The following is a 208,197-nucleotide window of genomic DNA, read 5'->3' as shown; positions in this document are numbered from 1 at the left end:
TTCTAAACCATAAATTCCAAGACTAGTGTTCACGTTTCAGGTCCGGTGACCCTTCCTCAGAACTTCCTCAGTGTTGAGAAAGGGTCACCAGACCTGAAACATTAACTCCGTTTTCTCCTCCACAGATGCTGCGAGAACTGCTGAGCCTTTCCAGCAACTTTGTTTTTGTTCCTGAATTACAGCATCGGCAGTTCTTTTGGTTTTATTCCAAGACTAGTTGTTGCTAAGCAGCTCACATGAGGAGACACGCTCTTGTTGTGTATCAATGGCTGTGCAATACATTTGGAAGAGGGGTTGTGTTGTCTGCAAAACTCCACATTTAATCTTGCTATCATGATACAAGACAACAGTTTATCTGAACATAAATACTAACTTTTCAATTACAGAGTGTCCTCATTTAGCATTGTTTTCCTTTAATGTTAGTTAAGCTATTGAAGTTTGGGATCTCACTGAGAATCACAAGGTTTGTTTTACTGTGAATGACCCAATTGGAGCTATTTTTGCTGGACATCTCCCGCTTTGTCTTCCCTCTGCCGCCCCGTACACAAACGCATCACTGCCCAGGTCTACAGCGGAAAGACTCCATCAACCAGACCCCACGTCGTCTGCTGTAGCCACTGCTCTATAACATGCCTCTGAGAGGTTGCACACCTCCGTCCCCCACCAGCCTTCTACAGGACATGTCTGTACATGTCACAGCCCTCCCTCCTGGCCAACCACCGAGTTCTGAACCATCCACCAGTTTGATTGGAATTGGTGTCAATCACAACTGGGCTTGGCAACACCCCCAAAGATGTGATAGAATCATAGAATAGGATCATATAACGTTGGACAGGACTGTGATGGAGCAATACGAGAGCCGCTGTATTCCATCCGGACCAGATCTGCCACTGACCTGTGCTCTCAGCACCAGCCTTCACAAAACCACATAGCTCTCTCACACTGCTCCACTGCCTGTAATCCACAACATGCTGTAAGCCTCAATCCAAGCTCAGCTATAATTAGTGGAGAAAGGAAGGAAGGCAAAGGCCTGGTAGCCAGTCAAGAGGCGCAGCTCCACTGAGTGCTGGGTTCAGCGGAATCCAGAAGTGCCAACAAGGCGTGCCATGGCTCCAAAAAGATGTCACCAAGCAGAAGCCACTTCAAGCAACCTGAAAGGCTCCTTCCACAGTCACCCTCCAGTGGCTGCCCAAGCTCCAGTCTGGAGGGTTCTGTAAGTAGAAAGTTATGGTTTTAACATTATTTTTAAAACTTAATTTTTTAAGTTATTTCATATACCAATGTAGGAACTTGGTCGTTTAAAGTATGGCTATAATGTTTTAATTTTTTACTTGTTAAGAGAAGCCCTACAGAACCTAAATCCAGCTTTAATGTTGATTCCAGGGAATCAAAGCTTTGTTTAAAGTGGTTTCACTTACAGTTGTAATTTTGGGACCACAACTTTAAGTTAGGAGACCTTGTACAATGTCAATATATGCTGAAAACAAAGGCTACAAACAAATATGAAAGGCCTTTATAAAAGCAATACTTAACCAATTTATAACAGCACACAACCGAGTGTGTAAAATGAGAGAATGGAATATTGATACAGAAGAATGTGAATTATCAGTCCTACTTTACTTCAAATGACTAGACTAAATGATAATGACAATGTAACAAGACAGACAGAATATATGTATGTTGAGCCATGTGAAGAGACAGTCTTATTGGTCAGCCTTAATTTTAGCAGTCAGCTTTCACTTTTATTTAGTCTTTAGCACAATGAACAAAGTAATACACATTCTACTGCAATTGTAATGTAAGTGGATACATAAACGCAAAGTTCAGCAGTTTTTGTTTACAAATCAGCAGAAGTAGAATGTAAAAAAAAATCTAGTTTTAACCAAATTATTCCCAGAGAATACATGGAAGAAAATCAAGTGCAGCTCAGCTTGTAACAATTGTAGGTATTTTGACAAAAGTAAAAGTGATGGTTCATTATCAAGATTAAAAATTAATGGTAGAAAAAGATGCTGTTTTGCAAAGCTTTAGCCTACCTGTAGCAGATCTGGTTAATTTTGATTTTGCATGCCAATGCTCTGCCAGAAAAAAATCGCAGCTGAAAATTGAAATATTAGCTTTTAAAGCTGGCTCATGTGACATTCAAACATGAATATCACAAACATTGACAGTGATCATTTAAGACAGCAGCAGCAACAAATGTGCCTGCTGAGTACAGACAGCAACATCTAGATCATGGTTTGTAATCTCAGTAATAAAATTCCAGGGTTTGGTAGCAAACTCCTTCAGAGTTAACATTACATTTGAGTTTTGGTTAGTATTTATGATTTTACTTGTAAAATACAAGGTAGGAATACATTGTAATTTCTCCAGGGTTCTTTTTCGGATTTGGATCCTTGCCGTCAAACCAGCCAAAATACACAATGCTGTTTAATCCAGTCATGTTCACCTAGACGGGAGGAAATGGATCAAAAATGAGTTAATGAAGATTTTACTGAATGAATGCTACTTTAGTTGAATTACTATTTGCTGCTTTTATGTGAAGTGCATAAGAACTTAGATTTTTTTATATTCCCGTTAATTCAATTTGGAATAATTTATTCCACCATACTCTTGAGAGCTGCTTTATTTTTATTATTTATTCACTTTTCTAGGTCTTGAAATATTTCTTCCAATTGCATGTGCGAAAAAGGACCATAACAGCAAGATAAATGTATTGATGTTGTTTCTACAATGGAGCTTAGCCATAACTTCAGCAGCAACTCTTACTGCACCAGTCCGATTGTCCCCAGACAAAATAGTTTGTTGCTGTTCAATGAAACTGTTATTTATTGCTAAATTAGAGAAAGCTGAATATTTTGAATTTATGTCAAATATAAAATGGGCTGAAACTAATCACACTCATTTATCTCATGAACAGTTGTAGTGGAAATGAGACTTTCAACACAATACTCCTATTTTTATCATGTGTTTTTCCCATGGATGGTTAGAATTAATATGCTGCCCATTCACCCGTGTGCACTATGTACTATGGCACTCTTAACAGTAGGAAAGAACATAATACACACAGATTTTATTAATCGTTACACTTACATTTTTTTAATAAAGGAAAAATGTTTAGTTTAACATTATACTAATATGCCACCTCAGAAGAACAATTTCAAAACCCAACTGGATTCTAGAAACCCGGTATATTGAAACCCAGAGTTGATTATACGTTTAGGCTAGCAGAGAAAATTGCAAAATTTGTCAAAATACAGAGATGGTATGTTAGCATCCACGGAGATTGAAGTTGCAAAACCATTCTTCAGTTCTTTTGAATTCCTCATATAGCCATAAATATTTTTAAGCTTTTTCCCTTTATTTTACTGAAGGGTAAGAGTTGCTTCAAGCACTCTGGTGGGAAAGATAGCAAACTTAGTTTGTTTGGACGATAACTGAAATAGAATTCCCTTAGTAAAAACACATTGTTGGAAAATTTATTTGTGTCTCTTGCTCTCTTTGATATTATTAATAATTGGCATTCAGATGTTCACTCTCCACCTACTCACTAATATCCTCAGTTTCCCAAGGCAACTGACAACCCTGCCTTGCCCCAGGATCCAACACCCACTTTCCCTTAATCTCCCAACACTAGACCCCATCTCAAGATTTGATAATACTGCCTGCCAGTCGCAACACCCCTCAGAATCTGCCACCACTCCGTGCCTAAATAAAAACGGTCATCAAACATGAAATGTTAACTCTAATTTTTCTTCACAGATGCTGCCAGACCCGCTGAACTTTTCTAGCAACTTCTGTTTCTGAACCACTCCTTTCTTGCCTGTGACCTGGTATCCAACACCAACCCAATGCCCACAGCAGGGCTTGTAACCCTCCCCCTTCCCTCCCTTGAGATCCAACATCCCCTTGCTATGCCCAGGACCCAACAACCAACACCAACCCCACCCTTTGCCACCAGATCTGACACATTTCCCTGGAATCTGATGCCTGTCCTCTCTATCCAGGACTGGGCACTGGGTACCAAACCCATGCTCACTGCCAGAGCTATCACAATTCCAGCCTCCAGGGGAGCAAACATCACCCTTCTCTGCCTGAACCAGACACCAAACACCAGACACCATGATTCCTCTCTCCACCATAGATAAAAAACTCCAGAAGGATGGCAAAACTGACTGTTTTTGACATCAAGGCTGCATTTGACCAACTGTGGAATTGAGGAACAGTAGCAAAACTGGAGTCAGTGGGAATTAAGGGGAAAACTCTCTACTGGTTTAAATCAAACCAAGAATAAGATGGTTGGAAGTTGGGGTTCTGGTTGCCAGAGGTCAGTCATCTCACTGCCAGAACATCTCTGAGGGGCTTCCTCAGCATAGTTTGCTAGGCCTAAATATCTTCAACTGCTCAACAATGACTTTCATAAGGTCAAAAGTGGGAATATTTGCTGATGGCTACACAACGTTTAACACCATTCATGACTCCTCAGAGACTAAAGCAATCCATGTCCAAATACAGCAAGAATTAGATAAACATCCAGCTTCGAGGTGAAAGTAACATATGCTTCACTCAAATACCAGGCAACTTCTACCTCCTACAAAACAGAACTTACCATTGCCCCTGGATATTCAATGGTATTACCATCACTGAATCCCTCACTATCAACATCCTTGAGGTTATCATTGACCAGAAACTGAACTGAGCTAGTCACATAAATACTACGGTTATTAGAGTGGGTCAGAGGCTAGGAATTTTGCAGTGTGTAACACAGCTCCTGACTCCCCAAAGCCTTTCCATCATCTACAAAGCACAAGTCAGGAGTGTGGTGTAATATGTCCCACTTGTTTGGATAGATGCAAGTGTGACAACACTTAAGAAACCATCCAGGACAAGGTCTGTTTGACTGTCACCTCATTCACAAATATTCATTCCCTATCACCACATCAATACCATCTGCAAAAGTACCAAAATGCACTGTAGAAATTCACTAACATCCTTAGGTGGCACCTTCCAAACCTGTGACCTCTACCATCCAGAAGGACAAAGGCAGCAGATACATGTGAACACAAACTTGCAAGTTCCCCTGCAAGCACTCATCATATTCACATACCTTGCCACTTGTTCACTGCCTTTGGAAAGGTAGCTCACTACCAACTTCTCAAGGGCAACTAGGGATGGGCAATATCAGCAATACCCACATCCCACAAATGAATAAAAAGAACCTAAAGTTTCTGGTCAAAGGTGAATCCCAGGATGTTTTGGTGGGAGATCACACAATGTGATAATATAATGTCTTTGAACTTCAAGTGGTAATAGTCTCTTTTTGGTCATGATCTTTACTTCACAGGAGTGTGAAATGCATGTTACTTGAAAAGAATAAGCTAGAGCTTAACTGTTATTCAAGCATGTGAGCACAGATTGCTTAATTAGCCAAGGAGTTCCAAAAGGTCTGTGCAATCGTCCAACGTCATGACAAGAGAAAGTTATGGATGAAGCAGCTGAACATAGCTCAGTCTGGGACAATAATGTGAGAAACTCCCGCAGAAATGTCCAGAAATGAGATGATTTGCCTCCAACACTGACAACTATCTTCCACCACGCTAGTTATGATTCCAACTAGCAGAAAGCCTTCACTGTGATTCCCATTGACTTCGGTTTTCTTAGGACTCCTTGATGCCACACATGGTCAACTAGGCCCTGGTATAAAATGCAGTATTTATCCATGTTGTAATAAATTTTTCTGGATCCATTTGTGCTCTGTGACCTGGCAGCTTGTTGAGGCAAAATATTTAAGCAGAATGTTTCCCAATGCTGGTTATATTGTTCCTGCCCAGAATCAAGGGTGGAATTGCTGGGAGGTCTTTAATAGATTACTCAAAGCTGATCAACAGTCAGTTTTAGTCAGAGAGACAGAGGCAGCCAGAGAAGTTAACTCTGTATACTTAAAGTGTTGTTGTTAGCTGGCTGTACATAACTGGGGCAATGTATTGCTGGTGGGATATTGGAATGGGGTTTGACAGCAGAAAAGATCTTTGAGGGGGCATCTGATGGAGATGGTGGTCAGAGGTGACTGAATAGGATGGATTGGGCTGGTGGGGGAATGGAGAATACCAAAGAGGCTTCTCCCGTTCTCCTCCCCTTTAATTAATTAAGCCTCTAGCTTTGCCACCGACCCCACCCACACTCCCATCTCACCCGCAGCGCCTCAGGTTCTCTCCAGAGTGCCAATGCCAGACCCATTGCTCCCTTGTCCTGGTCTCTCCCCTGCCCAACCTCCAGCAAAACTGCGCATACGCAGAAAATATGCACATATTGACATACGTCTCATTCACTAGTGCATGTACAAATGTATCCCTAGGGCACACTGTGCATGCTCCTCAGAGTCAGCAATCACAGCCTTTAAAAATAGGGAAGTCTTGTTACAGCTGTACAGGTTGAGGATGTGCCTGGAGTACTGTGTACAGTTTTGGTCCCTGTGTTTAAAAAAAGATATACTGGCAGTTCAAAAGAAATTCTCTAGGCTGATTCCTAAGTTGAAAGGGTTGACTTATCACAAAAAGCTAAACAGGTTAGGCCTTTGCTCATTAGCGTTCAGAAGAATGAGGGGTGATCTTACTGAAGTAAGCAAAAGTCTCACAGTGGACGATGGGAAGATGTTTCTTGGAGTTGGAGAATCTTGAACTAGGGTACATAGTTACAGATGAGGGTGACACTCATTTAAAATGAGATGCAAAGGGATTTCTTCTCCCAGGGTGCAGTAAATGTCAGGAATTTCTACCCCAGAAAGATGTGGAGGTTAGACTATTGTCAGTATTTAAAAAGAAGATTGATAAATTTTTGAAATATTGGGGAGTTGGAACTGATGAGGAATGCCATAAAAAAGGATTTGAGGATTTCGGCAGCTCAGCCATGATCTTATTGAACATTCAGCAAGCTTGAGGGATGGAATGACCTACTCCTACACTTATTTCTAATGTACTCATGAGTTGCTAGAGTTGTTCACTACCATTAAGTGTTGGTGAGAGTAGTTAGGGAGAAACTGTTAAGGTGCCGAAAGGAATAGGAACCAAGGACGTTTATTTAGGATGATTGACGAAAGAAAATAGCAACATAAGGAAAAACATATTTACAACAACTTGCTAGCATCTAAAAGGCTCTGCCTGAGAATGTGGAACTGTCAGATTCAACTGTGCTTTTTAAAATAGGATAGAACTATTATTTGGTGAGAAAATGTTTGCAGCAATGTACAGAGAACATGGGGAGTACAACAAGGTGAGTTGCTCTTGCAGACAGCTGGCATTGGCACAGCAAGTCAGATGGTTTCCTCTTCTGCTCTAATCATTCTATGATGTCTATTTCAGATCCTCTTCCTGAAGTTGACCCACTCTGAATGTTCTAAGCATGGGGCCAGATACATTCAGGAAAGTCAGGTATATCAGTGACCTCACTGGTGACTTGCAGAGATACAGGTGAAAGCAAACATAGGAAAGGTAAGCTTTTGAAAAAAATCTTAGCTGAATGCAAAGCTAGAACATGCAGGAATATTCCTCATGGCTCCATAGTGCTACAAACGATCATTGACAGTTCTAGTTTGGTTCTCTTGCAAATGCCTCCCTCTGCTCCTAACTTAAATTCCAAAACACAATTTGCTGGGGAGCAAGCGGAAGGCAGCCTCCTGCATCTGGTTTGCAAAAGCTGATGTCTAAGCCAATAAGTTACGATTATGTTGTGCATTTAGTCTTATAAAATTTGTCAAATCACTTCATGGATGACAAATAAATTCCATTTCAAAGAAATTGGACAAAGTTCTGACGAAGGGTCACTAGACTCAAAACGTTAACTCCATTTCTCTCTCTGCCAAATATGTTGAGTTTCTCCAGTACTTTCTTTTTTCTGTTTCATATCTCCAGTTCTTCGCTTTATTTTATGCATTTTAAAGAAGTTGTCTCTGTTTCTCTGTTGAAAATCTCTAGAAGGGAATAACTCAAAGATGTGTCTGAGCAGGGCATCTGTGACATGTCTAATGGAATGATATCCTGCTGACTTACTAATAGAACTAATTTCAATTGAAGCTGCCTGGAAGTTTAATTTTGTCATCACTTTTATAGCACAGCAGCTCCTGGTGGAGTCAGACTACAATCAGGTTCTAAAAGCTGGTAAGTCTCTGCAATGGTCTCAAGGGAAAAGTACACATAGCCTTAGGATTTGTCCACAGCAAATCTCCAGGTAGAACCCCTGGTCTGTCAACTCTGTAGAATGAATACTTGTAGGTCAGGTTTTGGCTATATGTCATACTTTTCTGGCTTCTATCCATGTTCTATGTATTCTTCCCCAGTTCCTCAAAATACAGGAAAAACAAGAATCTCAGAGGAATCCAATTCGCTGTTAAAAATAACTCACTTTAAATCACTGTATGATTGAACAAAGCCTTTAAATTCTGAGATCCTGCAGTTTTTAGGTATTCCAAGTCATGTTGAGTAAATATCGTTATTTTAGAATGGTTCTCAAATGTGACTTTGTAATTTTAATTTTTTATTAATTTATTCCCACTTCTAAGGTTGCTCATCCAACACTGCCACACATTGGTAGCAGTGATTTGTGGCGGTTGAATGTGAGGAACTGGTGATATCTTGATCAAGTCTATCCCTTCAACAGTGCATCCATTTGCAGTGCTTTGCACAAGGTCATTCGAAAAAATTGTGGCAAACACTTTTTTGGATGAAAGTTTGGCAGAAGGTCTTCCAGCCACATTTTTATGACTAAACAAATTGATACTTTGCTGGGGTATACAATAAATATTCTGAACTGTAAGGAACAAAAAGCTACAAATAGCCGTATAAAACAAAATATAACACAGCCAAAAGATAATGGGAACTGCAGATGCTGGAGAATCCAAGATAACAAAGTGTGAAGCTGGATGAACACAGCAGGCCAAGCAGCATCTCAGGAGCACAGAGATGCTGCTTGGCCTGCTGTGTTCATCCAGCTTCACACTTTGTTATCATAACACTGAGCCAATATGTTTCGATTAGAACTACTCTTAATCTAGGATGGTGGTGACATAGTGGCTATGATACTGGGCTACTAATCTAGAATGCCAGGCTAATGCTCTCTGGCCATGAGTTGAAATCCTACCATGGCAATAAAAATATGTAATTTAAAAAATTGCCTAATGATAGCTATGTAACCATTGTTATAAAAACCCATCTGGTTCATTTTTACCCTCGAGGGAAATAAATCTGACTTCTTTACCTGGTCTGGCCTATATGTGACTCCAGATCCACAGCAATGTCATTAACTCTTAACTGCCCTCTGGACAATTAGGGATGGGCAATAAATGCTGGCCTAGCCAGTGACACCCTCATCCCATAAACAATTTTTTAAAAATGTCACTACAGGAAAAAACATTTACTACAACATAGATTTTTAATATCTACATTGCTGGTATAATTTTCTGGAACTAAAAATAACAAAAAGTCAAAGGGCTTATTTAAAATCTCTATCCTTTGAGAATATGTAAACAGTTCATTATTAGATTTGGTTATATTGTATTTTTGTCGACGAGACCCAATTTATGTTCCACCTTCTTAATTGTGGAAAATGTCAAATAATGATTAAAGGACAAGTGATTGTTAGTAATTTGCCAGAATGCACACTGCAAGAACTGTACCTGAAATTCTCTATTTCAAGAATGATTCTCAACCATTTAACATGACTGAGAACATTTGTACACACTGGCAATTTCCCCTTATTGCAAAGCAGCTAATCCATCTTAGAAGGCCCAAAAAATTCTGATGCTGTTGTCTAAAACCATATAATGCACATATGTATGAATACACTAAAGGAATTAATTCCTTAAGAGATACACAAAAACTCAATTTATCAAACAGCCTTCACAAGATACAATTACTTATGCATGACGCATTATTTGACTACCTTTAGAAATACATATTTTACTAATAGCATTTAATAAAACAAAAAGCAATAAAAATACAAGAAGCTAATGAGAAAAGCTTACATTTTCAAATATGAACATTGAAGAAAAGCATTATGTTAAGCATTCATTATGGTTCAATATCAATCCAGTGGCTCAAAAATGGTCTGCGGCCATTTGGTGCACTTAGGGTCAAGGGTTCCATATCTCTACATTTTGAGATGTGGGCTCTGGTCAGTCCTGCAGATCCTGTTCAACTAATTTGGAGATTCTGGATAAGTTGGTCAGGGCCAGCTGATCAGATATCAGTCAGGGGTCTGGTCAGTCATCAGTTTACTTGTGTGAAGTCATCTTCTACTGTCAGTAAATGATTTGATGCTGATGAGGCCGCATCTCTGGTTAATCCCAACTGCAAGTACATTTATCTTACTCTGATCTTTCTATGCAGTTCATACTATTGAATAAAAGTTAATGTTACAAAGATTTGGAAGCTTTCCTAACATCCAATAATCAGTCATAGCAAAATTTCAGACTAGTATGGGAGCTGAAGAAATGACAATCATCGCTCAGACAGAGATAGAAAATCGTGATATGACTCTTCTTGCAAATAGTTAATTCTATATTTCTCTCCAGAGATGCTGCCAGACCGGCATTTTCTGCTTTTATTTTAGATTTCCAGTATCTGCAATATTTTCCTTTTATTTGACTGTTGTGTGGTGCTAAGGATGGCTAGCCTCTCTACCTTAATTTTTGTATTTGCAGCTGAAATGACATTCATGCAATAGCTAATGATGAAAAATGTGTATAAACACTTACAAATGCGATAATATGTTTTGAGTGGGTGACATTGGATGTGTTTGAGGCTCAAGTGTTCAGATAAGCTGAATATATCCTGCCGAGATACAGATTTACCCTCTTTAACTTGAACCTCTGCAGAGTTGAGGGTGACAGTGTAGACACCCATGGAATGGCCTGAAAGGAGACCTCTTCTGTGTTTGCTCCTCTGGCTCGAAGCCTACTGGCACCACTTTGTCTCCCTGTGATGAGGAGACACCTGGGGTGAGGGTGGGTCTCCTCATCCCAATGGCCCTCATCACTGATGCTGATCACCAACATCTAGAGCAACACAGCAGGTCTGCTCATATTTCCAGCTGACTCTGAAACTGCTGACCCTGGCTCTCCATGTCATGGAGGCAGCTAGACACTCGCATACCAGAGGCAGCATCATAAAAACTGGGTGGTACTGTCCTGAAACATTGTAGTCAGCTTGCTCAGTGCCTTTGACTGCCTGCTGCTCTTATATGTGCCTGTGCGTTTGGACAAAGATATGAATGTCCAACACCACATGAGATCCTCGCCTGCCTGGAAAAGGTGTCTGGTCTCTGGTAGTCCTTTGAGTGCCAGTAACCTGGACTATTGTGTGCAGTTGCTGTCTCCTTACTTGTGAAAAGATATACTTGCCATAGAGTGAGTGCAGTGAAGATTCACTCACTAAGTCCTGGGATGGTATGTTTGTCATATGAGGGTTTACTGAGCCTGTATTCATTGGAATTTAGAAGGATGAGAGGGATCTCATTGAAATGTAAAAAAAATGACAGGGCTGAACAAGCTGGATGCAGGGATGATGCTTCCCTTGTCCTGGGGGACACCACATCTTGGATACTGTCCAATTTTGCTCTCCTTATTTAAAGAAGTATGTAAGTGTGTTAGAGGTGATTCAGCAAAGGGTTAATAGACTGGTACCTAAAATGAGCAGATTATGTACGAGTGAAGACTGGGCAAGCTGGATTTGTTTTCAGTGAAGTGAGTACAGAGAGGATTGGTTTGATTGAAGAAGTTTATAAGTCACTCAATGGTCTTGACAAGGTGGACATGGCAAGAATGCTTGCTCTTGTGGGTGGAACCAGATGTAGGGGACATTATTTAAAAAGAAGGATTGCTTTTTAGAACAGAAGGGAGGGGAACCTTTTCCCCTCCAAGGATTGTGCAATTTTGGAACTCTCTGCTATGAAAGATGGTGGATATCGCCATTGAATATTTTCAATACAGACATATATAGATTCTTGTTAAGCAAGAGGATCAAAGATAATCGGGGACAGATGAGAATGTGGAATTTGAAACACAGCTGGATCAGACATGATCGTTCTGAATGGCAGAGCAGACCTGAAGGGCTGAATGACCCACTCTTGTTCTTAATTCATATATTCGCATTGCCTATTCTTCAGAAACCATCTGGGAGAGAGGAACATTTGGCACTGATATTGCATTAAACCAGTTATGGTGGGGAGAAGTATCAGAACAATAATTTTTGTCGCTTTAACAGGTTGTCTCAGTGCAGTGTAAGAGATAAGTGTTTTGTCATGACAGCAAGCTCAGTTGTGATGTAACTGTTTGCAATCCAGATTTTGGATCCATTTTGAGACACCCACAAATGGACAGCAAGATAGCTTTTCCAATGAGTACCACTGATGATAGAAACCCCTGGTAAATCATGTCACGTTAAGTTCATTGAATGGCCCCACATACTTTCCTACTCCTGCCAAACTTCACACCATCCTGCCCCCAAATACCACCTCCATGCACTAAGCAACCAAACTATAGCAGGACCAGGGATACGGATCGGTATTTGTTACGTCTGACTGAAGTGCAGAAAGGTACAAGTATTAGAATTGTTATCAAAATTTTCATGTTCACTACGTTTCCTTCTCACATTTTTTCTGTACACTCTTCAAATGACAAAGTGATCAGTTGATGTTTACCTGCTTAGTGACGTCCTTCCTCCACGGTGCCACATCCTGCCCATCACACCATCCATTTCGGCCGTACAACCATGTGCCATGTTCATTCGGGACCACACCTTTCAAAACCTTGTTAGCACATCCAAAAGGAGTACCTCGGTGAAATAAAATTTCATATTTTGTATTTGCTATTATGATCACTGTGTACATAAAGCATCTAAAGGCCTAATTTTGGCTTTTATAATAGTAGCTAAGATATTCACCACAACTGAGGGACCTAGCAAGCCCAGATGAATCGAAGTCTGGAAGCTGTATGCTGGAGGAGACACCAAAGGAGCTCACTCCTTTCCTAATCCTAAAGTGGCATGGGCCTTTCATTGAAAATGTTAACTACTTGTCCCTAACTGCATATGGTGCCTACAAGTTTCAGGAAGAGAGGCCATGCATTCTGCGATGGGTATCTTAGATCTGAACTGTCGAGGTTTCTCTACCAATTACATGGATCAAATCAGGAATGTAAAGGAGCAGTCACCACTCAGCTAGGTGGTTGCAAGCTCAAAGCTACCTAGAAACCTTGTCTGAGATGGCTCAAAACTGTCAAAAGAACTATTCACTCAATTTGTACCTCCAATATAGATTCAATATTCAACCTCTTCATCTGCTGCGCATTATGGCTGAATATATGATCTATTGGAATGCACTGCAGTAGATCACTAAAATTGATTTAACAACATCTACCTTCCCTGAAAACCATACAGTTGGAAAAGACAGGAGGTGCAAATTCATGACAATGCCACGAATAAGGATAAACAGAGTTGGGGGAAAAAATGCACTCAAGGGAATCCCAAGTAGGAACTAATAAAATATAGCTGTGTAAAACAATTATCATTACTAGAGATAATAGGAACTGCAGATGCTGGAGAATCTGAGATAACAAGGTGTAGAGCTGGATGAATACAGCAGGCCAAGCATCAGAGGAGCAGGAAAGCTGTAGTTTTGGGCCTAGACCCTTCATCAGAAATAGGGGAGAGGAAGGGGGATCTGAAATAAATAGGGAGAGGGGGAAAGCGGATCGAAGGTGAATAGAGGAGATGATAGGTGGAGAGGAGACAGACAAGTCAAAGAGGCGGGAATGGAGCCAGTAAAGGTGAGTGTAGATGGGGCGGTTAGGGAGGAAATAGGTCAGTCCAGGGAGGACAGACAGGTCAAGGGGGCAGGATGAGGTTAGTAGGTAGGAGATGAGGGTGGGCTTGAGGTGAGAGGAAGGGATAGGTGAGAGGAAGAACAGTTCAGGGAGGCGGGGATGAGCTGGGCTGGTTTTGGGATGCAGTGAGGGGAAGGGAGATTTTGAACCTTGTGAAATCTACATTGATACAATTGGGTTGCAGGGTTCTCAAGCGGAACATGAGTTGCTGTTTCTGCAACCTTCGGGTGGCATTGTTGTGGCACTGCAGGAGGCCCAGGATGGACATGTCATCTAAAGAATGGGAGGGGGAGTTGAAATGGTTTGCGGCTGGGAGGTGCAGTAGTTTATTGCGAACCAAGCATAGGTGTTCTGCAAAGCGGTCCCCAAGCCTCCACTTAGTTTCCCTGATGTAGAGGAGGCCACAATGGGTACAGCGGATACAATATACCACATTGGCAAATGTGCAGGTGAACACCTGCTAGATGTGGAACGTCTTCTTGGGGCCTGAGACGGGGGTGAGGGAGGAGGTGTGGGGGCAATTGTAGCACTTCCTGCAGTTGCAGGGACATGTGCTTGATGTGGTGGGGCCGGAGGGAAGCGTGGAGCGGACAAGAGACTCACAGAGAGAGTGGTCCCTCCGGAAAGCAGACAAGGGTGGGGAAGGAAAGATGTCTTTGGTGGTGGGGTCGGATTGCAGATGGCGGAAGCATCGGAGGATGATGCGTTGGATCCGGAGGTTGGTGGGGTGGTACATGAGGACGAGGGGATTCTGTTTTGATTGTCATTGCCGGGACGGGGTGTGAGGGATGAGTTGCGGAAAATGCGGGAGACACGGTCAAGGGCATTCTCGACCACTGCGGGGAGGAAGTTGCAGTCCTTGAAAAATGAGGACACCTGAGATGTATGGGAGTGGAATGCTTCATCCTGGGAGCAGATGCAGTGGGGGCGAAGGAATTGGGAATATTAGCATTTTACATTTTAAAAAGAAACAAAGCTCATAGGAAAACATGGAAACTATGAAGTCAAAGTTTTAATTACTGATTTCTCTTTAGAGGTAACAACACAATTTGTTCTTTCCAAACAGATAATTGTTGATATTTGTACGCCCCTGCTTCTCCTTGAATTTTCATCTACTGTTTCTTTAATAATTAACTACAAGAGGCATGCTCTTGCAAAACAGCATCCAATGTTAAAATCAGGCACATCCTATAAAGAGTCATGAATGTGGTTATCCCATTTGCAATTGTTTACCATTTAAAAGAGACTGCCACCTGCACAATAACATATTACAAGGATTTTTTGCAAGCATGACTCCATTACGTCTAATGAGGTTGAGTTCTAAATAATTGCTCAGAGTCCGCTGAATTTGTTAGAAAAAGAAATCAGCAACATAATTTTAAAGCTGTGTGATTTTACCAGTGTGTGGAGCTGGATGTACACAGCAGGCCAAGCAGCATCTTCGGACCACAAAAGCTGACGTTTCAGGCCTAGACCCTTCATCAGAAAAGGGGGATGGGGAGAGGATTCTGAAATAAATAGAGAGAGAGGGGGAGACGGACCGAAGATGGATAGAGGAGAAGGTAGGTGGAGAGGAGAGTATGGGTGGGGAGATTTTAAGTCTTATTTTTCACTAATGGGAGAGGAGAGTCTCTTTGTTTCACTAATGCTGTGGATCCCAAGTTATTCTCAACTCCAGAGAATTTTATTATCTCTGGTCATTGGAGAGAAAAGTACACATGTATCTGTGAAATAAAACTTCTCTCTATTTGTCTTTCTTCTTCTTAAATGAGATTTTTTGCTCCCTTGTGAAGTCAAAACATCTTGCAAAACTTTCACCACCATGCTAAGATTCCTCAACTTAATCTCTAGGTTCAGCTTGACATCAGTTCTTGGCCATGGCTCAGCAGGGCAGAAATCTCCCTTCCCTGATGCAGGCAAAAGAAGTAGTGAGAAGGGAGGAAAGAATTGGGTAAAAAGGTCCATTAGCAATCTTCTCAACCTGCTATCAATTAAGGCCCTTGCATGCTCACTTAAAGGCCTTAACTCATCAGGTCCCTAATTTAGATTTTCACAGAGGACACATAATCATACAGGATAGAAAAAGCCCTTCAATCCATCAAGTCTGCATCAATAAAAACCCCCACAACTCTAAGTCTATTTAGTCCTACTTTCCAGCACTTGGCCCATAGCCTGGAATGTTATGACTTTTCAAGTGCTCATCAACATACTTACTAAAGGCTGTGAGGTTTCCTACCTCATCTACCCTCCTAGGCAGCTTTTGTAAGACGCAATTGAAGACATAATTCTGCTCTGCACAACTTAGCTGAAGACTTAATGAGATGTCATTCAGAAAATGCTGATGCAGAAAGAAATTCTTGATGCATTCAAAGCCTGTCAGAAAGTTTGTGGTTACTGTCAAAGAGCGTGGAGAAATCCGGCAGCAAACTAAGCACAAGTCACAAACTTTCCAAGTGGAAGTGGTGACCAACACCATGAAAATACTTGCAGATCAACCATAATATAGCATCATAGAACATGGAACAGTACAGTACAGAAACAGACCCTCAGCCCACCATGTCTGCACTGACCATGATGGCATTCAAAACTAATCACAAGTACCTACGCGAGGTTCATATCTCCCTATTCCCTGCCTGTTCATGTGTCTGTCTAAATACCTGTTAAACATTGCTAACATATCTGCTTAACCACTTCCTTAGCAGATTGTTCCAGGCACCTATTATCCTATGCATATAAAACCTGCCTCAGGATCCTCAACAGTAGTGAGAGAAAAGAGAGGGTTAAGGCTAGTGCATAAGTTAAAGACAGCAAGTTAAATAGATAAGGCAGGCAACAGCATGACAGGAAACAAGGGAAGGCTGATGAATTAAACTTTCAATGCAAAACACCCGGCAGGTAAGGCAGATGAATTCAGGGCATGGATGCAATTATGGCACTGGGATATCATACCTATTACAGAACTCAGGAACAGGACTGGCAGCTCAGTGTTCCAGGTAAGGACTCAACAATATCTTGTATAGCCGCGACATGATGTCCCAACTCCTGTAGTCAATGCTGTGACCAATGAAGACAAGAGTGCCAAATGTTTTTCATCACCCTGTCTACCTGAGATGCCACTCTGAAGGAAGTATATACCTGCACACCTAGGTTTCTCTGTTCGACAAAACTGCCCAGGGCCTTCCCATTAACTCAAAAAGTTCTGCGCTAGTTTGTCTTACCAAGAAGGGTGGAAGGGGAGGCAAGAGATTTGATTCTCTGATTTCATTTTAGGAAACTTGATTGGCATGGAAATGCTGGGGTGAAGGGCCTATTTCCATGCTGTATGTCTCTATAACTCGATATCCTTTAAAGTTTTCCCTCTCATTTTACATCTATGTGCCTAGAATTTTTAACCTGAGGAAAAGACTTGGAGTATCCATCCTCACTATGCCCCTCATAATTTTATATACTTTTATCAGATCACTCCTCAGCTGACAACATTCTACAGAAAACAATCAAAGTTTGTCCAACCTCTCTTTACAGCCAAAAGACTCCAATCCAGGCAAGATCTTGGTAAACCTATTTTACTTTCTTTCAAAAGCCGACCAGTACTGCACACAATACTCCAAGTGTGGTCTAACTTAAGTTCTATGCAGCTGCAACATGACTTGCCAAATTTTATACTCAGTGCCCTGGTCGAAGAAGGAAAGCACGTCGTTATACCTTCTTTATCACCTTATCCACATATGTTGTCATTTTCAGGGAACTATTGACTTGCACCCCGAGATCCTTCACCACATTAATGCTCCTAAGGGTCTTACCATTCACTGCACATTTTACCCTTGCATTTGATGTCCCAAAATTCATCATCTCACACTGTCTGTACTAATCTCCATCTGCCATTTCTCTGCACATTTTTCCAACTGGTCTGCATCCTGCTGACTCCTTTGATAATCCTCCCTATTAACCACAACTCCACAAATTCTCAATTCATCTGAAAACTTACTAATCAGACCACCTACATTTTTATCCAAATCATTTTTATAAAATTACAAACAACAGAGGTCCCAGCACTGATCCTTGCGGAACATCACTGGTCACTGATCGCCAGTCAAAAACAAACTCTTTGTCTTCTATGACCAAGACAATTTTGCGTCCAACTCCTTGAGTGGGTTTACCCTTTCTCTAGCAACCCTCTTCCTCCTAATGTATATATAAAATTCCTTGGGATTCACCTTAATGTGACTTGTTAAGGACATTTTGTGGCCCCTTTAGCCCACCTAATTCTTTGTTTATTTTCTTTCCTGCTTTCTTTAAATTCTTCAATGGTCTTGCTTGATTTCAGTTTCCCAAACCGTACATACACTTGCTTTAAATTTTTAAATAATCTTTTTATATCTCTTGTTATCCAGGGTTCCCAAATCTTACCATAAAACACCTTCATGTCAGACATAGTTTTATTCTCTAATAACCATCCCCAATCTGACTGCTATAGTTCCTGCCTAATAGTGTTATAATTTGCCTTCTCCAAATTTAGCACTTTCACCCAAGGATCAGTCTTATCCATAACTATCTTAAAGTCAACAGAATTATGATCACTGTTCCCAAAATGCTTCCCCACTGAAACGTCAATCAAGTGGTCGGGCTCATTCTCCAGGACAAAGTCTACTCCAGCCTCTTCTCTGGTTGGACTATCTATATATTGTTTCAAGAAACCCTCCTGGATACACTTAAAATATCCCGAAGGAAATGCTGCAGTAATGTAACATTAGGGTTTCACTATTCTTTGGTGCTGAGTCCTCCATGATCCCTTCTCAGTCATGGTGAGTGAGCATACTTCTCCCAGAATCCTTCTCACTGCCGTCTTCTGTTGGATGCTCTCCCTCCTGTTGAACACCTTTTCCTCCAGGATTTCCTTCTCAGTAGTGGTGAGGTTGTTGATATCTCAGGATCAATTGAAACACAAGCAGATACTACTCAAATTTGAATGTTGGAGAGAAAGCTCAGCCTCTGACTATAAGCACAGGAGGTGCCAGTCTCACAATAGTCCAGCAATCTGCACTGCATCTGATTACTTGGATCATTGCGATGTTAACCCAAGGGAATGGCTGAAATTTCAATACGGTCACTTTGCCACTGTCCTTGCTGTTGGCTCTTAGCCAGCTGACCTGTATTGCTGTCCCTCATGCTGAGATTATGTAGTCCTAAGCAGAGCAATCAAGAGTTGCTGTGGACATTCTGCAAAACAATCTTCATCTGTGCACTGCAAACAGGAATTGGTAAATAGTATGCATGATAGGAAGCTCACAGAGTCGTAGATATATGCAGCACAGAAACTGACGCTTCGGTCCAACTTGTCCGTGCTGAACAAATATCCTAAACTGACTGAGTCCCATTTGCCAGCATTCTCCCCACCTCCCTGTAACTCTTCATTTTCATATATCCATCCAGATGCCTTTTAAATGTCACTGTATTCACGTCCACAATCTCCTCTGGCAGCTCGTTTCATACACGCATCACCCTCTGTGTGAAAAAGTTGCCCCTCATGTCCCTTTTAAATCTTACCCTTCTGACCTTAAACCTATGCCTTCTAGTTTTGGACCCTGGGAAAAAAAAACCTCAGCTAGTCACCCTATCCATGGCCCTCATGATTTCATAAACTTCCATAAGATCACCCCTCAGCGTCCAACACTTGAGGAAAAATAAGTCCCAGCCTACTCAGCTTCTCCCTATAGTTCAAACCTCCAATCGTGGCAACATCCTTGGAAATCTTTTCTGAACTCTTTCACGTTTAACAACATGTTTCCAATTGCAGTGAGATCAAAATTGTACGCAGTATTCTAAAAGTTGCCTCACCATTGTCCTATGTAGCCACATTATGACATCCTACCTCCTATAATCAACACACTGACCAATGAAGGCAAGTGTTACCAATGCCTTCTTCACCATTCTGTCCACCTGTAACTCCACTTTCAAAGAATTATGCACCTGCACCCTTTGATCAGTTTGTTTGAAAACACTGCCCAGACCCCACAACAATCCCAACCTCACCATCAAACCTGCAGACAAGGGGGGTGCAGTTATAGTATGGTGCACTGACTTTTACATTGCTGAGGCCAGAATGCCAACTTTCCGACACCTCCTCCTACCGCCCCTTTGATCATGACCCTACCCCCGAACACCAAACCATCATCTCCCAAACCATCCATGACCTCAAAAAACTCAGGTGACCTCCCACCCACAGCCTCCAACCTCATTGTTCCCCAACCCAGCACCGCCCGCTTCTATCTCCTTCCCAAAATCCATAAAACCGCCTGCCCTGTTCGACCCGTGGTCTCTGCCTGTTCCTGCCCCACCGAACTCATCTCCACCTATCTGGACTCCATTTTCTCACCCTTGGTCCAAGAACTCCCTACCTACGTCCGTGGCACCACCCGCACCCTCCACCTCCTCCAGGACTTCCAATTCCCTGGCCCCCAACGCCTCATTTCACCATGGACGTCCAGTCCCTATACACCTGCATTCCCCATGCAGATGGCCTTAAGACCCTCCACTTCTTCCTGTCCCGCAGACCCGAACAGTCCCCCCCACCGACACCCTCATTCGCCTTGCCGAACTCATCCTCACGCTCAACAACTTCTTTTTCAATACCTCCCACTTCCTACAGGCTAAGGGAGTGGCCATGGGTACCCATATGGGCGCACGCTATGCCTGCCTCTTTGTAGGTTATGTGGAACAGTCCCTCTTTCACACCTACACTGGCCCAAAACGCCACCTCTTCCTCTGTTACATTGATGACTGTATCGGCGCCGCCTCATGCTCCCAAGAGGAGCTTGAACAGTTTATCCATTTCACCAACACCTTCCACCCCAACCTCAAGTTCACCTGGGCCATCTCCAACACATCCCTCACCTTCCTGGACCTTGCTGTCTCCACCTCAGGCAACCACCTAGAAACCGATGTCCATTTCAAGCCCACCGACTCCCACAGCTACCTGGAATACACATCCTCCCACCCACCTTCCTGCAAAAATTCCATCCCCTACACCCAATTCCTTCGCCTCCGCCGCATCTGCTCCCAGGATGAGGCATTTCACTCCCACTCATCCCAGATTTCCTCATTCTTCAAGGGCCGCAGCTACCCCACCACAGTGGTCGATAACGCCCTCAACCATGTCTCCCGCATCTCCCGCACCTCATCCCTCACACCTCACCCCTGCAATAGCCACCAAAAGAGAATCCTCCTAGTCCTCACATACCACCCCACCAACCTCCGGATACAACACACCATCCTCCGACACTTCCGCCATTTATAATCCGACCCCACCACCAAAGACATTTTTCCATACCCACATTTGTCTGCCTTCCATAGAGGCCACTCTCTCCTTGTCTGCTCTGCACTCCCCTCCAACCCCACCACACCCAGCACTTTCCCCTGCAACCGCAGGAAGTGCTACACCTGCCCCACACCTCCTCCCTCACACCCATCCCAGGCCCCAAGATGGCCTTCCTTATCAAACAGATATTCACTTGCACATCCGCCAATGTGGTATACTGCATCCGCTGTACCTGTTGTGGTTTCCTCTACTTTGGGGAAACCAAGCGGAGGCCTGGGGACTGCTTTGCAGAACACCTAGGCTCGGTTCGCAGCAAAAAACTGCACTTCCCAGTCACGAACCATTTCAACTCCCCCTCCCATTCCTTCGATGACATGTCAATTCTGGGCCTCCTGCAGTGCATTAATGATGCCACCTGTAGGTTGCAGGAACAGCAACTCATATTCCGCTTGGGAACCATGCAGCCCAATGGTATCAATGTGGATTTCACCAGCTTCAAAATCTCCCCTCCCCCCACTGCATCCCAAAACCAGCCCAGCTCATCCCCACCTGCCTAACCTGTTCTTCTTCTCTCCTATCCCCTCCTCCCACCTTAAGCCGCACCTCCATTTCCTACCTACTAAACTCATCCCGCCCCCTTGACCTGCCCGTCCTCCCTGGACTGACCTATCCCCTCCCTACCTCCCCACCCATACTCTCCTCTGCACCTATCTTCTCCTCTATCTATCTTAAGTCCACTGCCCCCTCTCCCTATTTATTTCAGAATCCTCTCCCCATCCCCCTTTTCTGATGAAGGGTCTAGGCCCGAAACATCAGCTTTTGTGCTCCTAAGATAATAAAATGTGAGGCTGGATGAACACAGCAGGCCAAGCAGCATCTCAGGAGCACAAAAGCTGACGTTTCGGGCCTAGACCCTTCATCAGAGAGGGGGGATGGGGAGAGGGAACTGGAATAAATAGGGAGAGAGGGGGAGGCGGACTGAAGATGGAGAGTAAAGAAGATAGGTGGAGAGAGTGTAGGTGGGGAGGTAGGGAGGGGATAGGTCGGTCCAGGGAAGACGGACAGGTCAAGGAGGTGGGATGAGGTTAGTAGGTAGCTGGGGACGTCAGCTTTTGTGCTCCTGAGATGCTGCTTGGCCTGCTGTGTTCATCCAGCCTCACATTTTATTATCTTGGAATTCTCCAGCATCTGCAGTTCCCATTATCTCTGTGTATAAATCCTGCCCTGATTTGCCTTATCAAAATGCAACACCTCACATTCATCTAGATAAAACTCTACCTGCCACTCCTCAGGTCATTGGCCGTCTGATCAAGGTCCCGTTGTACTCTGAGGTAACCTTCTTCACTGTCCAATGTCATTTGCAAACTTCCTAATTATTGCTCCTATATTCACATTTATACGACAAAAAGCAGATAACGCAGCACTGATCATTGTGGGGCACCACTGGTCACAGGGCTCCAGTCCATAAAATGTTTATGAGTACACCAAAAATATCTTATGGTCCTGTGCACACACTTTAATCATCAATCACTTCATTGGTTCTTTCTGACAAAAATAGTTTGTCTGATCTCTGAAATGCAGAATTTAGGTGCCAATGGGCAGATTAATGTTTCTCTTATTTGAAAATGCTATACTCAGTAATTATTTGCTGACAAAACATAAATTTCTAGCAATCATAAAACTACAAATTTAAGGGCTCTTACGGTTCAGTGGTAGTCTTCCCACATCTGAATTTGAAGGCCCAGATTCAAGTCCCAACTGGTCTAGAGAATTGCCATAATGTATCTGGACTGGTAGTTTATTAATATCTTTGGAGGGCTCTTGAGTCCCTGGGTTCAAGAAGGCCTGAGTTCAAGTCCCACCTGCTCCAGAGGTGTGTAACAACAACATCCCTGGTGAGTTTGATTAAAAATTCCTATAATTACAAATTTGAGCGCTATGCTTTTATTACCATTGTACCCTTAAAAAATCCTAAGTACTTACAATATACAAATCCTACTTGAATTCCAAATTGCTTCAATATAAATTCCATGAAGTCATTTAATCAAAAAAAAGTGAATACTGCTGGACTGTCAAAATTCCTTACCAGCATCATCAAATGTCCTCGTATTATTAAATATGCCATTAATTACAAAATGATGCGAAGTAACACAGAACTCTCCGCAGCCATTCTCATCACTTCCATGGCCTGTGATTACAGCATATAATTCAACCTGAAATACAATCAAAATGTCTAAATAAATATTTAAAAGCCACAGAAATGAAAACTCGGATCTTTCTCTGCAGACTATTTGCAGTTTGATCTTACTGCATGTAATATTGGTATACAGTGTGTTTAATAAAATTTAAGCAAGTGGGATTCTTGTCGTAAAATACACAGCAAAAGAGTTTCCAATAAAGCTAAGATAATAAAGTGTGAAGCTGGATGAAGACAGCAGGTCAAGCAGCATCTCAGGAGCACTTTTGTCTCTTCACCTCACATAATGTGGTTTTACTCCAAGAAGCACCTCATTAGAACACTGCCTTGAGAGTCACGTACACAAGGAGCATTAAAATTAATGCCAAATTAATTCAGACTTTAGAAAAGCAGTATTGCATCAATCTATAAAGAACTGCTGCCATCATGGTGAAGCAGCTAATCAAAACATTGAAAAGTAAAGCAACAGGAATCAGAATCTTTCAGAACCTGAACTAAAGAAGAACCGAAGTTACTTAACGAAACAGGCAGAAACCAAAACTGCTAAAGAAATTCAGCAGGTCTCACAGCATCTGTGAAGAGAAAACAGAGTTAACATTAGGACTGAGCAACCCTTCTTCAGAACATTCTCTCTCATTTATGAAGAAGGATCACTGAGCTCAAAATTTTAACTCTGTTTTCTCTGTACAGACTTGCTGTGTTTCTCCAGCTATTTCCGTCTTTGTTCTGATTTCCAGCATCTGCAGTTCTTTCTTTTATGTTAAGTTTACTTTATGGCCTGGATTGTAATAGCAATAATTTGTATACTGTTTTTGATGTAATAAAATATTCCAAGATACTATGAAGATGTTTCATATATATTTTATTTCAGTTTTGAAGTTTTGTGGAAAAATTGATTCATTTCAAGTTTTATGGAACTAGCTAGTGATTTCTTTAAAATTGGTCATTAAAAGGTTATTGTGGACTTTGGAGCTTTTTTTTAAAGCAAGGCTTCTGAGAAATCAAATGACTTGTAATAACTACTTGCTTTTTCTGAGGCTATTGAACAGTGTGTGGATTACAATTTGTCCTGGTCTTGAATTGGGGAAAAGCCAGTGAGGAGGATGCTGCTTAGCTGTTTTGTCCTGTTTCTGAAAAAACACTAATTGTGAATTCAGGATTAAAACAGATTTTTTATTACACAGAAAGAGGCCATTCGGGCCATCATGTCTGCTCTACCTCTGAGCATTTAAACTTAGTGCAACTCTTCTGCCTTTCTTCATAATCCAGCACATCATTACTGGTTAAATAATCATCCAAATACCCTCCTGAATGCCTCAAATGAACCTGCCTCCACCACATTTCCAGACCCTAACTATTCTACTTGTGACATTATATTTTAAACTGTGCCCTCTGGCTGTCCATTCTTTTATAGTGGGAACAGCTTCTCCCTATTTAATTTGTTCAGAACCCTCATAATTTTGAAAACTTTAATCAAATCTCCTCTTAGCCTTCTTGGGCTCTATGGAGAAATTAAAGCCCAACATCTTAAATCATTTTTTCATAACAGAAGTGTCATATACCCTGGAACAATTATCATAAACCTCTTCTGCAGTCTCTCAATGCATTAAATCCTTTCTAAATTGAGGCATCAACAATTGTACTCCAGCTGAGGTTTTGATAAGTGTCCTATATAAGTTCTTAATAGCTTCCCTGCTCACCTATCCTATGTCCCTAATACAGGAAAGCTGCATATCTTATAAACAACTTTCTCTATATGTCATGCCACCTTTAATGACTTATGGTCTCTCTGCTCCCGCACACCTATTAGAATAGTACCTTTTATTTTATATTGCCTGTCCATGTTCTTTGTACTAAAGTATATTTCACATTTCACTGCATTGAAATGGATCTGTCATCTATCCAACCACTCCACCAACATGTCAATATCCTTTTGAAGTTCTACATTGTCCTCTTTGCAGCTTACAATTCTCCCAAGTTTTGTGTCAACTGCAAACATTGAAATTGCCCCCTGCACAACAAGATGTAGATCATTAATATCTATCAAGACAACCAAGAATTCCAATACCAATCGCTACAGAACTCCAGTGCAAACCATTCCCCAGTTAAAAAATACCCACTGACCATTCCAGATTCGGTATCCTTTATTTTTGATTAGATTAGATTCCCTACAGTGTGGAAACAGGCCCTTCAGCCCAACAAGTCCACACCGCTCCTTGAAGCATCCCACCCAGACCCATCCCCCTATAACCCACGCACCCCTGAACACTACGGGCAATTTAGCATGGCCAATCCACCTAGCCTGCACATCTTTGGACTGTGGGAGGAAACCGGAGCACTCGGACGAAACCCACACAGACACGGGGAGAATGTGCAAACTCCACACAGACAGTCGCCTGAGGCGGGAATCGAACCCGGGTCCCTAGCGCTGTGAGGTTGCAGTGCTCACCACTGAGCCACCGTGCTGCCCCGTCTGAAAGTTGAAAAGATTTAAAAACTGAAGGTCTTTTCGACAGTAGACCTAAATAGATCTCATCGGATAGGTAGACATCTGAGATTGGGGCCTTTTGAAAAAACATTTTGCTTGACCTGAACAGATGTAAAAACAAAAGTTTTTTTTTCCAAAGACCAAACTCAGCATGTCACCAAATCCATTCAGGGTCATTTAGGCCAAGAATTCTTTTTTCCAAAGGGCCCAAACAGACCCATGTGGACCTAAGTGGTAAGTGTGGCCAGAAATTGAGTCAAAGAATAACAAGTTTGGAGCTGAAAGAAAAGAAGTTTATCAAAAACCTGATGGCACTGCAAAGAAAATGTGAACACATTCCCAAACAATGAATTCAAGAAGGAAATGAATATTTTACTTTTGGCTATTAGTTATTAGTAAAAACCTTATAGGATAATTTAATTGTGTGCAAAAATAACCTTCTTTCAGAAAATCGTTGGTCTCAAAGTTTTCGGATAAAGGATTCTCGACCTGTACTGCCAGTTTCTTTTCATCATCCAATTTTGTATCCATTTGCTACACTCCCTTTTATACCATGATCTATGTCTTTCCTCATTAATCTGTTGTGTGGCACTGTGCCAAACAACTTTTGGAAGTTCATGTACACCACATCAATGGCCCTCTCCTTATCACCCCTGTTACCACTTCAAAAAATGCCAGCAAGTTAGTTAGGAGCAATTTCTCAAGCTGAATCTTCTGAATCAATCCACATTTTTCCATATGACAACTAAATTTATTCCAATTATTTGTTTCTGGAAGTTTCCCCACCACTAAAGTCAAGCTGGCTGCTCTGTAATTGTGAAGGCTATCTTCACAATGTTGTTTGAAAAAGTGCTTAATGCTGGCAATTCTTCATTTTTTTGGCACCAATCCTGAATCCAGGGAAGACTGAAGCTCTATTGCCAGTACCTCTTCAACTTCCACTGAGTTCTTTCAATATTGTTGGATGCATCGTATCGGTCTCAGTGCCTTATCAATTTTATGTACCAGCAACTTTTCAATACCTCCTCCTTTTCAATTTTAAACTCTTCCGGTGACTGGCGAATTTCCTCTGTCACTATGGCCTGCACAGCATCTGCCTCCCAGGTTAAGACAGATGCAAAGCATTCATACAACACGTCATCCATGCCTCAATGTGATTTTGTCCTTTTGGAAGAGTGGTGAAGGAACTCAATGTTGTATTTCCTGAGCAAGCAATGTCTGTCAACACTTCAAAGTCAACTGCACATATTTAGTGACCTGTGTGTGAGTACCAGGCAGCAGGCTCGAAGACACAATGTTGAACCTTCCACATCCAATCTTTTTTTCATTTCAAGGGAAACAACCATGGGTCAAAGAAAGCTAATCTCTGAAAGGAAATTCATTTTATTTTTCAAAGCCCTTTTCCCTGGTGTGCCTCAGCATGTGTGTTTTAGTTTATTTACGAGAATAATTTGCATTACAGAGTATAGGCGTTAGCCAATTTTGCAACTTCATTGAATGAGTTTTGTTGTTCTTTCTAAATTTAAAACTTGATATGGATTGTCTATTTAATTGGTTATCTTGGTAACTGGGAAAAATAATTTTTGTTTTATGCTGTGACCTGTGGAATAGATCCAACAGAATGCTCCTCAAACCTTCGTTGTAACGGAAGATGCTTTACAAATGCATTATAAAGGATGCCACAGAGCTTCCACAGTCATTAGGTCAGATCACTTAAAGCTCGACAAAGTGGTACATTTTATGAAACGTTCTAAAGGAGTAAGGTGAGGCAGAGAGATAGAGAGATAGTGGAAAGGCATTCAAGAGCTTGGGGCCTAGACAGCAAAAGGCATGAACAGTAATGGTGGTGCAATTAAAATTGGGAAATTACAGAAATAGACAGAGTCAGGGCATGAACCAATTTGAAAGTAGGGATGAATATTTCAACAATAAGATGTAGCTTGATGTAAATGTAAATCAATTAGCATAGGGGTGCTAGGGAAATGAAACTTGTTGCAGGTTAGTACAGCTGAGTTTTGCAATGACCTCAAGTTTTCAAAGGGTATAACATTGGAAGCCAGTCAGGAGACCATGGGAATAATTGAGTCTAGAGGTAATAAATGCATAAATAAAGGTTTCACCAGCCAATGACTTAAGGTAGAGTGAGGATGACAAATTTTCCATTCGTGGGAATAGTTGCTTTTAGTGATGGTATGATCATGAAGTTAGGAACAGTGTAACAGGATCAGCAACGAGCAAATGGAGTTTGGAGCAGAGAGTGATGGGTTCAGTCCTAGCAACACAGTACTTAATTCGTGAAAAATCTGATTCCGAAAATAAGGAGATGGCAGTATTGTTTTTCTCTGCAGGGGACACAAGTAACATCCTGGAAATAGCTGTAAATCAGGAAATAGAATTGAAGGAGGAACTCAAGAAAATTGTAATCACTAGGCAACTGGAACAGAGCAAATTGTTAGAGCTGCAAGCTGATACTTTCCCAGATCCTTCATCTTAAGGTCTATAAAGAAGTGGCCAGCGAGAAAATAGATAATCATGTGTTAGTTCTAATTTTCCAAAAGTCCCTACATTCATGAAAGGTTCCAATAGATTTGAAGAATGTGAATAATAATTATTTATTTAAATCTATTCAAAAAAGACGGTGAGACAGAGAGCATGAAGCTGCAAGTCAGTTGGCTTTTCATTTGTCATTGGAAAAATGATTATAGGCTATTAGTAAAGGAAATGTTTGTTAAATTTGCTGAAGACACAAAGACAAGTAGAAAAATAAGTTATAAAGCAGCCATAAAGAGGCTACAAAGGGAAAGGTTAAGTGAGGTGGCAATTATCTGGCAAGTGGAGTAAAATGCAGTAAATTGTGCAATTGTCCATTTTGGCAGGAAGGATAACAATCAAACTGAGACATAAAGGGATCTGGATGAATCACAAAAGACTGGTATGCAGCTATAGAAAGCAATTGGGAAAGATAATAGAGTATTATCATTTATTGTGAGGGGAATAGAATACAAAAGTAGGAAGATTATGCTTCAGTCACACAAGGTGCTGGAGTATTTAAGGACTGAAAGCAGTTCAGAGATGATTTCTTTAGACTAATAGCTAGAATAGGAGGATTGTCTTATGAGGAAAGATTGGCCTTGCTAGGTATGTTTTGAAGAATGTCTGCAATCTGATTGGCATATATAAAATCTTAAAGGCAAAGTACTGGGCTAATGGTAAGATTCTTGGTAGTGTAGATGAGCAGAGAAATCTCGGTGTCCATGTACACAGATCCTTGAAAGTTGCCACCCAGGTTGACAGGGCTGTTAAGAAGGCATACAGTGTTTTAGCTTTTATTAATAGAGGGATCGAGTTCCGGAGGTTATGCTGCAGCTGTACAAAACTCTGGTGCGGCCGCACTTGGAGTATTGCGTACAGTTCTGGTCACCGCATTATAAGAAGGATGTGGAAGCTTTGGAAAGGGTGCAGAGGAGATTTACGAGGATGTTGTCTGGTATGGAGGGAAGGTCTTACGAGGAAAGGCTGAGGGACTTGAGGCTGTTTTCATTAGAGAGAAGACGGTTGAGAAGTGACTTAATTGAAAGATATTAAATAATCGGAGGGTTAGATAGGGTGGATAGGGAGAGCCTTTTTCCTAAGATGGTGATGGCGAGCACGAGGGGGCATAGCTTTAAATTGAGGGCTGAAAGATATAGGACAGATGTCAGAGGTAGTTTCTTTACTCAGAGAGTAGTAAGGGAATGGAATGCTTTGCCTGCAACGGTAGTAGATTTGCCAACTTTAGGTACATTTAAGTCATCATTGGATAAGCATATGGACGTACATGGAATAGTGTAGTTTAGATGGGCTTGAGATCGGTATGACAGGTCGGCAAAACATCGAGGGCCGAAGGGCCTGTACTGTGCTGTAATGTTCTATGTTCTATCTGGTGCTCTGCTCCATTGTAGTCAACGGGATTAACCATTATTTTCACTAACCAGAGAATACTGTGAGTAGGTTGGCTGTGAATTTGCCTACATATCTTTACAATGCATCCATTGTTTCAATGATATTACAAACAGTACCTAGTTTCGGAATTCAGTTACAGAACATTAATCTTCAGAATGGTTAGGTTCTTGGTTTGACTGGTGCAGACTCGATGTGCCAAAAGGCCTCCATAACTGTGGCTACATGAATATTTTGGAACATGAAGGGAATCAAAAGCCTTGTCTAAATGGAAATGCTTTTTTTTTTCTTTTCACTAGGCACACAGAGCAAAAGCTGGTGAAGTGTATGCATAGAATTTTAGAGAATTTTGGAAAAGAGATGCCTGTGCAACAAAGAGAAAGCTAATAACTGCAGCTAAGAAAGCTGAAAACACCCAGTAGTAACATTGAAATCTAGAAAAACTGTGTGTGGATTCATATTAACCACCACATTTCCAAAACCAGCCAAGAGTATAAAATGTTTGAAACAAATTGCCTTGCTGCAGTACTGCTGTGAAAATAACTCTCAAGGCCAAGGAGAGAGACCCATTAACAGAGAGCAGACAACGTTATATCCTTTGAAAATGCCAATAATCTCATGGTTTCTCCCACTGGAGGAAAATTTATTCTGTAGCATGTGGAACATAAGAAGGATGGAAGGAATAAGCTGTCAGCATAGGAATATAGTAAAAACTAGAATGTGTCCCGAGTTGTTCTTTCGTTTTGTCTTCAAGGTGCCTTAATTTGTAGTGTTAGTCCTTGGAGAAAAGTATTAGGAGAAGTTCTGTAATAAAATTAAGGATGCTAACTGTTGATGATTTTGCTGTGCTGAAGATATGATTAAGTTTCTTTCTGTTTAATTCTCTGCCAAGTGTTTATTGTGTTTTGAAAGAGCATTCTCAAAAGAAGAGCTATCATAGATCAAAATGCACTCTGCTACAAATCGCCTCATTTTTAACTTGTTGCAAAATGGAATTTGCATCTTGGAATTTCTTTCAAATGCTTGTTGTGAATTTGTAATCAGCTAGCCCGTGAAGCCTGGAGCAGGACTCTCGCTTGCTGTGCTGGAGTAGAGCTCTGGCAGTGGAATGGCAGGGGCTGGTGAAACCCAGGCAGGACTGTAGCACCAGAGAAGGAAAAGTTGGACAGTTTTTAAGTTATCTTTCTTTATTTTTTACTTTATTAAAAGTTAATGCGAATGGTGCCTAGGCATGGTGATGGTACACATGTTTCATCGTAATTTATATTGAATACATGTGACAATAAATGATTGATTCTCGACTCTTGATTCTTGGCACCCACTATCGACTTTTAATTTTATCATGATCAAGTAAATAGTGGCTAGAAGCATCTGAATAGTGACTGCCCTGCAGTACTTTTTAAGTGCTGAGATTATATTATCACGTGGATTTGTGTCACCTTATGAGTTTAGTGCACGCCTGATGCACATGACTTAAGGCAGCCTTAGATGTCTTCCACTTCAATCTAATGGATAGCTAATGTTATGTCTGATTCCCACAGCTTTATTGTCAGTTTTCATCAGTGCTACAGCAGTGACCAATGTCAACTCCAGCTATGTACAGATTTTGCAAACAGCCTGATGGCATCCACTAAGAGAGAGAAAAAAAATCAGAAAATGTTTCGAAGAACTTTTGTTAAGGTATTAAATAATGGTAAGAGTCTGGGAGAAATAGGCTGAAGAGTTTTTTTCAAAAGACAAGGAATACCTGGAGCACTTTTTATGAAGCATTTCTTTCATTGGTTAGTGCTATGCAGATCCAAAAGTAAATTCTTGACTAATTATTGGGAGCTACAGAACTAGAATCTTTGTAATCAATGAACCTTAAACATCAATGTGTCACATATCTTTGCTGAAACGTTTACTTTCTCATTATAATTAGGTGAGGGTAGAAGTTCCATATGGGAGTTGAACAACCAATCTTTAAATTTGGCAACATCACTGCTGTATCGAAACAAAACAAAAAACTGGTTAATCCTATCAGTGGTATTCAATACAGTCTTGCAGCAGCAGGAGCTGATTTAGATACTGCATTTTGGCATAAATTAATATAAAGGAAAACAAGCAGAATATTGTCCACGAGTATCATCAACTGGGACTATAGGAAGTCAGATCCCAAAATGAAACCTGGCTTGATGCGTCATATCTTATTTTTGCAGTTAGTTAACATCGTGATTGACTACTGAAACATTTTCACATGCAGCTGCAGATGCTCTTTGAATTCAGAACATGAGTTTATTGCATAAAAGATGAGAAAGAAAACAACAAAACTATATATTTCTATTGATTCAGAGAATGTGGGTGCAGTGGCTGAGCCAGCATTTATTGTACATTCCTAATTGCCCTGGAGAAAGTAGTGGTGAGCTGTCATTTTGTGCTTCTGTAGTTCATTTGGCTTAGATAGATTAACAACATATAAGGGATGGAGTTCCACGATTTTCACTCACTGACCATGAAGAACAGTGATATATTTCCAAGTCAAAATGGTGAGCGATTTGGATACAAAGATGCAGGTGGTGGTCTTCCCATATATCTATTGCACTTCTCCTTGATGGCAATGGTCATGGGCATGGAGTGGTACTGTATAAGGAGCTTCAGTGAATTTCTGGTGTACATTTTGTAGATGGTGCACACTGTGCATCAGTGGCAGAGGTCAAGAATATTTGAGGCTGTTGTGCCAATCGAGTGGACTGCTTTATCCAATTTGTTCTCAAGCTTCTGGAATGTCTTTGGAGCTAACATCATCTAGGCAAGTGGGGAATACCATCGCACTCCTCACATTGTGCCTTGTTGGTAGTGAACAGACATTAGGGAGCAAACACAGAAAATGCTGAAGAAACTCAGCAGTTTGGGCAGCATCAGTGGAAAGGGAAACAGAATTAATGGTTTAAGTCTAGTGTGGCTCTTCTTCAGAATTGAAGATGGTTGGCCTAGGCCATTACCTTAAGGAACATCTAGAGACACTACAGCAAAAATGACTGACTCCCAACAATCAAAACCATCTTAATTTGTGCTACTTTGACTCCGAGCAGTGAAGAGTCTTCCTTATTATTCTCATTGACTGTAATTTTTCCATTGTTCTTTGATGTTAAATTTAATAAAATGCTGCCTCGTTGCTAAACACAGTCTCTCTCAGCTCACCTCCTTACAGTTTGAAAGATCTTGTAAATCCCTGGAAGTCCTTTGCTGCCTAATTCAACATATGCATATTGGGCTGTTAAACACTGGGGACTGCAATAACCTGCAGTAGTATTGCTAGTATCTTGCTAGTTGCAGAAAATCAAAACAGGGACAATAAAACCTCCATTTCACTGGGACAAAACAGAAATTTCTGGAAAGGCTCAGCAGTTCTGGCAGCAACTGTTGAGAGAAATTGGAATTAACGTTTCGGGTGCAGCGACCACTTCTCAGAACTGAATCCATGATTCCAACTGATGTGAAAACAAGAAGATGTATTTTCATGGAGTTACTTGTGCAGCAATTAATTAAATAATGATCCCTTATGTTCTTGTTTTATTAACAGTTTATAATAGAGGAAGAAAAATACTTGAATTTTTGCATTAGAATTTATTATCTGTTCAGACCATTTCTCACTTGCTCTGTTCAGTGCAATTCGACAGGGAAAAAATGATATATTCTTTTGGCCTAAATGTCTGAGGCACCAGAACAAACTGAATTTATTAAATGGAATATTGAAAATATTCCTCATATTTCTGCATTTTCCATATAAGCAGTGTTGAGTTTTTCAGTGTCTCATCATCTAGGCAAGTGGGGAATACCATCGCACTCCTCACATTGTGCCTTGTTGGTAGTGAACAGACTTTAGGGAGCAAACACAGAAAATGCTGAAGAAACTCAGCAGTTTGGGCAGCATCAGTGGAAAGGGAAACAGAATTAATGGTTTAAGTCTAGTGTGGCTCTTCTTCAGAATTGAAGATGGTTGGCCTAGGCCATTACCTTAAGGAACATCTAGAGACACTACAGCAAAAATGACTGACTCCCAACAATCAAAACCATCTTAATTTGTATCAGAGATAATGGGAACTGCAGATGCTGGAGACTGTGTTCATCCAGCCTCACATTTTACCATCTTAATTTGTGCTACTTTGACTCCAAGCAGTGAAGAGTCTTCCTTATTATTCTCATTGACTGTAATTTTTCCATTGTTCCTTGATATTAAATTTAATAAAATGCTGCCTCGTTGCTAAACACAGTCTCTCTCAGCTCACCTCCTTACAGTTTGAAAGATCTTGTAAATCCCTGGGTGAGTGCAAGTAATTCTTTGTCATTGCTCAATTGGAAATATTTCACAAATATTGTATAAATTGATTTTCATTTTTGGATGGATTTTTCAAAGATTAATAAACAACTTGAACTCCAAAGGTGAGGTGAGAATCACTGCTTTTGAAATAATTTTGTGAGCAAATTGAGAGCAGTTAACTGAATGTGGTATCAAGGGGGGAGTCAAGCAAAACTGGAGTTAGCAGAAATCAGAAAATAATTCTCCATTGGTTAGAGCCCAATCTAGAACAAAGGTAGATAGCTATGGCTGTTAGGTCAATCAGCACAGCCCCAGAACACACTACAGAAGTTCCACAGGCTAGTGTCTGAGTCACAACCATCAGCAGATGCTTCTTCAATGATCTTCCCTCCATCATTTGGTCAGAGGCTAGGAATTCTGCAATGAGTAACTGACCTCTTGATTCCTCAAAATCTGACCACCATCTACAAGGCACATGTCAGGAGTGTGATGCAGTAGTCTCCATATGCCTGGATGGGTGTAGCTCCAACCTCTTCAGGAATAAACAGCCTACTCAATTGGTACCCCATCTAACAGCTTATTCATTTACTCACTCCACCTTACAGTAGTAGCACATACCATCTATAAAATGCACTGGAATACCTTCCAAACCCACAATCTCATCCATCAAGAAAGACAAGGGCAGCAGATGCATTGCAGCATCACCACCTGCAAGATCTGCTCCAAGGTGTATACCATCCCATTTTGGAACTATATCACCATTTCTTCACTGTAATCTGAGTCAACATCCAGGAGCTCCTATCTCCTCATCATTGTGGGTATAGCTGTAGTCCAAGGACTGGAGTAGATCAGTAACACTACTTTCTCAATGGCAAGTAGATTGGCCTGGTCACTGACTCTTACATTACATGAACAGATGTAAATAAATTCCACTTGAACAATTTCTAGCCCATTTGACAAATCAGTGCAGTTAATTCTGAAGTACAGGTTTTGCTGTCAGGGCCCCAAGGCTTTTGCAGGGTCAAGTACCATCGGATATTTCTTGATGATGTGAATTGAATTGGCTGAAGACTTGCATCTGTGATGCCAGGGACCTCAAGAGGAGGCTGAGATGGATCACCCAATTGTTACTTCTAGCTGAAGGTGAGTGCATTTCCCCCATCATTTTCATTGAAGACATGAATTGTGGAGACAAAGTCCCGTCCTCATATTGAGGATACCCAACATTGTGCTGTATGGCGCAAGCTCCATGTTGAATGGAACAGATTTCGAACAGATCTAGTAATTCAAAACTAGGCATTCATGTGGTGTTAAAAGAGCTGGATGAACACAGCGGGCCAAGCAGCATCAAGGAGCAGGAAGGCTGATGTTGTGGGCCTAGAGATGGTTATCTCAGATTCTCCAGCATCTGCAGTTCCTACTATTCTATTCATGTGCTGTTGTAGGCCATTGCTAACTGCAAAATTGTGTTCAACTGCATCTGTAGCTTTTGTTGTGCCCATCATCAAGCTCAGGGATGGATCCTGGTTCAATGAAGTGTGTAGGAGGACACAATCAGCTAACATTCTGATGATACAGAACTATTAGCATATCAAACAGTGGAAGCACTATTCAATAGTTAGAGCTAAATAATCTAAGAACTAACAGATCAGATCTAAGCCCTGTCACCTCCATTCATAAAAAGTGCCTGACAATTAAGAAACTAGTGGGATGAGGATTAATAGACCAGGCAGCAAAGGTGAAAGCCAGCAATGAAAGGGAACACAGTAGCATAAATATAGAATTAGTTGAATGACAGGAAACAGAGTAATGATGAACAGTTGATTTGGACTAGGTAAACATACACAGTGCGCTGCAGCAGACCACTGTCTTTGTTGATTCATATTAATGACTTTGCCTTGTGAGTAAAGGCCACAAAATTCAAAATTTGCAGATGGCACAAAACTTGGAAATATTGTCAACTCTCAGGAGGACAGAGATAGAATTGAAGAGGACACTGATAGGCTGGTAGAATGGATGGACACATGACAAACAAAATTTAATGCAGAAATGAATGAAGTGATATATTTTGTTGGGAAAAATGAATAAAAGCAATATGAAATAAAAGATAATAAAGTGTGAAGCTGGATGAACACAGCAGGCAATAAAAGATTCAATTCTAAAGTGGATGCTGGAAAAGAAGTAGCTGTGACAATATATGCAGAAATCATTGAAGAGATTAAAGAGTCGTATGAGACATACAGAGTTCTGTGTCAAAATATATCACATAAACTTGGATTGCAGAAGCTAGAACGTTAAGGTGACCCTTTATAAGGAATAGTTCAGCTTCAACTAGAGCACTGAGTCTAATTCTGGGTACCATCCTGTAAGAAGGATAAGGAGGGACTGATGAAGGTGCAAAGAAGATTTACAAGATTGGCCCAAGGGATGAGGGACTTAAGTTATGAGGAGAGATTAGAGGAATGGAGGTTGTTCTCCTTAGGATAAAAAGAAAAGCAGTTTGCCAGAAGTGTTCAAAATTGTCAATAATCAAGTCAGAGAAACTGCTGTGATTGACAGCCAGAGGGGTCAGGTTTAAAGAACCAACTACAAAGAGGAGAAACTTCTTTGTGCAGTGAGCAGTTAAGATCTAGAATACAATGTCAGACAGCATGTTGGAAGCATAATTAATGATGGATTTCCAAACAAAATTGGACAATTATCTAAAGAAATCAAATTTTCAGTGATGTAAGGTAAGAGGTGGGAATGGAACTAGTTGAATGGTTCTTGCAGAGTCAGAATGGATACAGCCTTCTGTATGCTGTATTAATTCCATGACTTTTATGTAATCTATACAGGATTCAGTAAAAGAGGAGGAAGAAGAAGCTATTCAGCTTTTCTTACATTTGTAATTATAAATCCTACTTAGTTTCTGCAGCTTGGCTCCATTTCCCTTAATATGCTTGGCCAGCAATATCTGTTCATAACAGATTTAGCAATTTTAATGAAACTAATATCTATTGTTACTCTTGGGATGAGTTCTACACTCACATCATTCTTTGTGTAAAGAAGTGTGTCTTAATTTTCTCTGAAATGGCCTGGTTCTGATTTTAAGGCTCTCTCCGCTAGTCCCAGATGCTCCAACTAATGGGAAACATTCTGTCTACCCAAGCAATTTTTTTTAAAATACTAAATGAGAACTTAATCACTCCTTACATTCTATTCCAGGCAATCTGAACCTGCTTTACATAGCTGCACCTTATAATGTAATCCTTGCAGCCCTGATAACATTTGTATGAGTCTGCACCACACACATTCCAATGCCAAGCAGTCCTAAGATGTGATATCCAGAACTATACACAGTATTCCAAATGTAAAAAGAGAAAACATTGTTGTTGATAGTGTTCAGGTGATAATCCATGTAAAAGTGTTAATTGTTCATACCTCAGGCATGCCTGCCTTTTTGATATGATTCTGGTCTAAGAGAAGTCCCTCCTCCGGATCATCCTGATCAGCACGACCTGGTGGGGTGCAGATTTCCCTATGTCTGTCATGTCTGGTCAAATTCAGGAGCCTTGCAGGACTGCTCCAGGTAGACAGTGTTTGTCCAGGTGCACAATGGGCTGTTAAAGGTGGATCAGGCTCTAGGGATGCTGGTGAATTCCAGGATAACTGTTGAGTGGCAAATTGTTCTGGGAACCGTGCATGGTAAGATTAGACCAGAACTGGACAAGAAGGATTTTTTTTTAAGGGGCAGTGTAGGTTGTTAAGATGAGCCTTTATAAAGCAATAGTTCAGCTTCAACTAGAGCACTGTGTCTAATTCTGGGTACCATCCTGTAAGAAGGATAAGGAGGGATCAATTAAGGGGCAGTGTAGGTTGTTAGTGTGGTGAGTTTAGTAAGATACAGAGAGAAAATTTGCTGGGCTCATGGTTGCATCTCTCCTAAAGACAAAATGCAATTTGAATTTAGCCAAAACTTGCAATTTTCTATCCAGAAATATTTGGTTTCAGTTGTTACTTTGAATAGGCAGGCATGTGAAATTCTTGTCGTAAGATGGCTATGTAGAACGGTGCTCCTGAGAAGGGAGAGCGACGTGGTTAATTAGGCTATCCCAGAGTGGAGAGTTAATGTTAGCCCCAGACCAGAATTGTTGTGATTACTTAAAGCTGAATACATTTAAGCAGGGATAACAAGGTGTAGAGCTGGATGAACACAGAAGGCCAAGCAGCAAAGGAGCAGGAAGGCTGATGTTTCGGGCCTAGATCCAGAATGGATCGGTCTCCATTCAACATCATTAGAAGGCTTTTCTGCACTTTCTATAGAGGAATTTTGGTCAAAAAAATGATTCATCCAGAGGGGCACTCTTTTGGACAGCCATGAAGATTATGTAATTCCCCTGAAGTGAACTCACCTTCAGTCCCAAACTGTCTTAATGCTTCACCTGAATTCTGAAAGGTTTTTAACATGGAGGCTGCTTCAGTAAAAGGTTGTCCAGTTGTTATATTCTTCTTTCCTAAATGATAATTATGCAGCATTGCTACCAATAATCCAACACACTGTTCAACTTTCATCTGAATAAATGCTTCTGATCTTCCCTAAAATACCTATGGGAAAATTCAGCACAGAGCAAATCATCCTTAATTAAAGAATACAGTTAAAAAGATTGCTTACATTTCCGGAATGATGGGAGCTAAGTTTATGCAGTGTATAGATTGTACAAAGAACTCAGAACCCACTTACTCCTCCCCTCCTTATGGTCATTCAATATTAGACCTCAGACTTTGCTAAGATCTCTCAACATTGCACATCTAACATTGTTCTCTTGATACTGACCAACAGACAGATGCATTAGGGCTGACACAAAGCTGAGCAAAGGCTTGCTCCTGTCTTAATTACAGCAGAGATATATATGAGATGCTGCACAGTATGAAGAATAATAAAGCAATACTCTTCAGCAATAAGAGTCTAAGTGGGTTGGATGAATAAGTGGATCTAGGTCTAGATATAAAACATCTTTAAAAGTAGCAACACAGGTTAATAAATCTATAATAAACCAAACCGGGTTTATTTCTAAGAACTGAAAAATAATAAAGTTGTGTTAAGCTTGTTTAGAGTTTTAGTTAGACCCCCACACTTGGAGTACGATTTATAATTCTGATCTCCATGCTATAAAAATGATAGTGAGAGAGTGGAGAAGGTGCAAAATGATTCACAAGCTTTATTTTTCTTTATTCCTTTGTATGATGTAGGTGTCTCTGGCAGGGCCGAAGCTTTGCCCATCACTAATGGCCTTTGAACTGAGTGATTGCAAGGCTATTTCTGAGAGCACTAAGTTGTCAACTGCATTTCTGTGATTTGGAGTTAAATGTGGGCCAGACCAGGTAAAGATGGCAGATTCCCTTCACTAAAGCACAATAGCAAACCAGATGTGTTTTTATGACAGTCAATGACAATTTTGTAGCACCGTTACTGACAATAGTTTTTATATTTGAAACGTATTAATTAAGTTCATATTTCACCAGCTGTTGTGGTAGGATTTGAATCCATGTCCCCAGAATATTAGGTAGACAGATAGGAGGCTGGAAGAACACAGCAAGCCCACCAGCATCTGGAGGAAAGGAGAAGTCAACATTTCGGATATTACCCTCCTTCATTTCCAGGCAGTGCATTCTGTACCCTAACTACTCACTGTGTGACAAAGTATTTTTTTAACACATCACCCTTGCTTCTTTTGCAAATCACTTTAAACCTACACCGTCAAGTTCTAGGAACGGAACTGGAAACGGGAAAAGCTGTAGTGGGAACTCACAATTAAAAGCTATTTCAATACCCTACAGACAGATGACCACCATGCATGTTAGTTTGTATTTGTCCATCCCTAATACTGTAACAAACAAAGTCTTACTTCTCATACTCTCTCTAGATTTTTTGAGGAAACACGCAAAACAGGAATATTATATGTAGGAAGTAAAATGAGCCTGTACAGTTATAGAATCTTACAGTGCAAATAGGTCATTTGGTCCAGAATGTGTATGTTAGCAGCGTTTCTAGTTCTGCCACTGACCCCATAGTCAAATACAAACACTCTGATTTTCTTTACCTTCTTGGTGGAGGACGGTACAACAAACTTAATTGGATGATACTTCTTGTTGTAATTTATGTTAAATATCCCACCAGTGAAGAGTTGCAGCAGTTTAAAAGGGTACAGTGATGAATGGTAGTCTAGAAAAAAAACATATTCACAATGTCAAAGTCTGTAAAATATGAGTTGCAGCTTTTCAGAACCAAAAAACTGAAGCAAAGGTTTCCTTAAAAAATTGCTAACAGTGTATTGCATTTGCAATAGCTTTCTCTAGTGTTTTCCAGCGATTACCTGTCTAGAATGTATAAATAAACAGTATCCAGGGGGAATCATGCATGAGTCATATGGTCGAAAAACAAGTTTTTGCATCCTTTTAGTCTAAATGCTAAGCCATGATCATTTTGTTCACTGTAGTTACTCACCTTAATATTGATCACTTTTGCCTGAGTCATGTTGAACCTTGAATTTGAGAGTTTTGAGATTATAGCATGATATCATTACTGACATTTCTGAGATCCAAAAACACACTGTTTATCTTCAGATAAGAAAATAAAAGAACATTTTGAACTTTTTGTAAGGTGTTTGACAAGTACAAAACTTCCCTCTCAGCCAAATTTTACAGCCAGGATTAAATACTTTTCTAATACTCATGATACAGATAAACTTCAGGTACAAAACGAACAATCATATTAATGGCGTAACCAGTCACAGAAGATATAATATTCAACGTCACTAATAGTTAATGATAAACAGTGCAAATACTCATAATTACTTCTAAGTTGGAAACAACTAACAACAGGTGCACACAAATTATTATTTGTACATGAGTGGGAAGAGTCCGAAATCCTAGTAACTGGTTTATCTTCATGGTTGTCTGACCAGTTAAACTGGCAATCAATCAATTACACTGCAGCAGCTACAGATGGTTAATTTACTTCCAATCTCTCATACCATGCAGAATATTTTCTAATTAATCTCTTTAGACATATTTCTTGAGCAGGTGGGGCTTGAACCCAGGCCTGAATGTCAGGCAGAACACTTTTGAACCCAAAGAGACCAATGCAAATAATTATTATTCCACCTTTAGACAGCTCAATTTAGGCTAGACAGACAGCAAATTAAAGATGCAATACCCGTGTTGGGACCCTTACTTTGGTGATATATATTAACGATCCACATCTTAATATGCCACAGATAATTTTAAAATCTGTGGACTACATGAAACTTTGGAGAATTGTAAACTGTAAGGAGGACAGTGTAGAACTACAAAAGGAGGTGACAAGCTGGTGGAGTGGTTGGGGGTAGGTAGCAAAATCATTTCAATCCAAAGAAGTGAGCCAGTATGCACTTTGGTACAAAGAACATGGAGACAAAATGTAAAATAAAAGGTACTAAAAGAGGTGTAACATCAGAGAGGCCTGGGTACAAATATAGATAAGTTATTGGCGATGGCAGGGCAGGGTGAGCGATTGGTCAAGAAAGCATAAAGTATCCTAGGCTTTACTAAAAGGTCCCTAGAATATAAAAGTAAAGAAATTATGTTAAACCTGTATAGAATACCGGTCAGACTTGAATTGCAGTGTTGCTTCCAGTTGTGAATACTTCACTTTAGAAAAGATATGAAAGCATTAGAGATAAGATTTACAAGAATGACGGACATGGACACATTTTTTTCTTGAAGAGAAGGCTGATAAGAGAATGTAATGCAGATTTTTAATATCATATGGGTATGGCCAGAATAGATAAGGAAAACTGGCAGAAGAACTGAGAACAAGCACAGGCTTAAAGCAAAAAAGTAATGACAATATGAGGAAAGACCTTCCTCATGCAGCATGTGAGTAAAGTCTGGAATGTACTGCCTGAGAGTGAGGTGGAGGCAGATTCATTTGAGATGTTGAAAGAAGAATTGGATAGTTATCTAGAAATAAGAAAATGCTGGGGTATGGAGTGGAGACAGAGTGACAAGTGAACTAGTCCTACAGAGACCTAGGATAATGGGAACTGCAGATGCTGGAGAATCCAAGATAACAAAGTGTGGAGCTGGATGAACACAGCAGGCCAAGCAGCATCTTAGGAGCACAAAAGCTGACGTTTCGGGCCTAGGGTCTAGGCCCGAAACGTCAGCTTTTGTGCTCCTAAGATGCTGCTTGGCCTGCTGTGTTCATCCAGCTCCACACTTTGTCATCTACAGAGACCTGGCACAGGCACACAGGGTAGAATGGTCTTCTGTGCTGTAATAATTCTGAATCCACGGGCTTATTGAAACGGTGGTGCAATTGTGATAGGAGATATATGCTTGTAATATTTACTCTGTGAATAATTTTAAGGAATGAGCAGACTGCCTGATGAAGAAAGGCCCTGCAAGCTTAGTCTGGATCTTCTGGAGTTTAGAAAAATCAGAGGTTACTTAATTTAAACACATAAATTCTGAAGGGTCATGATCAGGTGGATGTGGGAAGGATGGTTCCTCTTTCACGGGAATCTAGAACTGGCAGTCATGGTTTAAAAATCAGATGCTGCCCATTTAAACAGAAATAAGGATTTTTTTTCTCTTAGCTACAAGTCTCTGAAATTCACTTCCTCAAAAGGCAGTGGATACAGATTCTTTAAATATTTTTACAGCAGAAGTAGATTGCTGAGATTAAACTCGGGTCAACCATAATGTTATTGAATGGCAGAGCAGGCTCAAACAGTTGACTGGCCTACTCTAGCTCTTTATTTGTATGTAAGACTGTGTAAATACTGACTCCAGTACAATCCTTTACCAATTATCCTTCTGGGTATTAACACATTTGTCTAACTTCTTAATCACCAGTGTTCAGAAACTCTCCACTCGTGACATGGACAGCAGCATGATTCATGTTGACAGGTACAAATTCAATCACGTAAGCACAGAATGGCTGCCTACAAATGGTTCCTTCAACAGCAGTACTAAATGCTGGACCATAGGTTTGGTAAAATAATATACCAATAATCAGTATTTGTTAAATTTACAGACTTCTACATTTCTATTTTTGGCAACTTCATAGATGTTAATACAGATGCTGCAACTGGCTTCATTGTATCTGAACTATGAAGGGGAAAATCAACTACTCATAAATGCAACTCGTGAAAGTACATGTGTTAAAAGCCAAGTGAAGATGAAGTCAGGTTTGGCTACAATGCCAAGTGCTGTCCATTAGCTTGCCAATATTCATTGCCTAGACACATGAAAATTGGCCGCTGGCTAAGGTATTGGGGTATCTGACCCCATTAAGGGGTCAAAACCTTGGTAAAGAGAAACAATTTTTAAAAATAAATTTTTAAAACAGAGTTTTAAACACAAAAATGGCTATAGTAGAGCAAATCACTTCACCATGGAATGAAGTGAAATTTTAGTCTCAGTACAAAAAACGCAATAAAGCCAGCCTCGCCTCATCATCAAAAGAGTCCAAAATTGTTTTCTGCTGTAATAAAAGCACATTTTTTACCATTGTGAATTGCTCTTGCAAGTTTTCTATTAAGTTACATTGATGCCTATAGATAATTCTTGGAATCCCTCTTATCTCTCAATGTCAAATACTCACCTGAGAATAGCTAAAATGTAAGACAAACAAATTTATTTAAAACATGATACATTGCTCATCGCTTCCAACACCAACAACATGGATTTCAACACGTATGTGTTGAGAGACGTTTCTAAGTAATTACTTCAATTGTGCATAAATCAAACCTGTACTTTGATGGAAAAAACCTTATTATTTTAAAACAAACATATTGTTATAATTTATCATTGACATTAACCAGTAAAATGAACACTTCCTGTAACAAATTATTTTCCTCTATCTTATTTTCCTGTATTTTTAGTCAAATGTCCAATCTGTATAGGTAACGGCAATGTTCTCCAAACTTCTTAAAACACGAGATCACTTTTTGGCATTGATGTCCAACTCAGAATCTACTACAAAGAAAATATCGTGTAAACAGTCTATTTTTACGGACTAGATTTGATTTATTATTGTCACATGTCACCAATCTAAAGACAATAATATATAATTATTCATTTATATATCCTCTACTCATCAAGTCTTAGTGTGACACCCTGTGACTCACATTATCTTTCAGTGCCTTGATGTCTTGGTTGTACTTTGAGTCTGCATAGTTGCTTACAGTCCGTGAAATCAGCATCAGTCCGATGGTGCAATACCTGGACTTTATTTTTATTTGGGAGAAAACTGTGTCACACAGGTATGCAGAGCCAAAGCAAGCTTTCATTTTAAGAGGATAGGATGATAGAAGTGAGTATTTTCCTGTTTTCAAGTCTCCAAAAATCACTGCCTCTGGGTCTAACTTTCAACTCAATATCATTTTGCAGAAGTATCCCCACATCAATTCTACTGCTTTGTAAATCTTCCTCAAATTAGTCATTTCAGATCAGGGTAGAAGAGTAGTTTATTGCAGGAAACATCAGGTTTGTCAAGTCAGGATTTAAACAAATGGTGCCAAAGGACTTTTGTTCGAATCAAATTTGCAACCTCAACAACAATTTTCATTACATGAGAAAAGTCAATGACTTGCTAGTACTTGTTGGTAGATTATGCAATGGTAATTGACAAAAGAATAGAAATCAGTACCAGGTAAGGATGGCAGTTTCCTTCTCTAAAGGATATTAGACTTTTCTGATAGTTGGCAATGGTTTTATGGTCATATTATCTATTTAACTGCAGATTTTTAAAATTGAATTCAAACTCCAACATCTGCACTGGCAGGATTTGCACCTGGGTCTCTGGAGTAATAGTCCAACAATAACACCACTGGGCAAAATACTTGTACAAAACACAACAAAGTCTGCATTTTCTCCAAGCGTGGCTGGTACACCATCAGTTGTGAAGAAAACCATTTTCTTGATTTTATCAAGCATGTACCTTTTGAGTGCATTGTAGATATCCTCACCCCTTGTTCTCTCCTTTAGGTGTAAAAGGGTGAGAAGATTTTCTTTAATTGCTATGTCCTTAAAAACCATGCACACAAAGACAATCAGCTGGGCTATGTTAGTCATGTCGATGGATTTACTGAACTGCAGTGAGAAGCATTCACAGTCATTCAGGCCCCGCTGTATTTGCTGAAAGCTGCCTTCAGGCAAAGCGTCAACTCTTGCTGCTGTGGAAGCACCAAGTGACATGCTGTGGGTTGTTATTATTTCTTTCTTGTTCTTAGAGTCTTTGAATAAAGAATTGGCTGCCACAGTCATTGCTCCTTTAACTACTTTGCCACCTGACTGATTCCTTGCATTTTACCAGAAGACGGCAAATGCGAAATGATGCTTCAGTGCATTTTAGAGTCACCTTGTCAGCTTTATCTGTCTGGAGCATGCTGTTCAAGGATAAAACATCTTTGGATTTACTATGCATCATTGCTTGTTTTATTTTTTCCACTGGAAGTGAGCATCACTGCTTGATTAGCATTTATTGCCCATCCCTAGTTTCCAGAAGTCAGTTAAGAATCAATCACATTGCTGTGGGTTTGGAGTGACTAGATCAGGTAAAGGTGGGGGCTTTCTTCCCTAAAGTGCATTAGGTTTTTCCAACAACTGGCAATGGTTTAATGATCATCATTAGCCTCTAAATTCAGATGCATTTTATTGAATTCAAATTCCACTGTCTGTCATGGCAGGATTCCCCTGGTCTCTGGGCCAATGCTTCCATATTGGTGTCATTCCCAACTGTCTTTCTTACTTATCGATATGTTTTGGTGACATTTGAGGCAAACACCCCTCTGCTTTAGGGTTGTGAACAGAAATTCATCTTCCTATTCCATGTGGAAATTGTACGTTTTTGGTTTATTTTAGGTTGTCCAGGTTCTTCATTCACCATTAGCGCTTCACCTTGGAGTCTGTGATGTCACTCTGTCACTAGTCACACTGCAGACAGGCCTCTGGATCCATCCCCCGGAACATCCAGAATGTTGCTGGCTGCTTTCAAGCATGGAGGAATGGGAAATCAGTGCTTTAGCTGTAATTTGTTTCCAGAGCTCCTGGTCAGCTTACGTTACATAGATAAGGTGCATGGCAGTGTTCCAGTCATTTTTCTTCATCCTGCACGGTCATATTAGATGAGTAGCCGAAGAGAAAAACAGCACTTCTTCAGAGAACTGTGGAGGACTACAACTTACAGAGAATCTGCAGGGGCATGATGGACTGAATAGCCTCCTATATCTTTAATCCCATAATGTAGTGGCTTCATATGTCAATGCCTAATATATTTCTTATTCAATTGTTTGTATTTCCTCAACAAAACTTATTTTACCCTGTAATTACAGTCCATCTGGATCAAACTGAAACACATGCAAAAAGCTGTCGAAGCCAGTTAAGTGTGTGTTCTTCTCTCTAGTCATGCAGTTTGCAGAAGCAGAAGTCATGCTGCAGCATGATGCTCGATGTGCATGAGGAATATTGGTAGACAGTGAGATCACCTGTCAGACACTCTGCGATCCACTAGTTAATCGCAGTCTATGTGTTGGATACCGTGGGTTTAGACAGAATTTAAAAACAATCAAGATTGTTTGCCATTGTGCAACAAACGTTGAGCTGAAAAATTGATGCAGGCTCAGCCCAATAATTAACTGCCTTAGGAAGATGTTAACATATCAGCAAGTTTTAACTACTGTTTCATGTAATTATTTAAAAAAAGACTACAATTAGGATTTGTAACAAGTAACTTTCATTCTTCCTGTTAAGCACATATATAAATATGTATTCGCAGACATTCAAAGAAAGGTGAGATATACAATTTCATCATGATCTACAGACAAACACTAGAACATTGGCAGGCAGTGAAGGGATTTGATTGGAACTGATGTCCTGTCTCTTTTCCATGGCTACATCTTGCCTGAGTATCCCTGGAGAGGGAGCACACATGTTTTAAGCCTTTTGTGTCCAAGGGACTTCTAGGTGTTGGAGTGTAATATCGGTGAATATCACTGTACTTTAGTTTTATATATTTTTTCTGATTATTTAATTTTTGCTCCATTGCTCCTTTAAGGAGCTATCACTAGCTAATCCTGTTCAATTGGCTTAATGGCTTATGAATATAAAGTTTATATCATGACAGATGTGCAGATCATTGTTTATGAAACATTAAACCAATGCTTTAATGAGTCGTGCATGCAGCAGCTAACAGCAGTGGGTCACAGGTTTGAATGCACAATTTCATGCCAGCTTTCCAATATTATAGCCCACAAGGGTTGTGATTTTCCAGTAATCAAATTGAATTGGTAGAAGACTGTGGTTTTCTTTGCACAGAAATGAAATTTCCAACTCGTTCAATTTTAAATGGAACAACTCCTTCAGCTAGCTGCTGTAAATTTTCACAGCCTTCTGGAGACATTTTCCAATTAAATTTTTGGCAAAGGTCTGTGGCTTGGGTTGTGGGTGAGATTGTTGACTTGTTCGCCTAGCTGGTTTGTTCTCCTTCAGACATTTCATCACCTTGCTAGGTGACATCATCAGTGAAGCCTCCGATGAATTAATATTATTCTTCCAAGCAGAGTAGAATAACATTGCTTCCTCGGAGGCTCCGCTGATGATGTCACCTAGCAAGGTGATGAAATGTCTGAAGGAGAACAAACTAGCTCGGCAAACAAGTCAACAACCTCATATTTTCCAATATTATTCTACATTTTCTTATGTATTAAAAACAGCATCTATGGTGTTCAAAGATTTAATGGGATGAAATCCAATAACTTAACTCCAGCAATCCAGTGTTTTCACCTAAAATTATTTTTCAAAATAAAGTTTTTATTTAACAACTACAATAGAAAGGCACTATTCTTGTTAGAACACTTTACATTTGATCTGACCCTCGCTCTCAATGAAGAAATAGTAATGTTGTATTAAAACAAGAGGAATTGCAATGACAGTAACAGTTATGAAAGCAATTCCTGTTAAGTATTTTGGAGAAGGTTATTGCATACATTGTTCTGACCACATTACAGACTTTGGCATCAAGCATCTACCCTGAATATCAGTGCCACTTCAGAGCTGGCAGGTCAACTGTTGACATGATTTCTTACTTCAGCAATTACAGAAGAGCACAGACCTTAACTGCCTTCAAAGATCTCAGCCTTTCAGCGTTGTCAGTATAGATAGACTCTTCAAATTTCCACAGAAAATAGGCTGCCCACGTGGACTCCTGGGTATCATTTCTTTCCAGCAGAACATGCAGAATTTCATCAATTATAACAGAGCATCATCAGAGACTGATCATGTTCAGTGGCAGGGCAAAGCAAGCTGTATCCATGCACCAACACCCTTTGGTATATTTTTCTCCATTATGTTGTTGGACATTTTCAGTGACTAAAGTGAGGGTTTCTGATGGCAGGCTGTTTAACTTGATGACATTACGTGCCAAGACACAACAGTATCATGTCCTTTTCTGTGAGTTGCTGTTTGCTAATGATGCAGTGCTGATATCCCACACTTCAGTTAACTTCCTAAAGCATACAGATGAGGTCAATCAGGCTTGCAAAGGGCTTGGCCAGACAATCTGAGGAAGGAGGACCAAAGTTATGGGTCCGTATGCAGAGACTCCAACTTGCATCGACAGGGACAATTTCACTCTTGAGCATATCAACAGCAGTCATGCTAAAGTTCAGAAGTCAAGTGAGAACCAGCAGCAAGCCAAATAAAAATACAATGCTCTGTGTGTACCAGGATTGTATTCCTAGAACCTCCATTTATGGTAGCAAAGCACGAACAACTTATGAAAGCCACGGAAAGCACTGAACGTTTTCTACTTCTACAGCTTCAGATGAATCTTGGGCATGTACTGGCAGCACAGAGTGCTGAGATTGCAAGTGCATGATCATGAAGGAACCCTCAGAATATCTACCCTCTTGAATCAACAGTAACTCCACTGGCTGGGCCATATCAGCCAAATGGAAGACAAGTGAACTCCAAAAGACATATGATAGTTATATGGAGTTATGTCACAGATCAACCATGATGTCACTGAATGGTAGAACATGTTTGAGGGACTGAAACAAAAACAAAAATACTGGAGCATATTTGGAAAGAAAGCAGAGTTAATATTTCAGTGACCCTCCTTCAGAGTTGAGTCCTAGAGGGGCCTGAATGGCCTACTCCTGTTCCTATGTCCTATAAGCCCCACATCTGCAATATGGTAATGTCTGTAAGTGAGACTTCAAATTGGTCAGGATTGGATTTGATACAAAGGAAGTTGCTGTTAACCAGAACCCCTGTACACAAGCAGCCAGAAAAATAAACGATAAGAAGACAGAGAGGAGAAAGACAGAAACATCGGTCGGCTTCAGGCCAATGCAATTCATCTGTGCCAGCTGTAGAAGAGGCTTCCAGTCACAACTGACCTCAACAAAAATAACAGATGACGATCAATACAGATATGAAACACACCCTGAGCACAGCCCAATTTCTCCAGAGATGGGCTGATGTCATTGAACTCAGTACAGCAAAGTCAACAGGGTTTTGAAGCTGACATTCAGTTCTCTTTATTATCCAGTGTCTTTTTAAGTGGTGCACCCCCTTGATTATGAGGATATGAACATTTTGACTTAAAGGAAACAGAAGACTGGAGATGCTTTTTGCTCAATAAGAACACAAAAATGCTACTAAACCTCAAATCGGGGAGCACTATAAAAAGAACAGATAACATTTCAGGTCACCAAACGTTGATCAGAACTGAAGAGGATGAGAAGTCTAAGACTGAGGGATTTTTAAGCCAGTGGAAGGAGAGAGGGGTCTGGAAGAATGAAGGGGACAGTGATAGGCTTGTGGCTAGGAAAATTAAATAGTTGTTGCAATTATCAAGAACATCCACCACATGTTGGTGCAGATTGATAAAGCATATGTAGTTTTTTTTATATTGTATTAATTAAAGTGAAGGAATACCAGCGGTCAAGCTTTTGCTGTGAAGGACTGCTTGTTACAAGTTACTAGTGAAGATTTTTAGAGATAAAAAGGACTGAAGTTATTAACAGGAAACTGCAAAGATTAAATATCGGTGAGGCAATGAACAACTCAAGAAAAAAAAGTCACAATATGTCTCTGTGGGATACTGCTGGACCTACTTATTGTCTCCCTTGTTTCTTTATTCATTCACAGCCTATGGGTGTCACTGTCTAGGCCAACATTTATTGTCCATCCCTAATTGCCCAGAGGGCAGTTAAGAGTCAGTCACATTGCTATGGGTCTGGAGTCACATGTAGGCCAGACCTGGCAGTTTCATTCCCTACAGGACATTAAGTGGGTTTTTTCTGACAATTGAAAATAGATTCATGGTCATAATTAGACCCCTAATTCCCAAATTTATTTTGTTGAATTCAAACTCTACCATCTGAAGTGGTGAGATTTGAAACTGGGTGTCCAGAACATCATCTGGGTCTCTGGATTAACAGTCCACTAATAATACTACGAGACCACCTTGTTGCTGAAGTGAAGGGGTTCACATTTAAAGTCAGATCACAGCCTTGTGATGATTTCTCTTGTTGCATTGATAGTGAATTCTTTTTTAGGTAGGTTCCTTGGAACAGCAGATCTTGGGAGAAAGAACAGATTCCTGTTCTCCAGGGGAGGCAATGGCTTAGTAGTATTACTGCTGGACTGTTAACCCAGAGACCTGGATAACATTCTAGGGACCCAGGTTCAAATCCTGCCATGGCAGATAGTGGAATTTGAATTCATTAAAATATGTGGAAACAAGAATATAATGATGACCATGAATCCATTGCTGATTGTCAGGAAAAACTCACCTAGTTCATTAACGTTATTTAGTGAAGGAAGCTGGCCTATATGTGACTCCAGACCCATAACAATGTGATTGTCTCTGATTTGCCCTCTGAGCAATTAGGGATGGACAATAAATGCCATCCAGCCAGCAACACACTCATCCCTTTAATGATTTTAAAAAAGGCAGCATTTTATAGCTACCCAGCTACTTTACAAGTAGTTGCAAAGCACTATCTTTACTGAAATGTCTCACTATCTGCCTAAAGAGGTGTTTACTTAGATGTTTGAAAATAGAGTTTTTCTTCGTCTCTGCTGGTCAGAACACCACTCTGAAGGGGCTTCTTCTTGGAGCTCCGCACAATGGCTGTTTTAAACGGGTTTGTTCAATAGGTCAAAATGGTGTTATGTTAATTTTGAGACATTAGGAGTTTCACAAAGCAAAGAAGTCAATTATGCTGAGTTTCTTTGAAGTTCTTACTCAAAAGATAGAATTCTCAAACCTTCAGTACCGAACTGAAAGCTTTTTGTATTTCAAGAGTTTTTGTGCGTCAAGGAATTTCTCTCTGTAACCTACTTAAAACTTGCAGCTGTAAAGCCAAGTAGCTTGTTGCAGATTTTTTTCATAAGTCTTTTGCGGTTGTGTAGAGTGTAATAATAAAGTTTTGTTGCTTAAACTTGCATTAAGCTTCACTGGAACACTGTAGGAGGTGTTGATCGAAAGATTAGCATTAGATTGAAGTGGAGAATTTAAAGAAATGTCTGTCCCCTAGTAATAAATTTCTGAAGAAGGGTCCAGACCCGACCTCTGATGCTGCCTGGCCTGCTGTGTTCATCCAGCTCCATACTTTGATATCTTAAACTCCAGCATCGGCAGATCCTACTATCTCTCTGCCTTCTCGTAATTCCTTTTCTTTTATTTCTGCAGTGTTACAAACAAAACGTACTTAACTAATATTGCACAGTAAGATTAAGCAAATTCCTCATTACTTTTTACTTAACTGGAATATGAGTACTGCTGCTGACTAATCAAGACGTTCTCAAACATTGTAAACAAAAGTTTTTATTTTGCCTATCTCTGCACATAGAACAACAAAAAGGAACCAACTTGAGCTTGGCCAGCGCAGGAATATTTCCATTTACACAGCCATTGTTTATAAAACACATTGAGCTATTATGAAAAATATGATAATCAGGGAAGTCGAATTTGGTGAATCAGTTGCCTTCCTTTATTCCAGGCCTCCTTTCTTCATCAATGCTATACACTCTATACAGGTGATTTTAATTCAGGGCATGGCAAGTATGGAGAGAGCCAAAATGGAAGGTGCTAAAGCCCAGTCAGACCTTATTTTAATATCGGAAGTCCCTCCAGAAGCACTACGTTTGGATGTAAGGAAGAGGAATCAAAGCAGGAATTCAGGGAACTGCCATCAAGAGACCCAGAAAGCTAAAATCATCTTCTTCTTTGGTTGGGAATAAATAATCATCCAATCTGAAGTAGTCAAAACAAAGCACATACATTACATAAAACCTTACCTCATCACAAATTTATCTCTTGAAAGAACTGAAAAATAAGTAAAATACAAAATGATTTAATTCCTCAACATTTGTACAACAATGTTTGTTGCTTAATGAAGAGTTATTGCTGACTAATAATAAGCCAAAGCCAATATTTCAGTAATAACCTTCCACAAGATGATGACTGAGCCCATGATACACATTGAAAAGTCTAAGCTCAACTTTCTAGAAAACAAAAAATGTAATACATCTGAACAAAACACCACTTATGAAATTTAGACTCAAATCAACAAAAGTCAAATGAAGAAAGGTGGGATTAGTTAAGCCTTAATGTTTTTCACACCAGAGTAGACCACTTCATCCCCTAGGCCTTCTGCCCCAATTGTTAAGGTCATGGGTGATCTGACTGTGGCCTCAATTCCACTTTCCTATCCACCCTGATGCCCTTTTACTATTTTGCTGCCCATCTACCTCTGACTTAAAAATATACAATGACCCTCCCCCTATTACTTTCTGGGAAAAGAATTCTACAGACAAACAACCTTCAGAAAATAAAAGCATCTTATCTTCATCTGAAATGGAAAACATTTTATTTTTAATTGTGTCTTCTGTTCTAGTCCCTAGTGTAAGGCGAAATGTCCCTTCAACTACGAAATGTCCCTTCAACTAACAATTCCCCTCTGGATTTTATAGGTTTCAATAAAATAGCCTCTCAATGCTCCAGACACATGAATACAGACATAATCTTTCCAACCTTTTCACTTAGAATAATCCTCTCATCTGGAAATCAGTCAGGTAAACATTCTTTTAACTGCTTCTAATGTACTTTCCCCCTTTCCTATATAAGATAATCAAAACTACACAAAATAATCTGTATATTGTCCCACCAATGCGCTATAGGGTCGTAACATAATATCCCATGTTTTATATTCCATTTACCTTGTGAAAACCACCAATATTCCACTTGCTTTTCAAATTATCTGCTGTACCTGCATACTAATCTTCTACGATTTATGTACCAGAACATCAAGATCCCCCCATATCATACTTCAGAGTTCTAGAACCTCTCTCTACTTAAATAACATGCTGCTTTTTTTAGGAGATAGCAATAATTGAAGATGCTGGAGTCAAAGTCAATACAGTGTGGAGCTTCAGGCACACAGCAGGTTAGGTAGCTTTAGAGGAGCAGGAAAGTCGATTTTTCAGATTTACAGCCTTCATTAAGACTAGATGAAGGGTTTAAACCTGAAATGTTGATTTTCTTGCTCCTCTGCTGCTGCCTGAGCTGCTGTGTTCCTCCAGCTCCACCCTGTATTGATGCTGCTTTTCTATTATTCCTGTTAAAGTGAACAAGTTCATATTGTCTCTCATCATACTCCATTTATCAAACTTCTGTCCACTCACTTCATCTATGTCAGTTTGCGTTATGCAACCACACATTTGCTTCCTTCATCTAAGTCAATGGTGCAGTATTTCACTCATTACATACTCCCAATGGAAAAAATGTCCTAATTATACCTGGTTTCAGTTGCCTCTTAGTAAACCAATCCACTAATATATTATACCATAGACTGTGAGCCCTCATTTTGTGTAGTAAAATATTCACATGATACAACCATACCAAAGCCAATGAAAATTGCAGCAACATCATAAAAATGCATAGTATATACAGCCCACTTAATAACTGAGCAGAAAATAGAAGAAATGTAATTGAAAACAAAGATTACCAGGATCACCAACAGAGACAGTTGACAGTAGACAGTAACTACCATCAGCAAGAATCTCCAAGAACGGAAAAAGAAATGTATTATAGTAACAAAAATAGAAATCATATCAGAAATAAAAACTGCTATCAGTCTCTGCTCGGCGACTGTGCGCGCTGTGTATCACAAAGTCTGCCTTGGAGGACGTTTATCTAAAGATCCGAGGCCAAATGTCCTTGCCCAAAACACAAACAGATTCTAAACAAGACCTCACATCTAACATACATTGTCTGACCTAAAATGTCACTCTTCTCTGCACTGATAAAATCTTTAGTTTTCTCAGGGCAATGACTCGAAAGAAATTTATGGATTTACATATACATACTAATCAATTAAAACCTTCTAACTGATTAAGATTTAATGGCATCTTAGGTTTGTTTAGTACATCCTCATCAGTTGAGTAACCTTTTGATCTTTTACTTATAAAATCTGTGTTCTGCACGGTTCTTTCTCACTTCACCTGATGAAGGAGCTGCACTCCAAAAGCTTGGTGTGCAGTTGGAGGAACACGGCCGGCCAGGCAGCATCAGAGGAACAGGAAAGCGGACGTTTCAGGTCAGGGCCTTTCTTCAGAAATGGGGGAGGGGAAGAGGGAGGGGGAGTCAGAAAAAATAGTGGGGGGAGCAGTGATAGCAGGTAAATTGTAGAGCGGACAGGGGGGGAGAAGACGGACAGATCAAGGAGGCAGTGATGAAGCTAGTAAAGGTGAGTGTAGGTAGGAAGTGGGGATGGGGATTGGTCAGGTGGGAGGAGCGGATAGGTGGGACAGAACATAGACAGTTCAAGGAGGCGGGGTTGAGAGGGGGAGCTGGTGTTGGGATGAGGTTGGGGGTGGGGAGATTCAAAATCTCCTCACTCCCAACTTCATTCTAAGACCAGTCCTCCTTCTCATTTCTGCCTCCTTGACCTGTCTGTCTTCTCTCCCACCTATCCACTCCTCCCACCTGACCAATCCCCATCCCCACTTCCTACCTACACTCACCTTTACTAGCTTCATTCCTGCCTCATTGACCTGTCTGCCTTCTGTCCCACCAGCCCGCTCCACAATTTATCTGCTATCACCACTCCCCACCTCTATCTTTTTCAGAGACCCCTTCCCCTGCCCCCGTTCCCGAGGAAGGGTCCCAACCCGAACGTCAGCTTTCCTGCTCCTCTGATGCATTCTGCTATGTTCCTCCAGGTCCACACCTTGTTATCTCAGACTCCAGCATCGGCAGTTCTGACTAAGTCTGAAAGCTTGTGTTTTCAAATAAACTTGTTGGACTATAACCTGATGTTGTGTGATTTCTGACCGTGTACCTATGTTTTAGCTGACATATTTTAGCTGCAGTATGTTTTACTTAGTAACATTGAGCCATCATGTTGTGTGGTCCACAAAATGTGAAACAGGTAAGAATTGTTTAAAAACTATATTCTTTGTTTATTTTTTCAAAGTCAATTCACACTGTTACATTGACCAAGTGTCCTGATATAGTTTTTTCTTTTCATACAGTATACCTCCTTTATCATTGTTGTTTATGTGGTTCCTACTTCCTATCTAACTTTCTCTGCTTTCCTGGCCTTGCCCCTCTATATATTTCTGATCTTTAGCTAATCTCTGTACAAGTGTGATTCCCGTTTACTTTTACTATTATTGACTTAAAAGATTAACCCCCAACTAAGTAAAACTGATTTAACACCTTCAGATATCAACACTGTGCACAGAACTCCAGCTGTCATGTCAACAATACCTTGTGTTACTGAGGTTTAACCTCTGTATGCATTCAAAGCATTTCACAACAAACAATAACATTCCACTCGCTTTCCTGCATTATCGTACCTGCCTACTGACCAATTTGTGATACATGCTCTAGGATATCCAGATCCCCCGGCAACTCGCAGCTCTGAATATCTCACCATTTTGATCATTCTGTTTTAATCATCCTGCCAAAATGGACAATCCTGCCCGAGCACTGCTCCCTGGTGACACACCACACACTACCTCTTGCCAATCAGAAAAAAAAATTTATGCCTATTCTCTCTTTCCTGTTTGCTAGCTAGTCTTCTATCCATGCCAGTATACATGACCATCTCCAAGACCATGAGTTTTTATTCTCCACAATACACTTTGATGTGGCACCTTATGAAATTCCTTCTAAGAATCTATGTCCAGTACGTCTACTAGCTCCCCTTAATCCACATCTTCAAATAACATCTTCAAATTTGTTCAGCATGCTTTCACTTTCACAAAACTATTTTGACTTTGCCTGATCTTGATAGGTACATACTAAGATATTCTTAATAAATAACTTCTGTTAAGTTAATTGGCCAGTAATTTGCTGCTTGCTGTATCCTTCTCTTTTGAACTTGGGGGAAAAACATGACAGCCTGTCTCAAAACAGAGAGAAAAAAAACACATTTGCTCCCAAAAAGGTGAAAATAATGAACGAGTTCAATCTTCGTCTCTCCCCTATCCATAGCAATATAATAAATCACCCTTTATCATTTTTAAACATTAAACTCTGCAGCTGTTTTTTAAAACTGAAATACTGAAAAAGAGTTAAATAATCTGTACAAATTCACAGTTCACAAAGTATTCTGAAGGCACACCTGATATACTCTGTGAAACAGGAACAGAAAATGCCACAATGATATAGTGGGAGGAATTTTCTAGGCCCACTTAGAGCTTTTAGAAGTGTAGGCAGGAGAACGCAACTGGGTGGGAGGCATCAAATCAGTTTACCAATGCAAGGGTAAAGATTTACCATTAAGATCTCAGAACCTTTCAGATGGGTTGGCTTTAGCAAGCCTCTGCAGTCAGTAGCATTAAATACTCATTAAAATTTCAGCTACATTCAGATTACATATGGCTACAGTGGCTCAGTAGTTAGCACTGCTGACTCACAGTGCCAGGGACCTGAGTTCAATTCTAACCTTGGGTGACTGTCTGTGTGTGGCTTGCATGTTCTCCTCATGTCTGCGTGGGTTTTCACTGGGTGCCCCAGATTCCTCCCACAAAGATCTACAGGTTAGATGGATTGACCACAGTACATTGCCCAGTGTCCAGGGATGTGCAGGCCAGGTGGTTTAGCCATAATAAATGCGGGGTTACAGGGATAGGGTAGGGTGGGGTACTCTTTGGAGGGTCAGATTGCCTGAATGGCCTCTTTCTGCACTGTAGGAATTCTACAATTAACCAAAAATGGTAAACTGAAGCATTCACAAAGCTAACTAGATGTATGAAGTAAGCACTGGCAGGATAAATGTTGATCTACCAAACTCTGGTGGGTACAAGCTTCTTCAGATATTTTGCTCTTTTGTGATCAAGCTGTTTCTTTGTACATGTTGGCAGGTCATGAGTAGTCTTGTCATATGCAGCCTGGCTTTTTGCCATCATAAACACTTGTGTTTTGGGTGAAATATAACCAGACCAACAAACCTGTCCAAGTGAGGCAGCCACACTGGCTAATAAGGCCATAAGCCAGAGGAGTAGTAGTAGTCCATTCAGCCCATTGAATCTTCTGCAAACACTCAAAGAGATCATTGAAAAGATAATCCTCAACTCCACTTTCCTATCTTTTCCCATAACCCCCAATTCCCTTAACTGATTAAAACTCTGACCATTTCAGCTTTGAATATACTTAACCCAGATTCGGCATCCATCTATGGTAAAGATTTCCACAGATTCACCACCTTTTGAGAGATAAAATTCCTTCTCATCTCCTCTTATTATTACATTATACTCTCTGGTCCTGGGCTTTTGCCCAAAGGGGAACAACCTCTCTGTATCTACCCTGTCAAGACTCCTAAGATGTAATGTTGCCTCTCATGCTTCTAAAGTCTACTGAGTATAGGCCTTCTACTCATGAGACAGTCCCTCTTTACCTGGTATTAGCCCAGTGCACCTTTTCTGGACTGCCTCCAATGTTGGCATACTTTTCCTTAGATAAAGGGGCCCAAAACCCATCACGGTATTCCTCCACTGGTCTGATTTGAATAATTTGATCAAAACTTCCTCACTTTTACATTCCGTTCCTCCTGAAATAAAGGCCAACATTTCCATTTTGTGATTCATGAATGAGGACTCCCTAACACCTCTGTTTTGTAGCTTTCTGCAGACTTTCTCTATTTAAATAAATTCAGTAACTTTATTCTTCCTGCCAAAGTGCATAATCTCACATTTCCCAATATTATATTGCATTTGTGATCAGAAATAATGGGAACTGCAGATGCTGGAGAATCTGAGATAACAAAGTGTGGAGCTGGATGAACACAGCAGGCCTAGCAGCATCTTAGGAACACAAAAGCTGATGTTTCGGGCCTAGGCTTTTCTGATGAAGGGTCTAGGCCCGAAACGTCAGCTTTTGTTAAGTTTTTGTTAAGTTTTCATTGGTTAAGTTTTTGCCCACTCACTCAAACTATCTCTAACTCTCTGCACAGCCTGGCCCATCCTCACCACTTGTCTTCCTACCTATTTTTGTGCCACCTGTAAACTTGGTTATAGTACCTTCACTTTCTTCATCCAGGTCATTAACATATACTCTAAATAATTGTGGCGCAGTACTGATCCCTGTGCCACACTGTTGATTACAGTTGCCATCCTGAAAATGCCTCTCCAACCCCAATTTTCTGTCCTCTAATAATTCTCTATCCATGTTAATTTATTACATTTAACACCATGGGCTCTAACCAAGGAACCTAATATTGTTTGCAAACATGATCACTTTGCAAGCAGAGCTGAACTCAGAAGGAGGTTCACTTCAGAAGATTATTGCTCAGAGTTGTATCCTTGCCCTGTACGTACATTTGGTGAAAATCTATCAAATATTTACATTCTCCCAGTGACGAAAAGATGGTAACCTCGATATGTGAGCTGTTCGGTGTTGTAGCTCCTTTTATGTTTCATTTTAAATGTGAATCCTGAGCATGAGAAGCAGGACCACTGTGATCCATCGGTTGGCATAACTATCTGACAGACATTGATAGCACATGAGGTATCTGTGTAACAGTCATCTGCACAGGCACTCTTACATTCTAATTCTCGCTCATAGGAGCATGAAACATTAAGTACATAACCAGATAGAGTGCAGTAAGTCTTTCATTCTCCGTCAGCACTGGAGTAAGGTTTTCACTGGCCACCCAAAGATGCTGACCTCCACTGCCACTTCTATCCAGGCTGACTTTGTCAGTCAGGGTGGCCTTTTCAGCATGGTGCCTGGATATTGGAGCCCAAAGGGTCCTGTTGGTCTTCAGAACTTCTTGCCTGTCAATCCCTAAAATTTGGTGTTTCATCAGCACACGATCATGCAATAAGATGACAAGAAATATAATCATACAGAAAGACCTGCCCTTCCCCCAAGAAGAAGTCCATCCTGCTTTTATTCTACACTTAGTCTCAAAACAGAAGAAAATTTTACCCAGATAATAAAATGTGAAGCTGGATGAACACAGCAGGCCAAGCAGCATCTCAGGAGCACAAAAGCTGACGTTTCGGGTCGAGACCCTTCATCAGAGAGGGGGATGGGGAGAGGGAACTGGAATAAATAGGGAGAGAGGGGGAGGCGGATCGAAGATGGAGAGTAAAGAAGATAGGTGGAGAGAGTGTAGGTGGGGAGGTAGGGAGGGGATAGGTCAGTCCAGGGAGGACGGACAGGTCAAGGAGGTGGGATGAGGTTAGTAGGTAGCTGGGGGTGCGGCTTGGGGTGGGAGGAAGGGATGGGTGAGAGGAAGAACCGGTTAGGGAGGCAGAGACAGGTTGGACTGGTTTTGGGATGCAGTGGGTGGGGGGGAAGAGCTGGGCTGGTTGTGTGGTGCAGTGGGGGGAGGGGACAAACTGGGCTGGTTTAGGGATGCAGTAGGGGAAGGGGAGATTTTGAAACTGGTGAAGTCCACATTGATACCATATGGCTGCAGGGTTCCCAAGCGGAATATGAGTTGCTGTTCCTGCAACCTTCGGGTGGCATCATTGTGGCACTGCAGGAGGCCCATGATGGACATGTCATCTAGAGAATGGGAGGGGGAGTGGAAATGGTTTGCGACTGGGAGGTGCAGTTGTTTGTTGCGAACTGAGCGGAGGTGTTCTGCAAAGCGGTCCCCAAGCCTCCGCTTGGTTTCCCCAATGTAGAGGAAGCCGCACTGGGTACAGTGGATGCAGTATGCCACATTGGCAGATGTGCAGGTGAACCTCTGCTTAATGTGGAATGTCATCTTGGGGCCTGGGATGGGGGTGAGGGAGGAGGTGTGGGGGCAAGTGTAGCATTTCCTGCGGTTGCAGGGGAAGGTGCCGGGTGTGGTGGGGTTGGAGGGCAGTGTGGAGCGAACAAGGGAGTCACGGAGAGAGTGGTCTCTCCGGAAAGCTGACAGGGGAGGGGATGGAAAAATGTCTTGGGTGGTGGGGTCGGATTGTAAATGGCGGAAGTGTCGGAGGATAATGCGTTGTATCCGGAGGTTGGTAGGGTGGTGTGTGAGAACGAGGGGGATCCTCTTGGGGCGGTTGTGGCGGGGGCGGGGTGTGAGGGATGTGTTGCGGGAAATACGGGAGACGCGGTCAAGGGCGTTCTCGATCACTGTGGGGGGAAAGTTGCGGTCCTTGAAGAACTTGGACATCTGGGATGTGCGGGAGTGGAATGTCTTATCGTGGGAGCAGATGCGGCAGAGGCGGAGGAATTGGGAATAGGGGATGGAATTTTTGCAGGAGGGTGGGTGGGAGGAGGTGTATTCTAGGTAGCTGTGGGAGTCGGTGGGAATGCTACACTTGTCCCCACAACTCCTCCCTCACCCCCATCCCAGGCCCCAAGATGACATTCCACATTAAGCAGAGGTTCACCTGCACATCTGCCAATGTGGTATACTGCATCCACTGTACCCAGTGCGGCTTCCTGCGGAGGCTTGGGGACCGCTTTGCAGAACACCTCCGCTCAGTTCGCAACAAACAACTGCACCTCCCAGTCGCAAACCATTTCCACTCCCCCTCCCATTCTCTTGATGACATGTCCATCATGGGCCTCCTGCAGTGCCACAATGATGCCACCCGAAGGTTGCAGGAACAGCAACTCATATACCGCCTGGGAACCCTGCAGCCATATGGTATCAATGTGGACTTCACCAGTTTCAAAATCTCCCCTTCCCCTACTGCATCCCTAAACCAGCCCAGTTCGTCCCCTCCCCCCACTGCACCACACAACCAGCCCAGCTCTTCCCCCCCACCCACTGCATCCCAAAACCAGTCCAACCTGTCTCTGCCTCCCTAACCGGTTCTTCCTCTCACCCATCCCTTCCTCCCACCCCAAGCCACACCACCAGCTACCTACTAACCTCATCCCACCTCCTTGACCTGTCCGTCCTCCCTGGACTGACCTATCCCCTCCCTACCTCCCCACCTACACTCTCTCCACCTATCTTCTTTACTCTCCATCTTCGGTCCGCCTCCCCCTCTCTCCCTATTTATTCCAGTTCCCTCTCCCCATCCCCCTCTCTGATGAAGGGTCTAGGCCCGAAACGTCAGCTTTTGTGCTCCTGAGATGCTGCTTGGTCTGCTGTGTTCATCCAGCCTCACATTTTATTATCTTGGAATTCTCCAGCATCTGCAGTTCCCATTATCTCAGAAAGTTTTACCCAATGAGTCAGGAGTTATCTATTGGGATAAAATGAGATAACAAGGTGTAGAGCTGGATGAACACAGCAGGCCAAGCAGCATCATAGTAGCAGGAAAGCTGACATTTTGGGCCTAGACCCTTCATCAGAAATGGGGGAGGAGAAGGGGTTTCTGAAATAAATAGAGCGGGGGGGGGGAGAAGATGGATACAGGAGACGATAGGTGGAGGAGACAGACCGGTCAAAGAGGCGGGAATGGAGCCAGTAAAGGTGAGTGAAGGTGGGGAGTTAGGGAGGGGATATGTCAGTACAGGGAGGATGGACAGGTCAAGGGACCGGGATGAGGGGGGTGGGCCTTGAGGTGGGAGGAGGGGATAGATGGGAGGAAGGACAGGTTCAGGAGGTGGTAGGGAGAGGGGAGATTTTGAAGCTTGTGAAGTCCAAATTGATACCATTGGGCTGCAGGGTTCCCAATGCTGTCCCTGCAACCTTCAGATAGCATTGTTATGGCACTGCAGGAGGCCCAGGATGGACACGTTGTCTGAAGAATGGGAAGGGAGTTGAAATGGTTCGCGACTGGGAGGTGCAGTTGTTTAGTGCGAACTGAGCGTAGGTGTTCTGTAAAGCGGTCCCCAAGCCTAGGCTTGGTTTCCCTGATGTACAGGAGGCCACAACGGGAACAGTGGATGCAGGAAACCACATTAGCAGATGTGCAGGTGAACATCTACTTGATGTGGAAAGTCTTCTTGGGGCCTGGGATGGGGGTTAGTGGGAAGGTGTAGCACTTCCTGTGGTTGCAGGGAAAAGTGTCGGGTGTGGTGGGGTTGGAGGGGTGTGTGGAGCAGACATGGGGGTCACGGAGTGAGTGGTCCCTCTGGAAAGCAGATAAGGGTGGGGAAGGAAAAATGTCTTCGGTGGTGCGGTCTAATTGCAGATGGCAGAAGTGTCTGAGGATGATGCGTTGGATCTGGAGGTTGATGGGGTGGTATGTGAGGATGAGGAGGATTCTGTTTTGGTTCTTATTGCGTGGAGGGGGTGTGAGGGATGAGTTGCGGGAAATGCAGGAGACACGGTCAAGGGCGTTCTCGAACACTGCGGGCAGGAAGTTGCAGTCCTCGAAAAATGAGGACATCTGCGATGTACGGGAGTGGAAAGCTTCATCCTGGAAACTGATGCGGTGGAGGCGAAGGAATTGGGAATAGGGGATGGCATTTTTGCAGGAAGGTGTGTGAGAGAAGGTGTATTCTAGGTAGCTGTGGGAGTCAGTGGGCTTGAAATGGAAATCGGTTTCTAGGTGTTTGCTGGAGATGGAGAAGAGAGGTCCAGGAAGGAGAGAGAGATATTAGAGATGGTCCAGATGAACTTATGGTTGGGGTGGAAGGTGTTGGTGAAGTGAATGAACAGTTCGAGCTCCTCATGGGAGCACGAGGCGGCATCAATACAGTCATCAATGTCACAGAGGAAACACAGGCACACCCGGCACTTTTCCCTGCAACCACAGGCGCTACACCTGCCCCTACACCTCCCCTCTAACCTCCATCCCAATCCCCAAGAAGATTTTCTACAGTAAGCAGATGTTCACCTGCACATCCGCTAATGTGGTTTCCTGCATCTGCTGTTCCCGTTGTGGCCTCCTCTACAACAGGGAAACCAATCGGAGGCTTGTGGGCCACTTTGCAGAACACCTACGCTCGGTTTGCAACAAACAACTGCACCTCCCAGTCACGAACTATTTCAACTCCCCCTCCCATTCATCAGACGACATGCACATTCTGGGCCTCCTGCAGTGCCACAACGATGCCACCCAAAGGTTGCAAGAACAGCAACTCATTCTGCTTGGGAACCCTGCAGCCCAATGTATCAATATGGACTTCGCAAGCTTCAAAATCTCTCCCTCTACTGCATCCCAAAACCAGCCCAATTTGTCACCACCTCCCTAACCTGTCCTTCCTCCCATCTATCCTCTCCTCCCACCTCAAGCCCCATCCCTATCTCCTACCTACTAACCTTATCCTGTCCCTTTGACCTGTCCGTCCTCCCCAGACTGACCTAGCTCCTCCCTACCTCCCCACCTACACTCACCTTTACTGGCTCTATCTCCAACTCTTCAAATTATCTGTCTCCTCTCCACCTATCGTCTCCTCTATCCATCTTCTATCTGCCTCCCCTCTCTCTCTATTTATTTCACAACTTCCTTCCCTTTCCCCATTTCTGAAGTAGGGTCAGTTTTCCTGCTCCAACGATGCTGCTTGGTCTGTTGTGTTCATCCAGTTCTACGGCTCGTTATCTCAGATTCTCTAGCATCCGCAGTTCCTACTATCTCTGAAACAATCTATTGGGATAAAATGTCAGGTTTCTATTTTGGACAATGTCCTTCCACACTGATGCATAATCATTTTAACAGAGTTTAAAAAAAGAAGGTTGTAATGACTGTAACAAGGTCAGCCAGGTGAACTTCATAGAATATATGCTTCCTGATGGGGTTGTTAACCTGGTCCAACCAGCGAGTCTTGGCTGACAGTCCAAACAGGAGTGTCAGAGGTTCTGTGCACTCTGAGAGCTAGCTCTGAGGAAGCTGGATTTAATTTGGTTACAATTTAAACAATGATCTTTAAAAGAATCATTCCTTGAATTATGAGAAAGGGTTAGAAAAAAACTTGCCTGGATGAAAAACCAGGTCGTGAATGAGTGCATTTAAAACACAGGATACTGTTAGCCACTATTCCCCCAATTCTGAGTGTTACCTTCTCCTCCTTCCTAGTCAACGACTCCCATTTTCAAGCCATCTAACGCCTACACAAACATCACAGTGCTGAAATTAATATAGTCTTTACCCAGCTTCCTGGGGATACTCAGCAAGAAAGCACTTTTGCCGGTCTAATGTCTAGTCTGATTATAGGTCCAAAATCTGGGAAAAACCAGCGCGATTCTGGTTCAGATGTTGTCAGATTTTAGCTATCGGACTTATACTTGTGTTTCACAATTTTGGCCCTCTCACAATGTCAGCTATTGCCAAGTTGTATCCCTATTAGCTGTTTGAGATTATCACATTTATCAGCTAAACACATAGCAACAACTGTCAAAGATTAAAAGGACTGAGGAAAGGAAGGCATATTTAAACAATGGCAGCAGTTGTTTATCTCCTTTAACAGTAAGGTATTATCTGGCGCCTTGAGCTCAGCCAAAGATTGAAATCAAACTAGATAAACATCTAGCTGAGTCAGCAAGAGAGATGAAGAGTGGTGATACAGACAATCAAATAGAGGAAGAGAAGAAAGACCTTAGGCATGTGCGACTAGCATTGAAGTATTAAAGACTAAGATGAAACCAAACTTGCAAAAAGGTTTCACTGTCATTGAAATATTTTTCAAAGCATGCCACTTCAGATGCTGAAAACCAGGAACATCCGCTCACAGAGTGCTGCTTAACCATTATTAAATCATGACCCAGGGGAAAGTACAGCACAGATAGGGACTTGGAGGTGTTGGTGAGTGGATGTTTTAGAGGAGGGCCGTATTTTCCAGCCGGGCACCACAGGAAGCAATGCAGTCAGACACAGCCGACTTGGATCTAAATTGCAGCTTGGATCAATGTTGAAAACTGGGTTCAAATGGACACCCACTAGTGGTGGAAAAATGTCAATGATTTTCTGCACTCTTCAAAGGTAAGTGCTACCACCTTCCCTCTACTGCCTCACATTCACAGGGCCACCGTTAGCTCCAACTCTGTCACTGCATACACATCTCATCAAGACATATGCACTACAATTCTCACTATTACAGGCATCATAACAACTCAATAACTTCCGCCACTTCAGCCTCCCAAACTACGAACCCTTCCTGATCTCTGAATTTTCTGCTGACTCACTGAGGCCTCTCACCACTTCTCATGCTCAGGAATCATCACAAACTGTTCTTCCATCCACTTTGGTTATACTAACTCCCTTTCATTGTTTCATTGCAGAAAAATCTGAACCATAACTGGGTCAAGCGCATTGAGGTCAGCAGGGGAAGAGGAGAAATAAATGGGTTTGGCTGAAGAAGGGTGTGACTGATGATGTGAAGGTGCAGGGAGACCTTAATGGCCCATCAACCTATTACATTTCATTGCGTTCCACTGATCTCCCATTAATCTTTTATCTCTTTCTGTAAAATAATTCCCTCTGCTCCTATGCAGGTACAAATGACACCCTATGAAGCCCTCAGAGGGTGCTGCTGTGATTCAGTTGTGCTGGTTTTTTAGCCCCAACACTCCCAAGGTCATGGCAAAGTTAATAATTTAATCAACGTATACAAAGTCCTCAACATGATGGAATCGGGTTAACAGAAAACCCTGAACAGGTTCCCATACCTAACAGGAACTACTGCGTATTACAAATAAAAACATTCTAGTCACAGGTAAGCAAAACCAACATATAACACTAGTAATTGAAACTCTAATGTCCTTTTACACCCTGACACATACACACACACAGATAGACACAAAGAAACAAACTAAAAACGGTGCTATGAGTGGAAGGGAATAAACTGAGGAAACACAGTTCAATAATACTAGTCCACAGGTTTCAATCAGATGTGCCTTAATCTTCTGTTCTTCACTCCCTTTTCTCCAGTTTCTTTCACTTTTTTGCAGCAAGAACTGGGCAATTGGTACACAAATTACAAAGTCTCTTAGTCACTGGTCAAAGGCAACAATTTACAGAAACTGGTGGGAGAAAATAACTGGCTTCCTTCAGGCTTCAGGCATTTTTACTGCAAATAGATAGGAAAACAGAACCTGCTCTTCTAGCAGTCCAGAGGCTTCTCACCTTCTATTGTTAACCGCCCAGAAGCCAATCAAAGAGCTTTCAACAGGCTGGTGATTTCCAGCATCTGCAACTGATCATACTGGCACAAAGCAATCAGCTACCTGTTACCTGCTAAATCCCTCCCTCTGCACATTCTGTGTCAGGCTGTTTTATCTCATCTCCCCTATCCCATCCCACATGCAAACCAACAGCAAAAATAAATTTCACTATAAATTTGTGTAACTTGTTTTCAACAATGCAGTCATCCCTTTCCAATTCCTTCAGTTTAAAAAAAGATCTTTTTTTTCCATTTTAATCCACAATCAGGAAATAAAAGAATACAACCTATACAATGCACTGACAAGGCTTTGACACAGACACCTTCACCTCAGTGGGTAGTCTATCTAGATTATGCTCCAGAGCACAATCTGATGAGCACATCATTGACATGTCTCAGCAGCTACTCACAGAAGAAACAGCTGAGATCTTTCACAATCTGCAGACTGCAGAGACCAGGCATCAGATCAGCCCCAGGCAGGAGGCAATCTCCTGGACACCCATTACTGATTTAGTAAAAATGCACAGAAAGCCTCAGGTACAGCAGGTAGGTTTTTCAGAGGCAGTTGGTAAACTGGATCGAAGAATGCACAGAGATAATGGGAATGCAGATGCTGGAGAATCCGAGATAACAAAGTGTGGAGCTGGATAAATACAGCAGGCCAAGCTGCAGCTTCGGAGCACAAAAGCTGACATTTCGGGCCCTTCATCAGGAAAGGGGGAGGGGGAGGGGGAGACGGTTCTGAAATAAATAGGGAGAAAGGGGGAGGCAGACTGAAAATGGATAGAGGCGAAGATAGATGGAGAGGAGGCAGACAAGTTAAAGAGGTGGGGATGGAGCTAGTGAAGGTGAGTGTAGGTGGGGAGGTAGGGAGGAGATAGGTCAGTCCGAGGAGGGTGGACAGGTCAAGGGGGTGGGATGAGGTTAGTCGGTAGGAAATGGGGATGTGGCTTGAGATAGGAGGAGGGGATAGGTGAGAGGAAGAACAGGTTAGGGAGGCAGGAACGAGCTGGACTGGTTTTGGGATGCAGTAGATGGAGGGGAGATTTTGAAGCTTGTGAAATCCACATTGATGTAGGGATCCCAAGCGGAATATGAGTTGCTGTTCCTGTAACCTTCGGGTGGCATTGTTGTGGCACTGCAGGAGGCACAGGATGGACATGTCATCTAAGGAATGGGAGGGGGAATTGAAATGGTTAAATCCACCAACATCATCAGTACTGAGCTGGTTCCAGCATGTGTGTGTCTCACTGTCTCTATGGTAGAAGTGCCTGCCAAATATGCACACAGACTTGTCCTCCATCTCTCTAGCTATGGTTGCTCAGCACCAATAGTAAGGTGAGAGAGGTGAAGGAATCTTGACCTCAGTCCAGGTTCTCTTTCCTTGCAGGCAGACAGTCTGGCACCAATAGTCACATATAATTTGAACATTGATGGACTGGAAATCATTTCTATTGATGAACTCTGCAGCCAATGACTTTTGGAAACCCCATTCCAGGTAAGACATACTGCCCCTCCATGTCGAGGCCAGATTTACCACAATCAGCTGAAACCCCTTTTAGAGCTCCAAGTGCTTTTCCATTCGCTGTGAAGTTTACTATCCACAGTCATTCTCCATCTCTGTTACCATTTTCTCAATGATACAGACCCATGAAGTTTTACCCCAGATGTCAGTTGTCCACTTTCCCCAGGGCACCATGGACTGGCCCCAGTAAACCCAGATTAACATTACTGACCAAAACCCCAGGACTGAGTATGGCCCATTCACCAGACTGACTTGGCAGGACAGGCCTAACCAACTATGGCCCAACCCCAGCCTGAGGTCTCCACAGGAAGCTGATGCCATACCTGTAATTGCTGGACTGTTTGCACTTGGCCTGCAAGACTGACTAAAGCCAATCCCCACACTACAAGGACATGGATTCCTAGACCAACTTAGGACCAAATACCTGACTGATGTGTTCAACCCCTTTGATGAGAATAGGGCCACCCCCTTGACTGGCTGTGGCGATACCCCCTCACTGACTGTTCTCCCCCTTCACCACAAAAAGAACTGCTCTCCTTTAACTTTGTTTCGCTTAGCTACTACTAGGCCATTATTATCACTGTAGTATCACTGAGCTGTCACTCCAGAGACCCAGGTTATGTTCTAGGGATAATTGGAACTGCAGATGCTGGAGAATCCGAGATAACAAGTGTGGAGCTAGATGAACACAGCAAGCCAAGCAGCATCTTAAGAGCACCAAAGCTGATGTTTCGGGCCTACACCCTTAGTCAGAAAAGGCGGAGGGGGAGAGGATTCTGAAATAAATAGTGTGAAAGGGGCAGGTGGATCAAAGACGGATAGAGGAGAAGATAGGTGGACAGGAAACAGACAAGTTGAATTGGTGGGGATGGAGCCAGTAAAGGTGAGGTAGGGAGGGGATAGGTCAGTCCGGGGAGGACGGACAGGTCAAAAGGGCGGAATGAGGTTAGTTGGTAGGAAATGGGGATGTGGCTTGAGGTAGGAGGAGGGGATAGGTGAGAGGAAGAACAGGTTAGGGAGGCAGGGACGAGCTGGGCTGGTTTTGGGATGCAGTAGGGGGAGGGGAGATTTTGAAGCTGGTGAAATCCACATTGAAACCATTAGGCTGCAGGGTTCCCAAGCAGAATATGAGTTGCTGTTCCTGCAACCTTCGGGTGGCATCATTGTGGCACTGCAGGAGGCCCAGGATGGACATGTTGTCTGAGGAATGGGAGGGGGCGTTGAAATAGTTCACGACTGAGAGGTGCAGTTGTTTATTGTGAACCGAGCTCTTGGGGAAAGAATGGAGAATTGGAAGTGACATATAAATAAAGTGATAAATAAAGTGAGTTGGTGTTTTACTAAGGTGCAAGTGCATGGAAGCAAGGTAGTCACCATTGGATGACAAGATTTTGAATTTGTTATTTAAGGCTGGGGAAATCAAAAGTTTTTCCTCAACTTTAAGATTCTGAATTTTTCATTCTCTCTGAATTTACCACCTCTTAGATACTCTCACAAAGAGAAAACAACCTCTCTGCATCTACCCTCCCTAAGGATCTGATATATTTTGATAATAGGTCACTTCTCATTCTCCTCAACTCCAAGGAGGACAGGCCCAACCTAGTCAACCACTCCTCATAAGAAAATCCACCCAAATCTGGAATCAACTGCCTGAACCTTTGCTGGATTGCCTCCAACGCAAATATATCTTTCCTTATGTCGGGGGACCAAATATTCAGAGTATTTTAGCTGTGGTCTAACTAGTGCCGTGGGGTTAAAACTTAGAAAGTTTTAGAAAGACTTCCTGTTTTTCTAGTGCGTTCCTTTAAAATTAAAGGTCCACGTTCCATTTGCCTTCCGTTTGCCTGATAAACTTTAATCCTAACTGTTGGGGATTTCCACACAAACAGCTCCAAATACGTATGTGCTACAATGCTTTTCCATTTTTATAATATCCAAAGCCTATATGCTTCTTGCCAAAGTGCCAAAGGTAACCTTATATTTTCCCAAAATTAATTCTATCTGTCAAGTTTTTTTTAAGGGTAAAATAACCTGTCTATATCCCTGTATAGATTCTGTGTGCCATTCTCATCACTTGACTATCCACCTACACTTGTGTCATATGCAAATTTGGCTGTAGTATGTTTCCTTGCCTCATATCAGTCATTCTTTTATATTGTAAGTAATTGTGGCCCCAACAGTGGTCCCTGTGACAGTCCACGAGTTACAGGCTGCCATCCCAAAAATACCCTCTTATCCTAATTATTAGCACTCTATTAGTCAACCAATCTGCTATCATACTAATATACTACCCACATCACCATGGGTTCATATCATTAAGTATCCTTACATGTGGTGCCTTATCAAATGCCTTTTGGACATCCAAATATACTACATCCACTGGCTCCCCTTTATCTTTCCTGCTGTTACCTTCTCAAAAAATTTAAACAAAAAATTTGTCACGAATAACTTTCCCTTTCTGAGCCCTTGCTGACTACATCTGAGCTACCAATGCAACCAAACAGTGACTTTTGATGGATAAGAGATATCCATTCATGAAATGGTTCATATCTTTCATGCAGCATAAATATAACAAAAGTCAAGCTGCCACAATGAAAGTGATACTGCAGACTGTGATGTATTTACACAGCGCTGGAGGAATCCTGGAGTTCTTGACACAGAAGCTGACATGATTTGTGGTGATCTAATGTGGACTGCAGAGCATTGTCATCATGTGGGCAGCATGATTGCCAACAGCCAAATGGCAGGATATCTGAGCAGCAGGTGGTGTGAGAGGAGAAAGAGGAAGGGAAGGCAAAATGTAGATAGCTCCTTGCTGGCCAGGATGCTCAAAACAAACTCATCACGCCATAATAGAAGTAAACACAACCTCAACTTCCCATTTATCAATCATCCAACATCTCAGCTTCCCTTTGTTAGACAGAGTTGCAGCATTCTTTCACCACAGCACAGAAGTAAAAGCCATTTTAAAATAAACATTCCAAACAAAATTTATGAATTAGACCATATCATCAACCAGTAATCTTGCAATCACTCTAGGAATTTTTTTATTGCCTGTTTTTGATTGGTTTCACTTATTCTAGTGCTCCTATGAAGTGTTATGATGGAGGGCGGCAGACACGTAGTGAGGGAGTCTACACATAGCCCTGCAGCTTTGGATCCAGATGCAGCACCTTTACATGGGCATCAGTGGTCTGCAATGAAAGCAATGCTGCCACAAAATGTACTGATGACCATTTGCTTGTTGAAACAACACTTACACTGTCCAGATTATTTTGGAGAAAAAGCAACATTCAGCAGCATGCATCAAGATCCATGGTGATTTGCCATCATAAGGATGTATACCTTGACATCAGCAATAGATCAACCAGCTGAGGAGAACATGGAGCACGAACACGAAGAGGTAGAGAAAAAGAGGAAGAAAACCTAGCAAACAATTTCTAGTCATGCTGCCAGAGAAATGTCCTAAATCATAATCTACATCTAATTTGGTAACAGAAGGAATTTCATATGGTGACCCTTTTACAAAGTGCAGTGATCCTAGATTCAGAGCAGGAGACAGTGAGATTCAAGAATTGGAGGCCACGACATTAAGTCAATATTCAGGCAAGTAACTGGTTAGATTTCTAATCCCCATCTAAACACAGACAGCAGTTTAAACCAGTATTGAGATAACATAAACATTTTACTAGCCTTACAGTATAACAAAGCCAAAACATAAGTGTGGATAATTATTGAGTCATATTTTTCACTTGAAATATAAGACGTTAAGTAAAAACAGAAACAGCATGTCAGAGAAGATGATGTGTTGCAGCTGTACCATGTGTAACTCATGGATGTCTGTGTAATTTATAGCAACAACATCCATAGTGTTTCCAGCTTGAGTTAATTAGCCAGAGTCTAGCTTCAAATAAGGTGCTACACTAGGGAGGGAGGCGGTTACTAGGACACCTTGCTCCAGGAGTCAATTATACTCATTAGGATTGCTGCCTTAGATTTGATTTACTTTCAGGGACAGGAGAGCATGACTGCAAGAGAAGAAAACAAGGAATTGCGAATGCTGGAGATCTGAAACAAACAAACAGAAATTGCTGGAGAAACTCAGCAGGTCTGGCAGCACCTGTGGAACAAAAACAGAGTTAATGTTTCAACTGCAGTGACCCTTCTTCAGAACTGTTTCTGACCCATCCATGGCTAACTGACACCATAAGATAAATGAGTATAATTAGGCCATTGTGTCTGATCTGCCATTCAATCATGGCTGATATGTGCCTCAACCCCATTGAATCATACTTTTGGTAACAAAAGCATTACATTTCAAAGCAATCAAACCTGCAGATTTGAAACAATGTAAGATTCCTTCTTAAATCTTATTGCACACTTATATCTCAGATCCCTACAGTCAATTTTTAAAATTTGTTACAATCTGAATTCTTTAAAAAGCAACTTAATTATATATTTTAAATAAATGATTTTGAGCCAGTCAATATTGAAAGTTATTAAAATGTTTGATGTCATGGATATCTAAGCATTTGTACATTACAACCAAATAATTCTCAAAAGTGAATAATTTATGGTAGGTATTTTTTAAATTACTGTCTTAAAAGTATATTCATTGTGCGATATAAATTAGGTATGATTTAGGTGTTGAATTAGTAATTTTGAGCTTAAACAACTGCATGGATATTGCAATTTGTCTCAGCAGTCAATGGGCTGGGGAGGTCAAATAATAGCCAATAAGTTAAATGTATCGTTTTGAAAAAGTAAGTTCAGACACTAGATGGGGACAGGATCGGGTTATGATATTTTCAGTGTTAAAGAACCAAAGCACGCTTAAAACCCGGGCTGACAAAGATACTTGTGTGAGATGTTGGCATGCAGTGTTAGCACAGTAATGCAGCATAAGACATCTCAGTTAAGAGGGGAGAAAACTGTTGACAGGCGTAATGGGGGACAGTGAGGTTGTTGTAAGGATTTGGAGATGGACTTAAGTTTTATATGGCACATTTATACCTTTGAAGACAATTATAATGGTAGGTAGGTAAAGGTAACAAAAGTTTCAACTAAATCACAATTATAATATTGGCAGCTGTGCTCAGAAATACCTTAATTAGTTTCCTCCTTGTCAAACAATTATTAAAATCACTCAGCTTAGACAGAAAACGTGCGAAAATGCGTTTTGCATGACTCACTGAATCTTCATTATAAGCACCATTTGACATGTTCAGTTTATTGCATGAGGACGTTAGGTACCATTCTCTAGAGTAATTACCCAAACACCACAGAATAACTGCTAAGAAATTGCATATAATGAAAAACCTACTGGATATGGAAATTTCCATTAATGTCAAACGGCTCTTATTAAAACCAATTACATAACCTAATGTAAGTAATCGAAAAGAAGAAATGATATAATTGGAAGATAATTCAAACACGTTGAGGAAATAGGAAGAGTCTTATTCAGGAATATAAGTTTAGAAAACTATAACACGACAGCTCATTGAAAAGTGTAGCACCAGAGAATTTGTTCGAGTAGCAAAAACACGTTAGATTTTGAAATCAATAAGTGAATGATTATGATTATGATTAGATCATTTACTTTAGAAAATAATCTTTTAAGATACAGTATATGACTAATTTGTGCAATCACATAAGGCAAGTGTGAACGTTTGTGAGGAACAGGTGAATTTGGACCTACAGTTCCCCAGAAATTCCAAAACTGAAAGTTCCTTTCCTTACACGGTAAACAAAGTAGATAGAGTTAGCAGAAAATGTTATTGGCAGTGTTTTGACTCAAGCTTTATGATGATGGAACCTGTGAGTGGCAGGTAGCTAATAGGTGTCTCCAGGCCGGACAAACTGCTTTGAAGTGTGAGTTCATCATTGCTAGCAGCACGCTTAAGGAAGGCTGGTGATTTAGATTTAGATCTTTCGGAGGTTAGAAAGAAAAGGTGGGATTCGAACAGAAGAATGAGAGTTTTAAAACTGAGACAAAGTAATTGACTAATCTTTCACCTTTATTTCATCAAAACCCTTCATGAATTTGACCATTGCGATTGGATCAGGTTCAGTGATTGCAGCTCGAGATTCTCATACTCTATGTGCCATGACCTTAATTTAGCTTTTGTCTGGCAATTATGATATACCTGCATCTCCACAGCGATACTGTAATGACTGTAATGTGGTCAACCAGATAGACCTCATATAGACAGTGAGATCCTGGATTGGGGCTGTTAATCTGGTCAAACCAGGAAGTCCTGGTTTGAGACAGGAACAGGAGTGTCAGATACTATTCACTCTGACAGCTGGCTCTGAGGGAGCTGGCTCAGTGTCAAGGACTTTCCATGTGTAAATAAAGGGTGACTTGGTAATGGGAAACTGACGCCTGTAGAGCTACTTCAAATGCAAAACATTGTGGTCTAAAAAATGTACCAAATAAATTTCAGTATGATTACTGGAAGGAGTCACACGCAATGGAGTAGAAACAAAATTTTTTCTCTGCATTTAAGAAGTGTGGAAACTTACTTTCTAAAATCTCATTATAGAATAATGGATGCATGGCACAGGAAATACAATGAATGAATTTCATTTTAGCATTCACTTGGGAGATTTATAGTCATTCTCATCCATTTATTATTTAGTTGCAAGCTTGATGTATAAACAGGTCAACAAAGAAAAATGCCTTTCAGAGTTTCTGAAATATAATCAACAATTGCCAGGTCAAAACTCGCAGAAAAACTAAGTAGAATAAACTATCATTCTGAATCTAAGAAAAGGTTTTTTTTTAGTCAAAGCTATATTTAAATGTCTTGAATATGCACAACAGAACAATTAACATTTTCAATCCAAATTAATTATGGAACCATTAAGATAATGGTTTAGAATATCCTTAGTTGTAATCTGACCCATAGCTCATTTTACCATTTTCAGATTCTGCTTCAATAAATAATCAATCTGTCAGAATATACTCTACTTATTAGCCAGCTGCTGTAGTTCACACAGGTAGATCAGAATTCAAGGAAATGAAACACCCAAGAATTATGATTTATTTTCAGTTATGAAGACAGGTTGGAGAAATTAGAACTGGAGAAAAGAAGGCCAAAAGGAGATTTGATACAGGTGTTCAAACTCATAAGGGTTCTGGACACAGTAATTAGGTAGGAACTGTTCCCAAGTGTGAAAGGATAAAGAAAGAGTGGGCACAGATTTAAAATAAATGCTAAAAGAAGCAACAGTCATATGAGGAGCAATCTCTTCATGCAGTTATTTATAAGGATCTAGAATAAACTGCATGATTGTGATGGAGGCAGTTTCAACTAAGGCATTTAAAGTGGGATTAGTCTGTTATTTGTAAAGTAAAAATGTGGAGAATTACAGGGGAAAAGCAGGAAATGCACTAAGTGGGATGCCTAATTTCAGAATCAGTGTGGACTTGTTCAGCCGAAGGGCCTCCTTTCACATTGTAACAATTCTGTTATTTTGATATTATTAGCTTAACTAGCTGCGTACAAATTGAATTCAAGATATGAAAAATACAGAACCTAATCCTACCTTCTTTTAACGGTAAATGAAAACCTGGGCATATTTGTGTCCATATTTGTCAAGCTATGAGTGCTGTTAGAGCTACAAAGTTTGATCTTTGTGAAAAACAACGAGGCAGAATTTAACAGACAGTATATTGGTGCAGATAGATAGCAAAAGTCCATTGACAGTGCGCAGTGCAGGCAGTGATCATGATGTTAAAATGCAATGCTGATTTTTTGGCAGTGGTACATCTTTGGAGTGCAATGCTCCAGTGGATATTTTCACTGAACACACATGGACGAATAGAATTCTGTAGCAGAATGGACCCTACCTAAAGCAACCCACTTGTCTGGCAGCACATCCACAAATGTCCACTCCTCCACCATTGACACTCAGTAGCAAGAGTGTGCACCATTGCCAAGATGCACCACAGATATTCATGAATGCTCCGTAGATAGCATGTTCCTAATCTATGACCACACCATATAGAACAGTGAGAACTGCCCAAATGTGCTGTGAAATTTTGTACAAAGGAAAGGAAATTCTATGTTACATCTTAAACAACTTAAACCAAAATTAGACTAAAACGCATGAAAATTAATCAAATTAAAAGTGAGCTATCTAAAATGCATGAACATTCTATACACAGGGTCTTTGGGCGAGTTAAATCGCATGATAGTTAGTAATCAAGCAATGAAAGTCATGTGTTTTTTTGTTGTGAGACAAAACAACCTAATGACCAGAGGGAGTTTTTGTCAGTGCAGCAGGATTCGTGGGTGGCCTTGTCATCAATTCCTCCCTGGATCAAAAGGCTCTGCGCACACTGGCAGGCCCAGGTGTGCCACTAACCCGCTAAATTACAATTTTTTCTACTTTGCGTTTTGTTCTGATCTAATGAATTTCAATTATGCATTGGTTCAATGCAGAGAGTGGAACAGATTCAGGGCTGTGAAGAATAGTTGAATTGAGCAGATTTTGAAAATGTTTCACCATTAAATGTGAAACACGAATGCTGTTAGAGCTACAAAGTTCAATCCTTGTGAACAACACAAGGTTCAATCCATGTTGTATACATTATGTTGCAAACTTCTCTAAAAAGACCAAAACCATAAACCGGTAATTCAAGTAAATGTAATTTAGCAGCAGTCAATTCAGCTGAAAAAAAGTAGATGTACCATAGAACTGTTTGTCTCATTGAAGCATGCCATATTATTGAAAAGGTGTGGGAACTTCAGATCTATAAGGATAAGGTACATGGGGCATGGGGAGCACCACCACTTGCAAGTTCTGCTCCAAGCCACTTATCTTCCTGACTTGGAAATATATTTTAGTTCTATTATGTCGCTGTATCAAAATCGTAGAACTCCCTCCCGAATGGTATTGCAAGTCTACCGAAACCAAATGGACTGCAGCAGTTCAAGAAAGCAGCTTCTTAAGGGCAACAAGGGACATACAAAATTGCTAACCTAGCCAGCAATGCCCACTTCCCCTTCCTGAACAAAAAGTGATATTTAAAGGAATAATCAACTTCTTACTGCTTAGTTCCCTAGTTGATTTCTTCTGGCTTACGCCATAATGGCACTAATTTTTGGTGTTCCAATAGTTGTAACAAATTGCAAAAATTCACAGGGACTGTAGTAGAAAGCATTGAATGGCATTGTGCTAAGCTTACGATTTATGCATAAATCAGTTTCTCCCAATGAGTTGCAGCCATCCGTTCATTTTCATGACTTTTGGCCACAATGATTATCTGCGCCAGCTGCCATTTGATCATATCCGGAAGGTCTCCCAGGCTCTGCGCATACATACGTCTCGTTTAAGTTCCATTTTTTCATACCGAGACCTCCAGTGTAGCATCCAAGAAGCCTTGGAACTGGCACACCCTAATGACATAGCATTCTTCAATGTTTCAGGGGTCAAGTTTGCATTCTATATGACTAGCATCATCTTCTTCAGCCTCAACACATCTCCCATTTAAGAATAAGATAACAAAGTGTGGAGCTGGATGAACACAGCAGGCCAAGCAGCATCTCAGGAGCACAAAAGCTGACGTTTCAGGCCTAGACCCTTCATCAAAGAATTGCCGGTTCGTGTTAACAGTGCATGTTAATTTTACATGATTATGGCCCAGGTCCGATCATGGGCGAAGCAGCTGAACTCCAGAGGTGAGGTGAGAGTCACTACTCTTGACATCAAGACCACATTTAATCAACTGAAATATCTAGAGCAAAACTGGAGTTGATGGGAATCAAGTGACGAACTTTCCACTAATTGGAGTCATTCCTGGCACAAAGGAAGATGATTATGGTGGTAGGAGGTCAATCATGTCAACTTTAGGGCAACTGAGCTTTTTAATTCTTCATTTTTCTAACTTACTCTTAGGATCCTATACCTAGGTACCGTTGTACCAAAGTTGGCACCATAAGTGGCAACATTGTAAACTTTTCACTGCACTCATGAGAGTACATGTGACAATAAATCTAATTCTAATCTTTTCAGAACTCCCTCAGGGTAATGTCCTCGGCCCAATTCATCTTCAGTTGCTCTATCATTGACCTTCTCTCAAGAGTTAGGAATGAGAATTTTCACTGATTGCACCATATTCAGTACCATTCACAATTCAGTTATTAAGTTGTCCAATTTAGTCATTAATGAGATAATTCTATTACTGAATACCGAACTATTGGGGATTTGGTAGCTATAGCAAAAGAAGCTTTCATGACTTGGTAGAGTGGAGTCACTGCGTAGAAAGAAAACTAAAATAATAATTAGAAAAGCCTATAAAACTGCGATCTAATTAATATTACTCGGATACAAAAATAGGCCCAAGCGACTGGGACTTGGCTCATAATCAAATTACTGGATACGAAAACCGGACATAGCAGGCAGTATACTTATGTACATCAGCTGATTTTAAGCCACAAGCATGGGCACTATAAATACAGGTCTGCAATATTGATGTCTGTAAAGAGGTGTAGAAATTCACATGAACGCACAATGATTTCATTAAGCCAAATGTATCCATAGTCTTAACTAGGAATCAGCACTTAAGAAGCTTTCTTTTAAAATGACTTGCATTTCTGCTAATCAGTTCCGAAACATCTCAGATAAATATTTGATGAAGAATACACTGTTACAACAATGAGTTGAAACATGTTTTCCTCCTTACAGATCAGATCCTGGTAAATCATTAGACAATTCACATTAATCTTTCTATGGGTTGTGTTGACTCAAGAATAATGGCCTGGATTTTTATCCATGAATGGAAGTCAAGAAAATTCCTAACTTTTCCTGTCTGCCACAGGTAAAAGTGCCTCCAAAATTGTATTTGCGGTAGTGGTGGTTGTGGAGTGCGGGGTTTGGGGTAGGTGCTGGTAGGTGCAACTTGCTGTCAGGCTAACTGATCCAGGAAACAGGTCAGAAGAAAGCACAGTGGATGCTGGCTGACAAAGTGGACTTTTAAAAAGGCAGACTGTGGGACCTCTCACGCCATCTCACCCTTGCACACTACCAATACCCTAATAAAGCCATTCCATACCTTTACACAGTAGGTAAAGTGGCTAGGTGAGTAGGGTGGGAGGTGGGAATGGTAGCGGACTAATGATGTAATACATGGGAGAGTGTTAAAGTGAATAGGGTGGAAAGGGTGTGAGGTGTTGTGGGTGAGGTGAAAGGTAGATGAGATGGTCAGTGTTTGCGATGACTGATGGGTGAGGTGGTATACAAGTGAGGTAGCAAATGGTTATGATGGTTTATGTGTAGGTTGGTAGATGGATGAAGTGGCAAATGAGTAGTGCAGTAAAAGGTTGAGGTGTTTGGTAGATCAGCGTGTAACCTGATCTAGGAGGTATTTGGATGGTCAGTGAGGTAGTCCAGTGGTCAGGGAGGTAGTTACAGAATAACTAGGGTATTCAGCAGAGTCAGGGACAGTCAAAACATCAATGTGAATGACTGGAGGTCAAACATGGAGCTGCTTAGAAGTTAGGCTAATAATCTTCCACATACATTGCTCAGGATAAACTATTCAAGTAAGAATGTTGAAACTGTCCAAAGTCTCAAAGTCTAGCTCAGAGAATGCCAAGGGGAAGGCAAATTGCTGATTGGAAGTTGTAACTTCTGAGGCAATTCTCAGTATGTCTGTGCCTTAGAACTTCAATAGGGTCCTGCTGCACATATTCAGTTCTATGTAAAGTCTCTGATGATCAAGAAACCTGTAGACTTGGACCATTGTATCTGGAAATCTATGCCAATAGTTCAATATTAGGCACATTGACTTTATTTTCAGATTAATTTATAAGCATACATGACTAGAAATAGTTTGAAATATGTATTTTACAGAACAGATCAAAGCTCTATAATCCTGCCATATCCATTGGAGGACAAGTCAGGAACTAACAGAAGAATGATCCTCCACAAATAACCCAATACTCAATGAATGGAGAGGCAGCACATCAGTGTAAGAAACAGTGGTGAAGCAGTTGCAGTCACCTTCAGCCAGAAGTGCTAAATGAATGATCCATCATGTCCTTCTCCTGAGATCCCCATCATTATAGATGCCAGTCTTCAACCATTCACTCCATGCGATATCAAGAAATAGCTGGATACTGCAAAGGCTATTCGCCCTGACAACATTCTGGTAATGCTACTGAAGATTAATACTTCACAACTGGCCTAAAAACAAGTCTAGCTATTCCTGTACAGCTATAACAATGGCATATATCTGATAATGTAGAAAATTACCTAGACATGTAACATACACAAAAAGCAGGAAAAATCCAACCTCAGCAATTACCAGTCTATCAGTCCACTCTCAATCATCAGCAAAAATCATGGATGGGACTATCAAGTGGCTGTTGCAAAGAAATAACCTGCTCACTGACAATCAATCAGTTTGGGATCTGCCAAGTCCATTCAGCTCCTGATCTCAATACAGCTTTAGACATGTAATGAACAAAATCAAGACAAAACAGCTGAACTCCAGAAGTGAGGTGAGAGGCACTGTCCTTGATATCAAACAGCATTTTACTGTCTTGGGCTTCATACAGCCCTAAACAAAACAAAAGTGGAACCAAAGGGAATCAGGAAAACTCTCTACTGGTTCAAGTCATCCCTTAAGAAAGATGGCTGTAGTTGATGGAGGTCAGTCATCTCAGCATTGGAACATTACTAGAGGAGATCCTCAGGGCAGTGTTTACTGCCCAAACATTTTTGGGTGTTTTATTAATTACCTTCCCTTCATCATAAGGTCAGAAGTGGGGTTGTTCACTGACAATTGCACAATGTTCAGCACCATTTTCAACCACTCAGATACTGCAGCATTTTGTGTCCATTTACATCAAGAACTGGACAATTTCTAGGCTTCAGCAAATGAGTGACAAATAACATTCACAACACACAAATGCCAGCAATGACCATATTTGACAAGAGAGAAACTAAGCATTAACGTTTAATGATGTTACTAAATACCCCACAATCAACATCCTGGGGTTACCATTGACCAGAAGTTGAACTGAACAAATAATACAATGGCTACAAAAGCAGGACAGAGGCTAGAACTTCTGTGGTGTGTAGCTCACCTCCTATATCCCCAAAGCCTGTCCACCATCTATACGGCACATGAAAGGAGTTTGATGGAATACTTTTCACTTGCCTGAATGGGTGCAGCTGCAACAACACAGAAGCTCAAAAACATCCAAGACAAAGCAGCCTGCTTGAATGACACTCCATCTATCACCTTCAGCATTCACTCCCTTTACCACCGATGCACAGTGGCAGCAGCGTGTGCTATCTGGAAGATGCGCTGTAGCAGCTCAACTACTCTTCTTTGAAAGCACCTTCTGAACCCATCACCTCTACCTCCTGAAGACCAAAAACATAAGACGCATGGGAATATGGCAATGTGCAGTTTCCCCTCCAAGCCACACCTACATCCTTCCTACCCGAACTCCCTTCCTACCAGCCCCTCAGGTGTAACCTACACCACATGGTCCATGAAGTTAATTCATCACCTTTTCCAGAGCAATTAATGATAGGCACTAAATGCTGGCTCAATTTTTAATACCCATCTTTGATGAATGAAAAGAAAATGAACCTTGGTCCTATGCATAATTTTTAAAAAATGTCTTCAAGAACACATTAGGAGAGCTTTTCAATGTTTACAATTTTTGGAAATTTGGCTTAAAATATGCTTGAAATTGCACTGATTAGATACAGTTGGAGCGTCTGCTAAAGTTTATTTGCATAACTACAATCATAAAATGTTTCATGCACCATTGCAAATGGACACACAGGGGAAGACAATATTTTTAACTATGTGCATTAAAAATATTCATTCACATATCTCAAAGGATAATCGAAAGAAATTTTTTGCAAATGGATATGTCATAACAAACTAAACCTTTTTACTAAATGTCTAGTCCTCCACCTCTGAGTAATCTGATTTTAACATTGGTGAAAATGGTTTTAAAACTATGCTGAACCACTCGGTAGTTTAATTAGCATGTGCTAATCAATTTCTTCTGAATTGAACACTTTCACTGTGTTATAACTTCTAAAATGCCTGCTAATGTCAGTGCAGTTATGAAAAGTAAGTCAATTTGGGAACCCTCATTAAATGGTTAATATCAGCCACAATTGGCAAAATTTGCCATTCTTATTGTTCCCATTAGTGGATGTGGCCAACTTTATGATGGATCATATTTGGGAGAAAAATGATTTTTAATCCATTGTTAAAGACAGTGAGAGCCAGCCCGATTTATCCTTGACACAACTTAGCTTTGATTTTCCCTTATATTTTGCTTTGGTTTACCCAGATTGTGTTGAACAAAAAAGCTTGAAACTGACACCAAACTTTTTAGTGCTATCAGAATAATCAACTTGTAATTTGCTTTCATTAGATGTGATTATTGAGACATGAATATAAGGACCTAAACAGCAGGTTCCATTTAACAAACTTGAACAATTAAGCAAAACAAAATGTAAATCTCAATACACACACAGGGATAGTATCTTATCTTTTGATGCAGTAACTACAAGTCTTCTGGAGTTAACATTGAGTTCAACAACTTTAGATCATAATCTCTACCTCCATCTTATGCTACATACTTTGTATTTTGTTTGTTTTGGTGGATCAGTCTTTGGATGATGATGGGATAGTGTAGGGGGATGGGCTTAGATTAGTTCATAGGTCGGCGCAACAGCGAGGGCCGAAGGGCCTGTTCTGCGCTGTATTGTTCTATGTCCTTTCTTTACCCCTTCAGATATTATTATTGTAGCATTTCAGGCCTTTGTTGAACATGATCTTTGTTTCTACACTTTATTCTTAACCATTCTTTTTGACTGATACACAATGAAATCTTCTGTTCTCTTTCCCAGATCTCTACTTCATCTAAGACCTTCCCTTTTTATTCCTGCATCCTCCATGGATATGAATACTGCCAATCTTTCTTGCATTCCCATGGCTACACTCTGACTAGTTAGAGTCAATGTGCTGGTCAAAGAACCAAGATTGACAATTAACTGCTCTTATTGTATCCCCATGTTGATGATCCAAGCTTGCATCCTAGACAAAAAGAGCACAAGACAAAAGGTTTTCCTTCCTGTTCCTTAAACAAAAATGTTGTGTTGTTGCAAAAGCTTGCGAGCAACTGTCCCTAAATTATTTTCTATTCAAACAAACAAAAAGATGAGAGAAGTCCATTGAGCCTATTCGTTTAGTCAGCTAACTCTTTCATTACAGCATCTAAGTATATTCTGAATGTCTTTGAAATATTAGGCTCTAACACCCACCTACAGATTATTGCAAGCATTTATCAAAATTTGAGTATATTATTTCCTCATGTCTTCATTGATTTGCTTTTTTACTATTTCAGTGTTTTTGCCCTCTGGTTCTACTTTCTTGATTTAGTGTGTAATAATAGTTTGGGTGTATTATTTAATATTGTACGCACATCAATAAAATTCTCTTTGAACAGCATCTCTTTCATATTCTAGATCTCAAACACCCACCATTTTACTGCAAAGATCAAGTTTGTACTTGAAATCACATTCTTGTTCTTTTGGCCATCCATTAATACATGTACATTTTTCATAATGTGGTAAACAAAGCTTGAAATGTGATGTGATTAGTATATTGTAATTCCTTCACATTACTGCCGCAGATCTGAACTCTGTTCCGATTGTGAATCGTAGCACTTTACTTGAGTTTTATTGCTTTGACACATTGTTCAAGAGGAGTAACAAGGGGAAATGTTTTTGAACATCTAAAGAAGATTTGTAAGATACCAATTCATAGCCTTAAGTGGTAGTGATTAAGTACTTATGTTTTTAGTTGACATAAAATGCTAGTGATGAAACCAAATTTTGAGAGATGACATATCTTATATTAAAACATGACCCAGAATGTACAGTTTTACAATATCAGCAGAGGGTAAGAAATGCTGGTATGACAATTGTTTTGACACAAGATACATGAAAGGTTTAAGGTTTCTGAAATGGTTATTACAGTCATGCCATGCATAAGTACTTGCCACTGAACTATGAGGGAAATTGCAGGTTTAGTTATAATATCACTCACTCACTTCGGTTCACAGATTATTGCTCCAGGAAATTGACTGAATCAAAGAAATCTGCACATTGCAAAAACTGTAATCAATTTCAGTAGGCTGCTTCTTTTAGTGATTTTGCCTTAGATGTTCATGTGAAACCACATTGTCCAAATTTCTAAGAAACTTCTTTAAATATTCAAAAGAGTGAATATAAAAATTCCTCTGCTGTATCATTTGAAATCTAATCTTTCTGAAATCTTACAATATAAACAAGAAATATTTTAGCAGCGTTTTAGCAATAAGGAAAGGGAAATGGTAACATTGGCAGTGGCCAAGCAAAGCCCATTTAATGTATGTCAAGAAAAGAAGAATAAATTGGGCTATTTGTACAAACATAACAGCTCTTCATCTTATGCATTGGTGGATGTTTTAATGGCAAATATTGCAAATGTCTTTCTGAAGCCATCTAAAAGAAACTAGTGTTATTGAAATTGAGCGCCGTAGTGCCTTATGCTGACACTGGAAGTGCAAACATTAGGCTGGAAAAGAATCATATTTTACTCAAAATGGTAACTGATTCTTTGTCCCCAGATGCTGCCAGATGTACTGCGTTTTTCCAACATGTTTAGTCCCAGACCAGAACATAATTGCAACATAGTTATTCCACTGTAAGGGGAGTGCAAACTTCACAATTAATGCCAAGTTATGAGGCCCAGACATGAAGGAACTACACCATTTACAACCAAAAATGCTGCATGGATGCCTCATCTTAGTCTCCTTTTGAGACCATCTCACGGAAGCCATTATAAAAACTATTCATTTCATTCCATGTGTTGTGAAGAAATGGCTGAACATACAGAATACAGTAAAGCATTAAGCACTAACAAAATCTCAGCTGAATTGCTGAAGACTTGTGCATCATAACTCAATGCACCCCTACTCAATGTATTCCAGCACAACTATCCGTTAAAGTTGACAATGGCCAATGTATGGTCCTGTGTATGAAAAGCACAACAATTCAGTTCTGGCCTTTTATCAATTATCAACCACCAAGTAATTAAACACACACACAGCACCAGGAGTGCCTTGAATTATGCTCTCAATTGACATTTACCCAGCAAAAGCCTGCCCCTAATGCTCAGATTAGGTTCTGCATGACTTCCTGGCCTAAGACTTCCCTACAGCTGGGATTCAAATATTGAGAAAAGAGCAAAAGGCCAAAGATAAGGTTTGAATGTCTATTCTTGGCATTAAAGCCATACTTGAAAATATGTATCAAGGATCCTTCGTGACACTGAAGTCAATAGCAATCAGAATATAGAATACAGATATTTGAACTGTAAAGTACAGGAATGGGTGCTTCAGCCCATGACATTTTGTCCTGAACACAACACCAAATGAAACTAATCCCTTCTGCCTGCCATTGGTCCATTCCTTTCCTTGCATTTTTATGTGCATACCTAAAAGTCCCTGAACGCCCCTTCATATCTGCCTCCACCACTACCCCTGACAATGACTCCTACCATGCTCTGTGTAAAAAAACTTGCACATCATGTGTCCTTTAAATTTTTTCCCTTTCATCTTAATGCATGCCCCCCAGTAGTAAATGTTTCAGCTCTGGGGAAAAAATTCTGACTGTCAACCCTATATATGCATTCCATAATTTTATAGACTTCTATCAAGTCTAACCTCAGCCTGCGCTGCTCAAGAGTAAACAACCTGAGTTTTTCTAGCCTCTTCTTATAGCTCATATCATCTAATCCAGGCAGCATCCTGGTTAATCTCTTCTGCAACATCTCCAAAGCCTCCACATCCTTCCTGTAATGTGGTGACCAAGGGAGACAATATTCCCCATTTGTAGTAATACCTACCAAAAAAGAACATTGCTGTGTTTGTTACAGCAGTAATCTCAGCAGGAGTTTCTTGGCATAATATCCTTACCTAACCATGTTTTTTTGGTCAAAAATGGACATGGTGACTTATGATTGCACAGTAGTCAGTTACATTTGCAACTCCTTAGATATTAAATGCAGTTAGTGGCCACGTATTATGAAGAAATGGCTGAACATACAGATATAGTAAAGGCTATAGCCCTAACAAAATCTGAACTAAAGACTTGTGGTAAGTAACTTACATACTACACAAGAGTGAGGTAGTGACCATCTCCGTCAAGACAGGGTCAAGCTACCCTCCTTTGGTATTGAATGCTATAACCATCATCAAAACATACATCATCAACATATTCAGGGGACAGGAGTATTAATTATTAAGAAATTTAACTGATCCATCACACCAATTGTATTACAACAACAGACTGTCAGAGGCTGGGAATTCTGCAACATATGACTAGCTTCCTGGCTGCACAAAGCCTTTCCCTACTTCCAGGGCACAAGCCATGAGTGCTATCCATTAGTCCCTGCTTCCCTGGCTGAGTCCATCTCAAAGGCAAAAAGCTCAACACCATTCAGGTACAGCACCTAGCTTGTTTGTAATCCTTTTACTACCTTAAATTTTTACTCCCTACATCCCTCCGTAGTAGTAGACAGTAACTGCTTAAGGTTTTTTTAATAGCCCATTCCAAAGAAGGACAGTAGGCACAGAATAACACCACTAAACACAGGTTTCCCTCCAACACACCACCTTGAAATACATTATTGTTGCTACATCATTGCAAGGTCAAAATTCTAGAAAACCCCTACCTCGCAGTACATTCGAACATCAGTACAGGAGTATTTCACTCAGTCCCTCAAGCCTGTTCCATTATTCAATGAGATTGTAAGTGAACTATGGCCTAACTCCACATACCTGCCTTTGACTCAAACACTTTAATAGCTTTGCATAAAAAAAATTTTCTGCCTCAGATTTCAAGTTAACAACTGACCGAGCATCAACCGCCATTTGTGAAATGAGTTCTAAACATGTAGCACCCTGTGGCAGTATTTTCACTACACTGCAGCAACTGAAGAACATAACTCATTCTGACTTTCTCAAGGGTAATTAAGAATACGCAATAAATGTTGACTTTTCCAGTAATGCTCACATCCCATGAATGAATCATTATTGAAGTGTCTGTCTGGAGTATACACATAAATCGCGAAGGCTATTGTGCACAAACTGGATGGTGCGCTAGACAAGGAACTATCCAACTTTGGAAAAATTAAGGAGGAAACTGGTAAGGATAATCTCTAAAGTCTGAGGCAGTATTTCATTGTTTTCACAAAATTATGTTTCATATGGTTATTGATTCAACTTGTCAGCTCAGTGCTGGTTAACTGGAGCATACAGATGGAGAAGTTTACTGTAGAGCTGCTGCATTGAATTGTGAGAAATAATGCAGACAGCAGTAATGTAGTGAGTGACTGCGAATTGGCACAAGACAGCAGAATTTTGGGTGTGTTTCTGGAAATTAGAATATATGAAGTCAGCTAACAGTGTATTGTGATTGTCAAGTCCGGAGGTGACAAAAACATGGATCATAGCCACAGCGGAAGAAATGGGGGAGATTGAGTGATTTTACAGAAGTAGCAGGTCTTAATGATGGCACTGATACATTGTCAGGTTTTCATCTTGAGGTAAAATATGGTGTCTGCTTCAGCTTCAGGCAGTTCTCAGGGGCAGTATAAGTTTAAGGGTCTTTATGAGATGGTGGCAAGACAAGGGTGTTCAGGAATCAAACTTCCCTACAAAGGGGCCTAAACAGCTGTTAATAGCAGAGCAAGGGAAGTTGATGATGAACAAAACCCAACCTAAATTGTAGAACTGGGAGGTGGTTGTAGGTTTTTTGAATGCCAACTCATGTTGAACTTTCTTGTTGTGTGGTCACTGTCATTTAAATGTTCTACAGCTCTAATTTCATTGTGCTGTTATGGTCATTTACCAGTTAGCACATCAAGCAAAACAATTTCCTCTTGTGGTTAATAAAATGTGAGGCTGGATGAACACAGCAGGCCAAACAGCATCTCAGGAGCACAAAAGCTGACGTTTCGGGCCTAGACCCTTCATCAGAGAGCTCTTTGCTCTCTGATGAAGGGTCTAGGCCCGAAACGTCAGCTTTTGTGCTCCTGAGATGCTGTTTGGCCTGCTGTGTTCATCCAGCCTCACATTTTATTATCTTGGAATCTCCAGCATCTGCAGTTCCCATTATCTCTTCCTCTTGTGGTTTCTCCTTTTTTCTTTATTCATTCACTGGGTGAGGGTGTTGCTGGCTAGTCATTTATTGACCATCACTAATTGCCTACAGGACAGTTATGAGTCAAACACGTTGCTGAGTCACTTGTAAGCCAGAGCAGGTAAAGTCAGTGGTTTCCTTCCCTAAAGGACGTTAGTGAACCAAATGGGTTTTTTCTGACAACTGATTTGCAGTCATCCTTAGATTCTTAATTCCAGATAGTTACTGAATTCAAATTCCACCATCTGCCATGGCAGAATTCAAAGTCAGTTTCGCAGAACATTGTCTGTGTCTCTGGATTAACACTCCTATGATAATACCACTAGATGATTGCCTCCCCATTTCACTGACATACATCAGTAATTTCCCAAGTTACCAGAACACAACTCATGATTCTCCATTTTTCAAATGAATAAAGCACCATAGAATTTTCTAATGTTATTCTGATATGCACTCCTGGAAGTGATCTATATTACAGTAGTTTGCCAATAAAGAGTATGTCCTATTGTCTCATGAAGCAATTATTGATTACAATTATTAATTCAGACTTTGCAGGTGAACAAATCTGAACAATTACTGTTGATAACAAAGTGTGGAACTGAATGAACACAGCAGGCCAAGCAGCATCTTAGGAGCACAAAAGCTGACGTTTCAGGCCTAGACCCTTTATCAGCATTGTTCGATTACTTTGTTGAGTATTTTTCTCCTTTGTACACAATGCTTTTTTTCTTCCTAATGCTTTAACAACAACTGCTCCATCATTCTCTACTTTTTTACATATAAAAAAAATCAAATGTAGCCCAGTTCAATTGTTATAAACAGATCCATTAAAGAAAATTTAAAATTGATTTTAATCTCTAATAACAAATCTAATCAACATAAACAAAATATATCGTTTCCTACCTGATGATGACTGGCTCCTTTTACTGAAACGAAGACTAAGGGATGGTTTCCATGGCATGGCCCAAGGTACAGTCTTCATTGTAAATGTGCATTGTTTAGAATTAAGCAGGGGTAGAAGTGGTGAGACATCTGTTAACCAGCGGCCAATACGTCTGTAATTATAAAGGTAAAGGTTGATTTGAAGTTTTTGGCATTCAATGGGAAATGGAGAAGGAAGAAGCTCAAGGCTGCTTCTTCAGACCTGATCCCACCTGCAATGTATAATCTATGAAATTACAGTTCAGGAGCGAGAGAATCTCTGAGAAAATTCCCTGCTTGTATCTGCAAAAGACATTGCAATGCTGACTGGACAATTGGAATACTGAACATTTCTGAGGCGACTTTCTCTTTGAATTTCCTCGATGACTCAGTTGGTAAATACCCGGCTCATAGAACTGAACCATGAATACTACAAGTTCAGCTGTCTGAGCCTGAGCAACAGTAAAGACAAGAAGAATAACCAGAATTCCAACTTTTGTTTACTGTTCCGTGATTGCTGCTTGTGACCTTCATGCATGTGACCAGGATTATGCTTCAGTTTTGCTGCCCATGCCTCTGAGTATTTAGGAACCATCTTAGTTCACAGGTAGAGAATAAATGGTTAGCAAATAGCTGGGCAAGTTAACAGAAAGCAACAACACCAGTGAATGCAAGTCCTCATATGTCTATTGTCTTCAAGATGGGAAAAAAAGTCATGTATTTCAGCCATGGAGAATGTTAATCAAAGCAAAGAAATCTTTGCATTAGTTTCTAATCTCAGCTATCAATAAGACATTTAATGCTTTGGAAACTCTTTAAAAAAACGTTCCACAGAAAAGGCAGCTTTTATTTTTCTCTGTTGCCATTTCTATTTTAAACAGAAATTGATATTTAAAAGTCCAACTTCCCTAACACTGGAAAAATATGTGACCATACATATGTGACCATATGATGTCATGAGCCAAAAGAGATAGGCTCCCCCAATTAGTGATAAAAACTCATGCAATCAGTAAGTGATTTTCTAGTGTCTCTCTCCATTTGGTCAGTAATTCATAAAAATATTTCACCAAATTTCATCTTCAAAGTACAATCTCATGCTTTACTTATACTTTAGTTGAAATATATAGTATTTGATTGTTAAATAGATAGCTATTTTACTAATATTACCAAATAGATGTTTACAGTTTTGAAGTATCATGGTAATCTGCATAAAATGAAACAGAAATATACGATAGAATGCATAATGTTGTACTATTTGATGTGTATTATTGAGCACTTTAATGCTCCAATTTGATGAGTGGTGTTATGTTTCTGCTGCTGATAAAGTGGGATCTAATGCACATTTGAAAGGTGAACTGTTTTAAAATTGCTTTATTTTGAATAACAATTTTTTAAAATTTGCACTGTTCTTTTGCACCTCCTCCTCTTCTGAAGGTGTTGACGTCTTGCTGGGATACAGATCCACAGGAGTGGTGACCTCAGAACCTTATTAAGCTGAAGGATTGTAAAACGGAGGTATGCAGCAATTTCAGTTTGCAAATTGGCAGTGTCACACACAAGGCAGATTATGTACTGTTTCCACCTCCTCACACTGCTACAACATTCCAAATGTTCCTCAATTCCAACATAAATATATATCCTTAACTGCTTTCAATTATCCTTCTGATTTCTCGATGTGAGACTACTAAAATGAAGAAAATGATGGATAAAGCTGCTGAGTATGTTTTGAACTATTTTAAATCTGTCTGTTAGTTCAGTGCATTGTAGAAATGAGAATTGTTGGACATGGGTTCTGACATGTTATTTATTTGTAACTGAAGCATTAGGGTAAGATACTGTGCAGATACAAGAATCCTAGGGAGGAGGGAAGCAGATAAACAAGAGCAGGGCATTTTTATAAGAACATATCTTGAAACGTAGCCAGACAAATCTAAAATTATGCAATAAAACAAAAAAAACTGCAGATGCTGAAGACATGAAACAAACACTTAAATTGCTGAAGAAACTCAGCAGGTCTGGCAGCATCTTGGAGAATTAACATTTTGAGTCCAGTGATCCTTCTTTGGAACCGTTCTGAAGAAGAGCATCTGGACTCGAAATGTCAACTCTGCTTTCTCTCCACGGATGCTGCCAAATTCAAAATTATATATCTTGTCCTTGCCGCTGAATGTAGTTTTGGAGAGGCAGACAAGACAATGTAGCTAAAGGCAGTCATAAATGTGTAATCTATTTTGTGGGCATCAAGGATATATTTCTGGCAATCAGCTTTGGCTAGAATTGCAAAAATATATTTTATGCATAAACAATCTTTATGTACCTACACTGTTACTAAAGTAGTTCGGCTCTGTACAATCTTTGCATTCGGAGAACAAACAAAAATTGGATTTAAGATAATAAAATGTGAGGCTGGATGAACACAGCAGGCCAAGCAGCATCTCAGGAGCACAAAAGCTGACGTTTCGGGCCTAGACCCTTCATCAGAGATCTCATCAGAGATCTCTTCATCATCATCTCTGATGAAGGGTCTAGGCCCGAAACGTCAGCTTTTGTGCTCCTGAGATGCTGCTTGGCCTGCTGTGTTCATCCAGCCTCACATTTTATTATCCTGGAATCTCCAGCATCTGCAGTTCCCATTATCATTGGATTTAACTTTCTTTACGGTTACAACAAACCCAAAGGTATTTTTTAATTATGCAAGACACTATTTACATGTATTTGAGGTACCAGAGGCTGGTGGTGGTGTAACTAAAAGAAAATACTAATTTGACCAATCTGCCGGCTGCTGATGTATCTATCTATGATAGTATTGGTAAGAGTGACCAACTCACAGCCCTTGCAGAGACGAACTCCCACCTTCACATTAATAATACCTTAAATCATGTCGTGTGGTACTGTGTGCTAAATAGGACAGAAATCGAGCAATTCTAGCAACTCAAGATTGACCATCCATGAGGTACTGTGAACCATCGACAGCAACAGAACTGGAGTCCAACCCAACCTGCAGACACATGGCCAATGGCCACAGTCCATCAATCCTGATTCAATGAAGAATGCAGAAAGAGCAGCACTAGGCATCCCTAAAAATGAGGTGTCAACCTACTGAAGCTACCAAGCCGGACTGCTTGCAGGCCAAATGGCATAAGCAGCAAGTGATAGACACAGCTAAGCAATCCTACAACCACTGGATCAGATCTGGACTCTGCAGTCTCGTCACATCCAGTTGTATTTGATACTGAACAATTAAACAATTCAGTGGAGGAGAAGACTTCACAAATGCTCTCCTACAATCTATTCCATCAAAGAGAAGATACAGAAGCTTAAACACAAGCACTAGAAAGTTCAAGAACAGCTTCCTCCTTGCCGTTATCAGACTCGATGAATGAACTCTGTAACTTCAAATAATGCTGATCTTGTTAATGTTGATCTGTCTAGTGCATGTCCTGTCCAGATATAACATATATGCCTTACACTGTCCAAGGTTTATTTCACCCGGTGATCAGTCTATCCTTGCTTTCTATGATCTGCCTGTACTGCTTACAAAGCACTTCACTGTACTTAGGTACATGTGACAATAAATCAAATCAAATCAAATATCACAATAATCAACTATGGGGGAACCCGGCTATTTGGTGCGAAAGACAAGGGTAAAACATTTTTGACAAACCTTAGCTACAAGTGTTAGTGGATGATCCATCTCGGCCTCCAACAAAGATCCATGGCATCACAGGTGCCCATTTTGAGCAATAAAAAGGTCAAAGGTGACCGTGAAATCAAGCTCACATTTGACCAGGTTTCGCACCAAGGAGCTCTAGCAAAATTGAATTCAATAGCAATCAGGAAAAGCGCTGCTGCTTGGAATCATACCTGGCACATAGGCATATGGTTATGGTTTCTAGAGGTCCAGGTCAGCTCCAGGACATCTCTGCAGGAATTTAGAAGTCATAAGTGGGGATGTTTGCTGATGATTGTACAATGTTCAGCACCACTCATGGCTCTTCAGATACTTAAGCAGCCCACAAGTAAATGAAGGAAGACATTGACAATATCCGGGCATGGACTGCAAAGTCAAAAAAAAAAATTCGCGCTACACAAATGCCAAGCAATGACCATTTCCACTAAGAGACAACCCAACCATTGTCCCGTGACATTCAATCGCATTATCATCATTGATTCCTCTACTATCAACAGTGTGCAGGTTACCATTGACCAGAAACCTAACTGGACTCGCTGCATAAACACAGTGGCTACAACAGCCAGACAGAAGCTAGGAGTACTGTGATGAGTAAACTTGCTGCCTGACTCCCCAAAGCCTGGCTACCACCTATGAGGCACAAGCCAGGTGTGCGATGGAATACTTCCCATTTGTCTGAATGAGTGCAGCTCCAACAACACTCAAGAAGTTTGACACAATCCAGGATAAAACAGCCCACTGGATTGGCATGGCATCCACAAACACCCACTCACTCCACCGCCAACGCTCAGTAGCAGCAGTGTGCATCATCTATAAGATGCACAGCAGAAATCCAGCAAAGATCCTCAGACAGCACTCTCCAAACCCTAGAACCACTACATTCTAGAAAGACAAGAGCAGCAGATACATGGGAACACCACCACCAGCAAGTTTCTCTCCAAACCACTCACCATCCTGAATTGAAAATAGATCGCCATTCTTTCAATGTCACAGGTCAACATCCTGCAACTCCCTCACTAATGGCATTGTGGGGCTATCTACAGAAAATGAACTGCTGTAGTTCAAGAAGGCAGTTCATTCCCACCTACACAAAGTCAACTAGGGCATAATAAATGCTGACCCGGCCAGTGATGCCTACATGCCATGAATGGTGAAAAATTCAAGACGGGAAGTGTGGGTGACTGGCCTTGATGTTAAGGCCTGCACTTGACTGAGTAAGGCTTCAAGACACATTGTGTCCAGTCAGTAGCAGTCAGTGGAAAAAAATCTCCACAATTTGGAGTCATATCTAAAGCAAAGATTGTGGCAACTATATCAGCCGAGAACGTCATTGTTTGAGTTCCTCAGTGTTGTATCCAATGCCTAACCATATTCATCTGCTTCATCAATGGCTTTCCCTCCATCATAACATTATAAGTGGGGATTTTCGCTGATTCCACGATGTTCAACAACATTTATGTTACTGAAGCAAAAAGTGTCAAATTTAGCATTATTTAAATAACATTGAGGCTTAGCTGATAATTAGCAAATTGCATTCAAGCCACAGAAGTGTCAAGCAAATGACCATCTTCGACAAAAGTGAATCTACCATCTCCTCTTAACATTTAACAGGATTGTCATTGATGACTTCACCATCAACAACATCCTGGAATTACTATTGAAAAGAAACTCGACGAGAACAGGCACATAAATAGTTTGATTACAAAAGCAGTAAACTAGGATTTGTGCAATGAATAATTCCTGATCTACCAGAGCTCGTCCACCATTTATAAAGCATTAGTCAGGAGTGTAATGGAATAGTTCTCACTTGACAGGATGTGTCTTGTTCCGACAACACTCAAGGTGCTCAACACTACTTAGATAAAGTAGCCCACTTGCTTGAGCACTTTAACCACCATCTTAAATTTTCACTTCCACCAACATTGGCGTACAGTGGCAGAACTGTGTTCCATGTACAAGATGCATTGCAACTTCTCACCAAGGCTCTTTGGAATTCACCATATGTATAACCTCCGCCATTTTGAAGAACAAGGGGAGCAGATGCTTGAGAACATTCTGATCTTTAGGGTCCTCTCCAAGCTACATGTCAGCCTAATTTGGAATAATTCTTCACTGACGCTGGCCAAAAGCCTGGAATTCCCTGCATAACAGCACTGTAGGTGCGGAAAGACAGCAGTGATTCATGCAAGTGACTTAACCATCATTGTCCCAATTGCAATGAGGGATGGACTACACAGCGTCCCAAGAACTTACAGCTGACTGATTTTTGTTCTAGGAAGTCACATTTTTCAGCATTGTTCGTGTCAAACTAGTCTTTGCGAATAAAACCCAATTTTTTGGGCACAGGACAGTTCCGGTACATCAAACTTTATTACATCACAATATTCTGGATTTGCATTGGATACTGGTCGTGAGCTGCATATGGAATTCCTCTACCTGGTCAAGTTGTTTTATGGCTGATACTTTGAATTCCATCTGCTGGATTTTTGGGCCTTGTAATGTCTTGTTGCTATCTGGCTGCTCATCACTGATTGAACAAGTTGGCGATCTGTCCAACAGACATCAGTCCCCCCACAGACTGACTGATACAGATATGGCCTAAATCTTCCACTTGAACAATGACATAATCCGGGTCATGCTAATGCTCTGAACTCCAAGTGATTTTGTATTTGTCCTTGGAGTGAAAGAGGCTGCATGTTATGATAAAGGTCATGTTGACCACTTTGTTAGTAGAAGGATGTAATTTGACTTGTCTTTCCCAATGGTGTTTTCCCAATGTTTCCACTCTAGATGTCCAACACCAGCACCAATACATCCTCTGAAGAATGATCTCCCCCTTTTGAGACAGCTTTTGACTAAAGTGGTCTTTTCAATTCATACATATCACTGGCATGAATTAGCAATGAGTGTTAATAAGCAGGTTGATGAGCCTATAGAGTATCAACAGAGCAATGATTAAACTGTAATTCAGACTGACTTCATTGATTTTCCAAGGAAGATTTACAACAAATATCATTTTATGAATGATAATTATAAACCTTGTCAATTATCTGAATATTTTTACATTTATCATATTACCTCAACGAGGAAAGATTTTTCCCATCTAGATCTTAAAAAGTAACTTTTTTTGTTTCAGACTTCAAACATAACGTTAATGAATTGAAATCACACGAATTCCCGACACATGCTCATTAAGTAAACTTCTCTGGAATTAAAGTGGATACAGTTTGCTGTGGGTTACCAAACTAGTTAGGTGAAATCTCTCTTCCAATATGTTATACGGAACAGCGTTTTACTAGGTTGATACTGAATAATTAATAATGATAAATGTGTAGAAAAATAACATATTTTCTCACTGTTAAAACAATTTTACAGCATATCTTTCTCAAATCTAACAGGATAACCTCATACCTCCCCACATAACTCCACTTGTTACAACTTTGCCTAATCAGTTAGTCAATGCATTTTTGTAATTTCCACCTTCACAACACAACTTAGCATGCCACCCAATTTAGCCAGGCTTGGATATCCACACTCCTGAGGTTGCTAATAAGGTGGTGAGGTTATGTATGGTGTGGAAGCACCAATCTAGATCACACAGGAACACTACTTGTCACAAAAACCAACGTAAAAAATGTTTTTTTACCTCTAGTCTCTGTCCCCTTCTTAGAACAATGGCTAACTCAACAGAGAAGCTTATATTTAATTCCATTCAGCATTTTTGTATATGACCTTGTCTTGTCCAACGTTAGCTAATCAGAGATAATGGGAACTGCAGATGCTGGAGAATCTGAGATAACAAGTGTGGAGCTGGATGAACACAGCAGGCCAAGCAGCATCTTAGGAGCACAAAAGCTGAAGTTTCGGGCCTAGACCCTTCATCAGAAAAGGGGGATGGGGAAAGGGTTCTGAAATAAACAGGGAGAGAGGGGGAGGTTGTTAGCAAATGCTTTGAATGTCCATACAGAAACAGCCACTGACACTCATTCTCCATCATGTCAGTGATCTCCCCAAAAAATTTAAATTTATTATACAGATATGACTTGCCTCAGCAAATCCCTGCTTTTTTTTTAGATCAATGTTGCAGGATAAAACCTTCACTCAATTTTTCTCTAGCAAGAGATTCCATAATTTGCTCACTATCGGCTTTAAAGATACCAATTACGTTTTCCCTTTCTTCTTCAATAAAAAAAATCATATCTGTGTTTTTACAATCAGTAGAGACAATTCCAATCTCTGGACATTTTGTAAAAAGTATGATTAATGCATTCAAAAGTTCTACTTATCATTTTAATTGGCTTCATTGGAAACTACCAGGTTCAAAAGATTCATTTCTCTTGAGTCATGGGGACAAAGGTGGACAGTCCCCCAAAACACACAGGAATCTTGATGTAAGATTAACAGGTAGCTTTTCAGTCTACTACAAATGGCTGGCCAACATCATTGACTGCATGCATCACCGGGAGTTCCAAATTGACAATACCTGACCACCTCATAAAGCTAACCTGCACTATAATGAGCTGATTTATACTGGTTTGACCTGTTGCTGGTACTAAAGAGGGAAGCAGATTTGATCTGGGAAGTAGTGAAGATTGACACAATATAGTGATTGTTGATTCCGAGGCTTTGCACATTACTGTAGAAGCTTTGGTGAAGCATGTGGCACATAAGTAATGTATTCTACATCTGAAAGAGTCAGAAGACCCTCCAAATTGCTTAAATGTTGGATAGCATTAGAGAGCAATACCAGGAATCAAGCCCTGAGGACACAGAAGTAGTGCCACAAGGTGTTCAATGACCTCACTTAAATGGTCATGAATAAATGCATCTTCAACTGTATGCTCCTACATTCTGTACCATGAGCCTGAGACATTGCTCAAATCATTGTACCCCAATCACTCATGACAATTCTTATCAATCAGGTTTCAATCACTATCAGCACTCTTTCCTTACAGTTAAATGTTTCACTTCAACAAGACACCTCCAGCAAAAAGTTTCATACCAAGCTGCACAGCTTGAACTCACTGCCAATTCCTCAATCTCCAATCTCATGCATCATACCCAATGGTGAACCTCCTTCTATTCCTTTCTCTTCCAGGGGAGGGTGGCACAATAGTGGAGAAAACAGGAGCCAACAAGTAAGGGCATGAGCAATTGCATGCCCCACGGACATAACAGTACTGGTCATCATTAGAAAATCTGGTGATGAAGATGTAGCCAAAGGAAAGGCTGAAGAAATTGAAAATGATGAATGCATCCTTACTCTCACATTCTACTTTGCCTCTCCCCTCAGTCTCTTCTGATTTAGAAGTTTACCTTCCCCTCCTGTCCCTACTCACATCGCATACTTAAACTAGGTGTCTAAGACTAAAGAGGAACAAGGGATGCAATCTGGTCAGGTAGTGCAAGAATAGTAACTGACACACCATCATCAGTTGATTTCATATTGGCTGCAACAGCTTAAATAGTGACATTTTGCATGCCAGACAGGTTAGGTTAGAGGCTGACAATACATGTGATGAGGCAATGGGCATACAGAATAGAAAGCTACACCACATTGTGATTTAGTGTCCTCTTGCATAAGTTAAAAAAACTAACGTTCAAGTTCAGCAGGTAATAGGGAAGGCAAACGGAACACTAGCCTTTATTTCAAAGGGAATGAGGTCCTGCTAAAATTGTACGAGGCACTAGTCAGTCCATAGTGTGAACAGTTTTGTTTCCCTTATGTAAGGAAATATATTGTGGCATTGGAGGCAGTTTACAGAGGGTACACAGGTTGTTTCCATGGAGTGATGAATTTTCAGGTGAGCAGATATTGAATATATATTACCTGTATATATTTGAGTTTAGAAGAACAAGAGATGACCTAATTGAAACATACACAATTCTTTGAGGACTTGATAGATCGATGCAGAGTGGTTGTTTCCACTTTTGGGAGAGTCTAGGACCAAAGGTATAACCTTAGAATAAGGGGCTGCATATTTAAAACAGAGTTGAGGAGCAATATTGTCTCTTAGAAAGTAGCGTAGCCATAGAATTCTTTACGGCAGGGGCCTATAAAGCCTGGGTCATTTAATTAATTCAATACTAACATAGACAGATTGATAATCAATAAGGAAGTCAAGGATTATGGGGACAAAACAGGAAAGTGGAGTTGAATAATATCAGGTAAGCCATGATCTCACTGAAAGGAGCAACAAACTTAACAGGCTGAACGGCTTACTTCAGTGTTTCTGTCTTATGGTCTCTGTCCTGGGAAGACAGCTTTCCATCCCTGTCATTTTGACTGAGCCTTTGTTATTCCTCTCAGCAGCCAGCTTATAATGCCGGCCTCGGTGGCCAAATGATGCATTCCAGAGCTGGGCCTTCTAACCTTAGAACTGCTTGAGGAAGCTCAAAGCCTGAAGTACAACCTCTTCTACAGAAATGTATCCTCTGGGATAGCACTGCATTGGAGAAATGGCCAAGATAAGGACACAGATGACAGGCATCAAAGGAAAGCATAAGGATGATTAAAAGGCTTTTATTTGTAACATGGCATTTTTTTCATTGAAACATTTAATTTGAAGTGTTTATCGTGTGATGGATATTATTTCTACATTTGGGCCAACCAAGTAATTTGAATGTCAGAGACAGAGCAAAGTAATGTGTAGGAATACTGATAAATGGGGAAGCTGAGGTTGTGTTTCTTAATTTTATATTTAAAAGAGTTCTTCACAGGCAGCCCAAACGCTAATGGGTTATATATGTTGACTCTTCCCTGTTCTCATCTCCTCCTCTTCATGGTCTCGACTGTTAACTGTATAGTTGGTGGCTCAGGCTGTCCAGCACTATTATTGAGTTTGTGCACATTCATCAGTCCAGAATAAATCTTCCTATCCACTATGCTGAATCTTTTTTGAAATGGTCCTGCTGACAAAAGAAATTGTTTCCACACACTAATGGTCTGCTCTGTCATGTTTATGTGGCAATTGGGTTTGTCAGCCACTAACAAGTCTTTGATTTGACATGATGTAGGAGCAAAATACTGCAGACACTGAAATCTGTACTGAAAACAAAAAATGTTGGACATTGCAGCGGTTCAGGCAGCATCAATAGAGAGAGAAACCAAGCTAATGCTTCTGGCTCAAATGCAGAATGAAGCCACCATGACTGCAGAAAGAATAGTATGGATTGACCTGACTATTTCACTGTCTGTGATCATATAAAGAGATGTGAAGGGAGTAGAACCCCTTTTCAGCTGTTTTTTAGGGCAGAATTGACATGTAGCATCTACAATGTGATGAGTGAACAACCAGTGGCACTCTGCCGTGGGGTAGCATAGAATCTTAACAAAATCTTTTGGTGGCTCTATCTGACGCTTTCTGGCAAGAGAGTTTGAAATACAGTTAGCTATTGAACAATGAACCTCAATGACATTTCTATTCAATACTGAAGACAAAACTGCAACTATGACCAGCTCTGAGCTGAAATCAGTCAAAAGCATAGAGGTTTATCACCCTGGTCACCTTCACAGCACTGACAAGACAACTCTTGCTCTGTTCTGAAGTAGTAGATAGCAGATTCAGCACGGACATCCTTAGTGAAGTGCAGACATCTTATACCTCATTCCTCACAGGAGTTCAGTTTGGAGCACTACTCCCTTAATGTGCTAGAGAAAGGCTTTTCACTCTCATTTTCCTTCACTCTCTAAGAGCTCTTTTTTCTGCTTTTTGTTCCATTTGGAATGCCATTCCCATCTCAGCAAATAGACTCCTCTAGTACTGGGACCTCATCCCCTCCCAAATCTCTGACTACGCCTCTATAATCACCCCTTCCCAATGATCAGAGCAGGCCTTAGCATTGGATTCCATATGATTGGATTCCACCTATGATTTTTATTGCTCCTGTGATCAGTGATTGCCCCTTCCATTACAGTCCTGCGATTATTGAATACCTTCTCATTCATCAATGTCCCTGTGATCAGAAAACCCTCATGAACATAGTCCTGAGGCCCACCTTCATGGCCATCAAGCCCCAAGCAATTGCCAATAGTTTTGCAATAATCAGTCCCTTTGTAATCAGCAAACTCCGGGCAATCAAAGGCCCCTCCTGCAATTATCGATTCCCTGATCACAAAATTACCCTCTCTGAATATCCTGATCTCACTGGAGCTCTGCAATCTCACACACCTCTCACCACCCTAACCCTGAGTTCTCTATTCTTGCAGCTGGTTGTTGCCTGTTTGCAGCATTTGCTGTTCATATGACAGCAAAGCCCATCAATCCAGGCAATGAATCTGTTAAAGAAATCCTGCACATCATGGAGTTAACAATGAAATAATGCATTCAGTTTCAACCAAATCTCCTCCCTCTTTTGAGGTTACCTGTCCCAGATGTATCGCAGGCTTTGGATCCTTCTTCTTTGTAGTTATGTCCCAACCAGGAATGAGAAGATAATGGGGCATTGGGCTTACTTTTGGACAGCTTCAACAAAAAGCAAACAGAAACAGATTTTTGTCAAGAGAACATCAATGGTTTCGAATCAGGTATATCGTTGTTTGTAGCTTAAATGTTTTGGATGAAAATGGCAAACAGAATGTTCAGTAAAAACAAATTATCTCACAAACAGGAAATAGCTGATCAGGAATAGGAGAAACAGAGGAAATCAACTTGGTGTAGCTTGCTAATGTGAGCAGCGCAGAACTTTAGTACATACCTCAGAATCAGTACTATGGCAACCACATCCGATCATTAGTGCATACAGAATTAATTAACAGATCTCTACTTATTTTTGTCACTGGAATAGGGAAAGAGAAAGATCAAAGAAAAAATATATAAGCTGCAAAAATGAAAGTTAAGTATAAGAGGGTTGCTAAAACAAAAATAACCAGAAGAAGTGGAATAACAAATGGGAAAGTATAAGGGTAAATGGAAAGAATAGCTTGAAAGGCATGGAAAAAGTCATTTTCTAAAATAAAATCAGATATTATTTCTTAAACAATTCTGAAGAAACAGTTCTGAAGAAGGGTCACCGGGCCCAAAATTTGCTTCGTCTCCTCAGATGCTGCCAGATCTGCCAAATTTTTCCAGCAATTTATGTTTTTGTTTCTGATTTGGTTTTTTTGTTTCAGATTTGGTTTCTTTGAAAAAAGTATTGTTGTCTACTTCACTCTGGTCCTCATCATTCCTTACACACCGTTCAAAATGTCCTGTATGTTAAAAGCAGGACAAATCCAACCCAGCCAATTCATGCCTGTCAGTCTACTCTCAATCATCAGTAAAGGGATGGAAGGAGTCATCAACAGTGTTATCAAATAGCACCTGTTCAGTGACACCCAGCAGATAATATTCCTTTAATTGACATATACGCTCCTCCACTTGCCTCCTTAATGATAGCACAGGAGTTGTGTAGGAGAATCCGAGATAACAAAGCGTGGAGCTGGATGAACACAGCAGGCCAAGCAGCATCTTGGGAGCACAAAAGCTGACGTTTCGGGCCTAGACCCTTCATCAGAAAATCTTTTCTGTAGACTGCTGCAAACATAGTTATGGTGGTTGGAAGATTGTTCTATTATTTCAAGGCATTGCAGTGTCCCTTGTAAGACCAGCATTTATCGCTTATCCCTAATTCCCCTGAGAAGGTGAAAGAAAGGCTTGAGGCACTGTGGTCCAAATCATATCGGTCGACCCACAAAGAGGTTATGGAGGCAACTCTGGGAGTTACACTCAATGACAAAGAAGGAACAGCGATTTAGACCAGTGATTTGTGAGTTAGGATAGAATTTAAAGTAATAGTGTTTCCATACATCTTCTCTTCTTGCCCTCCTAGATAGGAGAGGATGTGGATAGGGAAACTGCTGTCAAAGAAGCCTTTCACACAGCAATAGTATATTGTTGGTAAAGGGCATGAATGATTAAGGTACTAGATGCAATGCCAATCAATTATGCTGTGTTGCATTGTGTGGCATTGAGCTTATTGAGCATTGTTGGAGCAGTACTCACTTCCAAGCATGGATAAGGAATTGTCTGTAACACAACACGTGTGTGCTTTTTATCATGGAAAGGCTTTAGAAAGTCAAAAGCTGAACTGTATACCACATAATACACAACCTGTAACTTGCTCTTTCAGCCAGTGAACTTCTGAGTCAATGGTGGACCCTAGCATATTTATGGTGGAGGACTATGTGAAAGTAATACTATTGAATGTCACAGGAGAGAGTTTGAATTTCTCTTGTTGGAGATGATCATTGTTTGGTTCTTGTGTTGCAGAATTCTGCATGCATTTTATCAGCCTGTGTCTAAATGTTGTCTAGATCACGCTGAATGTCAACACATGCAGTTGCATTATTTGATGAGTCATGATGGGACAGGGACATTCTGCAATAACCACTGAATACTTGACCTTGTTTTCAGTGATGAAGCAACTGAAGATGGCTGGTCCTATACAACCCTGGAGAGCTGCTGCAACAATGTCCTGGACCCAAGATGATTGGACTCTACTACCCAGAACCACCTTTCTTTGTGTAACACAGTACGGAGCTGGAGGAACCCAGCAGGCCAGGCAACATCAGAAGAGCAGGAAAGTTGACGTTTTGGGTTGGGACCCGAAAAAAGGAAAGTTTTACTGCATTATCTCAGGAATTAGCCCTTGTGTCCATGTTTGAACTGGGGTTGAAATGAGATCGGGACCTGAATGATCCCATATGACGTATCAGTGATCTGTTGTTATAGTGCAAGTACTGTTGATGGTTGAGAGTAGACAGATGTGCAAGAACTGGCTAGTTTGTTTTTGCCCTGCCTTTAACCGAAATAGCATACGCAAAGGCAAATTTCTAGTTTGTCAGGTTGCCAGCAACTTTGTACTGGAAGAGCTTGGCTGTGGGCATAATTAATTCTGAAGTTCATATCTTAACAATGGGATATTTCCAGGGCCCATCACCTTTGTTTCTCCAGCATTGTAAGCTGTTTCTTGATATTTTGTGAAATGACAATAGTGGTTGAAGACTGGCATCCCTGATGCTGGTGATTTTCAAGGAGACTGGCTAAAGATGGCTTAATATTTCTGACACAACCTTCGCACCAGGTTCTAACCACACTGAGGATGAGGACATTCATGGACGCTACTAACCCCATTAGTTCTTTACTTTGTATAGTCCACTGCAATTCATAACTGTATGTGTCAGAATTGCAGGACTTTGAACTGGGGTTGAAATGAGATCGGGACCTGAATGGTGCTTGCCATATCTCTTTGTGGTGGAACACATAATAATGTTTACTGTTCATCGTACATATAACCCTGTGTTGTAATTTCGCTAGATTTACACCTTCTAGCTTATTCTCTGTCTCTTCTCACTGAGCCAAGGTTAGCTAACCCTAACCCTATCTTAATGGCAATAGTAGAATGAGAGATATTTCAGGATATGATGTTGTAGATAGTGATTACATGTGATTCTGTTGCTGATGACAGCACTGACCAGTGATGATACACAGTTTTGAACTGTTACATTGGTTCTGAATCAAAAACAATTAAGCATGACAACACTATCGCACAACAAGATGAAGGGTATCCTCATTGTGAAGACAGGACTTTATTCCCAAAAGAACAGTATGGCAATCTCTTCTACCAGTATTCTTATCAATAAATGCATCTGCAATTGAAGATTGGCAAAGACAAAGTCATGTAGATTCTTCTTCAAGTTGGTTCCCTTATCACCTGCCACCTACCCAGTCTCACAGTTTAATGTCCAGAACTCAGTAATACTGTTGAGCCCACAGTTGGTAATGTACAATGAAGTCCCCTTTACAGATTACAATCCTTCCTACTCTCAATACCTCACAGGAGAACTGTTTTCACTCAGCTGCTGAAGCAATTGACAAGAGGTTTCCTTGCTCATATTTGACCTGATTCTTTGAAACTTCATGGGATGTGAAGTCAATGCTGAGGACTCCCAGGGCACTCCCTCCTGATTATAGACCACTGTACAAAAAAGAAAGAACAATACAGCACAGGAACAGGCCCTTCCATCCCCTAAGCCTGTGCTACTAGATTTGTCCTTCTTGTCTAAAACTGTCTTCGCTTACGGGTTCTGTATCCTCTCTATTGCGTTCTTATTCATATATTTGTTCAACTGCTTCTTGAATACTGCTATTGCGTCTGCTTTCACCACCTCCTCTGGCAACACATTCCAGGCACGCACCACTTTTGTGTGAAAATCTTGCCTCACACATCTCTTTTAAACTCTCCCCCACCCCACCCCCTGCACCTTGAACCTGCACCCCTTAGTAATTCACCCCTCCATCCTGGGAAAAAGTCTCATACTTTCCACTGCATACATACCATTCGCAATCTTATAAACTTCTATTAGGTTGCCCCTCAACCGCATGCAGTCCAGTGAAAACAAACCCAGTCTAGCCAACTTTTCTTCATAGCTAAAACCCCCTGACCAGCCAACATCCTGGTAAATCTTCTCTGTACCCTCTCCAGAGCATGCACATCCTTCTGGTACTGTGGTGACCAGAACTGTACGCAATATCCTAAGTGTGGCCTAACTAAAGGTTTATAAAGCTGCAGCATAACTTGTCTATCCTTACACTCAATGCCCCTTCCAAAGAAGGTAAGCATGCCATAGGCCTTTTTTACCACCTTATGTGCCTGTGCTGCCACTTTCAGTTGTCCCGCCAATGAGATTGATGATAAAACAGGTGTCTGGACCATTGGTTGTAAGGCATCATTCAATGAATATGTTTGCCTCAGTCTGCAACTTGGCTAACTTATGGGACGCCTTTTGGAATTTTGGCACAAGTCCTTATTCTGTATTGGGCGGTTACTAGGCTCCAATCACAAATAAGAACATATGAAGTCGTTGTTACTGCAACCCTACAAAAAGCTTTTATCCCAAGGCTGTGTATCAATCAGCTCACAAAACAAGCATGAACATGCCCATAAGCACTGGCTCGATATTTATGAGTGTCTCATGACTCACCTCACATCTACATCAACTATAATACATAATAGATCTTAGCTGTCAGTGAAGATGACTTTGCAGGATCAAATAAACTGGATATGTCAGAAAGCAATTATGACTTTTTTTACTTTGTGTTCATTCATGAGATGATGTGGGTATCGATGGCATTTATTGCCCATTCCTAGTTGCCTTTGAACCAGTGCAGCAACTGTAGATAGACGTATAATGCTGTTTGGGAGGGAATTTCAGGGTTTTAGCCAGTGACAGTGAAGAAATGGCTATATATTTCCAAGTCAGGATGGTGCGTGGTTTGGAAGGGAACTTGCAGGTGGTGGTGTTCCCATGCTGCTGTTTTCCATCTAGTTGGAAATAGTTCTAGGTTTGGAAGATGCTGACTAAGAAGATTTGGTGAATACTTGCAGTGAATCTTGTAGGTTGTGCACAGTACTGCTTAACATCAGTATTGGAGGAATTTTGTGAATGTGGTGCCTTCTCCTGGGTGGGTTCAAGCTTTCTGAGTGTAGTTGGAACTCCACTCATCTGCGCAAATGGATCATATTCTCGTACACTCCTGACTTGTGCCTTAAAAGTGGTAATCAGACTTTGACAAGTTAGGAGGTCTGCTACATGTTGCAGAATTCCTAGACTGTGACCTGCTCTTACAGTCAACTGGGTCAACCACTGAATCAACCATTTTCCTCTGGGTCCGAAGTCACAGTGAAAGAACAGTTAAGAAAGAATCAACTGATGTGCATTTAGAGGCGAATTATGTTAAGGATCTATTTCCGAATGTAAAGTACATTAGGAAACAACAATATCCAGTAAAAATATTGGCATGTCCTGCAGCTGAAATCCTTGCAGTGAATGTTATTAGGCAAGGTGCTCCAGAATTTTGACCCAGTAATAATGAAACAGCAAGGATAACATCCATGTTAGAAAGACGTAGGGATGATACCATTCTCTTAGTTTTGCTGCCTAAGTGGCAGAGATTTTAAGTTTGGGAGGCACTGCTGAGAAAACCTTGCCAGCTGCTGTAGTGTACCCAGTAGGGGGGATTACACTGACCTCCAATGTAGTGTTGCTGCAATGTTTAAGCTTATGTATAGGGCACTCAGCAAAAACTGCTTTGCCTTGGATAATGTTGTGCTTCTTGAGTGTTGCATCCATCCTTGATCAGTGGAAAGCTACATAACAATTGCATTAGTAGCGATGCCAGTAATTCCTTACAACACATTATTTTATAATGGTTGTTGATGACAGCACTCCCTTATCCTAAAAGATATTTTTTTTCTTCACTCCTAATCAGTTGAGTGGGCAGACAAGTAACCATTGTACTATAATTTGATGTGAATTAATCTTTCCTGAAACTGACACCATCACATAAATGGTACAAGAGTAAAGGAAGCTCTAAAATAAAAATCCAGTGTTGTTTGGCACTTTAACTGGTGGTATACAGACTCTGACCACCAAGTAACTCAGGAAATGAGGTTTCGAAAGTCACTCTTTAAATTCCATTTTCATTTTGGATATTAAAAGAAACATTATATTTCTCACTGACTATACGCAATATCATGGGCAAATTTACTAGTGTGTTATAAAATTAGCCCTGATATACAAAAAATTCCAGAACAAAACTTGTTTTAAGGGTGTCTTTTTCATTCAAAACATTGAGATATCCTTTACAAAAGTTGAATAATTTCGGAGAAGATCCAACAAGGATTCAATGTTAGTTAATGATTATACTATTAAACATTTTATGCCTTGTATATTGTGAATTTTCCTCAAACACTTTTATTTTACTCCAACAAGTTATCCCAATTTTAAAGGTGCACACTTAAGAAAATAATTTTATAGCCTTGAACGTCTAGAAAAGGAAAGCAACTATTCCTAGGTGGTATTTGTTAGGTCTTTGCCTTAGAAATGTGAATCCATATTGAAAACCATTAAATACCATTGAATAAGTGTCCAGGAGTTTTGCACAATTTGGGAAAATTAACTCAAATAACATTGTACGATAGACACTGACCACCTTCAACTGGAAAACCAACACTGCCCACGGATAGTTTTGTTCCATTAAAGAATATGAGCAGTATTTTCTGTCCTCTTTATGAAAAAGTCAGTGGAGACTAAGGACGCACTGTACATATACTTTAGGAGATGCCATCAGAACCCAGCAAATATACACTAGAGTCTGAGCGGCTGAAACTAAGGCTAAGTTAGAATACTAAGTAAATCCTTTACTTTTCACATGCTTAGGTCTTCCGCTGAAATTAGTGGTAAATTTCTTTGCACCAAAAGGCACTTTAAGTGTGCAGGAGAATTAAGGGGCCAAACGGAAATTCAGCTGGAGAGAGAGTAGTTTAGTGCGAATGCTGCATGTAGGAATCTGCTTGCAAGAGAAACTCACTGTCCAATTTACAAACTGGACATTTATGATGCTCCTAGGAAATTCACTGAATAATATTCAAGTATAATATTGCAAACAAAAAACAATAATTATCTGCTGTTTTATATTTAAGGCTTTTATGCAGTACACAGTAATTTGCTTACGGTGTAGCCGATGGTCATTTGATGAATACTAGCAGTTCCTAAAAAAAAATTCAGATATACTTTGTCATTAAATTCATTAAAATGCTGTAGATTACTTTCTAACGCTGTCATTTCACAAAGTGCAAAACAACTCAATTTCTTTCATCACAGTTATAATGTTATTTAAATATCTATTGTATAGACAGTGGGAATTTTCACAGTTTCCAGCCTGTCAGTGTATTATGTGTAAAGGACCTTGAGACAGTGGCCTTTGCACCTTTCTGGCAGCTGGCCCAAACTTTACTGCATCACACAGCACATAGTCCTGAACACTGCTGGTTTGCAATATTGTTGTCACGGACAACTCGTTGAATTGGAAAATCAAAAGGATTTGGGCAGATGAATGAATATTTTTTACTGAGGTGACAGTCCTCCACCCCTAGCTGATATTCTCTGTGTGCATCTCTGCCGCAATACCCAGAGCACAGAATCGTGGAGCTGCATAGGCTGAACCTCAACAAAAAAGCTGCATCTTTCTCCAGAGATAATGGGAACTGCAGATGCTGGAGAATCCGAGATAACAAAGTGTGAAGCTGGATGAACACAGCAGGCCAAGCAGCATCTTAGGAGCACAAAAGCTGACGTTTCGGGTCTAGACCCTTCATCAGAGAGGGTCTGTGGGTCTAGGCCTGAAACATCAGCTTTTGTGCTCCTAAGATGCTGCTTGGCCTGCTGTGTTCATCCAGCTTCACACTTTGTTGTCTTGCATCTTTCTCCAGATCTGCTTTGCAAAAGCATAATAGTTTCTTCTTCAGAACAGCCACCTCGAGAACAACATATTGTAGGGATGAGATTCCAGGCTTAGAAGAAGAAGCTGCTAAGGCATTCCTTCTAATCAAGCAACCCAAGCTATGTCTTGGATATTTGTTTGACAGTTATGTGAGGAGGAGGAGGAATTGTGCCAAATGGCTTCAAGAATCTAGTTCAGGAAAACATCTGAGAAAATCCACCGTCTCCTTTTTCCATTCAGCCTGGGGGATGTTACACATAGGTAACTGCCATGGACTTCAAAGATATTTTCCTGTACGGAATTCTTCAGGAGGAATAGGTGGCATGACACAATCCAACTGTAATATTTTAGACCACAGTAACAAGGCCATGCTTATCTTTTGCTACAAGAGAGACAGAAGATTGGTACACTGTGGGTGTACAAAAGTCAACATGCAGCAGAATCAAGGTTGAAATAGACAGATACTTAATCAGAAGGGGAATTGAGGCATATAGATAAAATGCTGGAAAGTGAAGTTGAGGATGAACAAATTAGTCTTGATCTCATTGAACTGATGGATTGAATAGTCTACTTCTGCTCCTACATTTTATGGTCGTTTGAGAGTCCTAAATGGTTAATGTCTATTTTCTGAGATCTCCAGTCTGATCTTACGGCTTTCCTTTTTCAATTCCCCGAGCACTTGACGTGTTTTGATATTTACCTTTTACAATGAAAAAATACTTATAAGATTCCTTGCTAAGTACTAATATTTCAACCATACTATGTTTAAGAGGCCATTAATGCTCTGACATAACCTTATCTTTGTAATGTAAGAAGTATTGGTGGTACTAGCTCTTGCAAATGTTTCTGGATTAAAGCAACATTCTGCAGAGAAGAATGTGTTCTAGAATGAATGTATCTGCATGCAAATGACAGGAAGCAATATTGCAGTTTCCTCTGTTTTCTTTCTTGCTGTTAGTGAGTGATCACTAGCTTGTTTGGAACATCTCCAACATTCCAAACACAATTTATTCTTCCTGTCTTGACATCATCTAAAGGCACAAAAAGAAGCTCATCAGCACGCTGCTGGCAAATTTATTTGCAATTTTTATGGCATCTGCAACGTCCCACAAATAATTAACAGACATACTCTGTTTTTGTCATCTTAAGCGTGAGGTCTAACCGGAGGCATGAATTGCATTGGTAACAAATTACATTTAATATTTAAATCTGAGTTTCTTTGGATGGTGAAATAATAAATTTAGCTAGAGCAAAATCTTCTTGCTTCCAGAACATAAACACCTGACTCCTCAGTCACAAATTTGTACATACACTGTTCAGGTGTTTGGCTTTCAATATTCACAATAGTGAAGATATTAGAAAAGGCACAGGGAACAATTATCATAATTATGTCAGGAAAAATAAATTAAAGTTATGAAAAGGAATTTGAACATTTGTTTTTTCCATATGTCTATCTATTTCCAAAGAAGAGTATTATTGAAATTGAAACTGAACTGTTTTACTGTCCACAGTTAGTAAACACCTGCTGAGATTCACCTTTCTGGTTTTAACTTCAAATCTTTGGCATCTGCAGTACTTTGCAACTTTTAAAAACCAGTCTCTTTTTATGCAGAACAGAGAAAATTAAAGGCACATCTAATCACAAGTTTTGAGAAAGTAAGTAGTAAAGGTTTGTTTCCACAAGCTGACAAATTTGTGATATTGAGACACGGGCTTAAAGTTATCACTGGGTGACTTACAAGGGAAATTTAGAGGTTTCTTTCCCCTCATTATGAACATGAAATTTTTCACCTCAAGCAGCCATTGAGACTGAGACTATGAGTGAATGAATGAATGATTTTATGGTCACGTGTGTTTTTCAGTAAGAATACAATAAAATAAGAGCAAAAAGCTTTCATTTGGCCCCACGATTCGGTGCCATTTTGAATAATTTAAGAGTAAGGGAAATAAAAGATAGTCCATCAGTGTTAAGCCAGTTTATTGCCGTCAATGACACCTGCTCCACCATCCCCCCTCCACTGTTTCGCCACCATGTACACTGGACCCAACCAACGAGGTTGCTGATCTTCAGGTGCCATCTTTGCTACTGGGCCGATACTCCTCCATGTTTGCCTTGCCACAGCCTGCATTGGACCAACCAACATCAGATTGCCAACTCTCACCACTGGGCCCACCTCAATGTTGCTATGATGACACTCTACCACTACTTCACTACCGCCAATGTTGGATCCAACAAGGCTGAAGTCGCCGATCCTCAGGTGCCATCTTAAGCTGCTGGGCCTTCCTCACTGAAGTCGCCTCCACTGATGTAGCAGCTGCCAATTCCAATGCCAGGTCCTGAGCTCGCCGCAGAAAAGTAAGTATGGGTTCAATTGTGCTGGGCCTGCTCTCCTCCATGCTGGGCTTGATCGAGGTGTGCGCTGGACCACTCAAGGTCCACAGTGGGCTCGTTCGAGGTCCATCCTGGGCTCTCACTGCTGCCAATGCTGCCCAAACTCAAGCCAAGGTAAATAAAGGCATAGAGAGAAAAGAAACATTTAAAGAGAGAAAAATAGGAAAAAAGAAAAGGAAAAGAAGAGACAAACTCCAGATCATGACCCCTATTCCGATGCTCTCTCTTGCCCCCATCGTCCTCTCTCTCTCGCCCCTGAAAGAAAGTGGGGAAGCATTTCAAAATAAGGAACTCAACTGGATATGTCGAAGTGAATAGAAAGTAAACAGCTGAATTTAAGCACTGACTTCACTGTGGTAGACCAGATGGCTCCTTGTGTGCTCATTGCTGTGATTCTGGTACTGCGTACGATGCTAATGTTATTCATACATTAGATACTGGCTTACCTACGGAATGGTGTAATCCATCTTCCAAGTTCAAGATTGCAGTACAAGCTGCCGTGTATACAGCATACATAAAGCTGAACTGTGTGATCCCAATGGGCACAAGTTTCATCTTTTGTTCCAGGACATGACAATGAAGCATCGAGTTCCAGGTGGCCATATGAAAATAGATCTAAAGAAATCAGAAACAGCTAACTTCAATATCATTTGTTAGAATCACACACATATTTAAGCTTCAACTTGCTGATCTTCTCACTTATGCAAGTAGTTTCAATGCATCAAAAATATCTCTGACAGGCAAACATGAAAGTGCAAACTGCTCTAATACAGAAAAATGATTTTGTCAATTCTAAATAAAGTAAATAAATACAAAGGGAATTAAGGTAAAAGTTTCAGCATAACAAGGTTACAAATGGTACAACTTAAAGATTATTATAGGACACAAGACAAAGTACAGGAAATGGAGTTGAAATGTTGGTATATCCTGTGCTATAATGTAAAGAATGATTTGGAGGTTTTGCACAACCAAATGGTTGAAGAAACACCTCCTTTTCATTGCACACTGTTGTCTTAATCTATGAGTTCAGTTTACAGAGACTGACAATTCAAAATCCTCCACTTATATCCAAGTAGGTAGCTAAGATATGGGAAAGAATTTGGACCTTGCTGCATGAAGAAGTAGTCTTGTGGATCTCAAGCCACCTAGTTGACAGTTGTCTCCAGAAGGATAGCAGGGCTGGCAATTTGCCAATTGTGTTTAAATGAGGCCCAAAGGCCATCTTATAGGAAGCTTTGAACCATCTGCTTTAGGCACACCCTGTTTTGAAGCGAGCCACAATAATTTAGGATGCAATCAGAATTGCTCCTGTTGGAATCTTACATTTTTATTATTGTGTTCAACAGATACAGTCTAAGCTTTTTCTTCCTTATTAACTTGTTTTTCTGCAGCTCTTAAACATAATCAAACAATAATCAATCAAAAACAAAGTACATTTAATGCATGTATTTATGATGATCTGTCATCCTTCTTAAACAGCAATTATTATCTGTGCAGACCCAAAGCAGATGTTTCTCCATTTATAACATCAGTCACAAAGCTTTACACATCTGCAAAGAAAATAAATTATCACTCTGTTATAATATTCTGATAAATCAAGCCATAATTATTCTCCTCAGAGCAATTAATGGGTTTCACGTTAGCCATTAATCTCCAAAAAAACAAATGACACTTCTGAAAGCATAGTTAGTTGATATACAATGTTAAATCCAACATCATTCAAAATCATATAGTGCAAACCATCATTAGTAGAAACATATAAGCCATCAGCAACTTGTATTATTCTAAACTGCTGTGCCTACCTATACAAGTCCTACACTGCAGTATTCTGCTTTACAAACATGCTACAAAATAACCATTCATTTCCTCATACCAATAACTGTGCTTCAGTCTACGATATCATTGAAACCCTTCAAATTAGCCTCTTACCTGGTCTGATTTATTCCCCTTGTTTGGCTTTGTCCAATATCCACTTCAATTTTCTTATTCTTCAATAGAGTTACTTATTGACAAAAACTCAGAACGCAAAACAAACCGAATTGATGGAGATGAAATTTATTGCAGCATCTAGTTATACTCAGCATTTTTAGCCAGTCACAAATTCTGGTGGATTAGCCTATAGTAAATACTATGCTTGTTAATGACGAGTGCAGATAGTATATACAAGAAACAAATAAGGTAATTTTGGTAAGGTAATTAGCCACATGCCATAAAATCAAAATGGTTACATAGCTTAAGGCATGCCATTTTATATCAAGCGTGGGGTGATTGTAAGAAGGCAGTCCTGCATAATCTACAACAGCTCAACAAAAGGAACAAACTAAAGCATAAGAATGTGGAATTAAGATAATTCAATGTATGGTCTCTCATTGGAAGATGTTGTGGTCCTGGAAAAGGTAAATTGGCTAAAACCCAGCGTAAAACTAATGGGTAGTTATCACTTTAGACTCAGACGCTAGATCCTTTTATCCAAACAAAGCTTTAATCTCAGAATTAATTTTGCATTAAAAGATACAGAACATAGACTTTGTATATGTAGATGTGATTATTTGAATTAGATAAATAATGTAGGATGAGGAACAGCAAATTAGTCACACCAGGAGCAGAAATGTGTTGCTGCAGTTATACACAGCCTTGAAGAGGCCACACCTTGAATATGGTGTGCAGTTTTGGTCTCCTTTTCTGAGGAAGGATGCTGTTGCTCTCGAGGGAGTGCAGTAAAGGTTTACCAGCCTGGTTCTGGGGATGGTGGGACTGACATATGAGGGGGGGATGGGGGGTTGGGGGGAGGATGGGGGGGATGATGGGGGGGGATGATGGGGGGGGATGATGGGGGGGATGACTTGGTGATGGGATACTGGCCTCTTTGCAGTAATTTCATAAACTAACGCAATCTGGAAGTTGGGAATCCTGAATCTTGTCTTTACTGGTTTCTTCCAGAACTCTTGGTTTAATCACTTTCTGGGCTGGTGAAGAATGTTTTCTAAAAAAACAAAGCCTGTGCTCCTGCCTTTCTTAGGAGATTACATGGCTACTGGTGAGTAGGCAGCATTAGGATTCTACTGACTAGTTGTAGCATGACTGAAAGGAAGACTCGATGAATCAGCTGTTTTCACTCTTTACAGTGTTACATAATTGCATGTTTGTAGAATTATAGATTCATAGAATCCCTGCACCCTGGAAACAGACCCTTTGGCCCAAAAAGTCCACATTGAACCTCAAAGCATCCCATCCAGACCCAAACCTACTATAACCCTCCTAACCTCTGAATCCCTGAACACTACAGGCAATCTAGCATGGCCAATCCACCCAGCCTGCATATCTTTGAACTGTGGGAGGAAACCCACGCAGACACGGGGAGAACGTGCAAACTCCACATAGACAGTTGCCCGAGGATGGAATTGAACCCAGGTCCCTGGTGCTGTGAGGCAGCAGTGCTAACCACTGAGCCACTGTACTGCCCTTAAACTGTAGCAGTTTGTTTTTGGAATACAAGGACAATATGCCAATGAGGAAAATATACCATTCATTGTAATGGATGGGCATTAAATACTAGTCATATCAGTGACATCCAGGTGGCGTGAATGGATAAGAAAGCAAAACTATAATTCAGCAATAAATGCTAAACAGTGGTACTTAGCCTTTCAAAGCTTTCTGAGAGTCACTGATCACGTAGCAACTTCTTACTGTTGGAAAACCAGCCTCTGGAAAACAAAACTCATAGTGTTCTATTCTATGGCTCAATCTGCCTCATATTCCAGGCTCACCAGTTGAGGTTGGGGAGAGGGGCTTTTTGTTTTATTCACTTTCAGCTTGTAGGTGTGGCTGGCTGGACCAGCATTTATTGCCCATTCCCAGAAGCCCTTGAGAAGGCAGTGATGAGCTGCCTTCCTGAAATACTGCAGTCCATTTCATCTAGGTAACAACCCATAATGCTGTTAGAGAGGGAGTTCCAAGATTTTGACCCAGCAACACAGAAAATGGCAATATATTTCCAGCCTAGATTCTGAGTTGCTTGAGAGAACTTCGTGGTGGTGGTGTTCCCATGTATCTGCTGCACTTATCCTTTGAGATAGTAGTGGTCATAAGCTTGGGCGCTGCTGTTTAAGGAATCTTGTTGAATGCCTGCAGTGCATCTTGTAGATTGTATACACTATTGCCACTGAGTGTCAGTGGTGGAAGAATTGGATGCCTGTGGATGTTGTGCCAATCAAGTGAGTTACTTTGTCCGAGATCATGTCAAGCTGCTTGAGTACTGTGGAATTGCATGTACCCAAGCAATTTGAGAGGATTCTATCAAGGCATGGTGACTCAGTGGTTAGCACTGCTGCCTTATAGAGCCAGGGACCCAGGTTTGTTTCCACCCTCGGGTGACTGTCTGTGTGGAGTCTGCACATTCTCTATATGCCTGCGTGGGTTTCCTTTGGGTGCTCTGGTTTCCTCTCACAATTCAAAGATGTGCAGGTTAGTGGATTGTCCATGTTAAATGGCCTGTAGTGTCCAGGAATGTGTAGCTGAATCGCCATGGGGAATGCAACATTATAGGGATTTGTGGGGGTGGTGGGAGCATCTGGGTCAGATGCTCTTCAGAGAATCAGTGTGGACTCAATGGGCCAAATGGCCTGCTTCCACATGGTAGGAATTCTATGATCACTCCAACATTGTAGATGGTGCACGGCTTTGAGGAGTCAGGAGGTGAATTACGTTGAAGCATTCTGAGCTTATGACCTACAGTATTTACATGGTTAATGTGGTTCAGCTTCTGGTCAATGGTAACCTCAGGATGTTAATTGTGGGGTTTCAGTGGTGGTTATGCCATTAAATGTCAAGGAACAGCGGTTAGATTATCTTTCATTGAAGATCATCATTGTCCGGCATTTCTGTAGTGCCAGTGTGGAAAATTGCCCAAGTGTGCCCTGTATGATAAAAAAAAGAACAAATTCAACTTGGTCGATTATCACCCCATCAATCTACTCTTGATCATTAGTGAAGTGATAGAAGTTGTTATCAATAGTACCATCAAGCAGCAACTGCTCAGCAATAACCTGCTCAGCGATGCACAGTTTGGGTTCCATCAGGACTACTCAGCTTCTGACCCCATTACAGCCTTGGTCCAAACATAGAAAAAAAGGGCTGAATTCCAGAGATGAGGTGCGAGTGACAACCCTTGAAGTCAAGGCTACACTTGACCAGGTGTGGCATAAAGGAGTTCTGGCTAACTGGAATCAATGGAAATCTGGGGTCAAACTCTCCGGTGATTAGAATCATACCTGACACACAGGAAGATGGTCACGGTTGCTGGAGGTCAGTCATCTCAGCTCCAGAACATCTCTGCAGGAGGTCCTTGGGGTCATGTCCTACGCCAAATCATCTTCAGCTGCTTCATCAATGGCTTTCCCTCCATCGTAAGATCAGAAGTGAGTATGTTCACCGATGATTGCACAATGTTTAGCACCATTCACGACTCCTCAGATACTGAAGCAGTCTGTGCCCACATGCAACAAGGTGTGGGCAATATCCAGGCTTGTGCTGACAAGTGGTGAGCAATATTCATGTCACACAAATGCCAGGTTATGATCATCACCAATAAGAGACAATCTAACCACTGCATGTTGACATTCAATGGTTTTACCATCACAGAATCTCCCACTGTCAACATCATTGATGGGGGTCATCATTGATTAGAAACTCAACTGGACTCACTCACCACAGAAACACTGTGGCCAAACAGCAGGTCAGAGGCTAGGAATACCGGGGTGTGTACCATGACTCCCCAGGGCCTGTCAACCATTTACAAGGCACAAGTCACGAGCGTGACGGAATACACCCCACTTGCATGGAAGAGTGCAATCTCAACAACACTCCAGAAGCTTGACACCATCCAGGTCATAGCAGCCCATTTGATTGGCACTACATTCACAAGCATCCACTACCTCCACCACTACTGCTGAGTAGCAGCGATGTATGCTATCTACAAGATGCACTACATAAATTCACCAAAAGATCCTCAGACACCTTCCAAATCCACAATCACTTCCATCTAGAAAGTCAAGGGCACCATCTTCAAGTTCCCCTCAAAGCTACTCAGTATCTTGACTTGGAAATATATTGCTATTCCTTTACTGCCACCAAGTCAAAATCCTGGAGTTCTATCCCTAATGGAATTGTGGGTCAACCACCTTCTCAAGGGCAACTTGGTTTTTATGCATTCATGGGATGAGGGCATCACTGGCAAGGCAGCATTTATTGTCAACCCCTAATTGCCAAGAGGGCAGTTAGGAATCAACCACATTGCTGTGGGTCTGGAGTCACATATTGGCCAGACCAGGTGAGGCTAGCAGTTCCCTTCCCTAAAGGGCATTCGTGAACTAGATGGATTTTTCCTGACAATTAGCAATGGATTCCTGGTCAGCATTAGACTCTAAATTCTGGATTTTTATTGAATTCAAATTTCACTATCTGCCGTAGTAGGGTTCGAATCTGGTCCCCAGAACGTTCACTGGGTCTCTAGATTAAATAGCCCAGCAATAATACCAATAGGCCACTGCCTCCCGTACTAAGGGCAGGCAACAATTACTGACTAGCCAATGATGCCCACATCCCACAAATTCATAAAGTTTTTTAAAAATGTTAGTTGTCAAGCCTGGATATTTTCCAGTTCTTGCTGCCTTCAGCCATGAATTGCTTCAATATCTGAGGAATTGTGAATGATGCTGAATACTGTGAAATCATCAGTGACCATTCCTACTTCTGATGTTATGATAAAGGAAATCCATTGATGAAGCAGCTGAGTATGGTTGGGCTTAGGGCCTTCACTCATCAACTTTGCAAATGGTTGTAGATATAATCTACAAAATGTTATTATCAGCTCTTGGGCCAAACACTAACCTATTCCATAGAGATGCTATCCTACCATCAGCCACCTACTGTTGCAGAATTTCGGTCTTATCGCTATTATTAACCACCATTCTCAACTTTGTGAATCTGACTCAGAAACAAGTGATTTAACAAATCATTTTATTAACAAACTCAACAGAAGTAAAATATACTGAATCCTATAAAGAAGTATTTGATGGAAGATTTATGCAGTAACTACATATGAAATACTATTTATTTCACTATCGGTGAGCTATTTCAGCTAATTTATGACTATAAATCTTTTCATATGATTTCTTTCTATTCATTAGAATAATCTTACCGAGTAAAAGGTGCAGAAATGTCCAACAGAGTTAATATTCCATTTAGAATGCATCAAAATATTCACTGATCTGTTTCAGAGACCAGGAGTGGGACTGGGACTTCCCACATGCAAAATCACTGGTAAGGTAATGTTAGTATTTTGAACATATAAAAGTGAGAAATAACAGGAGTAGGCCATTCAGCCTTTCAAGCATGTTCTGTTATTTCTTGAGAGCACGGTTGATCCTACCCCTGAAAACCAGTTTGAATACTTTAGCTTGGGGAACTAGATGCTAAGATTGCCAGTGCAAATTCAAGTCCTATTCTTGTCATAAAAGCAAATCTAAAATGATTTAGCGGATAGGGTCAGCTTATTATTAATTATAGATTGATATTTCACAATTTACCACAGTTACAAGTCCACACTATTCACAGAAATTAAAGTGAACATTAACAATGATCATTTTAGGAAAAAAATACAATACAATCAATTGCATTATTGTGTGTCTCAGGTGACTACATTGTCCAGTAGTGTGTGAAGGTGTGACAGATATTGTGATGCATGGATTAGACTTTATGGTGCAGATAATCTTTAGCTGGAGGTGAAAAATTAAACAAAATGACAAACAACTGGCTTCTTGATGACTAGTCCAATGACTTCAACAAGTTATGTCCTCCAACAAAGGCGATGTCAAATGACAAAAGCATCTATCCAAAGGACATATTCACATAAGGTGACAATAATTGAATTACATCACGTCACATTTTCCATCAAAACGACTTTAATATCAGCATACAAAGAGACATCATTCATTATTTTATCAAGTTCATTGTTGCTATGACCACTGAAGGCATTTAAAAATTGTTCAAACCCTGTGAGTGTAAACAATGGCCGAGGATCAATGCACACTTCCTCACCAGCAGACTTTGTCATGTTCATTATAGGCTGCCCTCCTCCTGTTTACAGTGAGTTGCAGGAGTCTAAGCCTTGCAATAACCTACTCAATGATCTTGAGTACAGGTAGGAACATAAGCAGGATCTCATTAATAAAGGGCCAAACATAGCTGATATTTGGAAATGTGCTCGGATTAGTAACAAAACATTTGAGCAGGCAATTGGGAAGAGATAGTGGTAACACATTAGACTATCAATTCAGAAACCAAGTCTAATGTTCTGGGTTCAAATTCCACCATGACAGTTAATGGGATGTAAAATAATGGGATGTAATAATCCTGGAATTAGTAGTCTTGGTAATGGTGACCATGAAAACATTTGACAATTTCTGTAAAAAAATGGCCCGGTTCACTCATGTCCTCTCAGCAAAAAAATCTGCCATTCCTGCTTGGTCAGGCTGATACGTGACTCCAGATCCAAAGAGATATCTTTAACTCTTAGCCACCCTCTGAAACGTAACAGCAAGACCCTCAGTTCAGCAACAACTAGAAATGGGCAACATACAATAGCCTTGCCAGAAATGTCTGCATTCCAAGAAAAAATACAATTTTAAAAATATCACAAATGTGTATTTTGACACTCGTGTTCAGGTCAATCCAACTCTCTTGATAAACAGTCCACTATATCTTACCGTTGCTGGATGCATTGTTGCACAAGTTCTAGATATAACATCTTACACAAGAGCAGCGTTTTCTTGGCAGCATTATTCTGCCTGAGTCGTTACCTTCAGCAATTCCAGTTAATAGCTTAAGTGGCAGCAAGCCAAATATAAACTATTAATTTAAATACAACCTCTAGAGCAAGTACGAAGACTGCAAAGGACATAAAGTGACGCAATTTGGGGCTGATTGTGCTAAGGGGTAATTGTCAGGAAGCTGACACTTTATAACATCTAGCAAATAACACAATGGTCAATTAGCCATGTTACTAATGACAGCCGTTACATTTTACAATAGAGAATTCAATGTCAGTATTAAATTCTCCATGGACATTACTCACAGACCAATTTTGCTGCTGTGTAATGTGGTTACTGTCAATAAAGCCATTTCAGTTTAATTATACCCTTCACCTTGCTAAGTGGCAGTATAATGAGCCTATTGAAAACTATAACTTCTCTGAAAAATGTATCTCCTTAAATATTGAATAGAGAAAGCAAATTGTTCTGTTCAATTCTGATCTAAAATTCTTATGTTTAATCTTATATCCAGGTCTTGATTCCTTAATTTATCCATCCTCTCCTCAAACTTTCCTACCTTTAAATTCTACTGTATTGCCACATGAACATCATTGTTCTATTGAGAAATATCTTAATTTACAGGCCCTTCTTCATGTTTATATTTTCCCATATTTTGACTTGGAGTGTTGAGTTGAAAATGTGACCTGGAAAAAGTATAGTGGATGATCAGGAAACTCCCACTAAAAGATATTTCTTAATATCCATTTATAACCCCTAGGATTCAGTTTGATTTTGAGTTTTATCAATCTATCTCCTCACTAAATACTTCTAAAAGTCATTTTAAAAATAAATATTATAAGTGATGCTACAACAGACTTAAACGCCACTTAATTTTCCAAGTGAAAAGTGCACTTGGTTTCTTAGCACTTCTTTCAAAGCAGAAGACTGACATGATCATTTCACACAGCCATGCCTCTTTAGCAGACAATTTTCCAATTTGTAACACATTTGAAGAAAGATACACTTTGAACTCGTATACTTGTGTAAATGGTTTAATTTCATTTCCATTATCTATGCTTTTTAGCACGTTGAAGTTCTGACTGTTTCCTAAATTTTACAAAGAGGGTACAGAATAATTCCAGGAAACAATGGGCCAGTTAGCTTAACATCAGTGATAACAAAGTGTGAAGCTGGATGAACACAGCAGGCCAAGCAGCATCTCAGGAGCACAAAAGCTGACGTTTCGGGCCTAGACCCTTCATCATCTGGCTTGGCCTGCTGTGTTCATCCAGCTTCACACTTTGCTACCTGGGATTCTCCAGCATCTGCAGTTCCCATTATCTCCAGCTTAACATCAGTGATAGGATAGATACTGGAGTAGAAAAGCATCTAAAAACTAAACATTTAATAGAAGTTTCAAAAGGAATGTCATTTGTTACCAACCTTAGCAAGTCATTGGAAGAAGCAAGAGAAAGAGCAGAGAAGGGTAGCGTAGAAGACATAACATGTTTGGGCTTTCAAAATGCTTTCAAAAGTAACACAAGTAGATGCATGTCTAAATTCAGAATATATAGATTCAGGGGACGGCAGCAGAATGGACAGCAATTTCGCTATAAAACAGAAAACAGAGAGTAATGGTTAAAAACAGCTGCTGAGGTTGCCAAAAAGTGGGAAGTGTTATTTCACAGGGATCAGTATTGGGACCATTGCTGCTTGTAATTCATAATAATGATTTGGCTTAGGAATCAGAAACCAATACTAAACTCGAGCATACTTAACACAAATGAAGCACGTGATAAAATACAAGATGTTAATGGACTTATAGCATGTATTTTTAATTGGCAAAGCAATTTGAAGACAGAGGAACGTGAGGTGATGTATTTAGAAAGGAACACTAAGGAAACTTGAATAGTAAGAGACATAGTGACATGTAGGAACAAGCAGAATTATAAATAAAGATTTGAACAGAGTGACAAGAAAATGTAAACAGAGTGACATATTTTAATTAAGTACGTTAAATAAAGAAAACAAAATACCAATGCTTATTTCTAGATGGATTAGATTGAAAAATATTGAATAAATACAGCAAGTTTTTAAGATGGAATCTGAAAATGTCAAAGAAGGGGAAGAAGGTAATGTAATTCTCCAACATGGAGCTTCTGGTCGAGGGAGTGGGGAAAAGGCAAAGGAGTTCAGCCCACCAGACCCAGGTAGCCTGGTTCATGTTTGCCACCCTGGTCAGTGCCATCTCCACCATGCAGGGGTACAGTACCTTAAGAAGGTGAATTACTCTCTCCATTCTGCCAGGGTAGGTGCCTCGCACCTCTCTTCTACCTCAGACTAATTCCATCTCTGCTACTGCACACACTTACCAACAACACTTCATGCTCTGCCACTCTCACTACTGCTTGCAGCATCTCCCTTCATTTGCTCTCATGCCCCCCAATTTCCTATACCACTGACTCAGCAAATCCCCTTAACTGAAGAATGCTGACCAGCAAGGCAAGCTGCCTGGTTGTATGTCAGTGCTAATTGCCACAGCACTGTTTGGAGAATACTTGCAGCCAGCAGTGAACTGAGCCTGTCGGGTACCCATTTCATACTGCAAATTCTCAATAATCACCTTGTTTGGTGCTTTTGGTAAAATAGGAAGCTAAATATTACTGACATAAATTGAAGTGGTAATAATGCATTTAACAAGCTATAATTTTCCTTAATCAGCAACTCGCTGTGAGAAATTTGCTTCACTACTTAGCAAACACCATAAAAGTTGCAACAAGCTGTCAAGATCGACTTTGCTCAACGCCTTGCCCAATTTGGCCACAAATGTCACCACAGACCACGTTGCTCAGATATCGATTGAATTCCACCCAATATTTTGGAGTCCAACATGACTCTTCTGTGGAACACAGTTTAAGTCATTATAAACTTGTGGAGGACCTTGATTAGATGACTTAATCATTTTAAGACGCTGAAGAAAATGGCACACTTTCAAGGATGACGCAGAACTGAGCAAGTATTTGTATCAACAAGAATTGAACAGTTGGAGCTCTGTGTCTCTAGAAAAGAGAAGGTGGATACGGACCGTGGTCTTTAAGATTATAAAAGGATTTGATAGGGTACATTATGAGAAAATATTTCTGCTTGATTAAAGCTAAAGGCACTGATAAATCCAATAATTAGAACAGAAGAAACCTCTTTACCCAAAAAATAATGAAATATGAAATGCTTCACCATAAAGAGCGGTTCAGGCAAATAACATAGATGTATTTAACGGGGAGCCACATAGCATATGAGGGAGAAAGGACTAAAAGGGGACATAAAGTACAATGCCAGAAAGCTGATGTAGTACATAAACATCAAAGGTCTTTTTCTGTACTTTAATCTCAATGACTCATGCCTTCCCATCATATTAACATTGTGTGTTCGAGGAAAACGTGTTGAGCCTAAACTGCTGGAATCATCCATGTCATTCTTTTCCATCAAATAATGTCCTTTTATAATCAGGACATTCCAGATAACTATCAATTTTCCAGATGTGATACCAATACAGATCTATACGAAACTAAAATATATGTATTTATTCAGTCAACTACATTGCATATTTACCCAAGTACCTGATATCCTTACAACATTATATTAACTAATTTTTTTAATAACCACACAAATGAATTTTTTTAAAATCATGCCCACATTTTTACATGCCAAGATTCATACATTCCCTACAATTTGGGAAGAGGCAATTCAGTCCATCAAGCACCAACCACCTGAAGAACTTCCTTCCCAGGCCCAGCATAAAACCCTGCATTTACAATGGCTACCCAGCTAGCCTGCACATCCCTGGGCACTAAATACAATTTAACATGGCCAACCCACCAAATCTTTGGACTTTGGGAGGAAACCTGGGAACCCGGCGGAAACCCCACACAGACATGGGGAGAACATGCAAACGCCAATGAGACAGTCATCCAAGGCTGGAATCAAACCCAGGTCCCTGGTGCTGTGAGGCAACAGTGCTAACTAATTCTGATCATGCTGCCCATGATTGATAATTGTTTAAAGAAAGATATTTTATATCATGTAAAGTGTTATTATCTTAAATCTTATTGATGTCTTAAGTAAGGAAGATAGACTACGATTCACCCAAGGAACAGGATAACAGATTTTATGGACTGCTTCAGGATTTTGGCTGTGGATCTTATGAAGGATAAAAAACAGGAGAAGTCCTTTGCAAGTCTGAAAGAGGGAGGCTCTGAGTTGGGGTCGGCTCGATTGGAGCATTTTGAGATGCTGGCGCACTGTAGCGAGTGTGTATTTCAAACGTCGCAGCGAGAAGGGTCCCAACCCGAAACATCAAGCTCTCCTGCTGCTCTGATGCTGCTTGGCCTGCTGTGTTCATCCAGCTTCACACCGTGTTATCTCAGCTTTTATGGACTCACTTGTTTTACTGGAAGCACATTTAGGACAGGGCAGCAGACATATCTCCTAAGATGGCATGGTATATAAGATAATACCAGTAGAAAAACCAGGAATGTTTTCATTAGAAAAGAGGAATTTATGAAATTAGGTGATAGAACTATTTAAAGATATCTAGGGTAGGACAGAGAAAATAGTAACTGACTGCTTACACTCACTGAAGGGCCTATTTATACAGGAAGACATGTCTTTGTATTAGCTAACTTGTCCCGACGAGAAGTAGAAAGTCATAAAATTAATCCTGAAATGTTATTAGTCTACTAGATAACAAAACGAATATTACTTAAAATTTAGTGTATCTGTTGTCAGTGAAAGTATTTCTGTAATTAGCAACATAGAAAAATAGCTATAGAAAAGATAAATAATATTACCTTCTGGGAGTCTCACAGTTGCTACTGCTCCTTTTCCCCCCTGCATTACAGTGTCATTGAACACATTTATTATGGTAGCTGATTTCTGAAGCTTTGCATTCAAGTTTCTCGTATAAATAAACCTTTGAAAAAAAACAAAAAATTACTAAATTCTGCTGGCATGATTGGGCATACAGTTATTTCTGATAATAACATGATAGTTTCACTCTTGTGTGACTTCATGCTATAGAAAATTGCGCAATAAAAATAACACGGCGTTGGGCAGACCGCCAAAAATATTACTCAAAATCGAAATAAATATCATAGATAGCCTAACACAAAGGACAGCACAGTTTAAATAAATGCTATTTATTTAAATAATGAAATAATACAGTATATGTGACACTTTATCTTGAAAACATTTGAAGCAAACTTGATGGGGAAGAGAGTGGTTTTGAGGTTGCTGAGCTGTTAAGGCAGGGGCTGAGGGTCATCATCATCATTATCATCACCGCCTTCAGTTGCAGTTGTGGTTGCTGGGCTAGGATGAAAAATAATTAATCCAGAAGTGGTTGGGTGTGGTTCAATGTCTTTTAACTGTTTTGTGGAGGTTGGTTTAAAAAGGACATCTAGTTTTTGCATTTTTTCCATTTTTATTCTTTCATAAAGAATCTATTCTTAAGGTGCCAAATAAAACCTATTTCACGTACTGCTATCCTGCTGCATTCAGCGTTGTAATCATTGTCCTCTAACAGTGCAACTGCTTCTCAACTTCCCTCAGCATAGAAAACAAAAGAGAAGTGGAAAGCTTTCGTGGTGCTACATCCTGGACTTCATCTTCTTCATCCCTAGCTTCCATTTCCCCCTCAGCAACTAGTTGTTGTAGCTGTAGAGAGGTCTTCACAATGGGACTCATGCAGCTCTTCAACATCCTCACTTTCCACTTCTTCAAACCCAACTTGCTTTGCAACAGCAACAGTAACAGCAACACAATGTTCTTTATTCTTGGGGGCTCCTCTGACAGTTCAAAGCCTTTAAAATCATGAATAAAATCTGGGAAAAGCTTCTGCTAAACTGCATGCAAGCAGTCCTAACTGACATCATCCCAGGCCTCCACAATAATGTTAATAGTATTCTTGAAATTAAAGCTCTTCCAAAATTGAAGAATATTGTTCTAATTATCCCTCTCAGTAGCTGCAATCAGTCTCTTAAATGTCTGCCTTAAATAATAAGCTTTACAAGCTGCTTTTGCACCCTCGTCCATGGGTTGAAGGAGAAAGGTATTGTTTGCAGATAGAAATAGCACTTTGACGTTTTCAGAAAGCTCACCAGTGGCAGGAGCATGTCTTGGCGCAATATCTAGGATAAGGAGAATCCTGAAATCCATTTTTTCCCTTGCAATAACTTCTAAAAACATCTTTGAAAACATCAACAATAATGTCAGAAAAAAAAATTTCCCCTTCATCCAATCACTTTTGCTTGACCTAAAGTAGACACCTAGAGTAGACTTAAGGTGACCTTTTAAGACCTGTGCTTTGGCTGAGTACACCACCACAGGCTTAAGTTTGAAGTCTCCACTAGCACTGGCACCCAGCAACACAGCGCAACCTTAAAGCCTGGAGCATGTGCTTCATTCTTAGAAGTGTAGGTTCTTGATGGCATTTCCTTCCAGTATAATCCCGTCTCATTCACATTGAAGATTTGCTTTAAGTTGTAGCCTTCTTCCTCAATCAATTTTTTTCACAATGGGAGAAAATGTCATCAAACGTTCCTTATCTGCACTGGCAGCTTCACCACATTTCCTTCTGTTATGAAAAGCATAGCGGTTCTTAAAACCAGCAAATCAGCCACTACTAGCACTAAAGGCAGGCACATCAGCAAGATTTTCAGCATTTTTCTTTAGGTCTTTATAAATTGGTACGGTTTTCTTCTTTATGGTGGGAAAGCTGGTCCCAGGTCATGTTTTTGTTTGATCTTCCATCCACACACCTAGAAGCCATTCCATCTCCCCAAGCTCCTTTGGCCATGGTCTCACAGGTTTGCTAGCACTCAGGCTTATTCCAGCAATACAGTTTGCTTTAATTTTTTCAGCTTCGTCTCTAATGATGCATAACAGACTTCTTTATCACATGTTCTTTCATTAAGTTCAAAACGCTTTGTAATACCTAACTTCTCTTGAAGTGTTGTAGCCTTGCTTTTATGTTCAACATCCACAATTTTATCACCAGGACACTTCTTGTAAACATTCTTGTTACCTCTTCCTTCCATATTTATGGGTAACACAGCAAAATTTGCAAAAAAATAATGAAAATTACAGAGAAGTTCTCAAAAATCACTTCACAATAAAGCACGTGTATTGCGGATAGAATTGCGTAATAGCCAACACATGTATGTGAAAATTCACATATTCATCAATCGCATTACAGCCAATTCACATTGACAAAACACATGTAACAGCAGAAAGGACTGTATGTTATCTTGTACTGTTTAAATCAATCTCCACCTGCCATTAAACACAACTCATTGGTAGCCACTAACAGTTCCTATTAACAGCTATTCCCCTCCTATGCAGATCGGTATCCACTCCTTTATCTGTCTATCTGCTCTTCTCAATAGAAACTGAAAGAACTGCAGATGCTGTAAATCAGGAACAAAACAGAAGTTGCTGAAAAGCTCAGCAGGTCTGGCAACATCTGTGAGGAAAAATCAGAGTTAATGTTTCGGATTCAGTGACCCTTCCTCAAAATGCTGAGATGCTCCACTGATGTTTTTGGATCAGAAATTGGCTAGCTGCATGAAGGCTGGGGGCGGTGGTTGATGGGAAATGTTCATCCTGGAGTTCTGTTACTAGTGGTGTACCGCAAGGATCTGTTCTGGGCCACTGCTGTTTATCATTTTTATAAATGACCTGGATGTGGGCGTAGAAGGATGGGCTAGTAAATCTGTGGATGACACTAAAGTCGGTGGAGTTATGGATAGTGCAGAATAATGTTGCAGGTTACTGAGGGACATAGATAAGCTTTAGAGCTGGGCTGAGAGGTGGCAAATGGTGTTTAATGTGGAAAAGTATGAAGTGATCCACTTTGGAAGGAGTAACAGGAATACGGAGTACTGGGCTAATGGTAAGATTCTTGGTAGTGTGGATGGGCAGAGAAATCTCGGTGTCCATGTACATAGATCCCTGAAAGTTGCCACCCAGGTTGATAGGGTTGTTAAGAAGGCATACGGTGTGTTAGGTGTTATTGGTAGAGGGATTGAGCTTTGGAGCCATGAGGTCATGTTGCAGCTGTACAAAACTCTGGTGCGGCCACACTTGGAGTATTACGTACAGTTCTGGTCGCCACATTATAGGGAGGATGTGGAAGCATTGGGAAGGGTGCAGAAGAGATTTACCAGGATATTGCCTGGTATGGAGAGAAGGTCTTATGAGGAAAGGCTGAGGGACTTGAGGCTGTTTTCGTTAGAGAGAAAAAGGTTAAGAGGCTACTTAATAGAGACATACAAGATGATCAGAGGATTAGATAGGGTGGACAGTGAGAGCCCTTTTCCTCGGACGGTGATGGCTGGCACAAGGCGACATTGCTTTAAATTGAGGGGTGATAGATATAGGACAGATGTCAGGGGTAGGTTCTTTACTCAGGGAGTAGTAAGGGCGTGGTCATTGGATAAACATATGGATGATAATTAAATAGTGTAGGTTAGATGGGCTTTAGATTGGTTTCACAGGTTGGCATAACATCAAGGGCCGAAGGTCTTGTACTGAGCTGTAATGTTCTATGTTCTATGTTCTATGTTTTATGTTGCCGGACCTGTTGAGCTTTTCCAGCAATTTCTGTTTTTGTATCTGCTCTTCTCTCTCTCTGTTCTCTATCTCCAGCTATCATTTACTCCTCATCCCTCCCCCGACCCTACCTTCTCCATACAAACCGACATTTTCCTACCGACCATCAGTTCTGAGGAAGGGTCACTCAACCTTAAGCACTAACTTCGATTTCTTTCCACAGATGCTGCCAGATCTGCTGAGCTTTTCCAAGAATTTCTATTTTTTTTTGTTTCTACCATACCTTTGCCCAATCACTCAGCTTATCCAAATCACACTAAAATGTTTCTGCGTCTTCCTCATAGCTCACACTTGCACCTAGTTTTGTGTCATCTACAAATTTTAGGATATTACATTTAGTTCTTTCATCTAAATCATTGATATAACCTTGTGAGTAGCTGAGGTCCTAACACTGATCCTTGCAGTACCCCACTAGTCACTAGTTGATACTTGGAAAATGACCCATTTATTACTACTCTTTGTTTCCTGTCTACAATCGTGTTTTCTATCCATCTCTATTAACTCCAATCCCATATGCCTTAATTTTACATGCCATTCTCTGATGTGGAATTTTGTCAAAAGCCTTCTGCAAGTCCAGTTAAATACTTTCACTGGCTCCCCCTCATCACCTCCGCTGATTATATTCCTGAAGAATTCCAGTAGATTTGTCAAGCCTGGTTTCTCTTTGTAAATCCATGCTGACTCTATCTAATCCTGCTAATATTTTCTAAGTGCCCTGCTATTAAATCTTTTATAATGGACTCTAGCATTTTCTTCACTACCAACATCAAGCTGACTGGTGTCTAATTCCCAGTTTTCTTTCTCCCTCATCTTTTTAAAATAGCACAGTTATCTTAGCTACCCTGCAATCTATAGGGAATGTTCAAGAGTCTGTCGAATCTTGGAAGATGACCACCATTTTATCACCAGACTACATTTGGAACTTTCAGTGTCAATGACAACCATGCAGGGGATCAGCGAATTTAAATACCTATTTAGTCATAAAGCATTTGCATTGCTTGGAAATATAGTTTAAGCCATGATACAGGGAAAACATGAGAGGTGATTTTATTCATTTTTCCCTTTCTCCATGCGGAAACAACAGACGCAGTTTGAAACTATTCACCAAGTGTAACCAGGAAGGTCGATGAAAATGATCTGATATTAATACCCATTAAAACTCCATCTTGGTCTTCTGAGCAAGTTGCAAAAACATCCACCTGAAGCTAACAGTGGTTTTCTTTACATCCACAGAGTGGGTTAATTTTAATTAGTCACCTGAACAGAAATGTATTGTGAATTCCTCAACCTGCATAATTTCAGAGAGAAAATATTGGGCAGGCAAATATAGATAATCATTTTGCATTTGTTTTTACCTTCCTTTTTGTAATGGAATATACAGTTTGCTGCACAAAGTCTGGCAAGATAGACTGTAATCTCCCAAATCCCTTGCTAAACACATGACTATTCCAAAACCTATGTCTTACAAATTAGCCATATGCTGGTTATTGCTCCTCTGGTCTTAACTAGTACTCTTCTGCTGCCCAACATAGAAACCTGTGCTAATCAACCAGCTTGCACACTCTCCGTGATCAAAGTACATAGCTTACTGTACAGCATGCATATCAGTTCCAGGAAAATCGTACATTTGTCATTTGTCCAACTTCTGTACATATCCAATCTTCCCTTCACTTAAAATTAGGTTTCACCTGCAATCTTTAGAAGCTTCATACAGTTCTCCATGGCTCCAAGTCCCCAAAATCCAAAGCGACCTCACAATTCCAGACATTGAATTTCATCTGCTAGTTTTGCCCATTCATTAAGAATGTATTGGTTTCATGAGTCTAAATCTTTCTGTGTAACTTTCTGCTATTCCTAATTACAATCCTGTGAAATACAGTATATTCTCTTTGTCCCTACTCACTGCCATCTACATCCCACTTCACTAGATTTTGTGCATTTTTAATTTTGCTAATAATCTCAGGATGTCACTACCATATTCCTTCCTATTTAAATTTTATGGAATATTCAAGGGCAACAAAAGAATGAATTGCCTTCTCAAATGGAAAAAATAATCAATCATTCATTAAAATTGAAAGAAGAAAGCTAGTCTAAACTTTATTAAAATATTATTTTCTTTTCTGATGGTTCTGCTTCCTAGGCTTCCTGAAATTGACAGACTTATTTGGTGGAGGCAAAATTAAATATGGATTGAAAATGTAAATTTGAGTCAAAAATAAATTAGAATATAGTTACTTCCTAAACTACAATATTTCCTTTAAGACTCCAACTAAAATTATGAAAGGAATGCCTGTTCATTATTTAGCAGTTCCTTACCATTGAGCTTGCCAGACAATGAAATTAAATGTTGGATAGAGGAACCAACCCAATTCTGACAATTTTCCCTCCTTGTCAATTCCAAAGTAAAAATTGGGTGAAGGAGTTTGCTGGAATGTCACGTTCACTTTGGCATGGTTTCTGTGTAAAATAGCAATAAACAAGTAAGTTAAAAATAATGATGTAATACTATGAATATTAATACTCTACTTGCAAAAGCAACATTTCTCTGATGGGAACTTTTACAGAAGATCAGCAGGAACACCAAGCAAATCACAAAAAACCTGCTTTAAGTCGTTCATATAATTGATCTGGACATACCCCTAATCTTTTGCAACACAATCCCAAGGGAAATTTCCAGCAATTGTGCACAAATTTCCAGCTTCAGATAGCTTTGATTTTTGGGTTCATTAAACAGATCAAGATTTTCTTGAATCCAGCAGTAAATTTCATCAACAAAATTATTTTCAAAGCCTCTGTGACATATATTGCTGAAGAGACATATATGCCACATAAGCTTTTTATCTTACACTCATCAGGACAGAGGCAAAGATGTCAAATTTCAAAGGAAGCTACAACTTTTCATCGTGGAATAAGGGTGTTGATTGGTGGACAACTCAGATTGGTTAAAGCACCACCATGGGGAATGCATCAGGGAACTGTTGACCCCTAAGCTCTTGTTTAATTTGGAAGAGGTGCAATGCTTAGATTTGAGTAACGTTACTGTTCAAGAATAAAAGCGACAGTACTATGGAGGTGAAATTGGTTCAGAGACAGGAAAGAGACATAAGTAATTAATGGATGTTTCTCCAATGGGAGGAACATTTGTGGTGGAGTTCCCCAGAAGTCAGTGTTGGGACCCTCGCACCTCCTGATTTGAACAACCCTGGTTTTCATGGTCAGAGCACAATTTCAAGCATTAAAGAAGATACGCATCTTGGGATCACTGTGAACTCTGAAGGCAATACCTTCAGACTTCGAAAGGACACAGACAAATACATAAAATGGGAGAAGTGGCAGGTGAAATTTAAACTAGAAATCTGCAAAGTGATTCTTTTTGTGAGGAACAACAAAGACTAGATAAAGGAAGATTTCTAAAAAGTATTAGAGGGAGTTGGGTGTATCTGTGGATAAATCATTCAAGAAAGCAGAACAGGTTAACAGATCAATTAATAAAGCATATAGTGGCCTAGGTTTCATTAATCAGGACACAGAGTATGACAGCAAAGGAAGAATGTGAGGTGCTGCATTTTAGAAAGGCAAATCAGAGCAGGACTTATACACTTAGTGGTAAGATCTGGGGAGTGTTGCTGAACAGAGACCTTGGAGTTCAGGTTCGTAGTTCCTTGAAAATGGAATCACAGGTACATAAGATAGTGAAGAAGGTATCAGAGATAATAGGAACTGCAGATGCTGGAGAATCCAAGACAACAAAATGTGAGGCTGGGTGAACACAGCAGGCTCCTCCGACACTTCCGCCATCTACAATCCGACCCCACCACCCAAGACATTTTTCCATCCCCACCCCATCTGCTTTCCGGAGAGACCACTCTCTCCGTGACTCCCTTGTTCGCTCCACACTGCCCTCCAACCCCACCACACCCGGCACCTTCCCCTGCAACCGCAGGAAATGCTACACTTGCCCCCACACCTCCCCCCTCACCCCCATCCCAGGCCCCAAGATGACATTCCACATTAAGCAGAGGTTCACCTGCACATCTGCCAATGTGGTATACTGCATCCACTGTACCCGGTGTGGCATCCTCTACATTGGGGAAACCAAGCGGAGGCTTGGAGACCGCTTTGCAGAACACCTCCGCTCAGTTCGCAACAAACTACTGCACCTCCCAGTCGCAAACCATTTCCACTCCCCCTCCCATTCTTTAGATGACATGTCCATCATGGGCCTCCTGCAGTGCCACAATGATGCCACCCGAAGGTTGCAGGAACAGCAACTCATATTCCGCCTGGGAACTCTGCAGCCTAATGGTATCAATGTGGACTTCACCAGTTTCAAAATCTCCCCTTCCCCAACTGCATCCCTAAACCAGCCCAGTTCGTCCCCTCCCCCCACTGCACCACACAACCAGCCCAGCTCTTCCCCTCCACCCACTGCATCCCAAAACCAGTCCAACCTGTCTCTGCCTCCCTAACCTGTTCTTCCTCTCACCCATCCCTTCCTCCCACCCCAAGCCACATCCCCATCTACCTACTAACCTCATCCCACCTCCTTGACCTGTCCGTCTTCCCTGGACTGACCTATCCCCTCCCTGCCTCCCCATCTATACTCTCTCCACCTATCTTCTTTTCTCTCCATCTTCGGTCCGCCTCCCCCTCTCTCCCTATTTATTCCAGAACCCTCACCCCATCCCCCTCTCTGATGAAGGGCCTAGGCCCGAAACGTCAGCTTTTGTGCTCCTGAGATGCTGCTTGGCCTGCTGTGTTCACCCAGCCTCACATTTTGTTGTCTATAGTGAAGAAGGTGTTTGTTATATTTGCCTTTACTGGTCAGTGCACTGAGCAGAGGATTTGGGACATTGGTTAGGCCACTTTTGGAATCCTGCATTCATTTCTGATCTCCCTGCTATTGGAAGGATGATATGAAACTTGAAAGGGTTCAGAGAACATTTACAAGGATGTTGCCAGGGTTGGAGGGTTTGAGCTATAGGGGGAGGCTGAATAGGCTGGGGCTAGTTTCGCTGGAATATCGGAGGCTGAGGGGTGACCTTTAGAGGTTTACAAAATCATGACAGGCATGGATAGGGTAAATAGAGAAGGTATTTTTCCCAGAATAGGGCATCCACAACCAGAGGGCATAGGTTTAAGGTGAGAGGGGAAAGATTTAAAAGGAACCTGAGGGGTAACATTTTCACTCAGAGGGTGGCACATGTATGGAACAAGCTGCCAGAGGAAGTGATGGACGTTGGTACAATTACAATCTTTAAAAGGCATCTGGATGGGTACATGAGAAGGAAGGGTTTGAGGGATATGGGCCAAATGCTGGTAAACGAGACTAGGTTTATTTAGGATGACTGATCAGCATGAACATGTTGTATTGAGAGGTCTGTTTCCATGCTGCACATCTCTATGACTCTAAGTTAGAGGTTATGTTAATCTTGCATAAAACACCTGTGTGGCCTCAACTGGAGCATTACATCCAGTTCTAAATGTCACTCTTTAGGAAGGGTATAAAGTTGAATGCAGAAAGAAAATTATGAGAATGTTCTCAGGGATGAGGGCTAATGCCAGAGGCCAGGTTTATAACTTGAACAGAAATTTCATTAATTTTTTAATTAACCGTAGCAGAGCAAAGTTAAACCACAAGGTAATCTAATAAATATCTATGATTTAAATCTAATCTTCTTTGATGCTAGCTTCCTCCTCCACTCACACAAAGCCAGACAAACAGACACTGTAAAGGGATAAATTAAAAGAGAAAAATGAACGAGATGTAACTGGTCAGGTCATTTATGCAGACTTCACAAACTGCAACATCATAGACACATAATATTATATCTTCCAAAGACACTGGTGAATACAACCAGCTTCCGTTAGGCTCTGCTGAATATTCAAATAATATTTATAACTGAGATTCCATTCTCCAAACTTTCAATGAGTTGATAATGGAGGGACAACCAGGGATCAATCAAAGCTCTAGCCTGTAGCTTTCACAGGCACAAACCTTCTGACTTAAAGACAGTTCACAGTTTAGACTCTTGCCTCTCCCTGCCAGACTGACAGTCTGCCCACAAGGTCCTGGTTAATATTCAACATCTGTCTCTGCCTTAGTGTAATACCCCTCGGAGTCAATGTACCTACAGTTTTATATACGTACACTTTTAACAAGGCTCAACCCAGATTTTACTTCCAGGAATGGCTTCATAATCAAGTAACAGTTCATTGGCTCTCTTTTTGAAAAATATACAAGTAGCTGCTCACAGTCCAAAGGTCACGTACAATTCTCAGCTTCAAACCAACAATAATAAGAAATAAAAATATTTTAAAAATGAAGGTCGCAACAGAAATATATGCCATATTAGCATGTAGATAAATGGAGATTTGCAACAAAATACCATTGCAATCCTTATTCCTGACAAACAAATCCACAAAGATGACCTGTATGGATATCATAAGCTTATGCTCGCTGGGTGGCAGTTAAGAAAATTCTACAAAGGAAAGAAAGGAAGGACTTTGCATTTATACTGTCTTGTACATCCTCGGATATCTCAAAGAGATTCACAATCAACAATTTACTTTCTAAATTATAGCAAGTGTTAATATTGACAAAATCAAGTACCTTGCCAGCAATTACAGATCTCTAATCCTAACTTGGCAGTTGCCAGTTACAGCAAAGTACAGAGAGGGGAAGGCTTGATATAATGTTCAACCCCAAATTGAGTTTCTTCATTATCTCTATTTTATTGCTAGGACTGCGCCAGTTTCATTCCCTCGTTCCAAAATCATAATCCACAAGAACTCAACCTCAACTTCCACCATCTCTTTAAAGGAACACAACAATCAAACCTATCCTCATTGAACTCTAATAACACCTTTTCAGTCCAAGGAGCACATTTCAAGATTTTCATCCATTTTCCAATTTTATCTTGGAACCAGAGGTCATGGAATGATATTGGCCAGAAGCAGAAAATGATGTGAAGAAAATTAACAGCACATTTTGTAACATAGCTATTACCTTTTCTATTGGTTTCAATAGAAAAAAAAAGAAACATGGCATAAAATCGGCTGCTGTTTCTTAATGAGTCCATCACGCAGCGTCACTGAACTCCCCATAAATTCCATTGTATTCAATGATGATGAAGACGCTGATGTGGTAAAACTACTTAAGACTGGTCTCTTTTATGTATCCGATCCATCCAGTCACATTAAACATCTCTCTTCTTATTGCCTCAATGTAATTTATCCATTAAAAAATCTCCAAATAAATAAAAAAATCTCCCAGCAGAAATAACATGATAAATCAAATAAAACCTCCAGTTCCAAGGAAGGCTCCTTGGACCCGAAACAATAACTCTGCTTTCTCCTCATTGATGCTGCAAGACCTGCTGAGCTTTTCCAGCAATTTCTGTTTCTATTTATGATAAATAAAATTGGATGTGATTCAATGCACAATATGTCATGGCAGAACAGCCGATGTCAATTCATATAAATCCACTTCTCTGTATCAGTGTTGACAGGCATGGGGGATTTACAAAGGTATTCACTGGGATCCATGGGGTTTCACGCTGTAAATCACAAGATGCATTTTTTCGCAACATCCAATACAGTTCTGACACACTCCCTCATGTTGCGTTACAATAAGGAGTTTTGATTTATGTAAATAGGTAATTTGAAACGTCAGCCTTCCTGCTCCTCTGATGCTGCTTGGCCTGCTGTGTCATCCAGCTTTACACCTTGTTATCTCAGATTCTCCAGCATCTGCAGTCCCTACTACCTCTAATTAATGAAGATCTGCTTTGCTGTCACACAGCATACCAAGAGCAGAAAATGTTCTTTAACCTTAGGAAACACTTCTACTGCCAAGTGTCATGCAGGCCCAGGATGTCTGACTGCCACCATGGTGCAGGGACAAGTGTAATTCAGTCACAAATTGCGTACAAGAAAAACAGGAAGTCATGCAGCTTAGCTTGGAAGATGTGGCAGCTTCAGATTGTATTGTGTTGCTGATGCTGCTGTACAAACAATTTATTCCGGTTGGCAACTCTGTTCTACTGGTACCAACAACTAGAACAAACAACACAGACGTTGGCAAGTTGGGGGGCTGATTGTGTTGGAAGATGTTGTGTTTGCAGGAATGGTGACAGTAGCAGGGGAGCTGATCACAGTGTGCATTGCTATAACAAGGGAGGAGAGAGGGGCTGACTATTGGGTATGTATGGACGGAAGAAGCTGATTACAGTAGCTGTGGCAGAAGGGAGATGAATACTGTCCCTGGGAGAGAAAGAGGAGAGGGGTTAGTTATAGTGTGGGTGGGATCAGGGAGGAGGACTTCTCTGTGCTCTGTCACCAGAGAACATGTAAAACTTAGCAGGAACCTACATAAGTACACACAACAAAACTTTAAACCAGTTATTCGAAAACACACATTCACATTTATATGCAGTTTTATATATTGATCCTTTACACTGTACAAGCTTTAGTAATTCTATACTGAATGCCACTTTGCTGCTTTCTTGCTGCTTTGTTTTTGTTGGCATCTGGGTAACATTACTTTTCAGTTGCCAAAATCGGGTCACATTAGAAAAATTGTTTGAAATACTACTTTAATATATTTGGATAACAAACATTAATAAATCTGAAATTCAATAAATACTGTTAACCTGGTATCAATTGATGTTTGTGGAAAAGAAATCCCACTTCACCACGATGTTTCCAAAATGGTCTAACTCTACATTTTTGGATTATGCATCCAGTCCTTCTCAACCAAATGAAAATAATTTTATTCCCTTATCTATTCCCTTAATATTTTGGAAACTTGGAACTAACTGAAATAACTCCAGAGGCTAATGTCCTGTCACCAAGTCACCCTTTATTTATATTTGGAGAGTCCTTGACACTGAGCTAGCTCCCTCAGAGCCAGCTCTCAGAATGAACATATGTCTCACATTCCTGTTCTAATCTGTCTCATCATTTTGCAAGTGCAAGCCACAGACCATCCAAGTCCAATTGTATCCTTCCTTCGATGTTGTGCCCAGAAATGCTCCAATGTTCCAGATGTAGTCAAACTAGAGCTTGGTATAGCCTTTGGGTTTTATGTTACAAAAAAGCTAGAAATAATAAAAAATACCTTTTTCTATACTTGTTAGGAAAAAAAAACTAAAGCCTGACATATATCTATATCAAAACCTATTTGCCACAGTATTACCTATCCAGTTAATCTATCAAGAGCTTATTTCAATTTCATACTTCAAATGTTACACTGCTTACATTGTTGTTTCTGTGTCTTCACCAAATTTAGTCATATGGCTTTTTAATCACATCCTCTAAATCATTAAATATTGTGATTAGTTCAGGCCCCAGCAGAGATTGTTGTGAGACACCACTGGCCACATCCTGCCAATTAGCCTGCCAGCTGTAATCCCCACTCTGTCTCATACCATTTCCTAGTTTCCTAACCAGGTCTATAATTTACCTTCAATCATGAGCTTCAATTTTAGAACTAACACTCTATAAGGAAGGGCTTCTTCAAATGGCTTCTGAAAATCAGCATAAATAAAAGCCATTGACATTCCATAATCTACTTCTTTAATCATCTTTCCCAAAAAAACAATTAATTGAGCTGAATGAGGCACGGCCTTCCCTTTACAAATCCTTGCTGGGTCTCTCTGATCAACTGAAAACTCAGTCACCCCATCCTGACTTCCAGACTCTTACAGTATCCTGACAACAAATGCAAGGTTAACACATCTTCAGTTTCCTAGTTTCCTTCTGTTAACTTTCTCTGTAAGAGCTGGGGTGGGGGCAAAGGTGATGTGAGTGCAGGGACGGGAGTGACTCGAAGCTGAGTGACTGGATAGTCAGAGGGAGATGTGAGAGCTGGGGTTGGAATTGTTGGAAAGCAGTAAGAGTGGAGGACAGTGCAAACTAAAATTATAGAATCACAGAACTCATACAGTGCAGATAAGAGACCATTTGGCCCATTGAGTTTGCACTTACCTTCCAAAAAGCATTCACCCAGACCTAGTCTCCTATCTTATCCCCGTAAGCCCGCATTCACCATGTTTAATACACCAAACCTGCACGTCCTTGGACTGTGTGATGAAACCAGAGCCCCTGGAGAAAACCCATGCAGACATGGGGAGAATGAGTAAACTTCACACAGCTAATCATCCAAGGCTAGAATCGAACCCAGATTCATGGCGCTGTGAGGCAGCAGTGCTAACCACCGAGCCACCATGCATAAAAGGCACATACCTATTCATTGGGTTTTTCAGCACAGGAGTTAGCCTCACAAACCAGTTAGTTAGGCCATGTCAACTATTTAAAACAAATCCAGGGATATGAAGCTGTCAGCACTTGGTTGGAGCTCCATGGCTGCTCAGGGCTCACAACCCCAAAATCTCAGCTCACATCCCGACACGCGATCACACTTTGGAAAGCCCTGAAATAGACACTCAGAAATTGTTTCTACTAGCTGGGGAATCTTAAACATGGGGCAGACTATCCAGATAAAAGGGCAAGAGGAGCAGAAATTTCTTCTTTCAAATGTTTATAAATCTTTGGAATTCTCTATCCTAGAGCTTGTTGGTTAAGGCTGAAATAGATACATTTGGGTCGCAATGAATCATGGGATATGGGGAATGGGCAGGAAAATACCACAAGGACAGAAGTAAAATATCAAACTGGGAGTAAATAGACACTTCACAGAGTTTAGCTCGATCTCAGGGTTGGCATTTCAGTAATATCAGACCAGATTATGAGGTTTAAAATGATCTTATTGCAGGCATCTTCATTGAAATTACAGGGTCCTAAGAGGTCTGTATTGAAAGCAAAATGTCAATTCATTGCAAAGGTCAAGTACAAGGAAAGAGAAATTATAAAATTTCTCTGTCATTCAGAGCTAAGTTGTTCTCTATTGAGTAAAAAGGTTTGTTTAAACCTGAAATTAATTTATAAAGGCAAGTGAAATTGCAGAAGTAGAACAAGGAAGTGACTTTCAAAGTGAGTTCTCAAAGCTGTTCAAATGTTTAAAGAAACTGAAGAAAGTGTAGCACATTACCCCAAGGATTGAAATGAAACCATTCTGGTCATATAAACCAAGAAAAGTACCATATCCATTCTTGGATCAGGTTAAGGAAGAAAAGAGTTTATGCAAAGAAAATGAGTAATTTCACCAATAATTATGTTGACAAGATGGTGTTCATCACTGGTTACAGGACAAAAATCAAATGCTTCAATCAAAATTTGTATTGGTACAGTGAAATTCAATAATTGGCAGCATGGTGGCTCAGTGGTTAGCACTGCAGCCTCACAGCACTAGGGACCCGGGTTCAATTCCAACCTCGGGCGACTGCCTGTGTGGAGTTTGCACATTCTTCCCGTGTCCGCGTGGGTTTCCTCCGGGTGTTCCGATTTCCTCCCACAGTCCAAAGATGTGCAGGCTAGATCGATCGGTCATGCTAAATTGTCCATAGTGTTCAGGGGTGTGTGGGTTATAGTGGGGATGGGTCTGGGTGGGATGCTTCAAGGGCAGTGTGGACTTGTGGGGCTGAAGGGCCTGTTTCCACACTGTAGGGAATCTAATCTAATCTAAAACCTGGTGGAACGTGAGGTCTACCCAAGGTCTTCAACAGATTAAGTCTAACAAAAATAGCCAAATGTAACCTATTCATCAAAATGAGTGTTAACAGTAAATTTTGGCAATTACCTCAGGATCATGATTCCAGAAAGCTGACTATGTCTTTTATGCTTTTTCTGAAGAAGGGTCTCAACCTGAAACGTCAGCTTTCCTGCTCCTCTGGTGCTGCTTGGCCTGCTGTGTTCATCCAGCTCTACATCTTGTTGTCTATTTTTTTTATGTTCTAGGCACTATTGTTTTAGCAGGTTGTCATTTTAAATAGCATATGTGCCAGAAATTTTTCGAAGAGCAATATCAAACACTGTGGGTGCCATTGACAGGCTAACATTTTACACGAATGACATAATCGTACATGGAGCCATAAAACAACATGAACATGACAGAGCATTAGAGCACTCATGTCAGAACTAGAGTGTGTGGGGCTCACATTGAAACAAAAGTGCAAGTTTGTAAATCCAATATTCTTGTGTCCAAATTTTCCAAGTTACAGAAATCACAGCAGATCCTGAGAAAACCAAAGTTTTTAGGGAATTCCCAGCATTAAGGAACATCACAGAACTTACGAAGTTGCCTTGAAATGGCAAATCAAAAGGAGAAGTTTTTAATCAAACTTAAAATATGTCAATAAGCTTTTGAGACACCAAGGTCAAGAACAGTGTTAGAACATCAACCAGGAAACATTTTTGGCAAAATCAAGCACTTCCTGAACCTATCAGAAATCTTAGCATACTACAATATGTGCATATGACCCTAGAGGTAGCTAATTCAACTTCAAGGGGATTGGGGTGAAGTAATACTCTTTCAGGTGTAGAAAGACAGAAAGCATTGACCACTACTATGTCTCTAGTTTAGGGTTTCAAAACTGAGTCACTACCCCCAACGGAATCACTAGCCAAAATATTAGGTTGAAAGCTCTGGTGCAGAAATGGCTGTCAAGAGTTCTGACCAAATGCTAAAAGCTGTGAGTCTGTTCTAAATTGTTAATAGTGGATATGGTTTATTTGTCAGAGCTTGTAGACTTTAATATTGCCCTAACAATCCTAAAGGGAAGGTAGGTTTTTTTTACTTTATGAACCCATGGCTTAAACAGCTTTCTCCCAACCCTTACAGATCGCTCACCCCTCCCCCATCTCCCATGCCCACTGGTTTTGTAGGTTTCTCATCCCCATTCTAATTGGTCTACAGTATTTGCAGCTTCTGAGGGCCAAAATGGGATCATAATGAGAAAATTTTTGGCAAGTTCTGCTCTCACTTGCTGGGGTAGAACAATGGGATGCTAAAATTGAAAAAAAAACTTTAATAGTAATATGGCACGTAAATCATTTTAGTATTATTTAATGAGCTTACTGTTTAATATGGAGACTGACTGCCAGCCATTGATAACTCTTTTGAATTCAAAAGAAATAAGTAGAATTTAATGGTTCATACTGAACCAAATGGGTTATGATTCAATGACTGAATATGTATTGAGGAAGTACAACGGGGATAGTAGGAACTGCCGATGCTGGAGAATCTGAGACAACAAGGTGTAGAGCTGGATGAACACAGCAGACCAGGAAGCATCAGAGGAGCAGGAAACTCAACGTTTCGGGTCTGGACCCTTCTTTAGAAATGGGGGAGGCGAAGAGTACTCTGGAATAAATAGAGAGGGGAGAGGCAATGATGGAAGGTGGATAAAGGAGCAGGTAGGTGGAGAGAAGACAAACAGGTCAAGGAGGCAGGGATGGAGCCAATAAAGGGGAGTGTAGGTAAGGAGTTGGGATGGGGGTTAGTCAATTGTGGGAAGGTGGACAGGTCAAGGAGGCAGGGAGGAGACCGGTAGACAGGAAGTGGGGGTGGGGGTTGGTCAGTGAGGTGGGAGGAGTGGATAGTGGGAGAAAAAATGGACAGGTCAAGGGCGAGCTGGGCTGGTTTTGGGATGAGGTCAGGGCTGGGGAGAGTTTGAAGCTTGTGAAGTCCACATTAATACCATTGGGCTGCAGGGTTCCCAAGCGAAAATGAAGTGCTGTTCCTGCAGCCTTTGGGTGGCATCATTGTGGCACTGGAGGAGGCCCAGGATGGACATGTCATCCAAGGAGTGGGAGGGGGTGTCGAAGTGGTTCGCGACTGGGAGGTGCAGTCGTTTGACACGAACCAAGCGTAGATGCTCGACAAAGCGGTCTCCAAGCCCCCAACATGCTTTCCCCGATATAGAGGAAGCCACAACGGGAACAGTAGATACAGTATACCACATTAGCGGGTGTGCAGGTGAACATCTGTTTAACGCGGAAGGTTTTCTTGAGGCCTGGGATGGGGGCAAGGGGAGAGGTGTAGGGGCAGGTGTAGCACTTCTTGTGGTTGCAGGGAAAAGTGCCAGGGGTGGTGGAGTTAGTGTGGAGTGTGGAGTGGATGAAGGAGTCATGGAGAGAGTGGTCCCTCCAGAAAGCAGATAAGGGTGGGGAGGGAAAAATGTCCTTGGTAGTGGGGTCAGATTGCAGGCGGCGGAAGATGAAGCATTGAATCTGGATGTTGTTGGTGTGGTATGTGAGAATAAGGGTATTCTGCCTTTGCCTAAATGAAAACGGACACACTGTTGAGGATACCATAATATGGAGCAGACAGGCAGATTTTGATTTCACTTAAGAGGCTTACACAACAGAAATCACAAAACATTTACATATAGAAAGTAAGCTGCAAGAGACTTGAAAAGCTCAAAAAATGGATGAAAAGCAACTATAGATTAAGAAATAAAGTCTGAAAGGACGACCAGACTATGTAAATAACAATTTCATATTGTAACACTATTGTGAAGAGCATAGATATCACATTGTCATCAATAACTTGCTGGACTGTCCTCAATATGAGATTAGTTTTACCAAGAGACCTTAGACTTGAAATTCTTTAGAGAGTTCATCACAGACATTTAGATATGATAAAGTGTCATGTAATAGTCAGTAAGGAAAGGACTCACAATTGCATTTCATGTACAGTGAATAGCCAAGAGAAGAACAACCATCATTTTTCTATGAAGGCCATGGAAGCACTTGGTAGTGGATTTTTTTTCAAATTTAAAACCATTCATAATTTGTAAATAAACAGTTTAAGTGATTCAATATTAATTTAATTGATATTATAGGTACACCACACCATGCTCAAGTGAAAGGAGAAGTTGAGAGAGGAGGCCATACAATCAAGGAGAAGAATGAAGATTTAAATATTGCACCATTGAACTGAAGGTCATCACCAAGACAGAATGGGTTGCTGAAGGTCAAGAAACTGAAAACAAATCTTCCATTTCTGTCTTAGAAATTACTGCCTAACATCACTGAGAATATCTTGCAGAGTGAAACAACACAAAGAAGAGCAAAGAGAGAATGAAGTTTATAAACTTTATGAAAGATACAGGGTATGACAATTACAAGTGCTAAAGCCCAGAGTCAGAGTATGGGTAACAGATCAACAGAGAGAAGGAACGATCATAGTTAGAATTCAACTGAGATCATATAGGGTTAAAAGAGATCATGGGATAATGAAAAACTATAACACATTGGCACCATTCAACAAGAAGCCAATGGAAACATAGATTTAATTCTAAGAAAAAGAAGAACAAGTGCTGTAGAACAGAGGGACCTCGGAGTGCAGATACATAATTTTTTCAAATTTGGGTCAATTATAGACTGGGTAGTTAAAAAGGCATTTACACGCTTGCTTTCATTCCTCAATCCTTTGAATATAGACGTTGAGAAGTCATGTTGAGGTTGTTCAGGATGTGGAGGTGCTGGTGTTGAACTGGGGTGGACAAAGTCTGAAAATCACACAACACCAGGTTATAGTCCAACAGGTTTATTTGAAAACACAAGCTTTCAGAGCCTCAGCCCTTCTTCAGGTGTTAGTGAGAGACATAGTTTCAGACACAGAATTTATAAGTAAAAGATCAAAAGTCCACACCATTAATGAGGGTGCACTAAAGAAACCTCAGATGCTTTTAAATCTTTCATCAGTTAGAAGCTTTTAATTTATTAATATATGTATGTAAATCCCAGAATTCCTTTCAAGTCATGGTCCTGAGAGAACTAAAGGTTTTATCAGTGTAAAGAAGAGGTGACATTTTAGTTCAGGCAATGCATGTTCGGTGTGAGGCCTTATTTAGAACCTGTTTATGTTTTACTTTGGAGTCAGACTGGTTTTATTTCTAACCTATAAACAAACCTATGATGCTGTTAAATCTTTAATCAGTTAGAAGATTTAACTGATTAATATGTGTGTGTAAATCCCCAAATTTCTTTCAAGTCACCGTCCTGAGAGAACTAAACGTTTTATCAGTGTAAAGAAGAGGTGACATTTTAGGTTAGAAATAAAACCAGTCTGACTCCAAAGTAAAACATAAACAGGTTCTAAATAAGGCCTCACACTGAACATGCATTGCCTGAACTAAAATGTCACCTCTTCTTTACACCGATAAAACCTTTAGTTTTTTCAGAACCGTGACTTGAAAGGAATTTGGGGATTTACGTACATATATTAATCAATTAAAACCTTCTAACAGATTAAAGATTTAACAGCATCATAGGTTTGTTTAGTGCATTCTCATTAATGGTGTGAACCTTTGACCTTTTACTTATAAATTTTGTGTCTGATACTACCTCTCTCACCAACACCTGAAGAAGGACTGCAGCTCTGAAGGCTTATGTTTTAAAATAAACCCGTTGGACTATAACCTGGTGCCATGTGATTCTGACTTTTGAGGTTGTACAGGACATTGGTGGGCCTTTTCTGGAAAACAGTATTCTGGTTGTCCAGTTATAGGAAGGATATTATTAAACTGGAGAGGGCTCAGAGGAGTTTTATCAGGATGTTGCTGAGATGGAAGGTTTGAGCTATAAAGAAAGGTTGGAAAAGCTGGAATGTTTTATTACTGGCGTTTAGGAGGTTGAGAGGCGACCTGATAGAAATTGTCTTTTTCCGAAGATGGGGGATTTCAAGACTAGGGGGCACCTTTTTACGGTGAGAGGAGAGAGATTTGAAATATTTTACAGAGGGTGGCTCGCATGTGGAATGAACTTTCTGACGAAGTGGTGGATGTGGGTACAATTACAACATTTAAAAGGCATTTGGATAAGTACATGAATAGGAAAGGATTGGAGGGATATGGGCCAGAAGCAGGTAGATGGGACTTGTTTAGTTTGGAATTCTGTTTGGCATGGACTGTTTGGACAAACGGTCTGTTTCCATGCCGTATGACTCTAAGACTCAATGTTGAGGTTGTACAGGATGTTGGTGAGGTCACTTTGAGAGTACTGTGTATAGTTCTGGTCATCCTCTATAGGAAGGATATTATTAACTTGGGCAGGGTTCAGAAAAGAGTTACCAGTATTGTGCCTGGACTGGAGGGTTTTGAGTTAAAAGGAGAGGCTGAATATGCTGGAACTTTTGTCACTGGATCGTAGGAGGTTGAGGGGTGACCTTATCAAGGATTAAAAAATCTTGGGCAGCATAGATAATGTGAAGAGCAAAGATCTTTTCCTGAGGGTAGGGAAGTTCAAAACTAGTGGGCATATTTTTAAGGAGAGAGGAGAAAGATTTAAAAGGGACCTGAGGGGCAACATTGTTACATAGAGTGTTGAGTGTGTGGAATGGACTATTAGAGGAAGTGGAAGATGCAGGTACAGTTGCAACACTTAAAAGGCTTTTGGGCAGGGACATGAATAGGAAAGGTTGAGAGGGATATGGGCCGAAGGCAAGCAATGGGACTAGATTAGATTGGGAAACTTGGTCAACACGGACAAGTTGGACTGAAGAGTCTGTTTCCATGTTGTATGACCCTATAGGAAAGTTACACATTCACCCAGCAAAGAAAAACTCATAGTGAAAGAATGAAGAGAACAGAACAACCTCGAACTCAGACACTAAAGCCAGATCGGGGAGTTTAGTAAAAACACCATAGTGACTAACTTTGTGAAAGCTGAAACTCTGTGGGCAGATGTTCATAATGTTTATGTAAAACCTGAAACATCAACTTTCCTGCTCCTCTGATGCTGCCTGCCCTGCTGTGTTCTTCCAGCTCACTGTATTGTCTATGTCCTATGAGAAGTTCGATTATGAAGAATTGCATAATGAACTGCACTAAATAATTCCTGTTCCCACCAAGCACTGTTAGTTTTCTATACCCCAGAAATTTAATTTTACAAACCTTTATTGTCTTCACACACTTTCTAACCTTGGCCCAGCCTAAATAGCATTCTCCTTTAGTCAGTCAGACTTCTCTCCACATACCCTCCTGTGCTCAGACATCTGTTTACATCACTAACTTTCCGCTCATAAACACACTGCTTTAAACAATTTTCCCAGTCTTCTGATATTTCTTCCTTAAAACTCTGTTCCTGTTCACTCTTTTGCTTGGTGTTTCATTTGTTCACTGTCCTGTAAAACACTGAGTGATTATCTTGCAGGTAACAATGCTATGGAAATGTAAATTGTCATTGGTATCAAAAGTCTAGGAACAGCAATGATGACATAGGATATTCACTATACACACACACACACACACACTATATGTACACATACATTATATTTTTCACACACTATGCATTTCTGACATCTTGTAAATCTCTCCAGCAACTCTGTATCATTATTTTTTGCAATATGGTGGTAGAGATCTGCACACAGTGCCAGCTAAGCTGTTAAGCATGAACTAACCAAGGTTCCATATGGGTTCAGCACAACTTCTCTAATTTTGAATTCTTTTCATCTAGAAATAAAGCACAATGCCTGCTTTCTGTTTTCTTTCTGACCTGCTGTGCACCTTCTAGTGTTTGGTATATTTTATTCCAAGATCACTATGTGCCTCTACCTCACCTTGAGGTGCACCTTTCAAGCAACGGACCTTCTTCACCTTTCCTCCATACCAAAATGTACCATTTAAGTGTGCTGAACTCCATTCGCCAATTATCTGCTATCCTCTAAGTTTAATAACGCCCTCCTCCAAATTGTCACAGTCCTCCTTGACTACCCATTCATGTTTTTGATTCTGAGTCCAAATTGTTAACGTGGTTATGAAGGGCAGAGTTTCCAGTACTAATCCTCGTGGAACACAACTTTTCACCTTACGTTAAGGTGAGGAACTTCTGCCAGTTATCAGCTCACTCCACATTCTTACATTATTCATTAATCTACAATGTCGACCTGAGGTGAAGGCCTTTTGAAAGTCCAGGTGGATTACATTTATTGTGCTACCAATGTTAATTCTGTCACCTCATCAAATAATTCAAAAAGTTTATTCAAGCGAGTTTTCCCATTTTGAAATCTTTGCAGACTATTTATACCTATATTTCTAATTTCCAGTTGTTCTACTATTAGATGCAATGCACTTATTTTATTACTAATAACATTAAGTAACTGGTTCATGGTTCATTGGGTGTGCTCCATGCTGTTTCTTAAATATGGGAAGTAATTACGAATATAAGAGATACAGCAAAAGGACATCCAACATTATTAGGAAAAAATCACTTGTACTATAAGGGATGATCTCTTGCAAAGAATGTTTCCACAAGAATTCAATCATAATTCCACAATATTAAATTAAAATGCAATTTATTTTGGTAAACATGACCTCATATTTGTATAGGGGAAAACAACAAGCTAACTGTAGCAAAACACCAATAAAAGCCAAGATAATAAAATGTGAGGCTGGATGAACACAGCAGGCCCAGCAGCATCTCAGGAGCACAAAAGCTGACGTTTCGGGCCTGGACCCTTCATCAGAGAAGGGTCCAGGCCCGAAACGTCAGCTTTTGTGCTCCTGAGATGCTGCTGGGCCTGCTGTGTTCATCCAGCCTCACATTTTATTATCTTGGATTCTCCAGCATCTGCAGTTCCCATTATCACCAATAAAAGCCAGTTTGGGTTCCTTCTGTACACATATTTCTTTAAGAAGTCGTTGAAGGTAATTCAATAAACTTTTTTTAAACCCCAATTTTGTGAAGGGGAAGTAACCAGATTTCCAACATTTTTAAAATTTATCTTCTTATCACTTAAATTAATAAAGCAGAGTTCATCCGTGGAACTAAACATGGTAAATCAGTCCCCTGTCGGCCTTCAATATAATCAATTAGCTAAATATACTTTGAAATATTTTTGTGTCCTATCACTGTATATTTGAAGGACTTTCATGCAACTGTATTATGTTCATGCAAAGAACATTGACCTGGTTTGTCCAAGTAACTGCAATGTTGGTCAGATAGTTGCCAAGCTCAAAGATTTCTGCAACCCAATGCCATTGCACACTTATTCAGGATTTTCTGATCCAAGCCATCAGTGAAATGCATACATGGAGTCCCAGGGAGCATAGTAGAGCCAGTGCAGAATAGGACATTGCTCCTTTTTATATAACTAGTTGCTGAATGGTATGTTTAAAGATCCAATCTTAAAGTTGCTGAAACCATGAGAGAATGGTGAGTGAATGGTTAAGGAGTAAATACATAGGTAGGTGTGTAAGTAAGGCAGGTAATTCGGTGGGTGGATACCATGGGGTCAGATAGGCTCAGGTCAGGTAGACAGGTCAAATGATGGATTAAAATGGTTGGAGAGTAGTTGGGTGATCAGCAGGGGTAGTCAGGCCTTGGGGTCTAGTAAGCTGGCTGAGAGGGTGGATAGTCAGGTTGTAGGGAGGTGTAAATGGCAAGGCCAGGAGGTTAGGAGGCGGAATTAAGGAGATTCAGAAGTCAAGTAGGGGTGTGAGTACTGTTGGTGGGGTCCTGTAGATGGGGCGAGTGTTAGACTAATTTTAACTCTGTCTAACATCTCCTGGGTAACTATCCAAATAAGTACAACAGAAAAGCTCCCAGTCAATGACTCCAACACAGAGTCAAAAACATTCAAGAAGGGTGCCAGAGCAGCAGAACTGCTCATCATAAGTTGAAGTTTCTGAGCAATCCTCATGAAGGTCCACAATCAGTTTTTCCACAGGATCCTAATTTACCATCAGTTATACATCCAGTCTCAAAAATCTCAAGACATTGAAGGATTTGGCATGTTATTCTAAAAGGAATGTTTTCCGAGCTGAGGGGGACATTGTTCCAATTAAGCCTAAAATTAAACAAACAAACTTTCCAATCTTCCAGGATCAACACTATTTTCAAGAATTTCTGATTGTTTTTAATTCTTTCATGGACAGTGGTCTTCACCAGCAAGGCCAACATTCATCCTAAACAACCCTTGAACTGATTGATGCGCAAAGCCATTCCAGAGGGTAGGTAAGAGTCAACCACATCCTCATAGGTCTGAACTCAAATGTGGACCAAACTAAAGGAGAGTTGCAAATTTACTCACTTAAATGACATCAGTGAACCACACAGATTTTAATGACTGTTGACATTGATTTCCTTGTTATCATTAGACAAGCTCTTTCAGCTCCAGGCTTGTTAACCGAATACAAATTTGAAGATTGTAGTGAGCTTTGAACACATGTCCCCAAAGCATTGGTCTCGGACTCTGAATTACTAGCCCAATGACAAACCACTTTGCCACTGCTTTTCCTGTTATGATGTCTGCTCTTATTGTTTTGTTTAGAAAGTGGGCATTGATGAAAATTCTGCTTTTTAACCCATTTACACCTCTCCTAGACATATCTTTCCTTTTTCAATTGTTCCATTACACTTACATCCTTTTCAATGCACCATGATCCTTTTGCCATGAAGTTGTTCTGAGCTTGCACCCCTATCACATACTTCCACTTCTGTTTTCAGCACTCCCAGATTCTGAACTTGTGAAAACTTATTTTATCTTTGATTGTTCTGCAATTCTGAGGCAAGGTCTTCAATTTGAAATGTTAACTCTGTAATGCTCTCTATAGATGCTGCCTGAGCTGCTGGATATTTCAAGCATTGTTTTTATCGTAAATATTCGAAAGTTTGCAGAGATGTAGCAATAACCTTGTTTATTGAATACAGCAGATATTGCAAACTGAACTGTTTAGCAACTCATTTTTTTCTCCTCATTTAACATTCAGAAAGTCTCTTGAGCAGATATTGCAAACTGGATACATGCAACTTCATGACTTCTTAAACAGAACAAAGTTTTTCAGCCTAAAGTTATGGGCTTCAGGTAAGAAAGAGAGATACTACAGTAATGTGGAATTCATTGCCACGGGACGCAGTGGGGGACGGGACGTTAAACGTCTTCAAGGCGGAGATTGATAAATTCTTGATCTCACAAGGAATTAATGGCGACGGGGATATTGCAGGAAAGTGGAGTTGAAATGCCCAGCCATGATTAAATGGCAGAGTGGACTCGATGGGCCGAATGGCCTTACTTCCACTCCTATGTCTGCTGGTCTTATAAGCAATGCAATAATGATGCTGAACATGTAACCATTTTATCTCATACAATTAAAGGTGCGATGCATAGAATCATGATATGTTATGTAAGGGTAGAGATGCTCTCAAAAGCAAACTTAAAATCGTATCTGAAATGCTCTTACAACAAACACCAGGGTTCACCCAGGCATCAGGAAAACTAACATGAGAAGACTGGTTTCACTGTTAGTGACAATCTAATGAAACTGTTAATTTCTATACTGATTCACAGACAATGCAAGTCTAAGCCACTTGGAATTTCAGATACACCATTGCAGAGACATTTGTTAAGGTCTGCAGATGGACAAGGTCTCTGGTGCAGAAATTCTGAAATTAGCATCTGTTTACACCACAATATGCCAAAAAGAAGCAACTAATGAAGCACCAGAAATTGTAAACACTGGCAATAGCTTGCCATTTAACAATGCAGAGTTCCAAAAAGTTTTTGAATGTAATTTAGATCTTGTCCAAAATGTACCATACTGTCTTACGACAAACAGATTAGTGATGAAAATTATAAAATTGCTCAAGATACAGGATATGTGGCTTAAGTTAAAAGAAAAAAAAATCAGGCATATGAATTGTGAAGCTTTTGAGAATTTGTCAATATGACTAAAAATATCTGGACTGGTGATATAACTTAGAGATTGAAGGATCAGAAATTACAGATACCTTTATCACACATCATCAAATCAAAGCACAGTGATTAGTTTGGTAAGGGTAGTTAAGGATGAAAAAATAAATAAGGCATGTTCAAAATAAAAGTGAGAAAGTATTGATGAAAAACTGCAGAAGTAAAATTATAATCCTCATGCAAAAGATTAAAAAAAGTTTTGCGATACACAACATGGCTGCAAAATAGCAAGTTACAATGCATCCCACGGCAAGAATTCCAGACAAATTTAATGCCTACAAATCTGAAGCCAAATGAAATAATACAAAGTTAGGACAAAATTAGAATCCAACAACTGCAGATCTGACAGAATGGAAACAATCTAATCTCAGTGAAATAGATGCCTTTCTGCATACCTGCCAGTAAGATTTGTATATACTGTCAGCCAAACTATTTGCCGGTGGGAGATTTCCTGTTGAAAGGATTTGCATGCTTTCTGTTCAGATATGGTGAATCATATTTTTATTAGTGTTTTCCTTACTCACTACAGGTGGATAAATGAGTCTGCTCCATATACATATTTCAGTTAAATAAATCTCCACATGCCTCATAAAGAGAGCTATTCCTTACCTAGAAGGTGAAACAGGCCCTGTCGAATCACTTAAAAGGCATCTTTTATACTAAGAGGCAAAAAAAAGAAAAAAATCTAATTTGCATTCCTCTTGTTTTAATCAAATATAAATCCACCTCCAGTCTCACATTTCCATTAGGGTAAACCCCAAGTCACTACCATGGAAGTCATGGGAGATCTCTGAATTACAAATAGATATTAAGGACTAAGCACAATTTATCTTTCCGAATTAAGCTTTATCACATGTGAACATTCGGTTTCAGAGCAAGGGTTTTTTTTATAATAGTACAGTGCAATTTCATCTGTGAACGGTAGAAAAAGCAATTAGGCAATTATGTATTTTATATGGTACATTGCAGCAAATACATTGAATATATAAAAAGAAACCTTAGTTTGGTCCTGCTTTTAGAAAGTGACAGTGACACCTCTAGCTTGAAGGGCTTACTTTCCTGTTAGAGGATTAACATCAATCAAAAGACAGAAGCCATGTAAAATCTTGTAAAACTCAAAATATTCAAATGAAGAAACTTCTTAAAGTGAGCCTGAGAGAAAAGTTATCACAGACAGATGGCTACTGATCTAATTTTTATTAAGTAAGATGTCTCAGTGTGCGTGCCAGTTACATCCAACAGTGAAGTGGGATGCTACAGACACGAATAAGCTCATAAATTATGAATAATTATTTTAATTCAAACTTTGGCTCATAGAAAAGGACAAGATTCATTTTTGGGGATATGCAAGATGCACATGCATCCTCTTCCCGTTTATTTTCTCTCTTTGCTGGGCTGGTAGAAGGACTGACTTTTGTTTTGTTTGTGCTTGCACCCACAATCTGTGGTATATCAAAAGTCACGTATTATAACTAATCTATAAATTCTTAAAACCTGAAAAAAATGAAAAACCTTGAAATCAGATTTTTAAAAGAGCGTTGAAATATAGAGAACTGTGGAGGGTTGAAACATTATTTATTTTTCTCCTTTCAAATTCTCATGGGCTTGGTATGTTTCCAACTGGTTTTATATTTATTTATGCTAAAGAATTTGCTTAAAATCATAACTAATTGATTAACTGTGTCTGATGGGAAATACTTCACAACCTAAACAGCAACCTTTATACTGATGCAAATTTGTCAAAAATATTGATGACCTAGACATACTTTGTGTTATGACATATTTTCAGTGGCAACCTTTGCATTCAAAATTAACTGAAAAACACACATTATTCTCGTAGTGTCACAGCAATGTTACTTAATTACAAATCCACAGACTTGGACGAATGGTCTAGAGAAAAAAGCTGAAAATCTCACCACAGCAGTGGAACAAATTTAAATGTTAATTTAAATTCAATTAACAAAGCTGATCTCAATTATAGCGATGATGAAACTACCGATGACCAATTATCAAGTCTGACCTAAAATTCACTGTGATTGTGGGTTTCTCAAAACTGTCCTCTGAAATGGCACAGTAAGCCACAACAGAAAAGTGAAAACAAAATGGGCCTTGCAGTATCTACTTAAGCACCAGACATTACAAAGTCATATTTTGCCTCATCAACACTGCTCCTAGCAGTTATCTGGGGTCCTGTGCTAAAAAATAGAAGAATTACCTTACAGAATAGGCAAGCAACAACATGATATAATTCACTGAACCCTAACTCATAGTTTTCGTCTCAGTTTCCTCCGTCATCATCCTTATCTTAACCACCTCCAGGGCAAACCCAAAATAGATAGCGGTATAATAGTACGCAGTCAGGGGTAGTCCTAGAACTTCCCACATTGACTCTAAAAAGTCTCATGGTATCAGATTAAACATGGGCACAGGAACCACTTGTTAATGCTACCTACCTCAATTTCTCAGTTGACGAATCAATAGTCCCTCATGCTAAACACACTTTGAAGAAGCATTGACGTTAGCAAAAGCACAAAATTTACATTGGGTGCAGGGCTTCACGTAAATACCACCAGGAGTGGTTCAGTAGCACCATAATAATGTTACCCAAGTCTTAGACAACATTTTTGCCAGACAAAGCCTATGGCATGTGAGAGATACCCAATATGAGGGGAACACTTGCTTGAGCTCACCTTTAACAATCTACCTGTTGCAGATACATCTGTTATTGCCAGAACTCGTAGATTCATCATCACTTGGGCCTATCTTCACAATGTATGCCACTGTCACCATAGACTAGATTCAGAACGGATGTGTAATTCAAAGCTGAGTGTCCTAAAGTTCTGTAGGTCATTAATAGCAATACAGCTGCATTCAATCATAAACCAAAACATCATGGTTTGACATATCCCTCATTCTATCATTATTATCAACACTAGGGATCAACAAAACCAAAACTCTTGTGACATTGAAGTTTGAAATAAAACAGAAGATGCTTGAAATACTCATCGGGTCTGGCAGCCTCTGTGGAGATAGAAACAGGGTTGTCATTTTAAATCAAGGACCATCTTCAGAACTAGGGGATGAATAAGGAATGCAAGGAAGCATGTCAGAAGTACCAACAGACTTATGTAAAAATGTGGTGGCAACTTGAAGTAGATACAACAGAGGACTACAAACATACAAAACAGTGAAAGCAGCATTCAATGAACAAAGGAAAGTAATTCCACAATTAATGGATGAAATCATAAACTTGGAGTCTTGCCACGTAAGTTGTTAATGGTGATGGTAAAGAACTTGGTGGTGGAGGGGTTCAGCAAACATTCTCATCTTCAAAGATGGATGAGCCTTGTAGGTTAAGCAAAAGACAAGGATGAAACATTTGTAAGTGCCATGTGGATATTCCATTACTACTTCCTCCTCCTCTGGTCCACACCTTCATAGATGCCAGTCTTCAGAAAATTCAGTTCACTGAACATGATATCAAAGTGGCTGAAGGCATTGAATATAGCAACACTACAGGCCTCAACAATTGGATTTGCACTCCAGAACCAGTCATAGCCCACGCCAATACATTCCAGTAGACCCAACACATTGGCTACTACCCAATAATGACGAACAACATTCAGGTATATCCTGTCCACAAAAAGGACAAATCCATTCTAATCAATTGCTACTACATCAGTACACTGTCAGTCAATAGTGAAGTGATGGAAAGCATTATTGGCAGTGATATCAAGTGGCACCTACTCAGCAATAACCTGATCACTGATGCTCAGCTTGGGATCTAACAGGGCTATTCAGTTCCTGACCTATCCTACAGCCTCTATGCAAACATGGACAAAAGATCAGATTTCCAGAGGGGAAGTGAGAGTGACTGTCCTTGGTATTTAAGCAGCATTAGACTGATTGTGGTATCAAGGAACCTCAGCAAAATTAAAGTTGATGAGAACACTTGGACAAATTATCCACTTTTTGGAGTCGTACTAAGCACAACGGAAGATAGTCATGGTTGTTAGAGGTCAATTCATCACAGAATCTCAGAAGTTACAAAGCGCAGAAAGAGGCCACTTGGCCCATCATGCCTGCACCAGCTCATCAAATGGCCATCATTACCTAATGCCAATCTCCTGCTTTTTCCTTATTTCCTTGCACATTTTTATCCAAATAATCATCCACTGCTCCCTTGGATGCCTCAATTGAAACTGTCACCAACTTCCAAGCAGTGCATCCCACAAACCAATGATTTACTGAGTGATCAGAGATAATGGGAACTGCAGATGCTGGAGAATCCAAGATAACAAAGTGTGAAGCTGGATCAACACAGCAGGCCAAGCAGCATCTCAGGAGCACAAAAGCTGACGTTTCGGGCCTAGACCTTTCATCAGAGGAAGGGTCTAGGCCCGAAACGTCAGCTTTTGTGCTCCTGAGATGCTGCTTGGCCTGCTGTGTTCATCCAGCTTCACACTTTGATTTACTGAGTGAAAAAGCTTTTCCACACTTCACCCATGCTTCTTTTGTAGATCACTTTAAATCTATGTCCACTTTTTCTTGTTCATTTTACAAGTAGAAACAGTTTCTCTCTAACTATGCAGCCTGCACATGACTTTTGAAAACTCTATTAGATCTCCTACTAACCTTTCTTCCAAGGAATGTGGCACCGACTTCTTCAATCATGCTATTCCTGGATCTCCTACTATCAACCGAAGGGGTTACCATGGACAGAATTCTGAAGTGGGTCTGCAATGTAAATACCATTGACAACAGGCTAGGTCACAGCCTGGGAATTCAGCAGTAGGTAACTTAACTCCTCACATCTCAAAATATGTCTACTATCTACAAGAAACATGTCAGGATTGTGATGGAATACTCATCACCTGCCTGCATAAATGCAGCTATAACAATACTCATGAAATAAGGTATCATTCAGGATGAAGTAGCTTGCTTGATTGGTGCCGTATTCACTACCTTCACTACAGTGCGTAGAGGTTTACAGATTAAGAGCAGGGAGGTTATGCTGGAACTGTATGAAAATTTGGTTAGGCCACAACTGGACTATTACGTGTAGTTCTGGAGTCTACATTGTAGGTCTGATGTGATTGCCCTGGAGAAGGTGCACAGGAAATTCACCAGGGTGTTGCCTGGTCTGGAGAGTTATGAACAGAAATTGAATATGATGGAGTAGTTTTCCTTGGAGCAGGGAAGCCTGAGGAATACCATGATTCAGATGCATTAAATTATGAGGAGCATAAATAGGGTAGATGGGAAGAAATTTATCCCCTTGGTGAAGGGATCAATAACCAGGGGGCATAGATTTAAAGTGACAGGCAGAAGGCTTAGTTAAGATTTGGGGGAAAACAAATTCACCCAGTGGGTGGTGGGAATCCAAAACTCACTGTCTATAAGGGTGGTAGAGGCAAAAACCCTCATAACACTTAAGAAATATTTAGACGTACACTTGCAATGCAAGGCTATGGGTTAAGTGTTGGAATGAGATGAGAACAGTTGGGTGGTTGCTTTTGATTTGCACACACCCGACGGGCCAAACAGCCTTTTTTTTGTATTGTAGACCTCCACGGCTCTATGCAGCAAATGTGCTCCTCAACATCCATAAGATGCAGTTTGGCAATTCGGCAAGGCTCCTTTGATATAACCTTCCAAAGCTATAACCTCTATCTGGAAAGTCAAAGGCAGAAGACCCATGAAAACACTACTGCCTGCAAGTATTCCTCCAGAACAAATGCTATTTTTGAAACTACAACACCCTTCTTTCACAGTCAGAGAGTCAAAAACCTGAAACTCTCTCCCTGATAGCATTGAATACACCTGCACCAAATGAACTACAGTGGTTCAAGAGGACGGTTCGTCATCACCTTCTTAAGATGAATATTTTGATAATTAACAAATGTTGGCTTTGTCAATGATGCCCTCAGGCCAGGCTGACAAAAACGTAAAACTGAATACGTTGATATTATCCCAGCACTTTCAAGTAAGTTTGGGTATTGTGCCTGAAAATGTTAGCTCTTTTCAGAAAAATGTCCCAGCTATACCTTAAAGCCAGTTCACGCATAAATTGTTTCTTGTAAAATCCCTGCGCCTGCACGCTGAACAGGAAAACATAATTCATCAAAAATAATTCACAATCTGTTCCAGGATTCCAACAGATCTGTAAATCAGAATCGACAAGGACTTCCAACCTAGCAAGCTTACAAACAACATTTTTGGTTACAAAATAATACACCAATTTTCATAACATTAGCACTAATAATTCCATTAAATTCTCTTCTTGCACATTTTCTCTACTTGCTTCAGCCATTGATCGATGTTCAAAGCATTGTTAGTAGCATAAATTCATAAAAATGTTTCGTAGTTCACATTTTATTAAAAATCTGCCAATATACAGTGTAATTTTAGATTCATGGAAAATATGATAATATGTCACACAGGAAACATTTCCCATGTGGAATCCATTAATCTTCAGACCATAAAATTTGGAAATTCAAAACGGTCTTTAAGTTTTTTGCTGCTTCATGTTAAATTTATATTCATTGACTAATGGATGTTTTAGTACAGATCTGTGTCTTTTGTCATCGGACTAATGACTAATTATGTATGCACTAAATATTTAATAGTAACAACACTAAGATTACAGCTTCGGATGATATTTAAGACACATGTCTAGAGGTTACATCATGAAATATTGCTACACTAATGCTTTATCTGAAATTCTTTGTTCTAGTATTTTAAAATCTTCCTCCATCTGCTTAAAATTAATTGGATCAGAATTTACCACAATAGGGCAGCTCACTCTTCAAAGAGCAAAAATGTCTGGACTACAAATTACAGGAAGTGTAAGCTGATAGCAGCATGACAAGGTCAATGGAGCATCAAAGATCTAGTGAAGGGCAGGACCAATAGAGTTAACTAATGACATTTACGGATAGTGTCAGATAACAGAGGAGAGCCACAGAAAGAAACAGACTGAATATAGCTCACAACAGTAACAGAAAGCAGTAGTGTAGGAAAGAAATATTAGGAATACAGAAAAGGCAAAGTAAAAATTAAGAAAGATAATACAAATTTCAAAAATCTCTGAAAACAATTTATTAGTTGCAGACTGAAATGATAAAGTTCTGTCTAATTTTTGGGCATGAAAGGTTGAGTGGCATTGCAGGAACTTAAATATCACCATTAAAAGGATACTTATGCATGAAGTACTCGACCTAAATTTCTGACTAATTTAGTTTATATTTGCTACACAAATACAGGAATTTGTTGTGACTTTCAGGGAGGCTGATAGCTAAAAAAAAGTGCACAATAATTACAGATACATTAAGACTTCATAAGGGACAGCAGTGGTTAGCACTGCCGCCTCAGAGCACCAGGGACCCAAGTTCAATTACCTGAAGAAGTTACCCTCCTCCCTCCGGACAAACCTCAGGGGATCTCTCTCCCACTGCAACTTTCTTGTCACCTATCTTCTCCTCTATCCATCTTCGGTTCACCTCTCCCTCTCTCCCTATTTATTTCAGAACCCTGTACCCATCCCTCTCTCTGATGAAGGGTCTAGGCCCGAAACGTCAGCTTTTGTGCTCCTGAGATGCTGCTGGGCCTGCTGTGTTCATCCAGCTCCACACTTAGTTATCTCGGATTCTCCAGCATCTACAGTTCCCATTATCTCTGATCTCAATTTCACCCTTAGATGACTCTGTATGGAGGTTGTACATTCTCCCCGTGTCTGTGTGTGTTTTTGCTGGTTACTCCGGTTTCCTCCCAAAGTCCAAAGATGTGCAAGTTAGGTGGACTGGCCATGCTGAATTGACCATAGTGTTTGGGGATGTGCAGGCTAGGCGGGTTAGTCATGGGCATTACAGGGTAATGAGATTGGACTGGATGGATTCTCTTTAGTGGGCTAGTGTGGTCCTGTTGGCCCAAATGGCCTGTTTTGATACTACAGGGATTTTATGATTCTCTGAAGTTAGAAAACTGCCCTAACATCAGAGTTTTAATTTTAAGCAAAGTATCCAATAATATTTGTGGGCATACAATTCCATTTTAAGTAGTATTGTGCACTCATACAAGCATGGTAGCTCTAAGGAGCTGACTTGTACATTGCCTGCTTGGGAACCTACTGATACCACCCATCTTCCAGGCAGCATCAACCTTGAGCTTCACTTGTAAACTGAAAATATTGCTGATAACATTACAACAAGTGTCCATTTTTAAATGTAAATAATCACTCATATACTCAGAGAGTCATAGAATCATCAAACTCATTCACGTGAATCATGGTCCCAAACTAAACTAGGCCCACTTGCCTGCATTTGGCCCATATCCCTCCAAACTTTTCCTGTTCATGAACATATCCAAACGTCTTTTAAATGTTGAATCAGTACCTGCATCCCTTACTTCCTCTGGAAGTCCATTCCATACACAAACCACTCTCTGTGTAAAAAAGAAAAGTTACCCCCCTGTCCTTTTTAAAACTTTCTCCTATCAACTTGAAAATATGTCCTCAACACCTGATATGCTCTGATTTTCCACATATCATCCCACAAAGCTTATATCACAATGAATAGGCTCATATTAAGTCAGGTATCTGAAAATTTATTAATAACAACCTATGTACATTAATATGACATCTCAGACTTATGTAAGGTGAGGTGCCAGAAGACTGGAGGTGGTGCCATAGCAAGAAAGATGGTAAGGAAAAGCCAGGGAACTATCGACCCATGAGCCGTGAGATACCAGAAGTGGGCAAGTTGTGGAGGGGATCCTGAGAGTCAGGATTGACATATATTTGGAAAGACAAAGACTGCTTAGGGATAATCAACAGGGCTTTGAGAGTGGCAGAACGTATCTCACTAAGTTAAACGAAGAAGACTGATGAAAGCAGAATAGTGGACACGATCTACATAGACTTCTGTAAGGTATTTGATAAGGTTCCACATGGTAGACTGTTTAGCAATGTTGGATCACATGGAGCAGAGGGTACAGAATTGGCTCAAAGGTAGCAAACAAAGGGTGGTGGTGGAGGGCTGCTTTTTAGCCTGGAGGCCTGTGACCAGTGGTGTGCCACAAGGATCGGTGCTGGATCCATTGCTTTTTGTTATTTATATCAATGATTCAGATGCAAACATATGGTTTGCAAGTTTGCCAACTGGTGGTGTAGTGGATAGCAAAGAACAGGACCTTGATCAGACGGGCTGGTGGGCCGAGGACTGGCAGATAGAGTTTAATTGAGAAAAATGTGAGGTGGAAAGACAAATCAGGGCAGAGCTTATACTCCTAATGGTAAGGTCCTGGGGAGAGTTGCTGAACAGAGACCTTAGATTGCAAGTTCATAGTTCATTGAAAATAGAGTCTCAGTAGACTGGATAGTGAAGAAGGTGTTTGGTATGCTTGCCTTTATTGGTTAATGCATTGAGTTAAAGGAGTTGGGAGGTCATGTTGCATCTGTACAGGTTATGGGCTAGGCTATTTTTGGAATACTGCATTCAGTTCTGAACTCTGTGCTATAGGAAGGATGTTGTGAAACTTGAATGAGTTCAGAAAAGATTTACAAGGATGTTACCGGGATTGGAGTGTTTGAACTATGGGAAGAGGCTGAATAGACTTGTGGCTGTTTTCCTTCAAGCATTGGAGGCTGAGCAGTGATTTTGTAGAATTTTATAAAATCATGAGGGGGATAGAAAGGGTGACCAGCCAAAATTTTTCCCCCAGGTTAGCAGAGTCCAGAACTAGAGAGCAGAAGTTTAAGGTGAGAGGGGAAAGATATAAAAGGGACCCAAGGAGCAACTTTTTCATGCGGAGGGTGGTGTGTGTATGCAATGAGCTACCAGAGGAAATGGTGGAGGTTGGTACAATTACAACATTTAAAAAGCATCTGGATGAGTATATGAAGAGGAAGGGTTTAGAGGGATAAAGGCCAAATACTGGCAAATGGGACAAGACTAACTTAGGATAACCAGTCAGCATGAACAAGTTGGACCGAAGGGTCTGTTTCCATGCTGTCCAGCCCTATGACTCTATATAGTCCTGGTTATCCACTTACATGGGTACAGTCACATACTATATATAGTTGAATGGCTGTCTAACAGACAGGCTAGCTGTCTTCTTGCTAAGTGACTAACCGAACAGAAAGTAAGATAGAGACCAGATAGAGACCTATTGTTCTAGAATACCATATGCCATGATATCATCTAGATGTCTTTAATGCAAACTGCCTTTCTGAGATGTTTGCAATAAAACAACATTCTCTTAGACATTTTGAAGAATAGGAAAGCTGGACTGACAAATATAGACAAAGATAAACATCAGTACATTATCTTTAAACATAAAGATAATGAAATGGTGGATGTAGTTGTGCAGCTTCACTCTGCTGTGTACTGTGTATTGTAGTGGACAGATAGCTGAGCTGCATCATTGATGCAAGATTATTATCAAGTGTGATACTTTTGATTTCAGGCTCACCATCTTGTATGAGAGACCACTGGTCATGTACAAATCAGATGCGCCATCTGTTTTACCATCAAGTTTAACCACTGTTTCTGACAGTCACGGAAGCTGGACTGCATTGAATGATAAAATGTTTCCATGAACCCATACATTCATATGGCGATGTCATGCATTGGTTTTTCATCCTGGGTCGGGTTGGAATAACATTTGTTGCATTGTAATTGATTGTGGTCAGCAATACATCATGTCCATGTTGTAGGGCATTAAGAGTGTGTAATGGAAGAAATATGTGGATCAGTTTTTCAAACATGAAAGCTGTCAGTCAAGGAAAAACATAGCCTTGAGGATTAATATATAGATTTATCAAGGCCATCAAAAATCTTGGCAAGTAGTTTTACATCAAATGAATAATTAATTTTACTGTATGAACAGTGCATTTTGAAAGATCATTAGACTGAAGATCATGAGGAGAGGAGATAACGTGTTAAATGTGTTGTAATGGAAAGTTGTACTGCTACCCTGCGGATTGTTGTTGGATATGATTTATTGAAGTATGTCAAATATACAGTCCATTCTGATATGACGCATTAGTTCTGCTCTTGAGAGGTCTTGCATTATAAGAAAATCATGCTGGTAAAATACTTTGGGTTTTCCTTTACCTTGCTTGCTTTTCATGCCTTCTTGATTTCTTTCTTTAAACTTGATTTGTGTATTTTCTATACTTCCCTTGGCTATCTACAGTGTTGAGCTTTTTGTGACTATCCAGCACTTGTGGAAACAATTAGCCTGCTGTACAATTTTGAAGATGAATATCAACCACTGTGCATCATTTACAATCTAAGTAATATCACAGTGAAGTACTCTCTACAACCTTTGATGCATCTTTTTAAGGTTTGTACAGCACATCCATTAAACAATAACGTCAATTTTCACAGTCTTCATCTTTCAGAGTGGCAATTAATCATTCTGTGGAAAGTGCCAGCTAAAAGCACACTCTTGAGGACACCCAGCAGCATCATTAAGATATAAGCAGAGTACAACCTTGAACAACCACTTACAGGAATGTCATAATGCATCCATTCATTAAAGCATCTGTGATATTGTAGGTACCTGTAAATCAAATTCAATGGCTTCAGAATTCTTAACTTCTCTTTTTACCTTGAAACTGATCTTTTAAGACATATACAGCTCCTCTCTGACTCATTCCTTGTTCAAAATTCTTAAAGGGTTTTCAAGTTAAGTGCAAAGTAAACATTTCCAAACATATCTGATTTATGTGATTAAACTCAAACTGTTCTTCACCTATAAACTTGAAGATAGTAATTTCCCTATACTCAAATATTAGCCTAATCCAGGCGCACTTGGCCTCTCAGCTCAGTAGATTAAGATGTTTTAACAAGGGGGAGGGGGGTAGATCAAGAAAGGCTCCTAAACTATTAAACAGATCTGGTTATCAGATATAGTTGTTCATGGAGACCCGCCTCTTTACCTTGCCTCACAGTAGAGCGGCCCCTCTCAAAGTATATATACAGCTATTCGTTTTTCTCTGATAGAGAAAGATGCCTAGGCCTTTGGCTGTTAAAAGAACATTTAATATGCAAGGATGCACGAGTATCTTACATTTATAATGGATTATCGTCTGCATCGTGTCGTGCTGTGGTTACTTCTCTTTCTATCCATTCCTCTTCCTTGGCCTTCATGAGGCCGATTTGTAAGGGAAGATTTTGCATCTTCAAGCAATCATGATACAGGAATTTATGGCAGGCCTGTACTGAGGAAGTGTCTCAATCACTTCAAGCTCCTACATGTAACAATTCCCCTTCTGACACAAAAATGATATGCCTCATGATGTTGGTGCTCTGCACATGTCCTGAGGAGGTGCAATATTCTTAAAACTTACATGAGTATAAGAAATGCATCAGTGAAATTAAAAAGGAAATTAGAATATCAAAGACAGCACATGAAAAATTGTTGGCAAGTCAAACCTAATGATAGTTTTATAACAAAATGTTTGTTCCCAAACATTCAGGGTGGTGCCATTAAAAATGGACACCATGCTGCATCTATACATGCATGTTTTAACCCGTGACATTACCACACTGCACATCACAAGTTTCCTGTAACTCAAGGTCATACCTGAAAAGCTGAATAGTCATCTGACAGAAAATTAAAAGTGTTAAGATTGGATATTTACATGTAGGGCATAAAAGGGCATTCTTTTATGGGAGACTAGAGCTTGGAGAAAGCATTCTTCTACTTTTATATTTCAGTCTATGGAGCCAGTCAATTGTGGCTTCACCAGCAGCATTCTCACTGAATCAGAGATAGTAGAAACTGCAGATGCTGGAGAATCTGAGATAACAAGGTGTAGAGCTGGGTGAACACAGCAGGCCAAACAGCATCAGAGGAGCAGAAAAGCTGACATTTGGGTCTGGACCCTTCTCACTGAATTAGGTGTTTTTGGGTTCAAGTCTCACATCGCAGACTTGGCTCCACTTTTGCATAGGGATGCATGGAAAGAAAATGTGGGACTAGCTCCACGTTTGCACTAACTTAACAACGGTCCCTAATCGCAATACTAATAACTTGACTATATGTCACTATCAATTGGTATTCATTCTCCAGGTACAGGCATTCTGGGGACATTAACTAGTCCTTGAAACAAATTCAGCTATCTTTCTGTCATCAAACAGCATCACAGTTTCAATTGCTTAATTTTCTTAGACGGTTTATTTATCAACAAAAGTAATAACTGCTTGGAATGATTTTAGGATCTATTAACCAGTGCAATATGAGGCAAACTGGCATCATATCTGCAGTTTGGCCGAACATGCATAAAATGAAACCAAATGAAATGTGTCCTGAGAGAATCTGATTACAAAATGATCCCACAAAATACCTGCAACCATTATATAAAATCAGTCTCCATACTGAATCAGTGTTATTCTAATCCATGGCGCAAAGAAGGTAAAGAAAATGTCATTGAAAATTTACCTTAATGCATCAATCACATCCTTCTGAAAATGTATTATTGAGGCTGGTATGTTGATAGTTGTGAGACATTCTTCTCTCCTACAGTTCATATCCTGTAGTGGTCTGCCAGGCTTTACATAAACTAGGACTCCTAGTGCTTCAGAATTAGCCATATTGTTGACCTGCAAAGAAACAGACAAAGAACACCATTTATGTAGAAAATCCAGTTAAAGTCAACAAAAAACATAAGGTAATACAGATGCTGAAAATGTGAAAAATGAACAGACGATGCAAATCAGGCAACTCCTATGGAGAAAGAAACAATTAAAAGATTCCAGTGACATTTTGTCAAAACTAGAACATATTATCGATATTAAAGAGTTTAAAGCAAGCACAGGCATAGGCAGATGAAAAGGAGAAAAGGAACAAAAGGCTAACACTATGATATGATAGAAAAACAGGAATGATAGAATCATTATCATGCTGAGCTTCGTTGGAACAATGTAGGAAATCAAGGACAAAGAGGTTTGAATGGAATGGCACAGAGAATTAAAATGACAAGTAACCTGGAGCTCAAAGCCATATTTTCTGACAGAACAAACAAGTTCAAACAAGAAATCAGCCAACTTACATTTTGTCTCCCTAATATAAAGACCACATCATGGTCCAAATATAATATATTCAACTCAAAGAACTTCAAGATGAATCGTTGTTTAGATTGGAATGAATGTTTGGGGTCCCAGATGGTGGAGTGGATGAGGTGAAAGTACAAGGCTTGCAACTTCTGCTTTTGTATGCGCAAACATCTTGGAAAAATTAAGTGTTATGAGACAAATCCGATTGGCCTTATTGACGATATGTTGCTGCAACAATAATCTTTCTCAGTACAAGAGCAACTGCAGGTTCACACAAATGGTGTAAGTGCTTGGCTGAGGAGCCAATGGTATGAAGCTACCATCAACAGGTTTATGACTGACTGCCTTTAAATCAGAATCCTCCTTGGAAAAAGCAAAACATTGTGAATGCTGGATATCTGGAACAGAGAATGCCAGAGAAACTGGCAGGTCCAGCAGCATCTGAGAAGAGAGAAAAACTGAGTTCATGTTTCAAGTCAGATATGAATCTTCTTCAGATCCCAAGAAATGTCATGTCAGACTCAAAACATTAATTTTGTTTCTCTATCCACAGAGGGAGTTGATAGCCAATGCGTTATTAATCCAGAAACCCAGGTAATTTGAGTACCATGTTCAATTCCCACCATGGCAGATGATAGGATTTGAATTCAATTTATTCTTCAGTGAAAGAAACTGCCATCCTTCCCTGCTCTGGCCTACATGTGACTCCAGACACACAGCAATGTGGTTGGCTCTTAACTGCTCTCTGGACAATTAAGGATAGACAATAAATGCTGGCCTTGCCAACAATGCCCACATCCTATGACTTGATAAAAGAAAGGATGCTGCCAGCCCTGCTGAATTTTTCCAGCATTCTCTCTGATGATGCTGGGAATGGGGGAGGGTGCTAGAAATGTTAGGAAAATGGACCAGGTAGTCAAGAGAGTTGAATTTCTACATTTGAGCTTTTTAAGAATCACCGGAATGGCACCTAAGATTGGACCTCAGGCAAGGGGCAATCAAGCCAGAATCACCAGCAGTGTCTGCTTTTGAGGGGCTTACAGCTAGGTAGCAGACGGAACAGCTTGCAAAAGGAACTACCCGATACTGTCCATGGATGAGATTTCCAGGCAATACTTCAGGAGGATCAGGTTGTCATCAAGGAAGTAACAGATAATGACAACCTTTTCAAGGAAGATCTGCTCCCTGTTGGACCTGGTGGCCATATGTTGCCAGTGAATATCAAAACAACTACTGGTCTCAACAGTTTTACTTCCAGATCTTTCCATAAAACTGCTGGAGACAATATTCAGGACAAAACAGAGGAATTTTCAAGTGTTTGTCCATGAATTACAAAAAGCTACCATTCAAGTTCAGCAAAAATTGGAGAAGACTAATGGAACACCGGCCTTTACTTCAAAGGACATGGAGTATAAATGTAGGGAGGCTTTCCTAAAAGGATACAAGGCACTAGTAAAACCACAGCTTGAATACTGCGAACAACTTCTGAGCCCCTTACCTAAGGAAAAACAAGCTGGTATTGGAGGTAGTTCAGAGAATGTTCATTGGCTGATACCAGATATGGGTGGACCAGGAGAGATGGCTGAACCTGTCCTCATTGGAATTTAGAAGAATGAGAGGAGATCATATTGAAACATATAAGTGGTAACACAGGTGGTAAGGTGGTCAAGAAGGCATACAGCACATTTGCCTTCATTGGCCAGGGCATCAAATATAAAAGTTGACAAGTTATATTACAGCTTTACAAAACTTTAGTTAGGCCACATCTGGAATATTGTGTGCAGTTCTGGAAGCCACAATAACAGAAGGATGCTGATACTTTGGAGAGGGTGCACAGAAAGTTTACCAGGATGTTGCCTGGTCTGGAAGGTTTTAGTTATGAGGAGAGGTTGGATAAACTTGAATTGCTTTCACTAGAAAGACGGAGGCTGACAGGTGACCTGACAGAGATCTACAAAATGATGAGAGGCATTGATAGGGTGAATAGTCAGAAGATTTTTCCCAGGGTGGAAAGGTCAACTTCAAGAGGGCGCAGGGTCAGGTGGAGAGGGAGAAGGTTTAGGGGAGAAGTGCAGGGAAGATTTTTCACACAAAAAGTGTGATGGGTGCCTAGAAATCACTGCCAGTGGATGTGGTGGAAGCAGGCACATTAGTAGTGTTTAAGGCGTATCTTGATAGACACATGAGCGGGAGGCATTCAGAAGGATAGAAACAATGCATGGGCAATGAGTAGGATTAGGAATGAGCGCAGGCTTGGTGGGCCAATTGGCTATATTGAATTGTACTTTATTGTATTGTATTTTTAGAGGACTTGACAGGGTAGATGCAGGAAAGTTGTTCCCCCTTCCTGGGAGAGTCTAGGGCCAAAATCAGGGACTTAGGCTCTCAAATGTTTCATGCATCTCTCCACAGAGGCTGCCAAACCAGCTAGGCACTTCAAACATTTTCTATTTTAATTACTAACATTTAAAATCATAGACTGGTGCATCTTAGAGGACATTATTAGGTTTGTTACAGCTTATCTAGCTTCCTTTCCCCTTTGTCTTTTCCTCATGACTTGCAAAAACATTAATTTTCAATAATTATACCTTTCCATGATTGAATCTGCTTCTACGTGATCTCAGGCAAGGCGTTCAAGATCCTCATCAAACACTGGAAAAAGTTCAATCTTATGTTGCTGGTGGATCTTTTGCCATTCAATGCAAATTGGTGCCCTTTGCCCCCAAATCTTCTGCGAATGGGGGAAAATAATCTCAATTTCACATCTGTCCAGATCCCTCACTATGCTAAAAACCCTTACTGAATCTCCGCAAAACCTTGGAGGAGGAGAGCAATGCCTACTTCTCTAATCTATCAATGTAACTGATCCCTTAGCTTTGGAACCCTTCTTGATTAGAGTAGATTCCCTTCAGTGTGGAAACAGGCCCTTTGGCCCAACAAGCCCACACTGCCCCTTGGAGTATCCCACCCAGACCCATCCCCCTATCATCCACACACCCCTGAACACTACGGGCAACTTAGCATGGCCAATCCGGCTGCCCTACACATCTTTGGACTGTGGGAGGAAACCCACGCAGACACGGGGAGAATGTGCAAACTCCACACAGACAGTTGCCCGAGGCTGGAATCAAACCCAGGTCCCTGGTGCTGTGAGGCTGCAGTGCTAACCACTGAGCCACTGCGCCACGCCATTGCATCTTTGTCATACAATGGCTTCTGTGTTCATCATACAGCCTCCATACTTTCCTCAGCTTGGATACCCAGAATCATAAATACTACTTCATTAAGGCCAAACTTTTGTATACAAAAGTTTATCATAACATTTTTGTCTTTTTACTCCTCATTTAAAGCCCAGGTTGCTAAGTGCCTTACTACTCACTTTTGCAACTGCTTTGCCACCTTCAACAATTTATGTATATAAACTCCAAGTCTCTTCACTCCTCGACACCACAGAATTATTTTCTTTCTTAGATAATTATCTGCCTTCAATCCGCCCACCAAAATGTATCAATTCACACTTCTCTATACTGTTTTTCATTTATCAGATGCCTGGTCTTTCCACCAGTATCCTCTTAACATCTAGTACTATCTTCCTCATAGTGCACTAGAGTTCAATTTTGTGTCATTTGCAAGTTTTGAAATTTAACCCCATACAGCCACAAGTCAGACATTAACATAGATCAAGCAATCAGACACACTGTCAGTTCCCTTTTATTCCATTGGTTCAATTTTGCTGACAAGTCTATTTAGTGATGCTTTAATCAATGTTTTTGAATGTCTATTAACCATAAAATCCTCACCAATCCTCAAGTAAATTTAAACAATTTCAAATGAACAAATCCATGTTGTTTTTTCCTTAATACAACATTGCCCAAATAACTTTGTCTTTCCCCAGATCATTGCTTCTAAAAGCTTGCCCACCACTGAGATTAAAATGACGAGCCTGTAGTTGCTGGGTTATTCATGCGCTTTTTCTCCCCCCGACAAGAACATATCATTTGTAATCGTCCAGTCATCATCAGGGACCTGTCCTGTATGAAAGGAGGCTTCGAAGAACATAGACAGTATGCCCTCAGTATTGTCAAAGGCAGTTCAGTCCTGCTGACTTAACAATTTCAATACAGCTTTAAGAACTTTTAATCCATGCAGTGTCTCGATTGGTACAACTGAGTGGCTTGCTCCACCATTTCAGAGGGCAGTTGAGCGTCAACCACAGTGCTGTGGGTCTAGAGTTACATGTCGGCCAGACCAGGTGAGGGTGGCAGATTTCCTCCCCTGAAGGACATTAGTGAACCAGATGAGTTTTTCCAACAATCGGCAATGATTTCCTAGTGATCAGCAGATTCTTAATTCCAGAATTTTTTAAAAATTTAAATTCTACCATCTGCCGTGATGGGATTCGAACCCGGGTGCCCAGAACATCAACTGGGTTTCTGGATTAATAGTCTAGCGATAGCACTGATAGGCCATTGCCTACACTATATATAGTATACCATATATGTTGATATACTTTACAGTGAAATAAAACAATATTTTTAATCAAAAAATGACTTTCTTAAGTGGGCTGAAACTATAGAATAGATGTGAAAAACATCAACATTATTTTTAAGTAACATAAACAGCAGTTCTTAACATGGCAAAACATTTATGTGACTTCACTTTGCAAACTCCAGAAGCTATCAGAATGGAGGCATGAAGTCTGGAAGTTGGTCACCAAAACAATTAGTTTAAACACGTGTGAATGGTCCATCCCCTCAACAGCTCCCAGACACTGAGACATAATCTGTTTTTCCAGGGATTTGAGGACAAATCAATTCAACCAATTATTTTGTCACTTAACCAGATTCCTTTAGACAATAGAACACAGCTGAGATCATACAGCCAACCTAATACAGTAAACAATTATCACAAACAACGGATATGGACTAATGCTGTGGTGCAGTTTGCTGTGACTTTATTTAGTAACTGGCTGGATTGTGAATAGGCATCAAGGTAACCCCCATTTCCAGAGTAAATGAAACATACCAAAGGAACATCCTTTGACCCAAATTGTGGGGGGACCTATACAAACTTCACCATTTCCTTTCTTAGATTTTACATTATGATGAAGATTGTTCCCAAAAGATAGGTCTTTTTGTCAGGGATGGTGATGGAGTGGTGGTAATGTCACTGGCCTAGAAATCCAGAACCCCAGGCTAATGTTCTGACGGCATGGCTTTGAAGACCACCATGACATAAGGCAGCTCACCATCAGCTTCTCAAAGGTAAACAAAATTATCCAGAAATGCTGATATTGCCAGTAAAGCTCAGGTCTCATGATAGAATAAGCTTAAAAAAATCCAAGTCTTTCAAAACAATTTATTCTGTTTTGTATTTAAAACAGGGCATATCCACTGTATCAACCCTCCAGTACCTTTACAATCATCACTGCTGATCTTTAGTTATAACAATCAACTCATGAGCCACAGGCCACCAAAAATCTTCAACATCTGCAAGTTCAAGTTTGGAGCAACTGTTTAGCAGAATTATTAGAAATGCTGCTCAATTATCGGCATTCAATTCCATGAAAAGGCATTGCAGGTTGCTCCAAATAATTAAAACACTGCATTGTACCCTGGAATACAGTGAAGAGACACAGACGCACTGAGTGATGTGCCAATAGCCTCTTTCTATGCCCTAAGAATTGTGTGATTTTCAGAAGGACCTCATCAAACAACATTTAAGCAGTACCTTTGTAAAGTATGAACAGTTTCCCTCGTCAGAGACCAAAGCCACAGCATTTTTCACTCTAGGTGATATTTTACAGCCATCTCCACCATCTCTGAGAATATATGGTACTGAACTCCAGCTTTTCATTATCCAGTCATATCTGGCATCCAGTCGTTTGATAACAACTGTCATTCTCAATTCTGCAATAAAATGCTTATTGTTAGTGTGGTATGGATCTATAAAATCTAGTTTGTGACTCTTATTAGTTCAACATCAACAGCAACTTATATTATATGTCACAATTAACACAATGAAACATCCTAAAGCATGAATGAGGACTTTAGCACCAGATGAGCTGAAATGGGGTAATGTTAGGCAACATTAAGGATTTGTAAATAGACATACAGTCTCAATGACAGCTCATGTATGATGTTGAAAGTTCATCTCAGGTTCAAAATGTGGTATCAAGGCTGCAAACGTACTAACTTAAGGTCAAACTGTTGCGAGGGAAAGGAATGGAATCAGTTACTATTAAATCAATGGTTTCAATGTTTTGAATAGTTAATTGGAATTTGGTGTCCATATGCAGCAACAGTTAATGGGATTACACATCATGACTAAAAACATTACTCCAAAAGCATACACAAACTGCAAATTAACTTGAGGATTGAACTATTTTGCACTACTGTGCTAAAACTACACTAATTCTGACTTCAGGATAAAAGGAGATAACTGTTGTTTTAGCTGTTGATGTGGATTATATGGTAAGGAATACCAAAGTCAAGAATAATTTTGATGCCAGAAGATAATATATATTCACCCAACCCTGGCCAATTTTACACAGTTTTTACAAATGAAGAACAATTTCATGCCTTCATATGTACTTCTGTATATCCTCCAAGTTATAAGTAAAAGCAATTTAAAAGAAGGGGAATCTTGAAGTCAATCCTTTTACATTCATAAGAAATTATCAAGAATCTGATTTGTACTTCAGATCTGTTCACAGAAGGTGAATTATATCATTAGACCTCCTGAACTGAAAAAAGAAATCTCGGCTAAATTAATCATAGGTCTTGTTCACTGATTAATAATGGATAGACTTTGTTATTTTTTAAGCTAGAGATTCAGGTATTTCTTCCATACAGGGAGGTTCTGTAAAAATAAATGATTAAACTATTAAACAAAAATGCACACTATTCTGTGAACCATTGGTGGCATAAATTCAGATGCATTTTCAGACACATTTTTACAGATCATGTTAGAATTATTATTGTTGCAGTATAAGGAAAATGAAAGTTCATGCATAAAACAAATAATTTTTGAATAAATGGCAGCCGAACTCAAATTCACAATATCAAGACATCATGGACAAACATCGATACTTCTCAACACAGCAAAGAAAATAGTCAAAGTGCACACTATGATTTGTTGCCTCGCAAAGATAAAGTGAGTAAAAATACAATTTACAAAAATTTAACCTGAGAAAGGCTCAATATAAGAACATCAGAAAATAAGAGGGCTAGACTATTTTGCCCCTCAAGCCTACTCCATTATTCTACACACTAAATAATCGCTACATATTTGCAATTGTATTGTTATAATGAAATTGTAGATAATCTGGCAAAATGATGTGAATAATCAATAAGATTGCCGTAGAAAGTTAAAATTAAATGTCACAGAAAGAGGCTAGCTTTCTCTCAGCCAATACCACAATAAAAGCTGATGATTAATTTATTTTCTTGTGGTTGGGCCTTGCTCTACATAAACAGACTTCTGCATTTACAATGAGGAACTTCACTCCATTTCAATTTGAAAAAAACAAATTGAAAAAGAACGAACAAGGTCATATATAATTGCAAGATAATAAAATGTGAGGCTGGATGAACACAGCAGGCCTAGCAGCATCTCAGGAGCACAAAAGCTGACGTTTCGGGCCTAGACCCTTCATCACAGAGGGGGATGGGGTGAGGGTTCTGGAATAAATAGGGAGAGAGGGGGAGGCGGACCGAAAATGGAGAGAAAAGAAGATAGGTGGAGAGAGTATAGGTGGGGAGGTAGGGAGGGGATAGGTCAGTCCAGGGAAGACGGACAGGTCAAGGAGGTGGGGTGAGGTCAGTAGGTAGGAGATGGGGGTGCGGCTTGGGATGGGAGGAAGAACAGGTTAGGGAGGCAGAGACAGGTTGGACTGGTTTTGGGATGCAGTGGGTGGAGGGGAAGAGCTGGGCTGGTTGTGTGGTGCAGTGGGGGGAGGGGACGAACTGGGCTGGTTTAGGGATGCGGTGGGGGAAGGGGAGATTTTGAAGCTCGAGAAGTCCACATTGATACCATTAGGCTGCAGGGTTCCCAAGCGGAATATGAGTTGCTGTTCCTGCAACCTTCGGGTGGCATCATTGTGGCACTGCAGGAGGCCCATGATGGACATGTCATCTAAAGAATGGGAGGGGGAGTGGAAATGGTTTGCGACTGGGAGGTGCAGTTGTTTGTTGCGAACTGAGCGGAGGTGTTCTGCAAAGCGGTCCCCAAGCCTCCGCTTGGTTTCCCCAATGTAGAGGAAGCTACACCGGGTACAGTGGATGCAGTATACCACATTGGCAGATGTGCAGGTGAACCTCTGCTTAATGTGGAATGTCATCTTGGGGCCTGGGATAGGAGTGAGGGAGGAGGTGTGGGGGCAAGTGTAGCATTTCCTGCGGTTGCAGGGGAACGTGCCGAGTGTGGTGGGGTTGGAGGGCAGTGTGGAGCGAACAAGGGAGTCACGGAGAGAGTGGTCTCTCCGGAAAGCAGACAGGGGTGGGGATGGAAAAATGTCTTGGGTGGTGGGGTCGGATTGTAGATGGCGGAAGTGTCGAAGGATGATGCGTTGTATCCGGAGGTTGGTGGGGTGGTGTGTGAGAACGAGGGGGATCCTCTTTCGGCGGTTGTGGTGGGGGCGGGGTGTGAGGGATGTGTTGCGGGAAATGCGGGAGACGCGGTTAAGGGCATTCTCGATCACTGTGGGGGGAAAGTTGCGGTCCTTGAAGAACTTGGACATCTGGGATGTGCGGGAGTGGAATGTCTTATCGTGGGAGCAGATGCGGCGGAGGCGGAGGAATTGGGAATAGGGGATGGAATTTTTGCAGGAGGGTGGGTGGGAGGAGGTGTATTCTAGGTAGCTGTGGGAGTCGGTGGGCTTGAAATGGACATCAGTTACAAGCTGGTTGCCTGAGACGGAGACTGAGAGATCCAGGAAGGTGAGGGATGTGCTGGAGATGGCCCAGGTGAACTGAAGGTTGGGGTGGAAGGTGTTGGTGAAGTGGATGAACTGTTCGAGCTCCTCTGGGGAGCAAGAGGCGGTGCCGATACAGTCATCAATCCCACTTCCTACAGACTAAGGGGGTGGCCATGGGCACCCGCATGGGCCCCAGCTATGCCTGCCTCTTTGTAGATTACGTGGAACAGTCCCTCTTCCGCACCTACACAGGCCCCAAGCCCCACCTCTTCATCCGTTACATTGATGACTGTATCGGCGACGCCTCTTGCTCCCCAGATATTTTTCAATTAGATTAATTTCAGTGTGTTTAAGATTAGATTCATGTGTATAAGATAACCACAAAGCATTAAAATATTTCACTTTGTAAACCATTAATTATACCTGCTGAAGTGAAAACAACTTGAGCAAGCCCACAGTTGTGCTGTTGACATCTCCAGGCATAGAATATCGCAGGGATCCAGTTTCCCAGAGCATAGACAGGAATTGGTATGAAGTGAAGTCGAGACAGGAAATCTTTAAACCTACTGATGTTTTTCAACCTGTAAGAAACATTAATTTAACAATATTAATATTAAGCATCAATATCACAATTTTTTTATATCAGGTCTAACATTTTAAGCATCAATAATACCAAATTCCTATTAGGGTAATGTGCAAACCTTAATGTAAGCAATTCCATAGTGTTAATGCCGACAAGCTAGTTCTGAAATTGGGACAAATTGCCAAAAAGAGATCAAGGAGAAAACAGAGATAACACAGCAGGCCAGGCAGCATCAGGGGAGCAGGCAAGTTACCGTTTCAGGTTGGGATCCTTCTTCAGAACTGGGGGAGGGGGAAGGGAGCTCTGAAATAAAGACAGAGAGGCGGGGTGGACCTGGGGAAGGTAGGTGGGATGGGTGACAGGTGAGTGCAGGTAGGCAGTGGTGGGGATTGGTCAGTGAGGTGGGAGGAGTGAATAGTTGGAGAGAAGACGGACAGGTCAAGGATGCGCAGTTCTTACTATCTCTCAAGAAAAAAACCAAGCATTTTGAGTTGTGAATGGGGAAGTGAGTGAAGCACAAAGGTTGCACTTACACAACTATGGCAGATAGATGGCACAATGAATTTAGGGGTAGATGCAAATGTTACCTAAGTATCATCTTGGCCAAGAAACATTTATGAACTGGAGACTTTATGAGGGGAGAAATATAATATAAGCAAAAATGTTGTGAAATCTCATTTTATGATTTTGCTGGAATTTTATCTTCTAAACATTTCATTTTTATTGTACAGCCACAAAATATTAAATGGCAGTTACATTCATCAAGCAGCATTATCATACCACAGGCAGTTATGGTGTTTGTAGGATTTCAAAATTCAACGCTTGTTACACGGTCACAACAGACAGAATTTTTTATAATGTATTTATGGTCAGAGCCTATCAATCCATTAGTTTGAGGCAGTAATATATTTTTCAACTTTCATCAGTTATGAATACATGCAGCATAATATTCCAACTTGCAAAACATTTGAATTCTCCATATTTCAAAAGTAATGACTAATACAGCGGTGGTTTTAGCTAAATACACATAGAAATATTTAGCATTTAAAAGATCTATGTCTTTACAATAATGGCTACTGTGAAAAATGGCAAGTTAATAAGTATTTCACAATATATTCTTTAATTTCTGTTACCTGTTAGTTGGAAATATTTCAAACTCAAATAGTTGGAATAGGAGTAGTGCAAACCTGGACTCCATCAGGATCAGGAAGCATTCCAGTTCAGAATTCAAAATAATTGGAATAAATTCTCTGGAATTAGATATTATCGGGGGGTGGTGATGCATTGGAAATTGGTTCCCAGCAACTTGAGGCAAATGAAAATACAGACAAAGGTGGTTTAATGATTCCCCTTGCTCTTTAAAGACAGACAGGCTGAATTCCACCAAATATCAGCCAAGTAAGTTCCACTGACTTCTATGGATGGTGTAATGATGACAGGTCAGAACAGTGTAATACTATGGACATTTTCAGCCCTTAATTCCGCACGTGTTTTTAAAAAGAGGATTGCTGCAGAGACACAATATCTGCAGATATAAAATATTCTGTGTACAACCAATGGGGCATCATATGGAAAGGAGTCAAAAAACCTCAAACAGGCTGGAATATATTTCTTACGACTACAAACGTAACAAGGCGCTGATAACATAGAAACATAGAAGACAGGAGCAAGAGGAGGCCATTCAGTCCTTCGAGCTTCTCTGCCATCCTTCACAATCATGGTTGATCGTCCAACCCAATAGCCTCATCCTACATTCTCCCCATAACCTTTGATCCCATTCGCTCCATGTGCTACATCTAGTCGCCTCTTGAATACATTCAATGTTTTGGCATCAACTATTTCCTGTGGTAATGAATGCCACAGGCTCACCACTCTTTAGGTGAAGAAATGTCTCCTCATCTCCATCCGAATCATCTACCCCGAATCCTCTGTGACCCCTGGTTCTGGACACACACACCATCGGGAACATCCTCCTTACATCTACCATGTCCAGACCTGTTAGAATTGTACACTCTCTCTTCAACAACAACCTACCTCCTGCAGATTTTGTCCCAAAGAGCAAACACATTTCGTGTTTTAGCCCTTGAAGAATATAGAAGGACAGGGGTTAAAAGCCAATTTCAACTCTACTGGAGTTCAGAAATAGGACTGAATGCTCCAGTGTGCACCAGCAAGAAAGAACTATTTCCTAGTTATTCCTGTGTTGCATGTAAAGGTACTCTCTGACTCCAATTGCTATACAACCAGACAAAAAGGAACAAAAAGAAGTTCCCTCCACCTGCTGGCATCAGTTATAGTTAAAAGGAATCAGGACTACAGAATCTCGACCAATCTGCAAAACCAAGGATCATGAAGCTGACTGTTAAACTATCACCAACACCTGTAACTTTTACTGCAACACCCGCAACCTGTAATATTTCTGCTCTTCACAAACAGAATCAGAAACTTAAGCTTTTATATTTTTGGACGTGATTTTACTTATGATCAGTGCATATATGTGTTGCATTACTTTTTATTCTCACATTTTGTACTTAATTAACTGGCTGTTTAGGATAATTTAAGAATTGAGATTTTTCAAACCATTAAGTTCATTGAGTTGGAGAAAAAGGAATCCAAAAGGAAAGGGGTCCTTTCTAAATTAACTTTGTTGCAACTAATTACGAACATGGGCGGATAAAGAAGGAGAACCAGTTCATCCCTTCTTACCTAAGAGCTTAAACAGGTTGGGGTAACCCATCTGAAATTGTTAAGAACTGGATTTGTGGAAGTGGTGGCACAGTGGCACAGTGACAGCTCACACACGAACAGAGCTTGGCACTAGAATGATAGCTGCCTGCAACAAAGGTGGAGCTGCCAATGAAATCACAGTGCAGGGTGAAGTCAAACTCCTATGCATCAGCTCACAGAAATCAATGGACATTTCAACTCCTGCTGTGATGGTCATTAAAACATTGCAGGACAAAATTTAGAACTTTGAAATAAGTTCAGTGTCCTCATATTCTTCCGAGGGAGACTGCTGCCATTCCACTCTTCAGTGTCTGTCACATCCCCGCTTTGCCTGCTCCAGTTGCAGAGAGCACAACACAGTAGAATTATGCAGTGCTGTCTGTCTGGTGCGAACTGCGAAGGACCACCAGACCAATGCAAGCACTGGAACCTGATCATTAGGAAGACTATTGTCTACTCCACTATGACCTTGGTGGGAAAATGGGCTGCATTGCACCTATTCTCGACTTCAATCAAGGAGTTACATAGCAGAGACATCAGCCATGATTGCAGAAGTAGCTCTCATCTTCCAGCAGCCATCCTTGTAAGGCATCCAGCCCTGGAAATTAAGTAGAAACTCGAGACCTTTCAAGGCTATAGGCCCCAGGGGCAGCTGCCAAGGTACTTTAAGGTGTGGTACCAACGATCACAAGTGACTTGTATATTGATCAACTTAAATCTTTATCTATTGATGAAGTCAGTAGCATTATGCTATGGTGTTTTCAATGTGGCATGTACAGTCAACAGCACCCTTCACTCAGGGAAAAGTAGCGAAGTTGGCAGAGTCTGCTCAAACTGCAGTACCGACCATACCCTCGTGGGGAAACAAGGTGAGGCAGTGTGTTCTGGCACAAATTGCATCACAGTCACAGCCTTGATGCATTTTGTATTCTGAGGGTCGAGAGATCCATACAGATCTCTGGTGGATCCTTGAAAGCCACCATTTACATTCACATTTAGCACAGCTATCATTTTGATGGCTACTTCAGATTGCCAGTTCTGCTCGAGCAATGACAGTGTCCCCAGGACATCTTCAGCCTGCTGCAGCAATGGCACAGGTCTGAGACAGTGCTCTGGGACATCCTCAGTGTGCTGTTGCAATATGCCTAACTCATCTGGAGGAAATGGATTGAGGGACAATAGTCTCTGGGTTGCCTGCACAAGTTGAGGTGGACCTTTCACGGCAACTTCTTCAAATGGAGGCTGTTCAGCAGCTGATCAAGGTTGCTGCAGGTTCTGCACTTGCTGACGTATTTGTTCCTCTTCAATTTGTCAGAGCCTTTATTGTATGTCGGCCACAGTGGTGTTAACACCTGCTGTGGTTGGATCAATTGTTGGTGGTCCCAATAAACCTATGTGGGAATATGAGAAACAGTGTGAGCAATCACCAATTGTATGACTCACAATTGATAGTTTAGTGTAGCCTCGATACAGTGGGACATGGGACATTTTCACATGGGGCTCTGAAACAGTGGACCATACACCACTGTATGCCATGTCACATAAATAAAGTCGGAGATTGTAGGTCAGGTAGAATTACTCAGATCTTGATGCCCATCCCCCACCCCAAACAGCAATATACGCAGAAGGGTCTAGGCCCGAAACATCAGCCTTCTTGCTCCTCTGATGCTGCTTGGCCTGCAGTATTCGTCCAGCTCCACATCTTGTTATCACTGCTTAAAAAAGCATGTTGGCAATTGCTAATATTTAAGATGACAGAAAAGCAGCTTACATTCTCAAAAGAAAGCTCCAAAGGGTTAGTTAAATATGATTTCCATTTCATAAACCTGTGCTGTCTTTGTCTAATCCTGTTAATACTTTCTAATTTTTCTGCTATCATGTCTTACGTAATAGATTCTAGCATTTTCCTTACTACTGATGTTCAGCTAACCAGTCTGTAATTTGCGGTTTTTCCCTCTTTCCTTTTTTAAATAGTGTGAACACATTTGCCATCCTCCAAACTATAGGAACGGTTCCAGAGTTGATAGAATTTTGAAAGATTTCCAGGGACACTTCCTTTAATACACTGGGATGTAGGCTAAAAGGACTGGGAATTTGTCAGGTTTTAACATCATTAATTTCCCAGCACTTTTTTTTCCAATTAATACTGACTTTTTAAAATTCCTCCCTCTCACTAGAGTCTTGGTTCTCTAACATTTCTGGGAAATTATTTGCGTCCTCTTTTGTGAAGACAGAACAAAATTGTGTGTTCAATTCTGCTGCCATTTCTTTGGTACCCAATATAATTCCTTCGTTTCTAACTGTAAAAAAAAACTACTTTTGTCTTTGGTAATCTTTTGTTCATCAAATATTTATTGAAGCGCTTACAATTAGGGGTTTTCATGTTCCTTGCAAGTTTGCTCTCATACTCTACCTCTCTCGATCAATCTTTCTGTTTTGTTGAATTCTAAACTGCTTTACGACCTCAGGCTTGCCGCTTGTCCTGGCAATTTTATGTGTCCTCTCTTGATCTAACACTGTCCTTAATTTCTTTTGTAAATCATGGTTCAGCCACTTTTCCTGTTTTATTGTTGTGCCAAATAGGAAAAAATAATTGTTGTAATTCATACATACCTCTTAAATATTAGCCATTGCCTATCCACTGCCAACCCTTAGAGTAAGATTCCTCAATCCATTACTGCAAATTTGCACTTCTTTTCTTTTAAATAAGTGACAAAACCCTAGGCTGATCTCTGTGTAGCTAATCCCTGGGCCAACAGGATTGACCATGGTCCTTCCCCAATTCGTAATAATAAAGAACCCTGAACTCTGAATGCCCCAAGCAACCAACTGACTGTAACTAAGCCCCTAGACTGAAATTGGATAATGTCCCTGACTGACTGTGGCTGGACATCCTGACTGACATTAGACCCAAGGACATTGAGATATGGTTATTTGGTTGAAAGACATACAGATTTGATTGCCATAGTGATAACGAAGTGTGGAGCTGGATGAACACAGCAGGCCAAGCAGCATCTCAGATGTCATAGAGCTTATCACCGTAGAAACTATGGCAAACTGTCTGGTTTTGTGCTTATGTGGTGACTGTGAGTTCTGAATGAGGCAGGATAAGGTGGTGATGCTGTAAACATCCACACTGATGCAAAGTGAGTAGGGCCCAAGAAAGCAAGGAAACAGCCCCAAAATGTACCCTGTTCCAATGCATGAGATGGGTTGCAGCTCCTCTGGGCAAACTGGCCTGGCAGGAGTGTTGCAAACTAAGGTGCAAGTATGCTCCAAATTGCAGGAGTGAACTATTATAGGTGTGTTGGAGATGTGCCATCATGACGTGGTGAGGCAGTTGTGTGACTGATGCCAACTTTGTGGACATTGGCTGCAGCCAATCACTTCCCATTGAGTGTGCCCTGAGATGACAGGGATAAGACTGGCTAAGATGGAGGCCCAAAGGAACATGCTGTGAACTGGAACCACCAGGTACCTGCTCAGACTTTCTAGTCAGACATTGTCACTACCTAGTTTCTTTCTACTGTCTGGAAAAGCAACTCGCATATAAAGTGGGCATGAAGAGATAATAAGGAGATGTTAATGCACGCAAATAGACCCTGCTGCATGATAACGAGATTTTCTTCTCACTGTTAAAATCTTGTCTTTAAAATCAGACTCGTTTTTCTCTAAATTACAAAGTTTATTTTTTCAATCTTGCCATCTTTTTTTAAACCGACTCGTCGTTGCTCACATCGTTCAGGGCCTGGGAAGATTCCACCTAACACTTCAACTCACCACTTTATTCCCCAGTGGAGACACGACTTTTGTCTCAGTCACTCTCCTACTATATATAATTGCTATGATAGTATTTCTGCCCATCACAGTTTCCAAAAATTTCAAGAATATACTCATGATGCACCTAAAGTTGAAAAAGGAAAGCCTTATTTTTGAGGTGCCAATCTGAAAATTCTGGTTCCTTATCTCGAGATCTAAGAATTTCAAAATAAATATATTTCAATAAATGTGTGCATCCCAAGTGGCTGACTCACCATTAGAGCTGGATACAGCGAACAGTCCCTTAAATTTTTAAGCATTAGTTAACAGATGTCACACAGTTAAACACAGCCTCCCCCTTCATAAAATAATATATAATCTTCAACTCTGAAAATTGCAAGTAAATTTGAGATTCTTTCTTTTTTTGTTGTTGTATCAGTAACAATAGCATTCAATCTGCTGATGCTGTCGAAATGAAGTGAAGCTAAATAAGATATTGTCACTTGCCATTTATCTGAATATTCTCCTCTTGGTTATGTCATGACCAACTTCTGTTCTTAAACAGATGTACAACGGAAGCATAACATGACTTTTTTTTTTCTAAAATATCTAATTTAATGAAGTGCCAATGGAAGTGAAAGCTGTATACTAATTCTAACACAGTTTCTGTTCTCAATTATGTTCAGACTAAAGCTCCTCAATGTCAGTAAATAAATTGGTGAACTGTGTACATGAAGAAGTAAAACCTTCTGTTCACAAAGCAAAGACCAGAAATCTAATTTCATCTGTTTGAACAAGAGAATCATTCATCACAGGAAATTTAGTCTAAACTAAACCTACTCTGACAGCTTCAGGTTCAAATTGGAAGAGATTAGGCCTTTATTTTTTCCCCAGTATAACACTCCATGATCACGTGCTTGTCATTTGCATACATAAGGAGGCAAGTGGCCAGGTGGATTACAAGTCTTTGTTTTCGGTTTAGGAGCACCATTAAAAGATTCAAATCCACAGCTGCTTAAAAAGACAAATGACTTGAATGTTAAAATTCAAAGTGAAAGTGCTGTTTAAAACAGATGTAAGCCTAGAATACACAATGGCCCATAATTGGGCATCAATGGGCAATTCTGCTCACAGATAAAGTTCCAACAAAGAGGATAAAGGGAATTATTCTCAATCCAATTGAGCATCTTAAAATGAGAGTGCAAAGGTTAAAAACCATTCAATTCTGTTCCCAACAATCATTCTTAATTTAAAAGTACAATTAAAATTATACTTTTAAAAATAGTACATTTCAACACAGTTCTTTAGAATACCAGAAAACACAATATAACCAATTGAACTTCACCTTCTTTGTATCTCTCCTAAATGAGTGCACACAAATAATACACCTTCCAGCACACTCCTCAATCCCCAACAGACACTACCAGACATATTTACAGCCACCAATTCCATCCTTCAACTGAGCAACAGCTTTGACTGATGCACCCTGTACTGCTATTGAATTGAACGTGGCACAAGCATTTAACGGCACCCTGACACATATTACTATCAATCAGCATTGCATTCAGTGGAGTGTTACTCAATGAACTGGGTTGAGTGGGCTGTCTTATGATGAGAGGACCTATATCTTCTGGAGTTTTGAAGAGGGAGAAGTAGTAATTGAAAAAATGCAAGACTTTGAAGGCTGTTTCTCTGGCTAGGGAATCTAGGACACATAGGCACAGTCTCACATTAGGGACTACTCATTTAGGACTAAGATGAGGAGAAATTACTTCATTCAAAACAATTTGTAAATCTCTTGAACTCTTAACCCCAGAGGGGTGATGCCCCATCAGTGAATACATTTCAGGCTGAGATAGAACTTTCTTTTAGTCTTTTGGAGAATCAAGGAATATGGGGAGAAGGGAGGAAAGTGGAACTGAAGCCCAAGATCAATCACAACCTTACTGAATAGGGTCAAAATAGAGTCAATAGTCATATGAGAATAACAAGGTGTAGGGCTGGATGAACACAGCAGGCCAAACAGCAGTTTTTTTTTCTGAAGAAGGGTCTAGGCCCGAAACATCAGCCTTCCTGCTCCTATGACTCTGCTAGGCCTACTGTGCTCATCCAGCTCTATACCTTCTTATCTCAGATTCTTCAGCATCTGCAGTTCCTACTATCTCTGAAACAATTTTAACCCCACTGCAAAGCCTCTTCTAAGAATGCCTACCTTGAAGAAGTTACATTCCTCCCTCTGGAAAAACCTCAGTGGATCTCTCTCCCACTGCAACTCTCTTGTAATCTCTTCACCCTTGAAACTGCTCGACAACGTCCTGAAGCAAACCAGGTACTACAGAGACATTACTTTTCTTAGTTCCTGCCTACAGAACTAGATCATCCCCAGATGGCCCACAGTCCACATTTAGGTCTTCCCAATTTGGCCTCAACCACGACAATGTCTACATTCAGAACATTGAGATCCTTCAAAAAGATTTCTCACTGCGACTCCTGAAACACACACTCACAGCGATGCACCGGCATCTCCTGGCACTATAGTCAACCCTACCCCAGTTCAGAGCCTCCGTCTCCCAGACCAGATTTTTTTTTTCCTGAAGAAGCACCTAGGCCCAAAACATCAGCCTTCCTGCTCCTCGATGCTGTTTGGCTGGCTGTGCTCATCCAGCTCTACACCTTGTTATCTCAGATTCTCCAGCATCTGCAGCTCCTACTATCTCTCAACAGTCATATGGTCTACTTCTGCTCCTCTGAGTTTGCTCAGTTTGTATTGGCTTAAAATTGGTAATGTTCCCCCATATCTGCTTCCTTCTAGATGGAAGTGGTCTTAAGTTTGGAAGGTGCTGTCTAACAATCTTTAGTGAACTTCTACAGTGCGTTTGTAAATAATACACACTGCTGCTAAGAAATGTCAGCAGTGGAGGTAATGGGTCCTTGTGGATGTGATGCTAATCTAGTGGGCCGCTTTGTCATGGATGCCCCTTGAATGCTGTTGAAGTTGCACCAATTTGGGTAGGTGGAGAGTATTCCATCACACTCCTTACTCATATCTTGTAGATGGTGGACACGGTTTGGAAAATCGGGAGGTGAGTTACTCGCTGCAGAATTCCAAGCCTGTGACCTGTTCTTGTAGCCACTGTGTTTACGTGACAAATCCAGTTTAGTTTCTGGTCAATGGCAACTACTCAGGAAGTCAATAATGAGGAATTCAATTATGGTAATACCGTTGAATGTCAAGAAGTGATGCTAAGATTGTCTTCTACTAGAGCTGGTCATTGCCTGGCATTTCTGTGGTATGAATGTTACATGTCATATAAGAGGGCAGCAATAATCATGGGTGATTTTAATCTATGTATAAACTGGATTAACAGCAGGTGCCTGGATGAGAAGTTTACAGATGGCTTTTGAGATAGTTTCTTAGAGCAGCTTATTCTAGAACTAGACAGAGAACAGTTTATTAGACTTAATGACCTGCGATGTGACAGGAATAATTAATGGCCTCAGAGTAAAGACACCCATAAGTTGCAGAAACCACAGTATGATTAAGATTTACATCTAGTTCATATAGAAAAAGAATGGGTCTAAGACTAGTATTACAAACCTGCATTACAAACTTGAAAAGGGCAACTATGTGGGGATGAAGGCTGAACTGAACTGGGATGTTAAGCTAGGGGACAGTCATGGAGTCAAAGAGTCCTACAGCATGGAGACAGGCTCTTTGGCCCAAACTGGTCCATGCTGATCAAAATGCCCATTCATGCTAACGCCATTTCACTGCACTTGGCCTATATCATTCTAAATCTTTCCTATCCATGTATTTGTCCAAATGTCTTTTAAAGGTTAATGTACCTGCCTCAACCTCTTCTGCTGGCAGCTCATTCTATATGCATACCCTCCAGGTAAAAAAAGTTGCCCCTTAGGTTCCCATATATTCTTTCCCGTCTTACCTTAAACTAATGCCTTCTAGTCCTTGATTCCCCAACCCTGGAAGAAAGACTGAGTGCATTCACGCTATCTATGCCTTTCATGATCCTCACTTTAATAAGATTCCCCCTATGCTCGAAAGAAAAAAGTCCCAGCTTGTCCAAACTCTCCCTGTAACTCAGTCCCTTGAATCCTGGCAACATCATTGTAAATTTCTTTTGCACTCTTCCTAGCTTAATAACATCCTTCCTATAGCAAGGTGATCAAAACCGAACACAATAGTCCAAGTGTGGGCTCACCAAGGTCCTGTAACTGCAACATAACTTCTCAACTTCTATAATCAATACCCTCACTGATGAAGGCCAGTGTGCCAAAATCCTTCTTCACTGCCCTGTCTACCCGTGACTCCACTTTCAGGGAACTGTGTACCTCAACTCCAATGTTCCTCTCTACCACTATACTCCTTAAGGCCCTACCATTCACTAAGAAACTCCTACCTTGACTTTCTAAGATGCAACACCTCACAATTATCTATATTAAACTCCATTTTCCATTTCTTGACCCACTTTCCCAGCTGATCAAGATCCTGCTGCAATTTCTGATAGCTGGTATCGTGGACAGTGACAAAGGCTAAATAGTGTCATTTGCAAACTTACTAATCATGCCTAGTACATTCTCATCCAAATTATTAATATAGATTACAAACAGCAATGGGCCCAGCACTGACCCCTGAAGCACACCACCAGTCACAGGCCTCAATTCCAACAAGCATCCTTCCACTATCACTCTCTGCTTCCTACCATCAAGCTAATCTCGTATCCAATATACCAACTCTCCCTGGATTCTATTCGATCTAACCTTCCAGAGCAGCCTACCATGACCTTATCAAAGGCCTTATTGAAATCCATATAGGCTACATCTACCACTCTGTCCTCTGCAACGTTCCTGGTCACTTCATCAAAGAACTCTAACAAATTTGTGAGGCATGATCTCCTATGCATGAAGCCAAGCTGACTACTCCTAATCAAACCTTGTCTTTCTACATGAATGTGCATCTTATCCCTCAGAATATTCTCAAGTAACTTACCTAGCACAGATATTAAGGTTACTGATCTATAATTCCCAGGTTTTTCTTTGCAGCCCTTCTTGAATAAGCGCACAACATTCGCCACCCTCCAGACTTCTGGGACCTCACCCATGGCTAACAATGATGCAAATATATCAGCCAAGGCCCCCACAATTTCTTCTCTAGCCTCTTGCAGGGTTCTTCATATAGCTGATCAGGACCAGGAGATAGGCTATTTGGCCTATTGAGTCTTTTCCACCATTCAATGAGATCATGGCTCACCTGATGATCCTTAGCTCTGCCTTCCTGCTTTCTCCTAATCCTTGAATTCCATTCTGAATAAAATCTACCTCGGCTTGGGAATATATTTAGAAAGAGATGACCGGTTGTGAATTTAATTTTAGGGTCACCGCAGTGCAGGTAAGGATTATAACTACAAAGCTCTGCAATGCATGGAATGCATTGTCAGAGAGGGTAGTGGAGTTGGCCTTATTAGGGGCATTTAAGCAGCTGTTAGATAGGCATATGGCTGAAAGCATAAGGTAGGGGTGGAGGTTAGATAGACTTTAGGATTAGGGTAAAAGTTTGGCACAACATCATGGGCCAAATGGCCTGTACTGTGCTGTACTGTTCTATGTTCTATACATTCCACCTTTATACATTCCAATACTTCCAACACCTCTTCTACTGTGATATGGACTGTCCCCAAAGTATCGTCACTAATTTCCCCATGTTCCCGAGTCTTCATGTCTTTCTCCTTGGTAAACACAGAGGAGAAATATTCATTGAGTACCTCGCCCATCTTCTGCGGTTCCAAACATACATATCCACTGAATGAGTCTAAAAGGTAAGTGAGAACATTTAAAGGGATATTTCAGAATGCTCAAAATAAAAATATTCCTACAACAAAGAAAGCTCCAACAGGAGACCCACCATCTGTGGTTGTCTGAAAAAAGTTAGGGAAAACATGAATTTTGAGGAGAAAACATATATTTGCATAAAGATGTGTTAGGTCAGATGACTGGTCAGAATGCAGAGAATGACTTAAGGGGTAATTACGTCAATTAAATTTGAGCATGAGAGCAAGTTTATATCTCAGGATACAGATTAGGCCATTTCAGGCTGAAATAAGGGATCATTTTCACTCAGAATGTCACAAACCAGTGGAATTATCTGCCACAGATGACAGTGGAAGCCAAGACACTGAAAATATTTAAGAACGCAATGGATACAATTCTAGACGCTAAAGGTGGTGAGAGGTATGGGGAGAGAGTAAGAGTATGGTGTTGAGATAGACCCCCCATTATCTCTGATCATGTTGAATGGTGGAGCAAGCTGGATGGACTTTCTGACCTACTCGTGCTCATATTTTCTATGTTTCTATCTTATAAAACAGGAACAAAATGCCATATCTTAATTTTTAAGTCTAAACTGGCCATTGTAACTTTAAATTCTGCACATTTAATCCACCACATTCACCCTATTTCACGCTCCTGGAGTGATTATCAAATTCAGCCCTATATTTCGGTTCCAAAGAATTTGACCTGTAAATATCTGAAAATATAAAGAAAAACGAGCAGAGCAGCACCCTGCTGGCCAATAACAACTTTCATCCTGCAGGTAAACAGACTGAACAGATGGTAATGTTCACCCCACACACCCGGCATCCTGAGCCTTCTTGCTGTGTAGCATGTGGTGGTACAGTGGCATATTCAATATTGCATCTGTCAATCCAACCATTTCGGAAACATACTCAGCTGCATAAAGTGGTTGTCAGCTTTCCAACTATTTCAAAGTACATATGAAAGAACATGTTAAAAAATCAAACGGGTTCAATCTGTATCCAACTGCATTAGCCATGGCACAAAAATGTCTCTGAAAACATAAATCATCATCCGGTAATCTTAGACAAAAAGGCCACAAAAATAATGAGTGTGAAATGGGAAACATCACACTGAGCATTTCAGAATGCTTTTCTGCAGGCAAAGCTATGAGATGTTATTAATGCAGCACAGAGGGTGTTTTACTGCAGCAAAAAACATTGTATCAGATTTGGATGGCTCTATATTGATGCGAACTGGATAGCTTGAAGAGCACAAAACATACATCCACGCCATCACCCAATGACTGCAACGCAGCCAGTTTAACTTTAGTGATGGGAAAACTTCTAGAAACAATTATTCATGGTAGAATTAGTAATAACATGTGGCCGGTTGTTTGCGAAGAGCTGGTATAGATTTCTGAAGGAGAAATCATGTTTGAATAACCTGCTGAAGTTTATTTTGAAGAAGTAACTAAGGTTCGAGGAGGGTAATTCTGTTGATGCCACACACGTGAAGTTTCCAAAGACATTCTATTCAGTATTGTGAATACTTCATGGTACAGCAGTGTAGAAAGGATGTGTACACATTGGAGAGAGTGCAAAACAGTTTCTCAAAAACGGTTCCAGGGATGAGTTACTTCTAGAAATTAGGAATTTGATTTTATTGTCACATGTACTCAAATAAGGGGTACAGGACTACAGTGAAAAACGTACAGTTGCCATGCCTGATGCCATCTTACATTCTAAAGCAGCTAGATACAAAATCTTAGACATAAAGTAGAAATATTGAAAAAAAGTTAAAAATTCAAAATCACATGTCCTTCTTAAGTGCTAAACCATGCGCCGGGATGGAGTCCAATATCAGCAGCATGCATTTCTGGGGAAGGGTCACCAGACCCAAAACGTTAACTCTGTTTTCTCTTTCACAGATGCTGCCAGACATGCTGAGCTTTTCCAGAAACGTTGTTTTTGTTCCTGATTTACAGCATCCACAGTTCTTTTGATTTTTACCAGCAGGATGTAGTTGCTGTGGGTGAGGGTCCACGCCTCCTCAAAGGGCTCGCTTCTCATCATGCTCCTCTGCACTGGACTTGATTTCCCCAGTGCTGGGCTCGCTCTTCTCCACCATAATTAAAGTAAAAGGTAAGTAAAAAAAAGAAAAAAAAATGAAAAGTAAAGCAGGCACAGCAGGCAGAATCGAACTCAGGAATCTGGTCTACTTTAGTTGTCACAACGAAAGTCACAACTTACAACTTTAGTTGTGAAGATAGATCGAAGAGGATGGAACTGTTCTCACTGAAGAGAAGAAGACTGAGAGGAGATCGATTTCAAAAGTTTTTGAAACCATGAGACATTTGGGTAGAGTAGACAGGGAGAAACTGTCACCCCTCATAAAGGTATCAAACACAGGAGGGCACAATTTTATAAAGTGAAGTTGTGAATGTCTTGAGAGAAAAAATATTTTGCCAAGTATAAATGCAAAAATGACATTGAGCCCAAGTGGGTCTGACAGCATCTATGGAGAGAAACAGAGTTAAGGTTTTGAATCTAAAGACTTGTTGAGTGAGATTTTACAAAACACGTCAGACTTGATATTAACTGTCCACTGCCTAACTTTTGGCCCTGCATTTACCACAATATTTCTGAAGCAGTCAGTCAATCTGCTCAATTGCTCACTTAAGAACACAGGAAATAACATCACGAATATACCATTTAGCCTGCGATGCCTGCTTCGCGATTCAATGTGATCATAACTGATCTTGGGCTTCAATTCCACTTTTCCAAGAGCTCCCCACCCCATTCAATTCCCTGAGACACTAAAAATCTGAATACTTTTAAAGCTGTTATTTATAACGATAAAGCTTCCAAACCCTTTGTGATAGAGCATTCCATAGACTCACATCATCTGAGTGAGGGTATTTATGCTCAACTCAGTCCTAAATAATTGGGTACCTGACCCTGAGAATACACCTCTGTATTTTAGATTCTCCAACTAATGGAAACAATCTCTCAGCACCTAGCTTACCAAGCACGCTCTGAATCTTGGGTGTTTCAATGAGTCCACCCTATCTTTCACGTAAACCACAGAGACATGAAAATATTCACTTTTGGTGTCCATGGCAACACATTTATCCTGTCCCATGTCGATTGGTATTGCTTCAACTTTGACCTGTTGTGTCCAAATGATATAGAATTGAGTGCTCCTGGCCTGGAACCGCATTAACCGTCAAATCAAATTTGGCTGGGTTTATATAAGTGCTATTGATTCTTATTCTCCCTGGTCAAAACAATACATTACTCCAGGTCAGACTGAAGAGCAAACATAACTGATAATTAAAATTAGGCATGGCTGATCTAAAAAAAGTTACAATTCTGGTAAGAAATGTGTCAGGACAAATGTTTGCAATGAAATGCAATTGTGTATAAATGCCCTTTCTAGTCTTCTGCAGTCATGTGAGTTCTACCATGACAAAGGTGGAGGATATGGAAAAACAAAGGTAAAATGAGCTAAGGTACAGAGCATTGTGATCCATGTCAGTTCAGATCAATGGACCTCTAACTCTCCCCTATATTCTCAAGTTTGAGGATTGAAATGTAGATGTCAACCAAATAAATGTAATTTTAAGGTGTTAAGAGGAAGGTATACAGGAGACATCAGAGGGAGGGTCTTCACCCAGAGAGTTGTGAGTGCGTGGAATACTTTGCCAGTGGTAGTCGTGGAAGCAGAGTGAATAGTGACATTTAAGCGACTGCTGGACATGCACATAGACAGCAGTGAATTGAGGGGAATGTAGGTTAGGTTATTTTATTTTTGGATTAGGATTAATCCTTGGCACAACATCGTGGGCCGAAGGGCTTGTACTGTGCTGTACTTTTCTATGTTCTATGTTCTGGGCAACAGGTTAATTCTTCAATTATATACAAGCCCATAGCTCCTTGAAAATGGCGACACAAGTAGTCAAGGTGGTAAAGACGGCATATGGCATGCTCAGATGGGGCACTGAGTCTCAGAACTGGAAAGTCGTGGTGCAGCTGTATAACACTTCAGTTAGACCACATTTGGAGTTATGTGCAGTTCTGGTCCCCACACTATAGGAAGAATATGGATGCTTTGGAGAGAGTGCAAAAGAGGTTTACCAGGATTGGAGTGTAATAGAAATAAAAAAAAGGCTGGGCAAGCTTGGATTATTTTCACTCCAGCAATGAAGGCTGAGGGGGTGGCCTAATAGAAATATATAAAATTATGAGGGGCGTGGATAGTCAATTGGCTGAACAGTTAGTTTATGAAGCAGTGCGATGCCAATAGCGTGCGTTCAATCCCCACACCGCTGATGTTACCACAAAGGACACTCCTTTACAGCCTCTCCGCTCACCTGAGGTATGGTGGTTGTCAAGTTAAATCACCACACTCATCTCTTTCTAATGAGAGAGAAGCCTTAGAGTCTGGTAAGACTATGTCAAACTGACTTGACAGCACAGAAACTAGTCTGTGCCGACCAGATTTCCAAAACTGATCTAGTCCCATTTGCCAGCATTTGATTCATAACCCTCTAAATCCTTCCTATTCATATACCCATCCAGATGCCTTTTAAATGTTAGCAGTGGACCCAGCAGCGATACTTACAGCATACCGCTGGTCACAGGCCTCCAGTCTGAAAATCCCTCTACCACCACCCTCTGTCTGCTACCTTCAAAACAATTTTGTATCCAGTTGGCTAGCTTCCCCCGGATTCCATGTGATCTGATGTTGCCAACCAGTCTATCAAGCGGAACTATTTCCAATTAAAGTTTGACCTTCCTGAAGTAAGATCGTCAACTATGCATTGTACTCCAGACATAATTTTAATGAGGTCTACAGTCGTTGAATTTTATCCTCCTTGTAGTAAAGGCTAACATTACATTTGATTCCTCATTACTTTCTGTACTTCAATGTTGACTTTTGGGGATTCATTACAAGGACACCAAGATCCTGCAGGCCCTCACCAATCAATTTAAACCACATTCTTTAACAATACAGTTGTTCTCTTCATCCAAGTAATTAATATAGATCTTAAATAGTTGATACCCCATATTGATCTACGTGACGCTGTAACAGTTACTGTTTGTCAACGTCACTTCTACAATGATGCTGACAACACCGTTCCCTCCGCAGACAGCGCTCCCTCCGCCAACAGCACTGCCTCCATTGCTAACATCGCTGACCACATCACTACTTCTGCTTCCAACCACATGACCGTTCCTATAAACACACCCACTCCCCAGACATTCTCTACCCCCCCCCAGTCCCAGCTCCAGCTCTACACCTAGCCCCAACCCCAGCTCCAAGCCCTGCTGGGTATTCATCATCCCCCCAGACCTCTCCCTCACTGGAGGATGAACTGTCAGTCCTCAGCAAAGGACTCACCTTCACTCCCCTGCACCCACATGTCAACAAATGCCGTACATGCCTGAATGTCAAATTCTTTTTCTTCCGCCTCTGTGCCTATTTCTTTGGCAGGGAGTCTAATCCACCCTCTGCAGACCCCTTCTCCCACCTCCAAATAACCCCATCCTCCTGAACACCACCTCACAGCCTCCTACCCTCACTCCACCTCTTCAACTCCAACTGCCAGCATCAATCACCTGAATCTCTCCACCTCTTCACTCAACTCAAACCTCTCCCCAACAGAGCACGGCCCCCTGCTCCAGCCCCAACCTCACCAACAAACCTGCTGATAAGGGGGCACGATGGTGATTTAGCATACTCACCTCTACGTCAGAGGCCAGGCGCCAACTACCTGACATCTCTTCCGACCATCCCCTCGATTGTGGCCCCACCCCTAATCAGCAAACCATCATCTCCCAGACCATCAATAACCTCATCACCTCACGAGACCTCCTGCCCACAACCTCCAACCTCATTGTTCCCCAACACTGCACCACCCATCTCTATCTCCTTCCCAAACTGTGCGAACCTGACTGCCCTGGCTAACCCACTGTCTCTGGCTGCTCCTGCCCCACTGACCTCATCACCACTTACCTCAACTCTGTTTGTTCTCTCCCAATCCAGGAACTCCCCACATATGTTCAGGACACCACTAACACCCTCCATCTCCTCCATGACTTTCAATTCCCCAGCCCTCATCATCTTCACTATGGATATCCAATCCCTGTACACCTGAATCCCCCATGCAGACGGCCTAGAAGCCATCCCATAGGCCCAACCAATCCCACTCTAATGACAGCTCATCCGCCTATTGAAACTTCCTTATCCTTAACAACTCCTCCTTTAACTGCTCCCACTTCCTACAAATTAAAGGGATGGTTATGGACAACAATATGCGTGCCTCTTCATAGGATATGTGGAACAGTCCCTCTTCCAAAGTAACACTGGAACCATCCCTCACCTCTTCCTCCATTACATTGACGGCTGTATCAGTGCTGCCCCACGCTCCCATGAGGAGACTGAACAGTTCTTCAATTTTACTAACACCTTTCACCCCAACCTCAAATTCACCTGGACCATCTCCGATACCTCCTTCCCCTTCCTGGATCTCTTCGTCTCCATCTCCAGTAACCGTCTCAGCACTGACATTTATTTCAAACCCACCAACTCCCATAGCTACTTGGACTACACCTCCTCTCACCCACCCTCCTGTAAGAACATGATTCCGTACACCCACTTCCTCCAACTCCGCCACATCTGCTCCCAAGATGGAGTGTTCCACTCCCAGATATCCCAGATGTCCTCCAACTTCAAGGACTGCAACTTCCTCCCCTTACCCCCTTGATTTATAATGCCCTCAACTGCATCTCTTGCATTTTCTACACTTCTGCCCTCAAACCCCCGGCCCCAACAAAAATAAGGACAGAGTCCCCCTGGTCCTTACATACCACCCCACCAACCTCCAGATCCAACGCATTATCCTCTGCCACTTCTGCCATCTACAATCTGACCCCAACGCCAAAGAGATGTTCTCCCTACCCAGCCCCATCTGCTTTCACAGGGACTCCCGACTCACTCCGCGACTCCCGCATCGACCCTAAACTCCCCACTAACCCCACCACACCTAGCACCTGTCCCTGCAGCCACAAGAACTGTTACACCTGCTCCTATACCTTCATTCTCACATCCATCCAAGGTCCTAGACAATCTTTCCAAATCTGACGGGATTCATCTGTCCATCGTCAACATGGTCTATGGTATCCATTACTCCCGATGTGGTCTCCTCTACATCAGTGAGACCAAGTGAGGATCGATGACTGATTTTCAGAGGATCTGCACTCTGTACGCCATAATCAACAACACCTTCCGGTTGCCAGCCATTTTAATTCCCCCTCCCTTTCCCTTGGTGACATGCCCATCCTAGGCATTCTCCAGTGTCACAATAACGCTATATGCAAACTGGAGGAACAACACCTCATATTCTGCCTTGTGGAGCTCATAGCCTGATGGCATCAACATAGAATTCACCAGTTTCAAAATCTCCCCACCCTGTCCTTATCCCATGTCCAATCCTCCCTCTCATCCCTGGATCCTTGACCTGACACTTCTCGTCCATCTTCTTTCCCAACTATCTGCTCCACCTTTCCCACTGACCAATCTCAACTAACCCCTACCTGCATCCACCTATTACTATCCCACCTACCTTCCCCAACACCACTGCTCAATTTATTTCTCAGGTCCATTCCGCCACCATAGTCCTGATGAAAGGCATAAACCTGAACATCGACTCTTCTGCTCCTCTGATGCTGCCTGACCTGCTGTTTTCCTTCAGCTCCATACTGTATTGACTCTGACTCCAGCATCTGCAGTTTTTGCTATCTCTGCGTTGTTGTTTATTATCTTGTGAATGACTCATTTTCCTGACTTTCAGTCCTTCTGCTTAATTAGACAATTCTCTACCTATGTTAATACATTACCCTGATGCCATAGGCTCTAATCTTATGTTGTAACTTTCCAAGGATCAATTTGTCAAATGCTTGTTGGGAATGCATATTTGTTACATACTCTAATACCCCTTGATCCATTCTGCTTGTTACATTCTCAAAGAACTCAAACTAAACTTTCTGTTCACAAAATTATGTCCACTCTACCCCATTGCATTCTAACTTTCTAAATGTTTTGTTGCTATATCTTTAATACTCAATTCCAGTGTTGGCCCAGTATTGGATCTCAGGCTAACTGGCCCGCTTTCCTTCTTTCCTTTCTTGAACAAAGTTAACATTTATGGTTTCCAATCTGCTGAGTCCTTGTTAGAATCTAGGGAATTTTGGAATTGTACAACCAATGTGTCCACAATCTCTGCAGCCACTTCTTTTGAAACTCTAGGAGGCAGTCCATCAAATCCAAGGGACTTACTGTAAGCTATAAGGCGCATTATGGTTCCCATTATTGTATCTACAGTGCTAATTGAGTCACCAAAGAAACAGACCCTTTGATCCAACTCATCCATGCCAACCAGATATTGTAAATTAATCTAATCCCATTTGCCAATATTGGCCCACATCCGTCTAAACCCTTCCTATTCATATACCCATCCAGATGCCTTTTAAATTTTGCAACTGTACCAGCCTCCACCACTTCCTCTGGCAGCTCATTCCATACTCACCACCATGTGCATGAAAAAGTTGCCTTTTAGGTCTCTTTTGATGGCTATTTTTAAGGTATTACCTCCCTTTTGTCTCTTTATTTTCCACTATTCTTGGCTGCTCTTTGTGTCCTCTCATATAAGGAGAGAAACAAAGTACATGTCCATTTCATTATTTCTTTTTATTAATTCCTTCGTCTCACATTCGAAGGAACCAATGCTCGTACTTGTAGAAGTTTTACGATCTGTTTTATATTTCTTACTTTTCCTTCATAGTCCGGTTTCTCCCTCTCTTTTGTCATCCTTTGATGGCTTCATAAACTTGCCTAACCTTCTGGTCTACGACTAAGTTTTGCATTGTCATACTTCTTTTCTCTCAATTTGATAACACCCTTGGTCAGTCATGGATCATGCAGACTTCTGATTGAGCCTTTCCTCCTCAATGGAATGTATTAAGAGTCATGAAATATCTTCTTAAAAATTCTGCCATTATTTCTCTACCTTTTAATCTGTTTACTTATTGTACTTTAGACAACTTTGTTTTCATGCTCTTGCAATTTTTAAAACATTATTCACTCATGGGATGTGGACTTTGCTAGCAAGGCCAGCATTTATTTCCCATGCCTAACTGCCACTGAGTGGTGAGCTATCTTCTTCAACCATTGAAGGTGATGCAACTGTAGATGCCCACAGTGCTGTAAAAAATGGAGTTCCAGGATTTTGACCCAACATCAAGGAAGTAAAGGTGATATAGTTCCAAATCAGATTGGTGTGTGGCTTGTAGTGGAACTTGTAAGTGATTGTTTTTCCAATTGTCTTTATTTTAAACATTAGTTTCTTCCCAAACATTTATCATCTGAACAGATTGAGAAATTCTACATGTTATGATCACCACAAGATCATTTTTTATGATATCCCTAATCAATCTTGTCTCATTAACTTTGCTGGTCCAAAGTAGCCTGGTCTCTGGTTCTGGAATATACTGACTTAAGGAACTGCCTCAAATGCAGATCCTCTATCCCAATGGCATATTTCCGCTTTCTCCCCATAACTCCTGATGTCTTTAATGGACCATAACAACTATATCTTTCCAAGTTCTCCCCAGTCCCAGGAAAATATTCTTAATCCTGGCACCAGGCCAGCAATGTGCCCTTTGGAACTGTCAATTTCAACTGAGAGAACTTATATCATTTTCTGAGTACACTGTTCCCCCTTTAAATTAAACTTCATTTAGCTACCCCTCCACTCCCCTATTGAAGGTTTCCTGCAACACAGTGTTATGATCAGTTTGCTCATTGTTCATACCTTCATCCACATAAACTGTAAGATCCACAGACCATTTGGACATTGCATAGATTCATGGAATTTTTCCAGCATGCAAACAGACATGTTTTCGGACAGACATGAAATCATGCCCTTACCAGTCAATCATCCCACCTGTTGTAATCCTATTTTCTAACACTTGGTTGGTAGCCTTGCATGCTATGTCACTTCAAGTACTCATACAATTTAAATGTTTTGAGGGTTTCTTTCACTAACACCCTTTTAGGCAGTGAGTTCCAGTTAGTCACAACCCTCTGGGTGAAAGGAATTTTCCTCTAATCCCGCTAAACATCCTGCCTCTTCCCTTACAACTGTGTCCCCTGGTTGTTGACCCCTCTACTCAGGGGAAATGTTTCTCCCTACCTATGCACTCAGACTTTGCATATCTCTATCAGATCCTCCCTCACCCTTTTCTGCTCTAAGGAAATCAACCCTAGCCTATCTCGTCTCTCCTCATAGCTTAATCGTTCCAGCGCAGGCAACATCCTGGTGAATCTAATCTGCACCCTCTCTAGTGCAGTCACATCCTTCTTATAGTATGATAAGCAAAACCACAGACAGTACTGCAACTGTGGACTAACTAATGTTATCCGTTAACATAGAACATAGAACATTACAGCACAGTACAGGTCCTTCGGCCCTCGATGTTGTGCCGACCTGTCATACCGATCTCAAACCCATCTAACCTACACTATTGCCCATCATTATCTCCTTGCACTTGTATTGAATGCCTTGACTAATAAAGCCCAGTATCTCGTAAGTCTTTTTACCCACCTTACCCACTTGCAATAGTTGAAGCTCCTTCAGTGCTATCTTCCCCAGACCTGCCTCATTCACAGTCATACCCTTCAGTTCCTGAACAGGGATTAAATCCTATGTACTTAGCACATGGGGCATGTATGCCTTCTGGAACAAAGCATCTATGTAACTTTCCCCCTCCTTGCTGCATGGTGTCTGAAATTCAGGCTCACTCCTGCCTCCAAGGTGTAATGCAAAGATACCTCTCAAGAGCATTTTCATACTGTACGCCAGGTAACAGCCCTGTTTAAGGTTTTGCACTGCTGTGTGTTCAAAGTTGAGGTGGGGATCAGTACTTTAAAATAAAATGAATCTCAGGCAATGTTATAAACGAGGCATTAGTGTATCAGACTGTTCAACACACCTCTCAACACTCCCATTATCTGCATGAAAAAACTATATCAGGTAGAGTATAAACAGTGTACAATGGATTGTCGGACAATTTGCTTTAACACCCAAAATGAAATTCGTCCCTAATTAAGTCATAAATATCTACTATAAAATGCCCGAAGAGGACCAATTAACTTGCCTTTATTGTAAAGACCAGCATATGGGTGGCATTGTGGCTCAGTGGTTAGCATTGCTGCCTCACAGTGCCAGGGACCTGGATTCGATTCCATTGCTGGGCGGCTGTCTATGTGGAGTTTGCACATTCTCCCTGCATCTGCATGGGTGTCCTCTGGGTGCTTTGGTTTTCTCCCACAGTCCAAAGATGTGCAGGATTAGGTGGATTGGCTGTGCTAAATTGTCCGTGGTGTTCAGGGGTGTGTAGATTTGGTGGGTTATAGGGCAATGGGTCAGTGCGGACTTGTTGGGCCAAAGGGCCTGTTTCCATGCTGTAGGGATTCTATGATCTATATTTAGGGGAAACAAGTACCTGGCTGCACTGATTCACATTTAAATCACTGAACATTGCACACTTATTGCTCCAAAACTGGATCTGGTTTTGATGATGATTCCGTTCCCTACCTGCAAGGATTCTTAGACAGGCCTCCCGCATTTCCTAACAGGAGACTCCTGTCCGTGAATTTCCAGAACAGAGCTCATTTGAACGTGTCTGCATTTTGAAACAATCTCCTTTCCCGGGCAAGGTGAGATCTAAATGAGAACAAACAGTCCATTCTCCTTTGCTACATAAATCAGACACTGACCACCAAAAACATAACAAGGCAGATCAGTAGAAGTTTACGATAAATTGAATCCCTACAGTGTGGTAAGAGCAGAAGCAAATCGAAAACGAGTACGAGCATGAATGTGTTGAATGTGTACAAATGTCAGAAGTCTAATTCATGAAACTTTACAACAAATATCCAGACAAAAAAAATGAAATTCTCAAAAAAGAAATTTGATTAACTGCATAGTGCATTTCATGCTGAATGTTTAACCTAGCAACTGATTAGTTACAGTAATTAGGATAATGCTGCTGCAACAGTACTAATTCAGAGATATTATCATGTAGTCAATTAAAATAAACAAGCAACTTCACTTTGTCCAGAATTAGTGCATGTTTGTTCCATAGAGACAATTATTATGGGAATAGCGGCACCTGCTAGAATAAGTATAATTTAATCTTGAAAAAGTAAACCTTAATATCTGATAGTGAACTGATGGCCCAGAAATTTCATTCATGGTCAGAAATCCTATTTCCATGCCGGTTCAGACAAAACAAAATGCAGACATATTCAAATGAGCTCTGTTCTGGAAAATTCAAGGACAGGAGTCTCCTGCTAGGAAACATGGGAGGCCTGTCCAGGAATCCTTGCAGGCAGGGGAAAGAATCATCACCAAAACCAGATCCAGTTTTGGAGCAGTAAGTGTGCAATGTTCAGTGATTTAAATGTGAATCAGTGCAGCCAGGTACTTCAACAGTAACTGTGAAATTATGTCAGGTAAATGAAGGTAAGGGATAGGACAGCAGGATGCCAGTTGATGAAAGGGGTGGGGATTTCATGTCAGGGGAAGGGAGTGTCAGATCTGGGGTGTCAGAGGTCGAGGGTTGGATGTAGTTGAGGTGTCAGTGGTTTGTCAGTTTAATCGTTATCGAGGAGTCGGAGAGGGTTTTCATCCTCCAACTTTTCCTGGTCAACAGTAATCTTAAGTGAGCGGGAACTCTTGGAAATTTTTGACTTTGACAGGCATTTTCAGAAGATTCCAGGAATTTGCTCACTGGAATTTTCAATTTCATAGGAAATTTCTTCGGAGTCTGCTATGTTAGGAATTCCACACAGTCTCAGTGTGAAAGTGGAGTCTACCGTGCTTCAACAACACGTGGCCATTGGAGTATCCGGACTGTGATAAGAAAACTATTGATCAAGACAAAGGAGTACAATGTTTACAGCCATTTAAAGAACACAAGATACAAAGGGACACAACATTAAAAATTCAGCCAGGCTTTCAAGGGTGTTTGAAACAATCAAATCAATTTTCCAAAGGAAATTACAAGAAGGGCTTGCATGGTCATGGGGGTAGGATGAAGATATGGGACTGACTAAATTACATTACAGAGAGCCAGAATGCACGCAATAGACGAAATGAGATTATGGTCCCAAGAAAAGTTAGGAAACCTATCTTCACGTAAAGATTGGTAGAAATCTGGAACTCCTTTCCTTAAAACATTGTAGGTTTTCATCCAAATAATAACTTTAAAAGCTGAGATCAATAGGTGTTTGCTAGTCCCAGGTTTGCAAGATATGGAACCCAACGTGGTTGGTTGGAGTTAAAATACAGTTCAGCCACAAGATTAGTGCTTAGCAGAACGGGCTTAAGGAGTTGAATGGTTTACTCCTATTCCTAATTTCTGAACAGGCATTACCTATGTACACTTCACACAAGGATGTGCTGCTGGGACATGACGACAAAATAACCTCCCCATAGATATCAGTAGATAGCTCAAAAGAAAACCCATGCATGATCCAACAAACATTGTATCTGAATAAGAATTAGAATATTCACAGGATAAATAACACCTCTACCAATAACCACCTAAAATCCACATTTTTCTGTTAGCCATTACTTATTATGTATACTCCAGCTACTTATTCCATCCAATGTCCTTGAAGTTAAACACCAAAATAGTAGGGGAAAGAACTCATGCAGATAGAAATGGCAGGTCTCATTGTTTATTGCATCAGGTTATAATCTATTCTTAAACCTTAGTGAATACAATCATTGTTAACAAAACTTTTGAGACATTCACAGAAGTAAAGTTATTTGATTCAAGTCAGTAACTCTGACTTTCAATGGTCACTGACCACAGTGCACATACTCTATTTCAAGCAAATCTAAGATTGGTAGAAAAAGGCAGTGGCTTCAGAGTGATAAGTTCAAGTTCATCAACATTTTGTTTCAGCATAACTCTGCCCACCACTTTCTTCATTACTGTGCCAAATGTCAGCCTATATTATATACAGAGTTGGTGGATGCTTGAACCTAGAATCTTCAGGGTGGAAAGCAAATTCAACTAATCAGGTTGACACCAGGTGTTTCAACCAGCAGCTGACAGACCCATTGCTGACTACAAATTCAGAGACAAGTTCTACTGATCACATGAACCCTATCTAAGTAGAGGTTGGAACCTCATGGCAAAGTTGCTGATGAATGTAAATGAACGCAATTATTCATAGTCTGCAAGTAACATTATTCTTTGGATAAGGCAAATATTTTCCCACTGGTGTGACATAATGAAATAAGTTGTAATGTGATACAAAAACTGCTCCAAGGCTTCAGTTTGCTAGATTTTAACACTGAGAACTGCAAAGAATTAATTATTGAACATTATATTGCAAAGCGATGTATTGTGCTGTGTATGGCTTGTTAGCCAAGCACTGTTTAATTTCTAATCAGTAAGATGCAACACACTTGAGACCACAGAAATGAAATACTTAACACAAGCATATCAATTCTATCTATCTATCCATATCAATATATAGCCATAGCTCAGAAAGATGGCAGCCACTATCCAATTTGTCTCGTGAAACAAGATCACAAAAATAATACAGTAGTCATAATAACAATACAAACTGACTGATAGCAACATTTTAAAACCCTTTTGTTCCTTTGCTGATAATTTTACATATTTTTTGATTATTTTCATAACCTGTAGGTAATAGACAAAAATCACCTTCCATTTATACGTCCACCAAACAATCAAGTTGTATATTCTACGTTTAGCTAAGAACAAGACCAAATAATTCAAGCTATTATCTCTTAAAAACTGCCACTGTAATACATTCAAGTGATAACATAACTAATTTAGTTATTCATTCATGAGAAATAAATGAATCCAGTTTGTACAACACATTTTCATTTTTACCTATCATTGTTTCTGAATACCTTAATAAATCACAAGTTGTTTAGACAGCCCTCCACACAGATGCAAGCACCAAAAGAGTAACAAATTGACTTTGAGCGGACAATTCTGGAAAGTAAAAACCCAAATATCCAATGTTACACTCATATAAAACATATCCAGGTAAAACTGGTGATAGTGCGAAGCAGATTTATCGATCTGTGATTCTTTTCAAATCACCTGTCCATCTAGTTGTAGCCGTTTTCTGAATCAACAAGTTCATAGATGCTGCTTCACTCCTTGGAGAAGACAGACTTGAACCAGGCCTTCTGGCTCAAAGGTAAGAATACAACCACAGTGTCACAGATGCCCCTCAAAGGCAAAGTTGCTGTAGACCTGAGATAATGGGAACTGCAGATGCTGGAGAATTCCAAGATAATAAAATGTGAGGCTGGATGAACACAGCAGGCCAAGCAGCATCTCAGGAGCACAAAAGCTGACGTTTCGGGCCTAGACACTTCATCAGAGAGGGGGATGGGGAGAGGGAGCTGGAATAAATAGGGAGAGAGGGGGAGGCAGACCGAAGATGGAGAGTAAAGAAGATAGGTGGAGAGAGTATAGGTGGGGAGGTGGGGAGGGGATAGGTCAGTCCAGGGAAGACGGACAGGTCAAGGAGGTGGGATGAGGTTAGTAGGTAGCTGGGGGTGCGGCTTGGTGTGGGAGGAAGGGATGGGTGAGAGGAAGAACGGGTTAGGGAGGCAGAGACAGGTTGGACTGGTTTTGGGATGCAGTGGGTGGGGGGGAAGAGCTGGGCTGGTTGTGTGGTGCAGTGGGGGGAGGGGACGAACTAGGCTGGTTCAGGGATGCAGTAGGGGAAGGGGAGATTTTGAAACTGGTGAAGTCCACATTGATACCATATGGCTGCAGGGTTCCCAGGCGGAATATGAGTTGCTGTTCCTGCAACCTTCGGGTGGCATCATTGTGGCACTGCAGGAGGCCCATGATGGACATGTCATCTAGAGAATGGGAGGGGGAGTGGAAATGGTTTGCGACTGGGAGGTGCAGTTGTTTGTTGCGAACTGAGCGGAGGTGTTCTGCAAAGCGGACTCCAAGCCTCCGCTTGGTTTCCCCAATGTAGAGGAAGCCGCATCGGGTACAATGGATGCAGTATACCACATTGGCAGATGTGCAGGTGAACCTCTGCTTAATGTGGAATGTCATCTTGGGACCTGCGATAGGGGTGAGGGAGGAGGTGTGGGGACAAGTGTAGCATTTCCTGCGGTTGCAGGGGAAAGTGCCGGGTGTGGTGGGGTTGGAGGGAGTGTGGAGCGAACAAGGGAGTCACGGAGAGAGTGGTCTCTCCGGAAAGCAGACAGGGGAGGGGATGGATTGTAAATGGCGGAAGTGTCGGAGGATGATGTGTTGTATCCGGAGGTTGGTAGGGTGGTGTGTGAGAACGAGGGGGATCCTCTTAGGGCGGTTGTGGTGGGGGCGGGGTGTGAGGGATGTGTTGCGGGAAATACGGGAGATGCGGTCAAGGGCGTTCTCGATCACTGTGGGGGGAAAGTTGCGGTCCTTAAAGAACTTGGACATCTGGGATGTGCGGGAGTGGAATGTCTTATCGTGGGAGCAGATGCGGCGGAGGCGGAGGAATTGGGAATAGGGGATGGAATTTTTGCAGGAGGGTGGGTGGGAGGAGGTGTATTCTAGGTAGCTGTGGGAGTCGGTGGGCTTGAAATGGACATCAGTTACAAGCTGGTTGCCTGAGATGGAGACTGAGAGGTCCAGGAAGGTGAGGGATGTGCTGGAGATGGCCCAGGTGAACTGAAGGTTGGGGTGGAAGGTGTTGGTGAAGTGGATGAACTGTTCGAGCTCCTCTGGGGAGCAAGGGGCGGCGCCGATACAGTCATCAATGTACCGGAGGAAGAGGTGGGGTTTGGGGCCTGTGTAGGTGCGGAAGAAGGACTGTTCCACGTAACCTACAAAGAGGCAGGCATAGCTGGGGCCCATGCGGGTGCCCATGGCCACCCCCTTAGTCTGTAGGAAGTGGGAGGAGTCAAAAGAGAAGTTGTTGAGTGTGAGGACGAGTTCAGCTAGGCGGATGAGAGTGTCGGTGGAGGGGGACTGGTCGGGCCTGCGGGACAGGAAGAAGCGGAGGGCCTTGAGGCCATCTCCATGCGGAATGCAGGTGTACAGGGACTGGACGTTGCTGTAGACCTGTTTGTCAATAGAGCTATTTTCCTCATTAGAGAGATAACTTGTGGTGGTTTAACCCGAGGGCCACCAAGAGGTTGAGAAGCTAAGTCCTTCATGGTAAACTCAGCCAGTGCGGGAATCGAACACAAGCTGTTCATATTGCTGTGCATCACAAGCCAGCTATCTGCCTAAGCAAGCTAACTAGCCTGCACCTCTACTCCTCCTATCAAAGTCAAAACCTCGCACTTTCCCACGTTGAATTCTACCTGCCACTCGTTTGTCCACTCTCCTAGACTATCAAAGTCCTTCAGCAGCTCCCCGCTTCCTCAACAGTACCTGTCCCTAAACCAACTTTTGCGTCATCCACAGAGTTAGCAGTAATGTTTAATGTGAATAGTTGTGGCCCCAGCACTGACCCCAACGGAACTCCACTAGGCACCAGCTGCCATCCTGAAAGGGACTCCTTTATCCCCATTGTGGTCTCAGGAGGTGGTGACAGACTAACAGAATTATTCTAATACTGTTAATACAGAGATCCAGGTAATTGCTTGGGGACTCGCATTCGAATCCTGCCATGGCAGATAGTGAATTTGAATTCAACAAAAAATCTGGACTTAACAGTCTATGGATTGTTGGAACCATCTGGTTCACTAATGCACCCTAGGGAAGGAAACTGTCCTGCCTTCCATCTGGCCAACATGTGACTCCAAACCTACAGCAATGTAGTTGGCTCATAAATTGCCCTCTGGGTAATTAGGGATAGGCAAAAAATTCAGGCCAAGACAGCAACGTCCTCACTTGTGAATGAATTTTTAAAACTCCCCACTTCTTACCTTCTGTCAACCAGTCAATCATCTATCCATGCCAGTACCTTGCGCCTAACACCATGGGCTTTTATCTTATTTAATAGCCTCCTGCACCTTGTCAAGGCCATCTGGAAATCCAAATAACTGATATCCAGTGGCTGTACTTTGTCTACTTAGCTCATTACCTCTTTAAAGAATTCTAATAGACTTGTCAGGTATGACTGCCCCTTGATGAAGTGGTGTTGGCTCAGCTCTATTTTATCATGTACTTCCAAATACTCCATAATCTCATCCTTAATCATGGACTGTAAAATCTTACTAATGACTGAGGTCAGGCTAAGTGGTCTATGATTTGCTGACTTCTACCTCCCTCCTTTCTTAATTACATTTGCCATTTTCCAGTCCTCTGGGACCCTCCCTGACTTCAGTGATTCCTGAAAGATCACCACCAATGCCTCCACAACCTCCTCACCATTCTCCTTTAGAACACTGGGATGTGGTCCATTTGATCTGAGTGTATTATCCACCTTCAGACCTTTCAGCTTCCCTCACATTTTCACCTTCGCGATGGCCACTGCAGTCTTCCCGAACTCTCCTTAAGTTCTGGTATGCTACTGGTGTCTTCCACTGAAGAAGACTAAGTACTGAGTCAGATCTTCCACTGTTTCTATATTTCCCCGTTGTTACCTCCACATTGTCAGCACAGGGACATTGCCATTGTGCCACCGTACCCTCCCATGCAAGTTACTGTCCTCATTATGCGTCTACATGGGGGAGGGAAGAGGCATTCAGTGGGAAGGGATGACTGGATAGACCCTCAGCTCGAACCAATGTCTAGACCCTCCCCCTTTTCCCGGCCAGTGTCTGGACCCTCCCTCAGCCTCCTCCAGCCAGTGTCTGGCCCTCTGGAGGTAGTTACCTTGCCTCCATCACGGGGATAAGCTGATGCTTCATCCACCTGACATCCCCGGGGGCCGAGTCGTCGAAGGACATGAAGACTAAGTGGGTGTGAGCGGGCAGACCGTCGACCAGGGCGGCCAGAGACGCCGTTGAGCTCCAGAGACATTCGAGGAAGCCGGACTTGTTGGTGAACGCCTGGAAGATGAAGGAGAGTCCCGGCTGCTCCGGCACGGCCGGGTAGCTTAGCGTTCCGTTCAGGGTTTCCAGGACGAAGGGAGGGGCGGCCATGCCGGGCTTCAGGCCCAGGCGGGAGCCCGCTTCGAGCGGCGGCGTGGCCCCAGAGCCCAGCTCGTCGGCGCTAACCCGAGGCCTCGGGAGGCCGGAGTCGTCGCCGTACACGGTCCGCTCTTTAACCTGCCACAGCTTCTCACAGCTGAGGCACCCCACCGACAGTGGAGCCCCGGCCTGGCTCCCCGGGGGGATCAGGACCAGGAGAAGGAGAAGCTGCACCGACCCCCAGCCCATCGGTGCCCGCTCTCAGAGCCTCCCAAAGCCGTCGCCCCGTCACTGAAGTGTCGGCCTGAACCCTGTAACCTCTCACTTCCCCCTTTACTGGGGAATTACCAGAAACTGTCCGACAGGCTTATCGAGGTTTCTCCACTTTGTTTTTGTAGTGCTCACGTTGTCTAACGGGTTGGTTGGACGTGGTGCAAAGTGATGTACCAGTTCTGAATGTTCCCGTCCCTGTTATCTATTCGGCGTCAAGTTCAAGGAAACATTTCAAAGAATTCACATTTGCAACTAGGCCAATTCCTTTCGGGCAGTAGCCGCCTTCTGAAGTAAATCATTAGCGCTGGTAACCAATTCTGAAATATTTGTTCTCGCCAACTGTACCATGACTTTGGAACAAATGAAAAATAAAATACAGGAAATCTGAAATAAAAGGAGCAACTAGGCTAAAGTTCTGAGGAAAGTTTCTCAGGATACGTGTGGTTGGTTCTTCTCGAAGTTTCTTCAATACAGCACAGGCATGGTGGGTGGTTTTTGGGCTGGTCAAAGCCTGTCCTCTCCGGGCTGACAGCATCATTTTTCTCCACATACATTTAGTCTTTTTCTTCTTCATTTCTCCTCCTTCTTCGAGGCCGGAGTGGTCTCAGCAGGGTGGCAGCTGCGTGGATCGGGACTCCTGGTGGTAATGGTGCCAGGAGCGGGGACTCCTAGCAGCAGTAGGCCCGAAATCTGAATTATTGGCGGTAACGGTGCCCGAAGCGAACAGAAGTCTGGAACCTGGACGCTTGGTGGTGTCAGCGAGGCAGCGGCAGCAGAGCTGGGGCATCGGCATCAACATTGCTGTTCCTGGAGTGGGACTCCTTGGGCACCAGAACACCTTCCAGGCTCCTTGCAGAAGCCTGGAAGCCATGCTTGAGACTCCATTTTGAACAGAACATGACCTCTTACTTAATTCCTTTCTATCCTTAGTGTAACTCAAAACGCCACCAAATCGTAGTGACAAAACACTTCCCACTATATCTTCAAGATATATATGACAATAAAGCATCCATTCATTCAAACTGGCATTGCCGACAGGGGTAGCATTGATTACCGATTGAGTTTTTGGTGCTTGACCCAATGCTGTTAGATCAGGGTTTTCATGCTTTGGCCCAGAGTTGGTGATTTGTATGTGAACTGTATGTGATGTTGGAGATGTTCCCTTACAGCTGCTTTGGATTAAGGATTGT

General features: G+C 40.9%; 1 protein-coding gene across 2 annotated transcripts; it reads right to left on the bottom strand.

Annotated features, from left to right (window-relative positions):
• Positions 1 to 1,716: 1,716 nt before the first annotated feature.
• Positions 1,717 to 207,465, bottom strand: si:dkey-256h2.1 (uncharacterized protein LOC337520 homolog). 2 transcript variants are annotated; one of them, XR_009447272.1, is made up of 13 exons: positions 206,478 to 207,465; positions 175,122 to 175,279; positions 171,512 to 171,690; positions 165,168 to 165,328; positions 131,438 to 131,578; positions 125,302 to 125,423; positions 112,091 to 112,259; positions 89,279 to 89,430; positions 40,196 to 40,317; positions 23,275 to 23,401; positions 15,272 to 15,381; positions 12,691 to 12,824; positions 2,335 to 2,449 (listed from the first exon to the last, which is right to left on the bottom strand). XR_009447272.1 is itself a non-coding variant. In XM_048522441.2 (12 exons), exons 1-12 carry the CDS (start codon positions 206,981 to 206,983, stop codon positions 2,330 to 2,332), a joined length of 2,091 nt encoding a protein of 696 aa, XP_048378398.2. In that variant the 5' UTR covers positions 206,984 to 207,461; the 3' UTR covers positions 1,717 to 2,329. The 2 variants fall into 2 exon arrangements, 1 of the variants encoding a protein (XP_048378398.2); XM_048522441.2 differs by lacking the exon at positions 15,272 to 15,381 and having other exon boundaries at positions 1,717 to 2,449; positions 206,478 to 207,461.
• Between the last annotated feature and the right edge of the window lie 732 nt (positions 207,466 to 208,197).

Source organism: Stegostoma tigrinum, chromosome 2 (genome assembly GCF_030684315.1).
Source record: "Stegostoma tigrinum isolate sSteTig4 chromosome 2, sSteTig4.hap1, whole genome shotgun sequence".
In the NCBI taxonomy this organism is placed as follows: Eukaryota; Metazoa; Chordata; class Chondrichthyes; order Orectolobiformes; family Stegostomatidae; genus Stegostoma; species Stegostoma tigrinum.
Note: the sequence above shows the minus strand (reverse complement) of the source record. Positions and strands in the feature narration are given on the sequence as shown.

Coding starts and splice junctions, on each gene's coding strand:
- si:dkey-256h2.1 (XM_048522441.2), bottom strand. CDS start 206,983: ATGGGCTGGGGGTCGGTGCAGCTTCTCCTTCTCCTGGTCCTGATCCCC. Junction 112,260..125,301: donor AACTGTGAGACTCCCAGAAG/GTAATATTATTT, acceptor TGATTTCTTTAG/ATCTATTTTCATATGGCCAC. Junction 2,450..12,690: donor GGAAGGACGTCACTAAGCAG/GTAAACATCAAC, acceptor CCTCCCGTCTAG/GTGAACATGACTGGATTAAA.